The 288,358-nt window shown below is 38.2% G+C and overlaps 1 protein-coding gene and 1 non-coding gene across 5 annotated transcripts; one reads left to right on the top strand and one right to left on the bottom strand.

Annotated features, from left to right (window-relative positions):
- The first annotated feature begins 305 nt into the window (after nt 1-305).
- On the top strand, nt 306-487 carry LOC118979006 (U2 spliceosomal RNA). Its single transcript, XR_005064825.1, has one exon. It is a non-coding gene; the product is annotated as a U2 spliceosomal RNA (small nuclear RNA).
- A 13,654-nt stretch (nt 488-14,141) lies between these two features.
- STXBP5 (syntaxin binding protein 5) lies at nt 14,142-145,833 on the bottom strand. 4 transcript variants are annotated; one of them, XM_037034860.1, is made up of 28 exons: nt 145,589-145,833; nt 144,278-144,375; nt 122,970-123,051; nt 121,730-121,830; nt 104,507-104,641; nt 102,762-102,825; nt 100,577-100,660; nt 94,205-94,328; nt 83,748-83,826; nt 69,532-69,686; nt 67,110-67,182; nt 64,435-64,582; nt 64,150-64,217; nt 63,843-63,883; nt 62,773-62,993; nt 62,095-62,273; nt 58,061-58,186; nt 56,348-56,499; nt 48,810-48,875; nt 43,527-43,586; nt 43,377-43,424; nt 39,237-39,287; nt 33,594-33,833; nt 32,239-32,608; nt 31,797-31,962; nt 27,921-28,032; nt 22,088-22,308; nt 14,142-19,738 (listed from the first exon to the last, which is right to left on the bottom strand). In XM_037034860.1, the coding sequence occupies exons 1-28, from the start codon at nt 145,739-145,741 to the stop codon at nt 19,697-19,699; spliced, it is 3,459 nt and encodes a 1,152-aa protein (XP_036890755.1). In that variant the 5' UTR covers nt 145,742-145,833; the 3' UTR covers nt 14,142-19,696. The 4 variants fall into 4 exon arrangements, with proteins under 4 accessions (XP_036890755.1, XP_036890756.1, XP_036890757.1 ...); XM_037034861.1 differs by lacking the exons at nt 43,377-43,424; nt 43,527-43,586; XM_037034863.1 differs by lacking the exons at nt 14,142-19,738; nt 22,088-22,308; nt 27,921-28,032 and adding an exon at nt 28,390-28,482.
- Nucleotides 145,834-288,358: the final 142,525 nt, after the last annotated feature.

Raw genomic sequence — 288,358 nt, forward strand, 5'->3', positions numbered from 1 at the left:
AACACCTTCAGTTTTTTCTGGTTCTCACTCCCTTCCTCTTTCCACTGTTCCTTTAACAAGACACTGGGAATCTAGGCAGTGCGCTCCCGTGGCAGACACGGGCTCCATGTTTGCACACACGTTTTCTCATTTGATCTTTATAACAGTCCTTGAAATAGGTGTGGTTAGGATTTTTGATCCCCTTTTATACGTGAGCGAAACGGAGCCTCAGAGAAAGAAATGATTTGTTCATGGGCACACAGGGCTCTGGAGAGACGTCCCACCCTGATTCAGGCGGTTCTCTTGACTTTAATTCGAGTAGCCCAATTGCTTCTCGGCCTTTTGGCTAAGATCAAGTGTAGTATCTCTTCTTTATCAGTTTAATTCTAGTGGTCCAAAGAGCGAAAAAAAACAGTTGCACTTGGGCACAGATGTCGTTTTCTTTATCTCTTCTTAATGGTCACAAGCATTAATTTTTTTCCAGTGTTGAGTTCTGAATAAAGCCCTTAATTTTTTGCATAATCAATGGCGGGTGTTTACAAATATTTGAACTAAGTAATTGTGGTGACACAAATGTTGACAATAGACTGAGATCCTCAAAACACGTGGCCTGCCAGGCTGTTTTGAAATCGGTCGGTGACCCAGCGATGGTGAGGATGGCCATGAAGGGTGTTGACAAGGACACTTGAAATACAAATGAAAGTACCAGCATTTATTTTTAGCTGTGTGGCATCGTGATGTAGTTTTTTCCCCCTCCATTTTGTCCATTTTAATTTTATTTACTTTTTAAAAATTGCAAAGGGATAACGCTTGCCACAAAAATGGTGAAGAATAATCACATCCAATCTGGAGTGCCCACGACCTTCTCCAGGCTCACAACGGCAGGTCACCTGATAGGTTTGTTTTGGCCCGAGCAGACTTGCGCTGTGTCCTTCACTCCAGAATTCGCTTTTTGTATCTGAAATTTTTTGACAGGCATTCCTACAGGTTAGTCTCAGACAGGCATCTCTTTTTTGGGCTAGTTTCTTTGTAAACACATATTTCATATAAATGGAATATTATCATGTGTGTGTGTTTAAAGTTAAGCTTTTCTTTTTCCTTTTTTCTCTCGGTACTCCTTTTCTCCTTCTTTATTCCAAAACCAAGGACTCCAAGCAGCATTAACAAACTGGAGTCCCTTCATGCAGTGTCTGTGCCTCCCACACACATTGTATCACGTTAGATCTGGGCTGCACTGTTTCACAGTCCAACATGTCTCAACTTTTGATGTGTCCTACATTCTTAGATGTAATGAAATATGGTTTATATATATGCCATATATACAATAGGTATACCATATATACAATAGGTGCATATATATATGTGCATATGTATACACACACACACGCGTATATCATATATTTGGGGGTGTTTTTTCCTTACTGTTTGCTTTACAAAAATGAGATCATCTTTTACATTCTGTTTTACATGTTGTTCTCTTTCACTTTGTAGAATCCCTCTAAGAAAAGTGATATAAAACATGTATTGTAAAACATGTCTTGTATATATTCAGTGTGCCTCCACTGATGGTTATCTTATGCCCAGTCCTTTTTTTTTAAATCTTGCAACAAAGATATTGTAATAGACATTCTTGTTCATATACCCTGTGCGCTTGGTGCTTTATTTCCCCCGGGATAGATTCCAAGGAGCGACATTTCCAGTTCGAACGGTGTTACATTGGTTTTATTTTAGTAGCATTACCAGGTTACTTTCCACGACGGCAGGAGCAGTTTATTCCTGCTCTAGGTGGTCGCGGCTGCGCCACAGCCCACCCGAATCCCAGAGCTGCCCGGAGACCACGCCAGTCCCTCCCCGTGCACGGGAACCTGCAGCTGGAGGGGAATTCAGTGGCGGGGGATGTGGTTTTCCACCTGCGAGCCGCTGGGACCACAGCTCGGGCGATCTGCGTGTCTGGGGGCTACACGGCTGAGGGCAGGCCAGACCTCTCTCCTTTCCCACGTCCTCTCGGGGCCTCTCCTGGGCATCTCGGGAACAGAGGCATGTCCAGCACGGCCATGGGGGTGGGGGTGGGGGTGGCTCAGGCGGAGGCCGCCGGGCTCTTCGCCACCCGGCACTGGGAACCCCTCTCGGTCCCGCCCTCCGTGTTCTGTTTGTCACACACTCGGTGAATGTCAGCCCGGAGTCCGGAGGAGGTGGAGCGAATCGTGCACAGGCCTCATCGGCAGTGAGCAGAGGACTTGTTTCTGCATCTTCCTCAGCCTAGATCTTAGTATCATTTTTACAAGTTCTGTCCATTTGACAAGTTAAAAATGGCAAGTCACTGCTACTTTTATAACACCCTTGAGTTTAGGTGAAGAGAAGCGTCTTCTTGTGCGGTCGTTGGCTGCCCGAGTCACTTCCTCTATGAAATGCCTATTTCTATATTTGCTTTAGTTTTTAAACATTTTTTCTTAATAATTAATAGGAACTTGCTCTACATTAGAACTGTCACTTTCGTCCCACATGTTACAAATGCTTATGTATGTTTAAAAACGTGACTTTGTTTTACGGTCACGAGGTGTTGAGGCCGGAGCCACCGCGGGTGGGTCAAACTGCTTGTAAGAGGGGCCCCACGGAGCTGCCTCGCCCTCCCCCGTGGGGACCCCCAGGAGCCTGCGGTCTGCCCAGCAGCAGGCAGCCTCCCCCCGCGGGTCCCCACGCCCGTGCCCCATGCCGGGCCGCGCAGCCTCCAGAACCACAGGAAATGTATTTCCATTGTTTATAAGCCTCTCTGTCTGTGACACTTTTCCGAGAGCAGCCCAAACAGACTGAAGCACTTACCTTCTTTCTCGCAGGAGAGAGACAAACAGCTGAACAGTGAAGACGAACGAACTTGGCGTTTTTAAGAGGAAAGAAAGAAGACCCGTGGGACCCGGGCTCAGGCGAGTGGAGAAGGAAGCAGGTGAGAGCAGAGAAGCAGTAGGCGGGGGTCCAGACCGGGAAGGCGGGTCTCAGTGTGGAGACCTTATTTGAAGGGTTGGGGGGAATCCGTCAGAGGCTGCAAACGGGGAGTGGAACAGTCGTGTTCACCTGAGACAGCGCATCGGCTGCTTCGTGGAGAACGAAGGGTGGAGAGGGGAGGCAAGGAGGCCACTCGGAGGTGCAGGAGCTGGAGGCAGAGGCGTGGAGGGTGGTCTCGGTGGGGGGGGGGGGGGGGGGGTGCGCAGGCTGCGTGGACCGTGGAGGCGGGAGTGGCAGCATTTGCTCTGGTTTGGATGGAAGTGTGTGTTTGGGGTGGGGGGGCGGTCCTGGGGGAGGACTAGTTTTGGTGGAGAAGAAAATCTGAAGTTCTGGGTTTACTAGTGTTTAAAGGATTGAAATCTAATTCACATAACAGAAAATTAACCATTTAAAGCCAACAGTTTTGTGGCATTTCGTGCCCTCCTCCCCCCCAAATGGTGTACAACCAGCAACTCTACCTCATTGAAAACATGGACATTCTGTTCTGACTTGTTCACTTCCTGGGGTCGAACAGGCAACACCCTAGGTGACCCCCTTGTTCATGGCGAGATCCTGGCTGAAGACACAACATTTGGAGCCCTGGCTCTGCCTCGGGAATGAGTGGAAACACGGGAGCTGCCCTAGTCTGGCAGAGAAGGAACTTGCAAAGGACTCCGGGATGAAGACAGCCAGCAGAGGGCAGCACATTGAACGCCGCTGAAAGCAAGGGAGACCCCGTTGGATGCGACCACGGGGAAGTCATCTGCAGCCAAGAGGAGAGCAGGTTTAGGAGAATGGAAGTGAGAGAGATTTGAGGTGAATACAGACAGTTTTCCTCACCTGGCTGTGAAATGGGGGTATACCTGGAGAGGCGTGGCATGGGATGAGGGAGCGTCTGTTTTGAATGTCAAGAAGGGAGAGTGTGGTTTTGTGCAACTGATAATGACCCAGAAGAGAGAGAGAAATGGATGCAGGAGGGAGAGGGGGGAAAGGGGGCAAATCCTTGACATGGTGGGAGAGAGAGAATCTGGTGCACAAGTGGGAAGGTGGCCCACCTAGAGCCCCAGGACTCCTACTGTGAGAGAGGGGACAGCAAGGGACATGTGTGATGCAAGTAGGCTGGTCAATTGGTGGAAAGACAGTGACAGCGTTCTCATCTAATTGTTTCTTATTTTCAAGGAAGCAAGGAGAGCAAGCAAGACGCCCATCCATCTTGAGGCCCTTCGGTGCTGGGAATAATGAAGGGAAAAAGTAGCTTCTACCAAGGGTCACAGTGGGAAGTGTCATCGGGGCACACTTAGGGCAGCAACATGAAGGACAGGAACCCATCGAAGAGCAGGGACATTCACTAAATAATGGCGAGCTTTAGGGGCACAGCGGAAGAGTTGGGAGGGGGTGTGTGTGTTGGGTGGAGGTGCATAGGGAAGGAATGGGGACCACATGTGGGGATAGAGCCCTGTTGGGGATAGAGCCCTGTTGGTGACAGAGCCCCGGCTCGGTCACCCTATGGCCCTAGAGGCAGAAGAGGAAGGCTGAAGTGACAGAGCAGCCCTGAGAGTATCTCAGGAAGACGGACCCCTGGCGTAGCTCCAGTCCAGACATGGGGCCCCTAGACAAAACTCCCCCCCAGCTCCCGCAAAGGGGCGGCCTCTTCAACGCTCACCGAGCTGCTCGGTCATCCTCATTTTCAGGATGCCTGGCTTCCTGGCATTCACAGCGCGGCTGTGCAGCGCACTGGGGGTTCTGGGTGTCTCAGTAGGATGAGATAGAATGCTCTCTGCAGCCCTTTCCACTCCTAGAATCCTGAACACTGAGAAATTGTTCGCTGAAGGTTCAGGTGTGTGCCATCTGAAATGAGGCACCGAGTGTCTAGAGCAGGAGGTGAGCTTCAATGTAATGTGCTTGCATCACCCCCAAACCACCCCCCACCTCCCCCGCCTCTCCAGTCTGTAGAAAAATTGTTTTCCACACAACTGAAAAGGTTAGGACTGCTGCTGCAGAGGACTACCAGTAGAATTGAACACATATATCCACATCTTGAAATACTTTCACTTAAACTTCAATCTGTTAGTATAAAAATGGTTACAGGGGCAGGGTTGTAGGATGGAAGGACCTCGGGAGGGGTGGCACCATGTGAATTCTGTGTTTCAATCTTAACCCTGTTCGGTCCCAGCGAGGCAACCCTGGATGAGTCACAAACCTCTTCCCTTAGACCTCAGGCCTCCCCGTCCATTCAGCGGTTCCTCGGTGGTAAAAGGGCGAACGGTGTTAACTGAGGACGTTAGAATGCACCTGGCCTGTCATCACGGTGAGTTGGCTTTTCTTCTCTGTTCTGAACAGGGCGATCTCAAGAAACATCAGCTAAAAACAGGAGAGAAATCAAGAACAGGTCCCACAGAAGGCGTAAAAAGAAAAGCCATGGAAACGTTCTGACAGGAGTTTGAAAGGGGACAGCCGGGCTCCCAGGGCCACAGGCAGGACAGGACAGGCCCGTGGCAGAGTGAATGATAAGCCCAAGGAATCGTGAAGGAAGAGGCAGTGGAGAGGTGGTCGTGCAGAAGAAGCTGAATGTCCACCTCCATTTCACACCGAGGCCGTTCATTTGAAAAAGTGAAATTGAAGCAGACCCACACAAGACATTAAGGCTGGAGGGACGCATGCGAGCAAGGGTGGCCCTGGGAGGATACAGATGACTGAGTTGGGAGTCAGAGTGCCCCCAGCACTGGGGAGGGGTAGGAGGGAAGCCAGAGGCAGGAGGCTGGAGGCGGTGGAAGACGCCTGGCTGTGTGGTCAGAGCAGAGAAAGGCCAGGGGGCTGCAGGCGGTTCCAGCAGAACGGTAGCAAGGAACTGAATCGACCACGTCGTCTGAGCCTGATGGAACGTACCCGAAGTCGATCTGAGTAGTGGGACTGGGGCATGATGTCTAGTCGATCTTTAAAAAAGGAGAGACAAACCCGATCACCATTGCTCCTGGATTTCCCCCCGTCATCCGGGCACCGCAGGCTGTTGGCCCAGTTTGAGAGCTCAGCGAGCCGGCCGGCATGTGCGGGCTTCCCTCAGCCCCACGCCCCACAGGTGTGGGGAGCATCTCTGAGCGTCGTGGGCCAGGCTCTGCCCCGAAGGCAACGCACAGGGATGTGCCGCTCGGGTGCCACCAGAGGTATGTCAGATGTCACAGCTGTTGGGGAGTAACTATTGGAGCTAGGGAGGTGACCAGAAGACCATGCCTCGGCATCCCACGGAAGCCCAGGGTGTGCACAGAGAACTCCACGAGGGAGTGCTTGGTGTAATCGTGGCTTTTTAATAGAAGGATCGCTTTAAGGAAAAGAGAACCAACCCGCCCAGTAACACGCCGCTCTGCTCTCCTGCACGTCTGAGGGGACAGCCACAACGCTCCCCCCTGCAATCGGGCTGCTGGGCACTAGGGAGGCATCCATACTTGTGCTCCTCCGAAGTGACAGCTCGCAAGGGAAGCCCGAGTTTCAGGTCCAAGGGCTGGTGATGAAACTCAGTGTGAGATGGGTCACAGGACAAGAAAGAGGAAGGTCTAGGCTAGACTGATTGAAATGAAGGGAGATGCCCAGGAAACCAATAGTGATGGAAAAGAAACTGGGACTCAAATCAAAGGAGTGGACCAGAAGGAAGAAAGACACAACCAAACAGAAAAGAAGAAAGAAACAAGAACTCAAAAAAATGAGGAGAGGCTTAGGAGCCTCCAGGACATCTTTAAACGTTCCAACGTCTGAATTATAGGGGTACCAGAAAGGGAAGGGGAAGAGCAACAAGTGGAAAACTTATTTGAACACATAATAAAGGAGAACTTCCCCAATCTGGCAAAGGAAATAGACTTTCAGGAAGTCCAGGAAGCTCAGAGAATCCCAAAGAAATTGGACCCAAGAAGGAACACACCAAGGCACATCATAATTACATTAGCCAAGATTAAAATGAAGGAGAGGATTCTAGAAGCAGCAAGAGATAAGGGGACAGTCACCTACAAAGGAGTTCCCATCAGACTGTCAGCGGATTTCTCAAAAGAGACCTTACAGGTAAGAAGGGGCTGGAAAGAAGTATCCAAGTCATGAAATCGAAAGACTTACAGCCAAGATTGCTCTATCCAGCAAAGCTTTCATTTAGAATAGAAGGGCAGATAAAGTGCTTCTCAGATAAGGTCAAGTTCAAGGAGTTCGTCATCACCAAGCCCTTATTATATGAAATGTTAAATGTTAAAGGGACTTATCAAAGAAAAATAAGATAAAAAATATGAACAGTGATAGGACAGCAAACTCACAGTTACTAACAACCACACCTAAAACAAAAGCAAACTAAGCAGACAGCTACATCAGGAGTGGAACTATAGAAATGAAGATCACATGGAGGGTTAGCAACAGGAGGATCACAGGAGGTTCTCCTCCTGTGGGAGGAGGAGAAGGTACAGAGAATAAGTAGCATAGATGGTAGGTAGAAAATAGATAGGGGGGAGGGCAAGAATAGTAGGGGAAATATAGAATCTAAAGAACTTGTGACACATGGACATGAACAAAAGGGGGGAATGGTGGGGGAGGGGTGTGCAGGGTGGAGGGGAGTGAAGGGGGGAATGGGACAACTGTAATGGCATAATCAATAAAATATATTTTAAAAAAAGAAAGAGGAAGGTTTGGGTGGAAGAAGAGAAACGTGTGCTGAGCATAGAAAACGGAGGCCAAGGACACGTCTAATCTGAAGACTGACCTGCACCCTGGGCCTGAAGGCTGAGCCGGAACCTGCCCCTCAGGGCGGCACAAGGGGAGGAAAGGAGCCAACGCTCCCTCTCACTGGGTGCCTCTGGGGCACAAGCAGTGTCAGGCCCCCTTTTCCCTGTTAGAACCCTGGAGGCATCTCGTGCAGAATCCATGGGGGAGAGATCCTCGGGCAGCCCCAGCCGCAGGAGGAGGCCTGCGGGGCAGTTTCTGGGGAGTTCCCCGTCTTCAAATTGACCCACGTTAGAAGGAAGGAAAACGAACGGTGGGTGTGTCAAGGTGGTCGGGTGCTCTGCTGGTGCGCCCCCTGGACAGGGTGTGACGTCTTCTTGGAGACTGAACTCTTCTTGACTGCGGAATATCCTTCTGATCCTTGGTGAGATTCTCTGCTCTGGGTGTTCAAAGCAGCACCCAATACCCATTTCTTAGTTTACCCACTTACAGTTTCCACCTGTCTTTAGATTTTCAAGGGAGCATTTTAAGTCTTTCCATGTGAAACTATTTCACAGACTAATGAGAAAAAAAAGACAATAAGAGACATAAGACTAAAATGATCCCTTGTGGATTATAGTATTCTAGTTTTTAATCTAAAAAGCTGAATTGAAGTGTTCTCTGAGTAATTAAAGAGTGGTCATAAAATACAGCGAGAATCTGCCTGCTTAGTTCAAACCACCTTTGACTCAGCTGCCTTGCGATTCTGCCCCCGCGCGCCCCCAACCTGTCTGTCTGACTTGTGCCTGTTTACCATGCAGGCAATCCCATTCACATTAAACAGAGTATTAAATATAGACACACCGTATGAAATATAAAGTATTATAGAGTCAATAGTAAGCTTTCAGAAATCAGTCAAGTTTTCAGAACTGCCAGAAACATAAAAGTCTTCACATAAAATATTAGTCCCTTTTAAATAAAAAGAAGACTTTATATTTTATATTTATGGAGAAATTTCAAAAGAAATACCAGCAGCTACTGACTAGATATGGCAGAAATATAGATATATTAAAATTTAGGTGAAATATGAAATATGTAAAAATATATGTGCATATGGGTGTATATGAAAGTCTATGTATATGTGTAAATACACAATATATGTTTCATATAGATCATGCTCCTAACTGGCCTCCCTTTTTCATGATGTTCATAAATATATATTTCATAGTTATACAAGTGCGTAAATATGAAATGTACATTACATATTTAAACATATGCATGTTTTCCTATCTATTTTTAATATATATGAAGGCTCTTGAGTTTTATCACTTTAGCAACAAAAGTTAATTAGCATCTCCTACTTGACAGGTGTGCCGCACACTCAGGTTACACAGACGGAGATGACAGTCTCCTTTCTCGGGGAGCTCCTCGTCTGGAGAGGAAATCGGTGCTAGAACGACCAGGCGCCCCACACTGTGGTGAGGACCCAGCCGGAGGTGGGGGGACATGGCGGTCACAGCATAGAGGAGCGAGCAGTTAATTACTCCTGCGGGCACAGGAGGCTTCCGAGGGAAAAATGACATCTCCGCTTGGCCATGAAGCCTCAGTGGGATTTTCCTGAGCTCAGAAAGCGATGAAGGGCATTTCAAACGTGAACGAGAGCAGGGAGAATCAACCGTGTGTGCTGCTGGCCCAGGGGGGAAGTGAGGTTGGAATGGTACCTGGCACCAGAAAAACAGAATGTGGGAGGTGGGCCATTCAGTAAGTTTAACTAATACACGGAGCTTTAGTGTAGGTTATCGGAGGAGACTTTGAAGAGTTTAAAAAGAGAACCGCTTAATTGGAGCCAGAATAAAATAACTGGGGAGGGAGGCAACTGGAAATGGGAGGCATTTGGGAGTAGGACCAGTAACAATATGCTGAAGCAGAGGCGGCCCCTGAGCGGGAAAGAAAGAAAAAGGGTCGAGTTGGGAGTCACTTGGCAGGGGGTCCTCGGTTCCCTGTGGGCATGGAGAAAGAAGCTGCTTAAACGTCGGTGGTGGGCTGAGGGTGCTGTGTGTTCAGTGATGCCTTTTCCCCAACCGCATACGAATGGCCTTGTCTTCTCCTGGACAGGTAGGGAGCGAAGGCACTTCGCCCTCCTTGTCCTCAGGTCAGCGTTGCTGCCAAAGGAACAGAGAGACGGGAAACTGTCTCTGTCACTGCAGGTAAACTCCCGGGCAGAGTCTTGGTGTGGTTCGCTTTTCTCTTTCCAGAGTCTCAGAACAGACTCTGACACATCCTGGTGTGCACACGAAGATCTGCGGAATAAAACAGCAAGCTGACACTCGAAATTCAAAACGGAATTTTGGAGCTTATGCCATTCACAGTGGCTCTGAGGCCACATGGCAGCTGACGTTTCGTCATCAAGAGCTGAGGTTCCGGACTGAGCAGGGGGCGCAGAGCATGTCTCGTCCTGTCTGCACCCAGGAGCTGGTCCTCTCACGGACCAGCAGCAGCAGACCAGGAACAGGTCCTCTGGTGGAGCCAGAGCCCAAGGCTCTGAGTCTCACACCTTCAGGGGTTCGCCGCAAGGAGCGTGGGGGGATGGTGGAACTCGCTGGGTGCGTGAGAGCCTAGGGGAGGGCGGGGCAAGCCTCTTTTTCCCTCTGGAGTTCAGAGGCCCCCGCCCGGTGGTGGTGTGATTAGCAGAGGTGCTGGGATGGCATAGTCCAAGAGAGCTCCCCACCGTGTCCAGCATCCCAGTGACACAGGACAGCGTCTCACCTGAAACTCAGGAAGAGGAGAACTTAGGTCATTCGTTCTTCTTCATGCCTGTCTGGGAGCCAGGGCCTAAGGGGAGAGAGGGAGAGAGCCCACAAGGTTTTGGCATCTTCAAGTCTTCAGAGCGTGTTCGGTGATAAACAGCTCAGAAGCAAAAGGGCTGTAAGAAGTGTTTCAGGGGTCACGAGTCGGATTCCTAAATTCAGGCAATTTTTATATATATATTTATGGATATTTTGTGCATGATTTGTGATAAAAGCATTAACTATGCTATGAACAGCAAAAAGTATTTACTCTCTTCACCAGAGAGAGAACATTAGTATTTATAAATTTGAATGTATGTGCTCTAATTGGCAGGCACTGGGATTCTGGTTCTATTTTAAAGGCAACTACATTTTAATTTTAATAAGATCTTACATCTTGCTGATAGCTGGCAATAAATGCCTCCCGAGTTGGCTCCCTAGAGAAATGCACCACAAAGGTGCCGAACAATGAACTTATAGTCCCTCACTGGTTAGGGGGAGTGAACCTCCCAACGCCTCGCTAACGGTAAGGTTACGCAGTGGGGTGGTTTTTTGTGTTCAGATTTTTTTAAGATTTATTTAGTTATTGTTCAAGTACAGTTTTCTGTCTTATACTCCCAACCCAGCAATGGGGTGTTTTGAATGGTTCGCTGCTCAGCCTGACCCAGAGGAGTGCTTGACACAAGAACCACATTGGGTACCAAGATTCCTGAGCATCAGACACAAAAACACCAAGTCCTGACTGTGTCATCCACTCTGACTAGTTCAAAAGCATGGATTCCATTAAAAAAGAGAATATGAACACACAAGAGGAATTAATGAAACGATACTAACACAAAGTAGCTTTTGAGTAGTCTAGACTTCTCTTCTACGCTTGCTTCTACACGTCATGGCACGTGATTTTGGCAGATTTTTTGACAGCCCCTCTGGAGGGGAACAGATGCTGACACTCTTCTCCGGGCCAAGGGTTCGTGGGGTAGAGGGTGGGGGTGAGGGCTAGCTAGAAGGGGAGGGAGGTCAGAGGGAACGATCGCTCTATTGGGGGTATTTTGGAAATCTGTGTGGAATATTTGTGTTCTAATGTGTGACCTTAGAATTTATATACTTAAAGACATTTAAAAATTATAAATCATGCTCATTTCTCTGGTATTCGAAAGACACATCAAGCTTTAAAAATGCACAGATAGGCACCTATATTATCTGTAAATTTTATTAGATGATAGTAGAGAAAACATTGAAAGTACCTGTGATATGGAGGGAAACTGGTCCCAGGGCATCGCTTCAGATCAGGATTCTCAGGGCCTGGTCAGTGGACCAGCCCCTTCTATGCCGACTTGTTAAAGCGTTGAAAGTGCCGATTCTTGGGTTCACTCCAGACTTTTTGAGTAATAAATTTTGGGGGGTGTGGCCCAGCAGTCTGGGTTTTAACAAGGTTCCCAGGAGATTCTGTGCTCAAGTTTGAGAACCAGAGCATAGACTAATGGTATCCATAGCAACATATTGTTGGAGGAACATGACGAGTTATGTTTTCGGAAATGTGCTCTCCTCATTTTTACACCCACACAATGCCCATGATTCCTTGGAGTTTTCGAACTCGGAAGTGAAACCATCGGCTGGTTAAATGCCTAGTGGAGGTGTGAGGGCGGGACCAGGGGCTGCCAGCACAGTGCCTCCACTCGAGTCACAGGGTCAGTGCCAACACTGACAATCTCTGCTCCGAACAGGTGTTCTGGGTACTAAATTGTTTTTGCTTTATTTGCTGAGATTTCAAAGGCCCGGAGGTTGCAACAATGAGTAGAGATTGCATTACTGTTTATAGCATTTACAAATCCACTCAATATTTAGGGGGGCTGAAGAAACAAAGAATGATAATATCCACTCCCAGCCCAGATTTGCAAAGACGTGTTTGGCTTAAATGATAATTATTAAAGAGTAAAGAGATTTAGGGAGAGGCATCACGGATGGACACCAAACTGAAATGGAGGGAGGCAAGAGGGAAAGAGAGGAGAAAGTGGGGAAGAAAGTTTCAGAGATGAAGTCAGCACAGGAGAGATGCACAGTCTCCTGTTTGGGCAGAGACATGCAGGTGCCTAGATTGTAACAGTAACACTGGGTTCACTGTCCCTCAGAACACCTGCAGAGCAGCGTTCCTTTGTGTCTGCCACAGACAAAATTTACAACAGACAAGGACATGAAGAGCTTGAGTTTAGTATTTAAATGAAGTCCTCACACTTTGCATTCCTTTGCTGGTAACATTTCCTGTATTATCTCACAGTTTGTTTTCATTAATTAAATGTCTTACTCTTCTGTTGTTTTTAAAGGTAGTTATGAAAGTCTGCAGGGGTTTTTGTTTTTTAAAGATTTTACTTATTTTTAGAGAGGGGAAGGGAGGGAGGGAAACATCAACGTGTAGTTGGCCTCTTGCGCACCCCCTACTGGGGACCTGGCCCACAACCCAGGCATGTGCCCTGACTGGGAATTGACCTGGTGACCTTTTGGTTTCCAGGTCAGTACTCAATCCACTGAGCCACACCAGCCAAGGCAGGTTTTGTTTTTTAAAATCGTATAAAATTGAATGTGAATGAAACTAAAGGTTTGAATATTTCCATTAAGTTTTGAGTGACTAGAATACATAGTATTGATATTAGACAAGTAAAAAATGGGGAAAAAAGACTTAGAAAAGTCTTTTCTTTAAAAGACCATGTTTTACAAAAAATAAAAAAGGATGTTGATATACAAATCATGCTATTTTTTAAATAATGGGGAAAAATCAAAATTTGCCCATTGACGTTACAATGATAAGTATATGTCTATAAACAGTGGACCCACCGTCCCATTTACACAGAACACATCAAAATTGTTTCTTTGGAAAGCTACAGAGGCATGCGACAATCCCTTGGTTTTTAAATTTGTATCATTTTATGCCTGACTTTTCTAGAAAAATACTAAAATTTCTTTTGATAATAAACCAGGTCACTGCACCAAATGACCTACATCATTTTACAACAAATAGTGCAATATTTTGTCTGTTCCATATCTAAGAGTTCAATAATTTCCTAGGTAAAAAGTATCTAACATGAAAATTAACCTTGGCCACGTCTGGTTCTCCCTCGGCACAGGGTGCTGCTCTAAGCTCCGACTGTAAGGTGAGACAAGACTGCCACCGTGTGGGCGGTAATAGGCTACAGAACGCAACACCAAATAAACCTTCGACTAATGAGAATGACCACATTCTTTATTCTGAAATGCAATGAAAATCTGCTGTAAGTTACATTATTTTAGGCCAGTTAATGTGATGTTCGCTTTTGGTACAAGTGATTGGATGCTGATACTGATGGTATTAACTAGCAATTATCTACAGCCTTGCTGGCTCCAAGTATGTTCCACGGACCAGCAGGGTCTGTATTACCTGGGAACTTATTCGAGATGCAGACAGACCCCACCTTGGACGCCCTCAATCTAAATCTGCATCCCCGAAGGTGCTCAAGGGATACCTCTGCACACTACAGGCCACACCGAGAAGTGTCCATCCACAATTAACCCCATGACTCTCGCCCCCTACTGGGCTCCCACCCAATCAAAAAGTCCAGACAGTTAAGAAAAATACAGCTTGTCTTACTTGAATTACTTGATTAACTTGACTTTCCCTTGGCTTAGGTTAAACTACTGGATTAATTTTACAATTCAGAGAAAAAAAATTAAAACAAATCCTCCAGAAAAAAGGGCTTATTTAGTTTCAGGAGAGATTAGAGTATTTTATTTTTGCCCAATCAGAGCCCTTCAGCATAAAGAGACATTCATATACATATATATGAACATTTTCCAGAAACATTAATTTATAGTACATTTTTAAAATACCAGCTTCATGGTATTTATTTACAAAAATATTTCATTACCTAATTTTAAACCTTTTGCTGTGATGACAGTTTGTAAAGTACAGGAATGCAAAATAACTACAAAGTCTAACACATTTTTAGTGTTTGCAATAGTGACTTTTGGATGTTTTTCAAAATGAAATAATACACAGAGATGGGTCTTTTTTTTTTAAACTGTACTTAAAATGCATATTCCAGCAATCACCTGTGAGATAGTTACTGGACTGAGCAAGATATATATCAACGTAAGTAAGTCAAGGGCAGCAACGGAACACGACCTGCATGTACAGCTTCAGGTCTGCACAGGCGAGAGTGCTACACCAAGCATGCGGGCCTGCGTGGGAGGAAAACCGAGTCTTGCTCTCTGTGATATTGTTTTGGTGACGCATTCACAAGGAACCAATAGTGTAACTAGAAAGCAAAATGTTTTTCTGGTTCTAACTACCATGTTAAGCAGAGGTCACACCTAAAGTATCACAGTACCATTTATTTACAAAAAAAAAGGTAATTAAAAAATTTAAAACATGTTTTACCCTCTTTGCATTGTTTCCTATTGGTATGAGTCTGTTGTCAACTCTTTACATTGTCTTCAGGTGAAGCAAAGTTCAAACAACACAAAACACAGAGCAAAAGTATTTTTTTTTAAATGAAACTCCCAAATAAATAGGATCCCATGGCTGTTTGCCTATATCCATAGATAATGCCTGAGCCGAACAACCTACAATACTGATTTACTTACACATCACACATGATAAAATTTAGCTTCAACCATGAAGCTCATGGTGAAATACTGGCAAAACTGACATTCATGAGTTTTCTGATGTAAAGAGTGTAACAAAAAGAGCAATTAAATGTAGCCCTGGACCACTGTACTCAACTTGTAAGTGAACTAATAATTTTATATTGTATTAATAACAGAAGAAAGCAATGTTATAACCCTGATCATTGGGAAGTTATTCAAACTATTTAATTCAGCTGAGAAAGGTAAGTTGAAGTTTTCCCTTTAATTTTTGTTGTTGTTACAACTATTTTCCACCCAGAGACCTTTAAAATGTCTGTGGCAGTAATTAATTAAGATTGTTCCTATTCACAGGAAAAATAATCCCCATAGCACTTTACAAGAAATCGGCTGGAGTGATGAAACATATAATCGACAAAAGTTGTAAATAGCATCTTCACATTCATTTTTAAATTAAAAATAACTATGGGCATAAATTTCAATCCAACAGAACAAAGACCCTAAATGGGAAAAGAAAAAGGACACGTAAGATACAGGAATGCTCTTTTTCAAACTAAATACAGATTAAAAATTCTAGGAATATTGATCAAGTATCAAACTGATAAGGAACAAATTCTATAAACTACAAAATAAAAACCTTCATTGACAAAAATACATAAACTCTGTTTTCATTTTTGGAAATTTATTTTTAAAAAAGGTAGAAGAAAATACCTGGAAAACTATTTTAAATATATATATTTTAAAACAATAGGTAAGGTAAGCATCCAACAGCAAGCTGCAGCTATTGAGAAAGATTTTGCAATGATTGTTGTGGTATTTTCCCCAAAATAAGATTAATATTTGAAAATGCTCAATAGAGGGTTTTAAAACCATAATAGTAATATCTTTCCTGTCACATGTGAAGACTTCTGAATGACGTATGATACTTTAAAATTAATTGTATCTCGATATGAGATACCAGTATTTCTTATTATAAGCGTAAAACATAACTTTTTGTATGGATAATATACATACTTTTTAAGTACTTCGACTTAAACTTAACAAGTTCACCATTTTTAAAATTAAAGAGTACATTTATAAAAATTCCATTTAAAACTAAAAGTATATTCTCTAGCAGTATGTATAAATATAACATGTTACTGTATGATTTAAAAACAAATCTGAAAGTGTTGCAGAAATTTAAAACCTAGAACACCAGAACATAGAGCAAATGATTTACTACACTTTATGCTTGAAAACTATATAAAAACCTATGATAGGTTTCAAAACTCTGATCAGTTTGATTGTTTCAGGTGCAGCTAGCAGCATATTCATGATTTTGGTATGTTTTATACATATGTATCACTTGATTGGAACTGAGAAATGTGGATTAAATGATGATAAAAAGTTTTCATTACCTAAAAAAGTGCAGAAAAAATTCAAGTTTAAAGTTCAGTGCTCTTTATTTTGAAAAACCAAATAAACAAAACCCCAAAAGTTAAAAAGTAAAATAAATCTTTGCCACAAAAAATTTACCTTTGGATATAGCTTTTCTAATGTCACATGAGAAAAATGCCTCAAGCAAAACGTATATGGAATATAGAACTCAGGGTAAAACTTTGAACTCCGTGGTGTCTTCCACACGTTTTCCTTTCCTCAGCTGTCTCCCCACCACCCCTTGGAACCTAAAAGTATGTAACACTTTCAGACTTGTTTAAAACACTCACAATATCTACATGAAACAACTTCAGCGGTACTTACAATCAAGAAGTTCTAAGCAAAAGAAATGCTTCTTTCTTTAAAGTACTGTATTTAATTAAACTAATATACTACATAGAACATAGACAAGTAGCAGCATTTTTTCACATCCACATAAAAATCAAATTAAGTTAGCAATAGCTCAGTTTTATATCCATAGCCATTTTTGGAAACACTTTGTACAACTGAAATGCAAACCAAGGGGATTAAGATGATGCAAAACTTCAAACAGCTATACTATACAGAATCTGTCAGAATATAAGATTTCAATTAACTTTCTAAGCAAACACATTTGGATTTTAGTCTGAAGAGTGAAATGAACTGGGTATGTGATACATACAAGGAAACCATTTCCAATTCATAAGCTGCTAATCCATGAATACTTCAATGATTTTAGAGCCAAGGACAAATGCGAGGAAGCACACGTAATCTTTCCTTTTTCTAGTATTTTCTACTTTGACATTTTTGGTTTGTTTTCCTGAAATCTTGGCCTGCTGGTGACTATTTCTGCATTTAAAAAGAAAAAAATAGAGATGTTCTCTCTCAAATTACAATAAATTCCCTGGGTTAGTTATTCCTGCAGACTGTCTCTTATCTACAGACTGAATCAAATATAACTTCGAGAAGCTTATTTCCTATTTTCAAAAATACTTAAGCTTTCTAATCCTAAGTTTCTAGTGTGCTGTGCATAATTTGTAGATTAGTTTAAAAATGAAATAAAATAACCCAAAATACTGATTTAAAATTTTCTTATAAAATCCATCTCAGGTAAACGCATCTACTTCTGTATTTGAAAATAATTACAAGATTGGTTCATTTTATATACAACAGGAAAAATGACAGTAAAAAATGAAGTGGATATACAATTAACACAACATAGCAAATTAAATAAGTACAGCTAATATGCCCTTCCACATGAATGAGTAATCAACCGGTGTATCACTTTATTTAGTGCTTCTCAACTTCCAGTCTGTAACTATACCTTTAAAAAAGGTACTAATACTTCCTGTGACATATGAAACAATGGGTTTATTAGATAATATACAATACAAATTAAGCCATTTGTAAATGGCTGAATGTTCATCATACAACTGACATTAATGAAACAGAAATATGTTATTAATAGATACTTTCTACAAATTCAAAAACTTTTGAAAAGTACTGTATTTTTCAAAATATTTCTTTTGGCTTTATCAGTGATGTCTATCAGATATCTTCAGTCCCTCTCTAATGACATTAAAGAAAATTTTAATGTAAACTTTTGTACCTGTAGTGCACGCCATACAATGTAAACGAAAGGCTTCACTGATGGAGAGAGGAAAAGGTGCGGGACGGACTGCGTGGAATGGAGGTGTTCTGCAGGGACAGACCCGCGGCGGTCACTCGGAGCAGAAAAACCACCGCTGTGTTTGCTGTCAGGTTGTGCTCTGATTGTCTCCATAAAAAAAGAAAAATGCTTTTAAACAACTTCTTAAAGAAGAAAATATTTAAATTTCACTAAGAGTAATGCTTCTATTTTGCTCTTCCTGTGTCGCTTTAATAAGGATCAATAACCTCAGATGCCTGCGTTACGAGATTACTTATTTCCAAGGTCTACTGAGCTCTCTTTCCTGTCTGCAATGCTATTTTAGGAACCAATCACTTACTGTCCTCTGATGGTCTCATTTGCATTATATTCCAATACAGAAATAATTTAGTTACAAAAATGCACGTATTTTCCTTCCCTTTGGCTTCTTAAAGCCTTGAAAGGACGTGCATAGTATATTTCTACAGAAAATGCTTTGTAGGTCATCAGACGAGACTCTACATGGGTAACCGCTGACAAGAGATGCGTGTGGCCTTCCATGCGGCAGCACGTGCGCTGGGATCGCGGCGGCTCATCACCCAAGTGCACCGTGTACTGGAACTGTCAGCAAGTCAAGGGCATTTTTAAAAAGGGAGCTGAGCACTTCACTGAAATAATGAAACAATTTTTAAGCAATTTTAATTAAATAATGCAAAGGTACATTTGGTTAAACATTTTATAAAAATTCAAGCAAAATGAAAAACGTAGCCAATTTCAACATTTCTGCAAATTTAACCAGTAACCATTTTGGGCAAATCCCCCTTGAACTGAATTAAGGAGAACATGGACAAGGGACATTGAAGTATTCCCCTCACCACGGGGGAGGTTCTTCTCACTTCCCACACTGCGTAGCCACTACATGGAAACTCCCAGAACGATGAGCAGTTCAGTCATGCTCTACACTTTTCTTTTCAATGAAAAGTGATGTATCACCTTGTTTTGCTTTTGACAAAATATGGACTAAACACAAGTATATAAGAACGAGAATCCAATAGTAGCCCATACACAAGTCCACTATGTGTATGTTTTTATTATTTAAAGCCCACCATTCAGCGTATCCATCTAGAGATATGGTAAGGAACAGTTTGTTTTGTTTTTCGCTGATGACACTGATGACCAGTCGGTGGAAGGCAGGGAAGTCCACGACAGCTGTGCGCAGTTCAGTCGGTGGTTCGGACACCACGTTGCAGCTTCCGCACTCCCGACACGCAGCCTGTCCCTCGGGGGTCAACACTGATGGCTGCGGACACAGCACGGACCACGTGGCATGTGAAAGCTCAACACCAGACTGACCCGGGGAGGGTCCCTGCCGTGTCCCTCAACATCCCGCCTCGGTTCTTCGTCTGCGACGTGGGACCTGCGTGGTTCCCAAACTGTCATCCCACAGCTGACATACGCCGCAGGTTGGGTGCTCCTTGGTCACAGCCACGTGCCTGAGGCACAACAGTGCGTGGCTGTGCTAGGAAAGAGCAGCATCCGGTGATGGACATCCCTCAATGTTAACTTTCCCAAAGTAAAACCAATGAGATAAATAAGGAAAATGCTTTTTCCTTTTGGCTGACGTTGGGCTGAGTTGGATTTCCGGGGGTCAGAACTGGTACCACTTCTTATCTTTGTATTTCAGCATCATCTAAAGGAGAGAAAACATGAAAGGCATGTTTAAAAAATGACAGAACAACAATATCTGTAAGTTATAACTGATTTCTCTATTTTTCCAAAACATTGTACCATTCTGAAACATTCTGTAGTGTTCCTGTACTGTTTACTTGAAATCAATTTGTAATGAAAGCAGTGTAAGAACTATTTCATTTAGAGAAACAAAGTCTGTAACTATTAGGAACCAGCCCAGCCCCTAGCCAGACAGCTCAGTTGATTAGAGTGTTGTCCTGATACTCCACGGTTGTGGGTTTGATCCCCAGTTAGGGCACATAAAAGAATCTACCAATAATACACAGTCCAACATAAAAAAATCAATGTTTTACTCCTTCCTCTTTCCTCCTTCCTTGCTCTCTAAAATCAATAAGTTTAAAAAAATTTTTAAAAAGCAGAACCAGCCTAGAAGACCCTCACATTTCTTAGACATGTGACATAATTAAATTTTGGCTCAATATGTTCTTTGGTGACTTAAGCTAATGACTTACAAATAAGGTAATTTTCAGTTCTCTAATTTTAATTAAAAATGATGCTTGAAGAATGTGGAAATGAAAGGTTAAAACTACCATTACTGCCGTCTAAAACTGACTGAGCATTTATTCTGTCACACACTGTGTGACGCCCTTTCTCTACATGATTTCATTTGGTTCTCAGAACAACTCTGAGTTAGGGAGTATTATTCTCTCCCTTTTACAATGAAAAAACCGAAGCTTAAAGGGGTTACCCCAACTAACACAGTGGTGGAGCCAGGGTTCGAGTCCACGTTGTCTGATTCAAGAACCCACGATCCTAACCAACTCAATGTACTATCTTCCTCAGACTCTAAAATAGGACTCAAAAATATCTGGTAGAAGGGAAAAGCCAGCAGGCTGAGACTGAGCTCTTAGCTAAACATTTAGACAGTGGATATACTGACTGAAGTATCATATGCTTTGGAGATCACAGGTAGGTGCAGGGTTGTGCCGACAGGATCCCTGTCTGAGATCGAAGGCTGCTGGGCAACACTGGATGTCATGCTGGCACCAGGACTGACAAAAGACCTCTGAATCTCTTTGAACCCTGGACACAAATTTTCAGGTCAAATTATCTCTTTTATGCATCCCAGGTATCAGCATTCTTGAGCAAGAAAGAGATGACTTTTGATTGAAAAATATACAGCCCTGGCTGGCATAGCTCAGTGGACTGAGTGTGGGCTGCGAACCAAAGGGTCGCCAGTTCGATTCCCAGTCAGGGCACATGCCTGGGTTGCAGACTAGGTCCCCGCTGGGGGCCACGTGAAAGGCAACCACACATTGGTACTTCTCTCCCTCTCTTTCTTCCTCCCTTCCCTTCTCTGAAAAATATACAGAAGATCTATTGCCACTAGATTGGGTATTCAAACATAAAACCTTAATGTGAATTTTTCAGAAAACAAACTCAAAATGTCCTCAAGGTGCAGGCAAGGAACTGAATGTGTGATCCAGTCCAGCATAAAGCACCAGGGAATGGCAGACCTATGTGCCAAGATGGCAAATGTGTATTCTACCTAAAGGCCTAAATTCAGTTTCATTTTTTAAAGATTTTATTTATTTACTTTTAGAGAGAGGGGAAAGGAGAGAGAAAGAAAGGGAACAAAACATCAATGTGTGGTTGCCTGTCGTGTGGCCCCAACTGGGGACCTGGCCCGCAACCCAGGCATGTGCCCTGCCTGGCAATCGAATAGGCGACCCTTTGGTTCACAGGCCAGCACTCAATCCACTGAGCCAGACCAGCCAGGGCTAAATTCAGTTTTTTAAGTGCACTGTGCTGGCCAGCAAAGCATATTTGTAAGGACCAGTTAGGAAGCCATACTTTACAGAAGGTCACAAGTTACCGATGTGATTTCCTAGTTCATCCAGATGAATCCACTGCAAAGATACATCTTACTACTCCTGTTTGAACTGGTCTACAGACAGATACATGTTTGAACAAAAGTGTTTGCCAATTGTAGTTATTTAGATCTACCTAAAGAATCAAGAGAGGAAATTATTTCCTTCTGAGGGAGAAAACTGGTAGTGGAATGTGAGGCATTTAGGAAAGAGCCTTGTTATAAATTCCTAAGAAACAGTTGCAAAGAAAAAGCCTGACGGTGAGCAGGCAGGTTCCCCGGGACTGATAAACTTCAGTAAGAGACCAAAGCTACTGAGACATTCTTGTAATAGTTCCCTCTGGTGGCAAAAATTGGGAATTTGCAATTGTACGGAGAATGCACACTCATGCACAGATACAAAACCACTATGAAAATACAGTATTTTCATACTCGTTCTAATGAGGTTTTTTTGTTTAAACACTTGTTGGGTAGACATACCTCATGAGCATGTTTAGAAAATGAATCTGCACTGGACAGCATCGCTGCGGTTCTTTCCTCCAGGTCGCCCAGTTTCTGCCCTCTTTCGTCTAGTGCCAGCCTGGCTCGTGCTAATTCGCCGACGACTCCGGATGCTGCTCCTTTCACGCCTTCGATGCCCCCAGGCCCGGGGATGTGCTGTGCGAGACTTCTTGAAGCCTTTCCTGAGGAAGATTCTCCAACTGAATGAAGTGATAAACAAGAGAGTAAATCAAAAAACAAAACTTTTACCAATGTAAAAGCCTGCCAACTGACAGCACTACAATTTTTACATTGAATGACCATATAACTGAAATATTTATATATTTCGCTTTATAATTAATACATGTTTTCTTTTATCATATAGTTTTAATTTTTAGATACTTTTTCAAATGTGCAAAACACAGTGCACATTATAAATACTGGACTCGGCACAACGGGACTTGTGCAAAGAAGGACTGGTCACTGTTTACTGAAATGAATAATGGGTGTACAGATACCAATTTGTACAACAGTAAAAACTGCTAAGTGTGGGAAAAACTGAAGATAAATTAATTTAAATATATTTAAATAAATCATATAGATTTAAATTTAAATATACAGATTTCATTGAGCTTATTTACTCCATGCTGTGTCTTACTTAAAATACTATGCTTAGGCTTAGAAGAAAAATGAAGAATTTATTCAGTGTTCTATTTTAGGCTTCAAAAGTTAGGTATGTTACATCCCTTTCTTTCTCTCCATGTACCCTGTCACTTACCAAAGATCAAATGTTTCCGTCCAAAGACCTCAGGTATTCACAGCTTCCCTTCCCTTGGTCATGCAGACACTAACTACCTAAGCAGCTGAAGGACCACAAGTCGAATTCTGTTACAGACTGCTGTCCCATTCCCTCTCCCCCACACTCATTTCTTTCTTTAGAAATAGAATTTATAGACCATAAAACTTGCTCCTCAACAGTTCACTAATTTTGAGTTTATTCAGAAGGTTGTGCAACCATCATCAGTATCTATTCCTGAGCATTTTCATCACTACAAAAACACCCCAACTTTATCAGTGACCAATTTCCACTTTCCCTCTTCTCAGGCCTTGGCACTCAATTCTCTCCTCTATTTTCATATTCTGAATATCTTCGCATAAATGGATTCATACAGCGTGCAGCATCTGGGGCCTGTCTTCTTGCACGTGAAAAATGTCATGGTTCAACCACGTTACGGATGCAACAGTACTTCATCAGCTTAATGACCGACAATACTCCACTGCACCCAGAGACGACACTGTGCTCAGGTCCTCATCGGCTGGTGGACGCTTTGAGCTGTCTTCTCTTTTTGGCTATTACAGATAATGCTGATATGAATATTTGCACCAGTTTTGTTTGACCACGTTTTCAGTTCTCTATACCTAAGAGCATAATTGTTGGGTCACATGATCTAACTTTAACTTTTTGAGGAACTGCCCCAATTTTCCCGAGTTTATAGCATTTTACATTTCCATTGGCCATGCATAAAGGTTTCAGGTTTTTCACATTCCTGAGAGCATTTGTTAGTACACACCTTTCTGATCACAGCCATCCTAGTACCTGCAAAGTGGTAGTTCACTGTGGTTTTGACTTGCATTTTCCTAATGACAAATGATGTCCAGCATCTTTTCATGTATTTATTAGCCACCTGTATATTTCCTTTGAAAAAAATTCAATCCCTTTGCACACTTAAAAATTGAATTGTTTGTCTTTTTCTATTGCTGAGTTGTAAGAGTTCTGTAAGAGTCCCTTATATATTCTGATAGTGGACTCTTACCAGATACATGATTAGCAAATATTTTATTGTATTCGGTGGGTTGTCCTTTCACTTGATGGTGTTCTTCAGCTTTAAGTTTTAAAGAAATACAATTTATTTTTTTCCTTCGGTTGCCTGTGATTTAGGTGTCATATCTGAGATCCATCACCTAATCTAAGGTCACAAAGACTTACACCCACACTTTTCTTCTTTTGAGAGTTGTATCGTTTTAGCTCTCTACATTCAGGTCTTTTACCCACCCACTCTGAGTTAATTTTTGTGTATGGTGTGAGGCTGGGGTCCAACTTGGCTCTTCCGCATGTGGGTATCCAGTTGCCCCAACACTACCTGATGAAAAGACCATCCTCTCACCATTGAAATTTCATGATATCCCTGTATAAAATCAACTGACCAAACACAGATGAGCTTATTTCTGGACTCTCAGTTCTATTCCACTTGTCTATGTACCCATCATTATGCCAGGAGCACACCACCTTGATGTTTACAGATTTGTGGTAGCTTTAGAAATTGAAATGTGAGTCCTCCATCTTCTTGCTCCTTTTTTAAGATTTGTGTGTGTGTGTGTCCCCATATTGGATCATTTTAAGTCCCATATGAATCTTAGACACAATTTATTTCTTTGTTCAAAAACCCAGCTGGGATTTTGACAGGCATTATGTTGAAGGCACAGATTAATTTGGGGAATACTGGCATCTTAGTAACATAAATCTTCTAGTCCACGAACATGGGATGTCAATCTATGTCTTACTTTCTTTAAATGATATTTTGAAGTTTTTAGTGTATGTTTTACACCTCTTTTGTTAAATTATTCTTAAGTATTTTATCTTTTGATGCTATTAAAAATGGAATTGTTTTCTTAATTTAATTCTGAGTTTGTTCACCGCCACTGTATACAGATGCAATTTATTATTTAGGTTGATCTATACCCTGCAATCTGCTACACTTGTTTATCAGCTACATTTTGGGGGTGCACACTCCTGAAGATTTTCTATACGCAAGAACATGCCATTTGCAAATACAGACAGTTCTACTTCTTGAATTCAAATCTGCATCCGTTTTATATCCTTTTCCTGCCTAACCGCCCTGGTTAAAACCTCTAGTACAATGATAAATAGGAGAGGTGAGACCCTTTGAATTTCCATTTAAATTTAGAACCATTTACAGAGTCTGAGCGGAGGGTGGTGTGCAGATGTGTGTGTGTATGCAGACATCAGTCTTCAGGGAACTGAAGTCCTCCACTGAGTCTTCTACTGCATGAACATGATATATCTCTCCATTTATTATGGTCTTTTGCTTCCTGACAGTTTTATAATTCTCTCTTTTCCCTCTCGAGGTCCTATACATTTTCTGTTAGGAGTTATTTCAAGTTATTTTTAATACTATTGTGGTTGGCAGAATGGTGGTCTCCACCCAGCTCACCTAAGGATGACCACTCTCTAATTCCTGGAAATTATAAGATGCATTCTTATTAATGCTAATGGATACGTTTTATAATGCTTTCAAAAAAATGAGGGATCTCAGATCATCTTAAATCTACTTACCCCTTGCAACTCTCTTGATTTTATGCAATTTTGGTGTCAGTGTTGCTTATTTATATGCAAATGTATGTATACACATACCATGAGACTTTGCTTTAGTTTATGCAGATTATATAATTATGTATTTATTACTTTCTTTCCAAAGCACTATTTCCTATGTTTTCTGACACTCTATCAACACTTGATTTTTCTCTTTTTCATCCTTTACAGTTCCTCTGAGAGTGGTGGAAAGGCTTATTTCTCCATTTGTCTAAAAATGTCTCATTCTTGACACATATTTTGAGTACAGAGTTCTAGATGAAGTATTATCTTCTGTCAATGTACAGAATAATAGTGGCTGTTGAGAAGTCAGTCTCTTGCTTGTTAAAAGGTATCTATTATTTTTCATAAGCCACCTCACAGATGTTCTTCATCTCGGGCACAGTATATGTATAATGTATACATGATATATACATTATATAATATACTACACACTATATAATATATATTATACTATATATACTATATAATATATACTGTACTATATGTACACTATATCATATATACTATACTATATATACTAGTATTATATACTACATAATATAGTATATACATATGAATTACATATTCATGTAATATATCTAGCTGTACATTTATAACAAACTATCCTTCTTGGAATTCAACAGGTTTCTTGAACATGTGAACAGGTATCTTCTATCAATTCTGAAAGATTTCCAGCCATATTTCTTCATATATAATTCTCCTTCATATTCTCTCCTATTCCTTTCTTGAGAAGGCCTACATATGTGTTAGATCTTCTCCCTGCAGCTTGCATTTCTTCAGTCTTCTCTGTTTTTACATCATTTGTTTCTCTGTGCTACTCTGGATGGTTTATTTGGACCAATCTTTAATTTATGTAACTCTCCATCAGTTTTGTCTAATTTGTGATCAAATTCATCAAGTTTTTAATTTTGCTTTTTGAGTATTTCAGTTCTCCAATTTCACTTTAGGTTTTTATACATTTGTTGTAATGATTTTTAAAGGTTTTAGTTACTTGATAAATTGTTCAGGCATGGTACTTAATCTCTTGAATATAATATGCATAATTATTCTGTAGTCTATATCTGATAATTCCAATATTTAAACTACCTATTATTCTGTTTTTTGTTTTATTGCTTACAGTGTTTATTTCTAGGGTTTCTGGTTATTTATGACTAATATTTGAAAAATTATTTCTAGAAATCATTTGAGTTTGTGGACATGTCATCTTCCTTTTCAGAACATTTTCATTTATTTCTGCCATGTGCTGGGGACTTGAGTAGTCTGCAAAAATCTTAACTAAGGTTGAAAGTTTTTCGGCCATTCGGATACTCTGAAGCTGAGCACAAAGCCTGTGTGGGTGTGCGCGCATGAGCTGCTTATTTACTTCCAGTCCATCTTACTCTTCAGGTGTGGCCCTTTGGCATCCTTGGAAAGAAGGGGATTTGTGTATCAGTGTCCCCACCATTGTCAGTCTGGGACCCCACCTTGCGAGTCCCAACTAAGTTTAGCATCTCAGCCTCCTGCAGCAGAGTCTCAAAACACTTCGGGGTAAAAGTGGCCTCAGGTTGCCAAGCTCACCACTCTGGGTCCCACTCTTGCCCGGGGCACTGTCCTTACTATATTGTTAGCTCCTTGGTGTTTCCAAACGCCTAAACATGTTGTTTTTAAAGTTTGTATAGTTATCCTCAGTAAGATGGTTATTCCAAATTATCAGTCCTCCATGACCTGCACAGTCTTCAGTTTTTAAAATGAATTAAAACTGACTAGTTCTCATTCATCTAGGTATCTAGGTAAGTTTTTAAAAAATAACATTGTATTGCACTGCAGTGCAATACAATGTTATTACTGGTATTTAATCTTACAGTCTTTTCTAATTAAACACAAAAGCAACACTCTAAAATATTTTAGGAAAATAAGAGAATAAAAGAAATTCAAGTATAGGTAATAGCTCCTACTACTTGAAAGACAAGTCGAGCATTCATTGATTCATTTGATCACTCAGAGCAATTTCTAATGTGTTCCCATTATGTGGAAGGTAGTAAATGAGCCACATTTTCTTATTTTAGATAAGCTTCTAATGCAATGAGAATACTTCTGAAGATTTTGTAAGATGCAATAAATGCTTAAGTAAAAACTTTTTCAAAATTAAGGTAATCGATTGGAGGTCATCAATTAAAATAATAATGATCACAGTTAATAAATAAAAATACTTTCTAAACTATTCATATCAAGCTGTGAATACTCATTTTAGCCTGAAACTATTATGATTTTGGTTCCCGGAATAAAATAATCCCCTGAATTGCGTTAGAGCAACAGAAAATAATTTCATGTATTTTGCTAAAACATGGACACACTAATTATTGTGACAAAGACAAAAGAGGTGAAATAATACATACATGTAAAAGTTATATGGCTGGAATGTTTTAAGACACATTACACAAACTCGACGAGTCAACTTACACAGCTCTTCTCTGTCAAGAGATTGTGCTCCGCCTCCAAACAAGCCTTTAAAGAATCCCCTGTTTGGCGCTTCAGGTGTCTCTACAGGCGTGAAGAGCTCACCCAGCATTTCCTTCAAAATCAACACACATTGCAGTGGTTAAAGTTTCAGGAAACTACACTGTGACTCACAAAACCAACACTGTAAACTCTTTAACTTAAGCTTGTAACATTACCTGTTGAGATTTAGAGATAATTAAGAGCACATTTCAACTGATCAGACCCAATACATACTGACTTAGTCAAACAGTCCAGTTATTAAAAGCCATTTGACTAAGACTGACCTGCTGCTTGCTACTTTGGCTACATAATTTTCCTTGCATTTCAAACAAAGATGACAGTCCTGCTTAAACCAGAAGAAGACTCCAATCTTTGACAAAATTTCCACATAACTTTTATTATTATTTAGAATTGGTAACTTGATTGATAATTAGCTTCTCCTACATTAGAAAGAAGAAAAGTTACTATCAAGATAAAAGTCTAGTGTGATGATGAAATGCAGTCTTGAATTTACCACTTTCAGCTAAGTAAAAAAATTAATAATTTTTAATTTAATAGTTAGAAAGACACACCAACTTATTGTTTCATAAACCTATGCCAGGAAGACAGTTATGACAATACAGACATGGAATTTCAGAAAAATGGCTGACAGCTGGGAAGGATCCTTTCTATATTATCAGTTTTTTGACTTACTGTCAGCGTTATTATTCTAAGCACTGAAACGGTAGAAGTTGGAGACAAGAAAGGTTACTAACATGTTACTGACTTTGTAGATAACTCAGAGAGAGGAAAGAGAAGGACGTTAGCGACTTTATTTCCAAGGCTGCTTTGAAGAGCTTTAGAAGCAAAATAAAAGCCTACTGAGGCTGTGGGGTTGCATTTCCGCCCAACAAAGAGAAGGAGCCACTATACAAAACACACGTGCAGTCTAGGTTCCCAGTACCAGCCCTGCTGTACTCTGGTGTTACATTATACTGGAGCTAGAGTTTTGTTTTGTTTTGTTCAGTTTCTTCCTGAGGGCTGGACTAAAAAAGTTCAGAAATAGATCTAGTATTATTTCTTCCTAAAATGTTTATAGAATTCACTAGTTATCTGGGCCTGAAATATTCTTTGTCCAAGGTTCCTAACCTCAATTTCAGTTAATCCAATAGACACAGTAGGTGATCTTTAGGTGATCCGTTTTTCTAATAGATCTTCAGGTGATCTATTTTTTCTTAGTGAGCTTTGGTCACCTGGGTCTCAGAGGAAATTTGTCCATTTGCATTTACAATATAGTTTTTTAATTTATTGGTATACTTCCATTTTAATATTTGTAGAATCTATAGCAATGTCACTTCGATCATCCGTGACATTGGTGATTTGTAACTTCTCTTCATAATCAGTCTGACTTGAGATCAATTTTATTGGTTTTAGAGATCAAGCTTTCAGTTTCACTGATGTTTTTCTACTGTTTCCCTGTTTTCAACTTCATTGATTCCACTTAAATATTATTTTTCTTTATTCTGCCGGCTTTGGGTTTATCTTGTTCTTCATTTTCTGTTTCTTAAGGTGGAATCTGAGATAATGGATTTGATGAGAGTTTCTTTTCTAATATGTTTTAGTGTTATGAATTTGGTAAGTTTAAATACTCAGTTGTTTTTTCTACTGCTATACTTTCAAGTTACCTAATCTTTTCTTCTACACTGTATACTCTGTTATAATTCCACCCAACATATTCTTCATTTCAAACACTGTTTTTCATCCCTAGAAGTTCAATTTTGGTCTTTTAGAGCTTTCCTGTCCTCACTTTTTGAACATAAAGAATACAGTTATAACTGTTTTAATGTTGTTCTGGACTAACTTTAACATCTGTGTCAGTTCTGGCTTTGTTTCTACCGATTGATTATTCTTCTCTAATGGTCTTGCTGTCCTGTCTCCTTGCAGATACATCTGACTGGATGCCGGACATTTACCTTGCTGGGTGCTAGATATTTTTTATTTCTTCTGAGTCATCTTGAGCTTTATTCTAGGACATTAGAAAAGAATTTGATTCTTTTGGGTCTTGCTTTGAAATTTGTTAAAAATCTTTTAACAAATTTTTTTTTGTAAAAAACTGGGGCCCTTCTCAGTTTTGAGGTTAATTATTCCTCAGTAGAGAGCCCAAGACTTTTTTCCACTAATATAGATCCAGTTGCTCTGCAGAAAATTCCAAGAACAAGTACTGCCTGTTGGTGAGCACAGCTGTCATCCATCACGTGGGGGCAGCTCTGCCTGGCACTGTGGGAACAACTTCTGTGCTTGGAACACATGCAAATAAGGGTGTAGGAAAAGTAAACATATTAAGATCTAACTTGTTCCTGGGAAACTCATAGCAACTGTAAAACCGAGAAAATCAGAGGAAAGGTATAAGCAATCATATAACCATACAAAACTTTTAAAAAGTACTTTTCAGCCCTGGCTGGTGTATCTCAGTGGACTGAGCGCAGGCCTTCGAACTGAACAACTGCTGTTCGACTCCCAGTCAGGGCACATGCCTGGGTTGCAGGCCAGTGCCCAGCAGGGGATGCACGAGAGGCAACCATACATTGATATTTCTCTCCCTCTCTCCTTCCCTTCCCCTCTAAAGATAAATAAATAAAAAGGTACTTTCATAATCATAGCCTTGAGCTATAAAGTTAACCCAAATAACTGAACAAAGATTTTAAAGAAGTATACAAATATTCATATTTTTGAGATTTTAAAAAGTGGACATTTTGGAAATAAATTTCCACTCCTAGTCCCATCTATGCATACAAGATAAAACCCATAACATTATAAGAAATGTTTAAATGGAGGAAAGAAAGAATCTCTGTCCTCAGAGCCAACACACTGTCCCCACTACATCACATACTGCGATCCTGGCTTTATCTGCCAACCCCTCAGTAGCCTGCCACAGGCAAGGTTTCCTCTCACCGTGTTCCATTCGAGGAGCACGTGGACTCCCAGCTAGCTAGGAAGCCAAGGACCTCGGTGGTTTACCCAGTTCCCTTTTGAAGCAGGCTGAGTAACGGCCATCGGAAGACATTCAGGTTCTCATCCCTTGAACCCATAAATATTACCTTGCAATATCTGATTTGATTTGATACAGATTCGATGAAGTATTTTACCATGGGGAAATTATCCTGGATTATTTTGAATGGATGAGTCCTAAATCCAATTGCAAGTGTCCTGTTACAAGAGACAGGCAGAATGGAATCTGACACACACGGAAGAGGAGGAGGCAGCGTGACCAGGGAGGCAGAGGGTGGAGGAACACAACCACGAGTCAGGGAACGTCCGCAGCTACAAGACGACGGAAGAAACACGGCACAGATTCCCCGCCAGAGCCTCTGGAGGGAGCACCGCCCTGCCAAGACCTTGATTTTGGCTCAGTGAATATTATTTTACATTCTTGGCTTCCAGAAGTTTGAAAGAATACATTTATTTGAAAGGATAAATTTACGTTGTTTTTAGCCACCAAGTTTATGATGGTCTGGTACATCAGCCTCAGACCTAACAGACTTAGAAATCATTCGTATTTTTTGGCCTGGCGGCTGGGAGGAGGCACTGCTCCCAGCCCCGGCACCAGGGAAACTCCCTCTCACCCTCTGATCCTTTCGGGTGGTTCCTTGCCCGGCCAGAGAGCCCACGTCCACAGAGCTGCTGCAGAGCGCTCCACTGAGTATTCGTGGGGGGCCCTGCAGACTCCTGAGCTCTCCCTCTGTGCCTCTGTTCGGGGAACTCTGAACTCCGACTGCCTGGGTTGTGGATGGACATTCTAAGGGACCACAGGAAATACACTGACCCCGAAGAAACTGCAGGGATATTTCTGCTGTTTACCTGAAGGTTTTCACAGGTCTCTTGGCTGTAAGTGAGTCTCTGGATCTCTGTGGGTGAAACGAGATACAGTGCCTGTCCGTTGTTGGTGAAGCAGAACGTCCTGGCTATCCGCATGTTCGTAAGGGGCAGGTAATACACATCCAACAGAGGCCTTAGACTTGGCAAACTTGAGACAAAAGTGAAAAACTTGTTAATGATAAATAAGGTATGCTTTAATCTTAAATGATTATAGAAGAAAAAATGCCAGGGACCTTATGATTTAGCGCACTTGAGTGGGGGATAAAACTGATTTGTATTCCTCATATACTTGCTCACTACTAACTTTAAAGCTGACTTCTCAGTTTATAAGACTGTAAACAAATAATTTATTTCAAAATTAATGTAATTCTTTAATATTTTTTGAGGGAGGAAATACTGTGTTTGAAAAAAATCTAACTCTTACCTGAAAGTCATAATATGTCCATTGGCACAAAAACAGGCGAGGCAGATACTGTTATTTAACGCCACGACATCTCCCCGAAGAACAAATGAGGTCTCTGTAATGTTCTGCTTATAAGCACAGTTCTGAGTCGGCAGTGAGATCACTTTTGCTTGCTTTTCGGAACACAGCACTGCATACTGGTTTTCACTGATTTCCTGAGAAGAGGAAGGCGATACAGAGACCGGCCGTCTTTTTTTCGACTTCTCCTTTTCATCTTTCTCTTCGGCAACATTGTGTTCTCTCCAGGATTCGTACGCAGGTGGCACTAAGCAGCCTGTGGTGTCTAGGAAAGCCATTCTCAAGATCGCCCCTTTTAACCTCAATATAGTACCTAAAATATGTAAATTTAACAGATGACAAATATGTTAATCCACACAGTAAATGCACTGATTCCAACTCTGACACAAAACAGATACTCAAAATATGCACAATGTGTACTAAGCTGAAATTGTTTACTGGCTTACTGACAGGATCTAAACTTCAGACATTGGAATCTGGAAAAAGACAGCAATATCACATGTCCCAAATAGGTGAGTGCCACCAAACAGATAGACGTGGAATGTCTCGAACTATGTCTTCTCTCGTACCTGGCAAATGCACTACCAGCAAGTATAGAGCACGGAGCCGGCACCCAGAGCTGTGCTGCCCCGACCACAGCCACCAGCCACCAGCCACCAGCCACCAGCCACGTGTGGCTGCAGAGGACCCGGCGTGCACCCCGCCCACACTGTGGCTCTGAGAGCGAAACATACCGGCCTGAAGCCTTAGTGCAGACAAAAGTAAAAAAGTAAAGTAGCTCAGTAATTTAAAAATACTGACCTCAAGCTGAAATGAAGCGTATTCTGAATATATTAGACCGAAAACAATGTTACTAAAATCACCTTTACCTGTTTTTTACTTTTTTAAAATGGCTACTAAAAACTGAAAATTCTGTATGTGGCTCACACTGTGTTGTGAATGGACAGCAAGTGATTTACAGGGCCAACGAGAAAAAAATCCACATATTTCTGAACATTGCTTCAAAAATCATAATTTCCTTTTAAACTACTAACCAGTAAATGTCAAATATATTCAAGGTATTATTTTGGTCAGCTTATAAGTCTTAACTTAGGTGTGATATTTCTTTACTTTTTTTAATTTAATGGGACTACCTTCCACTACCATGTATTCCCTTATTAAAAACATAAAACTGTAAAATCTCCATTTAGTTGACATTTTAGAATTCTTAGATTCATTCCAAAGTGAAGGGCAAAGGCTTCTACTATGCTGTGGTAAAGCAAACCTCCAGTGTCAGGGCAGCACCGGAGCGTACGCACCACTCGGAGACACCATCACTGGCTGCAGGAGTCTCTGCTCTCCTCCCGGGGGAAGGTTCAGGGCAATGACGAGCACCGTTCCTAATGTGGTGCCAACCCACAGACACGGGGAAGGAGACGAGTCTGCCTTTCGTGTAAAAGTTTCACAGAAATGAAGAGCAGAGATCGCTTCTCGAGTTTCTTTATCAATGCTGGTCACGCTCGAACTCCGGGATCGGCTGAAGGAATTGTCTTTTACATCTAAAATGATTTGAAAGGTGAGATTGCTTGTTACAAAATATCACTTTTTTGGGTTTGCTATACACTTAGCTAAACAATATGCAAAAAGACAATATCTGCAACATTTAATTTTAATCTTTTCACTGGAAAAGCAATGCACTTTTATGCTAACACTTTTTCCTTTGCTTAATTATAAAATGTAAACGGACAAATCCACTTTTCATAACTGAGCGGGGTGCATCCCAGTGAACTTTCAGATTTGCGGTCTTTAGGTTTTCAGGGCAGCTCCGTGTTGGCACACTGGCTGCTTTTCTAACCTCAGCTATTACACCTTCTTTTCTCATGGTGTTCTCTCTTCTTTCAGGAACACACTTTCATAATTAGGTAGAACTAAAAAAGTGTGGGTATTTTCCATTTTCTACATTTAAACATGCATTTAGAAGTACTCTGATTCTACCTTCAAATTTATTGTATGATGCACCTTTTCCCCCAAATCTGCTGGTATGAAAGCCTTTAACCTATAAAAATTTAGCTTTCATTTTTCTTGAATGCCATTTTAACTGCACTCCACATTCATCTAAGGCATTTTTCATCACAACGCGTAACTCGTATCAGGTATGTTACCAGCTCTGTCTGCAATGACAGAGACATTTGTAAATTATACTGGGAAACCCTCCGTTGCTTTCAGCTACGGTCTTTGCGGCCAATTTCAAGTCGGCCTCAAGCCTCTGGCCTCTTATCTCTTGGAATTGCATTTTGAAACGTTTATGGCAAATTTTGCTGTTGTCTCACTATGCAAAATCAAAACACGTTATTTCCCCAAGGCTCTAAGTTCTTCTGATAGTACTTTTTATATCAATGACACACCAGTCCTCCCAGGGAACAACACTAAATGAGTCGCAGTTTTGGTTCTCCCCTTTCCCTATACATCTCCACCTGACGGGAAGCCACATCCTAAACTGTTTTGCCCGTGGTCTTTTTTTCTTTCTTTCCATAACCAATGAAGTCCCAGACACTCAGGCCTCCATTACCACTCATACAGACGATCGCACAATTCCCAAGTAACTTCCCCACCTTTGCTGTCACTGTTACAACACAACTCAAATAACACAATGTACAGGTACCATTCTATCATTTCTGTTTTACAGACAGACCCTCAGTGGTTCCTCTCTATTGTTCATGCCTATAACCTTATTCAAGTTTTTAAGGCTCTCCACAAAGTATCTGTCTACCAGTGCTGCACTGCTTCAGCTCATTGTGGGAAAGGAGCCAGTCAATGTTCTCCCAACACATCCTGCATGTACCTGCTTTTGGACTTTGGCTTGTGACTGGAGCCCTTGCCTTACCCTTTTCTTGGCCTATCTAGATTGTGCTTAGTCTCCATCTCAAGTAATGCCATCTTTTTGAAGTTTATCCTGATTCTCAAAACCATACAGTTTTTCTTCTGAATCACAGTGTCTTTTTTATCTCTTCCATGACATTAATAGTTCGCTAGTTCTATAGAGCATGGCGCTCATTCTATAACTACTTCTAACTGGTCTTAGGCCTTACTCTAAAGTGATATTGTTTCCTACATAAGAGGTGTAACATTTTGATGTCCTGAATATGAAAATATTAAATAAATACTTGCTGAACACAGATCTAAAGTTGAAAGTATTTATACCCATGCATTTCTGCTGCACCAATGAGATATATTAAAATTTCTAAAAGCTTCTACTGTTCACATATAATAAACCATTCCTCAAATCACATGCTTCCAATGGTATCGTGAAATAAATAACTTCATGTCATGAAAAAAAGCATGTTAAAATTCTAAGTATTTTATTAAGTAAAAAAGATATAATTGAATCCTGCTTATGCCCCCAAAAGCTTTTTATAGTCAAATTTAGATTACAGATTGAAAAACATACATATCCCCAAATATATACAAAAATGTTGATTATAGCTAGCCTCTGAAAACAATAAAGCTACTAATTATGTCACAGCATGAGGCCCTTCTATAGTTTCTAAAAATGCCTCTTTTTTTTTTTTTTGGCCTAGGATGGTACTTCCTGTTACAGATTATCACACAGTAGTAAAGAACTATTTACTGTAAATGAAATAATTTTCCATAAGCAAATGCTTATTCCTGAGAGTTTGTGATATGATACTCATTTAAAATATTAACTCTTTATAGTTCTCAAAGTTATTTTAATAACAGAACTTCTGAATTTATTTTGTAATAATAAAAATCTTTTCATTAGCTTAATAAAACATACACAAATAAATGAACATACATTTTCAGTTGTGATCTAGTGATAAAAATGGAAATCAATGATGTAAGAAAACTTGATAATATAAATTTCAATGTAAATTAACCTATGTGAACACTTTTACTGATAATTATTAAAATTACAATAGATGATTCACAACAATCTATACTGCAGATGTTAATTCATAGGCCAAATAAATGTTTTAATTAGTTATTTTAACCGTATAAATTCATAAACTACAAATATATGCTTATTATATGGCTTCCATTTTAAAGTTAGATTACCAAAGAAATTCCTAAAGCTAGGTCAAATGGAAAAATGAAGTGAATCGGAATCAACTTTGAACTTATAAACTGCTTATTTTATCTGCCTAGAACTGTTTTAAAATGAGTTAGCATTTCTAACAGTTCATGAATTACAACTTCTCCTGACAGCTATTAAGTTACATGCTATGGCTTAAATTTTAGAAATCGGGCAAGGTAAACATATGGAATAGAAATTTTAATTTTAGTAATAATAGCAGAAATGAAATGAGCAAGGCCTACCACGTAGTATACACTGTAGTAACAGTTATCATTTTACCGAATCCACATAACATTTATCATTTTATTGAATCCACAAAACAACTCTGAAAAGTAGCATCGTTGCAATTTAACAAAAAATAAACCAGAGGCTCAGACAGGTCAAATGACCTGCCCAGGATACAAAGCTAGTTAATGGAAGAGTTAGGATTTGTGCCCACATCCAAGTCTAGAACTTTTTACGAGAGGGACAAAGGGTTAGTCGCATCATCACCAGTGCGGGTGGAGGGTTCTGGTTACTATTGGGTATTACTAAGTTCGGTCTTTAGACACACACACAAAACACCTTGATGAGTGGTCTTTCCAGTAGACTGAAACTCGGCTAAAAACCGTCATTAATGCCTTGACCCACTGCTAGCTGATACAATGGTGTCATAAAATCATTGCTCTCAAGTTACTCTCTGGATGCCCAGAACAGTCTACATATACACAGCCTTCTGTCCTCCTCACAAAGAGCCTAACACACACAAAAACTGAATCCCCAAATCAAAACATAATGCAAACAGGTGTACTTGGTCAGAATAAAAACTAGGACAAAAAACTAATTCCCATCCAAGTATGTAGCAGTTCCGTGTCCTGCCTCCTGTGGCCGACACTAGGAGAGCGACATCGGAAGTCTAACGACATCCCCCATCGCCCCTGCGTTTTGGGCCATGGAATCTAGACAGCGGAGCTCGGAGTGAAAGTGCACTGTCGCACAATTTCCCGGGAAGCAAAAGTGGTTCCTACTCACAGAAGCTTTCGGAGCTGCGGGACAGTCCACTGGCCTCACCTGCCTCAGCAGTCTCTTGCAGTTTGATCCTATCAACACAGCTGCTTTTCACCGTTAGCTCCCCAGCCAATGTACACAATGACCAGCTAAGAATCTTTATCAAAAAATAGTTCAGCAGTGCAATGAATTGAAGGCAAACTACTTAGAAGACATGGAGACTGTTTCAAGGCACATATCAATCAAAGTTATAATTGGCTTAGGGAATTTCCATAGCACATATCCTAAAACATAATCTAAAGATGACCTATCAAAGCACTGAGTATAAGTATATACTTCAATTAAATTATTTATATAACTTAAAACCGAGTATTCTAAAAATGACTGATATTTTTACTCATTTTAAAAGTATTTGCCCTGGCTGGTGTGGCTCAGTGGATTGAGGGCTGGCCTGTGAACCAAAGGGTCGCCTGTTCGATTCCCAGTCAGGGCACATGCCAGGTCTCCAGCAGGGGGAGCTCAAGCGGCAACCACACACTGATGTTTCCCTCTTTTTCTCCCTCCTTTTCCCTCCAGATAAATAAATAAAATCATTAAAAAATAAGTAAAAGTATCTGTACATGTATTTTCTTCATTTTTAAGATACTAAAAGATATAGAACCATTTTAAGTAGTAGTATTTCATGTTATTGAAATTTTAGGCCTCTGAGAATCTGATGAAAACTCTGGATCCTACTGTTGGAAAAAGATGTATACTGTAAGCTTCAGGTACAGTTGGGTTCAAAATACATCTTTCATTTTTACAGTGAAAGAACTATAGTTTTAAAAACATGTTATCATGTGTTCTAGGATTAATTCATGTTCCCTAAACACCAGTGTTACTACAGATTTCTACTATATTATTTTTCCTATGTTTGGGGACGGAACCCTTTATTAATGACAGCATAAGATATTATGCCTACTCACTCAGAATCACATGCTTTCTATCAGTATAACTGATGGAAGACTATGATTCAGGAATGCTAAAAGCAGTGTGGTGAAACTGGCCAATACTTAACTTTGTATCACGCATAAAAAGAAAGTTCAGGGATCTAGAGAATGGTGGGAAGATGAGCTGGGTGAGCAAATGCAAGGAAGAAAATCTAGTTATTTCTAAGACAAAGACGTGTAAAATCATGCTTATAGTCATACTTCTTATTTGATTAAAAGCAACAGAAATTTTGGGGATAAAAATGTGTTTAAAAAGAAGGTATGCTTTAAATATTTATTACATAAAATCTTTTTATCTCTATCGAAAGCTCGCTTGTCCCTGTCCTGGCGTATCAGGGAGATGTTTTTAAGCTGCATGTAAAGCAAAAGAAACGTGTGAATACATTTACTCTTTTCCTAATGATGGACTAGTTGCACAGGAGGTGCTATATAAAAAGAAGTATTTCTCAACTTACTATCAACAGAAAGTAATGATTCTTTGATATGAGTTATTATAATACAAAACACTAGTAATTTATTTTGAAAATATCAAATTCTTATAAAGTAAATTTACAGACTGTAGAGTTCAGAAGTTTTCAGATGAGTAAATGTGATATAATAACTTTTAACAGAAAATAACCTGAAAGTGCACAAATCTTAATCTTATACTAAATTTTGTTTAGATATAAGCTTGAAAGGGCTGAGGAAATATATTATTTTGATTTGCTTAATTTTATAAATATCTTTCATAATTTACAGATGACATTCTAAAGGCTATAATCCCTAAAATCTTAGTCATTTTAAACTTGATTTCTGATGAAAATCTAGTCTATGCTAATTTTAAATCTTCTGATTTCCTTGTCTTCCCATTAAAGGGAGTTTAACTAGTATGGGTTTTTATTTACTTTACTTACCTAAGTCAGGCTTTAGGTCAGTAGGCAAGCTTAACTTCCTTGACATCTTTGCTGAAAAATAAAATGCATTTTTAAACTTCTAAACAATCTTTGATTCATACTTATTAATACCAACTGTTCTTGAAGACAGAGGTGAATGTTTATTACTAAATCTAGATGCTAAGATAATTAAAATGATTAATGATATTATGGGTGGAGAAGTAAATCCTACTTTCAACTTTTTAATAAGTATGTACTTACTTGCTGTAATATCTTTTTGTGGTTGAAGCTCTTATTTCAACAAGGAAGCCTTTTATAGTCTGTTAACTGTTTCTTAGGCTCAAAGGAAAGGGTTAGGCTTCCCTAAGAGAAGCAAGGTCATTTCTCGGAAGAAAGATGTGGCAGGTAAGGACATCGGAGGCAACAAACTGCGTGTGGGTAAGTAATGTAATAAAACTGTTCCACTCCTCATCTTCATAGCTAGTGAATTCATATGTTTAAGGTAATCTCTAGAATGTAGGACAAATCTATAGCTACAATCAAATTAAGGTATTTGATTACATTATAAAATCATTTAGCTCAACCATTTCTTGATGTAAGTTAACACCTGTTTTTAACATTTCCGTGGAAACCCAAAAACAGAGCCATGCTCAATTTAAAATTATAATTATTTACAAACATGTATAGTATTTTGATGTTTTACTTAGTATTAGAATTATAATAAAAACCCTGTGTATAAACTTACTGAAATTCACTTTTCATCCTCAAAACCAGTTATTGCCTTCATCTAGGAAGTGATTTAAAGTTAGGAGTTGTTAACTCTATCTGTTAGATTGGTACCAGTGCATGTGAACAGAATAGTGCTTCCTACGTGAAATTCTGAAAAAGCATTAGTTAGTATGTGAATGTGTGGGTCAGGCTAAATTCTGCAGTGCGGGGAGGTATTTAAAGCACAGACCCAGCTAGTCCGTAAAGGCGCCACGTAAACAGAGAAAAATCCAGTGACAGTGCATAACTTCCACATCTAAAAAATGACAGACCCAGAGTCAGAAAAGCAGCGTTAGGCAAACTCTGAAGAGGTGGGGAAATCAGGTTTTCATTTCTAAGCTTCACTATTAAAAAGGAAAAAACACACTGGGTCAAATATATGAATCAGTCTTTTTCCTATTTTCATTCTGACTTAATCAATCTCATTTAAAAAGTAAAATGTAATATAAAACTAAAATAGCCAAATGAAATCTATGGTTCATTGATCTCATATAAATAGCTGTTATTGTATGTAATATTCAATTCTATTAAAATTAGAAGACATTATATGCCCAAACCATATTCTAAAATACAACATTAAACATTTTTGAAAGAATTCAGAGATTTTTCAGCAAATATCATAGGTACAATGGCCATAATCTGATAATGTCTATACAATGTACATGTGACATAGAAAAATCAGTCTGGTATAGTCTAAAGATACTCTTTTAGAATCAGATGATGTGACTGCCTCTCTCCACCTCATCATGCTGTTATGATCAGTCTTGGGGACCGTTATTTCTAGTCTTGGGGACCAGTGTTTATCAAACTTGAATGTGTACATCGATCAGCTGAGGATCTAGTTAAATGAGATCCTGATTCTGTACTCCTGGGCTAGCGCCTGGGATTCTGCATTTCTATCGAACTCCCAGAGAACGCTCATGCTGTCTGTGGCCCTCACACAGAGCAGCGAGCTCCTTAAACCGACAGCACCTTCAGATAGAAACCAGTACTAATTTACCAGCCCACTGTGTATGTACATTAAGTCCACAAAAAACATTTACAAACTTCAATAACTAGTTTATACAATGTAGAAGTGTAAAGTATAGTGATTAGGACTGAATCTGGAATCAGATCAAAGCTAAGTAGGAGAAACTAGGGGACAAAGTTTAAGAGCCAAGACATCCTGTCAGCATTTCACACAAGGGGGCTCTTTTAACAGTGCCAGCCCAGGAGGGTCTAGGCTTACTTCTTGTACCTTATTAGGCCACTGCAGATCTGCCCAAAGCTGACGCTATGAATGTCTGCAGAGTGAGGAAGAGAGAGATGGTGACTTTGTGAGGTTCAGGTACTTCAGAGCAGGTATGAAAGTGGATATGCGAAACGGTGAGCTCAGAATGCCCAAGGAGACTTCGTACTTTTGACACCATAGGCTGCACATGGAAAACACATCCTGACAGAAAGGTCTTCAGGAGGGCCTCAGGATTTTTCCCCCAATGCTTCATTGACATTTTATGTTTTTTTTCACTAACATATTTTATGATAAGTCTTATTACAAAACTAGACATTAATGCAGGGAGATAAACTATGTCTTTTTTTAAGTTGCAGAAACTTTAGAGTCTAAAATGCGGCAGTCTCCATTTGAATGAAGAACACATTAGAAGTAAGCTTTCCTTTTGTGGACCTTTGGACAGATCTTGGGATTAAAAAGACACTGAAAGATTCCAACCAAAAATAAATTGTATGTAAGTCAGAAGACATAACAGTGGGTTTTGAAGGTAAAAAATAATTACGTATAATTGTGTAACTGACAAAGTTTGAAAAACTGAATAAAGTTAGCATGTCTCCCAATAAATATAAGTATAAAAACTGGATTGACAAAATAAAAACTTGCTAATAACATAAAATTAAAGCAAGACTGTTATCAAAGAATTATACTTCCAATCATGTTCTCAGTTCTAAGAAATCTGTTAAGTGACATCTTTCAAATATTCATGTTACATTCTATTGAAAGTATAGAAAAAATGAAAGGTAGTCATTATATTTAACAAATAAAATATAACCTCAGTATCAAAAAAGTCTGACAGAGAAATTATTCCAAAAATTTAATGATGCACTAAATTGTTTTCATGGAAGGTAGAATTCCTATGTAACTAAATTATATAAGTTCTAAACTATACGTAGAAAAGTTCCTTCTAACTTTTTACACTATATAACAGTAAAGTAACTTCTAAAGTATTATTAAGATAAAATATATTATAAAGAAAATTTGTTGAGAAAGCATTACGCTACAGTACTAGCACATAGTTAATTAAAGTGATTTAACTATTACCAACTGATTCACTTAAAACCCACAAATACGAAGAGGTAAACAACTGATTTTCCATAAATGAAGAGCCCTTTGCCCAAGAACAAACCACTTCACTTTAGAAGAGACCAGAGACGCCAAGTCAGCCCACGTTAATACGGTGAAACAGGGTTCAATTTACAGCACACAGATGCACTACCGATAAGTCTAAGAGTTTGTACAACTTAATTTCACTGTATAGTGAACTTTGCCAGTGGAGACAAAGTCAGTCAACTCCAGCTGTCGAGAAAGTCATCCAATTTCATACAATTCAAAGAATGTGGTGGTAATTTGGGGGGACATAAATAAAAGTATAACAAAAAAGTTTGATTGAAACCAAAGATTGAATTTGTTCTCTTTTCAAATGCTGTTTTTCAAGCCTTTGAAAATTTTCAGAGAATACTCAAATTTTTATGACCAAAACCACTAATTTAGTTGTGTTCCCAAAGTTTAATTATATATTTCATCTACCATTTCTGTACTTTGTTAACCTTGGAGTAATTTATTTCAAAGCTATTCATAAAAACAAAAGAATTAATATAGAGTCTTCTCCACTGCTCGTTTCTACTTGGTGGGGAGCAGGGGCAATCCTGGAAAATTCCATTTAACTCAAGGACAGTGCAGATTACAGAAATTAAATTAAAGAGTGAATCTGTTATAGAAGCACTTCCTTGAAATGTACGATCTCAATAATAGAAGGAAGATGAAATAAGGTAGAAGAAAATATAAATAAAACTCTAAAGGAAAAAAGAAATTTCAAACATGGGAGTATGAAGTTGTACTATTCATGGCATAAATTGAACCCTGCTTTATTTTAATGTAAAGCAAAAATAAAAATTAATAGAACAATTCACGCTGTAAGTCAGAGGAAGAACTGCAACCCCAATTTTATCGATTCTTAATAATTATTGCCCAATGAGTTCAGAAAAACACAGCTCAAGAGATTGTTTAGCATAGGAATAACAAATTAACATATATAAATGCAATGCACCAGATAATTTTTTGGTATTGAGTTAGCATTGCATAGAGCAAGGATTAGAAACAAAATAGAAATTTCTATTTCCTACCTATATCATTGGCTACCATCTTGGAAAACTTTCTGCTTTTGGTCTTCACTGAAAACAACATTTTGATAATAAAATGTCAAAATCTATTCAAAGTAAACTAAGTAAATTAAACATAATTAAAAGAAACACTTTAAAATAAAGATACTATACCCTTTTCTATAAAATTATTCATTTTTTGTTCATCATCTGAATTATGTGGTGATGAAGAACCTACACAAATGAAGACAATGGAACAGGCAAACAGTCAGTCACAAACATGGAGTTGTCACAGGGATCAGTACAGACAAAACAATCTGATAACTTCTGAAACAAGACCCCCACCTCTGGCCACAAGTAAATAGTTAACAAGAATTCTCATAGAACCACAGTAAGAACAACAGTCAGTAGTGCATTATGTTTTATGGTAGAACAATCCCTACTATACAAAAATATTAACTCGAATCTACAATGTTTTTATAAGTTACAACCACTGGGCCAAATTTTGGTAGATATTATATGTTAGAGAACAAAAGAGAAAAATATAACTAGAGGTTAACACTTCCTGAAGAAAAAAGGTAAGAATCCTTGGTATCAGTTAACTGACTAAGGTTCATCTAGTAGAACTAAGAGTCCTGCACAAGTGCTGTACTGGGAAAACTGATGTTAGTGTCAGCTTTCGAGATACAAACTTCAAAGTAATAAAGAAATTCTATTACCTTAGAGACCTCTAAAATATTGAGCTTAATACTTATAGTTTTAGCTATATTCAAATATTTATTTAAGTTTATAAGGTAAGAAATACTAAATTTTACTTCAGTTGCAACTTCTAATTATTTTTATATTTATAATTTTATTTGTCATTTTCTTTGAAAAGGTGTTTCTAATTTTTCATAGTATTTCACTTTAACATCTTTTATTATAAATACTATCTTAAGTAGTATTGTAATTGACTTTTATTAGAATTAAACTACTTTTTATAACGCAGTTAAAATGGTATCTCATCCATTAAATGTTTCAAAATCAACTGTAAATAAATCACTTCTCCTTCTTTGATTTATCCTAACACGTTATCTGTATACTTCTCTTATGATGTTAATCACTTAATACCTTATATCTTAACTTTACAAACACCTGACCTTTCCCACTGGACTGAACTTCTGAAAAGCTGGCCACCAACTGCTTTATCTTTGCATCACCTTTGCACTCGGTGCAATGCTGTGCCTGCAGAAATCACTAAACAAAATTTTGCCAAAAGAATAAAGTTTTCTACTACCAGCCAATCTCAAACATAACGGGCAAGAGAAGAGATTTTTCTGTTTTTTTTTCCCTTCCTTTTTCATTCCAGTGAAAGCAAAGAGCCATAACAAGGTCAAAATGTGACCCCCCTTTGTGCCACAAAGCCGTACTTGCTTTCTCTGGCAGGTAGACAGTACCCTTGAGGTGTCTCTTCACAGACCAAGTAGGACTTGTCAACACGGGCAGGGTCCAATTGCTTTATAATTGGGCAGGGTCCTACTACTTTTATAATAGTCTTAAAAGATTACTCTTTAAAACTAAGTAATATTCTTAAATAGCATTTATAGATCCTCATAAATCCTATATAAAAATCACATAAGTAACATTAAGCTCAATAACATTTTCAGGACTAGAAATAGTATACTTGTTTTTTCATATAAATATAAGTCACATTTAAATAAGGTAATGAGTCCCGGCTAGTATAGCTCAGTGGATTGAGCACAGGCCTGAGAACCAAAGGGTCGCCAGTTCGATTCCCAGTCAGGGCATATGCCTGGGTTGCAGGCCAGGTCCCCAGCTGGGGGCTCATGAGAGGCAACCAACCACACACTAATGTTTCTCTCCCTCTCTCCCTTCCCCCTCTCTAAAAATAAATGAAATATTTAAAAAACAAATAAGATAATGGTTATGATAAGATGCTATATATTTAAAATACCACTGTTCCCCTTGATATTCAATATAGCCACACAAACATACAAAATTTATTAATACATATTTTATTCCATATATTTGAAAAGTAGAGTAGTAGCAAGATAACATATCTAAACATAAGTATAAAATTATAAATATGTTTATTATTTACTACCAAAAATAAACAATGTAAGTAGCCACATTGTAAAGTTAAAAAGCTGATTTATAGATTCCCCCCCAACTGAACATGTCTACCACTGCTTATGATAATTATACGACAGCTCATGAAAAAGTTCCAAAAACGCTTTTAGCCCTGGCCGGGTGATTCAGGTATGCGGAGCACCGTCCCAGGTACCAAAAGGCTGTGGGCTTCCATCACTGGTCAGGGCCCATGTCCAGGTTTTGGGTCAGTCCCTGTCAGGGTACATACAGGAGGCAACTGATCGATGCTTCTCTCTCACATCAATGTATCTCTCTTTCCCTCTCTCTCCCCATTCCTCTCTAAAATCAATAAAGGATATTCTCAGTTGAGGGTAAAAACATGTTTTCAGTATGTCCTACTTGAATATATTTACCAAACCAAATTGCTGATTAAATAAACACAGAAAATATCTACATCTTTTTATTTTTTTCTAGGGTACATAGCAACTCCTGAAGGCACCATTTACATCATGGTACGTGGGGCTTTTACAATTTGAAATAACCCAACAATGTTTTTATCACGTTAGCATAAACACACACACACATTTTGAACACAGCGCTAAAAAAATTTCTAATATTACTAAAGTGTTCAGTGAAGCAATGTGAATTTTGAAAAAAATAAAGATCAAACAGAGATGGAAGGAATAACTTTCTGTGAATTCAAGATGGCAGAACTAATTTTATATTTCTGAGAGACCAAATTATTTAAAAGTAAATGGGAATGGCAGAATAGTTTTTAATAGAACTTTAATACTGACTAAACTGTTGAGATCACAAATCTTGAGTATGAGATTTAAACCTTTGTAAAAAAGTTTCTCTTCCTTTATATGTTTTAGTTTGAGTAAATACATTGGTTTTGAGGAAGGACATATTCATCTCTAAAATACTCGTCCTCCTCTTAGTATTTTTGAGGAACTCACTTCAATGTCCAACCCACTGTTACACATTTCCTCTTCTCTAACTGATATGAACAGTTTTCTATTAACCATATTGGCATTAATAATCTAAAATGGATCATTTAACTACTTATTTGCCTTACTTATTTCCCACTGCACTGTAAAACGTACTGGAAGCTTGTAATTTAATCACTACTTTCTATGGTTTTAATAGCATGATCCCCTTGAGGTTCTGCACATTCATCTCAAACTCACCTGACCCAGTTTTCTTTCTGAGCACCCTACATTAGTAGAATTCACATGTGTTGGAGAGAGTAATGATAAATTATTCTTTTAATTCTGTATTAGAATGCTAATAGAAACAAAGGCAAAAAGTTACAAATATACAAATAGTAAGACAACTGGCCCGTGAGGGGCAGCAAAAACTACTGTGAAGTATTTAAAACAGACCAGCAGTGAAGGACACAAGCCATAACCACACAGTGCCAAGGGGCGGCTTTCCAGAATTCTCCTCTGCAGTTCCTACCGAAGGTCTTAGCAGTTCCGTATGCCTGACAGCTCTCTCTTGCTACCTAAACCACGTTTCAGGCACAACTACTATTTATTAAAGTCTAACTTGTTTTTCGTAAAAGTAGCCTTCCCTAATATGCAGGAATAGATATGTCTTCAGAGAATGCTTGTATCTTTCAGAACATAATCAAGAACTAAAGTAAATAAACTAAGAGTTTTATACATACAGGTAAGAATTTTGGACTTCTCAATGCTATTTGCGGTCATATAAATTTCTCTATGTTAAAACTACACTGTCTTTTTATATGGACCAAAGAGTACATGGACCAAAGTATATTTGAAAATGTTGAACAATGTTTGGGTTTCTCTGGTATGAAAAAAGAGAATTTGGAGAGTTTTTAATCTTATGTACTTTTTATATTTATATACTTACATTTAACTATACTGATCTACAATCACCTTTTGCTGGTTTATTCCAAATTGCTAGATATAACACCTACTGAAAGTTTGGCTTATGACAAGAAGGAGCATTAATTTTTCTTGGTCTCAATGTTCTTAAAATACTTTTGCGGGTCATTTAATATATTAAAGGGTCATGTTTCATGCCCAAATTATTCAATTTGTTTACAGCCTTATAATGACAACTGCATTCGCACGGCCTGGAGTGAAGGTGAAAAGACCGAGCAGCACCATATGCAATCAAAGGAAGAGCGGCCGTAACTTAAAAATACTCTAACTCTCAATCCTAAGTTCGGAAATAACTCTGGTCCCGTAAGATTGGAAATAGAATCGCCTGCTCCATATTATTCATTCAGACTTTATTCTATCAACGCTCAGACATAATGTCAGGTGCTAATTATGTGATTCCCATAGCTCAATGTTTTTTATTAGTTTGATGTGTGAATTTAAGTATGAAATTTAAAGATTAAGGAAACCAGAATCTGGATGTATTTTAAGAAATGGTTAACCTGTGTATATCAGAAAATGTGATTTTAAAAAGAAAATATTACAAAGCTTTTACAATCCCATACGTTATAAAATGCTACACTAAAATATTAGGGAATAAAGTAGAATGCGCTTCTCAGTATTTTCCATTCTTAAAACGCTTTCTGATGTAGCAGAACCAGCTAAGGGTCAGGGTCCATCTAAGAACAACATTACCTTATGCTAAGGACAATCTTTCCAGTAGAAAGTTGATGAAAATTCCCATCAGGATGATTTAATAAATGCGGTAATTAAAATTATAAAGTCAACTTTATTAAAGATTAGCGAGCTTTCAATCCAATGAAAACATACTAAATTCAGGATCCACTTATAAAGACTCAAAAGCTACTAAAAGTTCCTCTAAAATATTTATATACACATACATAAATAGGTTACATAAAGACCAATATATAAAAAACAAAAGGACAACTGCTTTAATAGAGCTATAAAATTATACTAGGTATTACACTGATCACAAAACAAGAACAAATACAGTGTAGAATTATTCTAACTGTCAAGTCACCGTTAAGGGACAAGTGTTAAAAATCTTTCACATGTAAAAGGACACTATTCAAGGACCAGAGCACAACTCTGACGAGTGATAGCAGACATGCCTGCCACAAAGACAGGTCTGGAGACAGCTAAACCACTTGATCCAATGGTAAGAAATAAAACATACATTCCCTAAAAAAGTATAACCATTAAAAGCCTACATAAATAATTATATCACTCTTAACAGGTAATAGCTATAGATTTTTATCTACGGCATTTTTTTTCATTAAATGAGAAAGCAAAAAAAATACTTTAAGAATAAATATGTGACACTAAAGCTCCTTGTAGGTGTACTTTAAATGCTCATCTATAAAAAAAGGAATACTGATCCTCTACGCTGTTTCTCGCAGAAGTACACTTATTAATGAGATAAGAACCAAATTACCGGAAGTCGGAGACTTGCAGCGATCCTCTGGGACTACAGTCCCTTCACTGATATCACACAGACCAGCTGGAAAACAAAAACGGAAACCAAATTAACCACGTATTTATCCAAATGCAGCTTTACCCCATTTGCAGTCCACATTTAATGACAGTCCATCACAAACAAATCCAGAAGATTAAAACACACTTGGCATTGGTACTGTGCGCCTTCGTTTTGAGACAGGAACATAAAGACATTGCTTAAAACACCTCAAACTAATATGGCAGTCATTAATTAAGAAACAGAATTTTCAAGAAATAATTTGCTGTTCTTCAAGGAAAACTAGACATGAAGCAAAACTTTGTTTAAAATCAGTAATTTGAGAGGTGCACGATATAGTTATTATTGGACTTCCCCTGAAGGAGAAGAAATATTGGTAGTAAGTTTGGTGACTGTTACATCACAGACGCTCAGCTCAAAGTGATTTCCCCTATGTATGTGTCAAACACCTCTCTTACATATTTTTCAGTAATAATTTAAAAAATATTTTGTACTTCCAAATCTGTGATTTTAAAATATTGCACATTACTTATCTTACAAGACTATACCTCGTAAAAACTATCCAATCACACTTTTTAAGTTCTAGATAAACTCTTTCTACAGATTTTTGTGAATTATACAAAACTATTCTATCTGATAATATGGCCTAAATTCACAGGAGAAAACAGCAAGATATTTTATGCTGTAGACAAGAATTTAAAAGACATCGCAAATGTAAGTAATTAGTATGAATATAAATTTGCTTGGTGATTTAAATAAAAATAATTATTTCAAATTCTCTTTTTTAATTTTATTTGTTTTATTTTTAGAGAGAGAGGAAGGGAAGGAGAAAGAGTGGGAGAGAAACATCAATGTGTGGTTGTCTCTCATGCGCCCCCTACTGGGGACCTGGCCTGCAACCCAGGCACGCGCCCTGACTGGGAATTGAACCTGTGACCCTTTGTTGCATAGGCCCGTGCTCAATCCACTAAGCTACATCAGCCAGGGTGCCAATCTTTAAAAACTACAAAAAACACACCAAAAATCTGACGCAGTTGGGCAACAGACAAGAGGCCCCTCATCTGGGCTTCTGAAACAGCCAGATATCACACAGAACTGTGATTTTCAACTTTTCTCACCCCATGGCACATATAACCTAATTAGTAAAATTCTGCAGCACACCACAACATGTATTTTTTGCTGATCTGGATGAATTTGGATTCATTCACACTGGATGGCTCTTGTTGCGTTGGTTGATGTCATTTTTTAATTTAACAAACTAAGGGAGGAAGTCAGTGCCCCTGACTAAATAGTCAGGTCCTGTACGCTTTAAAAATTCCTCTGGCACTTGGACGGAAAATCACTGACACAGACGTACATGAATGTATGTGCATATCTGCTCTTCCATTCATTTCGTAAAAGATACGATGTCACAATGTCTACAGTCACCAAGAAAGCTCTCACAGTAACACTTTCAAGAGAACACCAAGTACTGAATTGGGAATATAAGGATTGTTTTCTATTTTGAAATATACACCATTTGGGTGGAAAGTTTTTGAATGACAGTTTTCTTTTCAACATTCATCAAACTAGTGTTTCTATAAAAAATTAGCTTTTATAGTTTTAAAATGATAGATCAATTATAGGTATGCATTTAATCCCTGACAAAATACTTGTTTGTATAAATGATAGCAAGTCTTTAAATGGTAGTGATATGTGGTAATGACCTAAACAACCTAAGTACCTGTTGATAGGAGCATAGAGCAAGGAAATGTTGTGTGCGCCCCCCCCCCCACACACACACAATGAAATATCACTAAAAGCAGTGAAATTTTGCCATTTGCAACTATATGGAGGGACCTTGAGGTAAATGAAAGAAGAGCAAGATAAAATACCTTATGATCTCACTTATATGTGAACCAAAAAAAACTAAAACAAAACAAAACAGAAACAAAAATAAGCTGAGAGATACTGAAAATAGAGCAGAGGTCACCAGAGGTGAGGGGATGTGGGAAAGGGACAACGGGTGAGTGGGGTCAAAGGGCACATGCAGTTATAAAATGAGGCATGGAGATGTGTTGTACAGCAGGGTGACTACAGTGACTAATACTGTCTTGCATATTTGAAAATTGCTCAGAGAGTAGATCTTAAAAATTCACAAGAAAAATAATTGGTAAGTACAAGATGACTGATGTTATTAACTAGATTCACTGTGGTGGTCATTCACAATGTATACAAATATCGAATCAGTATGTTGTACACCTGAAACTAATATAACATCATATGTCAATTATACCTCAATAAAAAAAATACCATAATAGTGATAATGGTCTCTAGTGTTACAGTGGGCCTAATACTGAAAAAAATAATCAATTTTGAAAATTTAAGCCTTCTCTATTTTGTAAATTGCTACTAAACACTATAAACATGTACTCTGTGATATAATTCCCTTTCTTAAAAATAGTAAAATTCCAATTTCTTCTCTAGGAAGAAATATTTAGGAAGGTAAATTAGAGAATACGATAGAGACTCTTTAATTTTTATGTAGTAAATTACTGAATAAGCTAAAACCCTTTCAGTGCCTTCCATCTGACTCAGGGTAAGAGTCCAGCCCTGTGTGCCTGGTTGACGTACACAGTCCTTTCTCTCCCATTTACTAAGTACGGTCCTATGACACGTGACTGCACACGTAGCATGCGACTGCGGTACGCCTCTCTGACTCTATCTCCACTGCTTTCGCCCACTCCCTGACCTCTCCCACTCTGTACTCTAGCCAGGCTACTCCTCGCTGTACCTTGAACTCCCCAGGAACCCTGCTTTGGAGCGGATGCACTTGCTCCTCTCTGCTCGAAATGTTCCTTCCCACGGGCATCGCATGGGTCACAGCTCTCTCACTTCCTTCACGTCTTTACTCAAAAGTCACCCGGACACGCTATTTAAAATTTAACACCCGTGTAACTGACATTTCAAACCTCCCTCACTTATTTTTCCCTTTAGCATTATTATGCAACTTACTATGTATTACTTAGCAGTATATATTTAGTTGTCTATCTTTTCCAGTACAATGAGTCCCATGAGGACAGAGATTTTTGTCCATTTTATTACCCATAAGAGCACAGAGCACATGTGCTCAATGTGTCAAATAACTGAATGAATACATGGGAAAGAATTCTGTAGCATACAATCCAATCCATCTTCTCTGACACTGCCAGACTGCCTTCAACAAATATTCCTAGTGATACAGTTATCTATGCTTTGCCCAAATGTATCCCAACCCAAGTGGCTAGCTGGTAATAACCGACATTTACTAAGTGCTTATTATGTGCCAAATACTGTTCTCAGTGCTTGATTTATTTAATCCCGCTGTAGCCAGTAAGGTAGGCAGGTTGTCTTCATTTTACAAAAGAAACCAAGGCACTGAGTGTTTTGGTTATGTTGCACAGGGAGAAGCACATAATTACTTCTAGAGACAGTAAACTTGATTGTCATTGTCAGAGATATATACCTTCCTTTCCAAATGTTTAAATAGGAGGCTTAATCTACTGTTTAAAATGTTCAACAAGACAGTCATATGTTATTGCACATAGTACACTCACTAACTGAGACCCGCTACATCCAAGTAAGTATCAGGCTATAAACTGGCCCAGGAGGCCCCATGGTTTAACCCAGGACTGCCACAAGTTCTCTGCCAAGGCCCAGATTGGATTTGGGAGCCACTGTGACAACCACCCCCTCTAATGTGGTGGCACAAAAACAGCCACAGATGATAAAACAAGTAAATAAGCATGGTGCTGTTCTCACAAACCTTGTCCGCAAAAATGGGCAGTGAGCCAGATTTTTGTAAAATCAGCAGTTTGCTGACTTTCAGCCTAAGCAACCTGGCAATCATCAAACTAAACTAGGCGTTCAGGTCACTTCTACCTGTCTCGGCCGTAAAAGGATCAGAAAACTCTTTACCACATAGCGGTTAACTTGAGGAAATACATCAACAGGCTGCCAAGAGCCAGTCTGTTAGTTACCAGATTAAAAAAGTAGCACTAATTTCAGTACAACTTACTTTTAGTAATTTACTGCTGACTCCTATACCTCTATTGTCAATATGCACATAAGGCATCAGATACTTAGCAAATCATTCTAAATCTTTAATGGTTTGTACATCAAATTTACTGATTTATAAAACATCTGACTTTCATTAAATTGGGAGTACTATACAAATTCTCTTCACAAATTTCTCCACATCTTTTTATTACTGCTTGAGCTGCCTTACTTATATAATTTAGCTTAGACTTTCATTTCTATTATTTTTTATACTTTTCAGAGAGAAAAATCACTCTTATTAATGGAGACTTGGGAAACAAAGTCATTTACTTCTACAGTTCATTTTTTTAACTACCATTTCAAATCATCCTAAAATGGTATCCTAATCCTTCCTGAACTGTATTTCCACTGTAAACTAACATTTTGCTATATTTCACATTTGGGGGCAATTAGCCTTAATTCAACATAGTACTTATTCAACTATCAACATTTTTATTCACTCTTGATTATATCACATATTTCTTAGACAATATTATTTTTCCCTATAATACACACACTCACACACAAAAATTTAACTGGTAGATACTATTAGGCTCCATAGCTACTTCTCTTTTTCTATCTTTTTTTTTCCTGTTTTTCTATCTTATTGACAACATTGAACCTACTTGAAAGTACCTGCAAGTGTATAGTCAAAATTTCATTTTAAGCCACCTCTCTATAACTTTGAAAATATCTTTCCTGAAGTCTAGATAGAATTAGATACGGCCAGCTAATTACCTTCTTTATAATTATCAACTTCTAAGACTAAGTAACCACATTTTCTTATGTGTCTATCATGTTCACATCGCTAAAAAGATCTTATTTGGGTTTTAGAACTATATACAGAACAGAAATTTTCCTTTTGTGCCCTTTATGGAATGAAGAAGTGGCCAGTGAAACTAGACACACATTAACACATTTCACTTACATTAGAATTAATACTTCTAGCAACACATAGGTAGTTGAAACACTTCATCACTACTTGTCCCTGTGACAGTTTCATAAATGTTATTACGAAGATACTATATTTTAGTCAATAGTTCAATTGTATTTTAATATAGCTATGAAACAGTTAAACAATAATGTTTTATCTTAGAAATAATTTCATAAGTGACAACAACTTCTTAAAATTCTCTATTAAGAAGAGCAGTTTGACAGTATTTGGGCTACACTTCAAGAATATATTTTAAAATATATGCTTTAGTAAGACTATCATTTTTTGTACCAATTCAATTAAAGAATTTTAGTGCTACCTTGGCTGGCATAGCTTAGTGGATTGAGTGTAGGCCTGCATGCGAATCAAAGGATCATGGTTCGATTCCTAGTCAGGGCACATGCCTGGGTTGCAGGTCGGTTCCCAGTAGGGGGCATGCAAGAGGTCACCAACTGCCGTATCTATCACACATCTGTGTTTCCCCTTCTCTCTGCTTCTCCCTCCCTTCCCCTTCCTTTAAATAAATAAATAAATAAAATCTTAAAAAATAAAATAAAATGACACATATACTTCATTTAAAAAATTTTAGTGCCAATTACTCTACATTTAATTTTATTTGAAATATACATAATTATAGTTTCAAATTAAGACAAAAATACTCTTAATGTTAAGGTACATTTTAAAATAACTCATTTAATTTAAAATACAACCCTAAATATTATCAAAGTGAGCACAGTCATAATACATAAATATCTTAAACTGATCAGGAAAAACTCTGATGTTTAGGTACAGGGTTAAGACTTACTCTTCAATACAAAATTAATCAAATAATGATATGAATAATATGGGGTTTGTACAGTAAAGTAGAATGCTGTAAAATTTAAGAAAAAATATTTTTTAAATTACATTTCAAAATTGGTCTTTATCCTTGGATAAATTCACGTATTTAGTTTCTAGCAATTTTATGTAAACTACAATGAGGTATTGAGGAGAAAAGAAATTAATTTTAGAAATTAAACAAAGTATAAGGTTTGAGGTAAAATTGTTAAAAGTATTTGTCTTCCCCCAAAATGTCTTCTCTATCATGACAGTGTTCTAACTTCCTAACCCTAGATATTGATTTATTTAATTTATAAAGAAACTGGACTGGGTTACAAACACTGCAACAGCTGTGTTCCTATACATGTTATGAGATAAATTTAGGTAATCAGTACATTATTGTAGAGACAATGCTCTAATAAGCTTTTAAAGAAATAAATGAGAAAAGAAACAATGATTTTACAGACAAAAGCAAACATGGCATGATTTTACTGACATGAAAGAAATAACTTACTTAAAAAAGAAGAACGGAGTTTTTTCACAGATTCAGAATATAAGCTAGCAAAGCCGCACATGCAAGAAGTCACAATCAGCATACCTTAGTGAAGCAATGAAAAGTGGAAGGAAAGAAAAGGAGACAAAGATACTAGAATGGTATGGCTGGGACAGTTTCTGCTGAAGACAACAAATGACAAAATAATTACACATACAAAGAAAAATAAATGGGGGAAAATTCAACCAATGAGATATAGTAAGGTCTACACACCATCACCCTTTTCTTCTCTCATGAACTGTGACACAGGTAGTATTAGCCAATAATGTCCAGAAAGCAGCTGAGAAAAGAATCTCAGACAGAACTTGAATTCAGCAGGACTGAGTTAGTGAGTACAGACCAGAGCCGCCCAGTGTTCCAGTGTCCACTGCCATTCTGCAAATGGGTTCAGTCAGCCCCAGGCAGGGTTCCCCTCAACCCCTGGCACCGCAGGGCAGAGCCCGGGCAGACTGGAGCCTGCAGGCCTATTACTGCAGAGGCCTCATTATTCTAGCCCTCTGTGCCTGAGACCCAGTGCAATTTTCTGTGTGAGCCAGGAGGTTAAGGGGGGGGTAAGGTGAGTACTGGTATAGACAGCTAACTACACATGTGTTCCTGAGGTATCAGTATTAAAACATTTAAAATTAACAGTAATTACTCAGCCAACACAAAAGAACGCCATGAAAAAAATGGATCTGGGTTTGTATTGAATCAGGCTATGTGAGAACACTATAGTTTCACAGAACTGAAATTCACTTTTGCATCTACTTTTGCACATGGAAAATGATTCTTTTTAAATTAAATCACTGAAAAAACTGATTGTGGTCTCACAACACTAAGCAATAAAAGTGACAAAACTTTGAAGTAAACTTTTGTTCTATAATGAGGCAAATTTCCCTGTCATGATTTACATGAAAAAATTTGATTTTGTATTCTTTCCCAATGTTAAATAAAATCCTAGAATATTAAAAACAAAAGCAAAATCTAATAGTAAGACAAAACAAAACAAAAAAAGAAGCTCAAACCTTTCCCTAGTTTCTGACAGTTCATGTATCACAGATTAAATCATACAAGCTATTTACCTATCTGAAGCACTTACATTCACAGAAGCAACTAAGCATTTATGGAAATCTTAAACTCGGGATTTTTTCTTCTTACCTCCGGAAGGTTGCCGAGATTTACGAGGAGACCGGGGTTCCCTCCGATAAGGGTCATTGGAGCCGTACAGTTCGACAGTGCCCAGGTTGAGGAGGACTGATTTCTGGAGGTAGTCAACCATTGCAATGCCATTACAATTGCCGAAAACTACCCTGGAATAGGAAGGAGAAAATATTTTAGCACAGATAATATTTACAAGAAAGTGTAGTCTGTAACAGACTAAAAGAGAAGCACGACAGGTCTTAGAGAAAATTCCTCTTGGAACAAAAAACTATCACAGACATAAAAATACAGGTTACATATGGTGTGTCATGGAACTGTGTAGATTTTTTGCAGACATTAATGATTACAATCAATATCATTAAAAAATTTGACATAAGAGTTGCAATTTGATCAGAAGCATAACTCCCTAGGCTAAGCAACATCTAATTCTGAGACTCTCAGGGAAAGATATTCCCTTCCACTGGGAAAGCAGGGGGCTATATCTCCAAGACAGTTTTGGTAATCAAGTATGAATGAATACATTTTATTCCTTTAAGATCCCTTAAACAAGGAGTAGAAATCTGAAACTATAGAGGGGTTATGTAAGTAAGTCAAACAGGCAGGTAAGGGGGTGAACTGCACAACACAGCTAAAGAGGGAAAATGTCGACTTGGTTCCTGCTGACTTTTGCCAAGGAGAACAGAGATGCAGTTCAGATAATCAGATTTTTCAAGTGGAAACTCTAAATATGGATTTTAACATCAAATAATCTTGGTAGCTGGTTCAAATTTTAAAAATATACAAAAAGGGCTAAACAAAATACAATTGTGAGCCAAATGAGGCCTGTGATGAACTGACTTGCAATTTCCTTGGAAAGTTCCTGTGTTTTCTTTTTCTTATCCCATTTGTTTCCGTTATGGCTGTGAGCAGTAAAATATTAAAAGTAAGGTCTGTGTCCTGACACTGTGGGACAGCAAACGAAAGACATAAAGGAAAACCATCTGAGTCCACAGGCGGTCTCAGCTGGCTGCATGACTGCAGAAGGCCAGGAAGGCGGTATCAGCCACGGGAGAAGCAGCGGAGGAGTGAGTCCCCAGGCCAGACCTCGGAAGGAGAGACAGCGGCCCACACACGAGAAACAGTTCTGGAGTGAACAGTTAGCACGTGGTTTCTCTTATAACACAGTGCTGATTTTAAAACAACATAAACATCATAATAAAAGTATGTACAATTAACACTATATACTTGAAGGCATGAATTAATAAGTGCACCTGTACTGCAGATGAATACTTCCTTAAACTATTACTATGTTGCACAATTTATACAAGTTAACTGTGAAGCAGAAAGAACAAATTACGTAGCTATGGTAGACCACGTACAGATTCAGCTTAGCACACAGTCTTCCCGGCTGACGTTATTAGAGGCCCATTTACCTGTTCATAATAGGAAATTATTGCTGAAAGTATATCCAGGAAAGGATATAGCGACTTTAAACCTTTACGTCAAATAATTCACTGGTCTGTGAGTCATCTGACTTAATACCAGGATGCAAAATAATCATGCACAGAATAACTATTTGGAACAGAATTATGTTCAAATAAACACTAAATCTGATCTGAAAGTCAAGTTACATAACTTTTTAAGTGATACTATAATCATTTCTATTTTCAAAAGTAAAAAAAATATATGAGATACTATGAAGAGACTAAGAAACACGGAAGTTATACTTACAGTCCGTAGGAGGAATTGACTGCCAGACTGGTTATTTGTTGTGGCGGCTCTCCACCTACCCATACCAACTGAATAACCAGTTCTGTCTGATAGCCTGGAGACTGTTTGAGTGGTGAATTTTTAACTCTGTAATAAAGGAAAACATGTTGCTTTTTATATCTTATTAGCCTATGTAATTACAGAATCATGCATAAATAACCATACAAAAATAACTTTGTATATAAAATTGTACTACATATTTTAAAAAGTAAAAAATCAGAATCCTATCCTCTAGAAGCATTTAATCTAGACACCAAATATGTACATGAGTGAAAAAAAAGAAAGGAAGAAATCAGCCCTGGCTGGTGTTACTCAGTGGATTGAGCGCAGGCCTGCGAACCAACAAGCATGGTTGGTTCCCAGTCGGGGCACATGCCTGGGTTGCAGGCCAGTTCCCAGCAGGGGGCGCACAAGAGGCAGGTACACATTGATATTTCTCTCCCTCTCTCCTTCCCTTCCCCTCTAAAGATAAATAAATAAAATCTTTAAAAAAATAAGAAATCACGTAAGAAATTCCACATGTAGATGGAGGGAGAGCACAGGGAGAAGTGGGTGGGGAGGAGGACAGGGAGGGCTGGGGAGAAGGGGAGGAAGCGGTCCTGGCATTAAGAAGAAAAACAATACAAGTTACAAAAGCGCACTTCAAACTTAAAAAAATATGGTTTAACTAAATGAAAACTGGCCAAAATCGTAAGTTAAAGAATGAGGGGAAAAATGAAAAATTTATTTTTGTGTGACTTTTTCTAAAAAATATATACCTTAATTTAAGGTAAGAACATTTATTTAGGCTTTTCTTTTCTAATTATATTTTATTGATTATGCTATTGCAGTTGTCCTGATTTTTCCCCCTTTGCTTCCCTTGCCCAGCACCCCTACTCCCTCAGGCAATCCCCACACTTTGCTCATGTCCATGGGTCATGTGTATTAAGTTCTTTGGCTGCTCCATTTCCTATACTGCACTGTACACCCCCATGGCTGTTCTGTAACCACCTACTTGTACTTCTTAATCCCCAAGGTGAGAACATTTTGATCGCACAGACTCTCCAAAAACTGCTCTTATAAAACATACACAACAATTTTGAGGATTCTGTCTTAGAGTGACAATGAATGAAGAACAGCAGCCAGACTACTCAAAGTTGAATCTCCTGACACCAAACTCACGGGGGAAGAACCTTTCTGAGTCATTTAATTGCTACTTCTAGTGAAGAGGACCATGACACCTGGCCTTTTCCTGAGGTATCTGCTAGACCGGCTCTGGAGAAGAAAGAGGTCAGTACGTTGTCCAAATTTCAGGGTAAACGTGAATCACTAAGGGTACCCTGGTACTGAGTTACAGTCACTTTTGCCTGTGCACGGTCTGCCAGGCAGTGCACTCAGAACTGTCCATACACTGGCTGAGTTGGAAGTTCTGGTCTTTCCCAGGGAAATACACACTACCCAGCTCCAGCTGTCCATCTCAAGACAGAAATACTGAGTAGCATTCATCTCCACCAGGGACAGCCTCTGCTGACATAGAGCGCAAGCCCAAGCGTCTGAGTACACTATTCTTCCCTTGGATGAATTAGGTGAGGTTCATTGAAGTGTCCACTGTCCCTCCGGCTTATTTAATGTGCTCATTAGAGTAGATTCTCGAGAACAGCAACAGCCATTCAGAAACATTTTAGAAGTACCTATGACTATACTGGCACTTTTAAGACTTAAGTGATGAACACACACAAAACTTACAAAATTATTTTACATGGTATGAAGAAACTAAAAAAGTTTTTAAGCAAAAATAAGCCAGTCAAAACTGGTTACACAATCCACACTGATAAAAAGTTAGACACTGGATCAAAAAATGACAGAATATGTAAGATTTTTAAAAATATAAAATGGGGAGTGGGTAGTAGGTGTTATGTTTTATGTCTACAATGATTACATTCAAGTTATCATTTTATTGTTTTAGATATACGTAAATCAATTTGTTTAATTTTAAAGACAGGGTTTGAACTTTTATAAAAAGTTCCTTAATTTATACAAACATTTTTTAAATGTCAAAATAATGTTTGGAAGCTTTGTGGTTTCAAAACCATTTCTGTTTGGACAAATGTCCTGCAAAAACACAACTAAAATAAGTAAAAACAAATGTAAAACTTTATTGGCAAAATGAATAGGGGAAACATTTGTTTTTAAATGTTTCTTCAAAAAAAAGAAACCAATAAGGCACAAAGGCATTTTGTATAAAAAACAAAAAAATCTCAGTATTAGTAATGGTAACATCATTCAGTTATATTTCTGATTTTTAGAAATGAGCTTAAAACAATGTGAAGTTAATAAGTAATTGTTTATGTAAAGATTATTAAAAGGAAAAAATGAAGTATAACTCAAATTGTGATGAAAAGTCACCAATGAATATGAATATATGCATTCTATACAAAAATCTCACCAAAATATGCTACAAAAATAAACCTCTAAAAACTGTACTTTATACACTAATAAAAATTAAATTTAATAAAAAGCTGGAGGACTAAACATTGACATCAGGGCATTAATGGAAACTTTACAAATTTACATTTAAAGTAAAGTGGTACTGAGTAAGTAACAAAAGGGAAGAGTATACTGTAGAATTCTGTATGTGCAAGTCTCATTCTAACCACGTGGGCCAGAACTGTAACAAAAAGGAGGTGTGACTGTGTACAGGAGAGAACGACAGAGGAGGACAGAAGGAGAGAGGAAAGAAACCGAGGCCCTTCTGAGAAATGCAGTTGCCTAACTTCAGTGCCTGCGCTTTTTCAATCGGATCGGCTGCTCATCCTTGGCACCAGGGCATTTTGAACCAGGTAACTCTCTGCTGCGGGGCCCTGCAGGAGGCCAGCTCTGCCCCTGCCCACAGGCACAGATGCCAGCAGCACCCCCATTTCCCCTGGTGTGGCACTGACAGTATCTCCAGATGTGGCCAATGGTTCCCGAGGAGCAAAATCATCCCCGTTTGAGAACTATTGGCATAGAATACACAATCTCAAATTTACATAAACATATAAAGATTTTTAAAGTTATACTATCTTATACTATGAAAAACAACTGGGATACAAAAAATCTGCCTTATTTTGGGGATGAATGCAGTTTTCGACTACACAGACATTCTGCCCAGCAAATGTCCAAGTACTGCCCCCCAAGAGAAGAGATTCTAGCAGATCCGAAAGCCAAGCAGCACAGGGCGTAGTTCTTTAGCTGAGGCAGATCTCCCTCGTACTGCCCTCTCCACCTTGGTGCTGCCCGTTTGGCTTCTGTCCCGCCACCACGCCTGCAAAGCAATCTTTGACATTTTCCATAACCACTGTTCACTTATTACCTTAACTGTCTTCTCCGTAAATCTAATTCACAAAACTGTTGATTGATTTTTAACCCTTCCCTCACTGTTTTAATTCTCTGCCATATTTAAGGCCAACACCTTGGATAAAATTAACTATTAAATAATATAAATTGGGCAGAAAAAAGAAAACTTTATCCAATTTATTCCTATATGAAAGCAAAATGTATTCAAATTTGGAATGCTACAATAAAGGCGTTTAAATAATGATACTGTGGTGCTAGAAAAGATTCAAAAAAAGACAAGTAAATGATTACAAAACAACCAAATCTCAAAAGACTGAATAAACAAAATTTTTCGGGTGGTAGAAAGCAGTCTAAATATACATTTCATCCACACACAAATCCAGACTAAAAACCATCAGTGGTTTAGAACACGGAGCTGTAGATACAGAAGAAAGAACCATGCCAGTCCACTGTTTAAGGATCAAATCCTCACACTTCAGGGGTAAAATCACGGAACACAATCCTGTTCCTCTGGATGCCACAGAAATAGAAATTGGATCAATCAGAGCAAAACACAGACAGAGCTGTTCCCATGCCATTTTACTCCATCATGGAAAAATGTTACCATAGCTTATTAAGGCACGCAACTTATCTAGATTAGTAGATAATTTCCAAGACATCTGTACTGTTTACTAACTTACTTTAAACAAGGGACGTTATCCCGAAGGCCATCAGAGGAACTGCTACTGGTGGAAGGATGAGACTGAGGAGGGACGGGCTGAGGATTGGTGCCCCCCACTGGTGTCGGCAGAGGCGGTGCCTGTTCACCCTCCGGGGATTCCACATCATTTATCTCATATAACAACCGAACTTCAAGCATCTGTTGGAAAAGTAAGATAGTTCCTTTACTCTCAATAAATATGATTCACTTCTTTGCAGTTTATACACACATGTGTATGTTAGGGGAAAACATTTTTAAAGGTAAAAATTAGCAAGATTTCTAAAGATAAGGATTTAGCCAAAAAAAAGTCTCTGACTCAGCTTTTGAAAAATGATGTGTATGTGTGCAAGTACACACACACTCACACCCAAACACACATTATGGTTTTAGAATTTATGGCAGTTTGTTAATACCAAACTAGAGTATACACATACTCAGATTAGCTTAGTTTAAAGGAAACATAAAGTATTTAAGGATTTACATGTTCAGTAAGATATACATAAACACATGGTATTTTTGAAAACAAGATAAATGGCAATATACATGCTGAGGTGATTTTAAAAATTCTAGACAAAATTGACTGCAAATAATCTTCTAAATAATTCAAAAATTTTAAAACCTCAGAAATCTGACATTGAAACAACCACGAGACCATTACCGGAATAACTTCTGTAATAACTTCTTGTTTGCTGAATCTATAAATAATGACATGAGCTGAAACTCCAGCTATGCATAGCATTCTACTTTCTGGACACCAGGAGATGATCTGAATGGCGTAAGGGTCTTCATCTACAATGTCTGTGTTCGGCTTGTCATCTTTACTTCTTGACTTTTCAAATACTTTAGCTGTCTTCAGTTTATACAGTACTTGAAGAGTTACTAGATAAAAGATATATATTAGATAATTCAATACAAAAAGTACAAATACAAGGTAATATTTAATCAGTTCTACTATGTAAGAAAATAGTCTACATTTATTTGAACCATATTTTTATTCCTAGGTCTACATTTCTCTGTTATACTTTTAGATAATACATTCATTGTACTTGCTGACCAAAAAAAAGTATACCCATTATTCACTGTATTCATTTAAAAAAATCATCATCATGATGAATTTAGACAATCTGAAAAAATGAGTAATAAAAAATGTTGCAGAACATAAAAATAATAAATGACATTTTCTTCCTAAAATGATTTTCTAATATTTTCTCTATAAAAGACAATAATGTTATCTAATGCTTCTAGAGGATGAAACAGAATGTATCCTGAGTTAACTGAATTCTGAGTGCCTGCTATGTAAGTTTTACAAACATCAGCCATTCAAAGCATTCTTTCCTTTTTGGCCATATATAACCACCATAAATATTTCAAGAAGACAATACAAATTCGGGGGGGTATATTTAAAACCAGACATTAAAATTATATAAATTTTTGTTGATTTGAAACATATGCCTGCTTCTCCCATTTCTGAATTGGGAAAAGAAGGTTTGAAGAAATTTTGAAGAAAAGATTTGAGTACTTCTTTTGAGAAGTACCAATGAACAGCCTGAAGAATATCTTTAATCTACTAAAAATCCTAAATTCACATACTTGATTAATTGGTATTATATTTATGCCTCCAAATTTCAAATTGAACATTGGTGATGCAATTATTATAATACAGGTTGTATAAAAACAATTATTCTATAACATATAACATTAATTAATAACAATACTCAAAATACTTACTTGCAGAAGCATCCCAAAACTTAACGGACCCATCAGCATGCCTATGAAAAGTAAATGAATTAAGAGTGTTATTAAAAAACATTTACATTTTTAGTTTCTTTGAAGTATACTGTTATTTAAAAAGACACTCACCAAAATAAGGAAAAAGACAAAATTTGGGGCAAATTATCTGTTTACAGACAACAATTTATTTCTTATTATGTTTCAGCATAAAGGAAAGCACTATCTGCCCAATTAATTAATGCTGTGTAGTCTTAATCATACTTAGCTATTACTGATTAACTTGGTGAAACAGACTCCTACTTACCCTGTAATAATGATTTCTGGGTAACTCTGAGCACCCAAACCCCAATTACCTCCATTGATGGGCCACTCCTGGAAGAAAAGATTATGGTATAAAGCAACTCCCAAGCATATCGTGCATCTTTATGTGTATCTATGGCAAGAGTAAACAACATACTTTGCTTCCAAAAAGGATTTTTCCACGTATTTTCTCTAGGAAAGGATTCAGTGTTATCAAGCACTTGACGGTGACAGATATAAAATGTTGATATATTAATGTAACTTTAATAATAAAACTCCTGTTCAATACCTTTTTGCTGTAACCTTGCCGTTTCTGTCTAGCTCCAACAGAATAAAGTGCGGGAATAAGGTCCACGGGACAATCAGCAAAATATTCGCAACATGTGACAGGGGATTCGTGTATACTCAAAGGGTAGGGATTTTCAAAAATAGGATATCTTCAACAAGAAAAGAAAAATATTAATTAACAAATTATTACCTATAATGAATGCAATGAAAACTTAAAATAATAGCTTTAGAATATAAACAGTTTTAGTTTAATTAAAAGTCAGTATCCTTTGAAGGTCCACATATTATCTGAATTTATATTTTAACTTAGTATGTTCTTTCTACAGAATTTTAGAAGTTACATACATCTAGCAGATTTAATAAATTAGCATGCATATATGCATAAAATGACATCTTTCATAATGACAGTTGCTCAATTAGAATAGTAAACAGAAAAGCTGCAGTTGGTACTACATACCATATATATATCACACACAGGAATAACTGATTTATATATAGTTAACTCACTCATTCTTGCACCAAACTTATGATGTAGGCATTTGACTGAAGAATGAAGACTCAGAGCAACGTGCCAAAGGCAGGCCGACTAGCAAGCAGCAGCAGAATTTGAACTGTGCTCTCAACCATTAAGTCATAAGATTCTCAATTAACAGACAGCCCACTGTTTTATCAGTAGAGATAATACGAATTTTCAATTCTCCTTTCCCCCCGTATCAGTGTAATGTGTATTGCAATATTTGATCTATGAATTCTCTTGTTTTAGCGATAATCTAAATAAAATTCTATCTTAATTATTTTCTATCTATAAAATTATATTAAAGCAAAAAATGCTTTCAAAAACCATAAAACTAAAGTAAAATCCTAACTAAAATACAATGATATTTCTTTCCTGGTTTTAAAGCCCTTAGAAATAAGAATGATTACTTAAAAATACCTAGAAAACCAGAAACCAGCTAAAAAAAAAGTCTAGTAAGTTCAGACTTGGCTAACCTGAAAATAACTAGATGTATTGATCAGTCTACTACTGGCAATAATTAAAAACAGAAAAAAATATCAGAAAAGTCCTTTCTAGACTTCCAAAATGAACTCAACCGTCCTCACTCCCTTCTCAGCCACACATAAAAGAAAAGAAGATGAAACTCAAAGAAACCAACAGGTGCATTAAAAAATGGCAGGCATTTTTTAGCTCTTTATAAACACACTAGCCCAATAATTCTACCATTATTACACCAATACATTCACAGGTTACTTGTACAATACTCAGGTTACTTGTACAATAGGTTACACTCACACCAGGTTACACTCACAGGTTACTTGTACAATATTTTCTTTAACAAATATATCCCAGTATAGAACACATGTAAAAAATGCCACTATTTAAAAACTTGCCTAAGTAAAAAAATAAAACCATATTAAGAATAAGTTATTCTAGGACAGTTATTTAGAAAATAATGATTTAAATTCCTTTATTCCACAATGATATTGTTACTACCCCCCAAAAAACCAATTGATTATTATAGCCAGCAAGTAACTAAGTTGATGTGAATTTAGGATTGCCTTAAAACAAGAGAAAGAATACACTTCACTTATACTTCAGCGTTTCCCAGTCTCAGTACTATGTACATTTCGGATCAGATAATTCTTCCTGAGGGAGTACCCTGGGTACTGTGGATGGTTAGCAACATTTCTGTTCTCTACCACTAGAGGGCAGTATCACCCCCTCCCCTCAATAAAGTGTCAGTGCAGAAAGCCAAATAGCTCCTGGAAGACCAAAGAGCCCCCAGTTGAGAAATACTGAGTGGGTAAACTCCATGAAAAACAATGATTATCTCTCGAGAGATACAAATATATAGTACAATGTTCTTCTACTCAAAGAACTTATAACTAAACATAGTATCTACATTAGAAAAAGCAGAATATGGAAAATACTACAAAAAGTTGCAAAGGAATTATGGTGGGAATTACGGATTAGATATGATACATCTGGTTAAGAGAGAATAGAAAAAAAAACAAAGAGAAAAGGAAGGCTAACTTTGAAAGTTATATGGGTTTTTGTAGCAAGCGGAGTGTTTTTAGCTGCTGGAAACTATTAAGAAAGGCACGGAAGAGTGACATTCGTCTAACACCCAGCTCCGTTTTCTAGGGAATGTGGCACCGGCAAGAAGACAGCGAAAAACCAGGCTGGAAAGGTACCCTGCATTCCAACTGTGTAAGGCAGCAAGCAGGCTGACGTACTTTTAAACCAAACAAGAGGGAACCACTGTGGTTTGAGAGAGCAGAGGGACAAGACTGGTGCTGCGTGTCAAATCAGCCTGGCCATGGCATCCGTGACCCACTGCCACCCGCAGTGAATATGGCTGCAGAACCTACGAGAGCTTATCTAGAGGTAAACTGTGTGATGGAGTCAATGCTGGACATGGTGACTCAATGCCCCCCAGGGTATCCAAGCATTAGACTGAATCATGAAATTTCAGAAATCACACAAATTTTGACTTAAAAATGGAAACTCTGTATGATCAGCTCCTAGAGAAATTTGGTAGGTAGAAAGGTGCACCTGGAGTTATAAAAAGAGGCCCAGGTTGTAGATATAAATGTAGTGTTTTCAAAAAACGAATGCTACAAAAATCTTTTTTTACCACATACTACAACAGTTCCTTGTCAAACTTTATTTCTTACCCATTTTGTGCAAGGTCTATAAGTACTAAATCCTTTTCTAGAAGAACAACTACAGCATAGGGTTCTTGAAAATCTGGAACAAGAAAATAATACACGAATAGTTTTAAACATGCAGGAAGAAAAATATTAAATAAATGTGAAAGAAGACAGCAAATGATAAATATTATGTTGGTTTTTATTTTGTTCCATTTTCTCACAGATTTAGAATCATCTCATATTTAATGTAACTTAAGGTAGTATTTTCTAAATGAGATAAATCTGTATAATAACCTATACAAAATTATTTCAATTTTGTAATAGTGAGCAAAAAAAAAAAATGCCTGTGACTTCTATGGTATTGCAAATGAAAAGGCAGCACATGGCCAACAAACTCAAAATTTAAATCCAAATACACATAAGAACTCTCATTATTGGATATATTAGAGACCCAGTGGAATACTACTTTAATATTACATAGTGTTTATCATGGATACTTTGTATGTACCTAACTATTGCATTGCATCTTTACATCTCAACTAGCTTCAAATGAAGTAAAAAAGATCCAGATTTAAATTCCCCTAAAAACTTATGCAAGCTGTGATGGTTAATTTTATGTGTAAACTTGTCTTTCCCTGTGGTACTCCTTGGTTTGGTCAAACATTAGTTTAGATGTTACTGCGAAACTATTATTTTTAGACGTGATTAACATTTAAATCAGTAGACTCCAAGAAGATTAACCTCAAAAATGTGGGTGGGCCTCATCTAGTCAGTTGAAGGCCTGAACAAAAAAACAAACTTTCCAGGGAAAAAACAAAACAATTCTGCCTTCAGACTCAAGATCGCAGCATTCACTCTTTCCTGAATTCTCAGCCTGTAGGTCTGTTCTATAAATGTTAGACTTATCAGCTTTCACAATTATATGAACCAATACTCCAAATTCCCTGTCTGTGTTTATACCTGTCTCAAATGCTTTGAGCTTTTCTGGAGAACCTTGACCAGTGTAGTAATATTTTACAGAAGATTAAAATGTTTCTTTTTTATTTTACTTTATTTTATTTTATTTTTTAAACATCTTTCCATTTGGAGATTTTTTAAAATATTTTATTTATTTATCTTTAGAGGGGAAGGGAACGAGAGAGGAAGAGAAACATCAATGTATGGTTGCTTCTCGTGCATCCCCTGCCGGGAACTGGCCTGCAACCCAGGAATGTGCCCTGACTGGGAATGGAACGGTGACCGTCTGGTTCGCAGGCCCACGCTCAATCCACTGAGCTACACCAGCCAGGTCTCTTTTTTATTTTAAAAAATATTTTATTGATTATGCTATTACAGCTGTCCCATTTCCCCCCCTTTATTCCCCTCTGCCCCACACACTGCCTCCCACCTGCATCCCCCCCTTTAGTTCATGTCCTTCGGTCATACCTGTAAGTTCTTTGGCTTCTACATTTCCTATACTACTATTAACCTCCCCCTGCCTATTTTGTACCTACCATTTATGCTTCTTATTCCCTGTACCCTTTCCCCCATTCTCCCCTCTTCCCCACCCCACTGATAACCCTCCACGTGATCTCCATTTCTGCAATCCTGTTCCTGTTCTAGTTACTTGCTTAGTTTGTTTTGTTTTTTAGGTTTGGTTGTTGATAGTTGTGAGTCTGTTGTCATTCCATTGTTTGTATTTTGATCATCTTCTTTTAGAAGATGAGTCCCTTTAACATTTCATATAATAAGGATTTGGTTATGATAAACTCCTTGAACTTGACCTTATCTGAGAAGCACATGATCTTCACTTCCATTCTAAATAACAGCTTTGCTGGATTGAGTAATCTTGGATGTAGGTCCTTGCCTTTCATGACTTTGAAGACTTCTTCCCAGCCCCTTCTTGCCTGTAAGGTTTTTTTTGAGAAATCAGCTGACAGTCTTTTGGGAACTCCTTGGTAAGTAACTCTCCTTTTCTCTTGCTGCCATTAAGATTCTCTCATCTTTAATCTTGGGTGATATGATTATGACACCCCTTGGTGTGTGCTTTCCTGGGTCCAACTGTTTGGGGACTTTCTGAATTTCCTGGAAGTCTATTTCCTTTGCCAGATTGGGGAAGTTCTTCTTCATTATTAACAGTAAATTTTCAACTTCTTGCTCTTTCTCTTCTCCTTCTGGCACCCTTATGATTCAGATATTGGAATGTTTAAAGTTGTCTCAGAGGTTCCTAAGCCTCTCCTCATTTTTCCTAACATGGGTAGTTTTGTTTATCTTACAAAGGCACTTACTACTAACAGGTGATACAACAAAATTAACGTCTGAAATAAAATTTGCAAAGTTATGAAGGCAGCATCTCTTCTCAGAAGAATGAGCACAATACATTAAGGAAACTACTAAGATAGCATATGGGTCTTAGTTCTGAATATAGATATCTGTAGAAAATGAACTTTAAAGATGCAAAGCTTACCATTCGGGTATGGTGTTTCACACAACGTTAGGAAATCAACAATTGAGTAGTCCATTTCTAGCACAGCAGTACTTTTTCCGTGCATAACTGTTAAGCAAGGTCTTCTTCCTACAGTGTCATATGACAAACCTCCTGACAAAATAATAAAAGGTTCCCTGGAAATAAAATACACAGGATTATAAACAGCATGGTGAAGACTAATTATTTTCCTGCTACATCATGTTTTATTTAGTGAAATAATCAAAACTTAAATTCTAAAATTTTATGCATCATTTACTTTAATGTTTGCATATGAAGTTTGTAACTGCATTAGTAAGACCCAGGTGAAGTCCTGAAAACTAACCTATAATAGGAATGAATGTTAACCACATTTCACTCTCCAACCTCCTCTTGGCCCCTAAAATATTTTCTCTTATCCTCTTCACAAAGTTGTCAAAAGATTCTTTCCAGGTTTCTGCTGCTAAGTCTATTGAATGGACTTCCTTTTATCCAGGCTTATTAGCCAAGCCTCCCAAAAGGAATGCTAATGCCCTGAGGCATCCATTGTACATAATGAATTAACTTATCACCGATGCAGCAAGAATGTACTAGCTACCAATCAGCCTTGAAAAAGCTGAGAAAACAGTCACTCAAATCACTTCTGTAGGGCTTCATTTTCTCCTGGAACCTTTGCTGGTTGGCTCTCAAACCACAGTTCCCATGCACGTCACTCAGCTGCCCACTGCCACTTCTAATGAGCCCCCAACTGTCTCCCGGTTAGTCCTCATTAAATTTAATAATTTTTAGATCCACTTTTTAAAAACTGCATATCTAAATATGCAAAAGAGAAAAAAACAGAAGTGTTTTTATGTTCTGTATTTCTTTACCTTCAATTTGCCTATTCGTGTTTTTTGTTCATGTTTAAGGAAAAAGATTGGTAATCCTTTACTGATTAGTTCGTAAGAGGTCTTCCTTTTGTAAGGAGATTAGCTCTTGTTCTGCCTTATGTGTTTTCATTTGTTGGTGGGGAAGTTATTTATGGTACAGTATACAGATGATTTTAAATGTTTTGTACATGACTGTTTTAAGTCTCTTAATTTATGACTTTTAGGAAGTTCCTTAATGCTTACTCTGTGGCCTGTATGTCCCCCAGCTTCCTCTTCACATGTAGTGCAAGCAGTATGGAATACTACATAAAAGAAGTGCTGGGACTAACATGCCCGCATTTTTAATCTCAGCTTTGGTTTTACTTTCTGTGTGATCTTAAACAAGGTACTTAACTTCTTTGTGCCTACCTTCTGAATCTACAAAACGGAGATGGAGAGGTAAGTACCCTCAGGCAATCACTGAATTAATTATACATGCAGAGCACTGGGGTCGATGCCTAGCACACAGTACACCCTCAGTAAGAATTACCTAACGTTACTCTTGTCGTACAATAATTGTTACCACCCCTGTAAAAGGTTCCTTCTTGTAATATTTGGGGGAGATTGTAACTTCTCGATTATATTTATTTGTGTCTAAAACAATAAATAAAATTCACTAAAATTTACTCAGAGGAGCAGGAGTACAGGTGGGTAATTTATAAGTAAATATAAACATTAGGTCAAATAATTCAATTGTTTTTTATATTTAAATTGTTTTTTTATATTTACACATTTAGCTATTTAAAATACATAAAATAATATACTGTATATATGTTTGTACTTTCTTATTGAAAACTGTACCTTCATGCAGCCCAGTTACCCTTTAGTATTTTTTCACAGTATTTATTGCTAAAAGTAATTTTGTTTATTTTGCATTTTGTTCATTTCGTGAAAATGTAAGCCCATGAGGGCAAAGGGTTTTGTCTGTTTCATCCATTGCTGTATCCGAAGTAGTGCCTCACAGGTAAATAAATGAAGTAGTAGGCAAGTATGTTACCCTAATCACTGTCTAGCTCACTACCATTTAGATTTTTCACCACTAAATCCATTCGGGCAATCTTATTTTCACAGTGCCAGTAACCAGAACTTAAGGTTTTGTCCTGAGTAGCACTATACCCACACTTTCACTGTTTCAATGTCTCTGCATACTACGGCCATGACAACTCTAGTCCGGAAAGAATATTTAATTTCCTCCCACTTTTCCTCACATCTAATGCATAAACAGAATATATCTTCTCTCTTTTGTACTCTGAAATACAGCATACAACTGAATGTAAAATACTATGAAGAAGGGTGAAGCGTCCCAATTAAAACTTTTACACAGTGGGCAGACCGAGCCAGGTATTTTATCACTTAATAGTTTAAGAACAGTCTGATAAGTGTTTTTATATATAGCCAATTAAAAAAACAGGTATTATTAATTTAAGAACCATGAATAAGGAGATGCTGATTTAACATTACTGAACAAAACTTCCATGGAGACACTGGGTAGGTACGGTAGGTAGATGACCAGTTGTTAGGCCTGGTATTAAATAGCACCAGAGCAAGTAGATACGTTTATTCTCCAATGGCAACTAAGCGTTCAGTGGCTTTGCAAACTGGCTAAACTTCATTACTAAACTCAGGAGAAAAAAAATATACAACAAAAATATTGATAAGAAGTGGAACAGTATATCGAGATTACATTCTTTTTCATAATAGTAAGTTTCCCCAATCCAGCAATGAATGCATGTATGTATGATACTTTTATTTTTTTATTTTATGTCCTGTTTTTTTAAAAAAATTATCTAAGTTTGCCAGGCAGGAATCACCTATGAACTCCCAGAGGTTTTATTATTTTCATAACAATGTCCCAAACTCTATAGAGTAAATATTCATGAAGTAAATATCTTATAAGAAATTAGTCATAAAGAAAATAAAGTTAAATATTTTAATACTAGACAGTGAAATTATATAATTCAAAGTCCCTGTTGGCATGTGGAATTACATTAAATGTTGTAGGAATCTAGGTTATTTCTAGGATAATATGCAAATCACTGAGGTAGAGAATTTAGTTTCTTTTTTTAAGTGAAAGGTTAAACTTTTTGATGTTCTAATAAAGTTAGAATAATATAATAACGTTAGGAATAATATAACTTTATTCTATTCCTTTAAGTAGAATTTAAATGGAAATCCTTTTAATGATGTTGGCTGTTACCCAAGACCTTCATTTTTGAAGACACCAAGGTTAGGAAGTTGTTAGGTTGGACATTTTATAATTTTGACTGGAATTTGTAAGAGGCTAGACACTTGGAGGAAATGTACACACTTCCTTCATTGATCAACCTCCTCAACCTGACCTCGGCAATAGTTTTGGCTGCAGTTGTTTCTATGAGAAGCGTTCTTCACTTAAAAAAAAGCACTGCTACGCAAAAAGCCTTCAGCATAACCAATTTGCTCAGCTGGGTTCTATTAACACTACCCATTCATTTGCTCAGATTTTTTTGAGTACTTGTATCGATAAGAATAAAACAGTGTTCTCATGTCTAGTCTGGACCAACAGTACACGTACTATAACTAGTGTTATGAAGACAATACAACAAGAGTCACAGGCCGAATGGGGAGGAGTGAGGAGCGTTACAGTGAGACGGAGTGGGCAGGAAAGGCCTCTGTGGTAAAGAGCCATGAGCTGGGACCAGAATGAAGAGGAGCCAGACATCCAAAGACCTTGCGTTGAGGGAAGAGGGTGTATGTACTTCCAAGCAGAAGGGATAAGCCCTGCAAAGACGCCAAGTCAGGGACGAGCTTGGTGTATCTGAGGGACTAGAAGACCCGTGTGCCTGCAACACAGTGAGTGAAGAAATGCACAGTAATACAGGATTTAACCCCAAGAGAGAGCCTTTCTCCTCCATTTGATGTCCACAGTTACTTTAGTTCTGGCCTGCATAAAGTATCTGTTCCCGCTGCTTATATTATTACAATAGCCTGTACAAGTTATTCACTACCTCAGGTAGATTTCCCCTCATTTTCAGTTTCGGTAATTCCTATTTCTCCTTTAAAACTCAGTGCAATAATTACCTCCTCAGAAAAACTTTTCAACCCATCTCTCCTGAATGAGTTGGGTGCCCTCCCAACATTCCTAAGTAGCATCTGCACACCCCTTTTCAGCATTTACCCAAATCAGCTGTCACTGTTTCTCTACTTTCCCTCTGTATCATGAACTCCTTCTGATCACAGAATGTTTTTTACTTCCGCACTCGCCTGGCCTTAGTTAGTTATCCCAGAGTGCTGGTTAAATATACCATGTCTGTCTGAAAAAAGCCCAACCATTGTTAATATAGACAGAAGAGTTTTTTTAATCTATAACAGTAAAGTACACAGCCCTTAAAACTACTGAAAACTCTGATAAAAACTGGTAACACTTTAAATATGTTATGTAGAAAAAAATACCAAACTGAATATGCTCTAAGAATATAATCAAGTGAAAGTGGATTCCCGAAGTCACTGAAAAAAGACTCAGGGAAAACGAACAAATTAAAACAAATGTTTCAGAATGGTGAAATTGCAGGCAATCTGCTTCTCCTGTGAGGATTTTAATAAATGACATCACTTCTTTACAAACCTAGATACTTCAAAAACAACTCAGAGAATAAGATATTAATGGTGGTAAAATGAGATTAATGCAATAATTGTGGTTAAATTATACGTTTTTAAAAGAATACGATTTTTCTCTGAAATTCTATTAAAGTACTTTGCCAATTTCTAATGACATCTCCGTATCTGTCGTTACACAAGTACTGCTAAAATGTACTTTATGCTGGAGAATTTTCTGCTTCCCGGGCCACTCAGGAATAACGATATAAATTAAGTTATTTGACACGCACATATACTAAGTGCTGCTCTCTGCAGCAGCGCCCAAGACGCCTCATCGCCCGCCATTTAAATCCCCCCACCCCCTTCAGGCAGCACGCTCCCTCTACTACGTTTTCTCTTCTTGTCATCTACTTCTCCTACTTCGATGTTTCATGTCAGGACCTGAAACTTATCTTAATCCTAGGACTTTTGGTTCTGTGGCCAAAAAAAGGTTTTCAGAAGACTGTATCTGGACCATACAATCACACGATAATGCCTTTAGCGTTTGAAAAATAAAGTTATCTCCTGTACTGTAATAAATTCACGTGAAAACAAAAACTTTCTTACAAAATTGTCCCCTTTTCATTCTTAGTATCTCCGACGCCAATAGCTCTGTCTTTTATACCATTAGTACTATGGAGGTCTTCCTTATTTAAAGTAAAAACAAAAATCTGCCTTACTCTTCCTGTGAAACATAGTTGCTACTTATCGCTAATGCTGAATTCATTGAATACATGTTCTAAACAGGTATTTTCTGTTCCTTTCTTTTAATGCCCCTACATCCAGGATCATGTCTGAAGTGATGGTAATAAAGTACTCATAAAAATTAATTCTCCCTCGCTGGTGTGGCTCAATGGGTTGAACACCAGCCCACAAACCAAAAAGTGGCTGGTTGGATTCCCAGTCGGGGTACATGCCTGGGTTGCAGGCCAGGTCCCCCATTTGGGAGTGTATGAAAGGCAACCAGTCAATGTTCTCTCGCACATCAGTGTTTTTAATCCCTCTCTTTATCTTGCCCTAATTCTTTCTAAAAAATAAACAAAATCACCCTGGCTGGTGTAGCTCAGTGGATTGAGCACAGGCCTGTGAACCAGAGGATCGTGGTTTGGTTCCCAGTCAGGGCACATGCCTGGGTTGCAGGCCAGTTCCCAGCAGGGGATGCACGAGAGGCAACCATACATTGATATTTCCCTCTCCTTCCCTTCCCCTCTAAAGATAAATAAATAAAATGTTTAAAAAATAAAAAATAAACAAAATCTTCAAAAATTATCCTCCCTACAACATACAAGGTTTGGTCTGTCCAGAAGGTATCCAGCCATGTAATACGAAAAAGACACATTTATTGAAGAAGATACAAGATACACGAAACATTGTACATGGGACAATGATACCTCAGTACCCTTCCAAGTAGGCACCTTGGGACCTCACACAGTTCTCCCAATTACCATCAGCTGCCCTGTCTTACTTTCCTGAATTTCATCAACAGTCTGAAATGTCTTCCCTTTCAAAGGTGATTTTAGTTTTGGGAAAAACCAGAAGTCAGAGGGTGCCAAATCTGGGCTGTAGGGGGACTGAGTCACCATGGTGATTTGATGTTTTGCCAAAAAGCTCTGTAAGAGACATGATGCAGGACAGTGTGCACTGTCATGATGAAGCTGCCAATCACCAGTTGCCCATAGCTGCAGCCTTTTGAATCATCTAAATAGTTTCCATGGAGAAATGTGCAATCTTATCACAAAATCTGATGCAGATTCAGCTTGCTCTATTCACTCAGCCATTTTTTAATGCAACAGCCACACAGTGCACACGCTCACTCAGTGGCATCTTCTGCCCCCACTGACTAATACAGTGAAGTCATCACTGTTCACACATGTGCATCCTAGTCCGCTCCCCTCGGCTGCCAGGCTACATCGATGTGGGAAGAACTGTTCTCATTATACTAACAATGGCTGGACTTTTCCCAGAGAGATCCTGTACACCTCCTATTCTTCCTTCTGTTACCATCCCAATCAATCTTTCTGTAGCAGTGCTGAACCCACTCTCTATAAACACTGCAAGGACATGATGCTCTTCGTTTCCTTTTCCCCACCCCTGGTCAAAATCTGCTTGTCCTCCTTTCCACCTCTTTCTTTTGGCAGATTTCACGGAAAAATGCCAGTGCTGGGAGCCTTGGCTCAAGAGAGTTCTGAACTACCAGGAACCACTGTGTATGTGCTCATTTTTCTTACTCTCAGGCAACGTCACCTCCATTCAAGCAATCACCACTGGCTGAGTGCATTATCTGGGCTCAGTAGACTTTTATTTTCAAACACAGTTAACAAGTGAAACTTGCCAAAGTTCTCAAAATAGGTTTTTATGTCCAGTAGACTTAATTAAATATGTGACATCCGTTTTAATTAGCAGTAATGAGTTAAAAACTAATATAGGGGAAAGCTGAAAAAACAGAGTGATCCTGGCACTTTAAACTGAGACGCGGCCCGGACTAGACTCAGTGAACAGTGGGTCCTCAGGCACTGAATGAGGCGTTCTCACATCAGAAGGCCGCCCGCAGTCTGATAGTCTTAGATCTCCAGTCATGTGAATTATATCACAAATGTGTGACAGAATTTCAAGTCAAGTTATCTTAAAATAAAAAAAAGTGAATTATAACTTACCCTAACTAATTAAGTATCAGGTTTGAAGACTAAAACTGGGAGAAAATGTTCTGGTTTTGAGAGACTGAAAATAAGATAAATCTGGAAGGATCTTAAGTATGTCTCTGAAGCTACTGATAACTTCCAACTACCAGAGTAATATTAACATGAAAACAGTGAAGGTTACCTGATGAGGTATTTGAAATTTTAAGAGTCTGAAAACTCAAAATGGTGTTTGCCCATTGGGTCAATTAATATAAATCTTGTGGATTTTTCCTCACAAGTGTTAAGATCAAGTACCATGAACCAATGAGATACCATAAAATGTCATCTAGACTTCATCAATTTATAATTAAATTTGTAGACTAGAAGTGCTGTATGAAGTCTTCGAGTCCTCTGAGTAGCTAGGGTCACTTGCATTAAGTTATCCAGCCTGTTAAAGGCATAGATTGATCTCTCAGCTCACATTTGTGGAATTACTTATATTGAGTATGATTTAATTAATGTTAACTTTAAGATCAGATAAACTAGGAAATTTTAAAGCTACTCCTGTACTCAGCAAACTGAGTGACTTGTGAATTGTTAGGACAGTTCTATCCTAGCCCACACTACTTGAGAAAATGTTCAGGGTACCAATTAAGAACTCCAGCTCTGGAGACAACCTGGGCTCAAATTCCAGCTCTGTGACTTCTTAGGGCAAGATAATTTAACTTAAGCTCTCTGTAACTCAGTATCTATATGAAGACAATAAAAGTACCCATTCTACAGTGCTGTTATGAGACTTAGGAAAAGACAATGCATTCAAATTGCATAGCAGAATACCTGGCATACAGTAAGCAAATAATGGATGTTCACTTCCCCCACTAATATTTTTTCTTCTTAGTGTTTGGAAATCAAGCCATCTAAGTAAGTGTCTTGAGTTCAAGACATAGATACTATTTTTGTGTCAAGAAAGGATACAAGAATTGTTTAGACAATACAAAAGGAAACTGCTCTTGTTTCTGAAAGCAGGCATACTGTCTAAATGAGTTTTTCTTCTTGTTGCCATGGCTTAGCAAGAATTGGGATGAAAGAGAGAAAATAAATATGAAATATCTGCTGACTTTAATACCCTGGTAGCGAGAGAACACAGGCGAGTGAAGATTCCGTGCATGCCAAAAGGAGGACACTGGCTGATGTAAAGACATTACTAACCTGTCCAAAACACGGTTCTCAGTGGTCAACATATCTGTGAAGGAACTGGAGAAAAGTTTCTTCATCTGTAGTTTTTTAGCAGGTAATTTAGCAAAGCAATTGTTGCTGAGGGAGCTGAGGGTACAAGTATGATCTCGGGGACTGGTGGTTAATGTGAACAGAGAGTAGGTTTCATTAAAAAGAAAGTGCAGAGCGGGTAAAGGCACAGACTTAATTAAACCTGGGCTCTCCAGCTTATGAGCTGTACAACCCTGGGCGAGTTACTCACCCTCTCTGCTTCAGTGCTCTCAACTGGTAAGACACAGGTATTAATACCTGCCTCATAGGACTGTTGCTAAGATTAAATAAATTAATACGTACGTACACAGCTCTTAGAACACTGTAAGTACAGCATGTTAAACAGATGTTGTTATTAAGGAACAATTTACAGCAAAGAAAAAAACTACAATAGTGAGCATGTGTTCTGGGGCAAAAACACTCTTTGTGCAGAAGGCTGCTCTGGGCTTCAGAAAGTTAGGATTCTTTCATTAGAAACCAAGACCCAGGAACAGTCAAGAAAACTCAGGGGTACCAAGTTTGCAGGTGTTATTAAAGCAGACCTAGATATTTCAGAACCAGAATATCACAAATGTACCCTGTGCTTTTATTACAGTCTGTGTTTATTCGTGTTTTTTAAAAGATTTTATTTTTAGAGAGGGGTGAGGGAGGGAGGAAGAGAGGGAAAGAAACATCAATGTGTGAGAGAAACATCGGTCAGTTGCCTCTTCCACACCCACAGCCTTGTGCTCTGACCCTTGACCTGCCCAGGAATGGAACAGGTGATCTTTGGTTTTGCAGGAAAATGCCCGACCAACTGAACCACACTAGTCAAGGCTTCATATTCTTATATAGGTAATCCACCTCAGCTGTTAGTTAACATATAAAATTCAAACTTAACAAATCACCTTATATCCTAAACCACTGGAAAATACACTCTGGCACCAGAGACGGTGGGGGGAAAATACAAAAACCCTAGAATTTTCCTTAAAGATAAAGTTAAATATATATATATATATATATATATATATATTGCATGTGCATATATAGTTAAAGTTAAATATATATATATATATATATATATATATATATTGCATGTGCATATCATGGTATGGTACAGCCCTCATTTCTGCATGTGCTACAAACTAAAAAAGCTTTTCAGATTTTTTTTAAAAGAAAGAACTCTTTAAAAAATATCTTATTTGCCCTGGCTGGTATAGCTCAGTGGATTGAGCACGGGCCTGAGAACCATACAATCGCGGTTCGATTCCCAGTCAGGGCACATGCCTGGGTTGCAGGCCAGTTCCCAACAAGGGACGCACAAGAGGTAACCATACATTGATATTTCTCTCCCTCTATCCTTCCCTTTCCCTCTAAAGGTAAATAAATAAAATCTTTATAAAAAGGATTTTATTTATTTATTTTTAGAGGTGGGGAGGGAGGGAGGGAGAGAGGTGGGGAGAGAGAGACAGAAACATCAATGTATGGTTACCTCGCACATGTCCCCTACTGGGGACCTGGCCTGCAACCCATGCATGTGCCCTAGGCTGGGAATCGAACCAGTGGCCCTTTGGTTCATAGGCCAGCACTCAATCCACTGAGCCACACCAGCCAGGGAGCTTTCTAGATTTGTAAATAGTTGAAAAATACACAAAAGAATAGTATTTCATGGCACATGAAAATTAAATGAAATTCAAATCCCAGTGTCTGTAAGTAAAGTTTTATCGGAACACAGTTGCGTGCCTTCATTTATGAATTGTCTATGGCTGCTGTTGGGCTACAACGGCAGAGCTGAATAGCTGCAACAGGGACCCATATGGCCTGGAAAGCCTAAAATATTTACCCTCTGGCTCCACACAGAAAAGGTTCGCCATAGCAGGTGTTATGATGAAAAGAGGTATCTCAGTCATGACTCTCTAAAGTGACTAAATTACCAAACTGAATTATGATAATGCATACTTTCAGGTTCCCTAACAGAGAGGCTTCCCCGCAAACTACTGATTCTTTAATGATGGTCTGTTCCTTGAGAGAAACTAACTCCTCCAACGATCTGCAGAACTGCAGAACTGCAAGGCTGTCAATGGGGCACCTATCTGAAAACTTGAACCCGCGCAGGGCTGCATCCTGTAGAAAAGCTGGCCCTGCCTACAACTTCTTATGCAGTCTACTACTGAAAACAAAGCGGAGAAGCAGAGAAGAAGAGGAACTGGAGTTGAATCAAACACCTACAATGTGCCAAACACATTATATTTCTTTTAGTTCTTCACAACAATAGTATGAAGATGGAATTACTGTTCTTATTTAATTGAGGTAAGGAAAGAGGGTCATAGAGGTCAAACAACTTGCTGAAAATAATACAGAAAGTGGAAGAACTGGCATTTGAACCCAAGTCTGACAATCAAAAGCCTAAGTTATTTCTACTAATCAGGGGCTTTTGAACATTATGATTATGACTCATCATAAGCAATGCATTTTACTTCTTATTACAATATATAGATACATACATGTACAAAACTAAAGTTTCATGAACCAATACTTACCCTTAAAATATACAGTGCACTCTGCTATTTCCTATTGTAATCTATAAGTTAAAAATCAGTGGTCACAACCAACAAAATTATTCTCACAGCACTCTAACAGATCACCATTACCTGATGTCTAAAAATCAAAAACAAAAATCGCTGCCCTAAATCACAGTACTTCTCAATCCAGGGAAGAGTATCTGTGAGGTTCTCTCACTAGCACAAAGTCTGGTCAACCCTGCCATTCACAGACCTGCTTTCAGATGCAAAATCAGAGAATAACTAACTACATTTTAGAGGTTTGTTCGAGGTTATCAAATGCTATTTTGAAACTAACATGTGACACAGCTGATTTAAATAGTATGTTCCAAGTGGTTTATAAAATTTTGTTTAATCATGTAACAACTCTGTGAGGTAGACACTGTTGTTCTCATCTTCCAGAAGAAGAGACAGACACAGAAAGCTCAGTCGCTCTGCCCAATATTGCACAACGGAGTAAAGAGCTGAGGCAGGATTCAGACCCAGGTGGTCCGGCTTCAGCGCTCACTCTCTTAATCACTCTGCCCCAGCAGCAAACGTGCAGGACTTGACACCTGAGTCACACCCATTTTTCAAGGCAACACTTCAACAGAACTGACTTAACATTTACATTCTGACTTTTTTAAAGGAACAGGCATTTAAAGAATACTGCCATTATCTTTAATAATAGTGCTATTAAAAAGCTATATTGATGATATTGTCATGATCCCTATGTCTGATCTCTCCTGGTATAATATACATTTTATTTTATTAGAAAATAGAAGTTACACATCTTGATTCGATTTTGTGGTCAGAGTTGACCTGTGCCTCAAAGTTACACTATGCTCTTATCATTACCAGGTAACAGCTAATTCTTTATGGCTGTGTTTTTCTACACACCAGCCCATCATGTTCTTCCTCCATTCAGTAACACTACGCTAGGCACTGGACAATTAGAAGTGAGACAGTACGTCCCATACTTTCAGTGAGCTGAGGATATACTTTAAACAATTTCATTATTAATGACAAGTTAAGTTCTAGAAAAGAAACAAAGCATGCTCTGAGAATATACTACTGGGGGACCCAACCTAGTCAATGCAGGTATAAAGGACATCCTTAAAGTAGTGACATTTATGCTGAGCTATAAAGGATGAGAGGCAATCTTGCCTAGGTAAAGAGAAGAAAATGCAGAAAAATCTGAGGAGGGAAGGATGGCTCTTCTAATAAACTCAGGTGATTTGTCAACAGGAACAGAACACCTGTTGGCCTCTGCCCAAGACACCTGCTAGAGACAGGAAAAAGGTGAGGGCTGTCTAGCTTAATTTACCTGCTGTAGGTGGGAGGGGCTAGTTCTCAATGTTGGCTACACATCAGAATTCTAGGGAACTATGTCCCTTAAGGAAAGGGATGATGGAGTGAGAAAAAGAACCCATTCAATTTATGAATGCGCTACCCCAGGTGGGGCATAAAATGGGAAGCTAGAGAAGACTGCTACAAGAAAGGAATCCTATTGATCTATTTTACAGAATCTACAAATGCATACAAAACAGTGAGACTGTTTTTCATTTCTGAGCCTATGAAAGGAAAAGTATTGCTGCTATTCTATAAGAAAACCAGAACTCATAAATATTATCATCATATAGAAGTGGAAATGGGAACAAAAAGAGGGGAAAAATCTTCCCTGGATTTTTGCCTTTATTACCAATCGGTATGTTAAAATGAACACATAATTCAAAAGATAATTAGGACTGTTTAAATCTTTAGACAATTCATTTTATACTGTATTATAAGTACTGAGTTTTTTGTTTCATACCCCAGTCCCTGTTTTGGGGGTTTCTTTGGGGTTTTTTGCTGCCATGCTTTTACTATTTACATTCCTTTGCCATTGGGCAACTATAGCAAGTAAAAAAAAATGCTAGTAGTAGGTTTCCTAGTAAAATAAGGACAATCATTTATAGGAAGTTTATTATGTACCAGGCACTGTGTGAAATGTTTGAAATACATAATTATCTCAATTCATCACAACCACCTTTGACCTATTATCGTATTCCTGTCATCAATGAGGAAACTGAAGCACAAAGAAGTCAAATAACTGCCAAAGGTCACAGGGTAAGGGATCCCTAGCCAATTAAACCAATGCTATTACTCTTGGAGTCCATTCTACCTGTTGCCTGAACACCGTCTATCTGATGGATCCCAGAGGAAGACTAAAGAGGATCAAGGGGGGGAAATATAAATCATAATGACTCTTCAGTCTAGTATCTTTTGCCAAATGAGAACAGGGTTGAGTTAACTGAGATTTGAAGAGTAGATTAAAAAGGGAAGCAGGCCAGTTATAGTAACCAGTGGTTATAATTTGGTATACAAAAAAAAATATGCCAGCTGCATAAACTTGAGTGTGCATCCTGTAGGTCTAGTAAAGCACAGACTGCTGGGCTCCACCACCAGACAGAGCTTCTGATTCCCTAGGTCTGGTGTAGAGTCCAAGGACCCGCACTCTAATTCAAGTTCTTAGCCAGTGCTGCTACCCAGGAACCACAATCTGAGACCCCTGGGCTACGCACACTACGTAAGTCCACTCTCTTACATAGCCGTCGTAAACAGAACCACACACTTTCCTGGGAAACTAGAATATAAACTCTAAAAGAACGCCTTTAGAGTTTAAAGAGATGTGGAATTTAAAAAGGAAACATTAAGAAATTTTAAAAATGTGTTTCCTAAATTCTATCTTAAGTACAACATTTAGTGTACACAGAAATATATGTAAGATATATAAAATGTAAAAACCATGTAATTCTGATATCTAATTAATAAAGGCAATCAATATCTTCAAATATAATTAACTCCCTTTAATATTAAACTGTATTTACTTTTGGTATTGCCAAATATTCTTATGAGAATAATTTTTTATGAATACATGTCAAATTTCATAATCAACATATATAAGTATAAATAGGTTAATTTTAAAATAACTTTTTCTTCATTGCTACTTCACAATTTTTACTAGCAAATGAACTCTATGTTAACTGAAGACTAATCTAACAGAGTGTATAAAGCTTGATAAGAAAGTAATTCAAACATTCCAGGATATATAGCAAAACTGATAAATACAGAGAGAACTTAGAAGTATTTTATCCTAAATTTACCAATTTTAGTTATTTTTTTAATTAAAGCATAAAATTTAAGACTGGGCTAGACCTTTTTAAAGTAGGCCTTCAAAAATAATGATAGAATAGCCTTCAGTGCTATTTGAGCAGTTACATACAACGAATATTGGCAATGAAGTAAAATCTTACCCAGATCTAGTCGTTTTGAATTCCACCTTGAGGATAGGTTTGCATGGTTCTGGCTTCTTCCCATCCTTTAACTGCTTTCCTAAAATATATTTTCCTGCATTAAATTCTAAAATTCTAAGTTACTCTAAATTCTTACATTGATAGTTTATAAAATGAAAGTGAAATATAATGAAACCCACCATGAAACAATAAAAGTGATTCTGATAGAAGTAGTTAATACAAAATATTTAAAATAATGGAGTAAAATTACTTCTTGAAATTCAGTGCTGAAAAGCAAATAAAAAGGATAACTTTGTAACATTTATGCAATACAATTTTAGTAAGATAAATTGATAGTCTTCTCAATATTCTTAATTGCAGATGAGCAAAATAAAATTTTAATTCTGTAAATGAATTCATGTTTTAACACAGGTAAATTTGAAAAAGAAACCATAAATTAGATTTTTACCCAAGTGTGACAGGCTACAAAATTAAACCCCATGCTAATAAATTCATTTATATTTATTCTACCAAAGTAAAATTGATCCATTGTAATATCTAGAAGGCTGCTAAAATACACCAACCTCTATAAAATGTGTCAGGGACTCATATGTCAAAAATATTAGGTTATTTTAAAATGTTTGTTGATTTCTGTTATTTCTATATGTTCACTGTAGAAACAACTCTGAAAAATGTAAAGAAAATAAGACATCTATGCCCACTTGTTAGAGATTAATCAACTTACACATTATTTTCTTTAGATCCCAAACATACACCTCTAGTCCCCACACTGGTCTTCCCTCCCAGTTTCCCCATTCTCATAGTACCTGTCTCTTTCTAACACACTTTACACTGTTTGTTCGCCTCACCAACAAGAATGCACATCCCGTGAAAGCAAAGGTTTTTAAGTGTGTCTGTGTTTTCTGCTGATGTGTACCTGGTGACAAACATTGTTTGGCACACAGTGGGTGCTCAATAACTACTTAATGAGTGAATAATAAATAATTTCTCCTTTGAATTAATTCCTAAAAAAGGGACATCTGGGTAGAATTGCAACCCAAAAAGACTGAACCAATTTATACTTCCATCAGCAATGTTAAGAATTTTGCCACACCTTACCCCCAAACTATTTTTTTCCTAATTTGATGGGTGGAATGGTTATCTTATTTTAATTTGTATTTTTTATTCGCTAAATATTCTTAGGCTTACTGGTCATATGTATTTCTTCTTTCAAAAATAGCTTATACCCTTTACTCATGCTTGTATGTAACCTTCTCTATATTTAAAAATAAATGTAATATTCAAAGCTCTTTAACACTGTATCTGATATTTTCCCTAGTATCATTGGTGATTAAATTCTTTGCAATTTTTAAACACTGAACATTTTAAAATGTACACACTTAAATAATCAAGTCTATCAGTCTTGTCATGTTTTTAAGAAAACTTAAAATCCTGAAATGTCAATTCTTCCAAAATTAACTTACAAATTTAATGTATAGAATCCCAATGTATTAGAATCCCAATAGCTTTTCTTGGACTTGAATAAAATGACCTTAAAGTTCACGTTGTGGAATTAATGCCTATGAATAGCTAAGAAAATTAGGAAATGAGATTAACTTCCAAAATGACACAGCAAGGATCTTGGTGAAGTCGCTTTCCCACAAAAAAAGAAATAACAAAACAAGTTAAACACTTCAAAACGCTGGAAATCAATGAAAGCCACAATACCCAAAAGGAGAGGAACACTGTCTACCCAGTAAAAACAACTACATTTCCAGACAAGAAGACCGGAATATTTTGCTGGAGGGCTATTCCCACTCCCTTCACTCCCAGCTCATGTCCGGGTAGAGGTAAGAAAAGGTATGAGTCAACAGAGGGGACTGAAATTTTTTTTGCAGTTCTATAAAAACCAGTTTCCCTAGAGCACAATCAATACTTGGTCCCAATCTGTAGATCCCTGGAAAACTATATTCTCCAGGTGTTGCGGTAATTTCACTTGAGACAGACATCAGCTCAGGTAGGCAAAAGGCCCTGCCCCTCGGGCATCCCAGAAATAATAGTGATCTGCTGGCAATATCTAGCTGCCTAAGGCTGTGGTTTCAGTTGCAACAAGTAAGAGTCTGGGCAGGAACTTAAAACAAAACCCTGAAGAACTAGTCATACTCCTGGGGATCTAAGAGGCTGCACACATGTGCAAGGCTGTGTACATGACCAGGAAAGACCTGGGAAAGGAGGTCAAGACCCCAGTCACTCATCTCTGGAAGACTTGGAGACCTTGAGCAAGCAGGAAGTTAAAAAAACTAAATGGCAGAAAGTTCAATGATCTATGTAATACCTACTGCTGGAAGGAACACTGAAAAAGTGGTACTCATACATGAAAGTAGAAATGGGAAGGGTACAGCCTTCTTTGGAAGCAGTTTGGGAACGTTTATTAAAACAGAAGGACAAAAGAACCAATTCCTGTGAAATATGCACAGGATGGTAACGGCAGCATAATTAGTAGTGATCAAGAACTGAAAACAGAGTGAATGCCCATTAATTTGGAATTGCTGAATAAATTGTGAAAACCTGTTAAAACAATCGCTACTTCAAGGCCATTAAAATGAAGGAATTAGGCTATGCCAGATATGGTAGATTTTTCCCAAAGTACAGTGGATTGAGAACAGCAAGATGCTAGGGGACCACTTCTTTGCCTCTTTATAGGGAACTGGCTGTGCAGTGGAATCCTGAACCTCTGCCATCCCAATATGTAAGATCCAAGAGGGGACTAGGGGTGCAGGTAAGTAAAACACCAGAATAAGGTACTGGAAAGGACTGCTAGGGGAGAAGATTAGATGGTTGAAGTGGAAGAAGGAACTGAGGAAAACAGAAACTTATGGGAGGAAAGGAGGTTTAAGTCTGGAAAGTCTTCCCTCAGGCTGTACAAGGAACAAGTAAGAATTTCAACCTCTATTTCCATCTGTTCAGAGACACAAGACCTTTCATAGTAAAGCACATGGATGTTTGCTCTGAAGAAGGCCAGCATCAGACTTTATCTTCTACCACCCAAAGCTCTAATGGGAATATGAGATTGTTGTAATTTGAAATTACAGATGCAAATTTTACATTTATTTAACAATTAGTTATATATATCAATGAAGTAAAACAATGATTCAGATATAACTCAATTTAACTTATTTCAATATTCACCAGTAATCTTTCAATGACTAGAAAATTTTTAAAGAATGACATCAAGTATTACATTTTCTGGGCCCTTTTTAAGTTTGAGATTATATATATCTTGCATAAAACCTGGCTAGGTACAATATTCTTACTTTTTTTTTTTTTTGAAAGGGAGAAAAACATCACTGTGTGGTTGCCTCTCACATGCCCCCAACTGGGGACCTGGCCTGCAATCCAGGCATGTGCCCTGACTAGGTATCAAACCAGTGACCCTTTGGTTCGCAGCCCATGCTCAATCCACTGAGCCACACCAGCCAGGGCAATATTCTTAACTTCTGTCATGCTCAAAAACTTTTGATATTCCTGTATTTAAACTTATAACAAAGTTTGAAGCAGTCTAATTTTTATTTCTTTATAAGTGAACTTTTTTCCCACCCCCTGCTAGAATACTAACAGGGTAGTTTCATTATCTCTAAATCAAAATGTTGCAGATTTACAGTGATCTTTCTTCATTAATCTTGCTTGGAAGTTTGTCATTTTGATCTGCATACTGTTTTTTTTTAACTGAGATTTTACAAATCATTTCACCCATTATTGCTTATGTTCCAGAAAGGTTAATTTATTTACCAGTAACCCAAGATTAAGCATTCTCTAAATAAAGTTTAGTAAGGCACTAGCTAAGATTTTATTTAAAGGATGTTCACAAGGTCACCAAATTTCACCACCAGGTGCTATCCGTGCTTGTTCTTTCAACTACTTGTGAATTACCTTGGTAAATTGTTTAAAGTTCAGGTTAATTATAAAACTTCACTTGACAAATCACAGAAACCTCCACATCACATCCAATTTCTTCTTGTCTCTTACTGTGCTCTGCATCCCACTGTCATAAACCACCCGGCCACAATGAGTTAATGGGTCCAAGTCCTATTGATTCGAATTCCAAAACTTTTTTCATATATATCCAGTTCTTCCTATTTGCTGTCACAAAGGAACTCTCCATTATTTATTATTTACTAATGCAATGGCGCCCTAACTGGCCCCCATTCTGCCCCCAGCTCACCAGACACACTACCATGTTTCTCATGGTAAATCATTTACAAGGTAGGTACCCATCATGAAAGTCAAAATCTTTACCATATTATGATGTATATTCATGCCTTGGTATGAGTTTCTGTCTTTGTGCCCATAGGAAGTTTAAACTCTGGTTATATTAAACTATTTGTAGTTTTCTAAGAACACTGTGTTTTTGATGGTGTCTTTGTACCTTCTGACTAAAATGACTTATGTTCTTTTTTTTTTTGTCTCATAACACCCCACTCATCCTTTATGATCAAGTTCATATAACCTGAATTTGTGAATTCAGCACTTATCATAATGTAATATAGTTGTCAGTTCATAGATCATTTTCATTCACTGGACTGTGAGTTCTTCAAGGGCAGTATAGATCCAGTATTGAAATTCTGGTACATAGAAGGTGATCAATAAACATCTGCTGAATGAATCGATGATGATGTATTAAAACCAAGTGAGGAACATTGACAAACACAAGTGCTTCCTAAGTTTTTAACTTGGCCTTTAGAATGTAGAACACATTTTCTAACAGATACAGCTGTGCTTGGTGGTTATGTTCTTAGTCTGAAGCTGGACGTCCAGTCTGGGGGCCACCACTCACACGTGACTGCCAAGCACTTGAAGTGTAGCTAGTCCAAGGGAAGATGTGTTTTAGGTATAAAATGTACACTGGAGTTCAAAGAGTACAAAAAAAGAATGTAAAATACTTCAATTTTATATGCTGATTACATGTTAAAATGACAATCTTTTACATGTTTTGGGTTAAATAAAATTTATTATTAATATTAATTTCACCTGTTTGTTTTTACTATTATTACTAGTAAATTTAAAAATTATACATACAGCTCACATTATATTTCTACGGAACAGTGATGTTCTAAGAAATACATGATTCAAATTGGAGAATCACACTGTTCACAATACTAGTCTGAAATGAAGAGCATATTCTTTCCTTACGAATGTAACAGAGATAATTTACAACTGGACTGGATACACACAACATACATTCGATTCTGACTCTTGGTTAAAGGCAGTGGGATTTATGATGTGCTTGTTCAATGTCCAAAACTTCCCAAACTTCCCTGGTGATCCCAGTGTAGTAACTTCATGGAAGGTTGGCGACTGGCTTAACTGACCTGGAGAGACCGGATTATCCGAAATAGTTTAGGACTGTATAAGTGCTAAACTTATAGCACTTATTGCACCTCCTTAACTGTTAAGGAGGTGCAACTACATTCAGCCCTGTGAAGGCCACCGTGAGGCTGACGTGGCCCCCGGGAAAAGTGAGTTGGATGCCCCTGGATCATTCCAAGGGCCTCCTGAGAGTTTCTCTTTGCCTTCCTAGAAGTCAGATCTTGTGTTTGGAGCGAGGGATCTCGGCACAATCCATGTGAGCATGTAAGTACTCACGGGAGCTTGCATATGGGGCGTCTGTTAGAACGCTTGCCTGCAATCTCTTTCTCCTGCCAGACCACATCCTTCGCCTTTAAATGAAAGTCTTCTTTTGAGCATACTCTGTGGAGTCTGGTAGGTCCTTTCAAATATACAAACTGGGGTAAATTTTACAATGAATTATATAAGGCACTAAAATATGGTTTTATTATTTACTGAATTTTTATGCTTTGGGTGATTCTTAAAGGAGTTTAATAGGATCATTTGTAAGTCACATCCTTAAATTATTAAAATGAGTTTTATTTATGTAAACTTTGATTTTATTTTTCCTTCAGCAACACTTAACAAAAGTTCCCCGATCATGGTTTATTCCTTAATACATGTATTGATTATACTGATGAAAAAGCTCTGTAAACTACATTTTAAAATCTCATTACATGTAGTGGACACCTATTAATTTTTACCATCTAACATCTCCATTTTCTTTGAGAATCAAATCTACTCTGCAACACAGCACACACGTGCACATTTACAGGGCAGTCTCTGGGGGACCTTGGGCCAGCAACTCACTTAACCACGATGACTGCATGTGAGCCATGCCAGAACTATCAAATTTCCTCCCTCCTAAACAATGGATGCCCATCTGTCGCAGGAGGGAAACAGAAGCAGAGCTTGCCTTCTAGACTCTGCACACATAAATCCAGATTTACAACCCACCAATATGGGACCAAATCTGGCTTAATTTCCTCATATGCACCATGCTTTATACCTCATTCAATCCTGCCATTTTGCATATGATAAAACTAAGTCCCAGAGAACAGTAATTATCTCCACAAGTTTTTAAATATAAAGTGAAACTAGAATTGTCCAGGTTGTCTGCTTGCCAGAAAATGTTCTTTGATAATCATAAAAAACTAGATTAAAGGGAGCTATCATTTTTATTATTTGTTCTGGTTAATAAAAATCATGTTGAGCAATTTCAGACACAGAAATGGAGACTTTCAGAAAAAATAATACTATCTCTACCATTCTGATACATACAGTAAAATTACCCTACATCACAAAGTTCTTAAATAAATTCAAAGTATTATTTTTTACTGGTCATTTTACCATCACTATCTAAGTAACTGCTATGTCCCTCAGAATAAGAGTCTACCATCAACAACTTTAGCAGCGAAGGGTGTCATTCAAGGCTAATGGCTGAACCGAACTAGCGGATCTGGAGAACTGTCTCATAATTCAGTTACAGTCCCAGCACTGGGCCACCATTTCTCTAAGTTATTTTATGGAACACTAGAGAACCACAAGATGTTCTGTGAATAAAAGATACTAAAGTCAGATAAGTCTGGGAAAAGCCACATAAAATAAATGCATTAAATATGCAAACCAATATAAATAATAAATATTTAAAAAATTAGTGTTTGTGAAATACGTTTTGGAGAATACCATAACATTTCCAGATTTATATTTTCTGTAATCACATACACAGTGCATCACAATTTCCAGGTACTTTCCCTCCAAGCGGCACTGCTATGTTCAGATGAGAACGCTGAGGTTCAGAAGTTAAGTGACTCCCCGAAGTCACAGAGCTGGAAAGTATGGAGTCAGTGCTCACCCACAAGGCTACTGGCTTCAAAACTCCAAGCCAGGCCGGTGTAGCACTGTGTTTTCTAAACAGATTCCTCAGGACACCTTAAGGTATCTTTAACACTAAACATCAGACTGGTAGGAATCTCAAAGTACAATCAGTTCCTGGTCAGCAAGGTAACTCTTACAAATGTTTTTAAGAATAAAATACTTAGCCATTAAATGGATTTAAATACGAAAAAAACCCAACCTGGACAAAATTTTTATGGTAAATTACTTTAAAAGTCTAGTACTTTTAAAGTAATTTACCATAACTGTTTGTTAGAAAGTAAGGACAAGAAACAACATTTTAATTATTGAAGAAAATAACTTAATTCAGTAATAGTAATGAGGGAAAAAACTTAAATTTTGATTGATCAAATCAAATGTTTAGCATACTAAAAATTATATACAACAAATATGGCATATCTATTACTTTATTATGGTATAAAACATTTTTGTACTTTAATGTAAGAAAATGCATTAGTTTTGCCATGGAACTCAGCTATCGACATAAATTTAACTTTGGTAGGTTACCTAGCACTAGCAAAAAACAGTAAACATTCTTACTATTGGAAATATTTCACAGTCCATAAATGAAAAACCTTCTGGTCCTCTACATTTTTGACTGCTGTACTATATACAACAAAGGCCATCCCACCTTTTAAGACCTGCCACAGAAAAAGTTTTCTTTACTTACATTTTGTTTGGATTCTAATGTTGAAAAATATTCAATAAATATTATCTTATTTATCTAAAAATAATTTTAGCTAGTGACTCTTTTTTGCTAAGATACTATAAACTCTATAGAAACTTATTTACGTCACCCCTAAAAGTTGGCTCTCAAAGAGGTAAATTCTCAGTATAAAAATAGGATGAAGATTAAAGAGGAAGTCTCCATTTGGCAACCATCACCATAATAATTGATTCGGCCAAGAAACATCATCAGATACTAAAATCAGAGGGTAAAGTTTGATGAGGAATAGTATGTTTATTGGCCCAAAGTATTCTTTCAAATTAAAGTACTTACTGATTACAAATACAAATAAAAAGTACTTATTAATTTCAAAGGGATAAACAATACTGTTGCAATGGAGACCTAGTAGATAGAAGCTTAATCAAAAGTTCGTACCAATGCAGGACAAATCAAATACAAGTTCCACTTGAAAGGATTCAGAAAGGACACATCAATCCTTCTGGGATAGTCCTGCCCAAACTGTGCAACCTAAACCTGATCATGATGGATGTCAGACAAACCAAAGTGAGTTACATTTCATACAATAACTGGCCTATAATATTCAAAGTCTGTCAGTTATGAAAGTCAAGAAAAGGCTCAAAAACTCTTCCAGACTGAAGAAAACTGAAGAAACATGACAACTAAGTCTAATTTACATATAGACTCTTTTGTTTTTGATAAAAGGCAAAAGGCAGTGATAAAGGAGAATGTCCTTGTGTGTAAGAAAGAGATACTGGAATATTTTAGGGTGAATGAGGAGTAGTTTGACAACTTCCTCTCAAATGATTCAAAAAATATTTTTGTATAATACCAAAAAAATAGATAAGCTTAAAACTGAAAAACTAATACTAAGTATTTTTACCATTTTCAATACCAGTTTAATTTTCTTCTAGATTTAACAGGTTTCTAAACTAATCATCTACTTTTTTGGTTTTATGGATTTTATTAGGTTGCAGTGGGTGGGATTGGGATCCTAAGATTTATGAGAATTCTCAGGGGTACTACCAAGATAGGGGACCTAGGCAGTAAGAGAAGGAAGAAAAAACTGTATTAAGGAAAAATGGAACCTACTACCATAAGGGCTATCCCCTAGACACATGCACAAATAGATGTGCAGCAAATTTAAAATACACACTTTTGCAGAAAGATGCCTGTTGCCACAAAGCAGTGGTGAAGTATATCACAATACTGGGCTTCAAGAATTGTTATTTTTAGCAGAAAACAGACAAGCCTAAAAGCCCATACTGCCACAGATAGATAAAATAAGATTTAAATTTTATTGTTTTATTTCTACATTGCAATATTTCAGAATGTACTGTTTTTTTTAAAAGTAGGCATTCATATTTTAAAGCAAACAATGAAATATTAGCAATAGCTATAAGGATATTCAACATACTGCCATTTTAAAGAACAGTTTCATTAAGGTGACTTCCCTGATTTTGCTGGGTAAGAACTTTTTAAAGTGAGTTTGTAGAATGCAGATTAATAAAGACACACAAATTCCTGGGCTCCACTCAAAACTCACAAAAGGACTTCACAACCTGTTTTTAACAAATTCTCTAATAAAAGCTTCTTTTATGTTTTATAAATACTACTTGTGCAAAAAAGAGTTAACATAGCTGGCCCGAGACTATTTCTAGAAAGGTGGGCTTGAAAATTTAGCCCATGGTTGGCATCTGGTAAGTTGGCTTTGAGACTGCAGAGTGGCTCACTGCGCCTAAGCTGTCTGTTCTGCACAAACAATATGGTTTACGATGAACCCTCCTTGTGGGTGTCCAGAATTCTGCTGAGTGCTGAAGCAGAAGGTGCCTACCAACGGCCTCCCTAAAACTCTGGACCAAGGAACCTGGGTGAGCCTCACTGGGAGACGACATTTCAGACATGTGGCACTGACTCACTGCTAGGGGAATTAGCGTGTCCTGTGTGAGCCCACTGGGAGAGGGCTCTTGGATGCTTGGGCATGGTCCCCCCCATTTCAACCCCACACACCTTTTCCATTTACTGATTTTGCTTTGCACTATTTTGCTGAGTCCTCTGAGTTTTCCTAGTGAATTATCAAACCTGGGGTAATTGGAGGTTCTTCAACACTAATGTATAAAATTCCTTCTGCAGAATTCCAAGTATTTAAAAAAAACTATTATATATTCATTAGCAACTTACAAATTGATAACTTTAAGATGACTGAAGCTGAAAGTCAGTTCTATAGTACTCACAAAGTTATTTACTTTTGAACTACCAGTGAAACAATATTCAAAAGATAATTTAACATTCATTTTCTCAAAGTTCAAAGTTGCTATTTCAACTGCAAATATAATTTGAGATTCTATTACATGATTATTAGATTTTATTCTATATAATTATTTTTAATGCCATCCAAACTAGAGATTCATCCTTATCCCCCTACAACCCCTCCCCCCCAGAAAAACAAACCCATATGCATAGACAAAACAGTTTACTGTCCTTCACAACTTAGGTAGTGACACATTCTTACCATGTGGAGTGATTGTCTGCACAGGTTTAGCAGGGGACCTCACATTCCATATAGTCAAAGTGCCATCTGAATGACTACAAATAAATTGTTTTCCTTCATGATGCCAAGCCACAGAGTGAATAGCCTATAAAAGGGGGGTGACAAAAAGTCCATTTTTAAAACAAAAGCTTATTTAAACACGAAGCTGTTCGTTATTGATATTGTAATTAATTTTCATATAACTTTTTATCTCCCAAACAGAAAACAATATGGTAACCTTACATTCCCATAATAATTTAGGTCTCCTGCAATACAACAAGGATTTAATTTAGCACTGCCACTATTTTAATTCTTTTTACATAAGTTACTCCCTAAACCAGCCTAAGAAGATATAATAGTGATACATGCATTTGCATATGTATGTGTGTATAAAATTATAAGTTCAGGAAAATTAAATGTATTCTTATTCTTTCTTAGAATAAACGGCACCTAAATCAAATACCATGTAAGTAATTACAAAAACCAATATTCCATGTAAAAAGTAGGTGCTTTGATATAAGACAAATTTTTAAAATTCACTAATGTATACAATGAACAGTGTATACAAATTCCAAATGTATACTTGGGATTAAGATCAATTAAAAATAACTCAGGTTGGCCTTCAAAACATGTTATGCATTTCTCATAATAAGTAGAGAAACAATTTTTAAAATCTGAAGAGACCCTCACTTGACTAGAAATTTATTTTATATATTTAAGTCACTTAAAAATGACCTGAAAATATTTTTATATAACCCAATATGTTACCCTTCATTCTTTGTTCTAATATTTAATTTTCTGTCTGTAAAAAACATTTTTAATCACTCTCCTAGGTTCTTTAAATTACCTCTTAACCCAGGCTGATACATTTCCAGTTCTTAATAGCCAAATGACTTCAAAAGCTGCCCTACTAAGAGTGTCAGAACTGTGGAGTACAGCACAAAAAACATGTACCCAATTAAAACTTATCAGTTCTACTCATGTGCAAAGTCAACAGTTACTATGATCTAATTCATGTCCATTCATTTGGGTCCCTTAATGCTTATAAATTTCAGTTAAATAAAATAATTTTATATTATGGATCAGATTTAAAAACTAAAATGACAATGGATAAAGCCAATAAGAATTTTCCAAATACCAATATTTAACACAACGTTTTAGGTTCAAAGTATCTCTAAAAAATTCTAAATGAAATCTTAAAACAGTAATAGATTTTTCCAAGTTACATATGACATTCCACAAACTCAATCTTAAAATAAGCAATCCCTTATAGATAAAGCATTTCTGCAAAATATTAGCAGTGCTAAGAAGCTTATTCACAAAGCCATTTAAATCTATTTTTTAAAGTGGTAAGGGAAATACAAGAGCAGTCTACAAGTATTGTCTGCTACCTATAAATAAAAAGAGTCTAGTCTTATATATAAAAATATGTACATTTTCATAAATACATATTACATATAAATGGAAAACCAGTACTTCTAATTTGCCAAAGAAAACAATATATATCTATTTAAATGCATCTTTTATTTAAGATACTAAATTATTAAACAGTCCAAAAATAAGCACTAATTTACAATTATTCAGGATAACAGGAAAATATTATAGAAAACACCCTACTAAAGAAATAAACAAAATGAACTTTACACACAATGAACATGAACAAGTTTTTTCTATTATTCCTGCAATTTTCTAAATACAAATTCAACTTGGTAGATCTCATTGTTTCTAATACTCTTGCTCTAATGCTATTATATGTAATACTATATATGTTACATACGTATGTACATATAGCCTATATAAGTACTTATAAGATCCTTATATAGCATATACATATTATATGTATAGATATAATACAACTAAAAAATGGGCAAAGGACTTGAACAGACACTTCTCCAAAGAGGATACACAGAGGGCCTAGACACATATGAAAGGATGCTCAGCATTACTGTCCATCAAAGAGATGCAAATTAAAACCACAACGAGACCACTTCACACCAGTCAGAATGGCCATCATCAGCAAATCAACACACAACAAGTCCTGGTGAGGATGGGGAGAAAGGGGAGCCCTAGTGCACTGTCGGTAGGAATGCAGACTGGTGCAGCCACTATGGAAAACAGGACGGAATTTCCTCAAAAAACTAAAAATGGAACTGCCTTTTGACCCAGCAATTCCACTGCTGGGATTATACCCTAAGAATCCTGAAACCCCAATCCATAAGAACCTATGCACCCCAATGTTCACACCAATTTACAATAGCCAAGTGCTGGAAGCAACAACCTAAGTGCCCATCAGTGAACGACCAGATAAAAAAACTATGGTATGTTTACACGATGGAATACTACACAGCAGAAAGAAGGAACTCCAACCCTTTGCAACAGCATGGATGGAACTGGAGAGCACTATGCTAAGTGAAATAAGCCAGGTGGTGAAAGACAAATGATCTCACCTTAAGTAGAACCTAATCAACAAAACAAACAAGCAAGCAAAACAGAACCTGAAACTTGTAAATAAAGAATAATCTGACTGTAACCTGAGGGGATAATGAGAGAAAGAAGGGGAAGGGTCAAGTCAAGGAACATGTATAAAGGACTCATGGACAAAGACAACAGGGGGTGGGGAGCGGGTGGAGGACTGAACATGGAAGGTGGGGGTGGGTAAGGCAGGGGAGAATAATGGTGGGAAAATGGGGACAACTGTAACTGAAAACAATAAAAAATTTTTTAATGCCCCATACTTTTGTCCATTCAACAACTGATGGGCACTTGGGACACTTCCACATCTTGGCGATTGTAAATAATGCTGCAATGAACACAGGGGTGCTTAGTTCTTTTGAATTAGTGTTCTGGGTTTCTTCCAATATATCCTCAGAAGTGGGATCACTGGATTAAAAGGCAGATCCATGTTTAATATTTTGAGATGTCTCTCTCTATACTGCCTGTCACAGTGCATTATTAAACCTTCTGGTAAATCCATTCAGAGAATTTTTCATCTGAGACACTTTATTTTTGATCTCTAGAAATTCTACTTGTATTTTTTAAGTCTTCTGTGCCTTTCCTCAACATGCTCATGCATTCGTTTACCTTCTAGAATATAAGGGAGTCTATAACAGGTTTTTTTTCTGCTATCTAAAAAGAGTGGTTCTATGAAACCTTTTGTAAGTCAAAATGACTTAAAGTGAAGAAACAATTTCCATTCATTTATATTTAAAAGTGTTGAGCATTTCCAGTCTTAAAATTCAGTGCACACACAATGTCATTATTTCATTTATCCCAATCCAAACGTTTAATTTCATCCAGTTTTATGCTAAGTGTAATACCCTCGACACGCTCTGTTAAGCTTTTTTGATACCGTAAGACACATCTTGCTAACGAATACACAAAATAAATCAAGATAAAGCTCAGATGCTCACAGATACAGTTCAGAGCTCTGGTGGCTGGATGCTGCAAGGCTGAGTGGTCCCCAGAAGGGAGCCTTGCAACGCCACCCTCTCAGTCCTCGGGACTTACGCTGTCTCTACGTGGCCCGCTGCAAAGCAAACACGGACTGCTCACTCATTTCACTTTTTGCCGTTATTCACAACTGTGAAAATCTTCTCCAGATTTTTTTTGGTTAAAATACTATGCTAATGTAGGCCTTTCACAGAAGTGAAGTAACGTGAACTTTTGAAAAGCAAGGAATACCTGTACAGACAGGCACCACTTAATAATGAGAATGCAGTCTGAGAAATGTGCTGTTCGGTGATTTGCAGGTGCTGTGCAAACATCAAAGAGAATAACTACACCTCCCTGGATGGTACAGCCGACGACCCCACCACATATGTCATCACTGACTAAAAGGTCCTATGTTACATCAGACTATATCTGTCTTCTCTACTAATTATATCATATGTGTCAATTTCTGAGTCTTTTTATTAACTGCACTTTCTTCACATTTTGAATCAGATTTTCTGGCTTCTTTGCATGCCTCATAATGTTTTATTTGGATGCTATCCATTATGAAATTCATGGTGGGTTTTTATATTCTTTGAAATATTTTCTGGAATATAGTTGTTATTACTTGGAGACAGTTTGGATTTTGTAAGGCTTGTTTTCCAGCTTCGTTAAGCTAGCTAGGCCAGCCTCTAGTGTTGAGCTAGTTTGGCCCGGCTGCAGTAATACCTTTGGGAGTACGTTTCCTGATGCCCTAAGTATCACAAGGTTTCTCCACTGTGCTGGGAATTTGAACTACTCTCAGCCTTGTGTATGCTCTAGAAATTGTTCTACCTACTCCTTTCCAGGAGATCTTTTCCAAGCCTCTCACACTCATGCACTGACCGGCAGTCAACTGAAGACTCGGGGTGGGGAGCTCCTTGCTTAAATCCTTCCCTAGGTAGTTCCCCACTGACTGGTGCGCCTTGCCGTATAAGCTACACATATCTCGGCTTCCCCGGTTTCCCAACTCTGTCTCCTCAATTAGAGGGAGACTGTTGGATTTCCTTAATGTACTGAGATCTGGAAACTCTCTCTCGGCCATAAGCTAAGGCAACTGAAGGGATCACTCTGTTTGTACTTAGAGAAAGGTGCTCTAAGGGATGCCTATTTGACACTTCTGCTGTCTCATTTCTAAAAACTATTGTTACACATATTTTTCCAATATATTGTTTAAGTAAGAGTGTAAATCCAGGCCCTGCCACTCCAAAATGACTAAAGCCAAAATTACTATTTTAACTTACAAAAAATAAAATAATCAATTTAAAAAATAGATCTATAGGTCAAAACTTCCTACATTAATTGCTTTTATAATTTCAAGATATGAATGAGTGCGCCAAACAATGCTTACTAGCTAAAAACATGAAAAACAAAAAGTATACAGCTATGAAAACAAAGGAAATTCTCTTTCAGTTTTGTTTACAAAGATAATATACAGTCATTTATAAAGTACTCTAATTCTTGCTACAGTTACACAATTTAGCCTGTTCTTTGGGTAACTGAAAGCACCAATACAAAGACATGACACCTTTTTATCATAAAAACAAACAAGCAAGCAAAACCATTTACACATTTCCTAGCCCCATTCACTGAACTGGAAGTCATGAATGCCCCCAGTATCCAAACTATGGTCAGATACTATTTACAGTCTGAAATAAGCCACAGTTTCATGGAAAAGGATCTTATTCCAAGTTCGGGACAAACATGCACAAATTAATAGGTGCACTTTGTTGTAACAGACAGCAAGGGAGCCATCCAGGACTACTGTCTTCACCAAAGTAGTCAGGAACCAAACAAAGGAGGTTCAGTGACCAAAAACGAAACAATCTGAGAACCAGTAACTTTAAATTACTGAAGCACATCAAGTAGGTAGGTTTCATCTTTGAGTACAGAGTAAAACTAAAAATAAGAACAAACTGGCAACACTCGAAGATTACTACAAAGCAACCCCTTTAGAGTAACTACTGAAAGAAACAGAAAGAACAAAGCATTTACCCTGCCCTTCCTGTCTGAACTATACTACTGTATAACCCAGTACAACAACTAAGAGGAAACCTCCCTTTACTGAAGCGGGCCAGCTAATGAAGACAAGGAAGTAAGTACAGTTAGAACGTGCCCATTCTGCAATTGCTTGGCACTGACAGGTAAGAGGCCCCAAATGTCACTGACTGCTAATGTCACACACACACACTGTCACACCTGATATTCACACAATATTCCACCTGAGAGAAGATCAACAGCAGCATCTATGAAGTAGTCTTGCTAAAAGTGAAAAACAAACCTGAATTAGATCAAGCCTCGGTAACTATCCAATTTATAGGAAGTATGAGGGTAAAAAAATATTAAATGCATTAAGACTGCATACAGTAAAACCCATTGTTGGGCAGACTCTACCCTTAACAAATAAATGTCAAAAAGAAGAAATGAGGTAAAATAGTAAAAAAAAAAAAAAAAGAGTGAGAGATGAGGCCACAGTTTAAAACAGACTTACAACACTTACTAATCAATCACAATCGATCTATACTTGGGTCTTAAAGCAAGCAACTATAAATGTCTATAGCATACTATGATCATTTATATAAAATAAAAATACAATGCTTATTAATTTGCTTATAAATGTACAGAATACCTCTGCAAAAATACATAAAAAATTGGAAACACTGGTACCTGGGGTAGGAGAATTTTATGGTGAAATGATAGGGATGGGAAAGAGAATTTTAGTATTTTTTGAGCTTTTGTGTGTTTTATTGCAGTTTCAAAGGTTGCCTAAACTAAAAGCACCAACTGAGTTCTTAGAAAAGCTGCTCTGAACTAGAGCAGCTAGTTTTCTCTGAACTAGAGAAATGATAGTATCTCTTGATCACCAAAAATAATGAATGTTATTACCTCATCATAAGTGTATCTGTAGTCGGCTTTCTTTGATTTGAGGTCCCATAACACGACTGTCCCAGATTCAAAGCCAATCAAAAGCTGTAATAAAAGGAAACACCATATTACCTAGGAGTGATATTAATCATATGAAACATTCACTTTCTGACAATAAAAATAACTATTGTCATCATTATGCTTCCAATATAATATATTTGCATTGCTAATTACTAATCACATAGATGACAAATGAAAATACCACATTGTATATTTGTATCTTTGACTATTAGGAACTCAACATTTATCATACAAGTTTTTTGAAAAAGAAAACTACCATTTTGAAGTCTTCAGTGTACATTTTCATTAATATAACATAAACATTAGCATTACAGATTAACATTTGCTATGTGCTTTAGAGTTTACAAACATTTCTAATTCAACAAATTATCAGGTACTTTCATTTATTTATCTACATATTAATTAGTTCCGAATTACAGCCAGCCTAGATCCTCTCATGAGATTTAGACTCATAATTCCAAAGGCTACATCTTCACTTACCCACTCAAGAAGAATCTCAAAGTAAATGTGTCCAAAAGCGAGTTCTTTATTGTCTTCCCTACCTTCCTCTGGTATTCTCTGTTGCAGTATCTCTCCTCTCCTTATCTCACCATTCATTAAGTTGCTCAGGCAAAAACCTAGGAGTCATCTTAACTCTAGTTTCTTCCCCATCAGGTAAAATCATCAAGTAATTTCAAAACTGCAGTCTATCATCTAATTTACTTTCCTCCACCTCTAACACCTGCTCTTGGTTCAATACAAAAAGATCTCTACAATGATCACTTCTCATCATTATGTTGTACACCTGAAAACTAAATGAATACAATATTGCATGTCAAGTTTAATTCTTTAAAAAAGACACAAAGACCTCGTCTGGTCTCTAAATCTCCTTAATTGCAAGTCTTGTTCCTTTTTTAACACACTCCATATTACAACTAGCGTAACAGTTCTAAAATGCAAACCTGATTATGTAATGATCATGTAATATTATTGAGTATGGATGAAGTCCATACTTAACAAGATCTCATCATGGTCTGAACTCCGCTTACCTCTCCAGCTTCACCCACCACCACACACTCTGAACCTAATACACTCCAGTGTATCTTTTAGTTCATGCTTTCCTTACCTTGGAGCCTTTGCACATGCTGTCTACCTGGGCCACTCTATTCAAATGTCATGTTTTGCTGACTAATCCTATTAATCCTTCAGATGTCCCTTTAGCTATTACTTCCTCTGTGAGGCCTTCCTTGACCTTCCAATGTAAGTCAATGCCTTTTCTATGTGTTCCAACAGCACTCTGTGCTTTTTATCTGAAGGGTCACCACACATAATGGTTTTTGCCTTATCTGAATTTTCTTGCAGACAATAAATAACACAGCTCTATTTAGGCAACGATTGGTTTTATCTTATTCACCACTATATTCTAACATAAGACACAAGGCCTGATCTGTTGTAGGTACTTAATAAACCTTTATGAATGAATGAATTTCAGAGTGGAATGCATATTCTTACTTTATAAACTATCTACTGCCTACCCAATTTCTGCTGTCCAGCACCCCCAACCAAGCGTTTTCCAAACCTCAGTATTCCATCTGCTTGACACCTCCTCCCCTTTTATTTATTCAGCAATGTTTTACTCATTTTTAAGTCTCAACTTGGTGTTGCTTCCTGGGGTAAGCCTACCCAGTTCCTCTAGAAAGACAAAGATGCTCCTTCTCCTGTGCTAGCACACACCTTTTCATCAATATGTCTCTAATAGCTAATACACCGCCAAATACATATTAGATGCTCAAATATTTGTTTAATGAGCACACAACTAATTACTAGGTAGTCAATATTATCATTCATTAATCTGAAATATGAACAAAGTTTGGGGCATTTCATAATTTTAATGAAATAGCATTTTAGTAGATTTCAGACGACAGTGCACTTGAAGGGGCCAGTCCTTGAAGCTAACGAAATAGGTTTCCCCACGTTGGTGGAGAATATAGTTAATTTCTTCACTTGTTTTCTTATGTCTCACAATTTATACATAAGCCGTACAACATTTGTTGCAAGGTCTAGTTCTTGAGTAGCTTGCATATTTAAAAAATACCAAAAATTTTTACATTTAGTTAATAAATATATCTTTTAGAAAAAATTCTACCTTTCCTTCATCCATTGGATTATCACTTATATGGACAACAGGTCCTGGATGAGATTTAGATGACCTAAAAAAGAAAAAAGTTAGTAAGATTTTTTTCTCACCTAAACTTTTCAATGCAATTATATATTCATCAAAATAAGAATAATGAGTGGACAATAAAGATATATTTATAAAAGGTATAAACATTTCAGTAATTGACCAATAACAGATGTTTAGTTTTTACCATGGATCAAAATAGGAATCAGAAAAAAATAGTGACTGTTAAATTAATACAAGTAAGCAAAATTCAAAATTAAGTACACTTTGCATGTAAGAAATCATCTTCAATTTAGTATTTTAGCCCAGGAAACCTATTCTCATGGTAGAATTCTCAGATTTAATATTTTTTAATAAAGCAGTATCTATCACATTGCAATTTTATTTTACTCAATTCTAGCCTCCAATTAGGGCTTCTCATCCAGTTTCACAGTTCACATCAATAGAAGAAAAAATTCTATTATTTATTATTCTATTATTTTTTAAGAAGAAAATCAACAGATAAACTTACTTAGATAAAATGAAGTCATGCAGCTAAGAAAGTGGCTAAACCGATGCCTACACAGCAGGAATAAGCACACCTCTAGTCACAGACTCTGAGGGCTGAGAGATCAGTCCACTGACGAGAGCAGTCTGTGAAACCACACAGACAGCCACACCAGACCCAGCCACCAGATGCTGTAACCAACTCAAACAGCAGACCACGAAAACCCACACCCTCTGCCAAGGGACTGAGATATGATAGCAATGTCCCTGCCACAGGAAGGAAAACTAACTTGATGCACTACTATAGACGCATCAACCTACTTAAGATGTATGCCCCAAATCTATTGTTCTGTCAAAGTGATGTAACATCTGTGAAATGCAACAGTATAGAATTGTTTAAAAACAAAACAAAAACAATGAAAATAAATCTTGGCAATATTCTTAAATTTTGATTTTTATGTCTCATTAGATAAGAAAAGGCTTAAGAGAAAGAGATAAGATGCAAAGATAAGATTCTAAGAAAACATGAGAAGTTAGCAATGAAAGTCAGGATTCTTATAGCCCTTTAGCTCACCTAGTTTTTGATGTTGTTATTGTAAAATGAAAGTAATCACAATTATATCAAAATCAAGGAAAATTAATTGCCAAGTTAATTTTGCAATGTTACATGACAAACATTTACATTACATTTATTAATTATCAAAACATACCAAGTAGTAGTTTAAATAAGCATTTTCCAAACACTGGTAGCAACTGATTAGTGGGTCATAAAATCAATTTAGAGGGGCATGACAAGCATTTGAAATAAAAATAATTACAAGATAAAAAGAAGAGTGTTCTTCACTTAGTAAGAATGATTTTCTCATTAAACTTGTGCTACAGTTTTTACATATGAACACATATATGTAATACATATACAGGGTTGGAAAAGTAGGTCTACAGTTGTCCATATAGAAAACAATATAATAGTTAATAAACAATAAACAATAGTTAATAAACTGTTTCATGTACTCAACTGTTACCCTACTTTTGCCCGTATCTGCACATAAAGAATTTAAATGTACAACTGCCAAAAGGACAATATTATGTACAAAACACTAATTTATAATATCAAGAATGTCTAACACATATCTAATTCAATATCAGTTTAATGACTACCTATTATATAATATTATCATATATGGTATTGATACTTTCAGATAGGGAAATCTGCTCAAACTCACAGTTCAATGGCTTTATTCCACATAATGACGTAGCCTGAGAGTGTGAAGGACTCCACGTTGACAATATGTATATTACCTCGTTCAGTGCCCACATAGAGCCACTTACTCTGAAAAGGCAAATGGCAAAATGTAACCCTGCAAGAGAAAATATATATTTTAAAATGAGAAAAATGCCCAGTATATTTTATTAATTCTACTAGAGGGCCAATCATGATAATATATAATTTATGAAAAGCAAAAATAACACACAACCATTCAATTTAACCACTCATTGGGATTAATACTTCATTATGCTAATTACGATAAAACATTAGATCTAGCTAGTCATTGTGATTAATATTTAATTAGGCTAATTAAACTTATGCTTATTTAAATATAAGGCCTTACAGTAAATGGCTATCCTGGCACTATAGACAGAAGTTTTGAAATTAAAGCTGTTACCCCTCAGTATCCTTGGGGGATCATGAAACCCATTCCCAAATCCACAGATGCTCAAGTCTGTTATATAAAATGGCATATTTGGGTATAAGCTACATAATTCTCCCATATATTGTAAAGCATCTCTAAGTTACCCATAATATTTAATGCAATATAAATGCTATGTAAATAGATGCTTTACTGTATTGTTTAGGTAATAACAAGAAAAATGTTTGTATAACATGTTCAGTACTAATGGAACCATTGTAGGCCTTCTTTTTCCCTGAATATTTTCCATACGCAGTTGGTTGAATCTGCAGACGTGGAATCCATGAATACAGAATTCAAGGCCAGGGAGGGTCAACTGTATGTTTCAAATTGGACCATGCCATCTACTGTGTTACTTTGGGCACATCCCATTTGACCTTTAAGCAACAAACCAGGAGTCCAATACCCACATCATCCCTATGTAATACTGTACTTCTCAGGCATTATTAAACACAGCATCACTCAGGACCTGTGCATATGACTCCTTCCAGGCAAAAGGCTCTTCCCATATTTTTCTTCTGTTCCAGATTCAGCTGAAATACCACCTTCACTCAAATTGACATCCCCACACTTCTGTACGCCCACAGGCTTTTCCTTGTAAGAGAGTGAGGCCCTACTCTCCTCAAACTTCTGAGCCTCTGGAAGGGAAGAGATCTTCTATACCTTCTATAGACCACCTCCTACATCAGGCTCAAACAATGTTAACGAAATGCAATTCAACTACCTCTTCCTAGGTCCTGATGATGTGTGAGAGGCCTTCATTAACAAATTATGACCATCTACACGCATGTAGTATACTTTATTATCATCTAAACAATTTCATACATTTTTTATATCAGCTCATTTGTTTTCAAGGCAAAGACAGAAACTACCTTGTCTTTTTAGTACTACTTATTTAGAAAAGAAAGGTAGTGTGTTATGAAACCATATGATGCTCATCTTTTCAGAATCTAATTGTGTTTCTCAAAATAGACTAAAATTCAATGAAGTAGCACTTGAAATAATTCACTGATAAGTCACGGCTAGACTACCAATACCGACACTAGATATTAGGCATGATATAGCACACAGAACATTTGCTACTCCCATTAACACATAACTTCACTACCAAGAATTTTCAAGATGAAACACTTGTCAAATAAGTGTATATCAAATAAATGTAAATGTACATGGTCTCACTATTTCCTAGAGGTAATGTTCATCTAGATGCTTACTTCAGGTGCACTGTCTGTATTTTCTGTTCAATGTTTTATAAGATAACATGTCAATTTTACAAAGGCTTTATGTAAGTGTAACAGCACAGAAATGTCCACTGAACCAAAAAAAAACAAACCCATGTTGTAGTACCTTATTACTTCACAAGGAAGTGAGTTCATGGTACCATTCTGAGAACTCTGGTCATTTAGGTTTCAGAACTCAGAATTTTCTAGATTTTAGAAAGATACATAATCCATATTTTATGTTACTGAGTATGAGTGGTAGCATCTCATACACACTGAATATTTTTGAGGTATAATATTAAAGCTTATTTTTATTGAGGTATAACTGCCATATAACATGTTATTGTCGTAGATGTGTAACATATGATTCTATGTCATGTGTATAGTGTGAAATGATCACCACAGTTAAGTCTAGCTAATATCTATCACTACAAATATAGTTAGACATTTCCTCAGAATGAGTACTTTGAAAATCTGTTCTCTTGTAACTTTCAAATATACAATATTTATAAATATACAATAATTATAGGTACTGGCAGTGTCTTAAAAAATAAACATACACACACCCTATGATTAGTCTACTCCATCCCTATGTATTTACCCAAAAAAGGAAAGTGCATGCCTATAACAAGATTTATATACAAATGTTCATAGCAGCTTTATAATAGAATCTGGAAACAATCCTAATGTCCATGACCATCAACAAGTAAATGGATGAGCCAACTGTGTCATACACTTAGAAGTTAAAGAAAAACTTGATACATGCAACAAAGTTGATGAAATTCAAAATTCTTACAATAAATAAAAGCCAGAAAAAAGGAATACTGTATGATTCCATTTATCTACAATGTATATGCAATAGAAAATGCAAATTAAACTATTGTACAAGAAAACACATCAGTGGTTTCCTGGAGACTATGGAGGTAGAGACTAGTAACACTGAAAAGAGGTTACTACAAGAAAACCTTTTGAGGTGATGGGACATTCATTTTCTTGATTGTGATGATGGTTTCATACACATATATCTATGTTAAGAGTTACCAAATTGTACATTTCAAATGTGTGCAGTTTATTCTTCATTAATTATACCTCCACAAGACTGTCTTAAAATGTTCTGTTTTCATAGATTCGTGGACTGAGGAACTACAAAACCAGACTGTCACCCTGATTAGTATACAGTAGCAAGCCCTGGAGTTAGACTGCCTGAATTTAATTTCCAGCCGTGCCACTCACTGGCATATAAGGACCTTAGTCGGCCTCTCAGCGGCTCAGTTTCTAAGCACCACAGCAAGCCTCGCGGTGTTCACGCCTCGTGGTGTTCACGCCTCGTGGTGTTCACAAACTAAGACAAAGCCTGTTGATGCTTAACAAGAGGACTCCATAGGTGGGTGTTCAATAGAGGTTAGCTAATTATGATTAAAACTAAATGGTATCCTACCAACTAAATGTTACAGGCAAATTTAAACTGCATAAAGTAAATAAAATAGTTTGTCCATTTCCCTCAGACAATTTTAATTTCCACATTGCTCTGGAATTTAGCATAGAATCTTCATAGGCCAGAATCATAATCAGTATTTATCAAATGAATTAATGCAGAACATGAGAATGAAGAAGATATTATTTAGTACTTTTCTCAAATTAACTGTACATTACACTGTCTTGTTATTAAATGAAATGTTAAGTTTGCATTAATGAACATGGGAATGTATTAAAATAATAGCAGTCAGATGAAAGCAACTTAAAAATCTATTCAAAGAATTTCCTCTCTACTTATAGTCCATATCTATTCTGATAAACTGCCTACTTTAGAAAAATCTTCAAACAATAAGCTTCAGAAACCTTCAAAGGCCATTTTACATATGTATTGATTTACTGTATTCTTTACTAATTATAACTCAATTTACATAAAACACTTAAAAACTTCTGGAAATGTATTCAAAGAAATCAAAATATTAACATTTCTTGTGAAATAAGATCTTAATATATAACATCAAGGACTATCAAAAACAAGTATCAATCCTTGCCCAAGATGGAGACGTGGGTAAACATGCCTCACCTCTGCGCACAACTATAGCAAAAAATACAACTAGACTACAAAACAAGTATCATCCAAGATTATGAAAATCGATATACATAGAAGTCCGACAACCAAAGATTTAAAGAAGCCACATTCATCCAAAGGGTAGGAGGGGCCTCGAGATGCAGAGTGACATGGAGTAGCATGGAGCAGTGAGGAGGTGGGAAAGATGGTCCTACACCCATGTGTGGTGGGTAAAAATCAGGAGGGACACCCTGGGAGGGAGGGATCACAGCACTAGTCCACACCACCCAGTCCAGGGTGCCAGCTCTAGAAAGATAAGTCCCCATAACTTCTGGCTGTAAAAGCCAGTTGGAGATGGAGAGGGGGAGGGGGAGGACAGAAGAAACGACAGGATTCTCAACAGACTACTCTTAAAGGGCCCACAGTGGACTTAGAACTCATGCAGACCCATCCCCCCTGGATTCAGCACCAGGGCAACAGCTAGAAGGGCACCAATGCCATAGAGAGAAAAAGTGAAGTCCAAGTGCCAGGAAACAGCTTCCTCACAGGCAAAACTCCATAGGCCAGGCAGTGGCATTATCCCCTCTCAGAACACTCACCCACACAAAGCAACAGAGCAGCAACAGGGGTTGCTCCACCTTGGCAACCCCTAAGGCTCTACCCCAAATGATTTAACAGGTGCCTTTTCTACAATAGGCTGCATGGCTAACACAGGGAGTCAGTTCTATCTAATACATAGAAGCAAACAAAGGGAGGCTGCCAGAATGAGGAGACAAAGAAATATGGACCAAATGAAAGAACAGATCAAAACTGCAGAAAAAGAACTAAATGAAATGGAGATAAGCAACCTATAAGATGCATAATTCCAAACACTGGTTATCAGGATGCTCCAGTTTTATAGAAACTGGGTACTTCAACAGCATAAAAAAGACCCAGGCAGAAATGAAGTTTGCATTAAGTAAAATAAAGGAAAATCTACAGGGAATCAACAATGGATGGCATAAAGCTGAAATTGAAATCGACAATCTGGAACACAAGAAAGGAAAAAGCATCCAATCAGAACAGCAGGAAGAAAAAATAATTCCAAAAAACAAGGATAGGCTTAGGAACTTCGGAGACATCTTTAAAGGTGCCAACATCCAAATCATAGGGGTGCCAGAAGGAGAAAAGAGCAAGAAATTGAAAATTTATCTGAAAAAATAATAAAAGAAAACTTTCCTAATTTGGTGAAGGAAATAGACATACAAGTCCAAGAAGCACAGTGAGTCCCAAACAAGATGGACCCCAAGAGACATCAAGACACATCATAATTAAAATGCCAAAGGTTAAAGATAAAGAGAGAATCTTAAATGCAGCAAGAGAAAAGCAGAGAGTTACCTACAAAAGATTCCCATAAGACTCAGCTGATTTCTCAAAAGAAACTATGCAGGCTAAAAGGAACTGGAAAAGTATTCAAAGTTATGAAAGTCAAGGACCTACATCCAAGATTGCTCTATCCAGCAAAGCTGTAATTTAGAATGGAAGGGCAGATAAAGTGCTTCCCAGACAAGGTAAAACTAAAGGAGTTCATCATCACCAAACCACTGTATTATGAAATTCTAGAGGGAATTATGTAAGAAAAAGAAGATCAAAATGATGAACATTAAAATGGCAATAAATTCACAACTATCAATCATCTAATCCAAATAACAAACTAAGCAAAGAAGCAGAACAGGAACAGAATCATAGATATGGAAATCATTTGAAGGGTTATCAATTGGGAAGGGGAAGGAGGAGAATGGAAGTAAAAGTGAGGAGATTAAGAAGCACAAATTGGTTAGGTACAAAATAATGGGATGCTAAGAACAGTATAGGTAACAGATCAGCCAAAGAACTTACATGAACGGTCGGTCCATGGACATGAACCAAGTCGAGGAGAAAGCTGGAGGGAATGGGAGTACCAGGTGAAGGGGGTAAAGCAGGGAATAACTGGGACAACTGTAATAGCATAATCACTAAAATGTACTTAAAAAACAAATAATTATAAACTGAGTAATAGTGAAACAGTGAATATCAAATAGAAAAACAATATATATCAACTACAGAAATAATGAGTTATATCTGAAAAAACTGTTCCTTGTTGTATGGGAGACAAATCTTTAAGTTCCATTTTGAATGATCTTACTTTGAATAATGAAGATGTCAAAATGTTTTTATATAACAAATGATATGAAAAACAAAAGTAACCTGAGTGAGAGTCATCAGCAACTATTAACTACATTTTTCTATTTTTATATCAGATTTTCCTTTATTATACTTTATTGCATAGGTGTATTTTAAGTATCTTCCAGTCTATGGCTTATGTCTTTTTTTATTAAAGAACTTTCCCTCCCTCCCTCCTCTTCCTACACATGTCCATGTGTAAGTATATACACACACATACCTATAGATAAACACCCATACACAAACATAAATACAACCTTATGTGTACATCATGCAAGTTTGCTATTATCAAATAATTTGTTAGTTTTTTGTCCTTCCTCTAAAATTTACTGTTTCCATAAGTCATTAAAAAGGCCTGGAACAACATACCCTTTCGTATTTTTTCTTCATGTTCATAAAATACACATTTAATATATAAGGACTTTTTGGTGGGGAGAAAGCCATTGTTTTCTTTTTTTAAAAGGTATCGTACAAATTGTTCTGAATCTTGTATTGCTACCTATCAGCACCTGGTGGATGAAATTTGTCTTTTAACTTTACAGTAAGCGTATGGTAGAAAAGTTTTAACCCTTTCCTACACAGCTTGTACTTTTATATATGCTGTTGAGGCACGCACTGCCCATGTTACAGACACTCCTTGTGCCACTTTTTTCCAAGTTCAATTTTTCTGTGGTCACCTCACATTTAAGTGTTTAACTGGTTTGCAACTTATTTTAGTTATGAGGTAGGGAGCACTTTTTTCCATATTCATAAGAGTTGTCCCAGCATTTTTTATTTATTGCATCTTTCTTCCTGTTTGTAATGTCACCGGTGTCATATAAGTATCTGTCTCTCTCCGACACATATGATTCTGGATCCCTTTACCGTGTTTTTATGTACCTGTCTTCTCCTTGTAATTATTATGCCATTTTAATTTCTACAGTTTTATACAATGTAAGTGCCACAATCTCATATTTCTTTTTAAAACTGTCCAGGCTGTTCTTTTCTCCACAAACATTTCAGGATCAGCTTAAGTTCCATGAACAATCCTGTTAAAATTTTGATTGTAATAGCACTGACCTTATAGATTTTGGTGAGAAGTGACACATTTTACAACTTGCGTATTCCTTCCTATGAAGCTCTCCAAATGTTTATCATCTTTTAGTCCTTCAATAAAGTTTTGATATTTTCTCTATATAGATCTTATGTACTTTTGCTAGTGTTATTTCTAGAAACAAAATTTTATGACATGCTGTTTTCCCTTCCATTTGCTTTCAAACTGCAAACTGTATTCTTTCATGTATAATGCACAGGTTTTTGTCCAAATTTTCGAGGGAAAAATAAGGATGCACCTTATACATGGGTATAATCATTACATACTAGGGATAGCATGACCCTGTGTATAATGCACACAAAAACATGGGCATGCATTATACATGCGAGCACATTATACATGGCAAAATAACATAATCATGCTTTAGTATATACTTTATAAACAGTTCAACAGTTGCATTTTTATGAGTTTTTAATCAAATCTGAAAGTCAATGATTTTACTACCAATATAATTGAACTTAGTTTTTCCAACCTATTTAGGTTCTTTTTCTATGATTTTATCTTTTCCTTACTTCTATTTCTTCATTTCCTTCATTTACTTTTTTCTTCCCCTAATGATTTTAACATCCCATTCAGTATGTATTCTATCCTTCCAGTATTTACAATGTGTCCTTCCCATATTTAACATAAACTATTCAAGAATTTTATTCATCTTTGTTATCTCAACACCCATCATAATTCCTAATACACAGAAGGTACCCAATGTTTGGTGAACCGAACTTAATTAACCTTCTAAAATGTTTTTTTCCTATTTCCAAATACGAAGCACTACTCCCATTCTGTATTTCCCCTAAGCCAACCAACAATTTTACAGTCCTTTCAGCAGTCTAAGATATAATTTTTCTGAGCCAGTATTGCATTAATACAGTTAAAGGAATAATACACTGTGGTGGGCAAAAGTACATTTATGGTTGTAATTATGTGAAACACAGAGTTCATTCTTGTATTATTATTAATTATTGTATTATTTCTTTATATTACACTCAAAGCCGACTTGTGGCCACCCCTGTATACCCTAAGCATAAAAACAAAGTTTTTCATTCATTATTTTGTCTCTGGTATTTTCCGCAAGACTTGGCTCATACTGATGGGCAAAGCTAAAATGCTCTTATATTCACCATTGACTACTAGCCCCTCCTTCCATATAACCTTTTTATACCTTGAGTGCATTTTAAGGCCCTTGTTCAACAAAAAAATCTCTTTAAATGTCTCTCCCAATTTCCTTTCCAGAATTTCTTAGTTGTTATGGATAACTTTATTCTAGGAAGTTATCCAACACTTCTTAACAGCCTTCCTTTTACAGTCTCAAGGTCATCAAATCACAATTGTCTTTCCTAAAACAAAAATTTTTTTCCTTTTTAAATTTGTCTAAGCACATGGTTCTCTATACTTAGAATCCCAAGGTGACTCATCATTTCCAAGCCACCATCCAATTCTCTTTACAGAGCAGAACTGGGCCCAGAGAAGTAGATCCCTCTGTGCACTTTCCTACCAGGCCTAGATCCCATTCCATTTCTGCATTCCAGTCCTGAATATCATCCCACCAAATTGCTCTCATGTCTAATGCTTGTACACTTCTCATTACGCCGCTTTCAAAGAAAAATATTTTGCTGATATGATGCAATTACCACAAAACTGTAATTCTAGGTCTCTGATTTGTTCCAATATTATGATTAAATTTTTTTTTTGCACAGAAATATGTGCAGTGAATTAATTCAAAATCCTGGGAAGACCTGTATACATTTTTCAAGGGCTGGTATCTAGCCAAACACTCTTCTACAGCTCTGTCCCACTCATGTGCACTGAGCAAACTGCAAGCCTCATCCATATGAAAAGCATAATATTTAGGTAGTATTATGATGAGAGTATAGTGAGACAAATTAAGTTTCTTTTCCTACATTGATTTATTTATGAAAATCTGATGCCAGGGCAGAAGCCAGGGCCTGAAGAACCTACAGGCACCAACTCTCCCACTGCTATATTGGTATCTGAATGAATTACTCCATTTGTCAAACAGTTTTTTTCTTAAGAGGACTTTGGACATTAATGCTTGATTGCTAATTGCTAGGATGTAATTTTTATTATTAATGTAGTCCATGTGATACTATATATTCCTAATCATTAGTGTAAGATGCATGCATGCTTATTTTATTCTCTAAATGTATAGATATATCTATCACCAAATGAAAGAGTTAGGAATCAGAGTATCAGAAATAAACTGTAAATCAGTGTTAGGATATAGGAAAAACATTTATCTTTAAAATAAATATATTAATTTTAATATAAAGACTGTTATTCAGGTGCCTAACATCCTTATGCTGAAGAAAATTCTGTTCTTTAAAATTTCACAAAGAAAATTGTCTTGGCCCCAAGAATAAATAATTTATGTTAAAGTGTTTTATAAAAATAAGAAATGATAGAATTAAGAGATATATTAGACTATAATAGTGGGATCTACATTAAAAAGCTGATATATATAATTGGGTCATCATTCTTAAAATGATTTATATATGTAGAAATTTAACATGGTTGAGAATAATGGTCATGTTAACTCAAGGCAATGAAAAAAGACTAGTAAATAGTTGCAGTTGCTTATAAACCTATGACTTCCTCCCAATTAAAGGAAAAAAGCAAAGTAGAAGCTAAATGAAACATAATCTATAAGGCAATTACCCAACAGAATTTGCCTGTCAAACTCTCAATTTCAATATAAACAAACAATCTCTTCTTACATGTATAAACCCAAAGGTGCATAATAATGAGGTTCACCAACATCAAGAAAGAGGAATGAAGGCGACATATATCAGGTTTCTAGAGATGCCATAACAAAAGTTACCACAAAGCAGGTGGCTAAAAACAATAGGAATTCATTCTTCCAGAGTTCTAGAGGCTAGCCCTCAGAAATCAAGGCATCGGCAGGGCCAGGTTTGCTGTGAAGGCTCCAGAGAACTTGTGCCCCACACGTTCCTCTCTCCTAGCTTCTGGTATTGCCAGGTGTCCTTGGCATTCCGTGGTTTGCAGGGACTCAGGGGTCCACTCCTACCCTGTCTTTACATGATGATCTTCCTGTATATCTGTCTCTTTTCTCCTCTTCTTGTAAGACCACCGCTCATATTAGATAAGGTCCACGTTAGTAACTTCATATTAACTTGCTTACACCCACAAAGACCCTATTTCCAAATAAGTTATAGTCACAAATATTGGGGTTAGGATTTTGACATCTTTTGGGCAACACAACTCAATCCTTAACAGGTATAGGACAATTAAAGGCCTTGCCTCCAAGGTTCCTTACCAATATACTGCTATGACCAACACTTTTCAGGTTGCAGGGCATTTAGATGATGTAGCTACTACTATTGGTAAGTTATTTATTGTGGTATAAACTATATAAAAGATAAATTCCTAATGAGACATGAACCTGGCAATTGGCAAAAGAAGCTACCTGCTATTCAAAGAAGACATTTAAAACACTGTGTTTTCCAACTTTCAAAGTATTTTTGCTTTTTATGATTAAAAAATATTCTGTATTGTATCCTTTTTGGTTTTGGCCTACTTCCCTGTTAGGGACTGAACTATGCCCCCCTACCTCACCACTCATATACTGAAGACCTTTCCCAACTTTCTTTTTCCAATTAGTTGATTCTACAAACACTAAATAAAATCTCTTAAGTTAATGCAGAGATTTCAAGTTACAAAATTATTGTTTAATATAAATCTAATACCTTTAAAAATAAAAATAATTATATAGGTAATTTCTGCATACTATAAACTATTATATGTGCTTTATACATATTTCTTACTTTATACATATTAACTTTATAACATGAATCTTAGGGTTTTTGTGAGATCATAATCATCCATTCTATAGATAACAAAATGGATATGGTTGTAAGTGACTGGTCTATGATCTAAGATTCAACATACGCAGTTTATCTCCAGTCTGCGGCTATACCCACTCTAATACACTGCTTCTCAGGTAACAGAGAAAATTACTTTTTAAGGTAAGTGACCAAATATGGTAAAAACTGAACTTGTATAAGCTGGCTACTAACAAAGGAGGACATTCATAAGTTAGTGTTATTGCTCAATTCAAAATCATTCTACGGAAACTGAGATATATATTTACTTCATACGAACAAATGTCATTTTATTGGGCATCTGGGAATCGTAACTCTAAGCAAGATTCTAATGGCACGGCCCAAGTCTGTCTTGTTTACAAATGTATAAAAGGGGACCTGCAAAAACTGGAATTATGTTTTGGAGGGCAGGCCCCACGTAGTACAGGCTTCTCCCCCCGCTACCTGAGTATTCTAGGAACCCATCTGCATCAGTGGAGCATTTAGCACTGTTGTCAAAGGCTGCATTCAGCTTCAGTGAATTTGTTTTGAAAACTTCCAAAGTGTTTGCCCACTTCATGATGGGTGATTTATGAGCCCACCTGCCCACACCACACTGAGTATTCAGCAGTCATTGACCAAAAACTGCATGACCCCCATGCTCCACCCTCCATGCTCGCCCAATTTCACCCGGAGAGACTTTTTTTTGTTTCCCTGGATAAAAAAAAAATGTCCTCAAAGGGAAACATTTTGCTGATACGAAAGAGTTGAAATAAAAAAACTGCAGAAGTACTGAAAGGTATCAAAACCAACAAATTAAAAAAAGTTTTCAGCCCTGGCTGGTGTAGCTCAGTGGATTGAGTGCCTGAGAACAAGAGGATCGCGGTTTGATTCCCAGTCAGGGCACATGCCTGGGTTGCAGGCCAGTTCCCAGCAGGGGATGCATGAGAGGCAACCATACATTAATATTTCTCTCCCTCTCTCCTTCCCTTCCCCTCTAAAGATAAATAAATAAAATCTTAAAAAGAAGTTTTCAGCAATGGAAAAAAGCATCTCAATAGGTATATTGCAGCCAATGGAGAGTACTTTAGAAGTGACTCAAGTTTAAATATGTAAAAATAAATACAAAATATTTAATAAATAAATTCCATTTTTAAGGGTCCTCCCTCATATGCTCAGGAGTGAGCATTAAGCTGGCACATAATAAGCATTCTATAATCATCCAGAGAACACACTGGGATNTGAGCGTGGGCCTGAGAACCACATGATCGAAGTTCGATTCCCAGTCAGGGCACATGCCTGGGTTGCAGGCCAGTTCCCAGCAGGGGACTCACGAGAAGCAACCATACATTAATATTTCTCTCCCTCTCTCCTTCCCTTCCCCTCTAAAGATAAATAAATAAAATCTTAAAAAGAAGTTTTCAGCAATGGAAAAAGCATCTCAATAGGTATATTGCAGCCAATGGAGAGTACTTTAGAAGTGACTCAAGTTTAAATATGTAAAAATAAATACAAAATATTTAATAAATAAATTCTGTTTTTAAGGGTCCTCCCTCATATGCTCAGGAGTGAGCATTAAGCTGGCACATAATAAGCATTCTATAATCATCCAGAGAACACACTGGGATAAAAGGGCAAAGAACTTTAGTATCTGAGGAAAAGAAATAGTAAAGATTACGTGAATCAGAGAGGAAATGTTTCTGCAAATTAGGAAACCAACACACAAATCAGTGAAGTAAGAATTCACTGATGGGAATTCTTGGGTCCAGTGAAGTATGAATCCAAATTCATAGAGTTAAACCAAGACTTGGGACTACAATTTCTATATATTTTTCTTAAACACATAAAAGTAAAATCATATTAAAATATCCATACTACATGCTTACACAACAATGTAAATGTACTGTAGACTTAAAAGTGGTTAAAATAGTAATTTTTTTAAAGATTTTATTTATTCATTTTTAGAGAGGAGGGAAGAGGGGGAAAGAAATATCAATGTGTGGTTGCCTCTTGTGCATCCCCTGCTGGGAACTGGCCTGCAACCCAGGCATGTGCCCTGACTGGGAATCGAACTGCGATCGTGTGGTTCACAGGCCTGCGCTCAATCCACTGAGCTAAACCAGCCAGGCCAAGATACTAAATTTTATGTTGTATATTTTAGCATATTTAAACAAAAAATAAAAAATCTAAATTATGAAAAAATGCAATTTAAATCACTACATATAATTTCTGTATGTCTATAAATTTCTACTAAAATAAGAAAATTTAACTACTTAAAAAGAAGACAATGTTGTAATAAAAACCTTAAGTTTAAAATATTTTACAATTGTTCAGAATGTAATGAAAAAGGTATTTATAAACTTTTCATATTTTTCTAGCTTTCTTTGCTTCAGAAGAAAAAATGTAAATAGTGTAATGATGAAACAAAGTAATTTAACTATTAAGTTAGCCCAAATCCATCATTAAGTAAAGAGAAAACTAATTAAGCTCCTGCTTATTTTACTTCAGTGTCAACAATAAAATAAGCAGTGTGGTAATTATTAGAAGTATTCACAAAGAATCCAGCTTTTTTCTCTTTCTGGTTATATGACTAATATTAGGAATGGTCATATGACTTGCTCTCGCCCATGAAAGGAGAGAAGAAGAGATACATAAGTATCTCCAGGCAGAAGCTTTAAGAGCCAATGAGAGCTTCATCGTATTCTCTTTCTTCCTCTACTACAGTGACTCCCAATATTGTAAAGACCGTTCCTCCACCAGGATTCTAAAAGATTGTAGTGAAACAGAACAGATTTCCAGCAAACCCACGTAGGTCACTCAGTCAGGAGGACTTTGAGAGTATTTGTTACAACAGCATAACCCAGACTACCCTGACTTACAGATATAAACACTGAATGTAAGAAGTTGGTTGTATACAGAAAAGAATGGTTCCTACAAAGGAGGAGGATGGAGGGACAGGCAGGGAGTGAAGGGAATTTGTCCCAACAGAACGCCTCCATCAGGGCATTTGAAAAGTCCTCCATGACACAGAACTCAGACTCGGGGGCAGAAAAAGTTTTCTGACTGGGGACAGATTCCCAGAGCTGAGGACAGGCTCCACTCCCCCCTCCCCTCCCGACCTGTAGCCAGGTGCTAAGGAAAAGCAGGCTATTCCAAACGCCATGTCTCTCCTTCCTGCCATGTGAGGAAACCTGAACTTTAGTCGCCAGAGAATAAACCAAGGTTCACCCAGGAGGCACCAGGGCCTTTTCTTGGCATTTTAAATCCAAGAGCTGCCATACAAGTTTGTAGTCATCTTAGAAAATTTCATCCAAAGGTGATCTTCAAGGACCAGGTACTCATGCTATAGTATTTTGTTTATTGTTGCCTTAATGAAGGTCAAGCAGAAGCTGAATTCTGAACTGGACAACCTAGGTTCTGCTGGTCAGCCAGGTTTTGCTTACAAGTGTGCTCAGCAGCTAGCATTAAGCCAGCACACAATAAGCGTTCTCTAATTATAAAATAAATGGGCATGGGGCAGCAATCAAACCTGGGAACCCCATCAGTTCATCTCATGTGTAACTTTTAGGACCAGGACACACAACTGTGCCGGCTGTGCCCCGGATGACGGCACACAAACAAGGAGAGGTGTGGGAGATTCTGGGAGGCTGCGTCCACCAAGAAGGGCCACTTCTTCATACTCAACGCAAAAGCTCCTTCTCTTGGTCAAGAAATGTGCCTATAGGCACCTTATAGACTAGCTCAGGGTTCCTCACCCATGTTTACCAAAACTTTTCTGATACCATCCTTAGAGGTGCTGCAGGGCCTTACTCCAGACTTGACCATTATTAATTCCTGACTCTGAGACTCCTTGAGGTTTGACCCTCTCCATGACAATATACCATGATAACCTGCAGTGTATTTGTTCATGAACTTGGACTACATACTATCACATTTCTATGTCCCAGTGAGGAATATATACATGCCATTAGCAAACAAGGTATCAGTATTCTCCTGCTGGAATCCTACATTCTGGCAGAATCTGTACAGTGAGTGGTAGCTTTAAGAGAACTTCCACAAAAGAACATCAGCACCCCCATGTTCATTGCAGCATTATTTACAATCACCGAGACATGGAAGTAGCCCAAGTGTCCATCAGTAGATGTGTGGATAAAACAACTATGGGACATTTACATGATGGACTACTACTCAGCTGTAAAAAAGAAAAAAAAAACTACCATTTGCAACAGTATGGATGGACCTGGAGAACATTATGCTAAGTGAAACAAGCTAGTCATAGAAAGATGAATCCCATGATTTCAGTCATATGTGGAATCTAATGAACAAACTGAACTAACAAGTAAAACGAAGACAGACTCAGAGAGCAGTATGATGCTAACCAGGGGAGGGAGGGGCTTAGTGGGTAGAGGGACCGAGCAAAAAGAAAAAAGGACTCTTGAACACAGACAACAGTGTGGTGATTACAGTGGGGAGGGGGATATAAGGAGATTAAATGGTAGTGAAAAATACACTTAAAAATTAAAATAAATAAAAAGAACTTCTATAGTACTTTACTAATCAAATGACATCATTTTGATGTACTGTAGGTCACAGTTTCCTAACTTGGACAGTACTATTATTTCGGGCTTGGTGACTCTTTGTAACAGGGCACTGTTTGTGCATCGCAACACGTCTGGCAGCATCCCCAGTCTTTGTTCACTAGACCTCAGGAGCACTGCTCATGCCCACCCCCACTTGTGACAACAAAAAATACCTCATGCAGACATTGTCACATGCCCTCCGGGGGATAAAACCAAGCCAGGATGACATCCACTCTGCCAGGTCTACTTTCATTTGCAGCAGATGGTATGAGACTGACAACAAAGGTACGTGCCCGGCACTAAGATGCCCACCACTGTCTCCTCCTGCTCCATGGCATTTGAGACTGATGTAGGCTCCCCCTGAGATCCCACTGGCTAGCAGACTGAGGAACTCTGCCCTGCAAGGTGAGAGCCTGGCTCTATTCCCAGTAGGTAGCAAAGAACTGAACCTTAACTTTGTGCTTACTCTTCCTCCCTAATCTCACCCCTCCCTCTTTCCATTAACTCTTCCTTCACCTCTGTCCCTCCTTTAGAAGTAACACCATGATTCTACTAAAGCCATTAGGTGACTTACCTTCTCAGACAAGATGTAGCCCAAGAACAAACTTTGCTGCTGACCCCCTGCCAGCTCTGGTCTCTGTCCCCCATGCAATAAAGACATGCCTTGTCAACAACAAGTTGAACTTCTATATTCCAAGTAGCCTAGTTTGCATACTTTGAAGGCCACTGTGGGCAGAAGTGCAGACTCTTAAAGAGACTGACCTGGTCATATAACCTCAACAGACTGACACTTATCAAAGCAGAACCATGGTCTGATGCCTATCTTCCAACAAACATGCACAAAGACACTTATTCCATTGCATTTAGACACCAGCTAGACCCAGATTTTTTTTATATATATAGATATAACACATACTCATATACAGACATATACACATATATACATATCATATATATACCGAAAAGTAAGTCTCCCAAGCAATGGGAGACAGGAAGATGACTATATTCCTACTCATATTTCACTCAAAAGTAAGTTCCATATAAATCAAAGACTAAGCATGGCAACTACAACTGTAAGAGTACTATAAGTATGGAAGAATGTTTAATAAAATTGGGATGTAATATGCCTTTCCAATGAAAGCACAAACACACATCACATGAGAGATTTCTGTGATCAAGCTGTTCCACTCTACAAGTATCTTACAGATATATTCATTGGTGTGGACAGACATATATGTAACATAATATTACAACACAGCAAAACGAATAACAGACAGAAAATGACATAAATGCCCATTAATAACAAAGACTGACTGAACAAATTATGGCATTTTCATACAATAGAGTATCATGCATTTATGGAAATGACTAAGGAAGGTTTAAAAGTGTCAATATGAAATAATATATCAAATAAAGTTACAGAGAAAATATGTAATGCCTTCTCTTTTATGCAAAAAGTGTTATACAGAAATTTTGCTTATATACACAAACCGCAAATATTTCTAAAAGGACACAAAAGAAATTTATGTGGTTGCCTCTGGAGAGGAAGATGGATCTGAAAAGGAAGAAAACTTACTTTTCTCTGGACATCCTTAGAAGTTCTGAATTATTTTTAGGATAAAGTCCATCACAAAATAATAATATCGGAGAACAAAATCCACAGAAAATATTTCAAAACAGAATAGCAAACATATATATATATATATGTATTGATATGTTTATATATATATATATACACACACACACACACATACACACACACATATGAAAACCAAGAGATTCTCACCTTTCTCTGCAAAATTTAAGTGAATGAAGTATGGCAGGTCTCTTTTGACGCAAATTCCATAAATGTAAGGTGTCATCAGCCAAGGCACTCACAAGAGCTCCCTTAAAAACAAGGTACAATATATTTTATATGGAATACAATTTACAAATATTGTAGTATTGTTATATAAAATGTTACTATGGGAGAAGCTGGAGGGAAAAATGCACAGGACCTCTTTATTTTGAAACTAACTGCTAGTCTTAATTATTTCAAAATACCAAAGATTTTTAAAAAGGAAAAAAAAATCCGAGTCCTCATATATGGGACTGACAACCTTTTTTTAACACTCCATGCAACTCTATGGAGAATACTAAAATTTAAAAAAAAGCGTCCTCTTATCCCGAAAAACCTACACCATTGCATGTTATTTGGATCCTAATTTTGCTGAATATTTTCCTTGTATCATCTTTAACTCTTTACACTCATGATGCTTTTAATCCTTTGATATGAACAAAATATTTATCAAAAGCCAGAGGTAGTGAGTATTTTCTTTCTCTCATATACATTTAAGAATTTAAGGGAAAAATAATGTCCACAATTATCCCCACATATAAGAATCACAAAGCCATTTCTGAAGTAATTTCTCTTTCTTCCTTTTATAACCAGCTTTTCCTGCCTGTCACTAGTTATAGTAAGCATCTATTTTCAGAGCTGATCATACTTTTTAAAACCTGTGAACATACTGTTTACTCTGCTGATAAAATGAGGTTTCTCTAAATCCTTCTAAACTACACTCTACCAAACAAAAAAAAAGGTATCATCAATTACTTCAACCAATAAGAGACACAACAAGAACTTGGGACAATAATCAGTTTCTAAGAGATTTTGGTTTCCTGGTTGTGTTTCAAAACCCATTTGAGAAGAACATTTTGTTATTTATAATAAATTCCACCTTTAAAAACATTTTAATATGGATTTTTATATGTTTTATAACTTTCAATATCACTGAAAAAAATTTAAATGCAGCACCCTCTACCAAAACGATTTAGCTTATACCATTCCATTTGCAACACTGTTTTGAGAAGCATCATCTTTATAACTGTCCAAAGTGATGCCTTATGGTGAATTACTATTATCTCTGAACTGTAAGAAATTAGTTTTTTGTTTACATATTTCAACATGAATGAATGCAAGAAATCTTAGAGACGAGACGTGGCTCTATGTCAGACCTATGCAGGAGAGATTAAAGCAATCCACTGACCTCATTAATCAGGAACTGGAGCTGGATTACTGCGGCTCCACTGTCATGCTGGCAATAACATTCCACTCCTGGACGACCAAAGCTGTCAGTAATTCCATTAAGGAGTTTATGGTATGTGTGGGATTTTTATAGAAATTTGTTAAATACTTTTTTAAGATTTTATTTATTTATTTTTAGAGGGGAAGGGAAGGAGAGAGGAGAGAAATAACAGTGTATGGTTGCCTCTCGTGAGTCCCATGCTGACAACTGGCCTGCAACCCAGGCATGTGCCCTGACTAGGAATCGAACTGCGATTGTGTGGTTCGCAGACCTGCGCTCAATCCACTGAGCTACACGAGCCAGGGCTGAAATTTGGTAAATACTATAACAGACTCATAAATAGTCCAATGATCTGAGAGTCAACACATGCTACTTACTGAGGTCTACATTTAGGGCTAGGTTTATTACACACCAATCTAAGCAGGTAGTCTCTGTTGAAAATTAGAATGTTCAATCACTACAGATCTAAAAGAAGTAAGACGGTATTAGGAAAAAAGGATTTAAAACAGCAATAAACAAAAAGAAAATAACATATATTTATAAAACTTCACTCTGACCCACATTTTTTTCTCTCACTTAAAATAAAAAGATGAGGAATCTGAAAAGCAGGCAAATGTTATTTTGGAATATTGCTCTTAAATAATCCTTTTTCAGAAATTTTTCATTCCTGTAGGGTCATTTTAAAATAGTTTACACTAAAAATATAATGAAGAGCCATGTAACTATGTGGCATTATGTTATCTCACCAATGACGATGTCAATTTTTACGACAGGCTTAAATAGAGATTAAAATGCAAATTTCTATGAATTTGTATATAATAACAGTAAACACAAAGCATTTTGTTCTTAGGCATTATATAAACATGTTATACTTTAACTTAATTCTTAAAACCCATGAAGAATATATAATTTCTCCTCATATAAACAGATAAAAAATTACAGCACAGAGAAATTAAGTAACTTACCCCAAGTCACACAATTAGAAAATAGCACAGTCCACGGCCATACCACCCTGAATGCACCCGATCTCATCTGGTCTCGGAAGCTAAGTAGGGTCCGGCCTGGTTAGTACTTGGATGGGAGAAAATAGCACAGATAGAATCTGAATAACATTCTAGCTCCGAAGTCTACACTCTTAATTACTAAGGTATGGTGAGTAAAGAACAAATAAGAAGAAAAACACTTATAGAACTTATATGCCAGCTACTGTTATATGTTTTCAACCTTTATAAACTTGAAATGAGATGTTAGACAATTTAATATGCTGCTTTAATAATCTACTTTTCACTACTCAATAAATATTAACACAAAATAAAAAACTAAACATAAAATAAAATTTTATGGGATTTAATAAAATGACAGCGCTCTATGTAAATTCATACTCAGGTATATAGATTATTTCTACATTCCATTTACACATGTCTTAGGGTTCTTCTTAATTAAAAATAATTGCAACAAAAATTAAATTCCTATTCTCTAGCCATTTTTTTTCTTTTTGACTTCTAAAAATATTTCTAGGTGGTATTTATATTCAATGGATTTTTTCATTTTATTACTATCCATTAACTCTTCTATTATTTTATAAAGTCACGGACTAATTAAACATATTTAGCCAACAGCACCCACTCTTCAAGCACCTTGAATTGATTACTATTATCATCGATAGTAGTATATTTGCTACAGAAATTGCCCAAATGCAACTATGGGAAACTAGATTTCAAATTGCTACTATGGGCACCTGGTGGTGCCACATTATACAGGAGTAGGATAAGGAAAGAAATGTCTTTCCATTTCTGTTCATTCATTTTTCTCAGATGACAGCAAAGACTTTGCCCTTTCATTCAGTAAAATGTGTCAATTCAAATCTTCCCAGATAAATTACTCCTCCCGGTACCAATTAGAACATTCTCTTATTCCCATTTTATATGACTAGTGTAAAATTTCTCTTACATGACTAGATCAGGACTGGTAACTAAGGACATAAAAAATGTGAGCTATTGTGGAGAATCATTAAAATTCTCCTTCCTTACATGCTATTGAAATAAAACACAATTTTGCTAACCTTAGATATTAGCCAAAGACGTTTTCTTTAAGTGTGGCTCTATTAACTAGAGTTCAGCATTGTTTTCCTTGAATAGAAAAGATAACCATTACCACCCAGTACAAGATTTATAATTAATTTTTCAAGTGGAACTTTACAGATACTGGCAATGCAATCTAAGTACAGCATTCATATAGTTTTATTATTTCTTTTCCAATCGCCTACTGTTATTTTATCCACATAACATCAGAAAGGAAATTTTAAGTGACTGACCTTCATGAAGTTTTTCCAAAGTATTCAGTGTAGGTTTTCACATACTAAAAACCCTCTCTTTTTACATTCCTACTTTATCAATTTATATGTTATTAATTATTTCACTTAAAATCAAATATAAAATGCAAACAGATTTGGGAACAAACAAAACTGATGGCCGGTAAACAAAGGGCAAGCAAACAGTTGCAACTTTGGGCCTTGTGGGAAATAGCCCACAAGTCTTGAAACTTTAGCAGGTTGTGGGCATCAATCAGTATTTTAGTCAAAGACAGTGAAAAGTGTCCGTAAAATCCATAAACCTAGTTACATGGAGGTCAGGGAAAGTTTTATGCTTACTTTACATATGGCACTATTCCAGACAAAACTGTACTTTTTAATGAGATTAATATAAATATGGCCATTTATTTCTAGCTAACACGATAAATCTATTTTCTTAATATAAGAAATACTTATTGAGTATCTACTGTATGGCTTAAATACATAAGCACAAACATACACGCAGAGTCAAATTCCTAACTTACTTTATTTTAAAATGGGAGATTAAACATAGAGGAAGCATGTACAATCAGTATTTTCACCTGGGTAGATAATAATAAAGTTGGACTAGTCTAATAGTATAAAATTAGACCAAATGTAACTCTCAGTAGCAAGTAAACACTATAAAACCAATTAGGCATAGACAATATGCCAATCAAATATTTTCTCTAGATTCAGGTTTCATATTAGCAAAGGTAATGAATACCTATTAACATCAATAATGAAGCACTACCACTCTGCAGAATAAGCAAAAAAAGCTAGAGTACTCCACAAATTCCAGTTGAAACTTTCAGACAGCCTCCTTACAAAATCTTCACGTGTAAAACGACCATCCAAAAAACATTTTAGAGACTATAACTATGTGAGAGGCACAGTTCTTAGCAAAGTTAAATAAGACATTAAAGTGAAAAAAACACCTTACGCTCAAAAAGCTCACAAATCAAATACTATATATTAGAATAAAGGACAAAACCACATTATCCCCTCCATGAACACAGAAAAAAGTCTTTGACAAAATCCAACACTATTTGATGATAAAATACTTAATGAGAAGAGTACTTCTTCAACCTGACAAAGGGCATCTCTGAACAGCCCACAGCTTAGTATCATACTCAGTGCTGAAAGACTGAATGCTTTCCAGCCTGGGAAAAAGAAAGGCCTTGTCCGCTCTTTCCATTTCTAGTCAACTTATACAGGATGTTCTAGCCAGGGAAAAAAGGAAAGAAACACAAAGTATCTAGGCTGGAAAGAAAGAAGTAAAACATCTCCATTCACAGATGACATGATCTTGTATGTGGAAAATTCTAAGGAACCCACTTAAAAAGTTTTAGAATGAATACATGAGTTCAGCAAGCTTTGCACAAGATCAATATACAAAAATCAATTGTACTTCTGTACACTGACAATAAACAAGCTGAAAAATGAAATTAAGAAAATAATTAAATTTACAGTAACATCACAAAAAATATTTAGGAATAAATTTATCCAAAGAAGTGCAAGAATTGTACATTGAAAACTACAAAACACTATTGAACAAAGATCTAAACAAATGTTAAGACATCCTATATTTATGCAGCAAAAGACTAAATAATGTAAAGATGGCAATATTCACCACTGATTACAGAAATAAGGCAATCTCTACCTGAATCTGAGTCCCAGCTTTTTCCAGAAAGTGACAAGCTGATCCTGAAATTCATAGGGAAATAAAAGTGACCCAGAATAGTAGAAATAATCTTGACAAAAAAAAAACAAACTTGGAGGACTCATACTTCCTTAATTTCAAAACATACTGCAATGTTATAATAATCAAGACATGTGGTTTTAGCATTAAGGTTAGATATACAGAGCAATGGAATGAACTGAAAGCCCAGAAACAAACACTGGTCATATGATCAGCTGACTAATAACAATATCAACATCACTCAATGAAGAAAGAATAGTCTTTTCAACAAATAGTGCTGGGACAACTGGATATCTACAGAAAAAGAATAAATCTGGATCCCTAGCTTACACTATAAACAAATATTAGCTTATAGTGGAATAGAGACCTAAGGTATACAGATATAAAACCCTTGTAAGTACACATAAGAGTGAACCTTTGTGACCTCAAATAACAACATGGTTTCTCACATAAAACACCAAAAGCACAAGCAACAAAAGAAAAAGTTAAGAAATTAAACTTCATCAAAATCAAGAACATTTGTGCTTCAAAGGACATCATCAAGAAAGTTAAAAGACAATCCACAGAAAATATCTATGAATTACATATTTGATAAGTATTTAATATCCAGCATATATAAAGAGCTTTTACAACTGAACAACAAAAAGACGATCCAATTTAAAAATGGGGAAAGGATATGAATCGACATTTCTCCAAAGATATACACATACACCAAAACAGTACATGAAAAGATGAAAAACATTAGTCACTAGGGATATGTGAATAAAAACCACAGTGAGATACCATTTCACATTCTCTAGAATGGCTATATTAAAAAAGACAGTATCAACAGTTGGTGAGAACAGAGAGAAATCAGAATGCTCAATTATTGTTGGCAGGGCTGTAAAATGGTGCAGCCACTGTGGAAACCAGGTTGGTAATTCCTCTATACTAAACAGTTACCGCATGACTCAGCAATCCCACTCCTAGGAATATAGAAAAAAGGAACAATAACACACGGACACAAAACTTCTACACAGATGTCCACAGCAGCTTATTCACAATAGCCAAAAATGAGGAAAACAAAATGTCCACACGCGATGGCTGAATAAATAATATGCAGTCTATTTATACAATGGAATATTCAGCCATAAAAAGAAACAAACTACCAATACATGCAACAATATGGACAAAACTTGGAAACATCATGCAAAGTAAAAGCCAGTCATTAAAAACTACATATTGTTTGACTACATGTATATGAAATGCCCAGAATAGACAAATCCACAGAAACAGGCAGCTGGAGAAGGTAATAGGGGGGTGACTGCTAATGGATATGGGGTTTCTTAGTGGGATAGTGAAAACGTTCTGAAATCAAAGTTTTGATAACTGCATAACTGACTATAAAGAAAAGCACTGAAGTATATTCTTTAAAAGGGTGAATTTATTGGTATGTAAAAATCTCAATAAAAATATTTAAAAAACAAAAAATCAGCTTCTATGAATGATAAATAATAACATATAAACAAGCAAAAATAAAGACTGAATTTAAGGCAAAAAATGATTGCACTTGGAAAATAAAAAATACATACAATATAAAGGATTACTTTAGATGTTAACACTTAAGAATAGAAATAAGAAAAGTTATCAAAGAAATAACAAAAAATGTATGTTACTTAGCATCTAAATAATATGAGTCTTCAAATGGAAATACCCTGAAGCCCCACATCTAAATAATCCCTCTACAACCTTGTCACGTGAACACTTGAAAAGACACTCCAGAGGCTCCCAAGAAAAAACAACAAACTAAAGGTCACCAGCAAAGTAAAGACAATCGAAGGCAATGAAGCAATGCCCTCAGAGTTGAGATAAAGCAGTTTCAATTTACAACTCTATAGTCAATCAAACCACTCAAAAAGTGTAATGGAAGACTTTTTAGACATGCAAGACCTCAGACATCTTATCACTGTGTTAGGACACCACTAAAGTTTGTGTTCTGATTAACCAGAAGAGGAAATATTTAAACAAACAAAGAAACCAATAACATAGGGTCTTGGAAATAAAGAAATCAACCCAGTAAAAAAAAAAGATGAAGGAAAAGTCCAGCATAGTAAGGCAGCGGACATAAAGAGCTAAACAGCCCCTGTCCAGATTGAAGTGGGACAGTTGGGGGTTTAAGGAAGGACAACAGAGATGGAACTCGCTCCTGGAGAAGCCTGAGGAATTTCAGCAGGAGATGAAAGCAGCCCCTGAGTCTAGGCTGGGAAGATGGGCAGAGGAAGACAACCATACAAGAAAAGAACTGTACTCATAGCATACTACTTGCCTGCGGAATGAAAAAGAATCATCATCATAATAATCATAAAAACGTCCTAATATATTTTAACTTTTAGAATCAAACAAAAAGTTTACATTGACTCCATGTTTTCCCACCTTGTAGCTCCATGACAACTGATGGGAAAGGAGGAAGGAAAAAGAAGTCAGGTTAATATTTTTATTTTACAAAGTGGAAAGCCAAGGGCTAGTATGCATAGTTGATGGAGGAAATGCAAAGAATTGACCATCATAGTCATGGGAAGTTACAAATGCAGACAGAAAAAGTAAGGATAGCGACATGATTATATTGAGAGGGGAGACATGAATCAAATACTCATTTTTCAAGGCAGGAAGTCAAAAGATAATTTCTGGGGTTGATGATTTAAAAAACAATGGCAAAGCATTTTCTTTATAGAGTCTGCAACATGAATAGAAACTGGAAATGGTTCCCACTGCAGAGGAGGGGAAGGCACGGGCCACCAGGGCACATATTGTTACTTTGCTTCCTGACCCCCTCTACACCATTTACCTGTAAACATTATCATTACAAATTTAGTTCATTTTAATGAAATTCTAAAGTGGAGAAAAGTAATAGTACAGAATCAGACAGACCACTAGAAGTAATCTAATAATCTATTACTTCTATCTGAACTAGCTTCTAATCAACTGGATAGGCATATGCTCAAAACAAGATCTTATTAATAAATCACTACCAAAATTTAATGCAGTGGAGAATACTTCATTTTGTATTTTTATGACCTCTGAATATATTTGCAATACAAAGCCTTTGTCAAATAATATTTACACTTTTACAGTTGAGTACCCCTTTCCATAGTTTCAACTACTTGACAATTACCAATTTTTAAATCTTTTTGAAGATCTTTTTGAGGATTTTTTTGCTATGAAAATTGACATAGACTTCTAGTTTCTAGTTAACATTACTTCCAGCACATAAGTAATTCAAAAGTTGTCATTCCACCCTAAGAATAAGTAAAAAGCTGAATAAACTAAAAATCAGCAATTCTTGGATTCATCAGTGAGATCAAGAGCAAATCAGTGCCCCAAACTGCAGAGGCAGGCCAACACAGAGAACCACAGCTCACCGAAATAAACCAACCAGGGGTCAGTGCCTGGGTCGGGAAATCTAAACTGGAAATTGAGGAATTGCTGGACGTTTAAAGTAGAGAAATCCGAGAGTTAGAAACTCCAGCATGACCCATGCTTGACTGAGTTTCACCAGCATGAACCCCGCCAGGTTCTCAGAGTATCTGAGAAAAATCTTCTCCTGCTTCCAGCTTGGGGAGAGGTAAAGCAACCATTTATAAACGTACTGCAGCATTCAGTTCTTATTCTTAACAAGGTCTGCCCTCAGGAGGAACTAACCACAGCCTCAACTGCTGGGGGGTTATCAGCACATAATTGACTTGGTGGCAATACCCAATTCCAACCTGCTCTAGCCATCCTAACTCACCTGGGGGTTGAGGGGAGGGGCAGGAGAGGACTGAGAAGCACTTGTGAGGTTCACAGGCTCACTAGAATTATAAAACCTAATTATAGGACTACTGAACATTTCCCCTCTCCCTCCACACCTTACCACAAAAATGAGTCTGGACACAAACCACATACCCTTCTAAAAAATTAACTCAAAATTGTATTGCAGACCTAATTGTCAAACACAAAACTATAAAACTCCTAAAGATAACATAGGAAAAAACCTAGATGACCTTGTATATGGCAATGACCTTTTAGATACAACACCAAAGCTACCATCCATGAAAAAAATAACTGATAAACTGGACTTCATTAAAAGTAAAAACTGGTGTTCTGTGAAATATGTCAAGAGAATGATAATACAAGCCATAGACTGAAAAAAAATATTTGCAAAACACACATCAAATAAAGGACTGCTACCAAAATACACAAAGAATTCTTAAAATTCAATAAGAAAACAAATAATCTATTTAAAAATGGGTCACAGATCTTAACAGACACCTCAGCAGAGAAGATATGAATACACAAATGGCAAATAAGCAGAGGAAACAATGTTCTTTCTACATCATATGTCATTGAGAAAACATATATTCAAATAAAAAGATACTACCACAAATCTGTGAGAATGGCCAAAACCCAGGACCAGCACCACCAAGCGCTGATTACGATGTGCAGTAACAGGAACTCGCGTTCACTGCCGGTAAGAATGAAGAATGGCATGCCTGCTTTAGAAGACAGTTCAGCAGTTTTTATAAAACCAAAGATACTATACTATCTAGTAATCACACTCCTTGGTATTTACCTAAAGGAGGTGAAAACTCACGTACACAGAGAAACCTGCACACTAAAGTTCGGAGCTGCATTTTCCATAATTGTCAAAACTTGGAAAAAACCCAGGTGTCCTTCAGTAGGTGAATGGACAAATAAACTGGGGTACATCCAATGAAGTATTATTCAGCACTAAAAAGAAATGAGCTATCAGCCATGAAAACACCCAGAGGAAACTTAAATTCTCATTACTATGTAAAGGAAGCCAATGTGAAAAGGCTACATACTACATGATTCCAACTATATTACATCACAAAAAAGACAAAAGTATGAAGACAGTAAAACAATCAGTGGTTACTACAGGTTAGGGAGGAGGGACAAATGAAAGGTGGAACACAGGGGTTCTTAAGGGAATAAAATTACAGTATTCTGTATGATACTGCAGTGGTGGATACATGATATACATCTGTCAAGACCCCTGTAAGTTTTGAATGACTATGACATGTCAGTAACTGTAACCAGTGCACCACTCTGGCAGGGAATGTGGGTAATGGGGGAGGCTATGCCAAGTGGCGACAGGGGAACATGGAAATCCTCTGCAGTTTCTGCTTGACTATGCTCTGAACCCAAAACTGTCCTAACAAATAAAGTCCATTAAAAATAATATATTATGGAATTAAGCTAGTTATGGACATAATTTGTAGTGCTGACTCACAATTCTGACATTTTACTAGTCTGCTATATAAACCAAACTATAACATGTACTATTTCTGCAGTAAAAAACGCTAAAATTTACCATGAAGAATGCCTATCTCAACATTTAAAATTTTCTTAACACAATAAGTGGCCAATGGTATTTTAAAAATTATGTCAATCAACAGCTTTCTTTTCATATGAAATGAACATCAAAACAAAAAGAAATAACTGTAGCACCTAGATTAATATAGTATAGTATTAATACTATAGCACTATAGTATTAATTGGGTTGAAATAGGCCTCTAGTTACCTCTTCCACTATTATTTTGAATTAGATTTTTTAATCATTTTTTAAAGATTTTATTTATTTATTTTTAGAGAGGGGAAGGGAGGGAGAAAGAGAGGGAAAGAAACATTAATGTGTGATAGCCTTTTGCATGCCCCCTACTGGGGACCTGGCCCATAATCCAGGCATGTGCCCTGACTGAGAATCAAACCGGTGACCCTTTGCTTCACAGTCTGCTCAATCCACTGAGTCATGCCAGCCAGGGCAGATTTTTGTACTATTTAGAAACAAGTTAAGACCGGTTGAAAAATATTCATTCTTATCATTTACTGTTTTGGAGTTAGGACTAGGACTAAAGGGATCAAAATGAATTGTATTTATCACGGACAATTCTTTAAAATACCTTTTGATATATAAATATACTTTTAAATGAACCATTTGCTCAGTCTACTATAAAATACCCTGATAAATAATAGTGGTATGGGTTAAATATACAAGAAGGAACATACGTTCTCACATGACAAGTAAAAACAATCTTCTATCCCAACATCCACTCTCAGATGCTTAATGGCTGAGCTCTTTTCTCAAGTATGATAAAGTGAATTTTAAAAGAAAAATATGACACATTATGAAAAATACAGTACAAAGACTGAATAGATGGAAAAGTCTTCTTTAACACTTTTTCTCCTTTCAAAAGACAAAAAGGAAAAATGCACAAAAGGAAAGCAATTTAGCAGAAAGTACTGCAATAGCTGACGCCACTAGATTTATAGTCACCCTTGGCAGAGTACCGCTGTGAAAAAGCAGAGGTACTGCTATTACAAGAAAAGATTATGTACTTTCAAGAAATGGTAGGATTAATCACTCTTCAACGGACAACCTCACAGGGAAAAGTGTCAAAGTTCTAGATAGCATTTGCTTAAAGAGATACACATGCAAAAACTGTAATAAAAATACCTCTAATTTAAAACACAAAACCTTGGTATTTAACAGTAACTACCACATAAGTTCTAAGACTACATATATTTTGTAAATAACATCACATGTTAAGCAACTCTTAATCTTTAAGTAAAGATGATTATAAACCCAAAAATTTAATTGCTTTTAGATAAAAACCTTTACACTGTCCCCCATTTTAAGGGAATCTAACTTACTGTAGATTAATGCTTATTTTTAAATCACAGCAGCAATAAATATAAAGAAATGAGCCCAGTATGTCATCTTTCATTTATTCTTCTTACATAACAACTTCCAAAAGGACTAACACCAGTTGGAGAAATGGAATTAAATATAAATCAGCCTTATTTACTAAATAAAGTTATATCTACATTTACTGCTACTGGGAAATGATGCAAACACTGAGCAATAATAATTTTTTTCAAAAAGTAGATATAATTTCAGTTTCCAGTTAAAGTACCATGTACATTCTTTCCAAAGGGGAAATGCAATACATCCGACTCTGAAGAAGATAACCATGCTCCTGAATTTGTTTCTAGGAGCTTTAAAAGTTTTTTAAATGTATTTTTATATTTACTTAAAAATGTAAAAAATACATTAAATGTAAATATAAAAATGTAAAAAATACATTCAATGTATAAATACATTAAATTCAATGTATTTTTTAAATAAATAGATTATTTATTTTCTAGGTCTTCTTCCACAAGTGAAAATGAATTTCTTTCAACATTTCCAGACATCTAAGAAATCACAATATTTTTATAAAATGCTTATTGTAAAAAGTGAATTATCTAATCATATCAATATATCTCTATGTAACAGTAATGAAAATATTAGAAAAATCTACAAATGAAAATATATTTTTAATTAAAATTAGAAAGCAGAGGTCTCAAACACGTTGAAAACTTCAATATAATTGATCACTGAACTTCCCCTAAAGAATGTCCAATTAATCAACTTTATTGATCTATTAATTAGAATTCACAAGAAAATAATGCCTCTTTCACAGGATCAAAAAATCCTTAGGAAAATTTTACCTGGCATACTGTGGCACTAGGTGCCATTGGGTATTGCTGTTTCTTAAAATATTTTTCTATTTATGACTAAAAGTTCAATTTAAACTGATGTGTAGTTTATGATATTATAAAAAATCAGTACTAACTCCTTTCTGAACATTCGTCTCCACATACAATTGAAAAGCAAGGCAGAACGATAAACTAAAGCAGGAACTGGCAAACTTTAGCTTATGAAATCCAGACTACTGCCTAATTTTATAAATAAAGTTTTATTGAAATATCTGCATTCCTCCCTTTACATACTGTCTATAGCTGCTTTGGTGCACACGGGTACACTGGCAGAGTTGAATTGCTGCATCAGAGATTATAAAGCCAAATTATTTACTACCTGGCCCTTGTACAGAAAAACTTGCTGGCTAATGAATTACAGACTTAGATTTTCATTACTTTAAATGTATGTGCACACCCACCCTCCTTCAATCAATATCATCTGTAGTAGAGGACACAGTGAACTGATCGTTTAAGGATTGCGTGCTCTTTGTTTTAATTTTACAATTATACAGTGACTACCATCTGGTCTCTGGACTCTTGCTAAGGCAGAGGTACTGCCTGATCCCGGTTTCCATCGTTTTGGATCCCACCACACCTTCTCATAGGCTATAACATTTCTAACAGCTCCTCTGAAAGAATAGACCAGTCAACAGTATAGCTATAATGTCTAAAAGATTAAATTTTAGACATTTAACATCTATGTAATATTAAAGAATAGTAATGTATTAGATGTTAAATGCTGAATTGAGAAAAACATGGTTACATGGGCAGAAGCTAAAATGGAATTAAAACAAACATGCATCACAAAAACAAAGGCACTGGAATTTAAAGTAAGAGATATTTTAACAGGGAACAATGTATTCCAGACTTAGTGTTTGGGGTTCCTTTGGATATATAACCAGAAGTGGGATCACTGGGTCAACTGGCATTTGAAAGAACATAAGCACCCCTATGTTGAAGGCAGTATTATTTATAATCACCAAGATATGGAAGCAGCCCAAGTGTCCATCAGTACATAAATGGATAAAACAACTATGGGGCACTTACACAGCAGAATATTCAGCTGGAAAAAAAGGAAATTTTACCCTTGGCAACACAGACAGACCTGGAGAACATTACGCTGAGTGAAATAAGCCAGTCGAGAAAGACAAATCCCATATGATTTCACTCGTATGTGGAATCTAATGAAGAAACGGAAGTAAAAAGGAAAATGTGTAAAGACTCAGAGGTAGAAAGCAGGCTGACAGTTCTGGGTGAGAGTGGGTGTGAGTGGGTAGGGAGTGGAGGGGTTGAGCAAAAAGGAGAAAGGACTCATGGATATGGACAACAGTGTGGTGACTGCTAGGGCGAGGAGTATACAAGGGCACTAAATGGTAACAGAAAAAATACAATAAAGGTTAAATTTTAAAGAAGAAAAAGAAAAATCACTGAAGGCGCGGTACCCTGTGAAACCCTGAGTAATGAGGAGTAAATGGTGATGACAATTCTCCCTCCTACCTCCCCTCTCAGTCCACCTTCCACGCACACTCAAAAAGAAAAAAGGGTACACAGTAAATAGAGCCAAACTTCTTTAAAATGAAACACAAGTAAATGAGAGATTAAAGCAATTAGGATTGTGAAGTCCAAAAGTAGATGACTTCTAGACATTCAATTCTTCAAAAAATGTTAAAAATTATAATACTGATATACAAAGATCACTTTCTTCTTTATTGTTACAAATAAAAATTAGAGATGGATTCAAATCAACATACAATGTAATTATGTAGAAGCCGAAACATCTTTATTAGAAGAAGTCTGAGTAATTAATAAGAAGATACTATTTCTTTTCCTTAGAATGACTTACTTCGCAGGTGACTAAGTAAGGAAAGGGAGATGTTTCAAGCACCTTTTACTGAACAGGCTTTTATGATTACAGTTTTATTAACTTTATTTCATAAAAATTAAGTCAACACTTTACTTGGCTTCCCAACAAGTTTTGTAGCACTAGATTATGTTTAAAACCTATCTTAATAATAGGCATCCAAATATAAAGGGTAGGACAGAGTAAAATGCTCTTTTCTCTATGTCATTCTGTTATATGCTTAAACAAATAGACAACCGTTTAGGTCAAATCAAAAACATTGGATTCGATTCCCAGTCAGGGCACATGCCTGGGTTGCAGGCTGGTTCCCTGCAGGCCAACTCCCAGCAGGGGACGCACGAAAGGCAACCATACATTGATGTTTCTCTCCCTCTCTCCTTCCCCTCTAAAGTTAAATAAATAAATAAAATCTTTAAAAAAAAACCAAAAACATTTGATTAATCAGCAATCCTAAAATACTGAGTATACCTTCTGATGATAACATGCCAAATCAGGACAGGAAATTCTCACTTACACATTACAAAATAAATCAATACTGACACTCTGATTACTAATTTTCATCTTGTAAATACTGTGTCACTTCCAGCACTTGAAGTTAAGCTGTGGTTATCTTTGCCTTTATCTTTTTTTAGTGATACTCACCCCTATAGTCCAATTATGTACATGTATACTGGCAGTTACTATTATTTCAAGTTACTATACAATTAACAAATTTAGCACTCAAATGACGTACCAGCAACTCAAGGAAGACAGTCTCCACACTAAATTTCTTACATAAAAATGAGTAAAACCATGTAATTAGGGACCCAGTGTTATTTTTCAGTAATTTCACTTTAATTTGACATCTTGATCATTAACACTCAAGAAAGGAAACTTTGTTAAGTCCCAGATTTCCTAATCTGTGACTTCACTTTCTGTGATTTCAATTACCCATGGTCAACTGTGGTTCAAAATATTAAATGGAAAATTCTAGATATAATTTATAAATTTTAAATAGTACACTTGTTCTGAGGAGTGTGATAAAATCTTGCACCTCACACCAGGTCACAACGCCTACATCATTCCCCTCACATCATCTTATCACATAGGCACTGTACCATCTCACACGGTCATAAAAAGAAGGGCGAGTACAGTATAATCAGCTTTTTTAAGAGACCACATTCAGATAACTTTTATTACAGTGTATTGGTACAATTGTTCTCTTCCATTATTAGTTATTGCTGTTAACTCTTACTGTATCTAACTTACAAATTAAACTTTATCTTGGAGTAGGTATGTATATGAAAAACCATAGTATTCATAGGATCTAGTATGACATGGGGTTTTAGGCATCTACTGGGGGTCTTGGAACAGCTCTCCAACGGATAAGGGGGCTACTGCACAAAGAAAAGCAACAACCCACCATCTCAGTATTCAATGTGCATTGTTTCAACAACAACAAAGTGTTTTTCCTTCTCTCATTTCTAGAAAAGGTTTGCACTTGAATCTACTGACTTGGATTATGAATGGGGTCAACCGACACCAAGTAAAGGGACACAAGGCAGGTGGAGTCCCAAACTCCCTCCTCTGCAACGGGCACTCGGAATCACCCCTTAAGAGCTCACGCTAGACGGAAATGGTCCAGTGCACTCCCAAATCCTTCACCGAAAAAGAAATTCTAGATACTAGAGTTTTCAGAACTCTTGGGAATCATTCATTACAGTCTCCTCATTTTACAGGAGAAAAAACAAAAGCCCAGAGATTTTAGTTGGCTTACCCAAAATTAATCTGGTGACTAGAACCCAAATTATCTAACATTAAAGTAATTCCTCCAAAATCCCTTTACCTTTTTCCTTCAGAATGGCACCATCAGATTATAATTTGAAAAGCAAATTATACTGAAAAACACATGAAAAACAGAGAATACCAAAGGGGGGCGGAGACCTCATCCTACTTAAAGCAGAAAGGCTTAACAAGCACAGACCTGATTCCGTAACAATTAACATACACTTTTTGATTCCATTCAGATTTTATCACACATTGTTTCCCTCCACAAGAAATGCATTGCAAATCACTGCTTCCAGGCGCACATCATTTCGGGGGGGGGGGGGGGGGGTTNGGGGGGGGGCGGTTCTAAAGTAAATGTGCCTACCCCCCCTTCCTGCTGTGGTAGACCATGCCAAGAATGGCAACCTACAGCTGACACAGTACTCATTCTTTCTTTTATACAAAGTCCTCTTAAATAAAGAGTTAAGAGTTGAGAAGTAAAAGTACTGCGAAGTCCTTATTTCTCCGTTTCTCCTCTAGAGCTAGAATTCCAAATGACTAGCTTTCTGTTCTGAACAGAAAGGTTGGCAGGGAAGAAGAATAGATAAAAATCTGGCTAAATTCAAGCTAAATATATTGTTTCACTTTGAACTATTTTGAACAAGTCATACTTCCAAGTCCTTTTTCCAATATTTTGTTTCCTAAAATAAAATTAATAAACAGCATTCAAACATTCTAATGCTATCTTACAAGCACAAAATTATTAAACAATCATCTATTTATCATCTATGTGTAAGCAACTTTCACATAGGACTTATTACATTCAAATATTTTGCAAACTTGTGGTTGAGAATAATAATCACTTTAAAGCCACACTTTAAAGAGATAAACAATACTTTTTAGACCTTTTACTCAAAAGCTGCATCAGCTATAAAAATAAATGAAATTAAGGCCTTCATACACAGTGCCTCTCAGCAATTACTTGTGAAATAAATGAAGGACCTGAAACTTAAAATCACAGAAAAAAATTTCATTAGTAACAATGATACTGAATGTTCACCAAAACTGTCCCTGCATGGTCTTAAAAATCTCAGGTACACACTACTTCATTTAATCCTGATACTAATGTCATGAACTAGGTAGGGCTGTTATTCCTTTTTAACTGAAGAACCTGGGCTAAGTGCAGAGGTTCTTCACCAAGGGCCCCAGGAAGATTGGCGGGGTGCGGGCTGCCACACTGACAGCAGGAGCAGCCCTGGCATTCAGTAGGTGGGACCAGGGCTACTACACAGCCTGCAACGTGCTGGATAAACTCACAGAATAATCCAGCCCCGAAATGCTCCCACTACTGAGAGACCCTGACTAGGATAAATGGACACTGTCAGACAGCTAATCATGGCTTTAAACTAGTTCAATTCAATAACAAAATCCAGGAAATCAAATACAAAAGCTTACCAAATTCTCATGCTAAAATAAGTAGTCTAGACTACCTTCTCGAAATGGCAATATGACAAGAGTAAAAGATTCAAATGCAAATATTACTGGTACTTTGCCACCTTCTCTACCAAGTTTCCCATGTCTGTCTTGTAGTTGCCTCAGTATATTTACAAAAATTTTTATCACCTTTAGTTACTCCTTCTAAGATGTTATGTAAAAGAATCAGCAAGTCCTTCTCCAGTTCCCATTCTACTACCCCATTCTATACCCATTTTACTAACCATATGCATCAATGGTTACATTTGAAGTTTCACTTAGTCTATTCTTTTCCTCCATGACACCACTGCCCCGATAATCATCCTAAATATCACACTCTCTTCCTGTCAACATCTCTTATATAACTACAGTGATTCCTCAATAACGGCCAGGCAACCCCAGGTTAACAGTCAAGGTGCTCTACCAAATGGCTCCTTATCTCCCCCCAACTCAATCAGGATCACTATTCCAAGGAACCTCTTTTGTATTCCTCTAAATTACGATGATAATTCCCTTTTCTCTAATTCTACCCACACTGTTTGCCTAGAATAATTTTCCACTCATTCTTCTCTGCCATTCAGAATCCTTACCTACTAGTGTGTATAAAGGTCACCAAATGCAACTAATTTCCCTATAATCTAACTTTGTGCAGTGTCAGTACACCACTAAATAATTCTTTAATATCAATTATGTTTATCTAGTTCTAGTCCTTTAATTTGGCCTGGAAACTTTTTGAAGGCAAAAATCACATTTCGTTTCTTCTGAATACTCACATTTATGACTATAATATAAGCTACTTGGAATCACAAAACTGTTTCTCAATGAAATCATCATCTAATACAGCACCTTCAATTTAAAAGTTAAAAAAACACCCTAATTCAAGAACACATAATTCTTTACTGACAAGAACCAGAATTCAGGCCACAATCTGTAACCTAATGTTAACACTTAATTAATGCTTGTTAAATAAACTCCGAGGTATATTACTAGATGTGCTTTCATTCTTTAATTAGAACCTTCGTCCCCCTTTTACTTATCCATAAGGGAATAGATAATTAGATTGTTATATCCCATTTGTTCTTAAATTTTTTAAATTTTTTAAATTATAGTTTACATATATTAGTCTCACATGTACAACATAGTGATGAGCCACTTATATTACTTACAAAGTGATCATCCCAGTAAGTCTGGTACCCATTTGACACCAGACATAGTTATCACAACACTATTGACTGTATTCCCTATTATCCCAATAGTTTATATATCCCATATACTGTCTCATTATTAGTTAGATACTACTTAAGGTTCAGATTTTCACCAATTCTTGTCTACAAATAAGAGATACGAGATGTAACTTTCTTCATGTTGTTCTTTTAACCTCAAAGTACATGGACACAGTTTAGTCCCCCCAAATTTAGGGGGGCCTTCTATTAGTCAAACTGGATACCCAGCTCCAATTCCAGTGGCCCGATTCTACTTCTAAATATATCTCCTTATTTCTGCTCAGCAATTAAAAGCAAAGAAAAAACTTTATCCAGAAGCATATTTCTTCTCTAAAGATACCTTTTAAGACAACTATATTACAGGCTACAAGTGTCTAATCTAAGAAGAAGCCAATGTCAATAAAGAAAAATATAAAAGAGCAAGGGCCACAGGACTAATCTTTAATAATTCTGCATATTATATCAATATGAAGCTATGACATTAGAGACTAAAATTTTAGTTGTCTACCTTTGAAAATAACGAAGAGAGAGAATAACATATCTTAACTCACATATGTGTAAATTAGGTAAAAATAAAAAGGTCTTAGTCATTTTCTGTAAGTCAAAGCCATAATAAATCAAGCTTTTAAGTTGATCTACATAAACTGAACAGAAGGAATGACTAGATGGTGTTACTGGTAGACCAAGCAATTTGCCACTCTTATAAATCTCAAAAAAGGGAAAATACATAATCAGTAAGTTGTTTTCCTGACTTAATCCTAAATACAGTAATACAGGTTCTAAAAAAATAGTCTGATTGTAAAGTATAATTACCAATTTATTTATACCCATATAGTATTTAACTACTTAAAAAATGTGCATAAGCAAAAGTGACATACAAATAATGATTTTGAACAACTGATCCTTGCTTTTATCTGGCAATTAGGATTAGGCCTAACATTTCTACTCCTCCTTTGTGTCAACTTGCTAATTACTCAAAAGCAGTAGGGGTAAAGGTCCTGTCTAAGAAAAATATGTTTTATAAAATCAGCCTTGCTAGTGATACTCCCTTTATAATTACATTAAATGACAAAAGGGGTACATCGGCTGTTTAAAAAAAAGGAAAGTTAGTCCCTGGCTGGCGTAGCTCAGTGGATTGAGCACGGGCCTACGAACCAGGGGATCGCGGTTTGATTCCCAGTCTGGGCACATGCCTGGGTTGCAGGCCAGTTCCCAGCAGGGGACGCACAAAAGGCAACTATACACTGATGTTTCTCTCCCTCTCTCCTTCCCCTCTAAAGGTAAATAAATAAATAAATAAATCTTTTTTTTTTTTTTTTTTTAAAAAGGAAAGTTATTTACCATGAAAAAACTGAGACTGCATTGGGAAAATTGTAAAAATTCAGCCCATTTAAAAGAAAAGCAAAATAGTACTAAAATAATTGAGTTAATTCAACTTTTTTCTTTTAGTCCAGTAATGATATTCTTTTGTTGGGAACAACAAAAAAAATCAGTTTTCAGTTCTAAAGAGCAATCTAGATCTAACAATACACTAATCTTGTCGCTACACAGTTTTACTGAACACTCAGTACCTACAGTGACAGAAACTGACTTTATCCCCATCTTCACGAGACTAAAAATAGGAATCCTAAGTGAGAAGGCACTGATCNTCTTTTTTTTTTTTTTAAAAAAGGAAAGTTATTTACCATGAAAAAACTGAGACTGCATTAGGAAAATTGTAAAAATTCAGCCCATTTAAAAGAAAAGCAAAATAATATTAAAATAATTGAGTTAATTCAACTTTTTTCTTTTAGTCCAGTAATGATATTCTTTTGTTGGGAACAACAAAAAAAATCAGTTTTCAGTTCTAAAGAGCAATCTAGATCTAACAATACACTAATCTTGTCGCTACACAGTTTTACTGAACACTCAGTACCTACAGTGACAGAAATTGACTTTATCCCCATCTTCACGAGACTAAAAATAGGAATCCTAAGTGAGAAGGCACTGATCATTTGATTTTGGAATAAGAATCTCTGAACAATTTAAGCCCAGAATATTCTAGTCTAAACTATCTGGATGTTTGGGTAAGAGCCCTTTAGACAAACAATTTAGAAATTCCGATTTGGATCTTGGCTGGTCAGACGTTATCATTTTAATTGGTGTGACTGCATTACTGATATGAATGGGGGACTTCACTTAGTAAGAGTTCAATGACCCGTAAAAACCTTTTATGCTCATTTTGAAGAGGGCACACTGATATCAAATGGAACTTTAGCATATCCTAATATCATATACAGTACTTCTTTGAAATGAAAATTTGATAAAATTGTAAGGAAAAAGCAAGGCACATGTTTAACTCAAATGCAGGTTCCCCGCCCCCCATCAGGGGCCGGGTATAAGTGGTAAAAAGCTCCCCTCCGTGCCATGTTTGTTTTGACAATAGTAATGTCTAGTGAATTTTTTCTATTTACTACCAACATACTACTTCAGTAATACGTAGAAAGCAGATGTCCTACAAATGACCAAACACGGTATTTTCCTTTAAAACTCTTATGTTTAAGTTCAAAAATAGGGTATTTAGGTTAAGATGGTTCAATGCCATTGTAAAAGCAAAACACAATTTAAGTTAGTTTTTAAAAGAGGAAATGAGACATAGTCTCCATTGTTCAGACTAAAAAAATTATCTTAAAGACTGAATAGGAATTTGGAAAATAGGCTATGACAAAACTACTCTAGTTCATGCAGGAAAAGTAATTCTCTATTGAAATACTTCAGAATACTGGTAACCCAACAGTTTTTATACATACATAACAAACATAGACTACAAAAGGAAAACATCAAAAAGAGTACACTTATCTATGTGCATTATGCTAAGAAAGTGCTCTGTAACTTCTGGAGATAGCAACCTTCATAACTAGCTTTATAAAATGAAGACTTTTGTCTTCTATTGATTTTTCTAGATGGACAAGTCAGAAACAACCAAATTCAACCTCTAATTCAACATCAACCATGTGCAATTGTTAAAAAACAATTAAAATGTACCCTGTGCTACTGTTTTTAAACCTAGTCCTTAAATATTTCATTCAACAGACTACTATAGTATAAGCAGATATGTGCCCCTTAGAAACTTCTAGCTCCTAGCAAAGATGGTAAAACTTTAGAACTCTTTGGGGATATATGTTTAGCTACTATAAATGGATAGCCAACAAAGACCATAATAACATTAAACCTGAAAGTATTTGTAATCTAGAGAAAAGCTAATACCACACGATTTCACAATAATATCCACCCAATCATTTCTTTGGAATTAAACAAGAACAGCTAGTCAGCATCACAGCAGGACTGGGGAGAATACAGTAAAAGTTTAAAAAATAAAATTCAGTGGAAGGATACAGCCTTAAAGCACCAGTCTGAGTTCCCACTGCCAGGATCTTCTGTACAGGATCAAAGGCCAGGGCTGAGGGTTGGTAGGGAAATCCATGGCGAACAGTCTAGGCACGGACAGGTGACATCACACCAACCAAGGCAGCAAGCAGAATTTAAAAACGGAAAAGTCAATAAAGGCATTAAAATCTAGAGCCAGTTATAATTGATAAAAAACACATATGTATGTACTTACCGCTTAAAAACTATGAGATCTATATTAATAAACAAAACTTATTCGTATAGAACATGAAACAAAAAAATCTATTCCAGTATTACTCAGTAATTTCTGCTTTTCCATAATACTGTCATTTTATAAAGAAAAAATCCTTATGTTCTACATAATTATGTCAGACCTAATTACTAAGTTTACAGTGGTCAAAAATTCTGTAAATTCATTTAAAAATGCAATTAATGTATTATTTCAAGTGTGATTGGTACATCAGTTTATTTGGATGCTAACCCAAGTACTTATAAGGTAAAGCTGTCATATAAATTAGCCAAGCATTCAGTAAAGCAAATTCTCAAACATTTATCCCAACGTTTCGCAATTACAACAGAGTAGGTACAACACATTTTTGCATTTTGCTACGAAATTCTTAATCATTTTGGGGCATTCGAGCAAAAAAAGTGTTACCTACACACTTCTAAGAAACTCTAACATATGAAAGCATGGTATTTATGAGGAAGGCAGGTATTATTAATACGAAGTTTGCATTTCTCGTGGAGCAGCTGCTGATTTAATTCGCTGCATCATTCTTTCTGAATTACATACCGCTATGACAACTGTCGTGCCACTAACAGGCAAAAATCACAGTACTAACTTTTTAACCAAAGGTAAGAGGGCTCTGAGATTTCCTATGTTAAAACCTCCTACCACATTCTAAAAGTAACGAGCAAATATCTCGTTGAACAGGTCTGACGTTTTGATAAACATTCATTAGACACTGTTTCCAAGGGAAACTTCGAAGTTGGTGAATTACACTAAAAGGCTCGACTCTAAAAGCTGTAAGATCGTTAACGAAGAATACGCATTAAAGATCAATAGAAGTTGGAAGTAAACCTGAATGATTGTTGTATGTGAAGGGGGGAGGGAAATCAATGACAAGGTGTAAGATGATGTCAATCTCCAAAATAACCCACCAAGCAAATGTTTGCTAGAGGAGCCCTTTAGTCGCGATATGATTATTATTGGCGCTCTATTCCCTAGGACTCCCCCGTGAAGCCCGAGCGGTCCCTGTAAAACGACCCCAAATTTCGCGGGCTGCACGCTCCGCTCACCTTGCAGAGCTGAAAGTGCTCGGACTGGAGCGTTTCCTGGATCTCGGGCTCCCTGTTCCCAGACGGATGCTGCTGCGGCTGCTGCTGCTGCGAGGCCGAGGACGAGCCGGCGGTCAGGCCGTCCAGCACCTTCCTGATGTTGAATTTCCTCATGGTCTCGGCGGGGCTCCCTCGCTGCCCGAGAGGGGCGGCGAGCGGAGTCCGCGAGCGGGAGGAACGAGCCCGGGCCGAGGGCAGCTTCGGCGGAGGAGTGGGGGTGAGTGGGAGTGCGAGGGGAAGGAGGCAGCTGGGGAGAAGCAGAAGGCAGTCCAAACAGGAAATACTGCGACGACGACAGAGCGGCGGCCACCCGAACCCCGGGCGGCGACCCCTCTTCCTCCGAGGCCGCCGCTTCAGCCGCCGCCGCCGCCGCCGCCTCGCTCCGCAGCCGGGCGGCACCGCAGTGGCGGCGGCGCCCAGAGCCCGCTCTGCCCAGCCTCACCTGGACGCGGGCTGACTCTGCGCCGCGCCGCCGCCCCGGCTCGCCCCCGCCGCCGCCACCGCGTCCATGGCGGGTGGCCCCGCCGCTCTTCGCCCGCCCCGACCCCGCTGTCCCTCGGCGCTTCCTCCCGTTCCTGCGGCTCCTCCTGCTCCCCGGAGTCGCTGGCTCGGCGTCCGCCTCTCGGCCTCCCCGCTGCTCAGCGCCGCTGCCCGCCCGGCATCGCACGTAAGGCGCCCGCGGTGGGTGCCCGCGCTCTCCGCTTCGCTCGCCCGCCGCTGGACCCACCCGCCCTGGCTCCTTCAGAGCCCCGGCTGCCTTCCCCAGCGCCGGCGCCGCCCGCGGTCCCGCCCGGCCGCTCCCCCTCGCCCGAGTCGGAGCCTCGGCACACGGCACCAACGCCCGCCCCGAACAGCAGCAGCGGCAGCCGCGGTTACAGCGCCCGCCGCGGTGGTGGCGGCAGCTGGGCCTCCGCGGAGCGGAGCTGCTGAGCATGCGCACGCCCACTGAAAACCCCCTGTCCCCCTCCTCCGCGGGAGTGGAGTTGGGGCTTAAATTATCCTCTGCGAAAATCCCAGACCACGGCTAAATTTCTCCCACCCCAGTCGCCCTGCTGGAGTATACGCAGCTGCTGCTCCTGCAGCTGGGATAGTAAAAATGTTGACAACTAGCAAGCAGCAGGGAACGTTTATTTCAAATTCGGTTTTTAAAGTGAGGGTTTATGCTCTCACCCTTTAAAGAGGTACACGCTCCCGGCTGCGGGCTGCAATTTTATTGTTGCTGCTTTGTTGATGAGCTTTGTTTTGGATTGATTTGGATTTGGTATTTGAAAAACTGCGTCTTGACAGCGACTATGTCTGTGATAAGAGGATGGCAAACAGAAAGGTACTAGAAAAAGAGATAAACCTAGATGGGGGAAAATGAATTATTTCCTAAAACTGTTGGTAGGATTAAAGTGTGGCCACGGTAGGTAGCTGCTAGAATAGAATGGGCTACCGAAGGAGAACCACTCCAGGGCTGGGCGTCTGCCGCGACCAGTGACACGCCACCCCTGGATTCCGTCTGCACGCTACAATGGGTGTGGATGGGGGCGGGAGCGAGGGTGCAAGTAAACACCGCGCTGTCACTCATTTCAGAATCTTCAATCCGCCTCTAACGCTGATTATTCATTAAGTAATCTACAGCAGCTTCTCCACTCTCGCAAGGAAAAGAAAGGAAAAAGTGAAGATTTTGCTCAGATCTTTCCCTGCTTCTCCGAAAAATCTCTCCTGGATACTTGGAGACAAATGTCTGGCTCAAGTTTGAGAAGATAGAGATATTCAAACTGCAGGTACCCTCCCGGAGAGAGCTTTCAACAAGGAAATGTGAATGGGAAGCATAGGTATTTGATTAGGAAGAATGTGGAAAAATTAGAAACTAGGGAAAACGTACAGAGTGATAAAAGCTCATAAACACCAATTTTAACTTGTGGGGTTGGGTGTTAGGAGGAAGGATATTTCTACTGGATTACTGATTCATCGGCCCTGAAGGTCCTACGAGGAGCCACAGAAGAGCTTGCTCAGGGTTTTCTAAATCCAATTCAGAAGTGCCCGCCCTCTTCCTTATGATTGGCCGCCTTCTCCCCCGGTTAGGTAAACTGTCGTTATGCTATTGGGTGATTTAACAGGCCCTCAACAACAGCCCGCAAACCAACAACGACTGGGGCTGAGGCATTTCGGGAAATGTAGTTTCCTGTGGGGCTTCCGCATCCAAGGAGGATGTCTCATCCTTGGAAACTATAAAAATTTTATTGCGTTTTAATATTTATTGAATTGTTCAGTTAACTCACTCGGGTGCAACAAACAATAAATTTGGAATTTTGTTAAGCGATTTCCAAGTGGTTCTGAAATTTTGTTTACTAATTTAGTGTGCTGAATCGTTTTATTGAGCGTGAGACCTTGTGCTAGGTACTGAAGGTGCAAAAGTGCAGTTCGTGCTTTCAACAAGCTCACCACAGCCTAAAAGGGGGAAAGCCTCACATAAATAAGTAATTGTAAAACAAACAATGTGATGAGTTCATTGATGGAAGAATGCATGAGGAGGACTGAAGAGGGTAATTTAACCGGCCAAAGAAGTCCTGGAAATGATGATATCTTTACCACTCGAGTCCAGAGTAGCAGCTGACCAGGTGAAGAGGAGGGAGAGCATTGGAAGGCAGGTGGGGAAGTAATCAGAAGTACCTGGAGAGTGTTTTTAAATACTAATACCTCCATAGGGGTAAATTGCAAAACAGAGATCACTCCCTATGCAGATTTTAACCACTTTTTCATCTAGGTTGAAAATAAATCTGTTGGGTAATTTGTCATCATTGGATTATAAAACTCTTTGGAGAAGGGACAGCTTCGTGCTGAGAGGCCTTGTGGTGGTGTAGTGGAAAAATCCAGGCCTCTGTTGTCTGCCAGACATGAATTTCAATTCAAGCCTTGGTAATATGTGCAACCTTAGGCAAATTCCTTACTTTTCCTAAGGGCTAGGTTCCTCGTGTGTAAAATAAGATTAATATTATCTTCTGCCTAGGATTTTGTGAGGATACCCTGATACACATGAAGTTCAAACTACAATGATACACTGATACAATGAAGTTCAAACTATATTGATTAGCACTCTGTGGATACCTAAGAATGTCCATTTTTCCATTATACTATCAGGATAGTTGAGGTGAAAGGGACTTCAAGAATTTAAGCCAGTTCTGCATTGTTTACTTCATAATTATTGTTTTGATGTCCACACCTCATCCCTCTCATCAAATGTGAATTCATCCTACATTCCCAAAACTTCGGTTCCTAGAGGATACACAGAATTTAAGGTGAGCTTGGAGCACGTCTACTAATGTAATTTAGCTTTGTGAACTTGCAATCTATTCTCTCCAAGCTCAAGGAGACTAGGATATATGCAGAATTCTATTGGGGGGAGCCCTAAAATATCTAATTTTAGGATAGCAAAGATGAAATAATGGACCCTAAAATTCATGATAGTTCTTACGTCAGTTTCAATTGATCAACTGATTTTTATATTAAGATAAAATTTAAGAATTTAAATTAATATTAATTAGAAATTTTAAGTTTAGCCCTGGCTGGCGTGGCTCAGTGGATTGAGCGCAGGCCTGCGAACCAAATGATCGCGGTTCGATTCCCGGTTAGGGCACATGCCTCGGCTGTAGGCTGGTTCCTTGCAGGCTAACTACCAGCAGGGACGCACAAAAGGCAACCATACATTGGTGTTTCTCTCCCTCTCTCCTTCCCCTCTAAAGATAAATAAATAAATAAAATCTTTTTTAAAAAAAAGAAATTTTAAGTTTAGAATAGAATTACTAAAAAATTTAACAATTTATATTATTCACTTTAAATTGAGCACACAGTGTAGAGTTTTACCCATAATAATCTCTCAACAAAGTTTTATTTTGTGCGTATGTATTTGTTCTGTTTAATAAATGAATCAGTGTATTCATTCCAAGCAACTCAGTAGTCTTCTGCCTTTGGGTATGTGACATTCTCCCAAATGTAATTCTTTTTTGCCTGCTTTTTGAAGAATGGATGAGGAGGCGATGGTGTAAAATATAGACCACTGACAAATTATAGGTATCTGTATTACATTTATCTCTAAATAATACTCAGTGAATACAATGAAAATTAAAAGGCAAAAAAATAAAAACAATCAACCTACAAAAAGTAAAGCAGCTCACTAAATTATTTGGTATTGGAGGGCTGAAGACCCCAAACAGAGAATTCACAATATTTCTGAACCTGCCAACCCTCATTATCTCATTAAAACGCTACCAGGCTAAGTAAGGCTCTGTGATTGGTTTCACAGGGGCAGCTGGATGCTGATTGAGAGGAATAAAGAAGACACTGAAAATACAAAGTTTTGTGAGAAATTGTATCATTAACAAAAACCTCTCTGGAAGGTAGACCAAATTTATCTCACCTGCTAGCATTTATTTATATAGAATTAACCGCAGGTTATTGAATCCTGAAGGGTGTATTCATGACAATAATTGATTCACTGCACCATTTAACAGGATATTGAATTTAAATGGTAAATTGCCTCAGAGATATTAATTAGTTTGCTTATTTCGGGACCCTTTTCTAAATGAATCTCCTAGGTTCTAATGGTGACCATGTGTCCTGTACCAAACCGACTGGATCAGAAGCAGGCCCCTGAAGTAAGCCAAGGCAACAGATCATCTGGGAATTTAGAATTGAATTATAAAGACGATAATTTGTCTAAACCAAACAAATTATGCAGAACTGGGACTGAAGCAGCGAGTGCCCATACTTAGATGGGGCACAGGAGAGGGGAGCAGACCTGAATTACAAAAAACTGATTCTAAGGAGGCAGAGTAGAGTCTTCATTCCTATTCTCCGGATCCCAGTTTTTATTCCATGTGAAAACTGGCTACACTTTCTTTCCTTCTTTGTGCAAACAAGTTTCAATGGGTTTCTTGTTCTTCCAATCAGATATGCTTACAAATTCAGGCACAACTTGCCCCAGGATGCAAAGAAATGTAGAGGTTTTTGTAGCCATCTTTGATTGCCCTATTTATCTTCTACTCGCAGTTCCCCCCCAGTGTTGACAGGCTGCTGAAATAGTCTAGTAAGGAATTTGTGGTTTAGCCTGGAATGGTTCAAAGTAATTGCTGTGGTGAGAAAGGGTCAGATTCTCAATTATGTTTTAATGGTAAAGTCAAAAGGATTGCGGACAGTGTGGGGCGTATGAGAGAAACAGGCAAGGACGATGCCTCCGTTTTTGGTGTGAGCACTTTGAAGGGTGGTGTTGCCATTTACTTATCACATTCATGACTCGTGGATAATATCTTGTTACCATTTGTACAAGAGTGGACCTGACAAATATCACCAGCTAACACAGAAGCCTTGCCAGGGAGCACGCAGGATCCACTACGTTGTGATCATCTTTGTCAAGCTCTGGCCTTTCTAGAAAAACAGATGAGGCAGATATTAGTGAGCCTTCATTGCTCCGCAGATTGTATCTGTCACTGTTTAATATGATTTGTAAGAGTATTATTAAACCATAAAAAAATGTCTAGGTGAAGGTCAGTGAGTTCAAGTGAAGAGAAAGTTCCACAGGTGCAAAACAAAACTAAGTGAGCCAAATGAGTACTTGAATGTAAAATACAAGGCATTAATAGGAGAGAGAAATGTCAAATTCTTGAAACTTAGAAACTGGGCAGCTAGGAGTGTCTTAAGAAACTGTCATATGTTTCAAAAATACTGTTTATACAATGGGAACAATATTTGTGGTAAGGAATAATGTTTCTAGTATTTTTAATGTAGGTATTATATTTTAGAATTTCCAGTATTGTCATAAAATATTTTGAGAACTTTGCTAAACTTTACCAAAAGTTCAGCTTTTGTTTTCAAGTAACTCCTTATCATTTGATCTGTGGACTAAAGAGCTAGCTACAAAGTTCATACTTTATTGTATTTTACTCAATTAAAATTAATATACCATGGTTACCAAATAAGCTTTGGAAAGCAGTAAAGTTACTATTTTGTTTCAGCCCTCAACTCCCTCTGCTTCTTTCTCTCTATTCTATGTGCAGGTTCCCTCCCCTCAATGAACTACTCACCCTCCCAAAAAAAGAGAGAAAATTAATAGTACATCATAATATTTTTAAGAGCATTTTCTTAGAGCAGGTGAAGTATACCGAGTATGATTCTGAGGCCACACTTTTTTTTTTAATTAAAACACAGGTCAAGCAGAAAACCAAATGATTTTTTTTCCGCTCAGAGAGAGTTCCTGACCAGGAGCCCAGTGGAAGAGTGAGTCACCGCTGACTAATGCATCGCCTGCGTCTATCTCAGGCTCTGAGGTTTGACACAGAGCTGTGTCACAGCTGTAAGTCATCTGCCTATAGAACATTTTGGTGCCAACTGTCCTCTTTGGGGGGGGGGGGGGTCAACTTTTAAGACTACTTACTACCTGAGAAATCAAAAAAAGATCAAAACAAAAACTTGAGGGTGAGCAATCCTCTCTCCAGGGACCCATCAGAGCCGGCATAATAGCACGAACAGTGAAAACACGCAAGGGCTGCTGATGAACTCAGAGGTGTTTGGTAGAGAGGAGACAAGCATTGTCTCACTGCAAGGATGGAGTTTCTCAAAATAGGACCAGGTGTTCAGCTGTACCCTTAGAAGATATTGGTTCCTTGACCGTGTTTTTAGCGAGCACCATTCACTTAGTCCAACAACTTACACACCTACACTTCCAGTGTCTACTTCTCTCCAGCTCTGAGTCGGTCTTCTTCAACTCCTAAGTAACCTCTAGGCTGGTTTTCTTCTCTTTTTATGTTACTCTGTTATTCTATTTTCACACAGCCACAGTCTTGATTCTACCTGCAGTGACCACTCTACTGTTCCTGGTTTTATGGCCAATGACACCAACTAAGTTCCTTTTGGTATGAAATTTTTAATGATAAAAAACTCTCTGTTAAGTAACTTTCTAACATGTTAGTAAACCAAAACATGGGTACAACCAATATCAAAGGTTTTAACTATACTCCAAATAAAACGAAGCCCGTGTATGCTCAACACAATCACACACACATGCGTGCTCACACCCCACCCCCACCCCCAGCTCCCAAAGCCTTGGAGAACAATTTAGATCTTTCTGAATGATTTCTTAAGAGAACATTGGAAGGCAAACGCTTGCCATAGCAACACTTCCCCAGATTTCTCTTCACCTTTTTGTAAATCACCTCACCCCACCTGACCCCACCTCAGGGCAGTTTGCCCACGGCACTCCTTCCGTAGAAGGCCTGCCCCTAATCACTCTCTCCAAATCCCACCTCCTGTGACCTCCCAGGTGTTTTCTTATCTGTGTACTTTCTTATGTAACACCATCTAGTCTCTTCTGTCTGGCATTCAGGTAATAACAAAACAAGAGAAGCACAGAAATCTCTCAGAAGCACAAAGAATATTCTTGACAATGGAGAAATGAGAATGTGACTATCCACCCTTTAGTACTTCCCGTTTTCCTTGGCCCATCAATACATCCAGAGAGATACTGATCATGACACTGGAGACACAAAATGACGACAGTCTGTCAAGGGAAGGAGAAACGAGAGGAGTGCGGGGCTCGTGCGGTTTCCAGAGCAGAGCATCAGAGTCTGAATCCTGCCACTACATTCACCTGCCAGCAGGATAATCGTGAGCGTCCATTCCGGAAACGTTTGCTCTGCGCCCGCTTTGTGACAGCTACTTCGCTGGGTGTGGTGGGAAATAGAAACATGAAACCGCTTGGCTGTGGCCTTGAAAAAGATGACAATATAATCGTAAGGAAGCAAACTCCCTAAAAGGAGTGACAAGAACTAATACCAAGTGCATCATCCTTTTATTCTCCTAAGGATTATGGTTGTATTTCATTTCAGACTCTCCATCGCAACTCTCTCCCATTGGGGATGTGCTTATCATCTCGGTACAGTACCTTGTCCCAGAGGTTGGGCTTCCATGGAATCAATACCTGGGGTTGGGAAACATGGAGAGAGGATGAGGAAAGACACTGGAATCAATCAATTCCCTTTTATTCATTCCCCAAACTCTGACTACTCCCACTAGGTTTCATCCAGACCAGAATGACCGAAATATTTCCACTAAGACAATCTTGTTTAACAGGCCCCAAATACAACTTCCCTGTCTTGGTTTCCTCATAACCGTAATGAGGATGTAACTTCAAAGTGTGGCTTCGTAACTGGGGTAAGTGTAGGTTCTCACATCCACGTTAGTTCCCATTCACCCTCCAGTACGGAGTGATGTGCCCCTTTCTGATTTTGTAGTGATAAAAAAGTGAGGATTCCTTTCCCACAGAGAGCCCAGGCCCACAGAAAGAAAAGGAAGGAGGATCCCATAAGGCTTTTCTTTATCCACATTACTCTTTAGAAGTTGGAATAATTGCATTTTTGAGAAGCCACTGGAAACAAGGTAATGTGAGACTATCAGTAGACCAAAAAGCTTTTACATAGCACCAATACATTTATGAGGGTGAATGCGACACTATAAGAATTTCAGTGGCATTGCGAGTCACATCTATTACTGAGTAATATTCTATGTCTCTGTGCTGGTTCAAATGATTCACACTCAATTTTCAGTCACGAGGTTTGCTTCCTCTGATTTAATAAAGGTTTTGCCAGTGTCCTAGAGGAGCTTCTAACCTTAGTAACCTTCGTTTGCCTTAAATGTGGTTGCATAACATTGATGCATTAAGTCCTCTTCAGTAGCTGCTTCTTAATTGCTCTTACACTAGAAAGTTCTGCTTATTCATGATGAGAGTGTTTGTTAAATTCAGGAAATTGAGGAAGAAGTTCCGTGATAGCATTATCATGGTTCACCAGCCTAGTGAGTTCCTTAAAGAGGCATCTCACTGTAGATGAGGCTTACAGCAGAGCTCCCCATCTGGTGATCATGTTAGCGCTAACCTGCAACCTACTTGGATAATCTGCTGCCTCTTTGGTATTCAAATATGCGGAGCTGATGATACTCGCTTTTGTCAGCCTCAGACCAGGAGACAGGCATACCTGGGTTCTGTCACTAGCTAAGCGGTGCCAGACAGGTCATTTAATGCTTAGGTTTTTATGTCCTCATATGTAAAATAGGTATATAAATACCTTAGGCAGAGTATTGTAGGATTAGAGACAAAGAGTATAAAGTTCCCAGCTCAAAACCTGTTAACACAGGGCATGCAAAAGTAAATTTGCAGCATGAGTATGTGAAACACAGAGTTTATTCTTGCATTATTATGTATTAATTATTAATTTCCATATGAACAACAGTAATCCTACTTTTGCCCCACCCTACGTATTGAAATTAAATGGTAGTTTTTAAATCATTGCATCATGTCTCTAGCTACTCTCTAGGTAATTTTAGTCTGTTCTTATGACTTAAAAGTTATCAAACATTGATGACTTTTATATAAAACTTTTCATACCTTCCCCCCCAAATTCAGATTTTATTCGTATATGCTTCTTCTACATCTTCACTAAATATCCTAAAGGTATCTACCATTTAATGTCTAAAGTAAATTGTTCACTTCCAGTTGTAAACTATAGCTTACATCTACCACAATCTTTCTTTTGTCTTTTAATGGGGATCCTGCCCTCCAGATGTTTAGGACCACACAATTTAATTTATACCACCTACTCCTCTACTGGATTCCCTACCACACAACACACACACACACACACACACACACACACACACACACACACGTACCTCTATTTCAAGTTCATCCCATCACCTTTACCTTTACAACATTTTCAGAATTTGACAAATTCTCACAACTTCCCCTTTTCATGCCTTCATTGAAGCCAGAAACATTTTTCATCTGAATTATTACACTATATACCAGACTAATCCCCTCTCATTTATTCTAAAAAGAGTTAACAAGTTAAAGGTAAATCAGATTACATCAGTTCTGAACTCAATTTCCTCCAATGGTTTCCTATCTCACTCCAAGTAAAGGTCAAAGTGCTTTACAATGGCCAGTGAAGGCCCTGTAGGCTCCCTGCTCTCTCTCCTTACATCTGCTTACCCTCTACTTGCTCACTGTACCATAGCTGCACTTGCTTTCTCACTGTCCCTCGAATATAACAGGAACACTTGTGCCTTAGGGCTTTGCATTTATTGTTCCTTCTACATAAACCAGTGGTCAGCAAACTTGTTCTTTAATGGGCCAGATAATAAATATTATCAGTTTTATGGGCCACATATAGCCTCAGTTACAACTACTCAGCACTGCCAATGCACTGCAAGAGCAAACATAGACAATATAAGGGCTGAATATGGCTGATTTCCAATAAAACTTTATCTAGAAGAACCTGTGATGGGTATGATTTGCCAGCCTCTGGCCAATACCACTCTTTCCCCACGTTTGGTCTATCAGTTTATTCCCACCTTTCTTTCATGTCCCTGCCCAAATGTCACCTTATTAATGTGGCCTTCCTTGACTTTTCCCCATAAAATATAAGCAATTTTAGCCTCACTTCCAACACCCCACAACATACTCAGCCTTATTTTTTTCTCCATAGCAGCATTACCTGACAAACTACACATTTATTCGTAAGGGCCTGTTTCTTCTTTACTGTGTCCTCAGGGCATAGAAGGGTTGATTGAGATGGAATGAGTCTACGAGCTCTGGGCCGGAAGGCAAGAGTGCCTTCTGGCTTTTTATAAAAGCCCGTATAACTCTTTAGCAAGTCAATTAACTGCCAACAGTTATAAATGTTTGTAAAATGGGAAAAAATAGAGGAGCTGTAGATAACAAATTGAAAACCTATAAAAATAGAAATATAAGTTTTGTTTGGTTGCACTCTAATCTCTTAGAGTGTAAGTAAAAATGTAAGTACTTCATAAACCAAAGAACTTTGACTTATTAAAAGTTCTAGAGGACCAAAGTAATTTTCTCTTTATGGTGATTTTCTCTGTTTGAAATTGCATATATAGAGGAAAATATTGAAATCTTCAGAATCATTTAAAGAATCAATCTAATTGATTTCTCCTTTTCCGAATCATTTCTTAACAACCTAAATATCCACAGCAGAGATCAAGCAGAGGCCATCATTTGGGCCTCAATTTGATAATTTAAGAACTAAAAGTTATTACATTTAAATTAATTAAACCTAGAGTTGTATCATTGACCCACCCATTTTTCTCAGTAATTTGATTTGCAAGCTATGATTTATATTTATAGGACATTTAAAATGGAAAGATCATACGCCAGAATATTATTATTTAATGCCTTTGACTTCCAGTTCCTTGTGAATGAATTCTAATATTTGCTCTTATTAATTCTGAAGTGATCAAGTTTCTGAGATACGCCAAGCTCTAATTAACTGCAACTGCTCCTCTTCTCCCACAGAAAACCTTGGCCTCTTCCGACAGTGGAATGAGCATGTTTCTTTCTATCTGGGTGAAGAACTGGGGTGCTCTTGGACAGCAGAGCAGCTTTGGGGGTTAGAAAACTTGGAATGAGGGAGTGGAGAAAACCTAAAAATAAACACCGAAACAGTTCTGGCAGAATAAAGCCCATTTGCCTGCTGCCCCGAGCATGAATTGTTATGTCCAATTAGCAAACATAGGATCTGAAATTTTCTTGGCTGCTCTACAACCCAGATCGCTGCTTTAGTGGCAGCCAAATAATTATCCAGGAGCATATTTGGGAGAGGAACAGAGATCCCCAAAAGAGCTTATGTGAAACATTATTACTGTAGCAGCAGGCATAATAAACTTGAGGATAAGCAAAAGTGAAACATTCTTCATCTTTAAATGTTAAAATTATTTTCTGAATTGAGACCTACCCTCTTTATTTTTGAACTTGTTGTAGAAAATTGGTTTTGTCACATCAGGTGGGCTCAGGGCCATTTTCAGCCATTTCCGGTTTTCAACTCACTTCTTTCAAGGTGTTTGTCTTCTGCCTCTTTCTCACAATGGGGGTGGGGAGGGAAGAAGTATTAGCGTCTCGCCCTTGGTTTGACTTTCCAGTTCTGGCGCACAGGCGGTAAAATCACAGTCCTTCAAGGGATGAAGAGATGGTCTTGGAGAAACACCTCGACTTCCTACAGTTGGCTGAGATATAGACATAGAATTAACAGGTTCTCTGTTCCATTCCAGTGGACAGTGTCCATGCCGTATCCTTCCAATTTGATATCCCTTTGTCCAGTTGTAGGACCCACACCAGGGGCAGGGCCTTTCTCCAGCCCTCTCTCTTCTGTGGTCACGCTATGTTTGCGCTTGACTGGTTGCACCTACTGAATTGGGGAGCAGGCTCTTTTCTGGGGTGCTGTCCTTTTCCTTGGGCTTCCCCTGAAACAGAAGGCACGGGTTCTCTTCTTTTAGATTGTCATGCTTAAAGGGATCAAAGGGAGAAAGAAGATACTTGAAGAGATAGATGGGTTGGTGGGGTGCCCTTCCCCAACTCTCTAGTCCAGCTGGGGAAGGAGGCAGAAAGAGTCGGACTCCCCACAACTTAACCTGACTCTCTTCAACTTCTTTCTTCCTTTCTTCCCTTCTCATATTTATATGCAGAGAACTGAGAGAGCAGACAGAATTTTTTTCTTCCCCCTGACCACTTTTGTCTGCCTCTTTAATCTTTCTATTTAAAATTTAAGCTTAAAAATTGAAATGTCTCATTTGATTACCGGCAAAGTTTTCACAATTTTCCAGTGGGCCAAACAGGGACCCAGCTCTCTGAGCCTTATGGCAGAAGGGTAGTTGGAGGGGTGGATGATTAGTGAGAGAAAGATCATGCTAATTAGTATCTGTTTTCTTATCCCACCATATTAGATTATATTTCTCATCCTTGTAATATTTTTATTCTTATCTTGGCATAGCTGTTATGAACTTTAGAAAGAAGGAAGTCATTGATTTTATCTTTAACTATTATCATAAAAATCCTAGAAGTTAGTTATCCACATTCTGCATAGTTCCTTTCTCTACACTTTGAAAAGTGTCACACTATTTTTTTCTCCCTTTAGGGGAAGAATATTGACATCCAGCTTATCTGAAGTCATGGATTCAAGATAAAGCAAGGGTTTCTGTCAGGCACATGATACCCCACTTCTTTTCAGCAACAGAACAGGACCCCCTGCCATGAATAATCCAAGATTTGCCCTTAACTGACAGTGTAGGCAGTCACTTTTGTGGGACAACCCAGCTCCTCCACATAGCAGCCCTGAACCTGTACTCCTCTGAAGAAGGTAAGTTATCCACATCTCCATGCCTTTAATTTTCCCCTCTCATTCTCCCTAGGAGAAGGGTAGCTAGTAATAAATCTCAGAATTTATGTAAATGAACATTATTCATTTTATATATTTCTGTAAACTGCAGATGATTGGAATTTAAGGATAGAAATTCTCAATGAAAATTTCAAGATTTTGAGTCAAAGTTACAAGCAGCATCAATCACAAATATTCACTTAATTCACCCTGACTTTCTCCTAGGTTTAATTCACCATTCTCCAGGGGTCAGTTAACTTTTTCTCAGGTGCTCATTGTATTTCACTTTATTTCAGTGGTCAAAGTCTTTCGTTGATTTTCTATCCAAGTATATATGTAGCATTTCTCCTAATATCTTATTATCGCTGACTTCCTAATTTTCCTTTGTTGAAACCAACTTTGTACTTATTGTTTTTATTAATGACTTTTCTAAATCAGTAATTTTGAAAATGTTCACGGACTCTTGACTGCTCACAATCCAAACAATGAGAAAATTCAGTTGACCCTAACAGTCTGAAGGTTCGGCATATCTGCTACTCATAGTGATGTTGCTGCTACGGTACCTAATGCTGATGTTCCCATTGCCTTGAAACATTTATTAAATGGTATGGTATTTAATAAACTTATCAGAAAGAGAAATAATATTTGTACCTACTCTACTTACATCATCTTCCACTGTATTCTCTTTCAATGAGTCTACTCCAAGTGCTGGCACGGCAAACTGAAAATTTTGTTAGGCTGGTGTCCCCCCAGCTGTCTTATCCCACTCTCATTGGCTCAGTCATTCTGTACTGCTTCACTCTGGACTTTGGCTCAGGCTTTTGTTCTGGCCCCAATGGGGACATTGTGAGATTCTCTACTGTTAACCCCAGCTCTGGCCTTGCATTACCTTGGGTGCAAATTATGACATTTTCTACTGACTCCAGCCATCACCACTCTAAATAAGAGATACGGACTGACCCCCTCAGTTCCCCTTACTTGGCATCGTGCCACACCAACCTTCTAGGATGCAGCTGAGTTCGTTGGATGGTGGTGGTGAGGAGAAGATTAGACTCTAGGACACACAGAGTAGCTTCAGTTAAGCTGAAGAGCCAGCACACCTAAACATCTCCAAGTTTGTATACAGATAACAGCAAACACACAATCTCTTACTACAACATAGATTTGTTAAGCTGGTTATTTGCATAATCTGTTATTAGCTTGTGTCGGATTCCAAGTTCAGGCTTGATATTTGCCTGGGGCCACACAAAGGTTGATTCCTGACTGGCGGAGGTGGGCTGGGTGGACTGAAAGAGTCTTTGGCTTAGGACTGGGTAACTGGAGCATATGGGTTGGTCAGGTGTGGGATCAGAAATTCAGCCCTGGTGAAGCAGGCTCAGAAACACTTTCTCTCTGTGTCATCTAACTGACTTTCTACTTAAAAATTTCAAAAGCTCAGCATAAATGAACCCTAAGCTGATGCCAAGATACTTTGTTATGCCAACAAGAAAAAAGGATCAAGAAAAGAAAGAATAATGCTCAACAACAACCTAAAAATCTCTCATTTATATAGCATTTTACAGTTTCAAAGGCATATTATTTATTTAATATTCACAACAATACCTATACATTGTTAGTCTTATTTTAGAATTGAAGAAATAGCTCAGGGAAAAAGAATGGCTTATACAGTCACACAGCCAATAAATGGCAGAGCAAAGGGGGAAACTTAGCTTCCTAGACCCTCTTCCAGAATCCTTTTTCCCTATACCACACTTCCTTTGTGAAAACCCAAGTTATAAAATGATGAAACACAGGATTGTGGACAGCATATGCTGTTATTGCTTTTTTTAAAGATTAGTCCCTGTCAAAACCAACCGTATGGGAAAATGTATTTGTCTACGATACCTCAGACAAGTGTTTGATCTCCAAAATATACTTCATACCTATAAGACGACAATTCAATTAAAAAATGGGCAAAGGACCTGAGCAGACACATCTCCAGAAAGGACATACAGAGGGCCCAGAGACATATGAAAGGATGCTCAGCATCACTAGCCATCAGAGAGATGCAAATTAAAACCATAATGAGATACCACTTCACACCATGTGTTTATGACTATCATAAACACATCAACCAACAAGTGTTGGAGATATGTGGAGAAAATGAACCCTACTGCACTGTTGGTGGGAACGCAGACTGGTGCAGCCACTGTGGAAAACGCTATGGAATTTCCTCAGAAAAGTAAAACTGGAACTGCCTTTTGACCCAGTGATCCCACTGCTGGGATTATACCCTAAGAATCCCGAAACACCAATTCAAAAGAACCTATGCACCCCACTGTTCATATAGGTGCTATTTACAATAGCCAAGTGCTAGAAATAATCTAAGTGCCCATCAGTAAGTGAGCGTCAAAAACCTTTGGTCCATTTACACAATGGAATACTATGTAGCAAAAAGAAAGAAGCAGATCCTACCTTTTGTGATAGCATGGATGGAACTGGAGAGCATTATGCTGAGTGAAATAAGCCAGGCAGCAAAAGACAAATATCATATGGTCTCACCTATAAGTGGAACCTAATCAACAACAAACAAATAAGGAAAATAGAACCAGAAACATAGAAATAAGGAACGAATGGACAGTGACTGGAGGGGAGGGTGGAGGGATATAACAGGGGAAAGAAGGGGAAGGGTCTAGTGAAGGAACATATATACAGGACTCATGGGCATGGACAACAGGGTGGGGATTGACAGTGGGAAGGGGGTTGGGTGGGGGAGAGGAGAGCATGGGTGAAAAATTGGGACAACTGTAATTGAACAAAAATAAAATTAAATTTAAAAAAATTAAAAAAAACAAGGATGCTGCTCATTTCTTGCTTGGAATGTAATCATTTTCTTATACAGTAAGTCCTCACTTAACTTTATTCTTGGAAACCATGACTTTAAGTGAAAGGATATACAACAAAAACAATTTTGCCATAGGCTAATTGACATAAACAAGAGTTAAGTTTCTAATGTATTTCTGCTCACAAAAAAACTTTACCAAACTCTAAATAGACTCAAAACACTTAATATTAAACATTGTAAGAAACATAAATAGTTCATGCATTTAAGAAAAATAATAAAAACAAGTAAAATAATTTGTTTTAAATCAATTTTTTTGTCTCTTCAACATTATAACAAATCAACATTGAAGAAAAAGACCTGCTGTCTCCATCTTGGAAAGACTACATCCAGCAGCCAGACCAGGGAGCCTGGGCAGTCATTTGAGAGTTTTTCTCTCCCACCCCATCCCCCGACATTCAATTAGACACCAACTCCCAGAGTCCCACCTTCTCAGTAGCTCTTGGTTTGCTTCCCCATTCTCCCCTCCCTATCATGCTGCTCACCCCGGTTCGGGACTGCATTATTTTATTTATTTTCTTTTTTTATTTAATTATTGTTCAACTACAGTTTTCTGTCTTATATTCCCAGCCCTGCCCACCCCCCCACAGTGTTCCCCACCTCCCTCCCATTTCCACCTCCCACCTTAGTTATTGTCCATGTGTCCTTTATACTTGTTCATGTGAGTCCATCCCCTTTTGCCCTGTGATTCTCTCCCCTCTCCCCTCTGGTCCCTGTCAGCCTGTTCTGTATTTCAGTGTCTTTGGTCATATTTTGCTTGCTTGTTTGTCTTGTTGTTTAGGTTCCTGTTAAGGGTGAGATCATATGGTATTTGTCTTTCACCTCCTGGCTTATTTCGCTCAGCATAATGCTTTCCAGTACCATCCATGATGTTGCAAAGGGAAGGAGCTCCTTCTTCCTTTCTGCAGCATAGAATTCCATTGTGTACATGTACCATAGTTTTTTGATCCATTCATTTACTGATGGGCATCTAGGTTGCTTCCAACTCTTGGCTATTGTAAATTGTGCTGCTATGAACATCGGGGTGCATAGGTTCTTTTGGATTGGTGTTTCAGGGTTCTTAGGATATACTCCTAACAGTGGAATTGCTGGGTCAAAAGGCATGTTCATTTTTAGTTTTCTTAGAAAATTCCATACTGTTTTCCATAGTGGTTGTACTGCATTATTTTAATTTCAATTATTGCAATGTTGAGTTCACTGTCTTCTTGTCTTTAGTATGGAATATCTCTTGCTACATGCACACACACTCCTCCAAAAGCAGTGCTCCTGCCTCCAGGGGATTGCAGGCATAACATAAAGAAGTGCATATTAAAATTTAAATTTAATAAAATCCAATAGGATTAAATCAGTCCAAAGTAAAACAATCCAATTTACTTGCCTTCAGTGATTTCATAGCTTAATGTTAGAATGATTAGAGAATTATGTTAGGTTTTATAAGAAAATTCCATTTTGATTTTTGTTAATTTTTTTACTCTATAACCTTTATTTATTTAGAATAATTTTAGGTTCACAGCGAAAATGAGTGAAAAGTAGAGTCCCCATACATACTCTATCTCCATAAAAACACAACTCCCCCTGTTACTGACATCACAGTGGTAAGTTTGTTACAATATATGAATCTACATTAATGTACCATTATGCCTCAGATTCACAGTTTACATTAGGGATTCATTCTGGGTGTTGTGCAGTCTGCATATTTTGACAAATGCATAGCGACACGTATCCACCATAATCATATTGCACAGAACAGGTTTAGTGCCCTATTTTCCTTTCTTTTTAATTCTGAATTCCAAGATTTATCACTTTTGATTTTTCCTCTGGCTTTGTAAACAGTTTACACATGATATGTTTCCTGACTTTTTTCTGTTCCTTATTAGAAGATGGCACCAGCAATGCCATTGGAAACCTGTGTGGTTTCCAATGTGACATGGACAATTTCCCTGTATTATTTACTTTTTTGACGTATGACTCACCAAATTTCTTCTTTACCAAGCCTACAACTGGTTGGGGCTTTATTTACCTCCCTGCTTATTAGATGAGTCTAGGTGGAAGCAGACACCCAGTTTCCCAGATTTCTTTCTTAGTTTGACTTTTCTGTGACATGCCCAGGGCCATCCCGCATGCACCACGAAGCAATCTGCAGATGCTTGCTACTGGTGGTGGCAGGTCCCCAGGCGAAGCCAAGCTTTGAACCTAGGCTGCCTGCTGCTAGAGCTGGGCCTGGGACCACTTAGCAAGAGGTCTGGGTCCAGGCGAGGCCAGATGCTGTTCGCTTGAGAGATTTTAGAAAAGTCAGAAGCATGAGTCCAGACTGGCCATTTGTATAAAAAAAAAGCCTCTGAAAATGGCTTGGGTGGGCCCGCCATTGGATAGGGCAGGGTCTCTGATGATATTAAAGGTTTGGGAGATTGAAGCCAACAACCCTCCAAAATATCCTTCACTTTGGACTTCTTTGATGTTTCCTCCCAATTAGCTTCAAGGTTGGTATTATTGACGGTAATAACACAGATGTAAGGTGTCCTCAGGATACGTATCAGGAGGCACATAATGCCAATTTGTCTCATTATTAATAATATTAACCTTGATCACCTAAATAAATTTATGTTTGTAAGCTTAATCTATTATCAAGTTACTATTTTCGCTCTGTAATTAATAAGTAATTCGTAGCTCTGGAACTATGTAAGTATCTTCTTGCTTATCAAACTTTCATCCACTATTCTTAGTATTCGTGAAGCTGAACGCTCTGTCTTTTTTGGCATGCCTCTACTATAGTAATTTCTTTCTTTCTGGCACCACCAAAGTTCCATGATCAATTTTAGCTGCCCTGCCCTGACCCTGGACTCAACCAATTCTCTAAGGATCCAGTTCCTTTCAGTGAAAAACGATATTTAGAAATAAAGATCTGGGTTGCAGACGTGTTCATTGCTTCTGTGGCATCTCTACTGTGAGGCCCATTCACTCGTAAGAACTAAGAAATGTAAATACATACCCATGTTCTATACTTACTGTAAAATTACATGTGTTATATATTATGTAACACACATATATATGTATATATAAACATAATGGCTTCATACTGATATCTCCAGTTTTAATTCAATACCACAGGGTCACGAAAGAGTTAAAAGGTAGAATAAATGGGACTTGATATTAATTGGATGTTGAGGGAAGGGAGAGGAAGAATTCAAGGTGACTGTAAGTTGGAAATGCTAATATGGCACTCCTAAGGGTGCGAAAATGTTTTGTGTACCAATATTTTGTGTGTACCAATATTTTGTGTGTACCAAACTGACAAATAAAGCCTAAAACTGCATCAATTTTTTAGCAGCTCTATCACAGTGTTCCTGCTTATTGATTTTGTGGTCAAATAAAACTTAAGGTCTTTTTACATTAACAGTTTCAGCTAGGTCTCCTATCTCTGTTCTTATGAATTAGATTTTTTGAAACTATATTGTGTGTATTCCTGTGAAATTTATCTTTTTAGTATCAGAACATCATTCATCCCCTTTAAACCTTGGGTTAGTTAACATACTCATTGCCCCTACAAATTACCTTTATACCAAGGTTTACAATATGCTTGTTATGTATTTTGGCTGATCCCATGGGCAGATAAAGCAGTAAGCCAAGATTGTAGCAAGATGTGGATGGTCGGGGCGATACCCCAGAACTGTAACCTGAAGCAGGTGATTTCTCACCCTGGTATTTTATATTACACATGTATACACATCCTTTCGTGGTGCTTTCTGGTATGGTTTGAGTACACATTCTACACGCATCCATAACACGCTGTGTTTTCTTTTATTGTGGCCACAAGGACCATATTTTATAGATGGTTATTGGTGATAGACATGTTTTGGGTGTTAGCCTGCCCCATCCCCCTTTCTTTGGGGGCTTTCCAACGTGGTGGGCTTTAGTGGCATTATTTATAGGGGAGTTTTCACCCTGATATCGTATCTTATTGAAACATGCCTCGAGACTGGGCTGAGTTAATTTTGTTATATCTAATGAAAATTTGAATTAAAACGATGAAACTTAGTTTGAATTAAGAGAAAACTAGTGAACTATGGCTGGTCAATATTCATGATAGACTTACAGAGCATGAAAATTGAGGACCAGAGTCCATGCTAACAGGGGGAAAAGGAAGCAAAAAAGGCTACAGATACAAAATCAAAAACAGAGTGTAGAAAAACAAGAATACTGAATAAGCCAAGAAAGTGGGTCTTCAAGAGTCAAAAAGAATTGCTGTTTGGAGAAAAACAGAAGAAAGTCCACTCAACTTGACCAAGCTGGAGAGCAGCTATGTCATGAATTTGAGCTTGGATTCATTCAATCAAAATTCTCTTTAAATCACATTTATAGAAAAATCTTTGTAAATGGCAGAGAAAAGATTTTTGTTTCCATAGTACTTTGACTTGTTTTTTAAATATATAAATTTATAATAAATAATAAAAACTTGAATAGCATTAATTAATAAAGTAACATCACAGGAATTGTGATGCTGGTCTTACTTTTATACATATTCATCTTGAAAAACTAAAAATAGTTGTCATTGATGTCGTTTTTGACTGAAGCTCAGATTGTCAGTTATTGCTTCCAGAATGACAATGACCAAAACCTAGTGACCATACCCAATCAATTCTTTCTACAGCCGGCCTAGAATACCATAAGCAAATAGCTGCAAAGGTGTTCTGCTTCAAGTGTAGTTACAGGAAAACTATAGACTCTGGAGTTAGCCTTCTAAAGGCCAGTCTTACAAAATTTTTAGGACTCAAGCCAAATGTTCCAGAGAATTTTTTATGATTGTTTATTACATGGTTTGGAACTTAATACATCTTTGCTTTGTATCTCTATTTGATCTTTTTTTCTTTCATGTTAGTTTTGTATTCCACAGAATTCTTTATTTGGGGGAAAATGAACAAATTCATAAAAGTTGTGAGATACAAAGACTGAATGGTCAGAAAATTGTGTGGTTCATTCTACCAGAAAGACTTTGAATGAATCAGCAGAAGGCCCAGGTTCTAGACGAAGCTCTACTGTTACCTAACTAAAGAGTATTGGGCAAGTCGATTGACTGGAGTTCTTTCTCCTCCCTTCAGTTTTCTTCTCTCTAAAGCAAGGATCGTCGTCTCTTTCCTGCTTACCTTGGAGGTGGGTAATCAAATATTCACTTTGGAAATGGTAAAGGTTTATATACAATAATCGTTTGTTAATGTTCTGAAGTAGAGAATTGACTAGAATTGACCAGAATTATTTCTAAGTCCGAGATATTACATGAGTCACTAGTTTTTTCTACATAAGAAAGGATGCTTTGAAACATACAAGTATCTACATTCGGAACCTAAAGGAAACATGTTTAATTATTTACCTACAATAAGTAGTGTATATTTTTGTTGAGGCCAATATTTTTTACCAAAAAGAAGAATTGCAACTAAATGTAAAGGGTTCATAAATGAGAGTATTTACCAAAAAAGAGAGAGAGTTACTTCCAATAGTATGCGACCGTTATTATGAGCACAGTTTTCTCACCTGTGAAATAAAGCTCCGAAGAATGTTATCTGGAGGAGTAAATGTTAGCTCTGACCTTTGACCCAGAATGGACTTTGGAGGGAGATTACAGATAAGAAGTGTGAAGCTGAACAGGTGTAGAAATGTGGTCTCAGGTGTAGAGTTTCACATCAAGCCGTCTCTCTGCATTCATCTAACACTGCACCTATAAGATGATACGGTTCTTTGCATTTGTCTCCTGGGAGGTGGGTTATTATAGGCCATGAATTCCTGCTAAATGTTGCCAATCAGATGGCATTTCTCTGTCTCTGACTTCCCAACAAAATTTTAGATATACTTGTTTTCAACCAATGTAAAAAATCATGATAGAACCAATTTAGTACAAATTTAAGAAAGATTTCACCAGGCCCATCTAGTTGATTTAAGGTCTTTTTCACAAATATGTGCAGAAAACTATCATTGAAAAGCAACCTATATACTAATATAATGGTGAATAAAATATGTTAGATATGGATAAATCTTCATATGACAATATACAAGAAATGCTTGGAAAACATAATGAAAACTTAATGCATAATAAACACTACTTTATAGATATTCACTATTTTAGGCTGGTCACAATAGTTCAGAAGAAAATTTCAACTTTCTTCATCTTTCCAGACTATTGTTTAATTTTGAGTACTGTTCTGAATATGTTCATAATTTCCTGTAAGATATAAATATCATGAGAATTAGGGTATGTAGTTTACCAAAAAGAGTAGTTGCCATTGAGAAAACAACTTCAGTTCAGTGTGGCAATAACACTAATAAACTATGCATAATAGAAATGTACCAAGTGGAGCTATTTCACCATAACAACAACATAACGACAAAGTGACATTACATTCATTTTTCAGAAAACAAGTATAAACACAATAGCTCTTGCATAATGAAACACTGGACATGCATTTTGGGGGATTTACCAATCATTATGGTTTTAAATTTAAACAGATTTTTTTGCCTTAAAATAGAATCTCAAAAAAAAAAGAAAGAAAGAAAACCCAAATTTACCCACATCGTACCTAGAGTGTTAGGTTTGCACTGAGAGGGGCTGATGGGATATAGCGCCTGCAGAACGAGGAACAGAACCAAATTCAAGTTCGAATTCTCATTCATCTGAGGGTCTGCTGTATTTGAAATGCCATTTCCTGACTTAATTCATTTTAAAAGTTGTCATGTTTCTACATTTAATGTACAAGTTGAACTCTAACCTATATTAAGGTTCAGTTATAATTGTGGTTTTTCCTTTTGGGTTAAAGTATAATTTAAAAAGAAAAATGGTGTGAAACAAACACACTATCTTCAGATGATAGCTCCCATGCCGTTCACTGGCTGGGAAGCGAGGTGCTTTAGCCCTGGAGGTGTGGCCTTTTTTCAGAAACACAGCAGAATTAAGGGCTAGCTGGATTTCTGTTTTAAGTGCAGCAAGAAATACAACACTTCACACCTAATATATGCTAAGTGCTTTCAGTGGCTTTTCAGTAGACTCATTCTTGGGTCACTCCACAGGATTCAATGGCACATGAAAGAGTGACTTTGTGAAAAAACCCTGCGTGCACATATGTGAGAGCACGTTTAAAATTTATAAGGCAGCTATTTCTTAAAGCAGATTAATGATGCAAGTTTTGGATTTTGATGTATATCAATTTGCAAATAAATAAAATAGGAATATTTTCCCTATTTCAATAATTCCACTTGTATTTAACATATATAACACACCCTAGATATCCGTGGTTCTCAAATAAACAAGTGGTTCTTGGTGATGACACTCCCAAGTTGCATATTAAAATTGCATGTACCCAAATTCTAGATCCCTTCCCCATCCAGTAGGTCCTGGGTGAGTTTGGGAATCTGTAATTTTCATGCACCTCATGTGATTTTGAGGCACGTGGTCCACCCATTGTATTTGAGAAAAACTGAGTTTGAAAGCAGTTCTGAAAAAAAAAAGTGGTTGTAAGTTATGCATCTCTAATTGTAATATGCTTCTAGAAGCTTATAGACACCCAGTAGGAGAGAAAAGTATTTTAATCAATTGACAATACTAGACTTGGCTTCCGGCCCCTTTGTACCCAGTTACTCATCTTCTGCATCACTCCTGTCTCTGAGGTTTGGTCCTTCCTTGTTAAATGGAGGGGGGTGGTGGAGGTGTGCGGGCTCCATCGTTTCTGATGTGCCCTCCTTCTATCTGGAGTGGTTCCAGAGCAGTTCTGCATGCCACTTTGCTTGCCTGCTGGGTTGGGTTTCATGTGAGCATTATTTTACTTGATGAGATTGGAGTGGGAGTAGATGTTCTTCCTAATCTTAATAAATTCAACGAGCACTATTTTTGAGTTTATGATTGTTTTCTGCTCTCTTGGGAAAGGACCACTTGGCGGAAGGTAAGCAAGGTAGGCCTGACAGTTTTACTTATTAGGAATACAGGAAATTTTTTTAAAAAGTTATGGAATCCTTAAGGGCAGAGCATGTCTTGGATTTCATCGGTAAGCAAATATGCTTGTGTCATAGAAAATAAATTTATGTCATCCTTATTATCCACAGAACATATGATTATTTCAGTCAAATAGATGTTACGGGATCTTCGGTTTATTCCTAGGCATTCAAAAGAATGCTGGGTACCTTTAAAAAAAACCACAAAAGCCTCCAGAATTATTTAATGTGGAAATAAACTTGAATGAAATAGCAGGGCAACTTATATCTCGCTTGAGCATCTGTCAATAAGTTTCATGCTTCACCAACCCATAAAGGAGGAAAAGAAAAGTCCTTTGATTTTTCCACCTTTCAACTCTGGAACAGAATGTCCCTGACTTTAAAATGATTGATCTCCAAAAAAGAGAAAATGAAAAGAGAGCTCGACATCTCATTAATTGCTCGCGTTTTTAGTATTTCAAACAATTTGCTGTATACACTTCACGCATTAAAAATATGCAGTTATGACATTTCCAAGAAGTGATGGCATCTGGTGCTAAGGACGATATAGTGGAAATTTACCATAAGAAGCCTGATTCCCCCACCTGTTCTGTCTGAAGAAGAGTTTTCTGGGGACACTTAGTGTGTCTGCAACTGTCTAATGTGAGATAGACATGTAAATTTGGTACTTTTCATCAACACTGAGATTCGTGAATAATAAGAGTAAATAATTAGATAGTGCTCACTTAAAATTTATTTTGATACTGTATATGAACTTGACACATGAACAATATACTCATGTAAGTGTCAGGACACCGTCATTATCTCCATTTTACAGATGGGAGCTGGAGCAATGAAGAAAGGGCATTCCTTGCACAAGGTTGCATGTCTGGTAGGTGAAAAGGCCTGAATCCAAACCCAGGAAACCTGGCTCCGCAGCCGGTGTTCAGCACATCTCTCAACCTCGAATGAGTTGTCCTGCTGCGCAGCCATCTGAAGAGGCTGTGCAGTGTCATCCAGGTAGGCGTTGCTGAAACATTTTTTGGACTTTCCTTAATGCAATTGATTGCTGATACATTAGAAGCCAATCCAAATAGAGTGGAATACACCCCCAGCATCTCAGTCTGGCAGCACAAAAAGGAAGTGAGCTGTCCCTTCGGCGAGACGCAGCCCACACAGACATGTTTGGTTTGGTCTGTGGTTTTGGCCTGGACAGGGTTTTACATTATGACTAGTTATCAAAATAAACTCAATGAAATTTAAAAGGCTTATGTACAAAATCTGCATTTCTGCCCTCTCTCAGAAGACTGGAGCCTCTACATTGGGCTTGTGTCTTGTTTCCCACGGTCCTCACCAGCCATGTCCCCCAGAAGCTGGGGCCGAGGGTCACTTACCTTTCCTCACATCTCACTGCATTTGTGTGTGTTACTTGCCTGGCTCCTGTGGACATTTGATTTTGTGACACTTGAGCAAAAATAGTGTTTTCAAAGAATAGTAGAAACAACACCTTTATTTAAACTTCTAAAAGAGAATTCCAGAAGGTGATTTTTAGGTTAGAAGGGCATTTCCTTCTGGTATGTATCTATGTGGACTTAAAGGATGAATTCAGAGCATTATTCTGAGCAAAAGAACCCAGAGGCAGATTAAAACCTCAGGACACATAATTCTGGCCCTTCCCTAATTATCTATGTGCACTCAATCAAGCCCTCCAACTTTCACATGAAATAGCATATTTGCCGCATTGTTCATTATAAAATAGCAAAAAATATTTTCGTTCCATGGTCAATGTATACTATTCCAAAGAAGACCAAAATGTTAGCAAAATAAATAAAAGAGAGATTTTAAGGCAATATGGCAAGTCCCTCTCTCTCCAAGGATGAAATCATTGATTCTTTAGTAAACAGGATCCATCAAACAGAGTAACCACAAGAACAGACACTAATTTGGTCATGTCTGTTGAGTAAGAAATGAACAAATGTGTTTCTCTAATGCACTGCTGATATTTTTATCACGTTCAGAAATATGTTCACCAAGAACTGTCTCATGCAGAATTCTGGAACACAACCTGCTTTGGACTGGTTCTTTAAAATGTTTACCTTTACCCATTATACATAAGAACTCCCATAGGGTTTGTTTTTTCTGCCCTGTCAGAGTTTGTGCAGCCGTATTCTCCAACCCCTAGGTATTTAGCTATTCATTCATCCATGTGTTCACTTGGAAGATATTTACCAAGTGTCTACTGCATGCCAGGTTCTCAGCTTCATTATTGCAATTTACAATCTGAGACACGGTTGGAACAACGAGAGCTATTCAAAGTTGTTATGGAAATGCAGAATGCTCAGGGTGCTCATCGTGATGTTTTATGGTCCTGCATTACTGCAGGATTATTTTCTCACATTTGAGTTCCAAATTAGTAGTGAAGCAACGGACATCCTAGACGTGCATTTCTCTTGAGGTTGTTTATTACAGGCTAAGAGAAGTGTCTCCACAGTGGTTTTGTATCTCTGCACCATCAGTCAGCTGGCACTGTAGAGGAAGGAATGATGAGAATTCAAAGCACTCGTTACTGTTCTTTGTGAAAAATTGCAGTTTGTTTTTCCCCTCCTGTCATTCCTCAAAGTCTGCCTCAAGCCTTCGGCATTCTGGTGCATTCCTCTTGTCCAGTCCTTCAGCCCATGCCACGCAGTTCTCTTCCTTCCAACTTTACACTTAACTTGGTCCATATGGAGAAATATTTTAAAGTCAAATATACCAAGGTTTCCTTCATACAATAGATAGATTATCTTCAATTCTTTCATCTTAGATTAAAAGGTGTGTAATCTATGATTCTCCTTGGATCTCTTAAAGTTCCAAAATGCCCATTCATACAGAGCCTGCAAGCAATTATTTCTAAGTCTGACCACTTGTACACTAAACTTTGCAACAGGTTCCAGCTGAGACGGCCAGCCAGAAAAGCCCATTAATGCCCTAATGAGAGCAGTTTGTATCAACTAAGTCACAATGAAGAAATGAGGGAAGAGGTTAACCCTGCCACATGGGTGTCTTATTAAGTTAAATGAAAACTGCATTCACTCTTTTCCCTGAATCCTGGGTGAAGTATAAAGATACAAGCTGCATGGGCTAGAAGTATTTTTGGATTTTGTTTTCTTTTTACTCTCTGCTTCAGCACATGCTCATTTGAAATCTCTACTTTTAGTTTCCTGTCAAGAAGTTTCTCCTCTGACTCTGAATATATCAGAGAAGAATGATTGAGAGCTCTGCGTGTGTGCGTGTGTGTGTCGGGGGTGGGGTGGAGTCCCAAAGAGAAAGAAATCAAGAGAGCTCTAAAGGTCTCTTTTGGTCAGCTGTTCAGCCAACAGCTTGGGAACTCTCTGGACGCCCACACTGTGCTATAGGGCTAATAGTTTTAGCTGCCTCTTAAAACGTGGAAATACATTTTTGTAGGGATTCATTTTCTTTTCCCTGCAGATATTTCCCAGCAGATTAGCATCATCTTCAACGTCTGTGAACACCTAGAATATTGTTCCAGGTCTTGTAAATGCAAGAATACAGGGCAGTGTAAGGCGTTCTCCATTCTCTCTCTCTCTCCCCTGCATCCCTCCCCTGTCTTCACCATAAGGAGCTTACAATTTATTTGAGGAACAGATTACATACATGTGTACATGCAGGTAATGGAAGACATATTGGTAAGTGGTGTAGACAATAATGATATAAGAGAGGGCAAAATAAGAAGCTGAAATGGAAAGTTCCATGGAGAAGTGTTAACAATTTCAATTTGCTGAATCTTGATGCTCTATGGCCTAATATTAACCAGAAGCATGACAACTATTAGATATAAAGGAAGAAAGTTCTTGGGGCAGAAAACATGTTTAGTATTTTCCTCCTAATTTCTCTACCAGGGATCTATTTCCTTTGGCCAGACTACCTGGTGCTCTTTGTATTGCCCCAAATAATAGCTTTACAACAAGGGTCAGTAAGTTTTTTCTGTAAAGAGAGGCAGATAGTAAATATTTTAGGCTTCATAACCCATGTGGTTCTTGTCACAAGTACTCAATGGCACAGTTATAGAATGAAAGCAGCCATAGACAATATGTAAAAACTGAGTCTGGCAAGGTTCCAATAAAGCTTTATTTATAGACACTAAAATTGGAATTTCATATAATTTTTGTGCACTGTGAAACAGTACTCATCTTTAGATTTTTTTAAACCACTTCAAAAATATAAGTCATTCTTAGCCTATTGCTGCACAAACATGGGCGGTACACTGGACTCAGCCCCTGGACAACAGGTTGCCCATCTCTCATTGGAAGACTTTGGCGTTTGCCAAACTTGACCCTCACTACAAATCTATTTAGTTTCTTCCTCTGTCTAATAGAAACTGGGTCCAGTTGCTATACAAGATTTAGGTAACTTGGGATCTTCGAAGTATAAAGCTAAAGTTAATGTAATGATTTATTTGATATTAAATGACTGACAAAACTTCAGATCAAAAGAAGTCTCCTTGACACGTTAAGCAACAGAGACTACAGTCCAGAAGAGTCAAGTAACTAGAATGTCAGCTGATTGAGTTGGAATCTGTGTAACTGGCCATGAAGCCTGGGCTCACTTCCTCTACTTGACCACTAGGCTTGTGCCCTTAGACAGGAGAGCAGAGAATTCCTCTTTTTTTTAAAGATTTTATTTATTTATCTTTAGAGGGGAAGGGAAGAAGAGAAGGAGAGAAATATCAATGTATGGTTGCCTCTCATGAGTCACCTGCTGGGAACTGGCCTGCAACCCAGGCATGTGCCCTGACGGGGAATCGAACCGCGATTATGTGGTTCTCAGGCCCGTGCTCAATCCACTGAGCTACACCAGCCAGGGCAAGAATTCCTCTTTGCAGGAAAGATCACCCCAAAGAAAAGACTCAGTGATACTGATATTTGTTAACTTCACACTGAAATTTCTTCGATGCTCCATATTATTCTGGCATAGTGAGGTAAATATAAAAGCAACAGCTTCAAGTATGGAAAGTGGATGGCAGAGGGGAGCGGGACTTGGGGATGGAAACAAAGGGAACAGAGATCCTACTGGTGATATTTTAAACCTTGTAGTAATATTTGAATTTTAAAATATTTTTAAAAGCTTTTATTGAAGTTATTAGAGCGATACTTGTTAATAAAATCATACAGGTTCCTATGTACGATGTTTCTTGTATCTTGTATCTTCTTCAATAAATATCTCTGTTTTTCATAAAAAACTATACAGGTTCATATATACAACTCCATAACACATCATTTGTATATTGCATCTTGTGTTCACTGCCTCCCACCAAAGTCAAGTCTCCTTCTGTCCCAACTTTACCCTCTCCCACCTCCCTCTAACCCCCTTTGCCCCCTGGCAGCCACCGTACTGCCTTCTGTGTCTGTTTTTTCTTTTTAACCCCTTCAGTTTTTTCAACTAGCCTTTCCTCCACAGCCCACCCCCCACCCCGCCCACCAACAGCTGTCAGTCTGTTCTTTGTGAGTCTGTGTCTATTTTGTTTGCTTGTAAAGTACTATCTATATGTTTTCATAAGTACAATAATTTAATGAAAAAGAAAGAAAAGCCCTGCCTGGTGACTCTCGAGGCCTACAGAACAATGCCACACCTTTTACTCGGCAGGCCACACAAAACGGCCAATACCTCGGGCGCAGCAGGCCTTCTCCGCCTGGCCACAGTCACCAGCAAGCACACACCAGGAGAGGACTGTTCTATCCAACCCTCCTGTACATCCCTGGGTGCCTGTTTCTGTCACTCTTCTCTTGAATGTCCTGCCCTTGCTCTCTGCCTGGTAAACTCCTTATCCTTCCAAAAATACCAGCTGAAGTATTGCCTCCTCTCTGCACCGCCCACAGACCCCAGGGGAATCGTTAATTGGTTCGCTATCTATGTACTCTCAGCACCTTTGACAAGTTGACGCCATAGCATTTAGCACAGAGGATTATTTATTTATTGGATTCTCAAGGTGTCAGAGTGTAAGTATCTCAAAGCAAGAATTAGGCCTGATTAATGTTTATATCACCATTTCCTACTATATAATAGGTGCTCAGGTAATATTCATTGATTTAAAGGTGTACTTGGCTACATTCAGATGTTTAATCAAGGAAAAAGCCACACAGTTAGTGACAAGTTGAATTTACAATATAGGGGTGAAGGTCAAAGATGAGTCTTTACATTTTTAAACACTTGGCAACGAGGAGACTGATGGTATCATCGATGAAATGGGAGGGGTTTCTTCAGCAAACGTAACAGTTTTGGTTTAATTATTTCTGAACTGTGGATTGACAGTGAGTCATCTAATAAATATTTATTATCAGAAGTCAGAGAAACCGGTTGAATTTCAGAAGACAAGGTAATGTTAAAAACATAGATTATACTGTCACTACCATATTAGACCAACTGTGAGTTCAAGATATTTGATAAGATTTCTCAGGTAGCTAGTTGTTTTAGACAATAATTCTCAACTTCAGACGTGTACAAGAATCATCTGGAGAGCTTGTGAAAATACACATTTCTCTGGCCCTTCTTCCTGAGATTCTGATTCACAAGGTCTGGGATGGGGCCCAGGGATCTGCATTTGAGCAATCACCTTTTGGGAATTCTGATGGAGATCGTCTCCACCTACACCTTGAGAAGTTATGGACATAGTGAGAGATGGAGGGGGTTGGAGTGATTAATTTGGAGAGAATTGGAAGGCTGGAAAAAAATGCGTACTCTGGGTAGGAGAAAGGGTTAGATTGGTGTAGTTTGGAAATGGCTTTGCTAGTGTTGCTACTACGTTCACAAAACAGAAAACATTGGAATTAGAACTGACCAGTTAACTTCATCTGTCTTCAAAATGACTTCTTCTGATTCATGGTTTAAATTTAAACATGTCGTGTCACGGACCTCATAAGCAGTTCCCTATAAGGACTTAGAAGATACCTGGGAACTCATGCCCCTTGGCAACCTGTGTTGACTCAGAGTTTTACTGCTCTAAGTCTCATGCCTTTTTATTGCACTTACCAAGTGCTTTTGCAGTAATACAATCAATTGTATTTTCAAATTTGACATCCCTTTGTTAAGCAAATCACATAAAAGTCTCTACAATTATGAGTATTGTTTTTCACTGTATAAAATACCCCTTTGTGATGACTCACTTTTTACAAGCAAAACTCAAAAATATCTATCATTTACTGCATAAATTATTATTGAAAAGTTGGCTTTGACTGCCAACTCTGGAAATAAATAAAGCCTTGGGAACAGTTTCCTCAAGCAATCCAAATTCCATTTTTAATAGAGCACAGCTCGTTCTATAAGGGAAGTAAGTCCAAATGAAATTGTAATGACAAAATAACCCTTATTTATTAAATTATAAATAAATACATGTTAACTAAACATATGTTATAGTTAAATTTGCCAACTGCTTCATCACCAAAAATGATACTAAGCCTGAAAACTACTGTTGCCTGTTCCATGTGGAGATAAACAAAGACTAACCAAATGAGAACAGGCAAAGATTATTACCCAGAGCTTGCCGTAGTAAAAAAGTTAGCTACCATTACGTGAGTTTGGCAGAAATAAAGACAAGCAGAGGATTTGAAAGGATTTACACTGAATAAAAGAGAGGTTTCAGGCATGTCTGGTTGGATGGAGGCTGTTGGGATAGGGAAGCTGAGGTTGCTGTAACTACAAATGGGGAATAGTATATGATAGGTTAGGGGTGCGTATTTGGCTTTCTCTGCTTGGTCCCAATTTGCAAGTCAGAACAAAAATTAGGAAAGCTGTCAGTTATTACCAAAGTCCTGACCACTTGGGCTGATTGTTATAGGGATCATTGTTTGACTTCCTGGACCAGTGGCGAGAGACAGTGTGACTTCTGACAAGTTTGACTTGCAGATAAGCAAGTTGGCTTCCTGTGCTGGTTACTGTAGCTGATGGGTTGGTTTTCTCTATGCTGGTTGCTGCAGACTGTGGGTTGGAGTTCCATTTTTGTATGTGTCTGGCCATTGTATAATCAGTCTCACAATCACAGACCCACATGTATACTGTATATACATACACATGCACATATCACAATCACAGATAGACACACACATGTATACATATATATGATTTTTAAGTCAAAATTGTAAAGTTAGATAGATCTCCAATATTTATGCTACAGCAACAGAGCAAGCTGAAGGTAAATACATATGTTATTATTTATATTATGCAGAAAAGAAATAAAAACTGGTATAAACAATACTACAGATGTTTAGCAAACATATATTGCTGAGCAAGTATTGAATGTGAATGTATATGTTCAATAAAAGTCCTGGAATGTTATATATTATAAAAAAATCACATGATGAAAAGCCCAAGAGAATCACTGAGATACTGACTGATAGTTTATTCCTAGGACAAAGACGGGGGCAGGAGCAGCAGCTCTTTCTGGAGATGTCCGCTGATGCGTGCAGCGAGGACTTTGCTCACGGGTGGGAGTGATATGGGAGGAGAAGGGGAGCGAGTCACTCTCCCTTGAGCCATATACTTCAGGAAGGCATTCTAGGAAGTTGGGAGTCTGACTTTTTATTTATAATTTCTAAATTCACCTTCAAATGGCTACGAAGGTGTATTGTCAAGGTAAAAAGTATAAAACATATTTTATTTAATGATTTATTAGCTTGATTTACAATTTAAAATATTCCCCCATTTGGTATGTGGGCCTCCATTTTCTCTTCAAATTTTAGGGGCAGGCCAGATAGTGACTCTATTGACCCAGAGACTGGGGACAATGGAATTCTTAGGGGCCAAAGAAACGTGCTGTACAGGCAGGTCAAACAGAACTGTTTTTCCCCTTCCCTGTCCCAAACTACCTGTCCACACAGTACATTCTATCGGTAGCGTAGTTGGAGGGCTATAGATGAAAAAACAACTGCTTCCTAATTCTTTATATCTGGCTGTATGGGAAGCAAACTACATTAATCTGTATCTAGAAGGAAGAATAGTTGTCTCACAAATTATATTTCCTTGAATACTTTAAAATTATTACAGTTATATATATAAATATAACACATATTTATATACATAAAGATTAACATAGTGTGGAAAACTAATAGAGGATTAGGAGAAAGAAACATCAATGTGTGGTTGCCTCTCATGTGTCCCCTACTGGGAACTGGCCTGCAACTGAAGCATGTGCCCTGACTGGGAATCAAACTGACGACCCTTTGCTTCACAGGCCCGCGCTCAATCCACTGAGCTACACCAGCCAGGGCCTTGTTTCTTTTTTCTTTAGTGGAAACAATTTCAAACTTACTGAAGAGTTGCAACCTTCACACAAAGAACTTTTCTTCCTTGAGCTATTTTAGTTTGAATTGCCCATTTGACCCCTCATCGACCCTGAATATTTTAGTGTGGATTTCTTACAAACAAGAACATTTTTCCATGCATCTAGATGCAGGTAGAATTTGTACTTGAAATATCTAATAAACCTATTAGAAAGAGTATATTTTAAACTCCAGGAGAATAAATCTTTTTATATGGCCCTTATATAAACTTGTTTTATAAATAAGTAAAACACTTGTTTGCAATGACATGAAACAAGTGATCAGAGTAGAAAAAAAACTTCTTTTCCACCTGCCTCCAAATATAGAAACAGAGATACATTCCTAGTTTCTGCTGTATTTAAAAATCATTATAATATATACAAAAACTGTTAGTACTCATATACAAATGTTTTTTGCTTTTGCTTTTTTTTTTGCTTAACTGTGTGTACTTGTTCATACAGGCTGGACTTCATGATTGACTGCAGAAACTAAAGCACCTGTTATTATGCTTTGTACAAATATGCTTTGACAGCTGGTAGGTTTCTCTATGTCTTCCCTCAGTAACAAACTAAGTGCATTTAGTGAAATGCACAGTTGCTAAAGTATAATGTAAGCCACATACATATAGTGGAACATTTTAAACCGGCTTCATTAGAATACATAAAAAAGGTGAAATTAATTTAAATTACATTTTATTGAACACATTATATAAAATATTATCATTTTAACAAAAAAGAATGTAAAAAAATTACCAATGAGACATTTTACATTTTTGATACCCAATCTTCAAAATGAATAAATAGCTCATTTTACACTTACTCTGCACCTTATTTTGGGTTAGCCACATATCATGTGTTCAATAACCACACATGCCTAGTGGCTATAATACTTCATGGTGCAGAGAGAGGTTTTGGAAAGAAAAGGAGGGAGTAAGGATGGGAGGGAGGAGAAAGAAAGGAAGGAAAGGGAAAGATAGAGAGAGAAATAAAGAAAGAAAAAAGAGAGAGAGAAAGAAAGGAAGGAAGGAAGGAAGAAGGAAAAGAGAAAAAAAAGGGAAGGGAGAAATTGGGCATGACCCCTTCAAAGCAGTAATTATTTCTTCTAAGGTGAAAAGTCATTGATTATAATTAAGGGCCCAAGGCAAAAAGCAATTAACTGTGTAGCTTCGGATTTCTGCCAGTATCTCCAATGTCTTCCACAGAATAGAAGTGCCTGGGACCAGGGACTCTTCTTACTCTTCACCACCAGAGCCTACCACAGTGCCTGACCTACATCAGATGCATGTATGCAATTATTGGATATGGGACTAAACGAATCAATGGCAGTATTATGCCTAAATGTGTTTACTTTAAAAATTAAAGGTACCCAGCTAGTCACTCACATATTAGCAAGGGATTTAGGCAGGGTATGTTATATCCCCACTTTAGATATGGGAAGAGAAGTTGTGATTATGTTTTGCATAGTTAATACCTGTAAAATCATTTAAAGAGACTAAGAAATAGAAATATAAGACCATCATATACAGCATGCACTTAAAAAGCAAGTGTTAAAAAAGGTAGCCGTTAGATATTTAACGTCAGAGAATTGTAGGCAAATCCCTAAGCTCAGTAACGTGATTAAATCCTTCATAATGAAATTTTTTATTGAAGAAAAAATTTTAAATATATGCCACTCTATCTCTACCTTGTATATTATTTTCATATTTTATTTCTGTTTTTCTACTTGCTTTACCTTATGAATTAATTTCATAAGGCTGTTACTTCAATTCCAAGAAGGATTGAGTTCCCCAAGGAGAAATCGAATTCATACTGTCTCAAAGAATCAAATTGCTTGGGTTTCAAGGACAAGGGATGTATGTATTTCACATTTCAAAGGAAACTCAAAATGCCCTCAGCTCCGTTCTGCAGCTCAAACTAACCAGATATCACCTTAATATAAAAATAATTTTACTGAGTATGACCGTAAGACATCTTTTAAAAGTTAAAATTTTTTTCTTATTTAAAAAACAATTTCTCTACATGATAAAACATTTATAAAAGACTATAAGGGAGAGAGTTATAATCGTCCATAACCCCACTATTCAGACATATTTTAATATTTTAGTGTATTTTTCTGTTCACTTTTAAGGATATAAATATATATGACTTTTATAAAAATTGTGATATTACATATATAACCTTATCATATTATAAGCTTTCTGTAGTCATAAATCTTCTTTGAAAATAAGATCTCACTGACTGTGAAAGATCTATCAAAATTGTTCGATATATGTAGTGAAGTGAAAACGTGTTATTCACGTTGTCCTACTTTTCATGGAAGAAAGCGCTGACAATTATTGGTAGAAAGTAGGCCTCTGCAACTTTCCTCTCCTCCCTCCACACGCAGAGGCTTCATTATTGCTGCCGCAAAGGTTTCGGAGGCATTGCTAACCTGCTCCAGGTGGGGCAAGGAGGATCGATTCTGTTTTGCTCCTGTAAAGGGGAGACGGGAAGGTCAGAGGAAGCCAGTAAAAGGTAGAGCACAATGAGATGCCTGTTTCTCTCTCTTCATTCATTCTTCTGTCACCTATCTCTGATGATTAAGATCATCAGTAGGTTTCTACCAAACTCAGAAAGGTTCAGGGTGAGTGGTATTTTTATGAAAATGGGTGATGATGCTTGATACTAAGGGTTCCAGTTTAGGTTGACATGGGTAAAAAAAAAAAAAAAAAAACAGCACACGCAGATGTGGGGGCTGGAGAGCATGAGTCATGACAAGTTAGTTCACCCTTGAGATTTCAAAGGTCTGGGAGGCTTTGGGATCACTATAGACCATGAGGTAGATGAGGTCACTGTCTTTGATCTTGATCTCAGGAATTTCCCTTTGGAACAGGCATAGTCATCTTTGGGTTTTCTCTAGTTTCCTGCTCTTTTCTCACAGCAGGGCTACCTTATTCTCTTTCAGGCCCTCCTCATTCATATTCCTGTCTCTCAGACCCATCATCTTTGATCTTTCTCTCTCAGCTGGGTTTTGTAGTTTTTTCTTTTGGCACCAGTATCTGCAAAGCTTGAAAAAGCCTCTCTCTGGGTCCTTTCTGACTATACCTGTCTGGCCAAAAGCTTCTGACTTCTCCGGTCGCTGTGTGTAACTGAATCGTGATGACATCGCTGACTGTGTTTCCTTCCTGGCCCCGCAACGTACAACCTGCACAGCCCGTCTGCTCAAACAAGCTGCAAACAGACAAACAGAGCTCTCCAGACCTTGTGTCTATGGTCTCTTGAAATTCAGATGCGTCATTTGTCTCCAGCACGTCCCCTACATTTCTTGTGCTGTCTGCGTTGAAAAACCTTCTTGGTTTTTAACACTCTGTGGGGAGGTGGGGAGAAAGTCACAGAATCTACCCTGTCATCAGATGAGTTAGAGCCACCACAAGTGTGGATTCTTAGTCTCAATTTTATATATTGTCTAGAAAAACAACAGTTAAGGGTTCATTTTTCAGTGCTTATGAAGAAGAGTTAGAGAGTATTGTAGTGTCTGTTACATCAATGTGATCAGAATATTAAAATAAAGTACTTTGCAAGATGTTTCATGCTGAATCTGTTCTTCCATGGTGATTGTTCATCCCCAGTAAGAGTGTCACAAGAAGCAGTTTCTGTACAGGGTGGTTTAGGGTAGGAGTCTATTGGGTAGGGTTCAGGTTACTCAATATCCCTTTCAAGAAGCTGGGGTCTGTCTTATCCGAATGTAATCCAAATATCACATGGTAGAAGAGGAAGCTTTTACATTTTTAAAAGAACCATTGACGATTCAGAGACTTTTCTTCATTCTAAAAGTCTTCAAAAGTCTTTAGAGAAAATAGGTTATTCTAAGCAAAAAGTGGCCTTTGGTTTTCCACTATTGGAAAACCATGGGTTCTTTTATGTAGGCTTTGTTTTTATTTTATTTTAGTAACTTCTTTAAATGTGACACCTTATTTTCAGTTATATTGCATATTATATTTTGTCAATCTACTTTTATGTATCATCTAATATGTTTTTATGACAATCTCATGGGTTTGATAGGTTGATATGTCCCCAAATCATTAGTAGAGTGAGAATCAGAGCACATGTACCTTAGATCCAAGTTGGAGTTCCTGAAATCGTGTTAGACAGGCTGGCCCTTTATTTTGTTTTAATTTCTTACAATTCTTCCAGAGGCGAAAGATAAATACAGGAAGACTTGATAAGCTTTGTGGAATGTATCACTAAAGCACAGTAGTATACTAGATTTTTCTTTCCCAACTTAACAAATGAAGCTCTGTGCCTTAAAATGGTACAAAGTATCAGAGTCAAGGCTTAAAAATAGCTGAAGAAATATTATGCGGGACTAAGAAATCTCTTGGTAAAAAACAAACAAGCAAACAAACAAAAACTGTATAAATAAAAACTTGTCTCCGAAGTACCTGAGGTGGTGCAAAGAAACTTCTGAAGGCAGAGGAAAATCCTTGATCAATTCCTTCTCCACCTGTTTCATTAAAAATGACTCCAGAACATTTACACACTATTTCCTGCTGTTGCCCCACTGGGTGGGGGATGTTCCTCCAGAGTGGAGAACTACTATGTTCTTAAGTGGGGATCTGGCGGTGCTGCTCACAAAACCCGAAAGAGAAGGAGAGTCACACTTGTGACTAATCCAAAGTTGGTATTTCCCGAGTGTTGCCACCTTTCACATTCTTCCTGGTTTCATATTCTCTCCCTCCATCGCCCCCCACCCCGACTGTTCCTCCCTCCTTGTATGTCTTTTCCTAAGCAGGATTTATTTCCATTTTGTGATAAGAGAAGAAGAATGAGGAGGGCTCAGGGGTTTCAGCAGTCTGGGAAGTTCATAGGAGTGACTCGTGTGTGGTAGAAGTGGGTGGAAGAGGAAAAGAAGCTTCAAGAAGTCAGAATCACCGAGAGTTCGCAGATACATTTGCAAAGGCTTGGTGGCTGTATCATCATGTTCCCACCTGGTCCCAACACCCAGCCCACCCAGCTCTGTCCTGAGCAGAGCTGCCATTGGGGCTGGAGCCGGCAGGTGGCCAGGTGTCAGGGGACTCTAGGCTCTTTGGGTTTATCGACAGGACAGGCAGAAGAGTCTCTTTTTGCACCAGATCACAGCCTGAAGTCCAGACGGCAGGGTGCTGGGGTAAGGAATGTAGATTCCTAGAAGGTGCCAATTCATAGATCTGTGGGTCTCCTAGAAGGTCAATATCAAATCACTTGAGTGGGCCTGCTCTTTCTGGAACTCAGGGAATTCAGAAGGATGCCAGCAGGTGGCCTGATGCCTGTCTACTTCTGAGGCTGGGGTTCGGAGTGCCCAAGGCCATGGCATTTCCTTGGCCTGTCATCATCAGGTTCTGTCTATTTGTCCACTGCCTTCCTAGACCTGGGTGAGCCCAGCCTGAGAGAAGTGGAGAGGAGAGTGGAGGGGATCCTTTGAGAGCACGTGCTTCACATACACGATCACATGTAATCAGTCTCCAACCTAGGGAGTAGGTTTGCTTGTGCCAGATTTACCTATATGGAAGTAGGGAAGTAAAGAAACTGCCATCACCACAGAGCATGTCTACCTGACCCCCGATATGCTGCTTTTCCCAACATAAGACACGGGATTTCCCATGCTCGTAGAGTGGGGTTGCTGAGGAAGAATGGGGTTCTGTCACAAGCCAGTAGGGAGAAGATGAGTTGGGAAATTCTGAATCCTGTAGTGGGAGGAGGGAGAAAGGATTTGCATCTTTGGGATGAACGCTTTCAGAGTTTTCCCATGTTTATTATCTGTCTTAGCTAAACTGTAAACATCTTGAGGAACACTATCCTTCTAACCATTTCGCACACTCTGTAATTGTGGAGGAATAAATGTTGAATTTGAGGATTGTCCACAATCTATCATCACAGTGTTATTGCTACATATGGGAAGAGCTACCCAGAAGGCCGTAGGCATTAGGATTCCCAAATTGCTGCACGGGGTGAAGTTTGGGGTCGCTGCTTTTTGAGACAGCGTGGCCAGGAAACACCCCAGGGGGGACAGTGGAAGGGTAGTGATGGTGCTTGTTGCTCCATTTAAAGGTTAGGCCTTCTCAAAATGTATTAATTTGAGTTACACTGAGAGATACAATAAACTGCTCCTGAGAGAGGAAAATGGCGGCGGAGTAGCACGGAGCGACTCCAGTTCTCGTATTCCTGGGAGAAAATCCTGGCAGATTTACTGAAGAACAGAGCAATCAATTCCCCAACCAACAATTCCCCAGCATTTATGAAAATAAGAGACCAGAGATAGAGACAAACCAGACAGCTACAGGTTGTTGGGGTCTCAGGGAGGCAAGTGAGGACAGAGGCGGCCAGGCCGGCGGCAGCCATTGGATGGTGCTACCGGCCCTGGAGCCACAGCTTCCCAGTGGTCCGAGCCCAGAGGCTCCTTTCTGTCTGTGCTCAGCGAAGGGGTGTCTGCCACGGAGGACTCATCGTGACCCCAGCACCTGTGAGTAAAGTCAAAAGCGGCAGTGGCAGGGCCGGCTGCCCTTGGCCAGGGCCAGCCCATAATGCCTCAGAGCCGCCACTGCCACTGTGTTAGGGGTGTAGAGGCTTCCGTCTGCAGCCAGTGCCACAGAGGACTCATAGGGAGCCCAGCACCCAGTAGAGCATTGGGTCAGCTGTGGGGTCCTTGGAAGAGCTGGCTTCGTCCCTCCCCATCTAGGCAGGGCTGGGTGCAGAGACCTGTCTGCCTAGGTGTGCAGGGAGGGTGGCAAGGGCAGGGGGCCATGTTCAGTTGCAATCTCTGTGGTTGCCAGCCCACCAGCCCACCAGCCCACCAGCCCGCCAGCCCTGGGATATTTGAGAGGAGCATTGTCCTAACTGGTGGGGTTGGGGATTGGGCTGGGCTGAGAGTCATGCTTTCTGGAGAAGTTTTTACTGGAAAGTGGACTGAGGTGTTCTCCTGCAAAGGCAGCTTGACTTGCTTCTCACCCAGCCACAGGACTGGGAAGGACCAGTACCAGATCCCGTGGGACCCAGGCAGCCTGTCAGGTGGGCGGGTGCCCACACCCCAGTCTGGTAGCCTTGCTGGCGGGTGGGTGTGCACCTGGGCCTTCAACCCAGCCCACAGATGGGTCCTGCCAAAACCAGAAAAACCGGATTGGACAGTTTGAAACCAACAAGGGAGGAGGGTTTTTTTTTAAACTTTTTTGTAAACTTCTTTTTACTTTTTTTAAATCTTTTTTTGAGAAATTGTATTTTTTAAAAATTTTATTGTTGCTGTATCTTTCAGTACTCTGTTCCTCTCATTTCTTTTTTCCTGTTTCCTTCTTCCTTTCACCCCAAACTTATTGCTTTTTCCTCACTTCTCTTGCCCTTTTTTTCTGTGTTTGTCTGTTGCTTTCTATACCACTGTAAACACTTCACAACACATCTCTTGGGTCTTAGCCCACTTTACAGGTTCCTGAATTCTATTACTGTAGTGATTAACTCTACTTGCTCACACGCTACATCTATTTACTATTCTTTACTCTCACCTTACCTCAAAATCTGACCACCCACAACCCCACTGCTTTCTAGATACAACTCACAAGCCTTCCCTCACCAACGAGAGACTTATCTTTGGTCTATCCTTTCTTAAAAGTGGCAAATTGGGTTGAAGACTACAGTTAACACTATATATAGCCTAAAGATCTTCTATCTCTTCTCTACCAGCTGTGACTGTAAATATCATAAAGTACTCTCCTGCTGTCATAAACCTTTTTGCCTCTCCCTCCAACTGATCACACACACACAAAGAAGGAGTAGGTGGAACCGGAGAACATCAAGATACCTGCAGGAGACCGCACCATTGAATTTCACAGGTATTCTACCACAGAAGTTCACACCATAAACCCAGGGAGTCAGAACAGACCAATTTAAGAAGCTGAGGCTAACAAGAAGAGTCTCATAAGCAATGGGAAGACAAAGAAACAATGCCCAAATGAAAGAAAAGGTGGAAGTCTCAGAAATAATGTCAGATGAAAGAGAGGCAAGTCAGCTATCAGATATTGAATTCAAAGCACTAGTTATCAGGAAATTCAAAGAGCTCACAATGAGCTACCAGAAACTAGATGGGAGCTACCAGAACCTAGAGGGGAGCTACCATGAGCTCTCCGCAAACTATTTCAACATGAAAAAGGAAATGGAAACTATCAGCAAAGGCCAAGAGGAAATGAAGAATACAATTTCAGAACTGAAGAACATAGTAGAAGGAATGAAAAGCAGGATCTATGAGGAAGAAGATTGGATCAGCGAGTTGGAGGACACAGTAGAAAGAATCTCCCAGAAAGAGCAAGAAAGGGAAAAGAGGCTCAAAAAGAATGAAGAGGAACTAAGAGAAATGCAAGATAATATGAAATGTAATAATATCCAAATAATAGGAATACCAAAAGGAGAAGAAGAAGAACAAGGGATAGAAAACCTATTTGAAAGAGTAATGATGGAAAATTTTCCTAATTTGATGAGAGAAAAAGTTACACGAATCCAGGAATCACAGAGAGTCCCATTCAAGAGGAACCCAAAGAGGCCCACTTCAAGACACATCATCATTAAAATGGCAAAATTTCAAGACAAAGAGAGAATCCTAAAGGCAGCAAGGGAGAAAAAGGAAGTAACATACAAGGGAGCCCCAATAAGGTTAGCTACTGACTTCTCAATGGAAACACTCCAAGCAAGAAGAGAATGGCAAGAAATATTTCAAGTAATGAGAACCAGAGGCCTACAACCAAGGCTACTTTACCCAGCAAGGCTCTCAATCAAGATAGAAGGCCAAATAAAGAGCTTCCAAGACAAAAGAAGTCTAAAAGAATATGCCTCCACCAAACCAGCTCTACAAGAAATACTAAAAGGGCTGCTTTAAGGAAAGGAAGGAAAAGAGAGAGACAGAGAGGAACTGTGGTACAAAAATGGCAATGAATAAGTCCCTATCAATAATAACCTTAAATGTAAATGGATTAAATGCTCCAATCAAAAGACATAGAATAGCTGAATGGATAAGAAAGCATGACCCACACATATGCTGCCTACAGGAGACCCACCTCAGGACAAAAGACCATCACAGACTAAAAGTGAAAGGCTGGAAACAAATTTTCCAAGCAAATGGACAAGAAAAAAAAGCCGGGGTAGCAATTCTAATATCAGACAAAATAGACTTCAAAAAAAGGGCCATAAAGAGAGACCCAGAAGGTCACTTCATATTGCTCAAGGGAAGAATCCAGCACGAAGACATTAACATCATAAATATATATGCACCCAACATAGGAGCACCCAAATATATAAGAAAAATCCTAGAAGACTTCAAGAAAGATATTGACAGCAACACAATTATAGTAGGGGATTTTAACACCCCACTGTCAAAAATGGACAGATCTTCCAAACAAAATATCAACAAAGATATAGCAGCATTAAATGAAACTCTAGAAGAAATGGACTTGACTGATATATATAGAGCGCTTCATCCCAAAGAAGCTAAATACACATTCTTTTCAAATGCACATGGAACATTTTCAAAGATAGACCACATGATAGGACACAAAATGAGCCTCAACAAATTCAAGAAAATTGAAATCATACCAAGCATTTTCTCTGACCACAAGGGACTGAAATTAGAAACCAACCCCAAAGGAAAAAACCCAAAACACCCAAAATCATGGAGACTGAATGGTATGCTATTAAACAACGAATGGGTCAAGATTGAAATTAGGGAAGAAATCAAAAAGTTTCTGGAAACAAATGAAAATGAACTCACAACAACCCAAAACTTATGGGACACGGCCAAGGCAGTCCTGAGAGGGAAGTTCATAGCAATACAGGCTTACCTAAAGAAAATAGAAACATTTCAAACAAACAACCTAACCCGACGCCTGCAAGAACTCGAAGAACAACAACAAAGACAGCCCAGAGCAAGTACAAGGAAGGAAATAACCAAGATCAGAGCAGAATTAAATGACATAGAGACCAAAAGCACAATTATAAGGATCAATGAATCCAAGAGTTGGTTTTTTGAAAAGATAAACAAAATAGACAAGCCTTTAAGTAGGCTCATTAAGAAAAGAAGAGAGAGGACACAAATAAACACAATCAGAAATGAAAGAGGAGAGATTACAACTGATACCACAGAAATAGAAGGGATTGTAAGGAATTACTATGAAGAACTGTATGCCAAGAAATTTGAAAACCTAGGTGAAATGGACAAATTTCTAGAAAAATATAATCTTCCAAAACTCAATGAAGAAGAAGTAGAAAGCCTGAACAGACCAATAACAGCAAATGAAATTGAAGCAGTAATCAAAAAACTCCCATCACACAAAAGCCCCGGACCAGATGGTTTCACAGGAGAATTCTACAAAGCGTTTAAGGAAGAGCTAACCCCTATTCTTCACAGACTATTCCAAAAAATCCAAAATGATGGGAAACTCCCAAACTCTTTTTATGAAGCGAGCATTATCCTAATTCCAAAACCAGAGAGAGACACAACAAAGAAAGAAAATTACAGGCCAATATCACTGATGAACATAGATGCTAAAATCCTCAACAAAATATTGGCAAATCGCATCCAACAATACATCAAAAAGATCATACACCATGACCAAGTGGGATTCATCCCAGGGATGCAAGGATGGTTCAATATCCGCAAATCAGTAAATGTAATACACCACATAAACAAAAGCAAGGACAAAAACCACATGGTCATATCAATAGACGCGGAAAAAGCTTTTGATAAGGTACAACACCCATTTATGATAAAGGTACTCAGCAAAGTGGGAATAGAGGGAGCATTCCTCAATATAATAAAGGCCATATATGAAAGACCTACAGCCAACATCATACTGAATGGGCAAAAACTGAAAGCTTTTCCACTAAGATCAGGAACAAGACAAGGTTGTCCACTTTCACCACTTCTATTTAATATAGTATTGGAAGTTCTAGCCACAGCAATCAGACAAGAAAAGGAAATAAAAGGCATCCAAATCGGAAAGGAGGAAACAAAACTGTCACTGTTTGCAGATGACATGATAGTGTACATGGAAAATCCTATAGACTCTACCAAAAAACTGCTGGAACTAATAAATGAATTTGGCAAAACAGCGGGATACAAAGTCAATATCCAGAAATCAAAGGCATTTCTGTATACTAACAATGAATCAGCAGAAGCAGAAATCAAGAAAAAAATCCCATTCGATATAGCAAAAAGAAAAATAAAATATCTGGGAATAAATCTAACCAAGGAGGTTAAAGACCTGTATGCAGAAAATTACACAACACTGAAGACAGAAATCAAGGAAGACACAAACAAATGGAGACGTATACCGTGTTCATGGATTGGAAGAATTAACATCATCAAAATGTCCATACTACCCAAAGCAATTTACAGATTCAATGCAATACCTATTAAAGTACCAATGGCATATTTCACAGACATAGAACAAACACTTCAAAAATTTATATGGAACCATAAAAGACCCCGAATAGCAGCTGCAATGTTAAGAAAGAAGAACAAAGTAGGAGGGATCACAATACCTGATATCAAACTGTATTACAAGGCCACTGTAATCAAAACAGCCTGGTACTGGCACAAACACAGGCACATAGACCAATGGAACAGAATAGAGAACCCAGAAATAAACCCAACTCTCTACAATCAATTAATATTTGACAAAGGGGGCAGTAACATGAAATGGGGTAAAGATAGCCTCTTCAACAAATGGTGTTGGGAGAACTGGACAGCTACATGCAAAGAAATGAAACTCGAGCACCAACTTACACCATACACCAAAATAAATTCGAGGTGGATAAAAGACTTAAATATAAGCCATGACACCATTAAAGTCCTAGAGGAGAACATTGGCAGGAAAATATCAGATATTTCACGCAGCAACATTTTTACTGATATGTCCTCTAGAGCAAGGACTATAAAGGAAAGAAGAAACAAATGGGATCTCATCAAAATAAAAAGCTTCTGCGCAGCTAAAGAAAACAACATTAAAATAAAAAGACAGCCAACTGTATGGGAAAACATATTTGCCAATGATACCTCAGACAAAGGTTTAATCTCCAAAATATACAAAGAACTCACATGACTTCACTCTAAGAAGACAACTAACCCAATTAAAAAGTGGGGAAAGGACTTGAACAGACACTTCTCCAAGGAGGACATACAGAGGATCCAGAGATATATGAAGAGATGCTCAATATCGCTTGTTATCAGAGAGATGCAAATTAAAACCACAATGAGATACCACTTTACACCGGTGAGAATGGCTATCATAAACAAAGCAATAAACAACAAATGTTGGAGAGGGTGTGGGGAAAAGGGGACTCTGGTCGACTGTTGGTGGGATTGCAGACTGGTACAACCATTATGGAAAACAGTATGGAATTTTCTCAGAAAACTAAAATTGGACTTGCCTTTTGATCCAGCAATTCCACTGCTAGGATTGTATCCTAAGAATCCTAAAACACCAATCCCAAAGAACATATGCACCCCAATGTTCATAGCAGCACAATTTACAATAGCCAAGAGTTGGGATCAACCTAGGTGCCTGTCAGTAAATGAATGGATCAAAAAACTATGGTACATATACACAATGGAGCTTTATGTTGCAGAAAGAAAGAAGGAGCTTCTACCTTTTGCAACATCATGGATGGAACTGGAAAGCATTATGCTGACTGAAATAAGCCAGGTGCTGAAGGACAAATACCATATGATCTCACCTTTAACAGGAAGCTAAACAACAAAACAAACAAGCAAGCAAAATATAACCAAAGACACTGAAATAGAAAACAGGCTGACAGGGACCAGAGGGGAGAGGGGAGGGAATTTCAGGGGAAATAGGGGAGGGATTTAAAGGAACATATATAAAGGACACATGGACAAGAACTGAGAAGGGTGGAAATGGGAGGGAGGGGGAGCATGGGGGTGGGATGGGATTGGAGTAATAGACAGAAAACTGTACTTGAAAAATAATTAAATTTAAAAAAAGAGAGAAAAAAAAACTGCTTCTGAGATGCATTTGTTAGTGATGGTGTCCCCAGGATGGTGAATCATTTACCTTTTAAAATAAAACTAGGGTAAATTCAAAAGTGATCTTAGAATAATGCTACTCCTGCTCCTCGCCATGTTCATTCAATAAGGAGGAAAGAATGAAATTACATCCAGCTCACGGGGACTTGGGTCTGAAGCTTCATAAATCACTAAGAGTGAGCATCAGGGTCAATGTCATTGGTGAAAAAAACTATTGAGAACTATAGATCCTTGTCTGGTGTTTGGCCCTTGGGCCATCATGCTTTGTGTTTTTCATCTTTTATATGCACCCGATAGCTTTCCTGTTACAATGTAAGTGACCTGGAATAATGCTTGTACTTTCTGTAGCTCTCAGTGCTTTGCATAATGTTGGTATCTAATAAAAACACAATACAAAAATAAAAATCAACACATTAACCGTGATGACACATCACTGCCCTTGAATCTTTAGACCCCTTTCAAGTTTTGCTAGTTGTTCCAGTGATGTCCCTGATAGCAAAAACTTAGGATGTAAGACATTCACGGTCTGACATGTGTCAACCTTATTTAACCACCTCTTTCTCAATTTCTATTCTACATGAAAACGAAACACTCTACACAAAATAAATTACAGCTTCCCACCAGGTGTTAATCTTAATATAGAGGGTGCACACAATATGTTTAACCAGGCACACCCTTAAATATCAGCCCTGTTTATGTTCGCAATGAACAAACAGGGTTGAGTCATCACACATTAAAAGGAATTTTAGTAATATAGTTCAAACAATCTTCAGGATGTTCTTTTCTCAGGAAGCTTTCATTTTAAGGCTCTGAGTCTACTCATTGCAGTATGACAGTGCTGACTAGAAAAAAAATCATCCGTCTCAAGAATAGATTGCTTCAGGAGGCTGCCAGGCATCTGTGCTCTGATTCTCCAGGGCAGCCACTGCCTGGACAAGGAATGAGAATGAGAGATGGCTGGCCGGCCCTGGGCTGTGTCCTTCACCTTGCCCCTTCCCTGTGGTCCACTGTAGGAGGGAGCCTGATTAGGAAATACTGAGTGGTGTGAAGATGCCAGACTTTGTGTAAAATGAGAGGTTGAGTACAGACTGCCCCAGAGAGAGAGGAACAGACCGAGGCCTCAGGGAGCACCACTGCAGGGGAAGAGGGGCTGTGCTTGGCAGGGAAGTGAAATTTGGAAGGAGTGTGGGACGGGGGTTGGGGGGGGACAGCTTATGTAAATCTCCCTGCCTCCGGGAATTGGAGATGACAGACTCTGTGGAGGACAACTTAACTTTCCCCTGTTCTGAAGTACTGGTTAGACAGATTAAAGCTCAGTTTTAAAACTATTCAACCAAACCTGTCTTTAAACTCTCTTGCTAAGAGGAAATAAAAAACCTTGATGGAAATATACAGGGTGGGGCAAAAGTAGGTTTACTGTGGTGAGTACATGAAACAGAGTTTATTCATGTATTATTAAATATTTATTAACCATTGTATTATCTTCCATATGAACAACTATAAACCTACTTTGACCCCACCCTGTGTATTTTCTTTATTAGGTTATATGTACAACTCATCTCATTCCTTTTGTTGTTGTTGTTGTTTTCCTTTGAGCACCAGTGTTCTGTCAGGAGCTGTTCTCAATTCTTGACGCCAAGCATCCAGGGATGAAAAATAGTCCTGTGCATGAGAGCTCACCGAACTTGTCCATCTGCCAAGGAGCCAGACGGGATGGTAACCAGCGGCTGCAGAGGAGCGTTCAAGTGTTGTTGGGAGGACTGGCCTGGAGATGGGCCTTGTGGCGCATGAACAGCTATAGTTCTACTTTTCAATTTCAGAACCATTTTTCTGTTTGTTTTTCATTAGCTTTATTACTTTATCAAACTTAAACAGTGCATTTGCACTGATGTTCACTCTAAAAACCTAGTGTTTTCTGCATTTGGATTGGGGCATACTTATTCATATAGTTAGAAAGGATAGTTCTTCTCTTTCTAATGTATGCCATTCTTACCTGTGTGGTGGAAAGGACCACTGGATAGTCAGTCATTCCCCAGGAAGAGGGACAGAGATGCCTGGAGGAACTGGGAATGAGAGCAGAGACAAGCTTTGTACCTCTCTGACAAACTACAATTAGGCTATTCCTACAGGCTGCTGACTATGTGGCCGTGGGTATATTGGGGAGGGGTGGTAATATAAGAAGTAGATTCTTAGGCAAAAGAAGATGGCAAATGGGTGGAGGGGGTCATTCTCTAGAGGAAAGTCGGGTACTATTATACTGTTATCATAAGGAAGGATTGAGAGTCCTGATTTTTCACTATTAGCTTATATCTTGGGTTAATTTCTAGATCTCTCCAAACCTCTTTTTTCTCATAACCAGAAATAAGGTGGTTAAAAGGTTAAATATGCAAGACCAATGTCTGTTGGAAGGAAGGGAGGATGAGCTGCAGATAACAATAGTGATAATGACATGTTGTCCTGAGCATTGTGTGGGGAATTCACCAAGCGGATGAGGCAGCCACGATCAGAGATGTGCGGTGTGCAGGCAAAGAGGAGGCAATTACAGGGCAGTAACAGTGGTGTTGCAGGGGAGTAAAGAGTTCCGGGAGCTTGTGTGAGGTGTTTTGAACCCACGCTTGGGAGATCGGGTAAGAATTCTTTGAGGAAGAAATATCCAAACAAAAACTTTTATTTGAGCCGAAGAAGCACAGTCCAAGCAAAGGAGAAGGTGGTAGGGTGGGGAAGAACAGAAGAACGTGTGAGTAGGCACAGAGGAGGAGAGAGCCCAGGGATCTGAAGAAATGGAAAGCCTTTCTGGAAGGCTGGAGGAGGCATGCGCAAGGTGGAGAGCCATGAGGAGTGAGTGTGGGGTATGTGGGAAGGACTGCTGCTCCAGGTACAGACTTTGTCCTACATTCCAGCAGGCCTGGGGGCCCCTGGGAAGTTTTAAGCAAACAAAGGATGACAAAATTCACATTTTTTGAGTTTCTCCTGATGGCAATGCAAACTGCCAGCAGGGAGAGATTGGGCTTGCAGGCCAACCGAACTGTTGTTGCAATAACCCCATGGCGAGATGATGGCGGCTTGTACTGCAGAGTGATAGTCACTACGAAAAAGGCACAGGAATAGGAATATTCAGAGGGTAGAAGGAATAACATTTTACAAAGTGTATATGTTTAGAGAAGAGAAGAGAGTTTAGGGGGAGTTGCAAGATTCTGCTTTTGACAATGTAGTACTTAGACTTATATTTATCAAAGTTCTTTGGCTGTAAGTGGTAGGAAACTCTGGGTCAGTGAATCTCAAAGCACACATCACCTGGGAACTTGGTAGATCTGCACATTTGGGGGCCTCCTGTAGCCCCATTTAAAACCTCTGGGAGCGAGGTCGAGCAGTATCTATTTTGGAAGACTTGCAATTGATTCTAGTACACTGCCAATATGAATCATCATTCATAAAAAGAGGAAGTTTATTCCTATTCTGAGGAATGGGAGTCTAGTTAGGTTTCTCCACCATTCTTTTGATTCCATCTCCTATTGTAGCTTGCATTTGTCCTCAGGCAAGCTCCTGTGGGACTCACAGGTGCCTGCAACAGATTCAGGTGTCAGTCAAGACCAACAATGTTTATGGGCCGCAAAGGGAGCAGTTTCTTCCTGTGTTTTTTGTTGAGAGTGAAGAACCTGTCCCAGAAACACCCCAGTGAATTTCAATTCAGGTCTCATTGGCTAGAATTGTATCACATGCCCATGCAAATCCACTTACTGGCAAGGAAAAGGATTCTATTCTCATTGGTTGAAAGGACTTCCAAGCACTCAGGACACACCAGGGCTGGATCTCAAGGGTGTCAGGGTAGAAATCAGAACAAAATTGGGGTTTGGTTAGGAAGGAGAAAGGAGAAAGAGCATGGGCGGATTTTGGGTAGGCATCCATCTATGTCTGCTGTGGCACCAGTTACTTGGATGTAGAATATAAGAGGAGAAGCAGAAATTATGGGAATAATAATGAGTTCAATTTTAGACAGATTAAATTTTGGATCCTGTCAGACATACAGATGGAGATTTCAGAAGGCAGTTGGATGTGGAGATGTGAAGCTCTAGAGAAAATTCTTGGCTGAAGATCATTTGGGAATCGTAAATTTAGAGCTAGCAATTGTAGCCAAAGAAGTGGATGAGATCACCCATGAAGAGTGTAGACATGATGGGAGGAAGGCCACTAGGAGATCTGTGAGAAAAACCAGCATTTGAGCAATAAGATCATGAAACGCATCTGAGGAAGAGTCTGAGAAGCATGGTCCAGAAGAGCAGAAGGCAAACTAAGACAGAGTGGCATTAAGGAAGCCAAAGAAAGAGTGTTTTATGTATAGGGCAGAGGTGGTCAACTATTTCAAGTGCTAGGGAAACCTCCCAGGAAGGTAAAGTTGGTAAAGTGTGAATTGTTTCAGAGCAATGCTTGAAATGACACCCAATTTCAGTGACTAGACAATGGGGAACGGACAGTAAAACAGATAATCCTCTACAGATACGAGACTGAACAATGAGTTCCTTAAGGTGGAAAAGAAGATAGGAGGACGTCTCAAAATTATATTTAGACAGGATAGAACAAGGGTAACATTCACTTTTTTTTCAACTAATGGGGAAGTTTTTATGGTTTCAAAATTGTTTGAATGAATTGCTCCAGTAGAGAGTAGAGTTGAAGCATTTGTTGCCCAGCCAAGGGCTGGGATGAAAAGGAAGCAGAGAAGGATTCCATGAATAAAAGAGGAGGGAAGGGAAGAAAGAGAAGGGGGTGATACGGAAATTAAGAACTCTGGTAGCATATGATCTAAATGAAAAGACAAGGTTAAAACACATCAAACCAATAGTGGACAATGAAATGTTTATTTGTGTAGAAATTACTGTAATTGCAATAGGAGGTCATGGAAGTGAGATATTAAGGATTAACCCACTATCCTCAAGTGATAGTCAAACTCTGAGGGGGAGCAGTAGCATTGTAAAGCCATGTGATGCAATCTAAAGGCAATGGTAGTCCTCCGAGTGCAATCTAGGGGTTTATGGTGGCTTCCTAGGAAAGGCTTGGCTCTGTATACACTTTTAAATTGCCCTCTATAATGATGAACAATCATTAACTAAATATCTTTGTTGTTTGTTCCCCAAAAGCTACCAAACTGGAGTAGCCTTTTAAATACTGGATGGTCCAACTGAAAGAGCCCTTAGCCCATGTCATTCTTAGACACACTTTATCATTTAATTTAGCAGGCTGTGTCTCCCAGAATAGTTCTATTTATTTTATCTACCATATCGATTGCTGAGAGGACAAATATGAAATGTCTGATTTACAAAAACCTCATTTCAGTAGAGCAGGTTGAAGTTAAGAATAAAATTGCTTGATAGGTGAAAGAAAATGCAAAGAGAGAACAATTAGCAAATCAACTGTGTTTTCACAGAAAGTATTTTCTGAATTTGTTTTTGTTTTAGTACAGTATACAGTCCAATAGGTGTTCCGGTGTTTTTCCATCGTGAGCTCATTTGTTGTGTAGTAGAGATTTGATTTTTGTAGTGTCAGCAAATAAAGTACAGTCCCCAAAAACGTTTCCTCTTTGCTTCTTCTTCTATCATCAATCATCCTTATGAAAGTTTAAGTACAAGTCAGTTTAACATTCTTAGGGAGTTTGTTTCTGATAAAGTGCATTTACTTTCATTTTTAAAAAATATTTTATTGTTGTCCAAGTACAGTTGTCTGCATCTGCCGCGCACCACTCCCCCTCCACCCCAGCCATCCCCACCTGCCTCCCCTGCTTCCACCCCACCCGTCCTTGGTTTTGTCCATGTGTCCTTTATAGTTGTTCCTGAAAATCCTTCCCCTCTTCTTCTCTACTATCTCCTCCCCACTCCCCTCTGGTTACTATCAGCTTATTCTTAATTTCAATGTCTCTGGTTCTATTTTACTTGTTTGTTTGTTTTGTTGATTAGGTTCTACTTAAAGGTGAGATCATTTACTCTCATTTTGATGAGCTAACTTTTCAAGTAAATTTATTCTTGGCATTTGCTGCATCTTCTAATTTGTTGTTCTTATTCTAAAAAAAAAAAAGATTTACTCTTTTAGGCCTTAGAGTTGCCATTGATAATGTTTCTCTTAAGTAGGCACCCAAGCCCCTGTGTGCTTAATTTCATTGTTCTTCATATTTGCAGAAGATATTTCTGTGTCATTCCCTGCAGTCATATTTCATGGTTTAAATGCTGAAATGCCTGATTTGCTTTAGTATATAATTTATTTATTTAACTTTATTATTTTATTTATTTCTTTTAGTGTATCTTTTCCTCTGTCAAGCTGCAAGACTGAGTTGTCATGAATGAACTGGTCAGTGCTGATGAACTGGCTGTAGCACAATAGTTCAATTTTGGTAAGGTTAACTTACGACCAGCAGTGATGCACTGTGAAAATGGCATCCCAAAGTGTATCTTTCCATAAACACAACAATGAAAGAACTCGGGACAAAATAGGCAAAAATCAACTATTTTGGAACTCTGGAAATTAACCAATGGCTTTGTAGCAACCCAGGAAGCCTTTATTCAAGAAGAAATGCTGAGTGAACAGATCAGAGCTGGAGCTGTTTCAAAGCTTCATTCCCAAAGAATTGGTATCATTCGATCTGCTGGTCCATTCCCTGGGAGCACAGCAGGAAAAGAATGCCTTCATCGGACCTGACTCAAACTTGCCCGATGCTAACTAAACTTCTTGGCTGCCATACTCAAGTGAGTCAATTCCTTGTAATAAATCTCTCTCTTTCCTTCTCTCTTTTTTCTCTCTCTCTGTATATATAGATATTATTATAGTATACATAACATTATTTAGTATATATGTTATATTAAATTATAAATATATATCTGTAGAATATTATTTATTAATGTTATATTATGTTTAATATAATAATGTAATATTGATATATTTATATATAAACAGACTTTTAAATAAGGTACAATCCTATTGGCTCAGTTTTTCTGGAGAACCCTGACTAATCCAAGCATCTTTCACTCTGAGGCTTGCATCCCACTTGCTATTATCCCACTGGCGAAGCGAGTAACCTGGCTAGACCTGGAGTCGTCATGGGAGGCGACTCTCCAAGGTGCAGACAAAGGTATTGTCAGCCACTGTGCAAACAATTTACCAAAATGGGTAAACTTCTCCTTAATCTATTCCACATAGTATATCCCATTATCTGTGGAATTATACTTCCACAGATAATACTTGTCTCTCACGTTGGTTGTTTCCCAGAAAACTAGGAACATAACTTGAATTCATATTCTCTAATTATTAAAGCATTTCAAGTACAGGCACTCAAAATATATTAAATAAAACTGGACTTATTTTCAGGTTATTTAAGGACGGATGAAGATGTGCTTAATCGTGAACTGTGTGTGACAATGATCTGAGGAAAAAGATGCTAAACTTGGGTATTTTTAGCATCTAGAGTGCTGATACGTTTCACATTGACAGATTCTATTAAGTCCCACAATTCCGTAAGTAGCACCATAACTGCACTTGGCTTACTACTAACTATGTAACAGCAGCTGCAGGAGCCAGGACAGTTGTATCACTAATTGGATGATCAATATGTTTCAGGTATGACTTTAAGTGCTTTAATTGAATTAACCAAGTCAATCCCAACAACGCTGTGAGATTAGTCCCATTGTTCCCATTTTCAAGCTGACAAACTACAAAGAAGTTATGCCAGAAGAGTGAAGTGGAAAGGACTTGGTAGGTATTTTTCCTGAGAACATGTCGAAAATATTCTTTTCTTTTTCTTAACAATTCAGCCTGTCCTAAAAGTATCCCTTGACGTCCTGGTATGGAAGAAAAGAAATGTCCTGTGGCTGAAGCCCTAGGTTTCCGTTCCTTCCCGGGGACTCCACTGGAGCTGCCGGCTCCCCCGGGCCCCTCACGCCTAGAGCTTCCTCTTTGCAGAACTTTGCCAAGCTGCATTACTTCTTGAGAATAAAAGTTTCTTCTCAGGCTCTGAGGTCGAAGTGTAACCTCAACCAGGCCAAAGCGGTCAGCAAGATGCGGCACTCTTCCCGAGCACACCGAGCAAGGGCTACCGGCCCAAGAATAGTGTCAGCAGTAGTAGAATATTCTAAACCCGGAGGAGTGTCATCAGCTGGAGGCTGTGTCTTCTGATTGTATGTCTCACCAGGTAAATGGACAAGTATTTATCGTATTTCTGAAATGAGAATGAAATGGGGTAAAACACCTTTCCTGTGAGTCCTATTTGAAACGTCAAATGTCCTATTTACGTGTTGACATCATTAGAAAAAGATTATCAGTGCTACTCATTTTTACTCAGTCTTTTTCAAGTCATCTCTTGACTTTGTGGATCACTTTAAACGTATAGTTTCATTGAGGAAGATTGTAACTAAATTTAGAAATAACCCACTAGAGTGTGTTACTTCATGTATTAATTTGTAAGATGTGCTTTAATTTTATTAGAATGAGAAGCTATACAAAATAATTCTGTACAGAGTTCCTTTCTAAGGATGTGTATTCTTTATAAAGCTGCCACTAAAAATAAATATTTCAGCATGTCTCATTATAAATATATTAAGCCTTCTTGGTTTTAATAATAGTTCTATTAAGATGTCTTTAATAACAAGTATAGATAATTGCAAACTATTATTGTAGAGAAAATGATTGAAACACATAAATGAGATTGCAGTTAAAAGCATAAAATGGAGATAGTTCATTTCCCTTACATGTAAATTCTGAAATGTTCCTGAAAAGATCAGAGTCAAGATTCATCTCTAACTGGAGCATATGCTTCCTCTGAATATAAGCTACTTCAGAATGCTCCTTCTTTCTGACAGTTCTGTACACAAAATTGAGGCTTATTTACAACTCCAAACAGGCCTTACTTTAATAGAAAGAGGAAGGAGGAAGGCAAGCACGTTGGGCATTGCCTTATTGATCCCCAAGTCTCCATCCATATCAGGAATTCATTGATCCTTTCAGGGAGACCCACACCAAAGCTTCTCTGCAGAGGACCCGGGCTCCCGCTGTGGCCACCATACAAATAAAGTAAATTAAGCCTGTTTAATAACAAACACAGTGGGAGATCATGTTGCACCTTTTACAATGCTTATTATAAAAAAGATGAGAAATAATAATTGTTGGTGAGGATGAGAAGAAAAGGGAATCACTGTGCACTGTTAGTTGAAATATAAATTGGTGCAGCCACTGTGGAAAACAGTAAGGAAGATTTTTTTTAATTAAAAGTAGAACTACTACATGATACAGTGCTACTACTTTTTGGTATATATCTGAAGAAAATAGAATCACTAGCTCACAGGGATATCTGCACCCCCATGTTCACTGCAGTTTTATTCACAATGACCAAGATGTGGAAACAATCTAAGTGTCTATTGACTGATGAATGGATAAAGAAAACGTGATACACATGAATGCAGTGGGTAGTGTTAGCCACAAAGAGAAGGAAATCCAGCCATTTCAAGAACACGGGGGATGCCTGGGGGCATTATGACAAGTGAAATAAGTCAGACAAAAACATAAAGAGCAGATTGGTGGTAATCAGGAGTTAAGGGGTAAGGGAAATGGGGAAGATATTAGTTAAAGGGCACAAACTTCTAGTTCTGGGAATATCATTTACAGCCCAGTGACTATGGTTAGCAGTATGGTATTGCATACCTGAATGTTGTAAGAATGTATCTTAAATGTTCTTACCATTAGCACAAAGCAACTGTGTGAGGTGATAATCGTGTTAACTCACTTCATTAGGGTAAACATTTCACAATGTATATATGGATCAAATCATCACTAGGTATACGTTAAACTTACATAATATGATATCTCATTTATATCTCAAACAGCAGGATAAAAGCTAAAAATTAAAGCTGATAGTGATGTGCACCCTGGCTTGTGGGGTCCGCCACATTGTGGATGAGACACGAGAAATTCACATGCACTACCGAGTCCTTTGGAAGAAAAGGGACAGCATGGCTTTTCTCTCAAGAGGAGAAAAAGCCTCAGCCCTTGCCTTCACGGGCCTTTATTTCCTTTCTGGGCACATTACGTGATGGCCCTCATTTACTATGCACAGGTTCACTTTAGGTGGTTACCTTTTTATAGAAAACAAAGGAGAGGATGCTGCTAATCACATCACAGAAGCGAGGTATTAGCAAATGCAAAGGGAAAAGTGGTTGAACCAGTTACACTCCATACTGGGGAGGTTTAGCACAGACTTTAGGAAGTTGCAGTAAGCACTTTCTGCCTCAATTCAGGGTGAGGGAGTTTGAGCAAAAAGCAAGTCTCAAAGCAGCCTAGGTACATTGCAGGCCTGATCCCCTATGGGAGAAGCTATCCATGGACGTGGGTCCTGTGCATCTCCCAGTGGGAGCTGGGCCCACACCACACAGAAAGGTCTCCTATGTGATAGAACACTTAATGATGTCTATGAGAAAAGACAGATATTTTGCATGTAATAACCAAAGACAATGTAGGAGTGTTGGTTTTTATAACTATAGGTGATGACTGAAACTCATTCTACTATAATTCATCAGACTTACCATGTGATAGAAGCACAAAGTTTATGAATGAAGTTTGTTAAGAAGATTTTGCTCCATTATAGGTACCTACTCTATTCCTGGATGTATTATTAACAGCTAAGGGTTAATATGGTCTTCTGTGGGAAAGGCACCCATTAAAATACTTTATTGTATACGGTAAGTCATAAGAAAAAAGTCTGACCAGAAGGAGAGAGGGAGCATGTGTTTTTTAAAAGATAAGTAAGAGTTACTATACGGTAAGTCATAAGAAAAAAGTCTGACCAGAAGGAGAGAGGGAGCATGTGTTTTTTAAAAGATAAGTAAGAGTTACTTAGTTAAGGAAACAAGGAATAAAGATGTAGGTCGTCAGAACATTATGTCTGTGAGTAGACGAGTGGATAAAACACCTATGGTCCATATACACAATGGGGTACTACTCGGCCACAAAAAAGAAGGAAATTTTACCCTTTGTGACAGCATGGATGGGCCTAGAGAACATTATGCTGAGTGAAATAAGCCAGTCAGAGAAAGAAAAATATCATATGATTTCACTCATACGTGGAGTCTAATGAACACACTGAACTAACAAGCAAAATAGAGACAGACTCATAGATGGAGAGCAGGATGACAGCTCTGGGGGGTTAGGGGGTGGAAGGATCGAGCAACAAAAAGAAAGGACTCATGGACATGGACAAGAGTGTGGTGATTGTGGGGGAGGAGGGCGGATAAGGGGGTTAAATTGTCATGCAAAAAATACAATAAGGTTTAAAAACCAAGATAAGTAAGAGTTACTTAGTTAAAGAAATGAGGAATGCAGTTCTAAGTAGTCAGAGCATAACTGGCAAAGGCACAGAGTTGTGACATGTAAGGCGTGGCCACCAGAACACCACATTTCGATGTCAGCACTGACATGTAAAGTCAAAAATGAAGAATAATAGATTCAAAATTCTGTGATGGGTGAACTTGGAAGAAGAGGAGGGATACAGCCTTTATTACATTGCCGGGTTTCATCCTTTGGGATCTTTGTACTATTTATTGTCCACAGAAGAATTGGTTCTTCATTTTAATTTTCTCCTACTGCTTCTGTTCAGTTTTTTCTTTTACTCAAATTACACTAGAGTCATAAAATCATTAATTGTACAGTTCCCTCTTTTCACAATTAGTTAGAAGAGTTTGTAAGCTGTGAATTATCCAATCTTCAAAAATTTTGGTGGATTTACTTGTAACGCCGTCTAGGCCTGATGCGTTTCTATATGGGAAAAGTTTATATTTCTGGGAAGATTTTATGATTCTAATTCAATTCAATTCAATTCAATTTCCTTGGTGCTTCTAGGTCTATCCAAGTTTCCACTTCTCGATGATCAGTTTCGCTTGTCCTTTTTACGTTGATTTGCAAATGTATTGATTTAAAGTGTATTATATCTTCTTTCCCTTTAATTCTCAGTGGCATGTGTAATTGTGTTCCCTTTCTCATTTCAGTCTTCGTCTACTTGGGACTTGCCTCTTTTTTCTTGATCAATCTCTCCAGATGTTCGTCAATTTTATTTATCTTTCCAAATAATCGGCTTGGCCTTGTTAGTATTCCCATCATATGTTGCGTTACATCTTCTTAGGTTTTCCTTTTCCTTTTGTTATTTTCACCTTAACTGTCTTTGTGTTTCTTCTGTTCTCTTTGCAACTTTCAGGGTTGAATGCTTAGATTATTTTCAGCCTTTCTTCTTTTCTACTGTCTCAACCGTTTCAATTTTACATTTATTTATCTTGTTATTTGATTAATGCCTTTCTCACATTTATAGACTATCTTTCCCTTTAATTGAGGACCATTTCACTTTTTTGCTGTGACTTCACCTCCAGCATTTAGCACAAAACCTGACTCATCATGGGGCTCAACAAATAAATGCTGAAGGGAGGAATGTTTAGTGTGATTTGTAAACTGCAGCACACCATCCACACTATATTATTAATATATTTGTCTTATCTGAAAATAGTGTAGTGGCTTGGAGCATATTGGAATATCAATGTAACTGTCTAAGAAAAGTTATAGAACCAATATTTTTGGTTCTAAGGGAGTAAAAATGCCTTTAGGCAAACGCTTTTGAACTGCTGAGAGTTACAAAAACAGAAATGGTAGTCATAAAAGCATTTGTGAAGCATCGCCTGCTTTCTGCCTCAAAGAATTCTATGTCAAGGAATCCTCGGGAAAATTATGATGCAATTTGCAACTTTTACCACAAGAACCAGACATTATCCTTGATTCTCGTTAAGACATTATCAATAGTTGATGTCAGTTTTAAGTGCAAATGCCAGCCATGGTTCTCATTTCCTGTGTGACTTTAGGCACGCGACTTATCCCTTGGAGTTCTTAGCTGAATGGGGATAATAATACCTGCCGCCCTCACCATGTTATTGTGAGGATTAAATTAAATCATGGATGTCCAGTGCTTGGCATGTTGTCCGGCACATGGCAGGTACTGAGTAACTACTACTTGTTACTATTGTTACTGTTGCTGTGGGCTTTTCACGGAAGGGCTGACTTCTTATGCTTCTTCTATCTCATGCTCAACACACTGGAACCTCAATATCCAACTCAAATGCCTGCAGAGTTGAGCTAAGATTCTCATGTTGACCGTGGTAGATGCTTTTAAAAAGGAGCTATGGAAGAACAGCATTAAAGCTTTGTAATTATTTAATCATGCTCTTTAAATTCAGGTTGAAAATGATTTGATGGTGAAGAATCTAAAGATCTCCTACATGGAGGTGGATTTAACCATTTAAACAGAAGCGTCGGCAAAAAATGCTCTAGGGAAATAAAGATGAACATGTGCAATAAAAGGTGATCTTTACTATGGCTTTGTTAAAAATAGGTCCATTTGCAGGGAAAATTCGTCTAGTGTTTTCTTCGTATGTGCAACTTTCTCTGTGCAACCTTTCTATGATACCAGTGATGGGAAAGCTGGATGGAAATCGTGCTGTTGTGAATTTATTCACAATGGGTAATGGGTAACAGGACTTGACTTCTGGGATGACCCAGTGCGTGGGACAATTAATTAGCTGTTGCTGCGAGACTTTCTTCTGCCCAGACCGTGTGCATCTGTCACATCACATCAGTGGCAGTGCCATTTCTACTGGAGAATTTTCATTTGAAAGATCCCCAAATATATTAGAAAGATGACTTTCAGAAATGGCATGAACAAATATGAAAATCAATATTTGTTAGCACTGAAAAATGTTAATAAATTAACATTAAAAAATTAACCTTTTTTGCACCAATTATTGTTGTAATTTAGGCGGAATAATGCCAGCTACTTTGCTGCTCTGCTGAAGTCCTCTTTTGAGCCTACAATGAACCTGTAATACTTATGAAAGGAGTTACCATAGCAACCTGTATTGATGTCACAAGCTCAGGCTTCTGACTTCATTGCATAATGCAGTAGCAACTGGCTTTGCAGCAGAAACACCCTGCTAAAGAACAAGTATCTTGGTTCCCAGCAAAGAGGACAAAGAAAACAGCAAGTTATAGAGGGGTGAATTCTGGATTGTGAGTCAGACTGTCTGAGTTCTTATTTTATTCCTGCTTCTCACTTGTTGACTCGTTTTGAGTAATTGTGTTTACATGTTTGCACGGATGCTTGAAGCAAGAAACCTCCTCTCTATGGGTAGAAGTGGAAGAAAAATCCTCAATACTTAATGTTTTAGCATTTGGCAGACATCCTAATAAAGCTAAAGCACCCTAAAAATATCTTGGAGAGAAAGGAATTACTAATGCCTTGTAGCAGGCATCTAGCTAGCTCACAAAGATAAAAAAGACACTTGGAAATTTTAAAAATTCCAGCTAGGGTTTTTTATTTGTATTTTTTGAAATGATAATGTGTAAAGAATAAGAATGAAGCCCTAGTCTTAATTGTAAGAGAACTCTTACATAAATGTCATATTATATAGCTATATCTATTTAAATTTTTTTAAAGTTCAGAGTAAGGTGAAAGATTAATCTATTAATGGTTATGATGCTTCTCATGTTTATATGTCTACATTAAATTATAAATGTTTCTTAATTTTGCCTTTTGAATGTTCATTCTCATTCCAAAATAACTGAATATGTGAAATGGCTTTGCTAATTAAAAATTAAATTTTAAAAAATTCTAATGACATTCTACCTAGAGAGGCCCGATCTCTTCATTGGAGCCTGAGATCTGTTCCTTATATCCACTGGTCCAGCTTTGTATTATGCACTAAATTTCAGAATTGAGATAATATCTTAGAGTTGAAAAAGAATTAAACTAATCAACTTTCTCACAAGAAACTGAGGTAAAAACAAGAGATGGGTTTTTATTTTACCTCAGGTAATGAGCCAGAACATTTTGATAGCGCTGCGGCGCTTTCCACGCCCTCCCTCCATATGCTCCAAAATCATTCCAAGGTATCAGCAGAAATTTAACATGCCACAAAACTTCATCAGCTAAACTTCATCTTTGAAAAATCTGTAGAAAGACACAAGTTTTAGGAAAATTTAACTTACTGTTGAAAATGTAGCGCAGGGTACAAGTTGTGGCCATGTTCGTCATAAACACCGTAGGCACTATGTCTACCTAACTAGCTAAAGTGATACTTGTTTTATACTGGGAAAAAAACCTTTTTGTGTGCTTATATGAATGTTATTCAACCGATTTTAATTGACTTTATTGGCATAAAAAGACCCAAACATATACAGTAAAATTTTGTGTTTGTTTTACTTATTTTATTTATTTTTTTGTTCTATTACAGTCTCCCAATTTTTCTCCCTCTGCCCTCCTCTACCCAGCCCAACCCCTGCTTCCACATTCAATCCCCACCCTGTCGTCCATGTCCGCGGGTCCTTGACTGGTCCTTTCCTTTTCTTCCCACCATTATCCCCTCCCTCCTCCCCTCTGGCTGCTGTCAATCTGCTCCATGTTTCCATGTCTCTGGTTCTATTTTGCTTGTTAATTAATTTTGTTCATTAGATTCCTCTTATATGGGAGATCATATGGTATTTGTCTCTCACCAACTGGCTTATTTCCTTGAGCATAATATTCTTCAGTTTTATCTATGTTGTTGTGAGAGCTGGGAGTTCTGTCTTTCTGCTGTATTGTACTCCATTGTGTAATTGTACCCCAGTTTTTCGATTCACTCATGTACTGATGGGCCCTGAGGCTGTGTCTAGCATTTGGCTATTGCCAATTGTGCTGCTATGAACAAGGGGTGCACAGGTTCTTTTGAATGGGTGCTTTGCGGTTATTAGAATATATTCCTGGCAGTGGAATTGCTGGGTCAAGACAGTTCCATTTTTAATTTTTTGAGGAAATTCCATACTGTTTCCCACAGTGGCAGCACCAGTCCCCATTCCCACCAACAGTGTACTAGGGCAGTGGTCCCCAAACCTTTTGGTACCAGGGACCAGTTTTCCCATGAGAGGGTTGGGGAGGGGGAACCCGAGTTGGAGCTCAGGTGGGGTGGAGGGCAGGGCAGGAGGTCAGGAGGCAATGCCCTGGAGAGCTTCGATGGCTGCCTACTGTTCACGTCTTGTTATAGATAGGGTGGGGGGTGGGGAGAAGGCTGAGACCAGAGGCAAACCTCAGGCGAGCTTCCCTCATGGCCCAGTTCCTAATAGGGCATGGACTGGTACCAGTCCACTGCCTGGAGGTTGGGGACCTCTGCAATAGGGTTCCATTTTCTCCACATCCTCTCGAGCCCTTGCTGTTTATTGCTTTATTAATGATGGCCTTTCTGACAGGTGTGAGGTGATATCTCATTGTGGTTTTAATTCGCATCTCTCTCATCAGAGAGAGATGATGTTGAATATTTTTTCACATGTCTATGGACCATCTATACATCCTCCTTGGTGAAGTGTCTGTTCAGATCCTTTGCCCATTTTAAAATTGGATTGTTTGTCTTATTGGTGTGGCCATGTATGAGTTCTTTATATATTTTAGAGATTAAACCTTTTCTGATGTATCATCAGCAAATGTGTTCTCCCATACAGTTGGTTCCTTTTTCATTTTGATAATGGTTTCTTTAGATGTGCTTTTTAATTTGCAGTCTTATTTGTTTATTTTTTCCTTTATTTCCCTTGCCCTGGGAGATATATTGGCAAAAAAATATTGGTACATGGGAAATCGGAAACTTTCCTGCCTATGTTTACCATGAGGATTTTTATGGTATCACAAGTTATGTTTTAATCTTTTATCCATGTTGAGTTTATTCTGGTGTATGGTGTAACTTGGCGATCTAGTTTAATTTTTTTGCATGTACTAATCCAGTGTTCCCTACAACACTTATTGAAAAAATTATTTTTACTCTGTTGTATACTCATGTGCCCTATAGTAAAATTTTGGAAAAATAGAAGAAAGAAGGAAGGGTAGTCTCCATTTGTTTTTTCAGTTTTAGCAAAGAGACCAAGTCGTATTGGTTACCTTCTTAATGCTACTTTGTACCTTGCCCTAAATTTCACTAAACATACACTGAAAAATCACATGAAAGGATTATAACCATAGAAGAAGCTTTAGGGGTTTTCTTTTTTAAATCAAACAGGTCTGATACAGAGTTAAATAACTTTCTGGAAGTTAATTGATGGAAAAATCCATACCTCAGACAAATACTTCCTACTACATCACATTGTCCTGTTTCTGCCCAAGGGTTTTAATCCAGGCTTTCCTCCCATATATATATTCCTTTTTCTCTTAATATGCTTTCTTTCAGTTTTATTGCTTCCCCTCCTTGGCAAATTCCACTAGACATTATAGAGAAATTTCGTTAGTCTCTTCAAAGAACTAACTTTTGCTTTGTTTATTGCTTATTTACTTTGTTCACCTCATTATCTTTTACAGGGTAATAAACTACTCTCAGAACATGTTGATTTTCAAATACCACCATTTCGTTATTTCATGATTTTTGTGATTATTTCATTCCTGGTTCAGGAATGTAGGTAGTTTGCTTGGGTCGTTCTTTTGCTTCATGTGGTAGTGACTGGGTTTATGCGCTCGTGTTCAGTTGGGGTTGGTCTAGTCTGGAGAGTCCACGGTAGCTTCACTCACCTGCCCAAGGTCTTGGGTAGGGTTTCTACCTCTATTCACATGTACAGTGCCTTGAGTTTCTTTCTCTATTCACGTAGCAAAGGGACTCTCCACATGGCTTCTCCAATAGAGTGTTAAGACTTCAGCCATTTGCTGCTCAGAAATCTAAGAATGTTCCAAGAGATAGGCAATAGAATTTGCAGTTCTCCTTGAAGGCTAGGCATAGAACTGACAAAGCATCACTTTGGCAATCACAGAACAAAAGTTCAAGAAGAGAGGAAAGAGATTCCTCCTACCAATGGGGTGAGTGTCAAAAAATTCGGCTATCTCTACTCCATTACACTGATTCTGTCTTATGTTTTAGTTTTCTATTTCAATAATCTTTTCTTTCTTTCTTTCTTTCTTTCTTTCTTTCTTTCTTTCTTTCTTCCATTTTCTTTGTTTATGTTCTATCATCCCTCCCACAAAAACTTTGTTTTTTACAAAATCTTAAGTTAGATGTTTAAATCATTATTTCTACCATTTCTGCTTCTAACACAGATACTAAAATGTAATTTTTCCCAAAGTATTGCTTTTATTGCATTTCAAAGTTTTAGCTATTTTGATATTTTGTACTTTGTTCAGTTTTAATTATTTTCAATGTGTCATTGTCATTTCTTCTGTGACTGATGAGTTATTAGGAAGTGTGGTTTTAGATTTTCAATTATATTGGGTCTTAATAATGTATCTACTTGAAACCTAAAAGACATAGCCATCAAATGCAATTCTTATTTGTTTCCTGACTTGACCCACTTAAGAAAACATATGAGATAATTAGGAAAATCTGAACACTGGATATTTGAGAAAACTGTACATATTTTAAAATATGTAATAATATTATGGTTATATGAAAAAGTCACTTAATAAAGTTATGACAAATATTTAAGGATAAATTTGCTTCAGGAAAATTCAGATCGGTGTAGGTATACAGATGATAAGATTGTCTATAAGGTGAAAAATTATTGAAGATAGCTAAAGCAGTCTTTATATTACCCCACTTATTCTCATATATTAGAAATGTTCCACAAATGTTCCACAGTTCATCTCTTTAAATAATGATTTCTGATTTAATTGCATTGTGGCTAGAGAATGTAGTCTGTGGGCACATATATATGTATTTTTATATACATATTCTTACATTTACAAATATATACAAACACACACATACACACAGAATGTATGTATTTTCTATATAGTTTATACATATAATGTAGAATATATGTTCACACACATATAATGAGTCTCCCTTCTTGCTTTATGGATTCATAAAATTTGATAAATGCACCATGTATACTTGAAAGAAAATGTGGAATATCTCTTTATCTCTCTCTATTATCCATTAAATCAAATTTAATAATCCCATATATTCATATTTTCATAGTTTTTTCTGCTTGAATTATCATTGATCAAAGTATGTTTCACTCTCTTATTTGGATGATACTTTGTCAGTGTTCCTGTAGTTTTTGAATGTTTTACATGATGTAATTTGAAAAGGTTTCATGTGATATACATGATTGCTAAATCTTATTGGTAATTTGAAAATTTAATCTGCAGATATCATTCCTTCCTAATAATGTTTTTTAACTTAAGGGCTTATTTTATTAATATAACTGACTCAGTTTTCTATGGGCTATTATTATTCACTGGGTGTTTGTTTTAATCATTTTTGTCTTTATATTTTAGGTGTGTCTGTTATGTAGACTGTAGAGTTGAATTTTTAAATCTAGCCCTAAAATTTCTGTTCTAACTGGCAATTTTGGTCTATATACATAAATAATATGATTACTGACATATATTTACTTATTTTTATAATTTAATTTGCGCTTTATGATGATCTGTCTTTTCCGTTTCTTTTTCTTCCTTCCTTCTCTCGCCTCTGATTAGTTTTCAGATCTTCCCGCTACCTGTGGTGTTCTGCACCGGATGTGCAGTATGGGTAGATATATTCTGCATGTGCCTTCAGAGTCATTCATTCTGGAAAGGGAGGGAGGACTTTCCTTTGCCTCTTCCTTGCTCTTGAATTACCTTGTTTTTTTATTCTATTTCTTTCCCTTTACTGATTAGAAATGATATATTCTACATTTTTTAATATCCTAAACATTTTACTGAGTGTCCATTAACTTAGTGTCAAAATTTAATTAATCATCTACACTCTCTCTTTCCTAAACAATACAAAGCAACTAAAACAATGATTTAAATCATCCCTCTGACTTCCATGCTATTATTCAAGTGCTATCATTTTACTTTCCCAAATTAGACGTGTTAATTTTTAATTTACAAGACAAAGTTTATTTACATTCACCTACATGTTTACCAGTTTTTACTCATGTTTTTCTAAGATCTTCTTTCTGGAGTTATTTATTTTTCTTTCCAAAAATATATCACTTAGAAATTTCTTGTGAAACTCTGCTCTTCCTCTCTCAGATTTTATCTAAAATGCTCGACACGTATTATGGTACTTCACTCTCAATCTTGAAGAAATTTTGCCAGGTACAACATAGTAGGCTGACAAATATTTTCTTGAGATACTTTCTTGAAGAAATCTTTCTATTGCTCTTGGTTCTCATTGTTGCTTTTCAGAAAGTCTGCTTTTAAACTAATTACCATTTCTTTGCAGGGGATCTTTTTTATCTGATTACTTTTTTTTAGGTCTTGTCTCTCTTAAGTTGTGGTGTTCAGCAGCACATGTGTTGGTATGGATTTTTTTTGTATGTATTTCCAGAGTCATTCATTCTGAAAAATTCTCAAACATTATTTCTTTGAATATTTTCTCTCCTCCATTTTTGTATTATTAACTTATACAATATCATTCTATTCTTCATGTCTATTTATCTCTTTTTGTATATTGCATTTCCTTTTCCCTGCTTCATTCTATGTATTTTTTTTAGGACAATCTTCTGATTCCCTAATTCTCTTTTCAGCTATAAGTAAGCTGCTAGTTTCCTCACTGAGAAACTTTAAATTCAATTGCTATGGTTCTATTTAAAAAAAATTACTTTTAAAACTTGCTCAATCTTTTAAAAATAATTTTATCAAGCCCTGGCTGGTGTAGCTCAGTGGATTGAGCGCAGGCCTGTGAACCAGACAATCGCAGTTTGATTCCCAGTCAGGGCACATTCCTAGGTTGCAGGCCATTTGTCGGCAGGGGCCAGTTCCCAGCAGGGGATACACAAGAAGCAACCATACATTGATGTTTCTCTTCCTCTCTCCTTCCCTTCCCCTCTAAAGATAAATAAATAAAATATTTTTAAAATATATTTAAAAATATTTTTAAAAAATAAAAATAATTTTATCATGGCCACTTGCTTTTTTGAATTTATTGTTTCTTTCAAATTTATTTAGAGTTATTTTATATTCTGTACCTGGTAATTCCATAACTTAACATTATTGGTGGGGCAGTCTGTCTAAATAGGTTGTTTATTTTTGCTGCTGATTCTGACTCATGGTGAACTGTGTCCAAGTGCATTTAGTCAATTTCACAATTTATGTGAATTCTTGGGGTTGTAATTGAAAATGCTTTCTTCTATAGAGGGTAGAGTTTGGTTCTCTTAGGTTCCTTGGTTGTTACCGACCTAAGTCCATTTTGTTTATCATTAAGGTCTTCATCTTGGCATTAGAAAATCAGATTCTGTTCATGCAAACTTGAAGCAAAGCCAGAGCTGGTATCTGAAACCAGCTTTTCCCTCAAAGTAACTCCAGCGTTTTCCTGTTTGATTACTTTTCTCTCCAGTTTTAACTAATGGTTCTCCCTCTCTCTCTCTTTTTCTCTCTCTCATGGCCTCAGCATCTCTGAATTTTTACTTTATTTTTTTGTGGATCTAGAAGAATATTTTTATGAATGGGGGCTCTATTTTAGCCAATAACTAGATATAGAGGGTGTGGCACAAATAACACCCCATTTTGTTAGAAAATCTGTAAGGAAATCTGCATGCAATTCTGTAACATAACAATATCCCACTCAAGCACAACATACAACATATTAAATTAAGTGTTCAAATTTAAACTATAAATTATTATATCCATATTATTGCCCTACCAACTACACTCAAGCAGGTGTTACTTCCACCAGACCCTGTATTTTAGCCTTAGTATGTTGTTATTCAAACTATCTGGACAGGTTAATTTCTCCAACCTTCTGTTAGCTTATTTGAATTGTTCTCAGTATTTCCCTTAATCTGATTTGTCATGTACTATATTTGATACAAATTATCAAAGTTTCCATTTTTTAAGAGAAACATTCCATGTTTTCTGACATAGATAGATATTTCACCCTTAAATTTTTTCTTTGGTCATTTCAGTAGTTTTAGGAATGCAGAATTGTTGAATAATTGGAATAAAGTAGCACTCTTCAAATTGCAGGTTCATACAATGTATTTAAAGGATAATGCTTGACAGTGAAATTCCAGTGAAAAATAGCCTAAAAAATGAAGCTGAATTTAATATTGAAAGATTGATCAGGACAGAGGACACTTAATGTTACATTTATCCAAAAAATACTTTTCTTATAAAAGAGAATATGATATGATAAAAACTACTGGAAAAGGGTGATAATTACAAATAATAGGAATTGAGTTAGGAGGAGACTGAGATCCGAGAAACCAGATTAGAAGCCCTTTTCAATTCATCAGATATGATGTCAAAATGGCTGAAGTCAGGTGATGACTAGGGCCTGGAAAAGAAAGCTACTCTCTGAGATACGTAAGTATTGGTAGCTTCCAAGAAGGAGTTGAAGGAGGGAGGAGGAAGCAGCATGCCAGTAATAATACTATAGGTTATGTTACTACTGGTAATCCAGGGATATAATCCTGAAGGTTTAATATTATTTTAACACGACTGAGAATAAATACAAGTTACTAGACATCTTTATAGTGTTCTTGAAAGCACGCCATTTGTGGTAGGAAAGCTTGGGTTTTTGCATTGACTGCCACTTATTCACGGTGTGACCTACAGAAATTTACTCAACCTTTGGACTTCAGCCGCCTCATGCNAGGGAGGAGGAAGGAGCATGCTAGTAATAATACTATAGGTTATGTTACTACTGGTAATCCAGGGATATAATCCTGAAGGTTTAATATTATTTTAACACGACTGAGAATAAATACAAGTTACTAGACATCTTTATAGTGTTCTTGAAAGCACGCCATTTGTGGTAGGAAAGCTTGGGTTTTTGCATTGACTGCCACTTATTCACGGTGTGACCTACAGAAATTTACTCAACCTTTGGACCTCAGCCGCCTCGTGCATAAACTCAGGTGATAACATGAGTCTTATGGAATTATTTTTAAGGTCAAAAGAGTACAAAAAGTTTGTAGGTGGGAATAATCACTGAATTATTTGACTGGGAGTCTTGACTGGGTCAGAGCTGAGGTTTGGATATTCTATTGCACAGAGTTAAGTGAATGCCCAACATTGAGATACACCCCCTGATTTACACGGTGCCCATGAGTCAATAGGGAGGAAACTGGGATCCTTTCAACTATTAAGCCTTGCTTGTGCAGGCATGGATAATGAACTTGTGAGAGATGCAGGTCAAGAAAAAAATACTAGACCACTCAAGTGATGATGCACAATGGCCATGAATCGTAGACAAGAGAAAAAATTATGTGTGAACCAATTCTCCATTTGTGGACTCTTAGCAAAACATGAAAAAAGGGAAGAAGACTTGAGGTCTTGTCACTTACTCGGTATAAGGTACAGAAAGAGACATTGATCACAGGACACAGAGATAAGCAGTTCTAATGTTATTTGTGTGGGAGGGCCAATTAAAATTTGATGTAGTATTTTCCAGCTGTGTTTTTGGGAGACAGTACCCCTGGTTAGCTCAGACACAACAATGGGGGAGGCAGACAATGTGGTCTGTTACTGTTGGGACTGGTACACTTATGTCCGTACATGTATTATGGAAGGATTAGTTAAACACAGAAATAGTAGTATTTAACATAATAATTACCCATTGAATGCTGGCTGGGGAGAGAGACATGAAATAAGGACGTGCATACAGGAAATGATGGGCTATGATAAAGGAGAGCCGATAAGGAAAAAGAGCATGCCTAGAAGTGGGGGAGCTGGTGAAATGATAGAGCAATGATTTCCCACCTGTGTGCTACAAGAATTTTTAAAACATGCAGATTCTAACTATTTAGTCAGGGACACTGACTTCTTTTCCTTGAGATTGTCAAATAGAAAAACGACAACAGCCAATACAACAATAACTCTCCACGTGAATGCCCTATCTTGAACCATAAATATATAGGTCATACAACAGAATTGCCTTTTTCACATTTCCTAAAATGGTTGTCTCCGATTGGTTAGTTCTTGGTACCAGAAATCCTAATATATTAAGAATAGGCACTTGATTTTTTAAAAAATCACTTTGGAGCAAAAAGTGTAGGTTATTAGTATTATTTCTGTAAATCAATAGAAATTATACCTATTTTTATCAGATTGGCAAAAAATATACTTTTTGGTGTGCCACAGAATATTAGCGATTAGTGTATGTGTGCCATGAGATGAAAAAGGTTGAAAGTTGCTGCCTATCAAATAGAAAATGTGGTGACCAGAAGAGGCATTTCAGGGAGGCTTCTAAAGGTGAAGCAGTTAAGAGAGATGGAGAGGTTTAAGGTGTGGTTTACTATAAACTAAATGGAGTCCAGCGGAAAATTCTAGTATTGATGTGATTGAAGAAGTACTAAAGGATTCTTGTCCATGATTGCTGAGGAATGACTGGGTGCAAAGAGTGAAAAATCAAGAAAGAAAATGAGAGAAAAGTGTCCTTTTTCATTTAGCAAAAACAATATTAAGCTCCTACGATGTGGTAGGCACTATACCAGGTACAGAGTTACAGAGACATAGGAATGAACTCTCTTCCCTCTGTCACTAAACTGAGCGCTTACACCCACATGGCTCTCTTATCACCTTCTCTATTTGTATCATAATCTTCTGCTAACTAGCTTCGCATTTCTCTTTTCTATTCCCCAGTTCCCTAGAGAGGTGCTCAATTTGTTCTGCTCATTTTTCTTCAAACTAGGTCTAGAGTCTTGTTTACGACCTTAGTCAGCAGATTGGCAGCCTTTCCTGAGTTGGTCTCCCTTCAGTTTACCTCATACAAGATTATGAGCATTTTGCTCATAACTGACATTCAAGTCAAGTATCAGAATATATATGTGATTTTTTTTTGAAATAACATGGATCTCCAACTCAAGCCAGCTGGGTCACTCAGGTTCAACTGAAGAATCAGCAATCTGTCCCGATAATGGATGGAAAGTGTCCTATGTGGGACTTGCTAAGAGACTAACTGTTCCATTGCCTTCCTAAGAGATTTTTTCAAAGGTAAATTTGACCTTACAAGATTTTCACTTTTGATGTTGACTTTAGAACCAAGATGTAACTTGTACAGAATATAGAGTTTTCAGATATGACAAAGCCTATGCCAAAAAGAAGTAAATGTTGCAATGGCTCAAGAAGAAAGGGATGTGGTAATATGGAGTCAGTGTTCCCATGGATAGCCTTATGGTTACTCTACCAGCATAAGGAAAGGTGAGCACATCTAGTAAGATGGGCAAGCACTAGAGTTGTTTGAGGACCCAAAACTTATAAGTGGAGGAATTCCTTCCTTTCCTTTCTAGTAATCAACTCATTTCCATAGCATTGATCTTGCTCAGACTTCATCTTTTGGTCCAGGCAAAGGCATTTGGGTGTCAACCATGTTATAGGCATGGGCCTATAACATTACTAAGAATTATTATCTCCAATTTACAGATAAGAAAACTGAGGCTATGAAGTCAAGGTAATTTACTTAGCTAATCAGTGAAGCAGGTGTGATTGGGAGGCAGATAGGTCTAACTGTAAATCTTGTCTGCTTTCCAACTTAACATCCTGGTTTTCGAGTTTCAGTCTTACTAGGATTTGGGGTCTTATTAGGGTTTCTTGAGGTTGACTTGCATGCCCTTTGAAGGACTGAGGAAGTTCATTTTCTTTCACCCTTGTATGGGAATTCTTTCCTAAGAGTATGTGAATTATAAGGCTGATCCCCTGCCTGTAGCATTGTCCAAAGTGGAATTAGAGGGTGGTAACAGAACAGAGGCCAGGGCCAGCAAATAGTGGCTCAGCTACTATTTGGACTTCAGCAAAAGATTTTGTCTTATAATTTTGGCAGCATTTAGGTAAGGCCTATATATAAAAGTGAATGGTTCAGTTTTCTTGATGGAAAGTTTAATTTAGCTCTCCAGCTTGTTGCTTTTAGCTTGCTGTAGATATAATGGCTTATTTAATTGAGGATGCATCCTGCCTTTCAGAGAACTTTAAAATGAATTTCCATGGATTTACATAAATTCCCTGGGGACCACTATAATGTGAAAAAAAGAGAAAGAATTGCCCAGCTGTGCACAGATTTAATGGAATTATGAAGCTTCCGGGTGTGGGCTTTGAAAAAGATATCTAGGGGAAATAGTCCCTCACACTGTTGGAGAAATAAACCGTTAAATGAATTTGCTCTCACTCTGATAGAAGATGATTTGAGAAACCAGCATCAGCCAATATTAAAAAAACCCTCATCTTAGCAAAAGCTTGTGAAAATTCTGTACATTTCAGAAATTATCGCTATTTCTGAGAATGGATGTTAATATCAATGTTTTATTATAGGATTTTCATAGAAAACTTGTTTTTAAAACAGAGAATTAGAAAATGTCTGTATCTCGTGCTTTCAAATCAAAACCAATAGCCCCTCAGATACACGTACTTTTAAATTTAATCAAGGTCCCCAACCTCATCTGGGACAGAGTTAATTAATGGCGGTCTGTATGTCCTTTATATGTCAATTCCTTGTCAATGATGTGAGAAGATCTAAGAAGATATCAGCTTCGTGGGCCCAGAACTTTTCCCCTCTATTTAACTTCAAATCTTTCTTTTAGGTGGTGGTGTCCCAATTATGCGGTTTAGTACTCAGTGGCTGGTTGCATAGGTTGGTTAGAATAACAAAAGAGCAAGAAGAAAACCTCATGACTGCCTTGGCCTTGGATCATAGCAACTGAATGATGATTTTTTCAAGTTAATACCTCAACATTAACCAGCTGTCTATAAATGCATATCTTCGGTTCCAAAAGGCTTATTTAAGAATATGAATGGATCAGTTATTAATTTATGTGCTATGCTGGAAAAACAACCACTGATAGTGAGTCAATAGGTCCACCTTTTTGTACAACTACATAAATCTGTCAGCAAGTACCCAGTAACATGTAGAACACACTCTATGGAAGATGCAGCAAAGAAAGAAATATTTGGTCATGATATTGAGTTTTCCGCATCTATACCAAAGAAACAATAATAATAGCTAACATGTCTTGTGCAGTCATCATATGCCAAGATCTTCTTTTTTTCATCCACCATAAAATTCACAATAATCTTATGAGTTGTGAATGGAATTTTATTTTTTATTTTGTAGATGAAAAACCAGAGTCACAGAAAAGCTAAACTACTTGTCTCTCAGCTAGTGCATGGGCGAGAGAGGGTGCCAGCTATAGTACTTCGACTCTAAACCTTATGCTCTTTTAAAAAATGCTTATATTTTGGTAAAATATACATATAATAAAATTTACATGTTAACTATTTTTAAGTGTACAGCTCATTGGCACTAAGTGCGATACACTCACACACCATCCACCTTCACAGTGTTTTCACGTTCCCAGACTGAAGCTCTATGACCATTAAACAATACTTCCCATTCCTCCCGCCTCCAGGCTCCAGGCAATCACCATTCTTTTTATGTTTCTATGAATTTGGCTCTTCTAGGTACCTCATATTACTGGAATCAGCTAGTATCCTTTTGTGTCTGGCTTATTTCACCTAGCAAAATGTCTGCAAGTTTTAACCATGTGCTGGCATGCATCAAAATTTCCTTCTTGTTTTAAGGCTGAATACTACTCCGTGTTTATTCATGCATCCGTCAGTGCATCCTTGGGTGGCTTCTTTTGGCCATTGTGAATAATGCCGCTATGAGCACGGGTGTTGAAATATCTGTCTGAGTCCCTGCTTTTAACCTATGGTACTTCTGCGTTTAATTGTTTGAGGAACTGTTATACTGGTTTTCATAGTGGTTGCATCATTTTCCATTTCTATCAGCCGTTCACAGGGGTTGAAATTTCTCCATATCCTTCCCAACATTTTTTTCTAATAGCCATCCTAATGGTATCTCACTGTGGTTTGAATTTGCAACTCTCCTAATAATTAGTGATGTTGACTAAATTTTCATGTACTTACTAGCCACTTGCAGATATTCTTTGGAGAAATGTCTATTCAAGTTCTTTGTCTACTTTTAGATAGGTTTTTTGTTGTTGTTGTTGAGTTGCAGAAGTTCTTTATGTATTCTGGATATCAATTCCTTATTGGATATCGGTTTGCAAATATGTTCTCATTACGTGGGTTGCTTTTCACTGGGCTAATAGAATCCTTTGATACACAACATTTTTTAATTTTGATGAAGTATAATTGACATTTTTTCCCCTTTTGTTGCCTCTGCCCAGACCGTGTGCTGTTAATTACTACAGTGAAGCATAGGGCCAAGGTTGCAACGTGCTAAATTGTTTGGAACCAAACACCTCTCCTGATGATGGGTTGAGGATGAGGGCTGGTGTTTTCAGAGAATGTGTCTGGGAAGCCGTGAGACCTAGCACATTAGAGATGCGCTTAGTGCGTGTTTCTTGATGGCTCCATCTTTTCGTGAGAATTGATTGAAAAACAATAATGCTGAGTCAACTGGGTGGAATCTCTCTGTCTTTTCCCATTTCCTGGGCCCTCATTAAGGGACGGGAGATGGATGGGCAAGGGATATGTGGGTACCTGGCCATGAATAGAGATAAATCTGCCAATCTCTTAGGCGTAGACACACTGCCAGGACATTTTTCGTTAGAAGTTTTATTCAACCTAATTTATTTATTTATTTATTTATTTATTTATAAATATTTTATTTATTTATCTTCAGAGGGGAAGGGAAGGAGAGAGGGAGAGAAATATCAATGTATGGTTGCCTCTGCCAAAGACACACAATGTATCGTGTGTCCCCTGCTGGGAAGTGGCCTGCAACCCAGGCATGTGCCCTGACTGGGAATCGAACCGCGATCCTCTGGTTCTCAGGCCCGTGCTCAATCCACTGAGCTATACCAGCCAGGACTATTCAACCTAATTTAAAGAGGTGAAACAAAACCTCTCTGTGTTCTCATTCCCTGCCTGCCATTGGAAGCTCACTTTCTCTTGGAGCTTAACCAAGAGAGAAAGAAAAGTAGAGAAAAGCAATTTTTTCTCTTGCCTTTTGCTCTCTGTGCTCTTGGGTAGCACTGGGCAGAGGGGGCAGGGACAGGCAGAGAGCTGGGTGCATGTTGTGCTCCTTCAGCCGCAGAAGGTGCTGTGAGTGTGACTCACGTTTTTCAGTTGGAGTGCCGTGCTTCTAACTGTGTACCCTGCACTTCCCTTTCAGGTTTTGCACTTGGGATGCATGTAAGATAAAGTTTTCTTCCTCCACCCTACTGTGAATTATTAATTTCATGCTTTAGAGTAGGGTGGGCATGGAAAAATAATAATCTATAAACTAAATAATAAGAAAACTTCTTCCATTACATCAGGTACTCACATCAGAGGCCTATGCTTGCTCTAGGCTCTTAACAATCTATATGTGGATTCATCAAAAGGGTTTGCAGACACGATGATGATGGCTCAAGAGCTGTCAGGAAGTTGGAAGTCAGAAGGGCCCTTTTGTAAGCCTCCCCAGAAGCCTCCGCAGCCACAATATTGGTGCAATAGTCCCCTCCTTTTGCAATAGTTTGGGTAATAGGGGTGAGAGAAATTAGTGAAGACAGGACATCTGGCCCCCCCTGATTGCAGTCCACGTGACATTCTCCCTCCTAGTCTGGAGGCTCTGAGATTCAGGGGCAATACTTCTCTATAAGCTTAGGGCCATAGTGTCTCTCCTGATCATCTCCAGACTCCAGTCCATTTCGTGTCACCATCCAAGGCCACTATAGCTTGGCTTTAACCTCTTACACAAAGGAGCAATGGTGTCTCTGCTCCATGTCAAAGGACGAGAAAAAAACAGATTTTCAAGAAAATTTTAATAATGGAATTTATTTTTCACTGTGTTTAAATTCTGTGCTAAGTGCTTATATAATTTGTTAAATTCTGATAACAAAATTCTGAGATAGATTTTATCACAGTCCTTATCCACAGGGGATACAATCCCAAGACCCCCAGTGGATGCCCGAAACCACTGATAGTACTAAACTCTAAATATACTGTTTTTCCTATATGTATGTACCTATGATAAAGTTTAATTTACAAATTACCACAGGAAAAGATTAGCCAATAAAAATAAAACAACTGTAACAAGATACTGTAAAAAATTATATGTGACATTATGAAGTAAGGACTACTTAAAAAAAAAGATTTTATTTATTTTTACAGAGAGGGGAAGGGAGGGATAGAGAGGGAGAGAAACATTGATTGCTTGCCTCTCACATACACCCTGGCTCGGGCAACGAACCAGCAATGTGCCCTGATCGGGAATTGAACCAGTGACCTCTGGTTCTGCACTACAACACCCAACCAACTGAGCAGCAATGGTCAGGGCAAAGTGACGATTACTCTCACTGTGACACCGCAACAGTGCAACTGATAACCATGAGGGCTCCTCAGGGACTCATAGGGAGGTGGCATGTAGGGCACGGACATGAGGGGACAAAGAAACCATTCACGTCCCAGGCAGAGCAGAGAAGGACAGTGCAAGACTCATCACACTGCTCAGAATGGTGTGAAATTTAAAACTTATAAATTGTTTAGTTCTGGAATTTTCTATTTAGCATTTTCACACTCTGGCTAAATGCAGGTACCTGAAGCTCCTGAAAACAAAACTACGGATAAGGGGGGACTACTGAATTTCCTTTTGCTGTTGAGGAAATTGAGATCAGGGAGGAGAAGTGAGTGTGCTCATGGTAGCTCAAAGTGTGGACAGCAAAGCTTGCAGTCTGAGCAGGTTTCCGTGGATACGCAGTCCATCCTCCTAGGGCTCTGCCTGGGCTGGAACCTCTTCCTGATCTTCTCTCTTTGATCTTTGACCTCCCTTCCTTTTAAATTCTCATTACAGATCCCAGGAAATTGGTTGACCAAAATTAGCAACAATTATCACTTTTTTTGAGGAGTGAGTTGCTGTTCTTTAAGCATTTTAGACAACAACAGGCTGGATACAATCCAAGCACTGGTCGATGGTCCTGTTCTCACCACAAATGACCGGTACACAATTCGCCTGGTGGAACTGCTCTCCGATCCCCTGGCACAGTGCCCGGAGGAGACGCAGGGTTCACGCTGCTTGTGGAAACCCTGGGCGGAAAGAATTGCTGCACGAGGGGAGATAATATCACGCACTGGAAATGAGGAAAACGTGCAAGGGAGAATTGCTCCTGCCCATGCTGAGGCCTGTGGCACAGCCGTGGCTTCTCATTTTGTAGCAGAAACGACTTCCTTGCTTATTTTTTCTTTCTGCAGCTTAGTTTTGGCTTACTCTTCACTTGTTTCTATCGGCAGAGTGATTTTTNAAATGACTGGTACACAATTCGCCTGGTGGAACTGCTCTCCGATCCACTGGCACAGTGCCCGGAGGAGACGCAGGGTTCACGCTGCTTGTGGAAACCCTGGGCGGAAAGAATTGCTGCACGAGGGGAGATAATATCATGCACTGGCAATGAGGAAAACGTGCAAGGGAGAATTGCTCCTGCCCATGCTGAGGCCTGTGGCACAGCCGTGGCTTCTCATTTTGTAGCAGAAACGACTTCCTTGCTTATTTTTTCTTTCTGCAGCTTAGTTTTGGCTTACTCTTCACTTGTTTCTATCGGCAGAGTGATTTTTTTGTAGTGTTAGTTTCACGACATAATTATTCTCCTGCCAAATCCAGTAATCAAGTGAATTATTTATTGATTTTCAGAAAGAATAGGTTTATTGTGCCTTACTTATTCACGAACAGGCTAATTTGATACAAAAACCTATTAGGACCAGACAGTGCTACTAGTAAATATAATTGAACCAATAATTTAGAAAACGTTGTTATTTTCTTAAATACACTGCAAATGTCAATAGTTCTAATCATTTTCAGATGATGTTTCCAAAACAGCGAGACAGATGCGATTCTGCCTTTTGAAAATCATTGCAATGGTACCTGGCAGCTCCTTTGGCATCAGTTTTTAATAAAGGACACAAAAGCACAAACATGTTTAAAGTGTCCCATTTGGTAGCTGTCCCTACAATCTATATATTAGTGGACATAAAAAGGGCAACCATACAACCACATACGTTTCTTACAGGGTCCGTCGGCACCAGAAGGTGTGGCAGAGAGCATGCTGTCACTCTGTAAGGTATCTCTAAGGTTAGTGCTGCTGGGGTGGGTAGAGCATCGGCATATTTATCATTATTGTAACAATAACAATAGCAAATCTATAGCATTCCAAGGTGCTCTGCACTATTCTGAGCAACTTTTGTGTAATAATTCATTAGTCCTCATGGTAACCCTAAGAAGTAGAAACTATCACCATCCCCACTTTACAGGTGAGGATACTGAAGCACAGAAAGGTTAAGTAACGTGCCCAAGATTACCCAGCTAATACGTGCGAGAACCAAAATACATACCCAAGCTGCCTGGCTTCAGAGTTTGCACTCTTAACCATTACTCTATATGGCAACACTTATCAAGGTCATAATGTTACTGTAAGTATATAGCTAATTATTAACAAGGAAGGGGAGAAAAGGAATTGGACATTGAGTTCACTAACTGGGGAGCATGAACCTGCTTGCTTCCCCAGGAAGCTACAGCTTCACACCTCAGGGGATCCCAGCATTGTACTTCAAGAGGGTCAACACCCTTCCCGTCCCTCCTCCAGTGCAGGTTGCAGGGGAGGCAGGGGGAGGCAGGCACACGTCCGATAGATGTCCCGATGGCACAGGGGCGAAGCTTGCCAGCAGAGGCCTGCCAGTCTAATGAGGGAGTGGGCCCATCAAAAAGCCCGCAAAGGCTTGGGAAGTTGATTTATCCTTTTGAAAAAGCACCGGGTCCATCCCACACTCACACTAGTATAGTCCAAGAAGAACCAAGAAACTCTTTCTTGGTTGTGGTCCGCACTTGCCCCGTGTGCTTGCTTGCTCGCTCTTGCCCCCGCGCATGCGACCATGCGACCTCGGGGGTCTAGCAGTCACCAGGGCCCACAGCAGACTGTGGGCTTCAAAGGGCGGAGCTTTCATGTGAAGCCGAGGATTTGGACACTGAGTTTTGTTTTGGCCAAAACAAAACTGGCTGGAGACATGGCTGGACTTTCTGGATGGCAAGATGGAGGGAGATGGGATATTAGAAACCCAGGGGCAGCTTCTATTTCCACGAGAATAAATGTTGCCATACTACGGTCTCCGTCGCATGGGCCCGTGGAGTGCTTTCTTCACTAGCCCCCAGAGAAGCCTGATTTCCACCGACAACAGTACTTTTGCCGCCCATCATGCTCGGCACTGAGACTGGAGAGAGAAAAATTCCTCAAGGGATTTATAGTACAGTGCGTATTGCCCTGGCTGGTGTAGCTCAGTGGATTGAGCCAGGTCTGCGAACTAGACGATCGTGGTTCGATTCCCAGTCAGGGCACATGCCTGGGTTGCAGGCCAGTTCCCGGCAGGGGCCAGTTCCCAGCAGGGGATGCACGAGAAGCAACCATACATTGATGTTTCTCTTCCTGTCTCCTCCCCTTCCCCTCTAAAAGATAAATAAATAAAATATTTTAAAAAAAGATAAAAATCTGACTCCCATCTTTAGAGGTCATTTTAGAATTTCTGATGACAAGGAAAAGATTTCCTCAAATGTCAATGATTTGCACAGCCATTGACGGAGAAGCGCTGCTCTCCATGGCAGAAGTGGCCCAGTGGTGCCCTTTACCCACAGTTAGAGCAAAGCAGTGACAGCAGGGACACCAACTGCACCAAGGACCACTCACTGAGCACTTCTGCAGGGGAGGCGTTGTGTGAGATACCCACGCACAGACCCACGGCACACTCTCCACTGCAGGGATTGGGTCTCACGTGAAGCGCCCTGCACACTCAACCCCGCCCCTGCGCTGCCGCTTTCGGGTCAGTCCTGTTACTTACTCTCCAGCAGCGTTCCTGCCTCGCACCTCCAGACGCAGGAGGCGCAGGATATCGCCCTGTTGGTTTCACGGGGTCAGTTGTGAGATAGCCCTTCTCATAGAAAATTCAGAAATCACACCCCAAACTCCAGCTAGTCTGTTTGTATGGATTTTGCGGGGGGGAAAGTCAGCTAATTTCCACACTCCCCTGATCTTGTTATTTTCATTATCACACTTCTCTGCGTTTCCTTGTTTCAATCAGGACTAACACAATGTAGCGAAACTGCAGGAATGCTTCTGCCCAGAGTGCTTCCCTCTCCGCGGAGAAGAGGCGGCCCTTCATCCCGCTGATGGGCCAAGAAGCTCCTCCACCCTCTTGTTATTTATTCCATGTGCAGACTCGTAAACACTGGGCAACCTTTGGAAACACCTAAAATTTTAAGTAAATAGTTAAACCGGATTGCAGAAAATGTCAAGGTTTTAGCAGATGCCCTTTTTTGGTTTTAGCAGCCCGAACTGTGGCGTGTTGAATGGACTGCCCGGGCCTGTGAATATCCATGATTCACTTCCACGTGAAGAGACGCAGGGTTGTATCCTAAGAGAGTCGGTCCAGGTTAGATCCCATGCGAGATCGGGGTACAAAAAAATCCCAGTGCAGGGATTCCCACCTCCTCGAAGATCCTTTCTTTAGCTGTCGCAAAATCACTGTATCAGAATTTGATAACATTAGCAATAAAGTTTGAAGAGCGTTCCTTTCTCTCGGTGTCTGTCTCCATGTACATAAACAGGCGCCACATACACATGCATGCAAAGAATACACGAGACACAGAATTAAAGGAGAATAGAGGATGCGGGGTACTCATGCTTTAAATTACACTTTCATGTATTGGAATTAAAAAATAAGTACGTATTTCTTTTGGAACGTTATAAATACATTTAAAACAAAGAAGCAGACAGTTCTAGAGTAATCTAAAGAAAACTTGTACTTCCTTTGTTGACAATAAACAATAGTCTCAAAGCATACAGCCATTACCTTTCAGAGGCTTAACCTGCAGTTAACAAATGTCCATATTTGCATAACCAGGAACTAAAATAATGTCCACATTAAAGCAACCATTAATTATCTGCCACACTACATGGCAAAATAGTTTTTGAGTGATTGTATAATTATGCTTTTTTAATGCTGTGCTTTTGGCTGCCCAAACACAGACTTGCCAATTTAATACATTTTTATGTAATTTTTATGTGTAAGCAAAGTCTAAAAATAGGTGATTTTTAAAGTTTGTCATTTTATCGTGTCATCCTTAGTAAAATTATAGGTAAAATGGATATTATAGAAACATTTTTAACAGGACAGAGTTCTATAACACCATCAAATTCTTTTATGCAAATATCACAAGGGTCTGTATCACTGACCAACTTTGAAAAAAATAGATTAAAGCCTTTGGAATCTTTTAATCAGATCTACTTTTCACCATTACAGGAATGAAAGAACGCCTATGACTTTGTTCTACAATCAAAGCGATTCTAATCCACTAAAAAGTTCTTGNTGTCCCCCCCCCCCCCCCCCCCCGCCATTGCCGCAGACAGCTTTACGTGGGGGAAAAAGTGTCTTCACAGCATCTGATCTGCTTTCTTTCTTTCTTTTTTAAAAGATTTTGTTTGTTTATTTTTAGAGTCAGAGGAAGGGAGAGAGAAAAAGGTAGAGAAACATCAATGTGTGGTTGCCTCTAACACAACAAATGACTGGCGCCCTGGCCCACAACCCAGTCATGTGTCCTGACTAGGAATCAAACCAGCGACCCTTTGGTTGGCAGGTTGGCATGCAGGCCACTAAACCTCATCAGCCAGGGCTATTCAGCTTTATTTTCCTGGGGATAGTTAATTACCATTTCAGGTTCTAGGATATATATATGAATCCATGCTCTCTTTTTGGAATGCCTCAGATAACTTCATTTCCTCTTAGATGTTCACATCTGATAGCATGTTCTCTTCTTGCAAGGCAATGTATTTTTAAGTCAGAGGATTAAATCTCTAATGGTTGAATACAAAGCATCAGAAAATAGGAGAGACACTTTAAGAGGTCATTTCCCAGTGCTTCAGAAATAATCAAATGAATGCATATTAGAGTGCTTTTACCTATCTTGAACCTTTCCAAAAATTATGTGTTACTATCAAAAAAAAAGAGTATAGGTTGGGTGGATCTTCCCTATATTATATTCTGGTGGTAAAATATTTTGATAGTCCTTTTTTGTTACATTTTAGTTTTGCTAACATCCTTATCATACATTTATTTATTTATTTGTTTGTTTATAAATTTTATTTTTATTTAATTCTTGTTCAAGTACAGTTTTCTGTCTTATATTCCCAGCCCTGCCCCCCCAGTGCTCCCCACCTCCCTCCCATTTCTGCCCCCCACCTTAGTTATTGTGTCCGTGATACTTATCATAATTTTAAAATTTAGATTTTAGCCTATGATAATTTAGAATTAATTTGAAACTAATTAAAAATGAGGTAGCTCAAGTAATATTTTATTTCTATATCTTAAAACATCTAAAGCATAGAATCTCTGAAGTGTCTCTCTGAAATATTACATTGTATGAATAATAATAACAAAAATATTTACTGAGCACTTAGTATGTGCCAGATACTGCACTAAGGTTTTATTTTTTATGGATTATGTTTTTTAATATTTGTAAGAACTCTGTGTGGTAGGAACTGATTGCTCCTCTTTACAGAGTAGAAAATTGAGGCCAAGAAATCCTCAAACTTCGTTCAACGTTCAGAGCTGGAGTGGCCGAGTCAGGCTTTGAGCCTGATTCTAGTTCACTCCACAGTCCTTCACTACCAGCCACTGCACTCCAGACGTAATGATAGGCCACGCCCATTCTTATTAAGTGCCAAGTGCGTACCAGGCGGTGCTCTTAGATACTTCAATGCCATTCCCCGTTGTTGGTTGTGTTTAAGTGGACTGTTCAATCTTGCATAGCTTAGAAGTAGCAAAGCCAAGTCTCAGATATTAATATTTCCACCACATGACACTAATCTCAATCAAGCCATGAATAACATAAAATAGAAAGAATCCTATTTTAATTTGAATTCAATTCACCCAGAAAACCCTTAGTTCAGAGTTCCTTTAAAACAAGGAGAAGTATAGAATTCACTATTTGTCCCTTATTGAGTTAGGTTGTAAGTTAAAATCATAACAAAAAACTTTACGGTTGCCATGCATAGTTTCTAGGTTAAAGGATGTCTAGCCTGTATCTTGGGGTACCTGAGAAGAAGTTGTTTTGATTTGCTTCATAGAATTCAGAAACTAAACTTTTCATTGATTAAAGTGATTTACTCAGCATTATGGTATTTTGAATACCATAATGGATTAGGAGCGGAATTCTTATATAATGATGTAATGAATGAGATGCTGTTGTATAATAAACGGGAGAAAGTATTTAATTAAGGAGACATAATTTCCTTGACCAAGCAACTAGGTGAGTACAGCTACAAAGATGACAACTATTATGACAGGAGCAGATTGGTGACCTAAGATACTTTGAGTGGGTCTCATTTCGATGACATTCTCAAACTGGAAGACTGATGGCAACTTTGAGTGTTTAGGGCTTCACATAATTCTGCTTTAAAATTCCATTTTCCCCTTGCATTTAGTCTTTTTCATCTGCAACTCTTCACCACCACTTCCCTAGCAGCTTCAAAAGAGGGCTCCCTTCATCTCATTCTCCTCCAATCTCTGTGCTGCACTGCATAGTAATGACCTCCACCTGCTGTTGCCGAGCCTCGCAAGTGCTCAGACGTGAAGAGCAGGTACAGCTCGTGTGGTGGGGGACTCTCTTTGCAGGAGAGAAAGGTAAGAATCAGTACCTTTGTATCTGGGATGTCAGAGTTGATTAATTGGATTAATTATAGTGCATGCCACACTGGTTTTTAAAGCAATACTTCCTGGTGCAGTTTTAAAATGTAATACCCATTGTATTAGTTACCTATAGCTGCCATAACAAAGCCTAGACATTAAGGGGCTTGAAACAGCCAAAACTATACTCATAGAACTAAGGGCGAGTAGTCTGAAATCCAGGTGGCAGCAGGGCCATACTCTTTCTTAAAGCTCTAGGGAAGAATCCCCCTTCGCCTTTTCCAGATCCTGGTGCTTTCTGGAGACCCTCAACCTTCCTCGACCTGTACCTGCACCACTTCAACCTCTGCTTCTATTTTCACATCTTCACACAGCCTTGTTCCCTACGCTGATGTGTCTGTCTTCTCTTTATATGGGGATACCGGTCATTGCATTCAGGGCTCACCCAAACTCCCCATGACTTCATTTTAACTAAGTATACCTGCAGAAACCTTATTTACAAATAAGGCCACAGTGCAAGACCTTATGCAGACATGACTTTTGGGGGTACACTAGTCAACCCACTACAAATTGTTAATTTATGTTGGACATTGGCTTGGCTCTCAGCACATAATAATGAGCAAAAATCATACTATATTGAAAATATGTGCTCTTTGAGAGCACATAATAGGGGAAATTGATCAGGTCGAGAGGTTGGGAGAGCCTTCCTGAACTGCAATATGAAAGTTGAGTGGGGCAAAGAAAAGTGTTGCAGACAAGGGGAATAGCAGGTATAAGTGACTTAATGGAGGGGAGGAGCACATGCAAGGAACCAAAATACAACCACCATAGCTGGTTTTCTTGAGCTTTACAGGGTTAAAATGAGAGCATGCCCAAATCCTGGTCTCTAAATATAATATAGTGCTAAAAGTAAACAGGCACTTGGAATCAATGTTTGACTCTTGGTTCAGAGTAAAATTATACTAGATGTCGATCTTGTTGTACCAAAGAGTGAGATCATCAACAGACTACTGGGCCTGTGTCCCAAGGACATAAGAGGCAACTTAGAGAAGCTCTTACTGGCCAAAGATGGAACAATTTGAGTATCAGTAAGATATTACTGAACAAACTGAAACACATCAAGTTTAAATCCATGAGGACAGAAGGATATTGAAGAATCTCACTTTTCAATGTTGGTGGCTTCCAGGGAACCAACTCATTATTTTGAAAACCAGTAACAAGAGGAAAGAATAACACATTTACTTCTGCTGCCTCTGTGAGTGCCTTCAGGACAACCATAGAGTTGCTGAAGGAAGATTTCTGCCCATGTAAGTGAGTCAGCTAATGGATGATAAAGGAATGGTAAAAATATCACCATATTTTAAATCCCTCGTGAAATAATGAATCTAGGCATTGATTATTTTATGGCCACTAATATCACTAAAAGAGAGACAGCTGAATATTATGTGCCTCTACAAATATTTTACCCCCAATCTGAATCTGAATTAAGGTATCTTCTGGAGTTGTCTACACTTTACAGGAACATGATAAATGATGTGATAGAGATGTAGTCAGCAAAAAAATTCTGCAAGAATAAATTATTTGGTTTCTTTAATAAATAAATTTCCAGGAGAAAAGTTAGGGAAAAGGGACCTATCAATTAAAAGAGATAAAGGAAACATCATGCAAATGCAATATGTGGATCTTGTTTGGATCCATATCTAGATCGACCCAATAGCAAAACAAACAAAAAAAACCCTGCATGTCTTACACAACACAAGAAGTTCAAACACAATCTGGATATTTGATGACATTAGAGATACTACTTTCTTTTGTGTGTGTGGAGGGATAAGAATAGTGACATTTTGTTTATGTCTCAAAAAAGAGTTCTTATCTTTTTGAGGGGTATCTGAAATGTTTATGAATGAAATAATATAATAGCAAAGATTTGCCTCAGAATGTTTCCCTTGTTGGGAAGGGAAGAATTTGGCAGAGTAGCTGAAATGAGCAAAGCCCTGAGTTGAAGGGTTTTGTGGCTGGTTGACAGGTGTGTGCCGAAACCATATCCCCGCCCCCTCCTTTTTTGGTATTCTTTACTTTTGTCAATGAAAAGTCAGAGGGAAACACACACACACGCACAAAAAGGAAAAGGACAGTCCTTTGTGAATTCCTGCTTCTCTCCTATGTCATTGTAAGTGTTTTTATGCTTGACTCTGGGTAGCACTGGCTTCCTCGAGACTGGTCACCAAGGTAATAAGTGTGCTCTGTTTCCAGGCAGGGAATTTGGTGGAGTTATGAGGTCAGGATCCCTTGAGGTCTTTTAAATGTTGAATTACCCAGTACCATGGGAAACCGTGAAAGATGATGAAGGCCACAGGAAACTGTGAAGAAAACTCACTACCTTTTCATTTCATTTCACTTTATTTATTTATTTACCTACTTACATGTTTTCTAAGGGAAAGATGACCCTAGGAGAGGATGTGGAAGGCATACCCCCCCCCCCAAAGTAGAGACCAGATTTAATTTTTCCTTGAACATAACAAATTAAAGCTAAAACATAACCCAACAATTTAAATAATGACTACTTGATTGATGGTAGACACTTCTCAGTGGACAATCAATATTTACTTAGAACATTGCTTATATGATTTTGAATGTTTGTTTTTTTCTGAAATTAATTGCTACTTAAAACTTAAATCAATGTTGATGCATTTGTTTTTAAATTATTTGAGCTTTTTCCACATTTTCTGATGACTCTGTAGTAAGTTTGTTTTGTTGTCATTTTTATCAGAAATATCTTCTGGTGAAAAAAGTTTCTTTGTGGCTTGTATATGCTGTTAAAGACAACAGGGGAGATAGTAAATATGTCAATGTCTTTTCTTTATTTCAATATATTAAACACATAGGCCATTCATAAAAATAAAATCATAAATGTACTCATCAAGTATGCCTGCATAAAACACAACTTGTGGAAATCAAAGTAAAAATGCTGACAACACCCAAACTCCTTTCCAGCTCTAACCTTTCTCTTGAGCTCCAAAATGACAAATTGACTTCTGGACATTTCCATCTGGATGACCTTCCCACAAACAACTAAAAATCAATGAGCTTAATTGAGTTCAAGTCAACATTTACTTATTGAATCCCTTTTGGGACATGTGGGACATGTGTTTGAAGCCAGGGACACAAAGATAACTAAGATGCAGCCTCCGATCCAAAGAGATCATAAAAAAAACCCATAATTAGTTTCATCAAAACTTTTATTTCTTCTGAGTTCCACGTCTTAGTGGATGGCAGCACGCAATCCCCCACGCCAGGAGCATTTGAATCATCTTCGACACATTTCCCCTCGCAATTGGCGTTCAGTCCCTTTCCAAGTCTTTTTTATTCTGCTTCTAAATATTCTCTGATTCCGCACCCTCCCCTGCATCCTGCTGTTGCAGATTGGTTTTGCACTTTGCCATTTCCCCCCCAAACCATGCACCCAGACGAAAAGGGGCAGAACTACCCAGCGCCGGCCCTGTGCAGGTGCTGAAGGGCTGGGCCCAGTTTTGCCAAAACTTTTACTGTATTTTTCCCCACCGGAAACTAAAAATCCGAATTTTTAATGAAAATTCTTGGGTTTAAAATATTGGCTCATATTTTGAAACCACTTAGCAAGACAAATTACATCCGCGGGCCAGTTTATAACCCTTGCTTTTTTGCTTTGAACCTCTTATTATTTATTGTTATGGAAACTATTAATTCACTAGGACACAGATCAAGTGCTGTTTAATCTGTGGATCCTTCTCCAAGCTGAGTCAGAATTAATAGCTCACTAGTCTCAACTGTCATAAACCTTGATTAAACTCAAATCTAATAATCAAAAAGTATAACGAGCTTGAGTTACATAATAGATTCTTTAATTATTTAATATAATGAGAATTTATTGGGGAACAAAAATCTGTTGATATCACAAGAAAAGAAACCTTTGCCTCTCTCATCCTTTTCTCTCAAAAAGTATGATGTAATGAACAAGTAAAAACTTCAGAATAAATAACTTTTTGGAAAAATAAGAATTTGAAATGGGGGAAAAGGGTTCTATTTAAGTAAGTCAAAAAGGTTATAAAGGCAGGCAAGGAAATTGGAGGCAAATTCTAACAATATAACCTTGGGCAATATAACATACAAATTAATTTAAAAGGAGAACTTGACGAATTTATAGTCATTTTTTACTGGATTATTTATGTTTCAATTAGAAACAGTTTAAGCATGCCAAAAATTAATGAGGATTAGAAAATATGAACCAAACAGTTGACAAAGTTGATCATACAGATAATTATACATACAGGCACACAAAGTCTTATACCCAATCTTAAAAATTATGCATTCTTTTTAAGTTTACATTACACATTTACAAAAACTGACCACAAATTAAGTCATAATGCAAAGAAATCTCTACATAGTCTAAAAAGTGATATACAGAGACTAGAATCTCTAAATATACTGCAATTCGATAAGAAACAAGAGAAGGCAGTTTAAAAAAATCTATATGGAAACTTAAAAATTTACTTTTAAATTACACAGAGATTAGAAAGCATGACTGGCATAAATTGGTTTTCAGGTTGGATGAGAAACCAAAACAAATGCTCTATACAAAGGGCATATTCAAAACAAAGTGATTCAGAAAGACTGAAAAGGCAGACGAGGCAATGGGAGGTATTAAGCAAAAATACATGCAGCAATGATATTAACCTCAGTCCATCAACACAAAAGTGTTAAATGAGGCAAGGAAGTATACTTAAGAATAAAAGGTAAAAAAACGTGGATGTAACTTTTATTTTTTAATTTTATTTTTCTATCCTTACCCAAGGACAATTTTTTTTCATTGCTTATAGAGAGGAGAGGTGAGGGGAGGGGAGAAAGGGAGACATTGATGTGAGAGAAACAGCTCTCAGCTGCCTTCTTGTACAGGCCCCAACCGGGGCCAGAACCCGTAACCTGGGTGTGTGCCTTGACCAGGAAGAGAGCCCACAGCCTGCCAGTCTATGGGATGATGCTCCAACCAACTGGACCACACTGGCCAGGGCTGGATGTGACTGTTTTAAATGCCAATCACTAAATACCAAAATGAGAAGCCAAAACTGATATTTGGCCTGGCCACCTTTGTGACAGGTATACATTCTACACCACCATCAGAAACAAACAAACAAACACCTTCCCTCAGAGATAAACCACAAAAAAATCAAGAACACTGGACTCCATTCCAGAATGAAGCCCCAAAGCCCTTTCCTGTCAAAGTTGCTGACTGCAGGGAGAGCAATGTCACCTCACGTCTGGAGACGGGCAGCAATTCTTGCAGATAGGATAATCACTGAGGGAAAATGACCTTTCAACATCAGTGAGGAATTATAAACAGATAAACCATAACTTGATGTTCTCTGCTACTTTCAAGATTGGCTACATCCTTTATTCAAGAAACCAGTTCTCCCGAAGGCTGGACTCCTCTATAAATATTGCACATAGGAGTACTTAACGCTCAATTCTTTTTTTCTTTGAATTTCTCTTTATTACAACATCCAGGTATATATATCAAGCACAAAAAGTAGGAAATGTAACAGAAACTTATTTGGACAAAAAGGGACAAATGTGTTCAGAAATGGACAGAAATACAATGATGGTAATATCAACTCAAATTTTGACCAATGGCAAATTAGAAAGACAAAAATAAAAAAAAATCTGAAGAAAAAAAACCTAGAATATTCTTTTCTTGATTACTTTTCCGCTTTCTCACTGTTGATTGCCCGTGAAAAAAGATGAAGATAATTAGCGCACTTAACTGCCTTCTGCCACACACTTCACATTTGCTTGTTCATATTACTATTGTTACATTGATAATATTCATAACATTTTCCTTCAAACCCTTTTTTCCATATATTTATTTACTGCTCATCACTTTGTTGGATTAATAAGAGATGGTGGATTCTCCCATCATCTCTTATTTGACTATCGAAGCAGTTCCCTTTTTTTGCAAGAAGCACCTGTCACTCCTCTGTCCTCTGATGTTGGGACGTACACAGGGCTGTTGTTGAGAGTTTAGGCTCCGTAGGCAGACCACTCAAGTTTGAATTCGAACTTTGCTGCTCACCATGTGACCTTGAGCAAGTAGTTGTACTTAATTTCTTAGCTTTAAAGGATAGACACCTATAAGTTCTGTTTATTCTGTGTGTTGGCCCTACCCCACCCCCATCTCAGATCTGCTCTAGACCCTGCCCTGCCTTATTCTATTCTCCGGGAGGCTGGCTGCTGCTCTCTGCACCAGCTAAGATCCCCGGACCCCGACTTCCACCTGGATTTGACCAATGAGAGAAAGGGGGAGGGGAGAGGTGGGTATTTTTCCCTTGTTTCCTCCTGCGAGACCCCTCGTGAGGGCAGTCCCTGTGGGCGGCCACTCCTTCCCACTGGATTCCATTAACACTGCTCTCTCCTCTCATTGCCCAGTCCTGAGGGTGGCCATGCTATCCTACCGCTCTGTTCTCTGGGTATCTCTCCACACCTTATTATTCCTTTAACCTTGACTACCTCTCTGAGCAGTCCCTTTGTTAAAAATTTCTTCATTTAAAATATCTAGGGTGATCTGTGTTCCCTGTGAGATCCAGGATGATATAGTCCTTAGTTTCAGGAATGGCCCTGAAGACTGAGTTTTCAGACTGGGTTACTAATATAGAAAGCAAATTCTTGGATGACCTCTATGCCTAGGAAGAGAGGACGCAAGCAGTAGGTGGCATGCTGTGGCATCATGATCACTCAAATTACTCTCTTAGTGGTGTGAGATGGAGAGCCAGCGAGGGGAGGCTTCAGAGTCCTCGGGCGGTCCCACTCCCTGGTATTGAGACAAGGATAACGACGAACATGCAGGGACCGTGAGAGCTTGTATAAAAATAAACGTATTGCTTTCCCTTCAGTTCAAGACAAAAGTGATGAGAACCAGGGAGGTTCTATGGAGGCTTTAAGAGAATCCCTTACTGTTTAAAGCTACAGAGCAGACAGGAATAAGGATCAGCCCTAAAACTGAACTGCTCAGTGGTCGAATTACAACTCATTACAGGATACTCTTTTAAAAAATGTCTATACTACAGATGTCAGCTTCTTTTACCAACCACGTGATGCTTGCTCCAAAGACTCATTTACGAAGTGGCATGGTGTCAGGGTCAGACATTATGCATAGGCTTAACAACATAGACTCATCCTTACTGAGGCTAATCTGACTACCACTGTATTGCTGAGTGTCCAACCTACCTACAGCTCAGGCTAATACTTGGTCCCCAGCATGGTTCCTTTCTTCAGGGGACTCCAGTGCTAAGTTGTATGTCTTGGTTTCCTATCATCATAGAGAGGAAAGCTAACTTAATGGACAGCGATGTGTATGGGATTCATACTCTGGTTGCAGACTTCCCTTTCATTCACACATTTCTTAGGTCAGCACCACCATCACCATGAGGGACCCACAAAGTGCCGTGGTATTCTTACACCATCATCTTCAACCAACAAACGCATTCACAGCAAAAGAAGTATGGCAACGAGTTCAGGCTCATGAATTCACCCGTCTTCCTACTTCTTTATGATCTATCAGCAGCTTCAGTGGCAGAGCAGTAGAAAGTCCTGCTTACGGCCAAGTGAAGGGTCAGTGTGAAGGTAATGCTCTGGGATGTCATACTGCTGTTTTTACAGAAAGTAATGTGTGTGTACTTCACACCAGTAATGCCTGTGCCATTTCTCCACATATGCCATCTGGGAATTCAGGAGTGGAGTTGTGAGTGATCCTTCTCTCTATTCCACCTAATAATCTAGAATTTCATCTCTCCCATTTCTACAACCGCGGTCTTGGTGTTTGGGAGTCCTTGCTGCCTGAGAAAGGGGGGCTTCCACAAAGTTAGACAGTTTCATTGGATTAAATGCCCATTGTCTGTTTTAAGTTCTCCAAGGTCCTGAGGTGACAGGCTGTGATTCCCGATCCCTGTTACCAAAGGGGAGTTAGGTAACTGTTATACAAGGTGACAGGGAGGACTAGGTCTGAAATGCAATCACTAGAACACCTGTAGCTCTTACCACCACCTGGTTCATTACATATTTGTGTCCCGTCTCCACTAAACTGTGAGATCTATGAAGGAAGGACTGTGTTTCCTAATGTTATCATTGCTCTGTCCCTGGTTTCTGAAGTTTAGCAGCTGCTTAATAAATATTTGCTAGTGAATGAATGTGCCCTAGTGACTGTCAGGCAGGAGTTGAACTTTCATACCCTGGAGCCTTGATTTGTGCTGCAGTTTCACTACTTTGTATCTGTTTGACCTGGGAGAGTTCATGACCTGAACCTTTCTCTCCTTTAGAATTCTCACTCATACAGGTCCAACTCTCTGATTTGTGAACCCCAAATCCCAAATGCTCAGAAAGCCCTAAGTTTTTGTCGGTTCACCACAAACTGACATGAACTGATGTAAGCTATGTGTAGGATATAGTTTTCCAACCTAGTGCGAATATTCACAGATTCACTGCAAAGTACTAATAGGTTCCAATACAGGGTGCTTTTCCAGGACTCTTGGATTTCATGTCTTATAGGGAACATGCACCTTATTGCCTTCTTAAATTGGAAAAATTCAAATTTCAACACACATTAGGCTCCAGAGTTTTTGAATATAGAATTGTATACCAATAATAGGGACTACCGAGGGGTTATGGTTTAGAGGGTGGAGGGATCGAGCAAAAAGGAAAAGAAAAAGGACTCGTGGATGTGAACAACACTCTGGTGATTGGGAGGAAAGAGGATATAAGAGGAATACATGGTAATGGAAACAATACAAAAAGATTTAAAAATAAATAAACATAAAATGATTAAAAATAACAGGGATTACCTTATGGGTTGTTGTGTGGGTTCCATAAATATACCAAGTGTTTAGCACCTGCCACACAGCAGACAATAAATGTTAGCTCTCACTATTCCAAGATCTTTTGTTTTCTCTGATGCTTCTGGGACTGAGATCTCTTTAACTCTTTTCTGTCATGTCTGAGACCAGTTTGCATCATCGCGAGCTTATCTTGGGGGCTGAGTGATGTGTGTTATGATTATTTTCCTTTGTGAGAGGGACAGGGGAGAGGAGGACAGCCTATGTGGATTGTGGGTAACTGTTTTATGAGCCTGGTTTTTGTTGCCACTCCTCTGGTTTGGTCCAAAGCCTTGCCCTGAGATTACAACTGTGTGAGGTCACGCCCAAGGCCTGGGGAGATGCCCAACTTGGCGTGGATCCTGGAAACTCTTCTTTCCCTAGAGACCATCTGTACTTTCTCCTCTCTCCCTGACCGCTGTTCATGCCACTGAAAAATGAGGCTGACCCTACAACCTCATCGTTTGCTGGGAAGAAGTTCCTTTCTTTATGGCCTCTTTATCTCGGGCTCCTTGCTCCTTCAAAAGAGCTTGTTTTATGTCTCTTGCGTTCACATTTTCTTGTTTATGGTCTTCTGTTCTGTGAGACATATATTCTATTGGATATAATTAGTCCTAGGTCATTGTGAATAGTCTGCTTTCTCTTTGTAGCTTTGTTCTGAGCTGTAAAAAAGACACAAAATAGTCAGTGAGCTCTGGAGACTTTTTCTGATTCTGGGAAGACACAGGTAGATTCTTATATGTCTTTTCTTTGAACTTTATATGCCTTTTGTTTCCTGTCTGCTTTGGATTCAACTGTGTTTGTGAATATGTGTGTCTGTATGTAATATATACATATATTATGCATCTATCTTTTTCTTTCTTGTCTTCTCTCTTTCTTCTTTTCACTGTTAGTAGCTATACCGGTTCCTGTAACAATAATAACCTCTGTCTCTCCGACTTCCCCTCCTTCCCACTTTAGATTATGCTTTTCACAGAGTCGGCAATAGGGCTCTGTTTCTGCTTATGTTTGATTGCTACTTCTTTATTTTTTATGTATTGCTTTACTTAAATTTTGTAAATTTCTTTAGTTGTGGTGGGAGCAAATCGGTTGATAGTTTAACTCTTTCCAGCTTACGTTGAAAATCTCATCTACTATATTATCTTTTATAATATCAAGGTATATTGTCCTAAAGGGCATTTCATAGGAATTATTGGATAAGGGTAATTAGATATAGGGTAGTTAAATTTTTGTGTTCAGAAGGGAGTTTAAAAAAACAAAACAAAACCAAACCCATAGAATTGAGCCCTACCAAGCAAGTGCCACAGTGAGAGACCTGTGTCAACGAGGCGTGTCAGTCATTCAGGCCATACATTCATTCATTCCACACACACTTTTTGAGCACCTGCTATGAGCTGGGGACCTGCAGACAGAGGAGAAAAATGAAAGGAACTGAAAATTTTGCTTTTATTGGGCTTATGTTCTACTGAAGAGAAACACAATCAACAAAATAAGCAAGTATATTATATAGCTAATGAAAAGATATAAGAACTATGAAGAAAAAATAAATCAAGAAAGGACAATAGAGACCAGGGGAGGAAACAGTTACAGCTTCTTCTGTTTGTGGAAGACCTCCCTGAGACGGTGACATTTGAGAAAGATTCAAAAGATATGAAAAAGTAAGTCATGTCTATTTGGTTGGGGTGGGGGGATGCATTCCAAGCAGAGGGAATGACAGCGAGGTAACATTTCTCCACTCCCATTTTCCTCCTCTCTTCTTCTGGACATAGCAGATAAAGGTCCTTTAGTGACAGGGATGCTCAGGAAATTGTTTCAGTTTTTCAGTTCTGTGCCCATGTGTAATATAGCCTGAAGGGGCTGATACTTTAAAGCAATTATTAACATTTGCACTTATTTAAGTATCTCTGTTGGCTATACAAGAATGAGTATGTACAAATGAGTGACTGTTAAAAAATATATCTCCTAATAAACTTCCCTTGGTGCTTGCTCTTTGAGTTGGTACCTGTAGGTGAGCAGTTCAACCCTATCAGGGGCCCGAGTGGGTATCAGCAGAGACTGGTACCCCAGAGTTACAGACCTGCCAGATCCTTTCAAGGAAAAATTTGCTCTTTGTTTCTATTTGTACCTTGTTCCTTCATGTCACGCTTAAACAGTGGTCCGGGTTTGAACTGTTATTTCCTCTCTAGTCTCTCTCTGCATTGGTCTCCACTTCCTAAAGCTGAACAGCATGATCTCAAAGGAAACAAGTTCCTGCTTCAGTGAGATGGATGGTTTTATAACGTGATTTTAATCTGCAAGTAAATTGTTCTCCTGAGAATACACACTTGGTTTTTTTTGAGAAAGAATTTAACAAATAATTTTTCACATATGCCTAATTTTATTGGAAAAAGGCATAATAAAACATTATTTGGGGTTTAGAACAATCATCTCAAAATAGCTGAGAGACTCTAGTCCCACTTGGGAAAAAATCACTATGAAACAATTTTTTCCCTCTCATTCTGAGCATTGCACAAAGCAAATCCAATTCACAGCAGCTCAAGTATATGCTCGAAGAGAAATCTCAAGTCATTTTCATCCCAGGACCCTGGAGACCTCATTACGCTGCCATTACCAACAGACCGCAGCAAGTTGTTGGTGCCTTTCTGTGAGTTCAGTGAGTGGCCCAAGGGTTGCTATGCAGATGCATCAACTGGTTGCTGGTTTGCACACAAATAGGTGCAGCGTACCACGCTTTATGGAATTAATGCAGTTTTGAAAAATTGTGTTCAATTTAATTGTCTCTTAAAAGTTTTACATCAGTGATTCCCAAAGGGCGCCTTCCCTGAGCAGGTTTATCAGAATCCTGGAGGTTTACTGGTCTTTTGAAAAATTCCCATGTACCTTCTCCCCACCCCCACCCCATCCTACTATGTCCTTCCACGGGGAGTAAGAATCTCTGCTGTGGAGAATCACTCTTCTCGTCTGGCTCTCAGAAATGTTGGAGGGGAGACAAGGGTGAGAGCCAGGAGGGGGCTGCTCCCTCTGTGGTCCTGCGGAAGCAAGCCTGCACTCCAATGTCGTGGCACTTTCCACAGTGCATTGTGATTCATTGTCCGTATGTGTACAACTGAGGAGCACCTTGAGGATATGAGTGGCAATTGTCCATTTTGTAAAACCTGTACATAGCAGCTACTCAATAAATGTTACGGAATGGGTGAATGAGTGATTTTCAAAGGAACTCTATCTTGAAGGATGAAAATAGTATATTTTGAATCCTTAGGGATTCAAAATGCAACGAGTGGAATAAAACATGCATATGTAAAAACAGATCTTAGATCAAACCACAGCAATTGTCTTAGAATAAAGCCTGTTAAATGAGAGACTGTTTTATTTGGCTGAGCACCTGGATGGATTTGCCTGTCAAAGCGAGAAATGATGCTGATTTTGAGAGTAAGGACTGAAGGGAATTGAATTGTTCTACTAAACAGAGTGAGAAAAAGTAGAGTTTCTAGAAGGTGTCCCAGGAGGGAGGGGGACGGACTGAAGATGACGGAAGTGGGGGTCGAGAGAGAGAAGCCAGTTTGGCGGAGAGAAGCGGAGGTGATACAGGAGGTAAAGTGGCCACGGAACCCCCACCCCCCCCCCCCCGACGAATCCCCAGAGTTTACTACTGATCGTGTTGCCTTTTTTCCGATTGTTGTTCAGTTATAACTGTTGAATACAGATCTGCTGGCTACAAGTTATACAATTTCTCCTTCCTCGTTGAAGATATAAGATACACACCTCATACACAGAGTTCTGAAGAAATCTGGTGCAAAATAGCAACTGAACGTCAGATGAATGACAGAATAAATAGTAGAGAAGTTCAAAGTGAGGGAAGTCATGTGAGGTGAGACAGGTGAAAACTTTTGTTTTTTATTTGAAGGAATTAAGACTCATCTCTAATCTTATGAGAAAAGTGAGTTTCTGATAAGGGACTATTATTTATCAAGTAAATTTCCACTCCTTTGTTTTAAATATATTTATTTGGCTCCTAGAATTTGTCAAGCACTGTGATAGACTGTCCAAGTATAAAGATCTTTAAAACATGATCCTTGTCTTTGAGGAACATAAATCTAAGGATGAGAATAGTTTCATGAGCAAATAATGACAGCACCTTATAATGTGATAGGCCCTACAATGGTTTAAGAACACACATGGCAGAATACACATGGGAGCAACTCTTTCTGTTTGGGTGGTTTCAAGGAAGATTTCACTAAGACCTCGATGTTTGAACTGTGCCTTGAAGGACACGTAGGCTGTGAGTAGGTGGAGATTAAGAAGAGTGTTTTAATCAAAGGGAATAATCTGAGCAGAGCTGGGAAACCTGAAGTGCATGGGTATGTGAATACAGCAAAGCTCAGTATGGCTGTACAGAGTGTGTTGAAAGCAAGCTGCATCGTTACATTGGGCCAAGGAGGTGAAAGGTTTGAATGATATTATTTATAGACAGAAGGAACCTTCACAGGCCTCTGAGCTGGAGAACATGATCAGATTTACTTTTGAAAGATAATTGTGGAGGATAACAACAAAAAAGGAGAACCCGATGGCCAGAAATTTGTGGTATTTACTTTGTTCTCAGTTCATTGGAAGTGATACACATTACCTACTCACAACAATGCCGAGACAGAGGTTCTGTTATTAACCCCGTTGTACAGATGAGAAAACTGTACAGGTTACATTGCACATCAATGGTACAGTCAAGTTTGAAACCACTGGTCTAACTGCAGAGTTGTACTTTTAAATATTATATCAAATGCGTGTGTTTTAAGCAGAGGCAAAAGGGGCAAGATAGATATGATGAGATTTTAAAATAAGACAATGCACAGGAGGCTAAAAGGAGTGGAACCCCAAACCACAGGAAGTGCGGAAGTAAGAGAAGACGAAGGTGAGCCGACTTGTCATTTGGACTGCCTGATAAATGGTGAGGATATTAACTAAGAGAGACGTATCGCGTTACTCAGAAAAAAAGAAAAGTGCAGCTTTTCAGTGGGTTGTGCCCTTTATGCCCTCAGTGAGCACCGAACCAAATGGTAAGGCTGACACGCACTCCCGTTTCAGGGTGGATGGTCAACATCAAATTCACGGAAATAATAACATGCGGATGTTACGACTGTCGGGTTGAATTTAAATCTGTGCATACAACGCCAAAAATTCAGACACAGAGGGAGAGTTCAGTGAATCCATCGATCACTCCATCGCTGGGTGTCACAGAACAGCAACATCGGGAAGGCTAAATGAGTTTCACTTTTTACGTAGTTCCTTTGCCGTCCTCTGCTGCCGCGTTGAAGCAGCGAGGCCGACCTCAGGCGTACACGCGAAGCAGCAGCCGCAGCGACAGCATCTGAGGCTGCTTCTGGATTGTACAAACGCTCTTTGCCCCGGGGCATGTGCATATAGATGGCCGAACTTCAGGAAGGAGTAAAAATCACAATGTTTTATGTTGGCATAAAGTTTTCCGTAGTTTTCAACACTTTCCCAGAAAAAAGATCCAAAGCCCGATATGCATTTCTAAATAATTAATGACATAGCAGTACGTTTGATTCTTTGATATTTCTTTATGTGTTTTCTGAGTGTCCGTAGAGTACGCAGAACTAAAACATGGGGATGCATGGGAGCTCATTAGAGTCAAATCACACGTTTTCTTTTTTGTGTACTTTCTAAAACAGCTGGGGGAATGTTAAGATGTTTTATTTCCTGCAAGCTGACCTATTCATAGGATAACCTTCCCTTTGCCAAGCCCTAGGTTTCCACATTATTAACATGCTTTCTATTTATTAAGTTTTTAAATTTGTTTATTCACTGTGCTCGTGCAGTCATTCCATGCGCAATAGCATGGTGGTGGGCAGTTTCCGTTTAAAGCCATTGGAGGATGGGGGCCTGTCAGCTCACTAAGGATGCACAGCGTGGCCCACGGGGACGGTCAGAGGTGTGCTGATGAATGACCCTGCTTTATGACAGTGTGGTGAGTCATAGTTTCTGAATGCCTGTGGGGAACCCTGGGTAGTTGTTTGCAATATAGACTCATCACTTTTAGCTGCAATGTTTTATATGTAGAAATATATAACATAGTAAATGATAACTGAGAAAAAGATAACATTTTTTTCCATCAAACATTCCAGAAAGTGATCCCTAAGACCTTGAAAGATAGCGCCTGATCATTTTACATAATGCTATCAGGAGCTGCAGGATATTAAATGTCTTTCCTGCCATGTGCTTTACAGATGAAAGTGTGAAGCATTAGCATTTTAAAAAATCTAATTTAATATCTACAGCACCCTAATTGAGGCATTAATATTATTCCTGTTTTATAGATAAAGCACCCAAAGCTAGAAGAGATTAATTTTCTGGAGGTCATACTATTAACGAAGCCGGTTTAAACAGAGGGGGCTCCAAAGACAATGTTCCTTCTGCCTCCTACCACAGCCAGGCCTGAGGGTCAGCAACGTCGCAGGAGACTCGGCAGGCTTTGGGGGATCAAGGGCTATAAGAAGGTCAAAGAACCAATCCTTTGGTTGGAACAGAGAAGCTATTTACAGATTAGCAGTCAAGCAAAACCTTCCTCCTCACACTGCACTGATGTTCAATGTTTATTTAAGCATAATTCCCCACTATGTGGACTTAGCTATTTACTCATTTGATGCCCTTGGGGAAGACAAATAATTTATAAGTACTATTTATATGATAAAGTACAAAAAACTGAAAACAAACCGTATTTGTACTAGTTTATTTAAATTCTATTTCTTTCCAACTATTTCCAAACAATTGTTCATTGAGCATCTATAATGTACAATTTTATTGTGCTAAGCACTATAGCAAGGTTTGAATAACAAAAAAAAGAAGAAGAAAAAGAAAAGAAATATACTTGTTTATCCCCTTAAGCTGGCCTGGGGAAGAGTAGACCAGCTGTTCCCTACCACACATCCCTGCTGCAGACTCCAGCCAGTGGGGTCCGAGTGTTGTGGCTGTGATGAATAAATTCATATGAACTGCAGAAGTCGTGTGGAGAAAAAGGGATGGTATGGCCACTCTAAGGGGTGGGGGGGGGGCAAGAAGGCCCCAGCCCCTGCCTGGACAAGCTTTTATTGCTTTTCTGGGTATATTACATAGCGGATGGTCCTCATTTACTATGCACAGATTTGCTTTAGCTGATTACCTTTTACAGATAACAAAGGAACAAATGTTGCTAATTATTTTAAAGAAAAGGATGTTTGCAAATGTAAAGGAAAAACTGGTTGAACTGGTTATACTTCATCCTTGGGAGGCGTAGCACAGATTTTAGGAAGTTACTTTAAACGTATGCAGTAAACATTTTCTGCCTCAATTCAGGGTGAGGGATTTTTAGCAAAAAGCAACCCTCAAAGCAGCCTAGTTACAATGTAGGCCTGATTTCCACAGGAAAACCAATCTGTGGGCTCAGTTCCCATGTACCAACTCACTCCCCACCAGTTCTCTGAGTTAGGGGCTGGGCTACATTTGCTATGCCACCCGGATAGGTTCCCTATATACCCTGCCTCCATTTTTTTTCTTTTTACTTACCCACAAAGCACAGCTGTTTAGATATGTTCTAGCATCTTTGTTCAAAAAAATTCTAAATCAAAATGACAACATATTCGACGATTCTTCAAGTGTGAAACACTATTATAAAATTGAACGAGTGAAATTGACATGTAACTGATATATTTAGCTATTTGGGGTAAGTAAACCATGACATTGCAAGTGTGATTACCTGAGGGTAATCCCAGGATGGAAACATAATTTGGATTAGAAATCACCTGTAATTGCTGAAAATTCCACAGGAAGGAAGAAACTCAAATGTATAAAACTGTTACTTAACTTTTCTATGAAATCTGTTCTTTTTTAATGAGACACCATTGTCATACGTTAGTAGAAAACTGAATTTGTTGCCACGCAGGTAAACTTGGTCAGAACAATGACTCCTCTGTTCATGTGCTCAGTCAAGTCCAGGTTGTTCTTCCACTTTCAAATCACGTACTGCTTTGCATTCAAGACTATACTCTCTCTAGCATTGTTTTGAAATGCATCTAAACTCTAATTTTAAAACATCTCTAGATTTAAGAATATCTGAATTCTCTTGTGACCCTGCTTCCTTTTGACAAATGATGCCCTGTGAGGTCATAGGGGCAAGTTCAAAGAGTAGCAGAGGCCATCCTCTGGGTCGAGGGGAAATCTCAGTAATTATAGTGAATTTCGTCTTGTTACACTATCATTTGTACCTCTTTGGTGAAAGACCACATGGAAAAAAAATGTGATCTCTAGAACAGAATCGAACAGTTTACAAAAAAAGAAAATGGGAACGAGATGGGAGGAAAATATAGTACAAAAAGAAAGGAAAATAAAGAAAACAATATACAATTCATGGCTGAATGTTTTCTAGATGATAGTGTCAATGATGTTAGTATAAACTTGCAAACAGTATTGCATGCCAAGTGAAATCCAATAGTGATGAAACATAGTAGCGATGAAGCACCAGGGCCAAGAAACTAGTCTCGAGGAAGAGCATCCATATTTTGCAGAACCGCTTGGGCATGGTTTGCATAGCATAACACTGTTACATCTGTTTGTCCGTGGATCCCCAGTTTGCCTGTTAGCTTATAAATTACCCATGGCTTAATTGGCACCTTTATATCAAGGACATGGGCTGAGGTCTTATGAAAGTCTCAAGATGGAAACAGTAGAACTCTCTTAGAGCACTTGTGATGCTTTTGAATGATGCATTTGAATCTAGGGTTGCACACTGTATTTGTAAAGAAACAAAGTTAGATAGCATTTTAAACAACAGTGAGAATGAGATCCTTGCTATGCACGAGAGGTATTTGGCTGGTGATTAACAATTGCCATTCTTACCTTGCAAACAAGCTGTGTTGTCCCCCCACGCAGTTTTCTCCACCCCATGGGACTCTGTGAGAGGTGCCTCAGACAGCATCAATGCTAAGATACACCCACCTACCTTTGGAGAGCTTGACTCATTCTTTGGCTGGTGACCACTTAGAAACTGCTATAAATCTTAAATGTTTAGGCAACCATGTGTATTTTTGGTGGGAGAAGCGGGGTGAAGGGGAATTTGAAGGCAAAAATGAGAAATTCAGTATTCCTCATGATGCAAACTTTCTATTATTTCCTGAATTTTTTGCAGAAAATAATGGTTTGGAGCAGAAGTGATTCCTTGAGTCAATGGATCGCAAAAAGATTAACAGAGAAATTTTGGGAGTGCCCCAAACTACCAGGAATAGTAGTTGTGGTTTTTGTTTTTTTATATGTGAATTTTTCTGGGTAGAGGGTTCATAGTTTTTTTGAATTTTTACAAGTGCTTCTGATTCAAAAAAGAATAACAATTGGTCTAGAGCAAAGGTGGCAAATAAATTTGATCTAAAGCACAAAAATAAAACTTTAAATAGTAGTTTCTTGGATTCTTGAGATGAGAAGTATATCGAATTTCAGAGGAAAGGACTGATAAGCAGTATCTGTTAGGTATTTGTGTGGTGGAAGAAATGTTTGCTGTTCCTAACTTAAACTGATTTTCCCCAGAAGAATCAGCAAATTTTGTGTTCTTAATAGTATTATTTAAGAAATATTATTTATATTCTAAGGAGAATATAAAGCAGGGGTATTCTGCTTAGTCTATGACTGAGTTATAAATTTATTTAAAAAGTTCTTGACCATGGATTTAAGTTGTTAGTTTCCCTTCCTTCATATTTTTATATTGGAACCATTTGTTCTCATTAAGTAATATTTAAGACATCTACAAATGTAGTTTCAAGTCAAAAATATTCCTTGGTATCAAATTCTGTTGTTAAATGCATGAACACAGCTGCTGATTAATTTAATAGCAACTGTGAATATGCATTAAAGACTAGAATTTGGCCCATCACTTTTATGATTATGAGGAAGCAACATGGATAAAATATGAAACTAATTTTAGTAGGTTCATAACAGAAATAAAATGAGCTCTACACTTAATGTTGCACAAGTCACTCTCTGCTAATCATTTAGATCTTCTGGGAAACATATAAGCATCCTTCTTTCTTCACTCAGTGTTCTGAGCTTTCTTGATGTCAGGGAGTAACCCAGAGCTCGAGAAGAGAAGACACACTTTTATCCCCACTTCCTCCTCATAAGGGAAAGGGGAAAACTGAGACTGAACAGACATAGACACAGCTTACTTTATCCAAGGGTATAACATTTCTCACCAACAAGGGTTCTTACCAATGGTGTAGCACTACAGGGCTCTCCATTCCTACCATTTCCCACTGGCAAAAAGGCAAATACCTAGGAGAGGCTCTGAAAGAGGAAATCCAAGCTCTTTATGTGAAGCTTCAGTTGGCCAACAAATATTTACGGACCCCAGACTGGGGGCAACATTGGGCTTGGTGGTGGGCATGCAGATGTGTATCACTCATGGGCCCTGCCTTCAAGACTCTCACAGTCTAGTAGGAAACCTAAAATGTGTTTCCCAACCACTCTGACAGGAGGTGGAAAGCCGAAGTGCCTCCAGAGGATGCAAGTGAATTATTGTAAGAGATCAGAAGGAGGATGACCTTGAGTGGACTCGGGTACCAACCCGTCCTCCAGGTTTGCTTGCTGGCTTCACTCCATTAAGCTTGAGCATGTGTGGTTTGGGGGCCACTCCCCTTTTTAGTCAGTGACCAGGCAAAGTTCTCTCTGTTCTGCTGTGTAAGTAGCCAAGAGTACTCTTGCTCAACTCCTTGGCTTTGGTGGAGAAAACCGAACTCCACATGTTGTTAGGAATTATTTAATACGAGCACTCTTGAGTTTGTCTTCATGCCAGAACATTTTAATGATTCATCATCATAGTGACGTGTCTTGTTAATTTCACTTTCATGGAGCCTGGAGTTGACTTGCTGTTTCAACCGTATATTAGCCTCTCTAAAGTGTAAGTCAAAGGATAAAAAAATAATACTGTGGTATTATGGTAAGTGCCTGCTAGTAATATATGTTTAATGCTTTTGGAAGTGTTATGTATCTAATTAGTCAAGTCAGAAGACTGCAAGTTAAAATCAGAAAAGTGTCAACTACTTGGTAGGTACCTTGAAGTAGCAATTATTGCACAAGTCACTCTCTGCTAATGTAGCAATTATTAACATTAAACAGGAATGCAGAAATTATTAACATTAAATAGAAATGTAGATATTATTAACATTAAACAGGAATGTGGGAATTATTAACATTAAACAGGAATGTGGGAATTATTAACATTAAATAGAAATGTAGGAATGATTAACATTAAAAGGAAAGTAGGAATTATTAACATTAAACAGTAATGTAGGAATTATTAACATTAAATAGGAATTACTAGCAAGGAAAATGAGATGGTTAATCATAATTTTTAATAGGAATTTTATAAAATAGAGTTAAAAAACATAGCTCTTCAACCTGGGACAGTTTATTGCCGGATGCAGAAGTTCAAAGCCAAAGCCCATGGAAGGAATTCTGCATTTCTTGCATGTTTGAGATGCTCTTACAATGAGGAAATTGCATATTGCACATCTAGAAGTGAATCAGCCATTATCTTTAAATTCCAGGACATTCACAGAAAACTAGAACTTGGGGAGTTAATGCGTATTAACTCTATCCTCAGCCATTCCTTCACGTCTCTCCATCTCCTTGTCCTTCTGGAGGCAAACTCCACCCCTAGATCGACAGACTTCACGCAGCTATCATCTTTGAGGAATGCAAGCAAACCAGTTCCCAGCGAGCTGAGATTACTGCGGTTCCTGTTCACAACGATGTTTACGTGGCACGTTTGTGTTGGAAAACTATTAAAATGGACAGTCAGCAATCTGCAAACCACTCAGCACAGTTTCGTTTCATTATCTCTGACCTTCTATTATGTCATGTTTCATTATTTAGCTTCTTCTGTACACAGAATCTGTTTGGCCATTCGTGCAAGCACGTGGCAAGAAATAGGTCTGGGTGTGCGGCAGCTCAGGGGAAAAGGTGGGGCCGTGTCCTCAAGCAGCTGCACACGAGGCCTGGGAAGGACTAAGTGAGCCCTCGATAAGGACGACTTAACAGTAAAACGTCCAGTCGGATTCCACATTTCCACCATAAAAACACAGAAATCTTGATCTCCTGGAATTCTAAGGACTTGTTTAAAAATCAGACTTTAGAGATGAAATGCAAAATGCACAGCTGACTTGGATTTGGATCCTCATTCTGCCGGTTACAGGCTCTGGGACATTGAACAAGTCATTACATCTCTTTTCACTTTCCTGCTTTGTAAAATATCACAGGTGGTACCTTTCTGAGTTGCCATGAGGGTCAAAAAGAGAACATGTGAAAGGGTTTTGCAGACTCTAAACTGCTGTGCAGATGGCAATTCTGGAAACCTTTCGCAGAAGGAGCAGGGACTCAATACATGCTCAAAAAGCACACGTGAGTTGAACACACTCGAGCTTTGAAACTATTAAAATTCATACTGATCTCAATAGTCATCATGATACATTTGAACACTAGTTTAAGATATTTTAGAGAAAAATGAAAAAGAATGGCAAAAGGAGTCACAACATAGTTTGACTTCCCCCAAACATTTCTAATTTTAACTCATAGAAAGTCATTCTGACATGCAGATATGAGATAAAAATAACATCTTAACTCAGGGATGTTTCTATCCAAATCTAAAAGCTATTTCTTCTGTAATCTTAATTTCATTTTTTAATTTTATTTAAAGGCCATGTAATCTACCAGTCAACACATCTTTCAGACACCAAACCACTTTTTCTTTATTTTGCTAGGTTCTTTGGAAAATATAACTCTCGTCCTTATAGACTGGGCATGTCCTAAGCAAGGCTGGGCATATGCATCATTACAGAAAGTTAATTTGAACAGTGAGATGGCTGCCGTGGTGAGGGTGAGGGGAGGTTATTCGGGGAAGGTGTAGGTGGGATCTGAACTGAGTGGAATGGAGCTGGGCTCTTAGAAGATTAAACAGGGGCCTGACTGCTTCATTTCTCTAGCAGTTTGTCATTTGCTGATGAACATTTCCAAAAGTATTAGGAAAACTGCGTTGTAATTTCATCAAGTTATAGACATAAACATGTTGGATTTGGGCATACAATATAATGATTCTTTATTTGTACAAATGGCAAAACGACCATTGCACTAATTCTAGTTAATATCCATCACCATACAGAAACATCTTTTTCTTTTGAGGACTTTTATGACTCACTTTCTCAGCAACTCCCCCAATGTCCTTGTAGTATTAACTATGGTTCCATGCTGAGCATTACAACTCCATGACTTGTTTATTTTATAACTGGGTGAAGTTACACCTTTGGATCCCACTCATCCATTTCACCCACCCCCACTTCCTTTGGCTACCACAAATCTATCTTTCTGTACCTATAGTTTGTGCATTAAAAAAATTCCATCCATGCTGCCACAAATGGTAAGACATCATTTTTTGACAGCTGAATAATATTTCGTCCTATGTATATCATAACTTCTTTATTTGTTCACCCGTTGACGGGCACTTAGGTTGTTTCTGCAGACTGGCTGCTGGAAATAGTTTTGCACTGAACGTGAGGGTGCACCTACCTTTCCAAGTTAGGGTTTTTATTTCTTCTGGCATAACACCTAGAGTGAAATTGCTGGGTCATATGATAGTTCTATTTCCAGTTTTTTGAGGGTCCTCCTTACAATTTTCCAGAGTGGCTGGCACCAATTTACAACCCCACCGCCAGGGCACAAGGGTTCCCTTATTTTCACATCCTCACCAACACTTGGGATTTGTTGGCTTTTTGATGATAGCCATCCTGGCAGGTGTGAAGTGGTGTTTCATCGTGGTCTTTATTTGCATTTTCCTGGTGGTTAGTGATGTTGAGTATCTTTCCATGTACCTATTGGCCATCTGCATGTGTTCTAAGGAAACATGTTTGTTCAGATCTTCTTCCCATTCTAAACAGAATTTATCTTTTGCTCTTGAGTTGTGTGAGTACTTATTTTGGATATTAACACCTTATCAAACACATGATTGCAAATATTTTTCCCATTCGGTAAGTTGCCTTTTCATTTGTTGATAGTTTTCTTGGCAGAGCAGGAACCTTGCATTTTAAGTGCAGACTATAACTGTTGTGTTTCTAAGAGTATTTGAGTATTTGTTATTTTTGTTGCTACAGCTTGTTTGCAAATTAGGTAATGTTGTTTTGAAGCCGTAGAAATTGTGAGCTCTTAAGTCTTGCATTGTGATTTTAAATCTTATTAGCATTTACCTTCCACTATTGTAGTAATATTGAAACATACACAACCAGCTTTAAAAAAAGTCTCTGCCCTCATCAGTGTGGCTCAGTTGGCTGGCATGGTCCGCAAAGTGAAAGGGTACTGGTTAGACCCCCGGGCAGGGGGTTTGGTCCCCAGTCAGGGTGTGCACCAGAGGAAACCCGCTGACGTTTCTCTCGCACATTGATGCTCCTCTCCTTCTCTTCCTTGTTCCCTTATCTTCTGTTTAAAAATACATAAGTACACCCTGGCTGGTGTAGCTCAGTGGATTGAGTGCGGGCCTGTGAACCAAAGGATCGCGGTTCGATTCCCAGTCGGGACACATGTGTGGGTTGCAGGCCAGTTCCCAGCAGGGGATGCACAAGAGGCAACCATACATTGACATTTCTCTCCCTCTCTCCTTCCCTTCCCCTCTAAAGATAAATAAATAAAATCTTTAAAAAATAAAAATATTTGACCTGAAAGTCATCATATTTATAAAAAAATACATAAGTACAATATTTTCTAAAAAGCCTTTAATTTGAGCTCTAATACCCATTTCTAACTTTCGCCATATTTTCCAACGAACATGAATTTATTGTTTAGAATTCAGCATGACTTCAGGGAGAATGCTGTCTTACTAAAGAATTCATCGTGGAGGTCCCCTCACTCTACCCCACCCAGGTGTTCTTCAGTGAGAGTTCTGCTTCCATCCCCAAAGTGCCGAGGAGATTTTAAACTGTGAAAGTCCAGTTATGTATTCATTAGCTCTCTCTGGGTAAGTCAATTCAACATGGTGCGATTCCGTCTCATGAATACAACTTCAAATTTGTGCAGGTTTGTTCCAATTTTGGGTTGTTTTATTGCAGTAAAATCACTCCTGATTTTTCACTGACAACTCAAAGTAAGTGCAATTTTTCTCAAGAGGCTCATGGCAACCCCCTCCCTCCTCCTCAGATGGCGCTCTGCTGGCCCAGGGGGTTGCAAAGGCAGCCCTCGCCAGGGCGCCCCTGCCTTACTGCTCCAGCAATCAGGGCTCTCTTCTCTAGTAATTCTAATAAATGACTGTTCCTTATATTCTAAACGACATGGCACATAAACATCTTTTATTGCCAGGTTTAGGTAAATCGCTAAAATCAAGCACCAGGGACTCCATTGGATGGGAGAGTAGAGACTTTTCCAGTAAAATGGAAAAACACAAAGAGAACCTTAAGAGATTGAGTCTGAAAGGGTCGCAGGCCCCATGCCAAATTGAATTCGTGTTGAAAAGGTTTGTTCCCATTTTCTTAGCTTCCAGTTTGTTTCTTTCTCTGCCCTGCTCCTTTGTAGGTTTGTCAAGTTTTATCTCTAATCCTTCTCTTTCCCCTTTAAGACTGGCTTTTCTGAGGCCCCCCAGCCTAGCTTCACTTGGGAAGATAAGTCTTCCGTCCACTGATTTTCCTAGGATGACAAAAAACTGGTTCGAATTTTTAAGTTGTCATGAGCTTTACTTGACATGACAGCTTCACCCATGAGGCAGAGGGTTATCACTGGGAAGAGGAAGCTGATCTGAGTCCTGGGCCACAGTAGGTGATTCTGAGTCTTGGTTACTTTACCTGTAAAGCGGGACTAGAAGTAACTCATGGAGCAGTTGGGAGGATTGAACATCCTAATGGAGTGAAATTGCTTTATATACCATGAAGTGCTCATAACACTTCTTATACTTAACAGTTGAAAGCCAGTAGGGTTAGCAGTTACAGGCAACCTTTGCTTGAAAAGAGAAAGCCAGGCAGCTTCCCTGGATTTTATTTTTTACGTAAAGAAATTTGCTGAAAACATCTATTTAGCAGAACAGAATATATTGGTTCTGTTAGGGAAATATATGGCACATTTCCCTGAGTCGTGTCCCTGGGGCAGGCTGGTTCTGTGGTCGTGATAACATTGCCCACACTGGTTTCTCCTGTCACTGTTGGTCAGGATACAGAGAAGGATTTTACAGTGTATCCCATTGATCTGTTTCCCGAGTCCACTTGTTCAGTTCCTATGTACAGGCATTCTCTTTAGAAACTCAGGGGCAACCGGGGTTGGTGCAGCATGCCTGCCTTGCTTCTCTCTTCTTAATTTATACCGACCTATTGTTCGCGCAGTGCCCCTTGCCAAGGTGTGCACTAGGCGTATCAACGGCTCCAACGGTGGGGCCTCAGGTCAGCCACTGGAGTACTTGACCTGTTTTATCTTGGCTTCTGTGCCAGTGTTTACCTGCCTGGCAGTGGCATCTCAAGTAATAATGTTGTCTTTGAATCTGCTGCTGTCACCTTTAACATTAATATATTTTTAACATTTTTCACAGTGTTACTTAGTCTAAGGTATTGAGAAGATTTATAGCGAATGATTAAATCCATTCACCTGTATTCCACTTGCTGACACACATCCATTATGTTCAGGGGCAAAGCTTTTCAAAGGGCTGATTGAATTGTTGGGGCTATACTTTTATTTATTCAGGCATTAGGTACTCTCAGATGCCTTTTTGACTATGCCTGTTGGACTCAGGTGGTTTTAACTAATGCTTTCTGCAATATTTCAGGGAGCTGATTCCCTGGGTTAGAATTATAGTTCCAATTCTTACTAGCTTTTTGATATTGTATGAATTACTGCCTTTCTCTGCATTTAAATATTCTTATGTGTAAAATATGGAGAAAACTGATGTCAAACTCAATATTTTGGTCCAAGAGACTAAATAAAAAACCTATATAAAGTGCCTATCAGAGTGCATGGTATGTACTAAGTACTCAGCCTGATTATTATAATTATTGAAGACAGTCCAGCACACAGAATAGCAGAAACATGTTAGTGAAGTAGATAGCCAGTGTTCTGATCTGGACATCTAAACTTTGGCCCTTTTAGGGGGGTTCTAGATTTGGGAGGCCAAAAGTTATTCCAGCCACCATTAATTAAAACTGATTTAAATCTTTTAAGTGTTTTTAAATCTTCTGGGTGAGGGCATCTTGAACAAGCTTCTGATTTGTATTAGATTTATGAAACTAATAAGTTACTTCATCCAGTATGAAGGGCCACTGTGTACCTGACTGAGCACCTGGGCTCAGACATGAAGAATACAGGATCCCTTTTTCTTTTGAGAAAGACTCCTCACTCCTTTTTGAGATGCACACTTTCCTGACTTCCCTCTGCTCTCACCGGAACCTTTGTTTTCCTGGAGCTTTATTAACCTGCCTGGTGGTCTCACCTTTAATCATGGACTCTTGAGGATGCCCTGATGATTCCCACATTTGCATCTTCCCTTAACTGTTTTTATTTTATTAAAGACAATTTGAAGAGCAGTTGTTTATTCATAACAAAGTTAAGGGGACGGTACAGAGATTTCTGATATACCCTTTGCCCCTGCCCCCACATATATCACTTTCCCCATTACTAACATCCCCAGTAGAGTGTACATTTGGTATAACTGGTGAATCCACATTGACATCATCACCCAAGGTCCATAGTTTACATTGGGAGTCACTGTTGGTGTGGTACACTTTATGGGTTTTGACAAATATATAATGGCATGTACCCACCATTATGGGCACTGCCCTAAAAATCCTATGCCCATTCAGTCATCCCTCCTCCCCGTCCATCCCTGGCAGCGTGGGGCCAGACCTTTGCCTTCACCATTTCCCTATGTTCTCCCCATTTCCTGGCTGCATTCTCCGTCTTAATCAGGAGCTATCATCTCTAATGCCTCTCTAGTGTGTTCTGCAAACGAGACCATATGTTCAGTGGGTACAGTGAGGCAGCATTTTTTTTGGGGGGGGGGAGACTTTTTTGACCCGTGGGTCAGAGACTTCAGTTTGTGTAATCCTGTTAGGAAGCTGCACTGACTCAGAAGGCTTCGTCCCTGATTTACAAAATCATTTGCACTCAGAAACGAAGTTCCCATGCCGTGCCATCTGGTCTCGGTGCTGGGTTGCGAAGTGCAAACTTCCAGATGGATGCTCTGCGCATGGATGCTGGCCCTGGAAGCACAGGCAGGTTGGGGGGGGGGCAGTGTTTAGGGGAAGGGAGGTGGACTTTGATGGATTTCTCTTTGATACAGGAGCGTTATCCTGGCCCCTGGGCAGCTCAGCCTTTCCCTTTATTTTTTTTGTCTTTTCCATCGTTTTTCTCTTTCTGAATATTTATAACTAATTTTTGTTTGGAATTCCTTTAAATAACACCTTCCATTTCAGTTTTTATTCTCCCAAGTTCTCCTGGCTCATAGAAGAGACAGCCTTTCAGGGTACGGGAAGTGAGGAATGAACATTTGGGGGAAAGTAACAGTGAACCTCCTACAATCAAATCTTCATTTCCTCGGAATTTAATCCTCTACTTGATGGAAAAAGTTTTCAGATATCGTATCTATATGATGATATTAGTTAGTAACATTTCCATGCGTTTATTATATGCTAGTCACTGTTAGGTGTTCTATACGTTTTATCTCAGTTAATTCTCACAACAACCCGAGGAGGCGGGTTTTATTAGCATCTCCGTTGTGGAGAGGGGAAAACTGGAGAGGTGCCGCGGGGAGGGAGTGACTGTCCAAGGTTACCCAGCCAGTAAGTGGGTTTGCTGAGACCTGAATCCAGATGACCTGGGCCCAGGTCTGGGTTCCCAATGGTTAAGTCGTACCATGATTTTTGTAGAGTAAACTGATGCTCTTATGGATTTTAGGCGAAATCTTGGTATCATATAAACTTCTCTGGTTCTCCTGAATGTGAATAAACATGTTATGTGAAACTTTGTTAAAAACCTTTTTTTATAAACCTCTTCCCATTTCTCATTAAATTAAGACAAAGTTCTTTAACCAGGTATTTGAAGGGTTGCCCATTAAAAGCCATTTACATTTCTTTTCCCATCAGTTTTGTCATCCTATTTTAAAAAAGTAACTGAAGAACTTTTGGAAGTATAATGCACTGGAAACATAATTTAAAAATTTCATATCATGATTAACTAGTATTTTCTAGACGTGGTAGGAGTTGTAATGATAATAGCAAGTATTATTTGAGTATATATTCGATTCAAAATACTCTTTATAAACTTCCCTCCTAAAGTTTTATTTTATTTTTTGTTGGCATGCATATTTTATACATTTGGTTTTATTTTTTTCCTTAACTAACATGAAAAAATTGTTGACAAACATGAAAGCTGAAAAACATTGAAAATATGAGGGTCATATCTGTGGACATGATATATATTTAAAATTATAGTAAATTTTAGTTTCATTTCAATGAACTGGCATTTCTTCTGTCTATACTATGTACCATATTATTCTGCATATAGACAACACCATTCCTTCCTCCCTCCACACGCTCATAAGAGGGAGAACAAAAGTGTGGCAAGTGTCGTATCCCCAACTATTTAACGAGCTCACCAGTCAGACACTGGCTCATGCTGTCTTTACAAATCATGCTCCACATCGCCTCCCAGGTACCTCGGATGGAGTTCTTTCCCACTCACAGAAGCGAAACACGTAATGATTGGGTTTCTTTGTTTTCCCTCCTCGGTTCTCGAACATTCCATGTCATCTCCTAGTACATTTTTACTTTCACCCAGTTTTGGTCTGCCTCTAGCTTTGGCCTTAAAGAGCCCTGCTCTGTGTTCCTCTTGCCTCAAACAGTTTCTTGTACCTGATAATGACCTGGGTGAGGTTTTTCTTCAGCACAACTTCTTTAACACGGAGTCTGATGACCAACCCTCCTCTCTCTGCTACCTCTGACAAGGGACTGAACAGCAGGGGCCTGACTGTCTTTCTCTGTTCTTTCCCCATAACTCCTAATTCTGTGAAAATAGAACGCAGAGAAATTTCTCAATTTCTTGTCTTAATGCTATACTATTTTTATATTTGCTTCTATATATTCCATTCGTTCATTTGTTTGGATGCTCATTCAATATGTGTAAAAATGTGAGCAAATATGTGTAGAAAGTGGCAATAAATCTCAAGAAATCCTGAAATTTTGTGTAATAGAGTTTGACTGTCATTTTGATAGACAATAAAGACAAAATGTTTGACAATGATAGACAAAAGTGTTTGGGATATCAAATAAGATATGGATTCTGCTTTCATGAACATATTTTTAAGCTGGCAATACATATAAAATTGTTTTAAATCAAACAGTAGATGCTGATGCTCCACTTACTTTAGAAACTAAGTAAGTCATTGGGAATTTTAAAAACTGAGGCATTTTTTCTGTACTCAAGGAAGGGAGGAAAGAGACCATGCAGAGTCGATTATGATGTGACGGTAAGTGCTACAAATAGACGTAGGTGTAGGTACTACGGGGCGTGGAGGAGGAGAGAGCACCTAGAGTAGCCTGGGAGAGATCAGAACGGTGGCTGAGAAGATGAGATCTTAAAGAGGAGGAGCGGTAGGTGTAGGTATAGAGAGATTCCAAGGCCTTGGGTTGAAAGATTGGCTTGTTTAGGTTCATTGTAATAGAGGGAAGAGAGAGGGGGAGAGAGAGAGAGAACCAGATGGAGAGTTGGGGAGAAGGAAGAGAAAGAATGTGCATTTTTTTGGTGTATAATTAGTATTCGAGATGCCAAGGAGAAATTCAGCTAATTCAGTCATTAGTGCCTTGGGATGCCCTAGGGTATCAGGTCTCAAATCTCTGAGGGGCTCCAAGAGAAAAGGCTTGAACTTGACTAAGATGGATAAAGGCGATTGTTGAATGTGACAGTTTAGTATAAAAGTTTTGCATTCAAATTAGCCTTACTTTTGGCCTTGATCTTTATAGAGTATTTGTTTCAGATGTGGGGGTACCACTTTTGGAGTCACCGTTTCTCCCTTTCTTTCTATCCTCTTGCTTTCCTCCTTACCACTTTGAAGAAGTCCTTAAATAATTGGTCAGTTTAGGATTTTTCCTCCCTACGTGGGCCCAGAATTTTGTTTAAGGCTTTAAACCTTAGTATAAAACCTTATACTGTTTTCCCCACTTACATCCTCTGCATTTGATGTTCAGCAGAATTTTCATAGCCAGAACCGAAGTCCTGGTTCCAGTCACGGCAAAGATGAAGTGAAAACTGGCCTTGGAGAGGTGGTATTTAGGCTGCTTTGAGAAAGGATTTTATTTTCAAAGTGACTTTGTTTTCCCGACTAAGTTTCTATAACAGTTTCCCAGGCCTTCACATTGAAGGAAGCTTTTCTTCCCTTTGTTTCTTTCTCTCTTTCTCTCAAGCTTAATTGTCTTCAAATGTCCTCTAAACAAGTGCTTTGTGTGTCTCTCTCTACATTTTTGCAAACTAGTTTGCTACATTTATCACTGGAGAGGGAGTCAATCAGCGTCTCTCTTAAATGGCAAGCCCCTCCTTTTGAGAGCAGATAGATGTGACTTCTTCCCTTTGGCCCTGCCAGCAGGTTCCTGCCAGTCAGGGCACGGTCTTCTGTTTAGAAAGGGACCTCCTGGCACAGATTAGGAATAAGCAGGCCTAGGTTCATAAAGGTTGGCCCACGAGTTGGCGTCTGCTCCTCACAGTTCTGTGCATGAGCCAAGACAAACAACTCTCGTGACCTCTTTTCAGTTTGCGCCATATTGCCAAAAAAAAGAGAAACGATTTAGTTTTTTAGAGAGATGCCTGGTTCTTCACCTAAGCCCTGAGTATAAATTCCACACAACGTATAGTGTTATCTAGGGAGCTCGAGCCCAGTCATTTGAAAAATCAAGTTAAAGTGACTAAATCTCACGCACTGGAGAGAAATGTGCTCGTCCAGAGGGAATGGCCAATGCAACGGGTCAGGACAGAGTTAGAAACAGTCTTGGCTCATTTTCATCATTGCATTGTGCGAACCAGACCACACACTCCTCTAATGCCACTTGTCTGGCCTGCTGCAATTAAACATAAAAAATGTCTTTTTTAAAACAGTGTTTTAATTTTTTCGATTTTATTTATCTTTAGAGGGAAAGGGAAGGAGAGAGGGAGATATCAATGTATGGTTGCTTCTCATGCGTCCCCTTCTGGGAACTGGCCCGCAACCCAGGCATGTGCCCTGACTGGGAGTCGAACCACAACCCTTTGGTTCGCAGGCCCAGGCTCAATCCACCGAGCTACCCCAGCCAGGGCTAAAAAATGTCTTGAATAAAGCCACGGCTGGAGTGGTGAAGGCAAAGTCTTTTCTTCTTGATGAGAGAGAAGCAAACCATTTCCTTGCACAGGTTATCTACTGATTTATCATCAGATGGCAAAGGCTGAGTTCCACAGACCTCAAGGCTGATCAACTGCAGAAACTCCTACGCTGCTGTGTGTAACTGGTCTTGTTTGACTGGGCCGACTGCAGTGAGGTGGTGGCTTGTCTGACTGTAAAATGAAATCCGCATCCCTTTGTTTTTATCTTGACAGTTTCTGGTGCTACCACCGCTTTTTGGCAAATCTCATTATGTGATCTGAGCATCTAAATGAAAGGTTCTTTTCTGCCAGCATATCAAATAAACCCTATGCCTGCTTCTAGAATCCTTATGAGCGGCTCTGTGCACCAAACAGCTGCATCAGCTTTAGAGGAAATGAGTTTGTTCCTGGGCCAGTGTTTCTCAGTTAAGGGCATGTTTAGCATGGCAAGGCCAACTATGAAATCACTTTGATAAACAATGCAGAAATCGTCATGACAGCACACTGTCTCAAAGTCTCCTTTCTCTCTAAAACAAGTAAGCTAGACCCAATTTTTCAAATATTTACAGTAATAAATTATATACTTTATACTATTTGAAATTTCATACCGCGCAATTCTCCTGCCATTATTGGGACCGTTTTCTCATTTCATTTGCAATTTCTTTCAAGTCGTCAGGAATTTCATATAGAAATAGAAATGGGAATCAAGGTTCGTGCTATAAAATAATTCTTTTGTGACTGTACCTGAAATTTAGATTCAAAGTAAATTCCAAAGAAAAGGCTGTATTCAAACACTTCAGTGAAACTAATAATGTCACTATTTTAAGTTATTAACACATAAAAATTTTATAATATGTTTTCCTTCCATGCATGGGCTTAAAAATGTTGAAATGATATCCTAAGGCTAAATTATTGTGATTTTATTTATAACAACTGGGAGCTATACATTTTTGCTCCTAAGATTTAAAAAAATATATACAGCTCTGTGGTTCCATCAGAAGTCTATTACTTTCACATTTTCACATTTATAACTTACCACACTTACGTGAGTTCAGCTAGCAGCAAGGATCTTGAACTTAAGAGTACTGAATCATTTTTCTCCACAAAAGAATCCCATTAAAAAGTGTAATAAGATTTTGAAAATTAAAAAAAAAGCTCAGGCCTTGAGTTATGATGGTTCACCTAAGTCAGAGATCACATTAGATGAGGCATGTTTGAATCTTACTTTCCAGTTTTTAGGCTATTATTTCTTCCATCACATTTCAGGGAGGTGAAATTGATGGCATTAAAGACAGATAAGAGAGGGATACCGGGAAGGTTTGCAGACATGACAGCTCTCCAACTCTGAAGGGCACTGTCATCCACAAGGCTGCATTCCCCAGGGGCCCAAGGCCATGTCAGTGGCCCCCATCCAGGTTTAGCTCCAGCGTCCGTGCTGCCTGCTGTCCTTCGCATTGGGTTTGCAGGCTCAAATTCACCACTATGCATCTTAATTCTTTGGTGTGAGTACACCAACCAGGGGCTGAAAGGTTATCAGAATCGTGACCTCATTGTTTCTTATTTGGATCACTCACCACTTTCAGTGGCCACATTTGATGGCTAATGATTTTTTAAAAAGCAGTAAGATTGGTGGAGGCATAAAATCCTCACTTCACTTCCTATTCTCTTTCACTTTCAGTGTATTTTAGGATGCAAATAGAGCTGGAAGATCAGCAAGTTCCCACTAGCATACTTGCTTGGGAAGCGCTGGGTGGCTCATGGATCCCCATGTACTTGGAACGAGCACAAGGTCATATGAGAGCACTGAACAAGCACTAATCACTGCAGTCGGAGCTTAGGTAAGTCAAGTGTTAGATTCTCTATTCTTTTTCTGTTAAATGGGGCAATGATATCTTTTAATATCCCAATGTCTCTTAGATAGTAACATGGGATAACCCATAAATGCAAGTTTTTAAAGGCTGTGATTAAATGGAATGTGTCATTGCCAGTATCATAATTGCATGGAGGACATAAAACTCAGCTGGCTATGCAATTTTATATTTAAAAAATTATTGTGTGAGGAAAGAGTTTTGTCCTGATATTCTTCCCTCCTTCCCACTCAGAACTAAGAATCCATGAGTGCTACAGAGATCTCCTTTGGATTAGTTTTTTGCTTTTAGAAAAAGATCCCAAAATATTGGAATTGAGAGCATGTAAACGGTAGAAAATTGTCTATACCCATGATGTGTGCCCTCTGCTTTTATAGTGACAACAATAGTGAATAAGAGTTACCACTTATTATGTATTGTCTTTCACGTACACAGTGGCCTTTACACTTTCTCAGCATTGTCTTTTCATTCTGACAGAGGTCCTATGATAGCAGTTGCTATTATTATTCTCACTTTAGAGTTGTGGCGATTCAGCTCAAAAGAGGTTAACTTGCTTGGCAGAGAGTTTTAAAGTCTTCACTGTGTGGGAAGATGTACTTCAATATACTTGGTATATTCTCACTCCATTTTTTGTAATTATGTAAAAATAAACCAGAGCATCACTCAGTATTAGTCTAAAAGGATCTGAGGTGAGACAACAGCATTTGCTTAGTGGATGAGCCAACAGCTGTTGGAGGTGTGATGTCACAAAAACACAGAAGCATCCGGGAAACCTGGATGACTAGTCAATAGTGATTGAGACAAGGGATATTTCCCAAGGGAGTGTTTAACCAGCTGGGAGGAGTGTTGGACCCAATCCTGCTACAGGTCAGCTACAGCAGTCATTACTCCTGGGAAATGTCTTATTTTAAATACTTGGGCTTGGATAAGTGTACTTAAAAAATGATTGATTTTTTTTGGTACTAGATAGACTGAAGCAGTTATGTTAAGGGGAAGTCTGTGACAGGGACTGGCTGTAGTTTTCTAGAGCAAAATATTCGAGAAAAATTATGTGTGAAAAGGGAAGCACATTTGAACACTTTAGACTCAATTTTTTGGTCATAGAAATTGGAATTTATATATTATCTCTTCTTCTCCACCCCCCTCCCATGGCAACGGAAAGCATAGTACCTTCCAATAAGATCAAATATTAATGTGTTCACCTGCAGAGCTCAGCGAAGGAGGGCTGCAGGGGGCTGCTGAGCTAAGGTAAAGGCCAAAGGCAAAACAACAAGTTGGGAGTGGGGAGGAGGAAAGGGAGAGAAGGGAGGGAGAAAGAGTTTCGGGGAAAGTCAGGAGGAAGAACTGGCAAAATGGAAGACCATAATGAAAAGGTGGGAAAGTAGTAGATGACCTCAGAGAATCCTAGTCATCTTGTCTTTCCCCTTTTTCTCCTCTCAGTTCCTTGCAGAGTTTCTATCTTCACTGCCTATTGGTGTCACTTTGACCACTGAATCTACCCTCATTCCCACTTGTCTCTTCAGACACCCTAGCCCATACCCAGTCACCAGGACCCTCACCAGGTGCTTTCCATTCCTACAGAAAGCCAGGAGTTGAGCACCCCAAGCAGGCTAAATATTTAGATCACAGTTACAGAAGAAGGGCAGGCTGGTGCCAGCTCAGCTTTTCTTCGGTTACTTCCTGTGGTTCTGCTGGGGCCCAGCCTTGCAGCTTCACCCACAGAAGCAGCGCTGGAGGTCATCAGAGCCTTCCTTCGTAGAGTGGAAGGAGTGGCCAAGCAGCTTGGCCGAGTTCTGCTATCACAGGGCGTGGGCCTCGGCTCAGCGAGGGGTGTCTCCCCTTCCCCCACCTCAACCAGCAATCACATCGATCTCCCTTTCATATATAATATCGCAGTCCCTCTTGGAGGGAAGGTCAGGTAAAAATAATTTCACCAGTGGCCTTTTCACACCCCAGATAGATGATCTGCTGGGAAGCTCTACACTGGCTTTCTCCATGATTTTACTAACCACACGGGAACCCCCTCAGCTTTCCTTTCCTCCCGCCCCCGTCTCTCTCATACATACACACTCGTGAGCTTACTTCTTTGAAAGTCGATTCTAACTTGTTGCCTGTGGTCTTAGTTTTATCCTTTCCAGATCCTCCGGGATGGTACCTGGTCAATCATAACCCCTAATTCTACAAACACCAAGTCTATCCCCATTTCAAACTACAAAACAATGTATTTCCCTTGATCTTGTGCCCTCCTGTAGCGATAAATCCTATCTTCTTATAAAGCCACAGTTCTGATACTACTACTACTACTACTACTACTACTACTACTACTACTAATTAATACTGCTTACCAAATATTTGCTATTCTTTAAGTACTTCATGAATGTCTCAAATAATCATATGTAATGGGTGCAGTTTCCATTTTACAGGCGGGGAAACTGCCTTCCTAGAAAAGCTAAGTAAATGAGGTCACACAGAGACAGAGGGGCTGAATCAGGATTGAAGCCAGACCTCCGAATCTGCAGCCTTTTGATGATGACAGCGGAGTTCTCTGACAAGCCTATTCTCGCTCTCAGGGCCTGGGAGGAGAGCCGTGATGTTCTATTGATACCTTCTAGTGGCCAGTGCAGTGACGTGTCTCCACTTAGACTGGTCTTGATTGTTCTGCAGCACTTGGCATCATAACACGCTCTTTCTCGTGGTTCAATGGCACCATTTTGTTCTGGTTATTTCTTATTCTGATTATTCCTTCTCATGCTCCTTCACTGGCAACTTTACTTCTGCCCGATGTACATCGGTGTCCCCCAAGCTCCACCCTTGACTACAGCACCTTACTCAAAACTCTCTCTCCCATCTAGACCTCTCACCTGAATTCCGCAATGTTATTTATTTCTAGCTGCCTACAAGATTGTGACACATGGATGTTTCCCACAGAAACTGAAAATGCAACAGCTAGAAGGCTGAACCCCTTTTCATCTTTCCTGAACTGCTTTTTACGAGTGTGAATAGCATCCTTCATGCCCTTACTACTTTTCATGTTGTGTTAGCTTCCAAGACTCCATGGTCCCCACAACTAGTAAAAATAAATACATTCCATGTCAGCTATAACCTGAATGTTTATGACCTCTAAAATTAATATTAAAGCCCCAATCCCCAATGTGATGGTATTTGGAGGTGGGGCCTTTGGGAGTAATTAAATTTAGATGAGGTAATAAGGATAGACCCCCGATGATGGGGTTAGTACTCGTATAAGGGGTTGAAGGGCCTGGAGCTTTCTCTTTCTGCCATGTAAGGTAACAGTGAGAAGGCAGCTGTCTGTCAACCAAGAGAAGGGCCCTCACCAAAAACCTGAGCATGCTAGCACCTAAATCTCAGTCTTCTAGCCTCCAGAACTGTGACAGATAAATATTTGCTGTTTGAGTCCCCCGCTCCCCCGACTATGGTGTTCTGTTTTAGTGGCCCGAAGTGACTAAAACAATATTCTTTCTATCTTTTTCAACTGTACTCCTCTGTGATTTTTTTTCAGACTTCTCTTGTCATTCTCTTGCACCAGGCTTTCTCCTCTCTTCCTGTCCTGGTCTATCTCCACAACCTATTAAACACTCATTCTTGAAGTAGTCACCAGAGTTAATATTTAAAAATAAGCATCTGCTCATGTCATGGTAGACAAAAGAAATATCTTGTTGTGTGAGCATATTAAAGTCAAAACATGGTTTGGGGTAACTTCAGTAGTTCACAATAGCTTTATACATGAGGCCAGAAAGGCACTGGAGCACAAACAAGAAATTCTCAGACCTATGAGTTTTCACTGTTGAGAAAACCCATGTATTCACCCCTCAAAGCAATATACAGAATATTTCTGTTACTCTAGAAGGCATCTCTTTGTTTTCCAAATCTCTCTTGCTCAGTGAGGTAGCCACTTTCTGACCTCTATTAACATAGTAGTTCTCCTGTTTTTGAAAGTCATAAAAATGGAATATATAATAGATACCCTTTTATGTCTGGTATCTTTCCCTCAAATTATACTTTTAAATTCACCCATGTTGTTGCATGTTTTAATTAATTTTAGGAAAAAACCTCAATATGGAACAACCAGTTAACAGATATTAAATCTAGGAGTAAAATTGCTGGGCCATAGATCACAAGCTGTATGTTTAACTTTGTAGGAAACCGGACGAATCTGTCATGTGGTTGCACAATTTTGATCTCTCACAAGCGAGCTGCTGTTGTATATCCTCACCAACATTCAGTGATGTCAGACTTTGTGATTTCAGCCATTGTCTTTGTTTAAAATGATGTGTCCTTGTGGTTTTAATTTTCATTCCTTCCATGACTAATGACGTAGAGCACCTTCCCATGCACTGATTGGCCATACACTTATCTTCTTTTGGGGACTGTCAAGTCTTCCGCCCATTTTCACTTGGGTTGTTTGTCTTTTTTATAATTGATTTATAGGAATATTTATATGTTGTGAAGATAAATCTTTTGTCAAATATATGTACTGTGATTTACTTTCTTACCCTGTGGTTTGCCTATTCATTTTCTTAAATAAGGCAAAAATTGGTAATTTTGTTGAAATCCAATGCATAAATTTTCTATGCTGAATGCTTTTAAATCCTTCTTATAAAGTCTTTAACTACTCAATGTGTACAAAGATATCTCCATTTACACGTAACTCTAAGATTCATCTTGAACTGATTTCGTGTTTGCAAGGAGGTAGGGGGTTGAAGTACTTTTTTTTCCTTTTGCTGGAATCATGTTTTAGAAGGATTCTCCTTTCTCATTGACACAGCTTATGCCTTGTTAGAAAACCACTGACCTTATTTGTGTGGCTCTATTTCTGGACTCCTTATCCTTTTCCAATAAATCCACAGGTTTATCTTTCCAATATCTTACTGTGTTGATTTTTTTCTTTTTGGTTATTGTACATTTTAATGTCTTTTGAAAACACTCTGTTCTAAAGATTTATTCATTAATTTGGAGGCTTAGTAATGCCATATTATTAGTTATAGCTTTATAAATGTTTAATATCTAGCATGAAAAACTCTCCTATTATTACTTTTCTTTCACAAAATTTCTTAGACATTTTTGTGTTTCCTAATATGGAAATTTAAAATAATTTTATTATTCTTTTTTGGAATTATTTTTAAAAATTTTTCTTTTTGTTCAGTTAAAAGTTGTCTTCATTTCCACCCCACTATTCTCCCCTGCCTTACCCCCCCACACTGTGCACATTTAACCCTCCCCCTGTTGTCTCTGTCCATGAGTCCCTCATACACGTTCCTTGACTCGACCCTTCCCCTTCTTTCCCCCATTATCCTCCTCCCCACCCTCTGGTCACTGTCAGTTTGTTCTTTATTTCCATGTCTTTGGCTTTTTTGTAATTTTAATTAGGCCATCACTAAACCTATATTTTAATTTGGGAAAAGTAGACATTTTTACAGTACTAAGTCTTTCCAATTATTTTGTGTTTTTTTAGTTTTATTAAGATATAATTAACAAATAAAATTGTAAGATATTTAAAATAGACTATGTAATGATTTCATATTTGTATACATTGTGAAAAAATTTCTCCTGTTAGTTAATTAACAAATTCATCACCTCACATATTTATCTATGAGAACATTTAAGTTCTACTTTCTGAGCAAATTTCAATTATGCAATAATATTATCAACTATTGCCACCATGTTATACATTAGATTCACAGACTCTATTAATCTTATAACTGAACTTGTGTTTTGATTACTATAACTTAAGAGTAAACTGGAAATTAGATAATAAATGTCTTACAACTCTGTTCTTATTTTTCAAAATCATACGGCTTCTAGAAAGTTTATCTCTTTCTTGTAAATTTTTTATTAGCTTGTCAATTGTTTCAAATAGATATGATAGCATTTTTACTAGGATTATGTTGAATTTATAGATAAACCTTGGCAGAATGGGAATCTTAGCAATATTAAGTATTCAAATCTATGAACATAATATGTTTTTGTCCCTTAATTTACCTTTATGTTGTTTTGTACTTTTTAGTTTGATTGTCTGCATGTTTTTCATGCACATATTGCTAGTTTTAAATGCTATTAAAAATCTCCTGACTGGTGTAGCTCAGTAGATTGAGTACCAGCTGCAAACCAAAGTGTTGCCAATTTGATTCCCAGTCAGGGCACACGCGGGCCATGTCCCCAGTATGGGTGTGAGAGAGGCAACCACACGTTGATGTTTCTCTCCCTCTCTTTCTCTTTCTTTTCCCCTCTCTCTAAAAATAAATAAATAAAATCTTTTAAAAAAAAATAAGTTCTATTAAAAATGACACTGTCTCGCGAATTTATAGAAGCAGATAGAATGGTGGTTCCTAGGATGGGAGGTGGGGAAATGGGAAGATCCTGGTCAAAGGGCACAAACTTGAAGTCCTAAGATGCATAAGTTATGGAAATCTTGTGTACATAGTGGTAATGATAACTATTGTTAATAAAACGGTAACACATACTTGAAATTTACTAAACAAGTATACCTTATGTGTTCTCACCACTCATGCATAAAAAAGTTAACTGTGTGAAGTGATGGATATATCAATTAGTTTGATTATGGTAATCATTTTATGATGTATATGTACATCAAATCAGTATGTGGTACATCTGAAATATATTTAATGTTTATTTGTCAATTATTCCTCCATAAAGTTGGGAAAATGGTACTGTTTTGTAAATTTCATTTTCTATTTTATTGCTTGTACATAGAAATATAATTGTTTTGTGCACTTATCTTGTATCTTTGCATATCAATTTCAATTGCTAAAGTGGAAGAAATGTGTACCTCATAATCAAAAGAATGGTATTTTTATTACCGTTATATAAATGTGGAAATTTAGGCTCAGGGATTTTATGATGTGCTAGCTAGTAAGAGGAAGATCCAGGAATTGGGGTCAGACCTGGCAAAACTAAATTTCATGCTTTTTAAACCCTGCCATAACTTCCTCACATATGCAAGCTATAGATCTGAAGTAGTAAACTAAAATTTCTAAGAGGAACAATACTAAAATTTGCCTGGATCTTGTGGCGCTTCCTTGTTATATTTTAAAAAATGTCTTAGGTGAAAAATCCTCAACCTGCAGGGCTTAGCTCAAAACACTCGAATGGATGAGGATTTGAAAAGTCATTTTCCTTGAGTCTTCTCCTATCTTTCAAAGCCTACTTTATCCAAGGCCGTGTGTGTGTGACCGTATCATCCCACGGCTAAAAACAGACTCTATTTCAGTGATAGCTTCAATACACATAAAATGAAACAAAATCTCAGATAATGACAGTGATTTTAGAGCCTGCATCCTCCAGGAATCAAAGAAAAAGGCTCAACAGTATGTCACAGAGGGATGGAATGAGGAATGAAATAGGTTCGGTGACACCTCCTTAAAGTAATGATGAAGCACTGACTTGGGGGACATGTCTCCCTGCACTGGCTCTAGCAGGTCCCTTCGGTGTACCATCCCTTTTCTGGCTATATATAGATCAGTGCTCAGAATATTAAGGTGCCTTGTAGACTGGTTATTTAACTGCTACAGAACTGGCTTCACAAAGGGAAGAAAGAACAGATTAGAGTTGAAGATGTAAATGTGAAACCTGACAGACTGCCGTGTGTTGCTCAGGTCTATCAATAGAACCGTCAGCCCACAGTTTCTAGCTGGCTATTACGGATCCATGTAATATGAGAGGAACACACTTGACAACTCTGGGAGCGAAAGCAACTGCTCTTGCCTCCAGAATAGCAAGAAATGGTGTATTTTCATCTTCTCATTTCCCACGCTATCTAGCATATTATACATTATCAAAATAATTTTAGATTGGAATAGCTTTCTTGTTTGCTCATGAAATGTTCATGCTTTGCTTTTGCTCTTTTTTTCCCCCTTGTTGATTCCTCACTTCAGTATCCCCGGCGGTTTGCTCTCTTTTGAACACGAGAGAAGTAGGTTCCATTCTTGCTGTGTCTCGTGACGACAGAAGAGAAAATACATAAAATCCATTTTTTTCTGTCGATTTTTGCTTTGGAAAAATCTTGTCATTTCAGACTAACAATTGGAAGAGATAACCAAATAGCAGAAAATAGACTTAATGTGACTTTAAAATTCAGTTATTTGAGTCATGTGTCCAGCAAATACCTACACTGCTGTGGAGTTATTAATGAACTAAACTTAGCTCTCACATTTCCTAGTTTCTAGAAGGGAGGTACACCAAATGCAGAAATGTAGTGATAGCCCCTAAGTAGAACAAAGGTATGTTTTATTACTGTATTTAATACATATTTTTCTTTATTGCAATTATGAAGGTAGGGTAGTAGTTTATCTTTGCCTGCTCGGGCTGTCGTAATGCCACACACTGGGTAGCTTAAACAACAGAAATTTGTTTCTCCATACTGCTGAGTGCTCAATGGCCTTTTCTTTGTGTGTGTGAGGAGAGGAGCGCTAGGGCATCTCTTCTCATAAGGACACACTGATTCTACTGCATTAAAGTCCCACCCTTAGCAGCTCCCCTAACCGCACTTACTTGCATGGAGGCCCCATCTCCAAATCAGCCACAGTGGGAGTTAGGGCTTAAACATACGAACTTGAGGGAATTCAGACATTCGTCTCTGCCTCTCTCCCCGCACCCTTTTCTTTCTCTCTTTCTACATATAAACACACACACATATATGGATAAATATATCACATCAAATCTAATCGTATATAGCCCTGGCTGGTGTAGCTCGGTGGATTGAGTGTGGGCCTGTGAACCACACGATCATGGTTTGATTCCCAGTCAGGGCACATGCCTGGGTTGCAGGCCAGTTCCCAGCAGGGTATGTTCAAGAGGCAACCACACATTGATATTTCTCTCCCTCTCTCCTTCCCTTCCCCTTTAAAGATAAATAAATAAATAAAATTTAAAAAATCTAATCATATATAATTATTCATATTATGTGTTTAATTAATAGAAATGTATATGATTTATATTATATGTAGTTAAATTTTATGGGTAGCAAGATTAAATTGTTAATATGCATTAAAAATTAAACATAGTTTGATTATTGGCTTCTTTCTTATCAGGATTGTATATTAGTGTTGGAGTGATAGACTTTATTCAATAAAATAAATACATAAGAAGATATATTAAATATTGTGTTCTTTTGTCCCTTACAAAGTTACTCACTCTCTAGTTCACTTTGGTTAAGAAGTTGCAGTCACATCATTAAGTGCCACATTTTGCTTATTCTGTCTGGGTGCATCTTATGCTTCTGGTCTTATAAAACAGTTTGCTATGTCCCTGGTGTCTTGGGTTTCCGGATTACAGGCTGCTGGGACAGCCATTTCTTGAAGGGAAGTGGGAGGAGGGATAACGCTCGACTACCAGGGTGGAGTTATTCCTACCACTTGGAAAGTAAGGAGTGAAGGGGAGGGGAGAGGGTAAGAGAACTGAAGTAACACAGCGCCCTCTATGTGGAAAGGAACAGGAGGCGTGCACAGCAGCACTCCTGCCCTACCAGGAGGGGCTCTCTCTGCCGACAGTGTGAGTCCTACTTAAGCTCTGCTGAAGAGTAATGAAATTATGTGGTCATTCAGCCTTGGTTGTGTTCAAAGAAAGACATAATATAATAAATGGGTTCCTATTAGCAGGGATGCAGTGACTTCTCCTTGACTGAAGAATTAACTATTAAAGGCGTCCAATTTTATTTCACAGAGGTTGAATCCTGATGAGCCGAAAGGATGTTCCAAGTACTAAAGATTTTGCCTCCAGGCCATCATTCCAGCTTGAATAGACTTTGCATGGATCAGCTGTACTGATGCGTTTTTTTGGCGCGATCATTACATTTTATATTACCGCAGTGACAAATAAAACCATTTCAGAAGAAAAAGCTTATTAGACTTCAGCATTTTGGTTGTGAGTAGTCTACATTTTACTAAGTATGAATTTCAATCATTGCAAAACAGAAAGAAGAAATATTAATTTCTGGTTACTTATGATGTGAGACTAAAAGCCCCTTAAAAAATAAAATGAAAGTAACTACATTAAGTTTAGGAGATAAAAGCTTTAAAACATTAAATATTGATATATAATCCAAACTTCATCCCATCAATGACAGTGTCCATTGGTCTGGTTAGCTCAGTTTTGGAGCACAGCATTTTCCCCTTATACCTACTATTTCTCATGGCTGTGTTTCACAGCTAAAGGTTTTATTCTAATCTTATACAGATGCCTCTGAATGAGTCTCACTTGTCATAAAGAGAACAAACAAGAGGAAGGGAAGGCATCATTGTATAACGAAAAAGCTTGAGACTTGCAGGGAGTTGAGAAGGGAAGAAAGACAGAGACAGGTGCTCCCGCACCATACTCAGGACCTCGTCATGACTATGTTATTTGAGTACATGTGCATCTTAAAGGCCGAGGTTGCTGTCATGGAAGCTTGGAGATGTGCACTAATTTTCTCTGGGCCACAGGAGGTTTTGAGATCCAATTTCAGATCCATCTGATCCCAGGGTTGTGTGCTCCACCTGCTACCTCTCAGTGATGGAGTTCTATTTGGTAAGTCTTTTAGTGTTCCTATAAATTAGGAATAACTGCCCACCTTAGAACATTACCGTCCAAATTAAAATTGCACCATGTATGTTAACGTGCTTTGTGAACTCTCCAGTGACAAAGAATAGAGATGACGTATTGCGGATATACAATTAAAAATTTAATGCAATTGTTACAATGGGGAAAGCACTTTGAAACACCCATGCCCCTAATGTGGTGTTGTTCACTCAAGTCACCTTCATAATAAACAGGGACGATAATAACTAAGAAATGCATTACCTGAAAACTGCCCAAAGCAGCCACGGATGTAGGTAACCAAGATCACTAAGAGGAAACCTCTGTAGCCACTTTGATGCTGCTAACTTACCATTGAAGATGATAGGTATAATTTTCATAGGTGGGACACAGAGCTGTAGTATAGGAAAATGTTGCTATGATTATAACTTAGCAAGGAAAGAGAAATGTCAGTGAGTATTATTAAATATAAGATATTTTTCTAGGGCCGGTCAGAGAAATTCTTGCATTCACTACTCTTCTAAAAAGGGAGAGAATAGTAAGTGGTAATAAACATATACACAGTTTCACCCTTCAAAAACGCGTCCTTCTTTTGTACATAGTCATCAAATTATTTCTGGCTGACAATTTCTGGCTCACAAGTCATTTGAAAACTGCCCGGCTACCACTCACCTTGTTTCATCCTTGCCTACACGTTTGTCAGCCATCAGAACCACCTACAGCAGCTTCCACTCAAATGGCACGGTTAGTAACAAATCTCCTCAAAGTGAAAATAAATGTGAGCAGTCGGGTGCCACCTTCCTTTTCTCTCCTTCCTCGTGGTCGGGGCCCATTTGGCACCAAGCGTCAAACTGTCCAGATGGTGGCCACTTCTCTGCTCCAGCTTTAGCGCATTCTCTGCCAAGGCCCCGAGTGCCAGTTTTCCAGTGAGAATCTGCTTGCAGGAAAAGAGCTGCCTGGGTTACATCACCTCCCTTGCAGTTGACAAGCCGGCTATGTTGAAACAAGGGCTAGGCCTAGAGCCAGGAGAGGAGGCAGGCAGAGATTGCATTCGTAGGAAAGAGGGAATTATTGGAGAAATAAACTTACCTATGTGACTTTTGGCAAATTATTAGAAGTCTCTTCTAATTCCAATTTTCTTATCTCTAAAATTAAGGACTTGAAGTGAGTGGTTATCTGTCATTCCTCTAACATTCTACAATCTTGTGATTATTTAGTGCACATGTTTCAGGAGGGTGACTATGAGCAAGACCCTTTCTTCTCTACAGGGATGACTGTGTTATGGCCAGCCAGCAGTTTGGGGGAGGAATAAATACATTTCAGACACATGTGGGAGGTAGCTTCTTTATAGCAAAACTAGGTCTGCTTGATGAAACATTTTCACTGAGATCCTAATTTCAGAGTATCATGGCCTTCAATATTGAGAAGAGTTTTCTAGGCAAGTGCAGATTTCTCATCTGCAATTGTGTAATTGATATTGTGTTGTTGATGCAGTAAATGGAGATTTACTGGGCTTGTCCTGTAAAGTGGGCGTGGGGAACACTGGTGAATAGTTCTGAACCTAATATTCATGGAATGGGCTGTGCAATGACTCACATCAGCAGACTACAGACGATTTTTCCGCAAGAGTGTCGAAGTACAGCATATGTCCTTCCAATATTTTTACTGAAGTGAAAGCCATTCCCAGAGGTCTGGCCCCATCTTGTGTCCTTTAACTCTGGCCAGGTGAGTGGCTGTGAGTCCTGAGCACACTGCTCAGGAGTCCTGGGTGCGTTCTGGAGCTGTCCAAGGTACTAATTCCAGAGAGGGCTCCTGCAACATTGACACAGGGCTTTGGGTTCTGGGGCAGCTCCATCCACACTGTACTGTGTAGCACCTTACATTGCACTGTGTAGCTATAAGTGTTTCTTTGTAAATTCTGTTATTTACTATGTAAAAAAAGGAGGCGTCAAAAAATGCTTATAAAAAGATCGCTGCTTTGATATTCAGCTTCCTCTTGTCCAAATGATGAATCATTCCTTCATTAGTATGTTTTTAATAACTGTTTTCAATGCATAGTAATACTGAATATTTTGTAGTGACCTACTCAACTTTTCCTCCCATTTAAAGTTTCAGCTTGGGAGTGAGGAGTGTATAGGGAAAGCTTGACAAAAAATTGTTTTTCTTCTCTTCGAATATGATAGGATTCGGCATACAATTATGTATAAAAATGGGTATTTTGTTTCCTATACTTTCATTTGAAACACATTTTCCCTGTGCTGTATACTCTTTTGTGCCTACTCAGTTAGTTATGACTAACTCAGGTTACAAGAGTTTATAATAAGGCTTAGAGATGAGGAGCTTCAGGTATCCGAGGTGTATTAGCCTATTTAGATTGCCATAACAAAATGCTACAAACTGGGTGGCTTAAACAATGGAAATTTATTTTCTCATAGTTCTCAAGACTAGAAGTCCAAGGTAAAGGTTCCAGCTGATTCGGTTTCTGGTAAGGACTCTCTTCCCGGCTTTCAGAGGCCTCCTTTTCACTGTGTTGCCACATAGCCTTTCTCCCATGCATGCCTGTGGTCGGAGGGAGAGAGCTCTCTGGCGTCTCTTTTTTAAGTGCACAAGTTCTGTTGCATCTAGGCCCCATCCTTCTGAGTTCATTTAACCTTAATTACTTCTGTAGAGGTTCCATATTCAAATACAGCCACACTTGGGGTTAGGACTTCAACGCTTGACTTTGGGGGGGAAGAAAACCATTTAGTAGATAAGAAGAAGGTTATAGATTCTCAGGAGATGTGTAGTGTAAGACTGAGATGGTACAGTTTCCTGGCTGAAGAGTATGGTTTTTGGAGTCAGTCACGTTTCAGTTTGATGTTTGGATGGGATTGAATAAACAAAGGAGATGAAGAGACTGTATTAGACTATGAGTATATCAAGAGCAAAAGCAAGATGGTGTAGGCAGTGGTGAGGTTTTGTGTGAGTTGTGAGGTTAGGAAATCAACTTAGAAAGATACAGAGCTGGTCTAAATATAAGATGTCTTTGAAACATCGGCCTGGGAATTTGCACATTGCTGGAACGTTTTGAAACAAAAATGGAATCTGAGCATATATGTTTTCATGCATTTTGCCAAACAGTGGATTGCAGAGGACAGACAGAAAAATCTGTGGCAAATTCATGGATTTGGGCTAGAGAACAGGTAGCAGGAAGGAAAATGAGTTTATTTTTAATGACATTTAAAGAAAAAAAGCTAAGTTTGGGGACAATTTTGTTATAGGGGATTCAATCAAAGTAAATATCGAAGATGACTGTGACTTTATTTTTCTGCTGGATTTCTAATAAATGTTAACATTGCCATACTGCTCTGTTTAAAAAATATGAAGACATTTGTGGATGAAGAAAAACAGAAGGAAGGCTTGTAGAACTTTTGGGGAGTTGGAACTCAGTTGGTAGACAGGGATCTGTGAAGAAGAGGGATGTCTAATATTCAGATGTGAGTGGCGTGTGTCTTTTGTTATGATTTAAGCTCTCTGTTATTCCAAGAACTTCCTTGGCATCTGCTCTGCATAAAAGGATTTCTGAACTCTCCATTTAGTTTCTTTGTTTTGGTTTTGGTGGAAATCAAGTAAAGGGGCTGAATTACTCATATCATAGATATTGTACAGAACTTGACAGTTTATGGAAAAATGAGATGAAGGTCACACTAAACTTATCTGCCATAAGTAAGAATTTGGAGGTAGGTTACAGCATAAAAATTAACCTGCCCACTCCAATCACCCATCCTCACCTACCTCCTTTCTAAGGGTTTCATTAGACTGTCAACAGAAGGTGGAATGGGAATTGTTCAACTTTACTTAGATCTGAAGGCAAAAAGATGACCGCAGCTGATGAATGCTTTATATATGGACCAAAAGCAAGATGGTGTAGGCAGTGGTGAGGTTTTGTGTGAGTTGTGAGGTTAGGAAATCAACTTAGAAAGATACAGAGCTGGTCTAAATATAAGATGTCTTTGAAACATCGGCCTGGGAATTTGCACATTGCTGGAACGTTTTGAAACAAAAATGGAATCTGAGCATATATGTTTTCATGCATTTTGCCAAACAGTGGATTGCAGAGGACAGACAGAAAAATCTGTGGCAAATTAGAACACTATTAAAGAAAGTCAAATCATTAAAAGTAATCTAAATGAAGTAGGACAGTTATAATCCTATGAGATTCATTTATAGCATGATTATTAATAAACATGTTTACTTAAATTATTTCATGTCTCTTTATAAAAGTCCTTTGGAACCCACAAAAACAAGGAAGCTAATATAGAGACAAATTCTTCTAAAGCACTCTCTAGAAGGTTTTCAAAAAAAAACTGTGCATTTGAAAGTCAACATTTATTGAGTACCAGTTACATTAATCAAGACATTTTGTTGGGTCCTGTGGGAATATGCAAAGGAACTTTGTGGTATCTGGCCTTGAGAAACAGAGTTTACTTCAGGCACATGAGGGTCCTTTTCTATTGACAGAAAGAGTAATAACATGGGAACTTAGCTTTTAACAGGAAGTTAAAATACATTACTACTCTTTTCCAAATCTACTATTTTCCCTGCTATATCAAAAAGAGATATTATAGCAGCATATTTTAGCCTCTGTTTTTAACCTAAATTTGAGATGAGATTGAGGGAATTCTAGAAATATCAGAGTTAGTAGTCTTTATAGTGATTAGAACTTAACTCTGTGTGTGTGTGTGTGTGTGTGTGTGTGTGTTGGGGAGTAAGGGAGAGAAATGAGGAAGGAGAGAGACACAGGATATTAGTACCAACAATTGAGGGAGAAATTAGAATAATTAATATAATAGAGTACTTACATGTCTTAAAACTTTTTCAACGGACTTAGAAAGTGGGAAAAATTACTAAATCAAATTTATTTTCAAACTATTGAGTGTTATCCTATCCTTCATTTGTAACTATATTCTCCATATTCATTTGCCCAAATGATACATTCAGTAAAAGACAGTTTTATGGTTTCATTCACAGAATAAAAGTATCACAGTTTTCCAAAATATTAAAATTGCCTAGTTTGGACATTACCCCCATGAATTTTTTACTTACTTTATACTTTCAAAAAGGAGAAACTGCTTTCCTTAGTGGTAGCCTAGGACATCCTTGGAAAACTTGGATTAGCTTGGATTATGTAAAAAGATTCTGAATTTAGTTGAAATCTGCCTAACTGTAACTTTCATTTATTTATACCAGTTGATCAGTTGGAAATATAAACAAAGTAGGATAATTCCTTTCACAATAGAGCCCTGAAATATTTAAAGCGTTCAACCATGTCAAATCAAATCACATCTTCCATTGCATTGGACTTTGTGGGTTTGTACTGAGACTTCTGTTTCTGACTTTTCTACCCACACACCCTGAGTCTTTCTCACATGCATCACTACAAAATTGCATCTTCTTCCCTTGACCCCTCTACACCCACATTGTATTGATCCTGCTGCAGCAGATGGACCTCATCCAAAATTTGGGTTGAATGCTGAGACTGATGATACTACACACACCAAGAGGATATAGAAAGACTTATTACATAACTGAGGTCTTAGGAGATCAGGGCAGGCTTCTTAAGCAGGTCTAAAATGGTTTGAGAAAGCAAAGATAGGAGGTTAGCTCCTGCCTTTTATTTTAGCTAGAGGTTGGGGCTGGGAAGGGATTTCATGCACAGGTCAAAGCTTGCATAGTTTGAATCTCTTGTCAGAGCCAAAGAAAAAAGCATCCAAGCTTTCTTAAAACTTGCTCAGTTGTGAGGTAGAAGGGGAAAGGGAAAGATGAGAATCAAAATATATCAGCAGTCAAGCATCAAAAATGGAGACAGACTCCTTGTTCTATCCTATTTTTGTGTCATTGATTTTCTGGACTTTAGCTTAGGATCATTCTTTTATCTTTATCAAATTTAGTCTTGTTAAATTCAGTCTATTATTCCAAGCTACCAAAGTTCTTTTGGATCCCGATTTTGTCCAATAGTGTATTTGTAATATTATCAAGCCATTTATCATTGAAAAAATGCAACAAAAATAAACTCAATTTTTTTTGTGCTTGATAAAATTTTTGAACGTTATAAAGCTAAGGACAAAGCTTTGGGACATTCAACTCAATTATTTCCTCCAAGTTGGCATAAGCAGTTAAGTATCCTTCAGTGTAGCAAATAACTAATTCACCAAATTAAACTAGCACCCAAACCTTATTATTTCAGATTGTCTCAAAGGCATGAGAAATAATGGTTAAATAATGGACGATGGGAACACTCTTGTGTAAGCCCAGATGATCAACCAGATTAATAGTGGTCTACCTGATTAGTAATGGTACCAAAGGAGGAAACGTGGTTGTATTTGCTTTTTATCTGTCACTCAGAATGTCACCAGGACTCAATTTTACTCACAAATTTACCTCTCTGTGGATTTTGAAATTCACTTTTTTGGCTATTTCTTCTGTCTCAGGTTTTGTAATACTACTCTTACTATCCAAAGATCTCAATTGCAAGTTAGTTTCATAATGTGGTTTGTAATCCATCATTGTCAAAAGATACAAATTTATTTAGAATGCATAGGTGCTGACCTTTAAAGTCTTTGCCCTCACTGAGCTTCGATTTCTTCCAATAGTGTTTAGTCTCAGTTTTGGAGGTTGAAATGCATTATCTTTATATCATTATTATATATTATTTCAAAATTATGGCCTTCTCATGCTCCAAATAAAACCATAAATTACTTAGGTATTTTAATTTCCCCCCCAAATCTCAACTCATTCAGGAACTCAATTTTCATGACATGATTCTTACTGAACCTACTACTCTCATATCTAATGTTTGTTCATTCATTCACTCAACAATACTTACTGTCAATTTTCTATGCTCTTGGCACCATATTACCAAGATGATTGATAAGATACCTAAGGATACTTTTCAGTTGTATTTTCTTTTCATTAAAATATCTGTAGCTACATTTTTAAGTTTCTTTTCACTTTCCTCTTCATTTTATTATTTTCAATTGTACTCAAAATTACATTTTTGAGAACATAACAGTTTTGAGTCATAATCTCTTCAGGAGTCTTATGCCATGAATAATGCATATCTTTTCTTTAAACATTTTGAAGACATTCACAGAATCTAGACTATACAATTCATGATGTCCAGTCTTTTTCTCAGAAAAAATAAAATTTAAGATAACAGTCATTTTGTTTCAAAGTTCACATTATTTTCACTTTATCAATCAGTGCTTCTCATTGTCAGAACTCGGTCCAAAGTAGTCATTTCTTCTGCCTGTTGTTTTTCTTTAGAGATCATTGCTATTAATGGTATTCAAATACCTGTTACATGTTGGTTTTTAGCCAAATGCAATTTTTGGCCTGTTAATGGGTGGTTGAAACCTTCTTTCACTGCTCATAAAGAATAGAATCCTCACTTTTGTTCACCCCCAATTCCTGCACCATGATGGGTGCTCTATAATAGTCACTGTTATGTTACTAGTTACTCATCAGTCTCCAATATGCTCTGTCTTCAGAAAATGGAGATTTCTATGCAGATGGCGATTTTCTTGACTTTTAGCACTGCTACACCTCTCCTCTTAAAAATCTCTTCCTTTTGAGTAAGACAAGCTCTTCTAACATCGTGCTCTAATATAAAGGGTGATTATGTCACACATTAGAGATTCATTTTTCTCTAAAAATTCTTTTGATTTTTATTGAATGCCTATAAAGGAACAGTAATAATAAATATTTGTTGTGCAATAGCTGTCTGTCAGGCACTTTATAAAACACTTTATGTAAACTAATTTGGTTTTTGTAATCCAACTGAGAATAAAAATTTCCAAGGTCACATGATTTTTAAGAGGAGAGGGATAGTATTCTGGGTACTGATAATTTAGTAATGGGTGCAATGGAGAAGGTTCCTTTTGTTAAAGAGTTTGTGGGCCGGGAGGAAAGCAAATGTAAATAAATAGTTATGATACTTTCAGGTGATAGGTACCATGAAGAAAGAGCTAAACATGGGAATGTAGTAGAGAGTGACTGGGGAAAACAACAACTTTTTAAAATTTATCTCTAGAGGGGAAGGGAAGGAGAGAGGGAAAGAAATATCAATGTATGGTTGCCTTTCATGTGTCCCCTGCTGGGAACTGGTCTGCAACCCAGGCATGTGCCCTGACTGGGAATTGAACCTTGATCCTCTGGTTCACAGGTCTGTGCTCGATTCACTGAGCTATGCCACCCAGGGCGAAACAATAACTTTTATATGGTAGTCAAGAAAGGCCTCTCTGGAGAGGTGACTTTGTTGATCAAAGAGTCTGCTTTCAGCAGCAAGTCTGAAAAAACGAACAGAAAATAGTTTAAACAATAGAGAATTTTGTTATTTTACATAAAAGGATGTCTTAGGTAGAAGGGCTCTAGGACTAGTTAGAGTAATGGATGTGAGAGAATATTCATTCTTACACGCCTATCTCAGAATGCAGACTAGCTGTCTCCTTGCTTGTATGTATTTCATCTTCCCACACCTTAGGCAAAGTTTTTAGGTATAAAGGAGACAGTTTTTTCCCCATAGATCTCTTTTTTTTGCCATCAAAAAAACTCTGTTCCCAGCAAGGTTTACATTGTATCATATTGACCAAAATCATGTCACCTGTATGGGAAATAAGACAGCCCTAAAGCCTAAGACTTAGGCTGATAAATTCAGCCCCTTAGCTTTGTTTTCTTAAGTATCAGAATGACCAAAGAAGATTAAACAACCAAAACATTAGGGACAAAAGAAGAGATAGGTTTGGATAGGCAACCACAAGTGCCTACACTGTCCTGTGTCCTGAGTAATGAGAAGTGAAACATCTGAAGATACAGAGAAAGGATATTCTTGGGAAGGAAAAGCAAACAGCAGGTGCAATCCTTGAAAGCAGAAAGTAGCTCAGTGTGTTTAAGAAGCAGAAAGATGTGCTGTTGGAGCACTGTGTTAGGAGAGGCTGTGGGTGGGAAGAGGTGTGAATGAACAGGTGTAGGGTTTAAGAATGCAGGCTGAGGACACTTTTAAAAAAACGCAAAAACCTAGCCTCTAATGCCTAGGTTCAAATAACAGACCCGCCATTTAGCTTTGGCTTTGTGCAAATTACCTAACCTATCCATGTGTCAGTTTCTATGTCTTCAAAAAGGTTGTAAATAATAATACACACCTCATGAAATTATTGAAAATTAAAAAAAATAAGGCACGAACAACAATTAGCACAGGACCTGAGATAGGTAGGTGCTCAATAAATGTTGGTAATCATTGTTATATCTTTTGTTTAGAATGTAGGTCACGTAGGATCCCAGAGACCCTAGTAAGATATATTGATTTGATTCAAAGTAAATTGTGAAGTCATTGGAGTGTTCTAGGCAGGGAGTGAGCTAAAATGATTTGAATTTTTAAAGAATATTTCTTCTGGCATGCGTAGATTATAGTATGAGGCTGGGGAAGAGCAGATGCAGTATAGTTAGGAGGCATTTGTAGCCACCTAGGTCAGGTAGATTTGACTAGGGCGAAAGCAATGTGGAGGGAGGCAGAACTAACAGAACTTGTTGACAGCTTATAGCTGAGTTTGTAGTTAAGGGAAGCAAGGCATTCTGAATATTTGGCTTGGAAAGTACGGAAAATGACGATACTCTTTGTTGAGAATTGGAAGGGAGCCCATAGGATTCACAAAACCATCAAAGGGATCTCTGAAAAAACTATTGTGAACCTTGCCTTAATATTCTTTGTTCATCAGTGGGTTCTTTCACATTTCTTTTTCCCCCCTTGCCTCAGAATATGTTTATTGATTTTAGGAGAGAGAGGAAGAGAGAGAGAGAAATATTGACCAGTTGCCTCTGTATGTTCCTTGACCTGGAATTAAGCCCAAATCCTAGGTGGGTGCCCGGCAGGATATATCCTGGATATATTGGTATATCCTGAGTATACCAATACTCAGTTTTGGTATATGGAGCGATGTTCCAATCAACTGAGCCTCCTGTCCAGAGCCGTTCTTCCACATTTAATGAGTTTTTAAAATCTTTCCTATCTTTTGGGGACCTCACGTCACCTTAATTTATACACTTGATTTGTTAACAAGATGATTTGTGAGGATGATCTTGGTCAAACTGGGTTATTACAAAGCAGAAGTGGAACGTAATGAACTTAGCACTCTCTTGTTTGCTGTGTCCCAAGACTTTCAAAGCCCAGCTGTTCAAGTTTAGTAAGTGACTCTCATGAAAAGTGACTTGTAGTTCATCTTCAGTTTTATTTTCCCTACCCTTCAAGCTTCTGGAGCCTATTTATTTCCTGTAGGTAGATAATAATTTTATTTTATAATCAGAGTCATGTGGAAAGGTGGACAAACGAACCATTTCTGTTTAGCTCTATTGCACTCCTTTGACATGGTCCAGTTGGCCTTTAATGATGGCGAGATGCATGCCCCTTTCCCACAGGTCCCTGGTCCCTAACAATGTCCTGTGAGAATATAAGTGCCCAGCATTGCAGATCATAAGGATTTTTCTTTCTTACATGTGCTACTGAAAATCAGTAATACTTAAAAAAAAGTTCTTGAAGTTCTTACAAGTGACTCAAGCCTTGTTGCATTTTGATGACAACTTAACAACAATAGCAAAACCCAAACCTTTTAAATATAATTGTTTATTGGCGAGGACCACTTTGTCTTTGTTTGGCTCAGCAAGTACTGTAGCTCAGAGGACATGTATCGTTGTATGAAATAACTACAGATGGCATCATGGAGGCCACTAGTATTTGGGCATTTAAGTTATTATTTCAGAAGTCATGTTAAGATAAGGTAGACCATCAAAGGGTAAAACCTTTCCAAATTTTCTTCCTTATGGTTAAAATTGCTACTTCAGTCAGGACTTTTTGGCTGTAAAATACAGAAAGCCAAGTTGAACTAGTTATGGCAGGAAATCTAGGCTTAAGGATCCAAAGAACAGAACAGTTAAAGAAATTTTTACAAGGCAAGGAGCAGTTCCAGGAATCTTAAGCACTGACATTTGAACTCTGCCAAAACTGGTTTTCTTTCCATTTCTCATCTTTTTTTCCCACCCCTCAGCAGAATACTTTCTTCCACCAACAGCTTTAAGGCTGTATTTTTTCCAACTTTAGCATCAGAGAAAAAAGGATTCCACCTTCTAGAAGTACATGGAAAAATACTAAAGAAGAACACTAGCCAGGCTAGGTCAGAAGTCCACTGTCATCAAATCACTGTGACAAGGGAGTCATGGTGGCCTCCAGACAGGGAGTCTAAGAGAGGGTGAAGGGGCATCTCCCCAAAAGAATGGGGGATGCTGTTCTCAGAAGAAGAGGAAACTACTGACAAAAGCAAAACAAAACAATCAAGAAAAAACAGCAGGTGCTCACTAAAAGAATTCATTTGCAAGATGGCTAGCGAGAATTAGATGTTAACTCAGCAACTAGGGAATAGAGATTTACTGGATCAGGGGTGGCATACACCTCTTCTTAGTCTTCAGTCCCAGATAGTTAAACTCATTGGGTGATTTTATTAACAAACTGAGGTATCTAATTCAAGATCAGCACTTTTCCAGCAATCAAATCCCACTGAATTGTTTTGCTTTCTTTAAGTCTTTGTTTTAATTTAGAGAATTTACTTTTTTCTTTGTCTATTGTGCTTCAGGGACTTTCATTTCAAAGGAGTTGTTTAGTATATAACCTATCTCAACTGCTTTGGGGGTTAACCAGTATTTTCTTTGTATACTAATAATTGGGAGATAGACTGAACAAATTTGTTTGGAATACACACCAGGCACATTTATATTTGGGTTAATTTCCACTTTATAGGCAAAATTATATTCACAGAAGGTAAGTTATTTGTCCAAGATCACATCTCTTGTTGCCCAAAAGTCTAGTGTTAAAATCCCCATACCCCTAGACATCCTTAGTTTTATGTTATTTCCATTGCATCAGGCTTGGTGAAGAAAGAGTGAGAAAAATTCAACAATAACTGAAGGCAAAGAACAGATTGGATCATCCCAGTTTACTCTGAAGAACGCTTTCTGCCACTGGGACTTAGACTATGAAGCTGGCCTGATCTGCAAGTGGCCAGGAAGAGCTGTCTGGAAGGGTGATGCTTGTCTCGCTCACACAGGCAGGATCCTCAGGGTTGGGAATGTCTAGGCAGCATAGGGGAGCTCTCAGAGGAGAGAGATGCATAGATTCTTCTCTCTCTGTTCAACCAGGGTTCATCAGATTCTACTCATCATGTGTCTCTCCCAGCAACCCTTTTTTTGCTCTGCCTGCAGCTGTGCTTCCGGTCCCTCATTTTCCCTGCTTCTCAAACAGCCCCCTTCTAACTCATCATCACCATAGTGATCTGTGTGGATCACATCATGCTCCAGCTTAAAACAGTATAAGGCCTATCCCTTGCTCCAACCACACAGAATGAAGTTCATTTCCTTTACTCTGACATTCCTCTTGTACTCTTCAACCTCAGTTCCTGCCAACGGTGCTCCTTGACCAGTCAAGATTTTGAACTGACCTAAGAATTAGAACTTTTAGAGGTTAGAGCTGTGAAGCCTTATTTATCTTCACACATTGATTAATACACAAATACTTATTGAACTGAATAAATAAACTAAATATTTATTCTCTTTAGAATCTATATTAGGTCTAAACATCCCAAGAAACAAATCCACTTGGTGCACAAGTCGACGTTTTGTAGACCAAACACAAAATATAAGTCATTGCCCTTGCATTTTACTTCTTTAGTCTACTGAAACTAGATTCATCACTATTGTAATATTACAAGCAACTGATTCAGTAACGAAATTTGAATTTTGCAATCTGATTTAAGGTTTGAGGGAATAGCTGGGCATTTCAGGCAAAGCTACATCCTAACTAAATCCAGGCACAGAAGTTTTCTTATTTGGTTTTTAAAGTCTTTTTTGCCTTTTTGAATCTCTTCTTATGTATTTCTGGTCCAACTTCAGTTTTGAAAAAGAATGAATGAAATGAAAAAAGAGACAATGTAGAAGATGATAATGGCATAAGACTATGAACCCTGATAAACAAACCAATCTCCTGGAGGACAGATGTCATTCTCTGAGTGCTATCTGAATGGGAGTCCACTGACTCCCACGTCTGGGGACCTCCATAAAATGCAAAGTCTTTGTGTCTTGCTCGGTTGTCCATTAGCAAGTTCAATTGGAGGCTACCCTTTCCTTTGAAAGAGTGAAGATTATTTTGAGATTGTTAGTGAATGTGTTTCTTGAGATAGATGAGAAACTGGAGAAATTTTGCATCACTTTCCTTTTCTTAGATACCCCTTAAAATAGTATCCATTAAAGATTTATCTGAGTGGTTATATGTAGGAAAGTTAAGAAATCTAGAAAAGAAAAAGATAGGCATACATCAGTGACATTAACTCTGCTCTTGGAAGGCCGAATTTGGGAAAGTTCAGCAGTTGTCCAAATTACGGTGTCCTCAGGAGACTCATTTTTGGTCATGACCAAAGTATGCAATGGAGGCAAACTTGGAAATATGAGCGGATGTTTTGACTGTGAACATATCTTGGTATCAATGTCAAAACATCAGGTATCAGCTTTTCCACAGCAAGACTGATTCTGGGTCCTGCCTCCCCAATACTAGTTTCATTGGTCTAGATGTCTCTGGACTTGGATGAGGTTGGGCTGTCATTGCCAAGCATCATTGACTCTGAACAGGTGGGAGGCAAAGACAGGTCCTTATTTCCTTTCCTCTGTCCCAGTTCCTGGACTATGCCTAGCACACAGGGACACATTAGACAAGTTTACTGCATACATTATAACTATATCTGTCATGTATGTAGCTTGGAAAATAGGTAGAGCTTGCTTTATAGAGATGGTTTCTGAGAAATTCTTGATTTTAAGGCCTCTCCTCCTTTCCCTGAAGCTCCCCGCATTGGCTTCTGTGGTTTCATGTCTCCTGGTTGTGAGCACTTCCAAGCTCCAGTCCTTGTCCTTCACCTCTCTAGATGCTTCTAGTCTGATGGCTCCCACATGCCTCAAGGTTGGCGTGCTCAAATCTGCTCCTCTCCCCATGCTTCCGCAGGCACACCCGTATCTCAGTCTGTTCTATGTAATTTTCATCTGGCTCCCCTCTTCCTGGACGATTCTCTGGACTTCTGAACTATGTTTTTTGGGGGACCCATGGTTCTTTTCAAGCATCCAGGCTTAACCTTGGAATCATTTTTCCTCACTAGACACTTACATTTTCCTATATCCAGGAGTTAATATGTCTTGCTCATTTTCTTTCAGACTCTTTCTCATTACCTCTTTTTCATTTTTATTCCTCCATAATTCCCAATGCCCAAACACTCTGAACCTCATTATTATCATGTTTATAGATTATTACAGCCTCATATAAGTTTTTCCTGTCTGCAGTTTGCCATCCACACATCATCTGGCATTTTGATGTAGACTAATTTTTTTCTAAACAGATTTTCTCAAGTGCCAGCTTGCTGATTTATATACAATTTTAGATCTCACTATTTGGTAAAATGCTTTTCAAACTAATGGCCTCATTATTCTTGAAAACATGTAAAGAAATCCTTTTTCTATAATTTGGTTTTTGATAAAGTTCTTGGTCTGGAAACTCTTGCCTTTGCACTCTGCTACCTGTCAGGACTCAGCCCAAGCATGTCATGCCACTTTCATAAAATGTTTTGTGACTCTTCCACTCTTAACTGATATCATTTGTAACTAACTGCAGCCTTTAGAAGCTGTGCTGTTTTTTTGGATGGTTTACTCTTGTCTTATCTGCAATAATATGTTATAAGTTTCTTGACATCAGAGATCTTGCCTTGCATGTCATTGGTTATTTCCTCAGTACAAGCCTAAATATCTACAACATTCTATGAGCTTAATAAATATACCCTCTTCTTAAAACAATGCCATTAGTACATTTATTTTGGTTTATCATTTATAGTCGTCAAGCAATAGGTATTGAAAAATCCTAAAAATGTACTCACTTGTTATTTGCTATTGCTTTGTAGTCCTTGATTTTCAGGGGACGTTTGGGTAAGCTTCCCCAAGGATAGAATGGCTAAAAAGAAGGG

The sequence above is a fragment of the Sturnira hondurensis genome, unplaced genomic scaffold (assembly GCF_014824575.4).
Source record: "Sturnira hondurensis isolate 20B ecotype Veracruz unplaced genomic scaffold, ASM1482457v3 Scaffold0022201, whole genome shotgun sequence".
Taxonomy (NCBI): domain Eukaryota; kingdom Metazoa; phylum Chordata; class Mammalia; order Chiroptera; family Phyllostomidae; genus Sturnira; species Sturnira hondurensis.

Excerpts from the sequence above, each read along its gene's own strand:
- STXBP5 (XM_037034860.1), bottom strand. The coding sequence starts at position 145,741 with ATGAGGAAATTCAACATCAGGAAGGTGCTGGACGGCCTGACCGCCGGC. Across the intron at positions 43,425-43,526 it reads GAATAATTTTATAGAAAAGG|TGAAGACCAAAAGCAGAAAG; the intron begins GTATAGTATCTT and ends TGTTGTTTTCAG. Across the intron at positions 31,963-32,238 it reads GGACATATTATGACTTTCAG|TTTGCCAAGTCTAAGGCCTC; the intron begins GTAAGAGTTAGA and ends TTTTGTCTCAAG.